This window comes from Myotis yumanensis, unplaced genomic scaffold, assembly GCF_028538775.1.
Source record: "Myotis yumanensis isolate MYYU_CA2020_CCGP unplaced genomic scaffold, mMyoYum1.0.hap1 SCAF_9, whole genome shotgun sequence".
NCBI classification, from domain to species: Eukaryota; Metazoa; Chordata; class Mammalia; order Chiroptera; family Vespertilionidae; genus Myotis; species Myotis yumanensis.
The window spans coordinates 31,739,153-31,982,327 of NW_027223760.1; the positions used below are offsets into that span (position 1 = coordinate 31,739,153).

At 45.8% G+C, this 243,175-nt stretch overlaps 2 protein-coding genes across 2 annotated transcripts; one reads left to right on the forward strand and one right to left on the reverse strand.

Annotated features, from left to right (window-relative positions):
* Positions 1-31,881: 31,881 nt before the first annotated feature.
* Positions 31,882-185,449, forward strand: TBXAS1 (thromboxane A synthase 1). The gene is made up of 14 exons (XM_070424019.1): positions 31,882-32,023; positions 41,467-41,637; positions 74,712-74,805; positions 77,762-77,814; positions 110,084-110,180; positions 121,049-121,165; positions 135,075-135,163; positions 136,821-136,969; positions 138,634-138,764; positions 142,567-142,878; positions 177,232-177,323; positions 181,233-181,370; positions 182,855-183,017; positions 185,226-185,449. Exons 2-14 carry the CDS (start codon positions 41,549-41,551, stop codon positions 185,298-185,300), a joined length of 1,599 nt encoding a protein of 532 aa, XP_070280120.1. The 5' UTR covers positions 31,882-32,023; positions 41,467-41,548; the 3' UTR covers positions 185,301-185,449.
* A 3,517-nt stretch (positions 185,450-188,966) lies between these two features.
* Positions 188,967-238,158, reverse strand: PARP12 (poly(ADP-ribose) polymerase family member 12). The gene is made up of 12 exons (XM_070424020.1): positions 237,813-238,158; positions 232,549-232,684; positions 229,596-229,872; positions 227,448-227,549; positions 219,439-219,562; positions 208,875-209,070; positions 202,718-202,859; positions 199,442-199,538; positions 194,318-194,393; positions 192,331-192,461; positions 191,308-191,459; positions 188,967-190,023 (listed from the first exon to the last, which is right to left on the reverse strand). Exons 1-12 carry the CDS (start codon positions 238,142-238,144, stop codon positions 189,701-189,703), a joined length of 2,088 nt encoding a protein of 695 aa, XP_070280121.1. The 5' UTR covers positions 238,145-238,158; the 3' UTR covers positions 188,967-189,700.
* Positions 238,159-243,175: the final 5,017 nt, after the last annotated feature.

The window sequence follows — 243,175 nt, forward strand, 5'->3', positions numbered from 1 at the left end:
CAGAATTCTGGGGGTTTTCATTGTACATGTGAGCTGAATTTGAATTTTTAAAGACTTTCTGCTGAAATATGGCAGCAGCTTCAGCTCACATCCCACTTGCCCTAGGTGATACACTTCATCAACATCCGGGAACTGCTGATCTGCTTATCTTTTCTTTGGGAGACACACACTGCCTGGCAGATTTGAGCTAGTTTGTCTGGTCGAGTTAGATATTTAAATAGAAGACAGAACAACAGAAAGGAAGATTTAATATATAGTCTTGAATTTCCTTGCGTTCTTTTGATATTGTTTTGTTGATCCTGAACTTCTGAATGTTAAGTAACAGACACCGAGAAGGAAGCGGGTGAGCGGCAGGGAGGGGCCAGAGTTCTCTCATTAGAGAAGCAGGCTGGTCAACAACACGAAGGCCTCGTTGGACACCTGAGTCTGTGCTTTGGGCAAAGCTAGGGCCCTAACAGGGGGTCGCTGAGGAGAGCATGTGCTAGGAACAGGTTCAACAGGGCATTCGTCATGAGACCAACGCTACCCACTTTATTTAGCACCAAAGGGGAAACGTTCTGAGATATACATCATTAGGCAATTGTGTTCCTGTGCAAACATCAAAGAGTGTTATGCACACCTAGATGCTGTAGCCTGCTACACACCTAGGCTGTACGGATCCGACTATTGCTACTAGGCTACGAGTCTGTACAGCATATTAGTGTACGAATCAACATGAGATTAAATCAAGCACAAGAGAAAATGATGCAATCGAGAGATTGGTAAACACGAGATGGATGAGGATGCTGCCAGTGTAACACAGCATACTGTTTTACAGCAAACCTTTTTTGTCATAAGTAGAAAGATTATACGCTAAAATAATGATAAAAACGATAGTATAGTAAATACATAAATCAGTAACATAGTCATTTACTATCACCGAATATTCTGTACTGTACATAATTGTATGTGTTGTACTTTTGTACAACTGGCAGTGCACCAGTTATGACGCCACTAAGTTACAGGAATTTTTCAGCTCCAGGACAGTCTTCTGGGCCCACTGTCCCAGGTTGAAACGTCCTCATGCAGCACATGACTGTACTGCAACTTGCTCTCCTACCTTCACTGTCCTGTTACTTAACATTCAGAAGTTCAGGATCAACAAAACAATATGAAAGAACGCAAGGCAGTCTTGTGGAACCTGGGAATCCCTTCCCAGAATAATGTTTCTAAATGCATTAAAAAATGTATAGTGCTACCAACTTAACAAAAGGAAGATAAACAACCCAATAAAAAAATGGGCTAAGGACCTAAATAGACACTTTTCAAAAGAGGACATACAGAAGGCCAAGAGACATATGAAAACATGCTCAAAGTCACTAATCATCTGAGAGATGCAAATCAAAACAACAATGAGGTACCATCTCACACCTGTCAGAACGGCCATCATCAACAAATCCACAAACGACAAGTGCTGGCCAGGATGTGGAGAAAAAGGAGCCCTCATGCACTGCTGGTGAGAATGCAGACTGGTGCAGCCACTGTGGAGAACAGTATGGCATTTCCTCAAAAAACTAAAAATGGAACTCCCATTTGACCCAGTAATTCCACTTCTAGGAATATATCCCAAGAAACCAGAAACACCAATCAGAAAGGACATATGCACCCCTATGTTCATAGCAGCACAATTCACCATAGCTAAGATTTGGAAACAGCCTAAGTGCCCATCAGCAGATGAGTGGATTAGAAAACTGTGGTACATCTACATGATGGAATACTACGCTGCGGTAAAAAATAAGGAACTTTTACCATTTGCAACAGCAGGGATGGAAATGGAGAGCATTGTGCGAAGCAAAATAAGCCAGTAGGAGAAAGATAAATATCACATGATCTCACTCATATGTGGGATATAATGAACAACATAAACTGATGAATAAAAACAAAATCAGAGACAGAGAAACACTGAACAGACCATCAAACCTCAGAGGGAAGGCAGTTGAGAGGTGGGGGTGAGGGATGGGGGGGGCGGGGATCTGTCAACCAAAGGACTTGTATGCAAGCATCCTATATAATAAAAGGCTAATATGAAAATCACCCAAATGGTGGAACGACTGGTTGCTATGACGTGCACTGACCACCAGGGGGCAGATGGTCAACACAGGAGCTACCCCCTGGTAGTCAGTGTGCTCCCACAGGGGAAGCACCACTCAGCCAGAAGCCAGGCTCCCCAAGCGGGCCTAAGCCGGCAGTCGGACATCCCCAAGGGCTTTCGGACTACAAAAGGGCACAGGCTGGGCTGAGGGACCCCCACCCCCCCCCCACACACGCCCCTGGGCGTGTCCGGGGAGGAGTCCATGGGGGGAAAAGGAGGCATATGTAATACTTTAAACAAACAAAAAAGTATAGTTTTATAAAAGAAACTATGTTTCTTTATTTTTTTAAATCCTCACAGAAAGATATTTTTCCATTGGTTTTAGAGAGAGTGGAAGAGAGAGGGAAAGACAGAGAGAAACATCGATGTGAGAGAAACACATCGACTGGTTGCCTCCTGCACGTGTCCTGACCAGGGCCCGGGGCGGGGAGGAGCCTGCAACTGAGGTACGTGCCCTTGGCCAGAATCAATCCCAGGACCCTTCTGTCCGCAGGCCGATGCTCTATCCATGAGCCAAACCAGCTAGGGCATATGTTTCTTAAAAAAAAAAAAAAAAAAAAAAGAGTCCCTTCTTTTATCCTATTCTGCTATTATTGATTTCAGAGAGAAAGGGAGAGGAAGAGAGAGTTAGAAACATCCATGTTCAGAGAATCATTGATCAGCTGCCTCTTGCATGCCCCCTACTGGGCATTGAGAAAGCAACCCAGGCATGTGCCCTGATGGCAAAGTGAAGCATGACCTCCTGGTTTATAGGTCAATGCTCAACCGCTGAGCTACACTAAGATCTAACTGCAGGTCTAATAGCTACAAAGTAGCGATGAATATAACCATACTTCAGTATACCAGCAACAACTCTCAAGATGATATAAAAATTCTTGTGACAAAGCCAGAGGCACTGCAATTATTCCTGTGGCTGTTGCCTACAGTCAGACTTGAAGATTTAAGTTGAAAATAAAGAAGTCATTTCCCCCCATTCAAGTTCATACATCCCCTGAATTCTAGCCTCGAACCCCTTGTGGATATGGGACTCCAGCATCAGAGTCCCTTCTTTTATCCTGTTCTGCTATTTTTGGGTAGTATTTCATTGTCTTCTAACATCATAGGTCCTTTATTCATCTTTTAAGTCGGGTTTTTATTGTCTGATTCACCTACCGAAATGTAGGTTCCACGAAGCCAGGATGCTTGCCTATCTTGTTCACTAGTGTCCAGAACAGGGCCTGGCACTTACCGGAGGCTCCTTAAATATTGGTCCATGAAAGTGCAGAAGGCACCAGCACTGAGCCCAGGCAGAGTGGCACGGAGTTTTCTTGACTTCTCTTATTTCCCTCTCTCTTGTCTTCCTTCTCTGTTTTCTATCCTTTTTCTTTCACCTTTACAATCTTTCTCCTTACCCCCCCCCCTTTTTTTAAAAAAAACCACACACATATTTTTCATTTCTCTCTCATTCAACAAGTATGTACTGACAATACACTTGTGATAAGACAGACCCAGACCTGGGGCTCCTAGAGCTGGGCAGTGGCTAAGAACAGGGCCTTCAGGCCAACCCAAGTTCAATGTCTGCCTCTCCATCATGCTTGCCATCTGCCTATGGGTAAACCTCTTACCCAGTGGTTCTCAACCTTCCTAATGCCATGACCCTTTAATACAGTTCCTCATGTTGTGGTGACCCTCAACCATAAAATTATTTTCATTGCTACTTCATAACTGTAATTTTGCTACTGTTATGAATCGTAACGTAAATATCTGATATGCAGGATGGTCTTAGGCGACCCCTGTGAAAGGGTTGTTCGACCCCCAAAGGGGTCTCGACCCACAGGTTGAGAACCGCTGCTCTTACCCCTCTGTGACTCAGTTTCTTGTCCATCGTTCCCTCAATCATTACAGGGCTGGCGGTGTGTCTGGCACTCTGCTAGGTACTTGTGCTACTCTGGGGAGAGAGATGAGTCAACACAAGCATATGGTGTGACAAATGTGCTGATGGACAAGGGGCACGTGCTATAGGAGGGTAACTCTTGAAATCCCGAGCCCCATGAAATTCGGTCTTAAAGCAAAGTCAAGGGCAGTCCATTAGCCCCAAATAATTTCAAATAAATTCCATTGAGTTTTTTGTATTTCTGGAACAACACTGAGGGGACTTCAAGTTCATAGCGCATGACAAGAATGATTAAATTTCTCTTTATTGCATCCAGACGATTTCCTTCTCCCATTGACTTAAACTCTCGCCTTCCTGTTCGGTGAAAGGAAGGGGGCGGGGCACAAATTTCAGGACTGGGGGTTTCAGGATTCTCCTGGCAGATAGTGAAGAAAGGGCTATGGATGCCCGCTTGGTGCTAATTTTGCTCAGACGCAGGAGCATATGAGATGGGGGGCATCCTGAAGAAAGTGCTGTGTAAGCCAAACCACATCAGGAAGAGAGATGCGTCATGGAGGTCTGGAGAACAAGAGATCCTGGCCCTTCCCTGGGGGGGAATCCAGTCTCCCACGAGCACAAGAGATGAAGAGGAGGCTAGCAAGACGGTGGAATGGAAAGAGGTCAGGGGCTAAGTGGGGCCAAGTCACGCAAGGCCTCTCAAAAGGTTGTGATTGTCCAGAGAAAACTGGGAATCAGGGAGTGACAAGATCAGGCAGAGGTTTTAGGAGCCCTCAGCGGCTACAGAGTGGGACTAGATCAGACGGCCACAAGACTAGGAGGCAAAGGATGAGAGAGACCTGGGCCATGGCGATGGCAACAGGAGGAACCACTGGTTTCAGGAGACATTCCAGAGTTGGAACCGATAGGACTTAATGACTAAGAGTGTGGAGGGCAGGGGAAGTGTTAGGGGTTAAATGTGTCTCCCTCCCCCCAAATATGTTGAAGTCCTGATCTCCAAGGCTCAGAATGTGACCCTCTTGGGAGTTGGACCATGGCAGATGTAATGTTAACTTAAGATGAAGTCTATGGAGTGGGGTGGGCCCTGCTTCAATACAGCTGGTGTTCTTCTAAGAAGATGGTCGTGTGGGGACAGACATGGAGAATGCCGCCTGAAGACAGAGAGGTGGAGTGGTGCACCTACAAGCCAGGAATTCCAGAAATTACCAGAAAACCGCCAGAAGCTAGGAAGAGGCAAGAAAAGATCCCCGAGTTTCAGAGGGATCGGGGTCCTGTGGACACCTTGATTTCAGACTTCTAGCCCCCAGGACGGTGAGGCAATACATGTGTGTTACTGAGTTACAGCAGCTCAAGGAAACTGATATAGGGAGAGTTTAGCCACATCATTGTGGTGAACATTTAGGCTACTCTGAACTTTTATTATAAACATTAAGAGCAAGAGGAGCTAGAAAATATGAACTAAAATTAAAAGGAAGCCCTGGCTGGTGTTGCTCGGTGGTTAGAGGGTCTGCCCCCAGACTGAAGAATCTCTGGTTCTATTCCTGGTCTAGGGCACGTACCTGTGTTACAGGTTCGATCCCCAGCCCTGGTTTGGGTGTGTGCAGGAGGCAACCAATTAATGTGTGTGTGTCTCTCTCTCTCTCTCTCTCTCTCTCTCTCTCTCTTTCTCTTTCTCTCCTTTTTTCCCTTCAATTCTCTCTAAAAATCAATGGAAAAAATATCCCCAGGTGAGGATTAACAACAACAACAACAAATTAAAAGGAAAACCAGAAAATGCTGTAAATTGATTCAGAGATGCCTCAAGACCCACAAGTGCTGCTGGAACTCAGCACCCTTGCTCCACAGGCTTGCTGCTCAGTTGAGGGGAGGTGATATGTGTAGCATTGCTTTGTACACATAAAGCACTCTAGTTATGTTAAAGCGTTGTCTCCATTTTAATTAAATAAAAACACAAGGCCATATGTCGGAGTTGCCCACACAAATAGTTCCCTCCCACAGGCCTGGCAACAGAACTTGTGGAGCTCAGTGCAAAATGAAACTGTGGGGCCCCTTGTTCAGAAATTATTAAAGCGTTTCAAGTCAGTGACACCAGAGCACCAGGCCAAGCACGCAGGCAGCCCTGTGACCCGCACCCTGAGGCCGTCCTGCCCTGGGGAGCCCGAGCCAGACCTCTGTGGAGACCTTCGGATCCAGAGAACCATAGGGTTGGACACGTGGAGGGAAGCAGAGAGGTGAGGAGGAAGGGCTTAGGGCTGAGAACGAAGGAATGGTCATGATGCAATGAGTAGAGACTGTCCCGCCCCAAGAGGGGACAGATGTTAGGTAATAGTGAATATACAATGTGTTTAGACTGTTAGATGGGCCTGGGTCGGGGAGGGCCTTTGGGGCCAAGCAGAGGTATTTGACTCTGTTTTGATTAGCGATAGAGGAGCACTGAAGGTTCTTGAGCAGGAGTTCGTTGGTAGAGAGTGGAAGGAAGGGTTGGAAAACAAAAGCTATAAGGTTATAAATTGTTCTCCAAAGCAAGATATAGCCCCTCTCAAAAGAAGAAGAAAAAAGATATAACCCCTTCTCTCCAGATCTGCATGTGTGACACCCAACTGTTTGCTGAAGGGGTGGCCTTGATGTGATGATGTCTTTCCAACCTGGTTGCACCCAACCAGACGTACAAACAGGGTGGGGCAAAATGGGAGTACAGTTGTTCCTATGGAAAACAATACAATAATCTATACTAATAGAGGAATATGCAAATTGTCCAGGATGCCATCACGTAATGACCAATCAGGATGGAGGCGGGGCCACGGTGGAGAGCTCTCAGCACACCTGTGCTGGGGGTCCAAATGGTGTGGAGAGGAAAGGAGAGTATATAGGCAGTTAGGGGGATCAGGCCAGGAGGGGAGAGCAGTTAGGGAGATCAGGCTGTCAGGGGAGCACAGTTAGGCAGTTAGGGGAATCAAGCTAGGAGGGGAGAGCAGTTAGGCAGTTAGGGGGATCAGGCCAGGAGGGGAGAGCAGTTAGGGGGATCAGGCTGTCAGGGGAGCACAGTTAGGCAGTTAGGGGAATCAAGCCAGGAGGGGAGAACAGTTAGGCAGTTAGGGGGATCAGGTTGGCAGGGGAGCAGTTAGGGGCATCAGACAGGCAGGCAGGCGAGCAGTTACAAGCCAGTGGTTCCAGACTGTGAGAGGGATCCTGGATTGGAGAAGGTGCAGGTAGGGCTGAGGGACCCCCCCCCCCCACCCCGTGCATGAATTTTGTGCACCAGGCCTCTAGTTAATAAATAATAATGCAAGAATAAACTTTGTTTTGCATGTTCACAACTATGGATACAACCATTCACCTTTTTGTTCATAATAATTTTAGAAATTGTAGGAACACCTATAATTTTAGTGTGCTTGATCTCTTTATTAGTGAAATATCTAACCCAGTGGCTAGGAATTGATGGCCGTTTTACTATGGTTTCAACTCACTGTGTTCCGTAAGCGTATTTTTTTCTAGAATATTTTTAGGCCTGAACATGTAATTCTAGGTCAACTCCTCCCTCAACCCACACTGAGCCCTAACTGCTGCTTTGTAATCTGAGCAACATGGTTAGTTAGGCTCACAGACGAAGTGCCAATCATCTGTTTATATGGTCCATCATTTCCTCTTCACCATAAAGGATACACATTGCTCTACCATCATTTCCTTTTATCCCACATAGCTGTGACCAAGTGGCAAGCGTCCTATCCCGAAGTGCTGCACCAGGGCCCTAGGCTTACAAAACAATTCGTCTTGGCTGTAAAGTCAATGTAGCTTTAGTTAAAGTGCAAGTCGGAACCATGAGGATCCTCTGGGTTTCATGTTTGAATGAAACACTCGAACGTCCCCACCACTCCTACTGCCACGAACAGTCTTGTGATGATGTTTGAAAACTAAAACAACCCAAGTCCTGTTCATTTCCTTCAATTTTCTTTTCTTTCCCCAACTGTTTTCTATTTATTCTTTATCCCAACCATAAAGCAAGAAAAACTGAAATAATTACTTAGAAAATTTCCACTGCTGTCAAGATGACAAAAGCTATACAGTGTGGGTGATTAGGCAAGAACAATGGATAAAAAGACAGTGCTCAAGAAGAAAAATGATTTCTTAAACTCCTGGAGAAAAGAAAGCAAGTTGGCACTGTGATCAAACTAAATTAAGTTACATGGTAGTGAGGAAAAATTTGAATGTCAGACCATTCTTTTCTTGATCCTGTGTACTCATTCTCATGGAGAAGGTAGGTAGTTTGTGTGTGTGTGTGTGTGTGTGTGTGTTTAAAGATTTTGGAGGGAGAGGGGAAAGTGAGATAGAAACATCAATGCTGAGGGAGAATCATTGATTGGCTGCTTCCTGCACATCCCCTACTGGGGATCAAGCCCACAACCCAGTCATGTGCCCTTGACCGGAATCAAACTCGGGACCCTTCAGTCTGGTCCCGAGTAAATTTGTATGAATTAGTGGATATTAAGAGAATGTTGGGTAACAATGGCTGCATTATTAATTGGTATAGGTTCTGGATTTTATATCTGATTGTTCATAAAAATACAGGAACACTAATATAGTGGGAGCCCTTGCCTCCATGAAGTAACACAAGCTGTTGTAACAAATAAAAGCTGACAGTGGCCGAACACAACGGAAGTTGACTTCTCATTCTTATAACAGCCCAGGGTGGAGTTCAGCAGGAGGCCTTCCACACAGTGATTCAGGGACCCTGGCCCCCCCCCCCCCCCCCCCGTGTGTGCGCGCGCGCGGGAGCTCCAAGTCCTTCGCTTCCCACTGGCAGGCAGGAGGAGAGAATGGATCCCCTGTGGGAGGTTGATGGGCCCTGCCTTCCATCCACACTCCAGTGGCAACAATTCAGTCACATGGCTACATCTAAGCCCAAGGGGGCCGGGCAAAGGGTCTGAGCATCCACGAGGAAGAGGACAAGTCCGAGAGACTACCACACAGTCCCTGCCACTATTGAGTAAAGCTGGACTGCCAACGGTCCAGTTCCCACATGGGGCCACATTCAAAGACACCTAGGTTCAGCTGCAAGAAAGAATTAAGATAAATCTAAATGGAAACCCCAGCTGCAGTCGTTCCAGAAAGCTTCAAAGAAGAATTACCTTTTTAATGGACAGGCAAACTTTGCGAATCTTCTCCCACCTCCCTCCTTCTATGCGTGTGTCCACTGCACAAGGCAGCTACCTACTCCCCAGGTCCTCTCCTCCCTCTCCTCTCCAGGCAGCGTTCACATCTCTGCAGCGTAGGCCGTTTCCTCCCATTACCCTGATTGTGCCTGTTTAACCCTCTGGGCTTCAGTGTCCCCGTCTGTGAGTTGGGAAACTTGAACCAAGTGACCCTCACGTATTGCATACTCTAGAATATTTATTGAGTGCCCACTGGGCTAGGCCAGCTCAAACGTTCTCAAATGCTATGAAAAGGGCAACACGCTTAAATCAGGGACTTTATTCCACTGCGGCTGAAGTTTTATATGGTAAGAATCCACATCCCTTGCCTTGGCTGGTGCGCTCAATGGTTAGAGCTTTGGCCTGAGCACTGAAGAGTCCTGGGTTTGAGTTGGTTTCCGGTTTGATTCCCTGTCAAGGGCACGTATCTGGGGTGTAGGTTCGATCCCCAGCCCTGGTTGGGGCACATGCAGGAGGCAACCAAATCGATTTGTTTCTCTCACATCGATGTTTCTCTCCCTCTCTTTCCTTTCCTTTCTTCCTTCCACTCTGTCTAAAAGCAATGGAGAAATATCCTCAGGTGAAGATTAACAAACCAAACAAACAAACAAACAAAGAATCCACACCCCATGAGTGTAACAGTCCCTTCACATGAGTAGAAGATACATCTTTTCTGACAAAAATAAGGTCCTTATTTTTGTCAATGAAATTGACTGTAATTCATGAAAAACAGCTTATAGAACTGGAACTACCATTTCTGTTAAAAGGAATTGATTCACTTTGGGGAAATATTCATATCTAATAATATAGGCACAGGAACATTTAATACTTTATTGTTTTTTAGTGGCCAAAAACTAGAATGAACCTGAGTAGGATGTTGGGAACATGCCATGGGATATGATGCAGCTGTTAAAAATAATGAGCTTGCATTCTATCCGTTGACCTAGGGCAGTGGTCGGCAAACTCATTAGTCAACAGAGCCAAATATCAACAGTACAACGATTGAAATTTCTTTTGAGAGCCAAATTTTTTCAACTTAAACTATATAGGTAGGTACATTGTTATTAACTTAATTAGAGTACTCCTAAGCTGGCCTTTGCTAAAAACGTCCTCAATCTGATTGAGGTACGTTTGCTGAGGTTGACCCCTTCCAACTCTCCCATCCACACTCGTCTTGTATACTTGTTTCAGACAGACGAGTGTGGATGGGGGTGTTGGTAGGGGTCAACCTCAGCGAACGTACCTCAAAACAATGTACCTCCCCGGCGCTGCATATCCAGCGGCCCGCCTGCACCGCGTCTCCCGTTGCCTGCCCTACTGACACCCCCCACTTCTTCTAACGCCACTTCTTCAAAATAGACTCGCCCAGGCCGAAAACTGACTTCTGCGCATGGGCCACAGTTTCAATCACACTGTACGTGGGTGCCCGCACGTGGTATTTTGTGGAAGAGCTACACTCAAGGGGCCAAAGAGCCGCATGTGGCTCGCGAGCCACGGTTTGCCGACCACTGACCTAGGGGAAGTGTCTGTGATGCATTAAGTGAGAAGAGTAAGTTTCAGAGTGAGGTGCATTGTATGACCCCATATTTGTAAAAGAAACTTGAGAACCTCTAACTGTGCCACAGCGGAGAAGGCTGCATGGCCCTGTCTTTCCACATCTATTGCTGCCAGGGCTGGGAATGGAGACCGTGGCAGAGACATGAGATAATTAGCTTTTTTTATACATCTTTAGAGTGCTTTTAGTTTCTTGCAATGATCACAGACTTTGGAATTAAAAGAATTTTAAGTATGATTTTAAAATATTGAAACAAAGAAGTATTGTATAATGATGCATGTTAATGGGTGGTAGTCCTTATGAAATTTAGAAAAAAAGAAGCAAAGAGGAAGAATGCATCTATGTGTCTCCAACATCATGTTCTTTTCCCTGGGAAGATATTTCCCAAAGCAGGCAGGGCTTGCGGGTACATCAGGCTATGCTGTTGTCTATAGAAAGTGCACTCTGAGATTCTGATTTCAAGCTTAGCAAACTGTCTCTTCATTAGAATGTGATTGATTAGTTTCATGTATATCAGAAGGTAAGTGCCCTGGACCTAAATATTTGGGTCTTAGAGGAATATTCAACTCTCACTCTAAATTAATACATTGTTTTTCTGATCTGGGGGGAAAAACAAAAGCTAGTCTGTGGTTTGGTTAGAATAGATCGGCTGTGGTTTGGTTAGAATAGATCACCTCACCAGATCCTGAAAACCTTTGGGTAAACTGACAAAACAGAGTTATCAAAACCATAAGGCTGAGACCTGGGCCCCCTCTTCCCCGCCCACCCAGACTCCACAAGATTCTTCAGAGATGCAATCCCTAGGAGGCTGAAAGTCAACCAGCCTGACCCATGATCTGCTTGGTGTTTATTTCAGGCCTGTGTGGGCACCCACTCTCTTGTCCATATTCTCTCTTCAGGTCACAGAGGTTGAAGACCTTGACCTTTAAGTCAAATTTACTATAGAACGTGCCTTAGCATCTGCGTATAGTTTATTGGCAATAAAAACAAATCAACAAGCAGAACAGAGACAGACATAGCGGCATTCTTTAGGAATCCCATGAAGCAGAGTTGGGTGAGTGGTTGGCCAGTCCCCTTCAGCACCAGGGATGTGGGGCAAAGGGAGGAATCCGATGCCTTGTCTACTTAGACAGGCACAGGAGCCTGCGTTTGCTCTGAGCAAGGGCCTTGGTTACTAAGTTAGCTCTGCTGCCAGGGAAGAATGAGGGAGGAGAGAAGGGATTGCTTTCGCTCCTGTCTTCCACAAGATGCACTCCTTACGTTGTAAGCATCATTTAGTATCATTTGAGGCCCAGTTAAGAGGACATCAATAGGAAAAAAGGCAAAATGATAAATGGAAAGGACGATACGAAAATTTGGTGCAACATTATCTGACCTACACAAAGAAGGGTCTTTAGGTTGTTTGTCTGCAGCCCGCCTAATGCATGGCTACATGGGCAAGATGTTCAGATCAGATGAGTGGTTTCTAGAGATGTAATTGAATGATTATCTTTTATGTGGATGGCGTACTCTAAAACATCATGAAGAAGAGAAATAGCATAAAACATCCCTGCAGGAATCCTATTAGTGATGAGTACATTTTTTTTTTTAATCCTCACCTAAGGATATTTTTCCATTGATTTTTAGAGAGAGTGGAAGAGAGAGGGAAAGACAGAGAGAAATACTGATGTGAGAGAAACACATAGATTGATTGCCTCCTGCACGAGTCCCAACCAGGGCCCGTGATGGGGAGGAGCCTTGTAATCTGCCCTTGACCGGAATAAAAACTGGGACCCTTTGGTCTGCAGGCCGACACTTCATCCACTGAGTCAAACCAGCTAGCAGTGGTCGGCAAACTGCGGCTTGCGAGCCACATGCGGCTCTTTGGCCCCTTGAGTGTGGCTCTTCCTAAGCCTTAGGAGTACCCTAATTAAGTTAATAACAATGTACCTACCTATATAGTTTAAGTTGAAAAAATTTGGCTCTCAAAAGAAATTTCAATCGTTGTACTGTTGATATTTGGCTCTGTTGATTAATGAGTTTGCCGACCACTGGGCTAGGGCCATGAGTACATTTTAAAAGTATTTATTGAACACCTACTATGTGCCAGACACCTCTTTAATGCATGGCATACATCAGGGAACACATTTGTCTCACAATCTTGTCATAAAAGACAAAACAGAGATTGGGGGAAAATGAGCAAACAAATAGTAGAAGGGTGATATGTGATACTGGCCAAATGAAAGACACTTATTATAAATTCTATTGACTTTTAGGGAATGGAAAGATCACAATGTGCAGAAATAGTCGGGAAAGCTTAAATTTTGAGCCAGACACTTAGGGAGAGATTTGATTTGCAGAAGCAGAGAAGAAAAGGCAACATATTTTATAGGAGATGGGACAGCATAATAACAGGGACATTGACCAAGTGCTTTCCAGTTTGCAGGGCTTTTTCTCATCCAGGCTGCAGAGGTGAGATGAGCAATGCTTTTCGTGGCCAAGTGCTGAGATCAACCTGACTTAGCAGAGGGAAGTCATCCTTCCTTCCTTCCCTTCTGACCTTGCTTCCCTCTCCCGATCAGGGCTCATGGTTTCATAATCACTTGCTAATCTAATGCCCCTTTACAGAAGTGGCAAAGAGAACCAGGAGGCTGTATTTCTTAAATTAAGAGACAGCATTATTTCTGCATATTGTGTGGGTGTGTGTGTGTGTGTACACATATGTGCAGCATGAGACTCTACTTGGGGGAAGCAAGACCTTCTGTAGGTTATAATCCTAAATTAAAGATCTCCTTGAGTTTAAGGACTTTCTTTCTTAGTCAATCTCAATTCCCATCTCTGAGTAAACTCATTCTTCCTCCCTGTTTCACAGCTCTCCCCCTCCAGCTTTCACATCTCTACTCTGGCTGTGTGCTCCTTGCTGCACCCAGCCACGTCAAGCCACCTTCATCAGCTCTTTTCCAGCGACAAATGCAACTGGTGGTTCTTCGCACCCCTCCTCATCTCTGGGGTTGGTCACATGGAGAGGAGGTATACTATCTCCCTGTGAGAATTTAATGAATGCCCTGGGCCCTAGACACATATATACAACAAATATGTGTCTAATTTCAAGAGATTCATGTACCCCTGAAAATATCACTTTTCTAGATCACATTTATTTTGTGCAAACTATATACTTCAATGCTTTAAATGTACTGGTATATTATTTTGTCTGACATATGTCTTATTTTCAGAATTAGACTAGCCTTGGAAATAAAGCTACTTTAGAACTTTTTGGCTAGCCCTCGTAGAACTGGGTAGAAGGTAGAGCACATGGGGGAGGAGGGTTAGTTCATTTAAAAAAATAATGTGTAAACAAACTGTGGTACATCCATACAGTGCAATATCATTCAGCGATAAAAACAAATGAGCTGTTAAGTCATAAAAGGTCGTGGAGGAACCTTAAATGTGTACTACTAAATGGAAGAAGCCCATCTGAAAAGGCTACATGCTGTATGATTCCAATGACACAACATTCTGGAACAGGCAAGACTATGAAGATATTTAAAAGATCAGTGATTTCCAGGGATCTGAGGGGGGGGGGGGGGGTTCTGAATAGGTAGAGCACGGGAGATTTTTAAGGCAGTGAAACTATCCTGTTTAATACTGTACATTATACATTTGTCAAAACCCATAGCATGTACAACACAAAGAGTGAACCCTAGTGTCAACTGTGGACTTTAGTTAAGAATAATGTATCAATAATGTATCAATAATGTCTCATCACTTGTAAAAAATACTAGTATACCACATCATTATAAGATGTTAATAATAGAGGAAACTGGAGGGGTAGGGTGGGATGGGGTATATAGGATCTCTCTGTATTTTCTGCTCATTTTTCTATAAACCTAAAACTACTCTAAAAAAATAAAGTCTATTGCCCAGCCACTGTGGCTCAGTGGTTGAGAGTTGACCCATAAATCAGGAGGTCATGGCTCAATTCCTAGTCAGGGCACATGCCTGTGTTGTGGGCTTAATCCCCAGTAGGGGGTGTGCAGGAGGCAGCCGATCAATGATTTTCTCTCATCCTTGATGTTTCTATCCCTCTTTCCCTCTTCTTTCCTCTCTGAAATCAATAAAAACATATTAAAAAATAAAGTCCATTAATTAAAAAAAGAAGAGTTTCAGATTTTGACTGTAGCCACTAATGACTTTTGGCATAAAGGATGTGAACTCAATACAATGCTTGCATTTTAGCCTTTTAAAGGTTGTATCTAGTGTGTTGGACTCAGTTAAATTTGCTGCTTGATAAAACGTCGACACAATATCCAGAATTTTTTTGTTTTTGTTAATCTTCACCTGAGGATATTTTTCCATTGTTTTTTTTTTAGAGAGAATGGAAGGGAGGGAGAGAGAGAAACAGCAACATGAGAGAAACATCAATTGGTTGTCTCCTGCTGGTGCCCCGACCAGGCGTGTGCCCTTGACCAGAACGAACCTGGGACCCTTTAGTCTGAGGGCAGACACTCTATCCACTGAGCCAAACCACCTAGGGCCAATATCCAGAATTATTAAGTGAAGTAACTGAATTAGTGAGATATGTTCCCTCGACATAAACACAGTCCAATTCTAATGTCCACGAAGACTCAACATTCAACACACACATTTCAAATTTCAGCATGAAAACAATCCATTAGAGCAGCGGTTCTCAACCTGTGGGTCGCGACCCCTTTGGGGGTCGAACGACCCTTTTACAGGGGTCGCCTAAGACCACCGGGAAACACATATATCATTACATATTGTTTTTGTGACTAATCACTATGCTTTAATTAAGTTTAATTTGTAACAATGAAATTGGGGGTCGCCACAACATGAGGAGCTGTATTAAAGGGTCGCGGCATTAGGAAGGCTGAGAACCACTGCATTAGAGTATATTCAGTGAGTCTTACACATCAATGGAAAGGAGGGCCACAAAGACATGGCTGTCACTTAAAACAGTTCTTTCTTCTTGATCTGTCTTTATGTTCTGAACAGAAGCTTTGAGGAAAAACCGCATCTACCTGGACGAAATTAATATTTGGGGCCCCAGAAAATCAGTTCAGTGAGTGATGGGGCCCAATTCAGTGCCTTGTTCTCAGCTTTGAAAGAACATAGTGAAGGGTCACGGACCCAGATGACTTCTCCCCCAGGTTATGCCGGAGTTGATCATTCTGGGCTCAGGCGAGGATCTTGGCCATAGTTTTAGCACTTGGCCCCACGTGGCTCCTGACATCATACCATCTTGTTTGGTGATTAAAAAGGCTGAATTGATGGAGCGAGTCCTTCCTATTATTCTGTCCATTTGGACACATACATTCAGCCTATGGTGATTCGGCTGGTGGGGTAGAAAGTGCTTCATTCTGAGATGGGAGAAAAGGAATTTTCCTCCCCTACTCTGCTGCCCTTTCCTGTCACAAACAGATCGCCCAGCTCTCACCGAGCCTTACCTTCCTGTTTGGCTCTGATTGGGGAAAGAGGGAAAGAGAGAAGAGTTAAGCAATGGCTCAGCAGGCCAAGCCTCCCAGGTAGCACGTGGGTTGCTCTGAGGCCCCCCGTGTCCCTTAAGTATTCAAGCCTCAGACAAGGGGCCATGCTGCCTTTGCAGCAACTTCTTTGACCTCAGCCACTAGACATGTGATGCATTCATTTGAGTGTATTTATTTCCTTCTCCAATGATTATAAAAATGATGCCTTCCAGATAAAACAGAGACTGCACGCTTCAAGCCTTCTCCTTGGAACACGCATGCCATGCATTCAAAGTGCAGAGCCTGGGGGTCGCCATTGTGTTCACACAATAAATCTTAGTTTATCTGGGATCCGGCAGTCACGAAGCTGCGATGACAAGAATTTTTTTCTTTAACAGACAGAAGTCAGGGAGGGCCCTCATTGCTCAGACAATGAGATTCCAGCAAGTGCTGTTCTGAATCCATGAGCCCTGCAGGGGAGAAGATGGATGAAGCAGGCAAACTGACACAGCCAGAAGGGAAAGGGAGAAGGGAGACATCGGTGAAGCCGGAAGGGAAGAAGGCGTTAAAGGGGAGGAAGAGAAAAAATGGAAGCCAGCGGATGGGGGAGAAGGAGTTGCCAGCAGGGGAGGGAGCCGAGGGAGAGACCTGGGAGACCAGTGGGCGGGGCCAAGTTTTCCCTGTGCTATGAACAGGGGAAGCCAGGTATATTGTTCTGCAAACCACATGATTAGCTGCCGGCCCTATGATTTCCAAGTTATGTGAGGATAGCAAAGGCAGAAAAGAAAATGTTAGTGAGTTGTGCTAACACTGAAAAAAGAAATCGGTGTTAATTCCCCTCCCCCCCAAAAAAGTGAGAATAGAAACCTTTCTAGACAGGAGATCAGTGTCTCTGTACGTTTCATACATCGAGGCTCCCGACCAAGGTAGTTCTGATTCAAATTAGGTTGTTTCCTGTCCATGGTAATGTATGTTCCCAATGGTGAGCATGAAGCATGACAAGGACCTAAGGAAACTTCTGAATTTCCAAAGAAAGATTAATCGGGCTGAGTGCGGTTGGACTCCCGAATGCAGTTTGAATGTTAAGCGTCCGTTGCTGTGTTCTGATTTTTGGAAGGTTGTGAATCCAAGCGTGAAAGATAGAGTGACTCGCAAGTACCTGCGACTTGGCCCCCGTGGTAACCAGTCTGGACCTCAGACCTTCGTTCCAATTCTGTATCTATAGTTACTGTCTAGGAGCCCTGTCATAGTTTTAAAACGTTTTCAGAAACAGCCTCATCCTTCCACCTGCCCTTTTCTCAGACATCGGCACAATTCATCTCTCATCTCACCTTCTTTATCTCCACGGGCTGCCACATTTTTCTGCAAAATCTCTTGGTCTCCTCGCCATTCTCACTGCCCTGGATGAAGCCCAGGCCTCACTGACCAGCCTCCGTCTCCACTCCTTCTATTCAGCCAGCCCACATGTTCTAGAACAACTTCCTTAACATCACTTCCATTTGGAGGAGTCTCAGAGCCCAGGAGGTTTCCCTGGCAGCCAGCCCCGACTGCCCCGCTGGATGCATTATTAGTGAGTTGTGCTAACACTGAAAAAAGAAATCTGTGTTAATTTCCTCCCCCCCCCCCCCCCTAAAAAAAAGTGAGAATAGAAACCTTTCTAGACAGGAGATGAGTGTTCCTGTAAGTCACCCTCTAACCACATCTCTTTCTCCAGGCGGGGGTTCCCACAACTAGGTGCCAAGCCAGAAACCTGTGGGTCACCTGGCCGTCCTCCCTGTCCTTTTAACCATCCATCAGCAAGTCCTGCAGATTTCACCCAACGCCGTGGCCGGGCTCCCGCCTTCTATCTCCACGTTCCCCACCCTCGTTCAGGTCAATGTCACTTCTTACCGAGACCCCTGCCACCTCCTCACTCTTCCCTCTAGTCTCCTTTGACTCCCAATCCATCCTCCACACAGTGGCCTGGAAGTAATCTTTAAAAATGCAAATGAGATCATGCCATGTCTCAGTGGCTTCTCACTGCACTTAGGATCATGATCCAAAATCCTCGCTGTGGCCTCCGAGGTCCGGCAGGACCTATCCCTGCCTCCATCCCCCAGGCCTCTGCCCACAGCATGCATGGGCCTCCATACTCCTTCAACAGCCTCCTTCTCACCTCTGAGGCCTTGGCTTCAAATTACATCTTCAGAGAAGACCTCTGGACCTCCCTAAGCACCACCATCCCCACCTCCCACCATGATTCTCATTACCATGTTTATTTCCTCCAAACCTTTTAAATCACAATTTGCAATTTTTTTGTTTGCTTGCTTGAGTTTTGCCTGTCTGCTCACTGGGCTCTGAATCCCACAAGGGCCTGGGACTCACCTTCTCTGCAGCTTCAGCACAGATGCCCAATACATGAAAGCCATTATAATTACTATTTTGTTACTTATGTTAGTATTAATTATCAACTTATATTTTATTATCAATTATGATGATGTTTCTTGATGATTCCAGACTTTGTGGGTGGAATATTCTTCCTTCTACGGGTATCGTTGCCCTTTTCCTACCCGCTCTTACCTCTTCTGGCGCTCCCTCCAGAAAGCATCCTGACCGTCCTAAATTTTCAGGTTTTTCATGACTGTTTAATTTTTTTTCTCTTGCTTACAAAAACTCTCCTATGACTCATTCCCATCTTTCTTCTCCTTCTTAGACAAACCTGCCTTGGAATAGTTTATACCTCACTGTCTTTCCTTGCTCCCATTTATTCCTTTCCTTATATTCAACTTCTTCTAAGCAAACGTTTCTGTTATTCCAAATTAATTTTAGAAACAGTTTTCAGAAAGTTGCCAAAATAATCCCACTGGTGTTTTACTTGGGATTACACTAACTTCGGTTAGTGTAGTTAGTTTGAGGGAAGTCATTATCTTTGCAGTGGAATTCCTCCTAATAAGGCCATTCGTGTATTTTTAAATAAAATGTTTTGTTGGTATTGGTCCTTTTTACATTATTGTTAAATCTCCCCTCAGCAGTCAACAGGATCAGTAGAATATGTCTAAATTTTGTTCCCTTTTTATTAATTTTGCCTGACACATCATGAGCTTTGATTTATGAATGCAGGTCTTGCTTCAACTTAAGATTTTCTTTTCTAATATATATTTTTATAATATTATTACTAGCAGAAGAATATTTCCCTGGTCCTTTTTCCCCCTTCTCATTGAAAACTGGATTTTCATTGTCCATCCTCTAGACCTTGTATCTGATAATGTTGATCTGTTTGTCCTTTTCTTCTGTATTATGGAATAAAGTCCACAGGCTTGTCTTTCTTTTCACTGATCGCATTTTCTTCTGTATAATTTCTAACCATCGATTATGCTAAATTCATTTAAAATTCTGCTATGTTACGAAATTATTTCTTTCATTATGTTCTTAACTCTGACAACCCTCATCTCATATTGCTGTCTCACCTCACTTTCACCTTTCATTTCATTGAGTCTATGATTTTTATTTCCCCCTCCATCAAATGTAGTTTAAACGTTGCTTAAATTTACTTTTGTTGTTGATAGTAATTTTTTTAAAAAAATATATTTTATTGATTTTTTACAGAGAGGAAGGGAGAGAGATAGATAGTTAGAAACATCGATGGGAGAGAAACATCGACCAGCTGCCTCCTGCACATCTCCCACGGGGGATGTGCCCGCAACCCAGGTACATGCCCTTGACCGGAATCGAAGCCGGGACCTTTCAGTCCACAGGCCGACGCTCTATCCACTGAGCCAAACCGGTTTTGGCATGTTGTTGATAGTAATTTTTAAAAATATGCAATTTTAATATTTCTCGAGTGCTATGTTTATCTTCGCTCATGTTACAGAATTATTACATAGGTCACATGTTGTTTTTTAATTTTTCTCTTAAATTGTTTTGGAAAGCAGAAAAGATCTATCTTAACTATACATTCACCAAAAATTAACATGAATAGATTTTTCACTGTTTACTGGAACTCTATTAACATATTTTTAAAAATCCTAAATTGGTACTTAGACTAAGAACTGGCCAATGACCCAATAGCCTGCTGGGTGTGGAAGCAAGCAGTCCGAGGCTGTCCTACCAGAGAATCATAATCAATCATGATCATAGTCAATCATAATCATAATCGCTCCACCTAGATACCAGGCCTGGTTCTAAACATTTTACATGTATTTCTTCAATCCTCACAATAATTCCTTGAGGTTTAGTTGATCATTATCCCCGTTTTATAGATGAGGAAATTGAGGCTCAGTTAAATCATCCAAACAAATAATTAGTGGAACTAGGTTTCAAACCCAAACAGTCTGGCTCAGGATCCCACAATCTTAACTTCTATTTTATATTGCCTCACTTCTGCAGACAGGCCTGCTTCTTCTCTGGGTCTGTGGGTCTGCAACCTGCCCTCATACATGGAGGGCAGGGAGAGGCTGAGGCCGATTGGTAGGAAGCCAGGAACTCAACACACGAGGCTTGTCTTGGGCTCCGCAAGCTGAGTCGATCCCCACCCCTTCCACCAGAGCCTCAGTTTATATAGAGGCCTTAACGCAGTGGTTCTCAACCTTCCTAATGCCGCAGCCCTTTAATACAGTTCTTCATGTTGTGGTGACCCCCAACCATAAAATTATTTTCGTTGCTACTTCATAACTGTAATTTTGCTACTGTTATAAATCATAATGTAAATATCTGATATGCAGGATGTATTTTCATTGTTACAAACTGAACATAATTAAAGCATAGTGATTAATCACAAAAACAATATGTAATTATATATTCAATATGTGTTTTCCGATGGTCTTAGGCGACCCCTGTGAAAAGGTTGTTCAACCCCCAAAGGGGTCGCGACCCACAGGTTGAGAACCGCTGCCTTAATGGGTTCGGTCACATATTCAGTCCTATTGCTCTGAACACCACCTTATAATCTGAAGGCTGGGACCTTGAAAACATTCCCACTGGGTGCACGGTGGGCACACGGGCATTCAAAGGGCAGGGAGGGGTGAGGAGCCCCTGATTGCTCTGGTCTGCTCTTGGGTCAACCAGTGGTCACGACCTCTTGATGACCTCCTTCAACAGTGTCTGTTGAAATTGTCAAGTCAGCTATCTCAGCTGGTTTTAGGGAGGATCCCTACCACGCCTGGGAGGTGCCCAGTTGCCTGAGGGCTTTCCTTCTGGGGTGGCCAGGCCTCCTCCCTGGGTCTGAGATGCAAGCACTGCTGAGCACGGGGGTGGAAGGGTGCTTGCTTCTCCGGAGGCCTCGTGCCACTGTCACCAGCTCCAGACCTGAGAGTCTTGTCTGTCTGTCCACTTCCATCCCCTGACACACGCATTTTCTGATGAGTCTAACTGTAGGTCTTCCTTCTCATTTTGGTTTCCTCTTACCTTAATATCTAGAATATAGCCCTAGATTTTTTGACAGTTATGTGGCAGATGTTTGCACTTCTCTGCCACGAGCAGGATTTCCACTTATTTCTATTTAAAATAACCTTTGCTGGGCTTGGTGGTGTGGCCTGTAGTCCCAGCTACCCAGGAGGCTGAGGCTGGGGGATCGCTTGAGCCCAGGAGTTCTGGGCTGTCGTGTGCTATGCCGATAGGGTGTCCACACGAAGCTGGGCATCAATGTGGTGACCTCCCGGGAATGGGGACCACCAGGTTGTCTAAGGAGGGGTGAACCGGCCCAGCTCAGAAACGGAGCAGGTCAGAGCTCCTGTGCTGACGAGCATTGGGATTGTGCCTGTGAGGAGCCACTGCGCTCCAGCCTGGGCAACACAGCGAGCCCCCGTCTTTAAAACAAACAAACAAAAAAACAAACAACAAAAAACACCTTTGGTGCTCTCAGTGGTTCCTGGGGAGTGGGATTGAACATCTGTGTGTTGCTCCTCTTTCTAGATCTCTCTTCCTTCTCTCTTGCTCCTGCTTCCCGGCACCCTCTTCTCCTTTGTCCTGCATTATGCTCATTCTCACCTGAGGTTCTCTGGATGAGCCTCTTTCGTCTCCTCTTCCATCTGCACCTGCTCTCCCCTTTCTTCACCTTTAGTCTTTAGCCTGCTGCCCTTTACCCTCTGGGTGCTCTCCTTGGTGACCTCACGCCCTCCAAAGGCCTCACTACCACCACATGCTAACGGTCTCCAGTCCAGACCCCAGCCCAGTGCCTCAGAAGCTTCCTTTAAATATCAGCTGTCTGCTGGATCTCACAGACCGGACGCCACAAACTCAACATGTCACCTCTTCTCAAAGAACGTGCCTCCTGCCTGGTGGGGGAGTCCCTCTAACCTGCCAGTCACCCTTAACTCCTCTCCAGTTCAGCCACCCTCCAGCTAAAGGATGCTCCCCTGTCCTGCAAGAATGATTACTCTCCCTCCTAAAGTTCTTCAAAGCCTCCAGCTCCAGCTCCTCAGTGTGGTCTGGAAGGTCAAGTGAGATTGGTCTATCGCCTGTCCTTGTTCCCCGCTGCACCGTTCCCCTTTCTGCACAGCTAGGAGTTTCCTGCCTTTCCCTTGTGTGGACTCGTCCCTGCCTTCTGGGAAGGAAGGAATCCCTGATCTGTAGCATTTGTGACTTTTCTGGTAAATACTCCCACCATGGCCAATTTCAAACTAGCGTGATGTCATTGAATGAGGAGTTGGGAAAAGATGGGTAGTATCCACTGTTAGATAATATTTCCATCATACAGATTCAATAGACCTAAAAAATCCTCAAGGGCATAGCTAATACTAAAATAAATTAGGGACTGATACATTTTTATATTTGTTTTAAATATGATTTATTTAATAGAACTTAATTTAATTTTTAATAATGACCAAGTTTAACAACCAGCTTGCAAGATTCCTGAACATTTGTTTTAATCCTCACCTGAGGATATTTTTTCCATTGATTTTTTTAGGGAGGGAGGAAGGAGAGAGAGAGAGAGAGAGAGAGAGAGAGAGAGAGAGAGAGAGAAACATCTATGTGAGAGAGACCCATTGATTGGTTCCCTTCCACACGTGCCCCAACCGGGCCATGGATTGAACCTGCAACCAAGGTATGTTCTCTTGACCAGGAATAGAACCCATGGGATAACATTCTAACTACTGAGCTAAACTGGTCAGGGCAAGACTCCTAAGCATTTAACAGCTGGCCCTTGTGAACTGGTTCCAGCCAGCTCCAGGACACCACTGACCTCTTTCCCAAAGATCCCTCCTTCCCACCAACATCTGGCCAAAGCTTATTCTTCCCTTCAGAGCCAGCTCCGCTCATGCTGGAAATGTGCTCTCTCTTCTCCCTCATTGCTCTTACCACATTACAAAGACCTATTTATGCACCTGTCTTTTTCCTATTCCAGGAGCTTCTTGAGGGCAGAGGCTGTGCCTCATTCATCTCTGTAATCCCAGTACAGTGCCCGGCACATAGTACACACTCCGTGAATTATTGTTTAAAGAATCGGCTATGTCTTGCCTGTTGGCCTCATCCTTTTCTCATCCACCTCCTTTCCCATTCACTCTGGGAAATAATGCTTGTTGATTGGATCAACTGACCAAGTGGATGAGACCATTTGTCGGTATGAATAGTTCATTCACATATATTTGAGGTAGGAGGGGGTGTGCTCTCCAGTGGTTTGTCACCATCTAGCCCAGCGGTTCTCAACCTGTGGGTCGCAATCCCTCTGGAGGTCGAACGACCCTTTCACAGAGTCGCCTAAGACCATCCTACATATCAGATATTTACATTATGATTCATAACATTACAGTTATGAAGTAGCAATGAAAATAATTTTATGGTTGGGTCACAACATGAGGAACTGTATTTAAAGGGCCAGAAGGTTGAGAACCACTGGTCTAGAGGATGCAAATTCATTACTGTGGGAAAGTGATCATTTAAGCAGTTGTACATTTGATATACTTCAGGCCTCTATGCTCAGACCTGGTCTTTTTCATTGAGTGAAAAATAACATTCTAAACCATCATGTTGACTGACAGAGAACCAGACAGTCCACCAGGAAGTGTTACCTGAACTGAACAGAACAGGGATTGAGCATCTGTTATGCAACAGGTGCTGTGTCAGCCAAGGGCTGGATCAACAGAAAAGGAATCTGTAAATATACTGATGGTACTGATAATATCTTTTCAGTTTTTCAACTGAATGCTTGTCATTTTAATGACATAGACTCTAATTTCTCAGGATCTTTAGAGTCACTCGCGTCTTTGTAGCTGATTAACCACAGAGGTTGCTGTCTCTAGTCACCTAACTTACAGCACATGCAGCCTTAGCTCCAGCCTCACAGAGAAGGGGCAGCAGTGAATTTTCCAGAATTGCCATTTCATACATCACTAGGATGACTCTATCTTCACTAGGTTAATATATTTATATAAGTGACTCTTTTTGTTTTCCAAGAAGATTCAGCAGTTCCATGAAGAAACAGCAAAAGCAGTAGTCACCTCTCCAGAACAGACCTCAATCTTGGCAAGATTTATGCTTCACAAATATTTAAAAGCAAACCATATGTCAAAACCGGTTTGGCTCAGTGGATAGAGCATCGGCTTGCGGACCGAAAGGTTCCAGGTTCGATTCCGGTCAAGGGCATGTACCTGGGTTGTGGGCACATCCCCAGTAGGAGATGTGCAGGAGGCAGCTGATCGATGTTTCTCTCTCATCGATGTTTCTAGCTCTCTATCTCTCTCCCTTCCTCTCTGTAAAAAATCAATAAAAATATATTTAAAAAAAAAATAAATAAATAAATAAAAAAGCAAACCATAACAGCACAAAAACAAAACCATGGCACACACCCAAACCACCCCCGTTAGCTGGGTCCGTTTCTCCTGGGAATTATGTGATTCTGAAACCTATGTCGATTTTACTGTCTCCCTAGAGAAAAGTTTGGTGTCTTTAAGATTCAATCTCCACACACATACTGTTCTGAAAAGCAAAATCACAGAAGACGGAGGCAAATAGAATTTGAAAGAACTTATTTTGTTTACTAGGTTCAACCAGAGAAACATTGAGATTTCTTAAAATCTCCTTTTACAGGGGAACAGTATTTCTTGCCTATGTAGGGACAAATTTATATATGCTCTGCACATAGAGTCACTCTCTGTCACATTGGATGATGGGTCACATCTATGGCGAACAGATGATGCTCAAGAGTCTAAGATTCATGAGCAAAGGTGTGCTGTGGGTGAGTGGTGAGCTGTTCTCAGTAGATGTTCCCAAAGAGAGCTGTGCCCCATAATTAGCCTGAAAGCCAAGTTATCCCTACTGAGAGGACAGCATGACGTGGGCACTCTCTGCCTGTCTTTGAAGATGAACATCCTAGGACGATTGATTCTGTTCTTGACGATTCTGGACTAGAAATGATTTGATGGCTTGATTGGGGCTCCTGGAAAGGGACATTGTTGAGCTTATTTCTGGAAGAAAAATCTAGACATAGTCTTTATTAAAAATCTAGACACAGACTGTATAACTAATTGTTGAAAGAAAAGAAGGGGGAAAGAAAAAAAGGAGAAGGACTTTTTTCACTCAGACAAGAGCCACAGGAGTAATTAACCCCAAAGACGGAAATAGCAAGTGACCTTTGGTGAGGATATTTTCTGAGCATTTCAAACAGGATCAGACTGCTTTATAATTCTTCCGATGGCATGAAAAGTACTCTATTGTGGGTGAGAAATACCCTGTTTAAAATGAGCAAAGCCTTAAATTAATCCACACACGACAGCGTCTCTGGCCAGGTAGAATATTTCAACCCTGCCCTTCCTGGCCTGTACCCTTTAGAGCAATTGCATTTCATAAATTTCAGGAACGTGCCTGGTGCAGGTGGTTGAGACATGGGAATAGTCATAAATCCAGGGCTCAATGGCCTCCAGCCTCCACAGTTAAGGCTCTCACGTGCTGGCCTTGCCACAGCTGGAATTCATGCCGTAGAACAGCCTTCCACAGGTGGCGATTCAACAGCTTAGGTTTATTTCTTATCGCCATCCTTGAGAAGCAGCAGTGTAGAGGAATGTTAAAAGAGCGCTCTTTTCCCGGCGGGCTCTAGGAGGCTGCATGGAAGCTGTTTCTGAAGCAAAGATAATTAGGTTGAAATGTTCTACACTTTGTGGCCAAGGATGAATTCTAACTGAGCAAATGTGCACGGGCGTGGGGAGATGATACCGAGCCCACATCCCTGGGCTGAGCTTCCCAGAGAGACGGAGAAGGAGGGAACAAGCACCAAGCACGTTTATTCTCGTATCAGATGACTGCAGCTCAAACCAAAAGTTTTCCCTGAACTTTTCCCCCTGTTACAAAACTAACCCATGTTCATCCTAGATTCTAGGAAGTTCAAACACAAGGAAGTAAGTTTCCTTTGCTCTCTCCATGGGTACGTGGAAAAACATGTCTTTTGCCTCCTATTTCATTTTGTGGAAGAGGCCTAAATGAAGACGGTACTCTTCTTAGAGACTGGTTTCAAAATGAGTAGGAGGGACATGAACTGAGTGGAGGTGAAATATATCATTTATCCACATGCGCATCCCCATTTGGGGGTTGGGGGGCGGACAGGATGGAGAGCCCCAGTACTCCTGTGTGATTAATGGTGGCGCCAGATCGGCTTCCCATGAAAAATGGACAGCCACTCGACCTCACCTACAGTGCTTTGAATGTCCGCAAAGCATCACACAGGCCACTCCATTAATCTTCCGAGGAGGTGCCTTTTGTTTGAAGACAATGAATGAAGAACATCTTGGGCAAGGCCTGGTCCTTCCCATGTGCCGTGTTCCAGAGGCCTCCCAGCATTGGGCCAACGATGTCCTTCTGGGATATGTTTAACTGCCCACGTTGGAGGGTAGTCACGTTGCCTTCATGCGTAAGTCCTTCCACACCACCACAGAAGCACTGGCTGCGCTCTGGCCAAGAAAACATGCTTCTGGTGAAGGGGCTGAGGAAAATTTCTTGCCCACTGAACTGCTTATGGCTTTCTGAAAAGTCTGCTCTCAACATGACGGCAAAGCTGTGCGATGAAAACACCATCGGGCCAGGACTCGAGCAGCCTGAGTTCTAGTCTCATCATTGCCAAGGTTCACTGAACCTGGCCGAGCCTGCGTGGAACTGCTGGTCCAGTGGGGGCTCTGTCACGACCAGATGAAGGGACAGAAGCGGGATCCCTGGTGCAGGCGGGAAAATCTGACGCAGGTTCTGGGGCTGTGCAACAGGAGACGGACTGCTTCACGAGGAAGTGAGCTTCCCAGAACTGGAGGAATTAAAGCAGAGACCAGGCAACGAGGTGCCAGGGACACAATGAAGGTAGAAGGCCAGACTAGGTGCCTGGGGTCTCGACTTAGTGTTCCAAAGACTGTGGTTTTCCGGACCGTTTCAAAGATAGTGATTCTTGGCACTGACCTGGAGTCCTCACCAGACTCTGCATCCGGTCAGCTTGACCTGAGCCTGGTGTCACTGAGCACAGAGCACGTCTCTCGTCCACCCTCCTCTCCAACCCCTGCACCTAAGCTTCTCACCTGGCTGGGCTCCGAGCACTTCCTAAACGGGTGATGGTGTGCGGGTTCCTCTGACCCCAGCTCTGAGCCTAAGTCCTGTCTCAAATCCAAACTGGCTCCACCAATTTACAAAACTTGTTGGGAGAAGGGGAGGTGCCCACATGATGCTGACAATGAATATGATTTGAATCTCAGTTTTGCCATGCAGGGGTTTTGATGTCAGAGCATGCAACGTTAAGGCAGACATCGAGACTATGAGTTTAAGACCCCCGGCCTTATTGTTCCAATGCTGTGAGAATAGCATAGGGAGCAGGACAGATGGAAAGACAAGACAGACGTGAAAGAGAGAGACAGACAGAAGACAGTGGGCAGAGGAGCCCCCATGTAGCTCCCAGGCCTGACCTTGGCAATTTCCCTAGTTTCTAGACAGTCTGACCAAACGGAATAATTTGGTCACTTCCATGAAGAGTTTGCCACATTTGAGACGTAGTCCCCTTATTCATGAGGGATATATTCCAACACCCCCAGTGGACACTTGAAACCGCGGATAGTGCCAAACCCTGTATATACTATGCTTTCCCCCCTCTACATACATACCTTCTCACATATAGGAAGCACTTTATGGCTTTTCTTTGGCATATCCAAATTGCCAGCACCCCTGCTCTTGAACTTTGGGGCCGTTATTCAGTACAATAAGGGTGACTTGTAAGTATCAAACATTGCGAGACTTCAATAGTCGAGCTGATAACCGAGGCGGCCACTGAGCCGCTCACAGGCAGAGAGTGTATACAGCGTGGAGACACTGGACGAAGGGGTGATTCACGCCTGGGCAGGACAGAGCAGGAAGGCATGGGATTTCATCACACTGCTCAGAACAACATGCAATTTAAAACTTACGAGTTGTTTATTTCTGGAATTTTCCATTTATTTATTTTTTTTGGACTGCGCTTGACCACAGGTAACTGAAAATGCAGGAAGCAAAATCGCGGATAGCGGGGACCACTGTCTTCCAACTCATGGCTCATTTGAGAAAGAAAAAGCAGGGAGGAACAAGCCCCATACTGATTTTGTTGGTAAACATCAGCCAACTGTTTCCTTATTAATTTACCTTGGCAACACCTCTCTATTATGTAATTATGTGAAATTTCAGACCCATATTTACTTTTAGCCTACACATACCTTATGTTACCTCATGTTTTCACGACCATCTTTTGAGAAAGGGCTCACTTCTCTTAGTTCCTGAAGACGCTCAAATAATCCCATTGGGAGATAAGACACGTTGGCGCCGAACAGCTGGGTGGCCATGAGGTGCAGGGGTGGGGCCAGGGCTGTGGTGGGAGGAGGTCACGGCAGAGAAGGGGGCGGAGGGTGGCAGGTCTGCAGAAAGCTGCACGACCCACCCACGGGAAAGGCAGAAGAGGAATTGCTGAAGTAAGAGCTGGAAAAAGCAAAGTGTCAAGTGCTTATTGGGAAAGAAGCAAATGTGAAATAAATGATCCTGGGAGGGAGACGGGACAGCTCTGGCCAGTTTGGTACACATCTCAGAGCAAAAGGGGAAACTGAAGCCTCTTCAGGGGAATCAGGAGGGTGTTGGAGACAAAAACGGTGAAAATTCCTGAGCAGGAACCAGAGCATTTGCTAATACTCTTCAGTATTAGCACACACAGTATGCTCACACAGCAGCATCTTCACCTCCGAGGTGGCCCCAGAGGTGCTGTCTTTGAATCTCACATGGAGGTGGAGGGAAGCCCTCCAGATGTTCTATGGATTCTGATCCAGGTGGGTTGGGACGGGCTCTGACTTGAGCATTTAGAAAAAACTTCCACTGTGCTTCTAATGCACAGCTGGGGGCGCGAAGCACCCTTCTCCACGCCTGGTCCCAAACTAGCAGGAGCATCACCTGGGAATTTGGTAGAAATGCAGATTCCCAGGTGCCAGCCCAGACCCACCAAATCAGAAACTCTGACGGTGGGGCCTGGCAATCTGTGTGTTAATATCACTCCTCCCTTCCCCCCCCAATGTGTATCTGACTCCCCTACAGTCTGAGAACCACGGCGCCAGAGACACCCAAAACTCAGCGTGCCGCTTCTCTTAAAAACAGGTGTCTGCCATCTTCCCCATGCCTCTCAGGAGTCCCTCCCATACCACCCTGTCTCCCTCACCCGGCCTGGAGCCTGGAGATGGCTCTGAGGGCTGCTGGGCAGCAGGGTGGGTGTGGAACGTCTAGGGACACTGTTCACCTAAGAGCGTTGTGAACAGCACGCTTTTCTGCAGGTAGAAGTCAAGTCCCTGGGAAAGACACATCTTTCTCTAATTTGCACAAAGTCAAGATTTAGCCCGAAGGTGGGCCTCCTTTCTGGGCTCTGCTCTCCCTCTTCTTCCCATCAGTTGATTTACCTACAGAGAGAGCATCCCCCGAAGCCTCCCGGATGTCCACCCTCCATGTCCTCCACGCGGCCCATGCCTCAGCCCTACTTCCTAGATGGCGGCAGAGATCTCCCAACATCTGTCCTTCTCAGCACCATTTAGCACATGTCCCTCCCCCCATCGCTGGACCCTTTCGCTCTCGCACACACGTGCGTGCCCACCTGCCTGCCCGCACATGCATGGACACGTGTGTGTGCCACCAGCATCCTTTCCAGCTACTCTGCCTCGTGGGGGTGAAGTCCACACTCCTCAGCCTGGTGTCCAGACGCTTCCTCCTGCGGGTCCCTCCCTGCTGCTCCAATCTTATCTCTCACCAGCCTTAGTTATGAACCCTCTGTTCCAGCCAAACTGGTCTACCGGTAAAACCCCGATAAGATAAACAAGTAAAATGAGAGCCAGTGAACCCGGAACAGGTACAGGCAGCCACCGGGGTGTCAGGCTGGGACAGCTTCAGACACATCAAGTGCTCAGGAATCTGAACAGATATTCTCGGGTCTTTGAGTTAAATAGTTCCGCACTGAGGTCACGTGGAGAATGGGACCAAGGACCGGAGCGCTCAATGGAGCGTCCCCTCTCCCTCTTCCTTTCTTTATGGCATTTCATTTGCTGTATTCTCCTTAGAGAGGCTAGTTTGAGAAATGATGTTGTGGTTATTTCAACGAACTGATACATTTCACAGAAGATTCCCCACGTGCTTGGATTATGGGAGCAAACCTCATTTTACTTCAGGTGTTCTCCCAGAAAGAGCACCCACGCCTACCTTCATAACCCAAAGAGCACTGTTGCCATCTGGTGGCTGCTACCTGAAGCACAGGCAGAACTGCATGTATTCATTCAACAAACGTTTCATGAACCCCTACCAGTGCCAGGCAGGCTTTTTCCTGGCCACTGGGGGTACACTGCTGAGTCAGATACAGTTTCTGTCGACATACAATTGATTAGGCAACGTCAACAGAGAACGCTTGGGGTGCTATGGCAGGACACGGAGGTATGAGTCACATCATGGGTGGTCCTGGAGCCTTCCTGGAGGTGACATCTAGTCTGAGTGCTGAAAAGGCGCAAGAAGGAATCTGGCCCCTTAGGAGGGGGTCAGGTTGACACAGGACCTGTCGTAACTCAGGTGGGCACAGGTATAAGCAGGCTGGGGCCTCAGTATACGGACCAGTGCAGATGGACAGGGAGCTAGGACCACTAAAGACAGAATGTTCAAGGTATAAGATAGACTTCCTCAGGCACAGCACATATCTTTGATTCACATTGTTTAGTGGGGTGTGGAGGATTGAGGCTTGATTCAAGTAGCACTGGATCCTAGGAGGGTCTAGTTGGGAGAACCAGCCTTGTCTAGTTAGGTCTAGGTGAGCATCATCCATGGATGGCTCCAATGGCTTCATGGAGCTGTGGGCAGGCTCTGCGCAGTGAACTTGGGGCAGACCCCAAGCTAGCAGCTAGGGCTACAGGAAGTAGGCTCAGCCTCCTGGGGAGAGAGTTGGGGAAACTGGGTCAGATGTCAGCTCCATCCTCATAAAGGTTAGTTCCTCTTTATCCTTGATCCCTTAACTGACTACAGGGCTTTTGGGGACCTCCACGGCCCCCCCCTCCACCCTGTTCTAGTGGCTTGTTTCCTATTGTTGTATTGAGAATAAATTCCAGGCTGGGACCTACCTATGGCAGGAATGCTGTGTGTTTACCAAACTTGTTTCTTTTTCCTCCTGTGCCTGTCCGTTCCCCAGCCTCCTTTCATGTGGGTGTGACCAAGGAAATGAAATTGGGAGTGTTTACACCACTTCTAGGTCTGATCTGTAAAAACCTGGCCAGCTGGTTGCAGACGATCCAGCAAAGACATCTGAGGGGTGGAAGAAGGTGGGGTCACAAGACTGAAGGAGCCTGCGTTCCCAAATCACTGCATGGAAAGCTGCCCACGGAACACCCACATGTGGACAGTTAGGTGAGTGAGAAAGAGACTTCTATATGGTCAAGCCCTTGAGATTGGGCTTTTATCCTATCCACTCTCCCCTCAGGACTCAATTTTTATTTCTACTCTGCCATTCTGGGGGCTGGGATCCTCCTACCCGCTCCTCTATACGTCGCCTTGAAAGCAGCTGCTGTTGAAAGTTCTGATTATCTTCTGCTTTGGGGGCCCCACGGTTGGGCCCATGCATATGTCACAGAGCCCTCCTTCCTGTGTTGGGACTGCGGGGTGCCGACTTGCCTGGAATTCCACTGCAGTCTGCTGCCAGCCTCTGTGGATTCTGGATTCTGCTTCCTGCGCATGCAGCCGGTCTCCACAATCCCTTCCTCCCTCCCTCACCCGCACCCTGTGACTAGGAGGTGAAAAATGGCTGTTTCAAGCACTAGCTTGACTGAAAGCTCCAAGACTTGCCTGAAGGCAGTCAAGCCATCTGCTGACTCCCCATGTTCACCAGCAGAACTACGCCTCATCGTCAACATGTAGCCACATTCAGCCAGGAGGAGTGCCAGGAAAGATGCGATGACAATTTAGAAAGTGCTAATATCTGACAGGCTGAGATCATGGGTGACATAAATTGATAGAGGGGCTGAAATGTGCAGGAAATAGGACGGGCCATGTCTGATCGCAATACCAAGAGCAGCCTGCCGTTGACAGGTTGTCCCGCCTTCTGATGAAACATACAGCCAGGGTCTGCATGGTAGCACTGCAGCAGAGCTCTCATTGTATGACCGGGGCTCCTGGATGATGCTGACGTACTGGTGTTAGACTATCATCTAAAGAGCTCCACACTCATTTTAATAAAACCAGGTGGGACAGAGTTGGCCTAGATACATCGTGTCACTCCCCTGCTGAAAGGCCTTCCTTCAACGGCTTCCCTTTCCTTTCGGAAGGAGTGGTACACTTTTTAATGGCCCACCAGGTCTTAGGTGTTCTGATCCCTACCTACCCCCAAGTTTGGTTTCACCCAGTTTTACATTTCCCCTTGCTCAATGCTTCCAGGCCCCGCTAGTCTTCCCGACATTCTTCAGGCGCATCTAGCACAGTGCTAGGCACTTAGCACAAATTCAACAAATCAATGTCGATGAATGAACGAGGAACAGGGAGGCGGTTAGGAAACTGCTGCAATCTAGTGAGACAGAGCTGTGCTTTGGGTGGACCCCTCTCTCGATACAAGCTCCGTGGCTCAGAAATCTAGCTTGTTTGTTGTCCCAGCGTATTCCCATGGCCTAGAACAGTATCTAACGCAGACTAGATGCCAATAGATTTATGGAGTCAGTGGAATGAATGAGAATGAATGGCTAAAGGGAGAAGTGGCCAGAAGGAGAGAAATCAGTAGGCAGAACCAATAGGGCCTGGCGATTAACTGGATGTGGAGGTGGGGGCTGGGAGAGAAGGAGGAGTCAAGGATGAGCCCAAGTTTCTGACTTGGGAGCGGAGTGGGAGGAGGTATCATTTACTGAGATGGGGAACATGGGCTGAGGACAGGAGGTTAGTGGAGAAAGGAGGCTGCAACGATGAGTCTAGTTTTAGATATTTCAAGTCTGCAGCATCTGTGGAGTATCTGTGAGAAGAGGTCCAGTGGGCAACTCGTTATATTAGTCAGAAACTCAGGGATGAGAACTGGGCTGGAGAGGATGGATTTGGGAATCACCAGCCTGTGGATGTTAATTAAAGCCACGTGAGTATGTAAGGTTGCAGCGTAACAGGTGGTATGGTTGCACAATGATATATAAAATATGGTCCCTGCCCTTACAACCAATACAAAAGTCAAGATTTGACATAGACCTGAAAACTGTTTACAAACCCATCCATGTCTCCATGGCAACGTTGAAGAGCAGAGACAATTCTGCATTATCACAGGGGCCGGGGGAGCACACAGATGCTGCTGCCTCCCACAGGTCTCCTCACAGGAGATGTTCCTGCTTCACGTGGGTCCCACAGATAGTGGCACCCAGAGATCCTACTCTAGCTGGTCCAAACCTGTGCTTTTTCCCAGGTCTCCACTGCGGGGACAAAGAGATAGAAGCAGAAGGTCATCAGTCCTTTCCAACCTCTTTTTCTCAACATCTGCCACTTCACCAGAGCGTGGCAGCAATGACCTACCTGCTAAATCCTAAGACGCTCTGGTGACCACCTCATTTGGCCTTTCTGCAACATTCCCCACCTTTAGGCATTTCATGCTTCTTTCAACTGTCCTCCTGTGGCTTTGGCGAACAGAACCACAGACCACACGTACAAGTGTCCACTCCGTGTTATAGCCCTGCTAAGCATGCCACACGGGCACCTCATTGTCCTCACAACCACCCTGTGCCGTATGTTCAGCTATCACCACTTTACAGATGGGAAACTGAGGCGTGGAGAAGTTAAATAGCTTCTCAAGACCATCCACGCTGGAGAGCAGAAGTGGCTGGATTCAAACCCTGTTCTTTGGAAAACAGAAAGTGACCCCATTTAAGCATGGAAGTAGGGTCTTGTTCCCTCTCAGATCAGCCCTTCTCCATCTCTCCAGGGTCCCCTTTGCTTCTCCCCTGCAAGGCCGCTCTTGCTAATGTTGTTCCATGACCCACTTCTCAGCACTCCACCTATTCTCTGTGGTTAGTTTTATCCTCATGGCTTCGTCCCATCCATATGCAGATGGCTCTTCAAATGCAAACTCCTTCTCTACTCCAGATTTCTCTCCTGACCTCTCCAGGACTGGCTGCCTTCTGAGCATCTTTGCCTCCATGGCCACCAGGGGCCTCATGCTTTGCTGTCTCACCACTGAAGCCACAGTAATTTCCCACCACTTGCTCCTTCTCCCAGGTCTTAACTGCTGTGTATGGCACCACATGACTCAATCAATAGTGTTAGAAATTGAGGAATTATCCTCAACCACTCCCTCTCCTTTACCCTCACACTCAATCAGTGACCAAACACTGGTGATTCTGCCTTCCCAGGGCTCTCTTCCCCATGTCTAGGCCTACTGCTTTATTCAGACCATCATCTCTTACCTGGATGACCAGTGGCCTCTTTGCTGGTGTCCCCATCTCAGGAATAACCCATCCAGTCTGCCTCCCGAGGGATACTTCTAAAAGCAAAGCTAAGCACACTGCTGCTCAATTTTAGGTCCTACTCTGGCTCCCCACTGATCCTAGAATAAAGTGTAAACTCCTTGGCATGACCCACAGTGCCTTATGGGACCGGTCTCTGAGCATCTCTCCGTCCTCCCTCTTACTCCCAACTTCCAATGCCTTTCGCAAATGTTAGCTCTGCTCCCGCTGCCCAGCACATCTGTCCACCCTCATCTGCTGGGTGAAGTCATCTGTCTAGTCTAAGCTCCGGCATCACTTGTTCAAACCTTTAATTTTGTTTTATTTTATTTTTCTTTTAAAAATATTTTTTTTATTGATTTCAGAGAGAAAGGGAGAGATAGAAACATCAATGATGAGAGAGAATCATTGATTGGCTGCCTCCTACACGAGGGGATCGAGCCCCACAACCCAGGCATGTACCCTGACAGGGAATGGAACCATGAGCTCCTGATTCATAGATAGACACTCAACCACTGAGCCACGCCACCGGGCTGTGCAAACCTTTTACAAGCGCCTTCCTCCTACTGTTGCCCCCTCTGTGCCCTGCCTGTGTGTGTGTGTGTGTGTGTGTGTATCGCCACACCTCTAGCGCCGATGGCACTTGGGTGTTCACATGTCTGCTTTCCTCTCCTACAAGCTGAGCTCCTTGGGGGCAAGGCCCAGACTTATATATGGGGATTCTATGCCCGGTGCCTAGTGCCTAGCAATTGTTCAATAAATGTTTGTTGGCTGAAGGAATGAAGGAATGGATGAGCTCATCTCACCTGACCCCATATTTTCAGAAATTGGACAGAGAGTCCCTAAGATATTGCACGGTGTTTAGGAGATGTGGCTGAATGGGGGCCAGCTGAGGTTTGTGCCTTCCAAAAGGGGTCCCGGTATCTTCTGCATGGAGATAAAGCCTCCCGTAGGCGCACACCATCCCCCCTCTTCCTTATCGGCAACTCTGCACACCAGGAGGTGAACATAGGAAAAAGATATCACAGCTGTGGGCTGGCTTGGGGAACTACGGACATTTCAACCAAGAAGTGAGTTTAGATCTAGTGGGAAAAACACTGGGTTTAAAGCCAGAGGCTGGGGCTTGAGCCTGGCCTCTAGAATGTGTTAAATGTATGATTTCAGGCAGCCTTGGAACATCTCTGAGCTCCAGTTTTTTCTGCTTGGACCAGGAATGGAAAGTCCTGCTCACCTACTCCCCAGGCTGGCGCTGAGGCTGCAATGGGGTTATAGTTACACGTAGACGTTCTCTGGATTTGCATGGTGCCCCGGTGTCCTTTATGTGGGGTTCTGCTTGGCAGAGAGAATGTGCCCCACTGCCTCGAACCTCACCAGACACCAGGCTCAGCTCGGCAGCTGGGGCCCGTCAGCAGAGGAGCCAGGCACCGCTCAGACATCTGCACGGGCAGCCTTTAAACACAGGGAACACGGAGGAAATACCACAGGATTTATGGAGTGAAAGCTTTAAAAAGAAACACCAGACTTAAGTCAAAACAGTTGACCCAACTCTGGGGGAGGTGTCTGCCTGGATGTAGGAGAAAAAAAGATAGACTTGGAGTAGGTTGAGGCAGAGGGGAAAAGTGCCGGGGGGTGTCTAACCAAGTGGGGTAACGGCGCACAGCTCGGGGGAGGAAATACTGAGACTCCTTCACGGAGGGCGGCACCCCCCAGCATTTTGAAATGCATGTCTTTGGGCCCAGCGGTGCCACTTCTGAGAATGTCACTTGGGATATCCTCACACAAGGCCACAGTGATATGTACAAGGATGTTCACTGCAGCTTCATTTGCAGTTGGGAAAACTTGGAAACAACTTGAATACCATTCAGCAGAGGGCAGGGTAATTACGACACACCCACACGGTGGAATCCTAAGTACCAGAGATGCATATCTCTAGGACTGAGTGCAGAAAGACGGTCTCGACCCAGTGAGGGGAAAAGCCATTTGCAGAATGGCATGGATATGATGATTTCGCTTTCATAAAAATAAAAAACATAGCCATGTTTATATATGCATAGAAAAAGAAATGGGACGATATACACTCATTCTTAACAGAGTTGGTCTCTGGGAGTTGGTATGTTTCATACAGTTCTGTAGAGTTGTTTGTTTTGTTTTGTTTTTTGTTAATCCTCACCTGAGCATATTTTTTTTGCATTACTTTTCAGAGAGTGAGAGGAAGGGAGGGAGGAAGAAAGGGAGGGGGAAAGAAAGATAGATAGATGATAGATAGATAGATGATAGATAGATAGATAAACATCAAAGTGAGAGAGACACATCAATTGGTTGCCTCTTGCACATACTCCAACCCAGGTGGGGAGCAAACCACAACCTAGGTACGTGCCCTTGACTGGGAATTGAACCCGAGAACCTTTGGTGCAAGGGCTGATGCTCTAACCACTGAGCCACTGGCCAGGATGAGTTGATTGTTTTTATTTATTTTTTTTATTTATTTATTTTTTTAAATTAAATCTTTATTGTTCAGATTACATTTGTTCCTCTTCCCCTCCCCCCCCATAACTCCCCTCCTTCCAGTTCCCGCCCCACCCTCCGCCCTCACTCCCCACCCACTGTCCTCATCCATAGGTGCACGATTTTTGTCCAGTCTCTTCCTGCATTTCCCATTCCCCTTTCCCCCCCAAGAATAGTCTGTCCATTCCCTTTCTATGTCCCTGATTCATTATAATCACCAGTTCATTCTGTACATCAGATTATTTATTCACTTGATTTTTAGAATCACTTGTTCATAGATGCATGTTTGTTGTTCACAATTTGTATCTTTACCTTTTTCTTCTTCCTCTTCTTAAAGGATACCGTTCAGCATTTTGTATAATACTGGTTTAGTGGTGATGAACTCCTTTAGCTTTTCCTTATCTGTGAAGCTCTTTATCTGACCTTCAATTCTGAATGATAGCTATGCTGGATAAAGTAATCTTGGTTGTAGGTTCTTGGCATTCATCACTTTGAATATTTCTTGCCATTCCCTTCTGGCCTGCAAAGTTTCTGTTGAGAAATCAGCTGACAGTCGTATGGGTATTCCCTCGTAGGTAATTGAGTCTCTTTCTCTTGCTGCTTTTAAGATTCTCTCTTTGTCTTTTGCTCTTGGCATTTTAATGATGGTGTCTTGGTGTGGTCCTCTTTGGATTCCTTTTGTTTGGGGTTCTCTGCGCTTCTTGGACCTGTAAGTCCATTTCTTTCACCAGGTGGGGGAAGTTTTCTGCCATTATTTCTTCAAATAGGTTTTCAATATCTTGCTGTCTCTCATCTTCTGGCACTCCTATTATTCTGATATTAGTCCGCTTGAAGCTGTCCCAGAGGCTCCTTACACTATCTTCACACTTTCGTATTCTTTTTTCATTTTGCTTTTCCAGTTGGGTGTTTTTTGCTTTCAAATCTTTGGTTTGATTCTTGTGCTCCTCTGGTCTGCTATTGGGTATAATATTCTTTATTTCAGTCCGTGTATGCTTACTTTCTAATTTCTTTATCGTAGCATCGAGGGTCTCATTAGTTTTCATGAGGCTCTGCTCAAGTTTATTGCAAGCCCTCAAAATTGCGATTTTTAGCTCCATATCCTCCATTTCTGTCATGTTTTTTTGTCTCCGCATCTTTTATGCTTTCTTGGTGCACCCCCTTGTGGTCTTTGTGCACAGTCTTGTTCTAGTTAAGCCTTAATTGTTGTAGTTAATCTGATTGTTTTTAATAGACATAGTATTTAACAGAAAATACCCAGAGAATAAAGGTATAATGTTTAATTATGGTAAATATCATTGCAACAGTCTGCCCTTCATCCTGAAAATATCTTGACCAGAGAGTCCCTGCATTGTCTCATAGATATAAAAATTATAATACATCCTTAATTATGTTACTTTCCTGAGGAAAATCCTTAATATCTCTCATATCCCACCTTTCTACTCCATCTTGGTTAGTTTACTTCCCACAATTCCCTGAGTAGTAGCTCTGCTCTGAGGCAAGCATAGAAAGGGTGTGATGATCCCTCCACAAATCACAGGTCACATAGGAAGGGCTCCAAAAATACCAGCTGGAGGAATGAATGAGTGGCCTTGGTGCCACTAGGGAAGCTGGACACCAACATTCAAAGGTGTCTCCAAGAACAGGGCAGGACCTGTGCCAGGTGTATGGGTGACATGCCCACGGGGTGACGTGAGGAACATATTCTAGATGCAGAGCCTAAAAATCGAGATGAGAGACCTGGATTCTATCAGCTATGGGACTTGGTACCAGTCACACCCTTTCTGGGTTTCATTTCCTCCTCTGTAAATAAGACTTGGGCTTGGTCAACATTTTTCAAAGCATGTTCCTGAGGGATGTGTTGATAAATGTCTCTTAAGAGGGACTCTGTGGTCAAATGCACTTGGGAAATGCTGCTCTCGGCATCATACTCTTGCTACGACAAGCCTTTCGGTAAGTAAGCTTGCTTCTGGGTGCTTTACCAGCATTGCTCACATTTATTCACCTCCAAACCTTAGAAGAGAAAACTTTTTCTGAGCCTCTTTCTAGCACACACACTGCTCCCAGTCATACCTGAGGCCCTTCTGACGGAATCTGTGGCCGTGATGAGCTGGCTTCCTCCACACCCACAGCCTCATGTTCTAGGTGTCCCCTGTGGAGTGCAGCTCTGTTTTGTGAGGGGAGCACACAGATCCATTAACATCTCAGTACATACTGATGGGATGGGACGGGACAAAGGAGACTTTGTCTGAAAGGTCTGGGCTGGAGCATGGGGCACTGGGGTCCAGATGGGGTACAGCTGTTGGGGGACACCTACGTAGGGATGCAAAACAGGGAAGCAGGGCAACTGGTCAGAGAAAAGGGAAGTACTTGGTACCCGAGGGGTTCACTCTCATTTGTGGCTGTAGCTCCATCTATGCCTCTGGATTTAAATATTATTTGTATGTTGATGGTGCCCGTGTTTGAATATAAACTTTTGTTCAGAGAATGGGCTTTGGAGGCCTACATCCCATGACTTTTCGATAAGATGGGATTAAATTTTACCTCCTTGGGTTATCTGCGAGGATTAAGTGAGCAGACACATACGAACACTCTTAGGAGAGTAACTAACACACAGCAAGTACCCCATAAATGCACTATCATGACTCATCCTTGTTACATATATTTTCACCCCAGATTGCTCTCTGACTTGACAGGGCCACTCAGATGTCTCCCAAGCATCTCAAACTTAACAAAACCCAAACTGAACCTCTTGATTTTCCCAACAAGACTCCACCTTCCCCATCTCAGTAAAGGACACCCTGTACCCTTGTAGATCAAGCCAGGAACCTGGTGGTCAGACATGTTCCCTCCTTCCCCTCCACGTCCCACCCCCCAGGAAACGCTGAAGTCTACCCCCAAATGCATCCCAAATTCACGTGCTTCTGTGCACCTCCCATCCCTGCTGTCGTCTAAGGAGCGTCATCTCAGGAGGGAGGCCGAAGTCCTCTGCGTGGCCTCCCTGCTCTTCCTCCTGCCCCCTGCCCGTGAATTCCTTACATGTCGCCAGAACGACTTTAATAATCATAAGAACAACCACATCCAAACCTCGACGGCTGATAAGTGAAGCCCAGGTTTCTTCCCTTGGCCTGTGCTGCCTGGCCTCTGTGGATGCCCCACCTCTACCCGGCTGCTCCCTCAGCTGGCCCACGGATTTGGATACACCCGCCCCCTTACTAAAGGTGTTGTGCGATGACTAACAAGCAAGAAAGGATCCAGGCTCCACTAGTCAGATAAGCTCAGCACTAGGACAAAGGATCCATACACGCGGGTATCTATGGATACACTTTCAGACATTTAAGAAATCCTCGCACTCAGGACGAGAGCACTAATCTGAGGCAGGGGTTTTGGTCCATTGCAACAGCCAGTCACCAACAGCCAGCCCCCAGTCACCTCTGACCCCAGAGAGGTCGTCAGGCCTGGGAACCAATGAACTTTGCCGGATGGATGCCCTCAGGGCAGCCAGCATTTTTTCATCAGGCTGATGTCCACCCCGGGTTTTTCTGGGATATACAGAATCTCTTCACTTAATTCTAAATTAATTTTTTTTTTTTTTTTTTGAGAGGAGTCTTTCTTTAAGGACCCCTTGTCCTGGTTGAACCAATTTGTTTCTCAGCCAACATGGGGCCAGCTCTGCTGCCGGTTCCCCGGGGAATTTAACGTAAATGTTTATTGACGGTACAGTCATCAAGAAAATGCAGTTGCTGATTCATTGCCTTACACAGAAAGCCTTTGTTTTTCCCTCCTCTTCCTTCCTCTTTATACGGAGACACCCTGAGAACGAGCACATTCTGGGGACCCACTCGAGGTGATGTTTTCTTGGTTGCCTCTTCCTTCTTCTGTCTGCAGAGCGTGATTCCTGTACCGGCAGGGCCATCCGCCGCCTCTCCCCCTGCAGGACACCCCCGAGGGTCTCGGAGAAGCAGGAGCGATGGAAGGCTGGGGGCTCCTCAGTCTGGAAGCCAGCGGCCCCGTGCTGACGGTGACCCTGTCAGTGGTCCTCTTGGCCCTCCTGACGTGGTAAGTGCGGCTCAGAGACGGCAGCCTGGGGAGCCCGGGAGCCCTGCTGGAGCCAGGAGGGGGACGCAGGAGTGTGTTTTCCTTCTTTTCTAATCTGGAGGGAGTTGAGTATTAACACAGCTTCAGAATGAAAGGCAAACAGCCGGGTTAATCTTTTGCTAAAATGCATGAGATTGAAGTGTCAGAAAAGGCTGGGGGGTCAGTCACTGAGAACGCTGCACATAATTGAGTCTGAGAGCGACGGAAAAAGAAACCAAGTGGAAAGGTTTGGGGAGAAGTATGTCCTCGCACCCCGTCCTATCTTCTCACCTTGGCTTTCTAAGATCTTCTCCCCGCCTCGGCTGTACAGCACAACCGGCCCCTGGTTCATGTTGCACTAAACACAGAAAGGATGTGGGAGCTCTCTGGCATCGGGGGCTACCCTGCGGGCAGTCACTGACGGGGATTTTTGGAAGTTTAAGGACAAAGTGGTGGAACTAATGTCCTTGTTTTCTAATATTTGATAAAAGGGAATGGGTCCCTGTGAGCATAGCACACTCAGTGGCCACAAAGTCTGGGACCCTGCAAGGATCTCAAATGGGAACTGGGAGCAGCTCCCTGTGGTAGTGTTAGTTCAACAGGTTTTCCGACGTCTGGCTCAGTCCAAGGTCACACAACGGGCGGCACTTATGCATATCCACCTGTCAGTCATAAGCACCTGGATTTAGGCAGCTCTGGGGTTTGAGGGGAAGGTGGAACTTGGGTTTGAACAGAATTTCAATTTATGTTTCCGGTGGTAATAAAGCCTCCTCTAGATTAATAACTGGGAAATCACTTTCAGAAGCATCAAACATTATGCAAATGTGAGGTATTATTCTTCTGGAATTTGCATAGCTGAAAATGGGATTCACGTTTGATGTTCTGTGATGATGAAATTACTTCTTGGAAACTGGCTCTGAAAGGCAGCTTCAGTCCAGTGCTGTTTTGCCTTTTAACTGGCTTAATTATCTTTTGAACTTTTCTGTGGCAGTGTAGCTTATCTTGCCTCGGGACCAGCCACATGCAAATGGTAGCCCCCCACCCCTACCCCATTAATCCATCTTAACATCGTTCCACGCTCAGTGACGCACACAGCACAGCACAGCACCTGACACGTAGGAGGGTGCTTACTTAGTAGATGTCAGCCACTCTAATGACCTGACACTCATGTAACCTAAATGCAGAGGAAAGTAAGTGTTTGGTGCTTTAGGCATATTTTTAATTATTTATTAATATTAATTTCTCATCAACAGCTAGGCTCTCAAAGCATGTCCCACCTGAGTCCTCCAGGTGGTCTCATGGCATCAATGTTTATATTATACTAGAGGCCCGGTTCATGAATTCGTGCACGGGTGGGGTCTGGCTGGCCTGGCCTGATCGGGGTGGGGGGTAGGTGGTGGGGGACGATCAGGGGCGGGGCCGGCTGAGGGGAGGGGCTGTGGGCAGTTGACTGGCCGGCCCAGCCCCCTGGTTGAACTCCCGGTCAAAGGGACAATTTGCATATTAGCCTTTTATTATATAAGATACTTTCCTACATGTCTGTGTCTGTCGTTAGTGTGTTGTTTTCATTTCTGTATTCTTATGCCCAGCTCAGTGCCTCACCTATGGCCTCGATAAATTAATGAATCGCATACATTAACGTTGCTCTGGTCATGGAAAGGGGCATGTGTCCTGACCATAAGCTGCTGTAACTGTAATCAGCGTACATCAGAGTCACGGTCAATAACACCGCATTGTTCAGCAAGGCAGCTGTGCATGTGTAATCTATTCCCGGGGACAGATTAATAACCTGGGTCAGAGACAAGATTAGATAAAAGCATGAAGCAGAGGTGGTAAATAGGAAGGGAGAGCTGACTTCCACCTGTTATCACAAAAGCATTCATTGATCTGTTCATGTGTGCCAGGCGTGGAGTGAGGCCCCAGGACAAGGTCAGGAAACAGGAAGTCTGGATCGGATCCCATGGGAGGGGGCATATGGAGGTCCTGGGGTAAACTCAACGTCTGGAGAGAATATTCCAGAAGGAGAGGAGCAGCAGGAGGGAGGAGCCGTGGCTGTGGCTCTGGTGCCCTCGAGTCTATCCCTTGATTAGGCTCCAGGAAAACACCTTGGCCTGTTGACCTTTCTCTTCCAGGCAAGGTTCTAGGTAGCCACTGAGCCACAGACATCAGCTTGAATAAAGTGGGGTCTCCCCAGCTTCATTTTCTTAGAAGGTTACATGTGAGAGAGATGCTCACAGCCATCTTGCCTGAGGAGAATTTGGGGAAGGTGGCACGTCCTGAATATTTCAACTCCTTAGTCTCTCCTTTCAGAGTGACACCTGCCATTGGCCAGGTAAGAGCGCAATGGAGAACCTAAACTCAACTCTGAGAAGGTAAAATTATGAGGGACACCAGGATAGTTTCTTGCCTCTTCAACCAGCCGGCGAGTTCCTCCCCGGTAGGGGTGGGGTCTCATATCTCATTACAGTTCTGGCAACTTCTGTCCATGGCACAGGTGTTCTGCTAGCATTTGGTTTAATGGGGGAAAAGTTAAGGACACATGTATCAGCCCAGCGTCCAGGACTTAGGGCTTGGCTCTCGCATCCTTCAGGGGCCTCATCTGGTCTCTCCTCTGACATCCTGTGCTGTTCATGGTTCTCTGAAGGGACATGCTGCAGCAGGGCCTTTGCCCTGGCCGGTCCCCGTGCTTGGATGCCCGTCCTCTCTTCCCTTCAATGCTAAGCTCAGGGGCGTCTCCTCAGGGAAGCCTTTCCTGGGGTTGCCCAAGGCACATACAAGCCCCCACTCAGTGCTGCTTTTATCATCCCTCTCATCTCCTCTCTTTCACATGCCTGGCTCGAGCTTGGCACCTAATAAACGTTGGCTGAAGGCTAATTCCAGCCTCTAATCTCTGCTGGCATTTTCCTTGCTGGTTCAACTCTTACCCCTCACAACTCAGTATAAATCTTTTGGCCACATGAACCACCCCTTTCCTGAAAGCCTACTGTACGTTCACTTTGTACCTACTTGGTGACCACTTTTCTAATTGTTGCAGATCGACTGTCCTTGTAGCTCCCCCCTCCCCCGCCCCCACACACACCTTGTAGAGGAGAGACCATGGCATGTACTTATAAATGAACAAGTCTTAGTTATTAAGTGTATGTGCAAATTTGAAAAGAGGAAGACAAAATAGTTCATTTCATTTAAAAAGAGTGCATTGCAAAATAGGCATAGTATATGTTGATAGTTTTCCCAAAACTGCACTTGACATGATTTTTTAATGAGGATCATTCACAGTGGCAGGTAGGTGCCTGAGCAGTGTGAGTTGGGGTATAAGGAGACCAGGGCCACTCCACTGGGGTGGGAGACGGAGCTGGGGGTGTAGAATCTATGAGCTAGAAGTACATGGAGCACAGCAAAGGTGATTAACACATGTGAGAAGCATTTTACGATTTCTGTATAAAACTGTTTTAAATTCTTACTCCTGGAAGAGATTTGATGTATAAGAAATAAGTTGCACGAGTTGAATATTGCTAGAGGCAGCCTTGACTCCTAGTGCTTTTAAACTCTCAAGCACACCTAAGAACTGGCAGCTGGATTCTGGCTATAAAGATTTCTTTATTCTTTGGAGTAATGGGGGAGTCTTGGCTGATGAGAAAGGTAAATGGAGGCTGTTCCACTAAGTAACTGAGCAGTTAAAACAAGTGAATATGTGCCGATGGTGGAGGCTGAGAAGAGCCCTTGGGAAGATGGAAGAGCTTTTAGTGCTGAGCTGCATTTAAGGTTCAGGGTCCCAAGACAACAGAGGTACAGATCAAACAGACATTAAACTAGGAATCAGGGTGAGTTAGTGTTCTGGTCAAGTCTCAGTCTAAGACCAGGTTAAAGTAAAATGTGCTGGGTGATTATTAAGACTTAAGACTGTGACGGAAATGCCTATCACTATACTTGAGAATTTCTTTCTCAGACAGCTTGCTCTACATGTCGGGGAACGGGATTCTGATTCTAGACCCACATCTGGTCCCAGAGCCTATTGAAAAAACACCGCTGTTCCCTGGGGTGCAAAGATGGTTCAACATCCACAGATCAATAAATGTGATACACCACATTAACAGAACAAGTATAAAAATCACATGATCACCTCAATAGATGCAGTAAAGACATTTGACAAAAATTCAACTTCCTTTCATGATAAAAACGCTCAACCAACCAGGTATAGAAGGAATGTTCCTCAGCGTAATAAAGGCCATATATGACAAGCCGACAGCGGACATCATACTCACAGTGAAAAGTTGAAAGCTTTTCTGCTAAGGTCAGGAACAAGACGAGGATGCCTATTCTCACTACTTTTATTTAACATAGCATTGGAAGTCCTAGTCAGAGCAATTAGGCAAGAAAAAGAAATAATAGCCCTCCAAATTGGAAAGAAAGAAGTAAAACTGTCTCTGTTTGCAGATCCCACGATTATATATATATCCTATATAATAAAGAGCTAATATGCTAATTAGACCAGATGGCAGAATGACCTTCTGGAACAACCAGTGGGGGGGGGGGGGGGGCTGTGGGGCTGCAAGGAAGTCAGGGCTGCTGCGAGGGCAGAGGCAGCCGGGGCTGCGAGGGCCGAGCCCCTTGCACAAATTTCGTGCATCGGGCCTCTACACTAAAGACTCCATCAAAAGACTGTTAGAACAAATTAACATATTCTATACAATGGCGGGATACAAAATCAACATATAAAAATCAGTTACATTTCTATATACGTACAACAAACTATCTGAAAAAGAAATAAAGAAAACAATCCCATTTATAATAGCATCAAACAGAATAAAATAGGAATAGATTTAGCCAAGGAGGTAAAAGATTATAAAACACTGATGAACCAGACACAAAGAAATAGAAAGATATCCTGTGTTCATGAGTCAGAATTAATATTGTTAAAATGTCCACACTACGTAAAGTCATCTACAGATTCCATGCAATTCCTATCAAAATTTCAATGGCATATTCCACAGAAATAGAAAAAAGATCCTGAAATTTGTATGGAAGCATAAAAGACTCCAAATGCACTGCACTTCCTGATTGCAAACTACAGTATAAAGCTATAGTAGTCAAAACAGTCTGATATTGGCATTAGAAAAAAAACACATAGATCAATGGAACAGAATAAAGCATTTAGAAATAATCTGATGGATATACAGTCAATTATTTTTTTTTTTTAAAAAGCCAAGAATACACAATGGGGAAGGGAAACCCTCTTCAATAAATGATGCTGGGAAAAGTGGATAAACACATGCAAAGGAATGAAATTGAACCCTTATCTTTGACCATACAGAAAAATTAACTTGCAGTCGATTACAGACTTAAATTTAAGACCTGAAACTGAAACTCCTAAAAGAAAACATAGAGGAAAAGTCCCTTGGCAGTGGTCTTGGCAATCATTTTTTTGAATGTGACACAAGAAGCACAGGTAGCAAAAGAAAAAAATAAGTGGGACGACAGCAAATCAAAGAGCTTCTGCACAGCAAAGGAAACAATCAACAAAATACAAAGGCAAACTACAGCCTGGAAGAAACTATTTGCAAACCATATATCTCATAAGGGGTTAAAACCCAAATTACAGAAGGAACTCATGCAACTCAATAGCAAACAGGCAAACAAAAAATTTAAAAAATGGGCAAAGGATCTCAATAGATGTTTTCCCAAAGAAGATATACTAATGGCCAACAGTTATATTAAAAGGTGTTCAACATTACTAATCATCAGGGAAATGCAAACCAAAACCACAACAAGATATCACCTCCAACCTGTTAGGATGGCTGTCATCAAATGATAGGAGATAATAATTGTTGCCTGGGATGTAGAACAAAGGGAACCCTCATGCCCTGTTGGTGGGAATATAAATTGGTGCAGCCATTATGGAAAACAGTATGGGAGGTCCTCAAAAAATTAAAACTAGAACTACCATATGATCCAGCAATTCCACTTCTTAGTATATATCCAAAGAAAATGAAATCAGGATCTTTAAGAGGTCTCTGCACCCCTGTTCACTGCAGCATTATTCACAACTAGAGGTCCGGTGCACGAAATTCATGCACAGGTAGGGTCCCTAGGCCTGGCCAGCAATCAGGGCTGATTGGGGCTTCCGGCTGCCAGTTGGGGCCTTCCTTCGTTCCACACCACCCCCTGGTGGTTAGTGCACTTCATAGCAAGTGATCGCACTCCTGGTCTCCATGTTGAACTCCCAAGGGGACACCTTGCATATTAGCCTTTATTATATATAGATATATATTGAAACAACCTAAAGTGTCCATCAGTGGATGAATGGATAAAGAGGTTGTGATATATATATTTATATATATATATATATATATATATATATATATAAATATTAGATGGATATACATATATATATCGTGTGATATATATGTACATATATAATATATATGTGTAATATATAATATATATAATAATATATATTATCAGCATTATTTAGCTTTCAAAAAGAAGGTTCTCCTGCCATTTGTGACAATGTGGATGAACTTGGAGGACATTATGCTAAGTGAAACAAGCCAGACACAAATAGTGCATGACATCACTTATATGTGGACTCTAAAACAGTCAAATTCATTGAAGTAGATAACAGAATGGTGGTTGTCAGGGGCTGGAAGGTGGGGGAAATGGGGAGATGTTGGTCAAAGGGTACAATTTTTCAGTAATAAGATAAATAAGTTCTAGAGATCTATTGTACAACATGATAATTATAATAAATAATAATATATTATACTTGAAAGTTGCAAAGATTTGTAAATCGTAAGTGTTCTTACCAACACACAAATGGTAGCTGGGTGAGGTGATGGATATCTAAATTAGCTTGGTTGTGATAATCATTACATAAGGTATGTATATATGAAAACACCAAGTTGTGCACCTTAAATACATACAATTTCTATCTGTCAATCATACATCAATGAAGCTGGGGAAACCCGCTGGGGTAGAACAGGGGAGCCCAGCCGAGAAACCTTGAGCTGGGCAGAGCAAGGAAGCCGCCGAGGTGTCCCCGGTGTAATCAGAGGCAGAGGGAGGGACATCCAGCCGCTGAGTGGGTATTTGCAGAGTGAAGATCAGTGTGATCACCATTTCCCAAGTTCTGTTCCTAAAAATGTTTGGGGGGTTGAGTATAATGACGTGCAAGGCCTTTCTTGGTGATTCACAGCATGTCAAAGGCCCTGAAAGGTTCCATCGCAAAGAAATCTGTTTAACTTTATTTAACTCAGGCTTTCCTGAGCTTGTTTAATTAAGTAATGCCACGCACGGCCATAGTGAGAAGGGCAGTGAAGACGGCCGCAGTGGTCAGCAAACTGCAGCTCTCGAGCCACAGGTGGCTCTTTGGCCCCTTGAGTGGGGCTCTTCCTAAGCCTTAGGAGTACCCTAATTAAGTTAATAACAATGTACCTACCTATATAGCTTAAGTTGAAAAAATTTGGCTCTCAAAAGAAATTTCAATCGTTGTACTGTTGATATTGGGCTCTGTTGACTAATGAGTTTGCCGACCACTGGCTAGGGCGTTCCCTTGGAAAGGGTGGTCAGACGTGTCAGCAGTTAGGCAGCTGCCCAGCTGCTGTAAATGAGGGGCGGCTGGACAGAGGAATAAAACATGGAAATGATCCCTCTGCAAGCTCCCAGGCTCTGGGTTGATGATGTGGATGATGTTCTTCAGGGCATAGAGAGTACAGAGTCTAGAGGGCAAAGTAGGGCCAACGTGTGGGGCTGGCACCAGTTCAACATCAAAGGAAATGAATAACCACAGCTATCCGGCAGCGGCCTGGGGACTTGCGAGTGCCCCTCGGCGTCCATCAGGAACGCTGCCAAAGCGCTCCTCACGTGGCGTGGGCAGCTGGCCTGGATGACGGCCGAGGCCGCGAGGTCTAGGCTGCAGGACTGTTTCACCTGTTGATGCTCTCACACGGGCAGGTCTGTGCTGAACCTACGTGCTGCTGGTGAAGCAAGTCAGAAAACACCCGTGATCCGCTGGTGTCTGCCCCCTCTCCTGCCTGGCTGCCCTACTCATCTCCAGTGGCATTTCCTGTGGCCCTGACAGTGTCCCAGGAGCCTGGAAACATGCCCACAAAGCAACTCCCATGGGCCTCGTTGCGGCTTCGTGCATGACCTCTTGCTTCTTGCTTCCCTGTGCCAGTCCCTTGGCTGTTCTGTGTCGCCAGCCATGGGGGTGGCTTTGGAAAGCAGAAGGGCCTGGAATGCAGGGAGGAATTGCCTTGGAGGAGAGTAGAGGGAGGCAGTTTCAGGTGGAGAAGTATCACAGGCAAAGGCAACACCAGAGCCTGTAGCATTTGGTGGAACAAAGCATTCACAGTGTGAGTAGTGGACGCATTTTAGAAATAATGTTAAAGGCATGGATAATTTCCAGTGCCCCGGCGCCTCCAGTGAAGGGTGCACGCTACTTCCTGTTTTTGTGTTTTTGTACTTTTGTCTAGGCTGTGATGGGCACTTTGGTTTAATAACTCGGCAATGAGCTTGCAGATAAAATCGAGCCTGCTTATGAAAACGAGGTCTGTGCTTCCTCGAGGACCATTTTCGCAGAATATTACTTTTTTTTTTGTTTTCTCTCTTTTCAATAGTTATGCACAATATCCCTAGCCTTCCCCCTCGCTTTATTGATTTTCCACGACGAGAGTACGAGGTGTGACTATAAAGTAACGTGACTGATTATTTCAGTACACACACCAGAACGTACGCAGCCCAGCGGATTTTATGACCTGCAGAGGCATGTTCCTGGTGGGTGAACCTTCCTGCACAGGGGCCACTCTCGCAAAATGCGCGCTTAGGCCTTTTCCTTGGGAAGGGTCCATGGTGTCTGCATGCAGTCTTTTGACAGCTCTCTGGGCAACAAATCATCATCTCAGTTGAGAACAGATTGATTTTTAAAACAGCCCCGATTTGGGGAAATGGATGATCAGACTGGGGAACTATTTTAAATCCCAAACAAGCCCTGACCGGTTTGGCTCAGTGGGTAGAGCGTCAGCCTGCGGACCGAAAGGTCCCAGGTTCGATTCCGGCGAAGGGCATGTACCTTGTTGCGGGCACATCCCCAGTAAAAGGAGTGCAGGAGGCAGCTGATCGATGTTTCTCTCTCATCGATGTTTCTGACTCTCTATCCCTCTCCCTTCCTCTCTGTGAAAAATCAATAAAATATATATTTTTAAAAATCCCAAACAAAATGTGATTGTAAAACAATAAGGCATCGTTGTTTCCTCAGAAGGTCTGGAAGCCTGGGGGTTCTGTGGAAGGGCCACACTTACCGGGCATAGGAGTTGTTCTTAGTCTTTGTTTGTTTGTTTGTTTTAAAGGAAAAATAGTAATAGTCTAAATACTTAAGGTCATGCTTTCTCTAATCTGGTTAAGAAATTTAGGCTGCTGGTAGCAGTTACTCGCTGGGCAGAGTTGAAAAGAGGAACCTCATTCCTCCTATAAACAAAGCCCACCATCAACTTGATGGTGGAGCCTTACTGAGCCCCCTGAGTAAACGCTTGCGGCCGCTCTCCCTGGAGGACAGTGGCTCTTCCAGAAGCAGAGCTGTTGGATAACCCCCCCCCCGGCCCCGCCCAACACCATCACCACCACCAAAGGGCCCTCATTGGCCGTGGAGGCCGAGTGCCCCGTTCTCGGGAACCTCAGCAGAGCAGCAGGAACTTGTTTCTGACTATAAACACCAAGTGCCTCTGAACATGGGATGAGACTCTGGGGACAGAGGGACAGGGGACAGGAGCTCACACTATTGTGGACGGGAATTTCAATTATTAAGAGCCACCTTGTTCCTGGTTTGCCAGAAATCTGTGATGTTGCACAACTTCCTGGGGGGTGGGCAGGGAGGTGTGCCAGTTGAGTGGGAGATCCCCAGAGCCTGGGACTTGGTGTCCTCGGCCTCCTCGCAGACCCAGTTCCTGGGCCACACTGCGGGGCCACCCTCAGCCTGCGGCGTGTGCCCTCACAAAGGTGTGCTTCTTAGGTTTTGCGGAGGCACAAGGCAATTCCTGAGCGTGGCCCCAGAAAGAAGACGGCCTTTTGAAATTGTTATTTGTTCAAAGGTATCTGGAAAAATGGTGTCAGAGATGGTCTAAAAGCAAGGCCAACCTCTATAAATAGTGACTTCACCCAAATCCTGTTTTCTAAGCACTACACCCAGGCACCCGGGGAGGGCCAGCGCTATGGACCCAAACCAGCCACTGCCTCCACATTGGGAGCTGAAAGGTGCCGAAAATCCTCCTGCCTTTCCCTCCTACCTGCACACCACAGGCCCCTTTTCTCGGCACACTTTGCATACCACTGTCCCTGCTGCCTGGATGCCCACCCCTCTGCTGAATCCAATCCTATCCATCCTTCCAAACTCTGTCCAAATGTTGCTCTTCTTTTTTTTTTTTTTTTAATATATTTTATTGATATTTTACAGAGAGGAAAGGAGAGAGATAGAGAGTTAGAAACATGGATGAGAGAGAAACATCGATCAGCTGCCTCCTGCACATCTCCTACGGGGGATGTGCCCGCAACCCAGGTACATGCCCTTGACCGGAATCGAACCTGGGACCTTTCAGTCCGCAGGCCGACGCTCTATCCACTGAGCCAAACCGGCCTCGGCAATGTTGCTCTTCTTGAAGGTCTTCTTAACCAGGCCAGCCCTCGGTGATCTGCTCACTTTGAACTCCAGTAGCTCTTTCTGTCTCTATTGCTATCTTGGCACTTACTGTATTTTTTAAATTTTTTCTGCATGTGTCCTCTCTTCCTAGCCTGACTATAAGCCCCTGAGGGCAGGGGCTGAATTTTAAGCCAATGAGTGCCTTGTGCACAGTAGCTGCTCAATAGATGTTAATGATGATAATCCTGCCTCAGGTAACTGGGATAGCAGTCCTGCTTCCAAAATGCTCGCTGTTACGTGGGTGCACGCATGCACACAGCACAGGGAAAGGTAGGATCGATCTCCCTCCGACGTGCACAGTAGTGGCTCCGTGCCCTCATCACCTGGCAGAATGCCTCGCACATGGCTCATTGAAGGAGCGGATAAATGACTTCTCCATTCACACACTCACTGAATGCTGAAGGTTTTCTGGGTTGTGTGCTGGTTCCGCCTCCTTGATGTGCAGTGGATAACATCCCCATGAATTCAAACAGATTCGGGGATTATCACACGAGGAATCGAGGAGCAAGACTATGATGCAAAAGGAGGGGCTGGGCCAGAATGCAGGACACAGCCGTTTAGAAGATGCACTCCCCAGAGCACTCAGGCTAAGCAGGGTGTCCTGACCACCGTGTGAGGGGAGAGGATGCGTCCAAGCCCAGCAGAGAGGCTGCAAAGGACAACCACTTGCTCCTTCATTGTCCTACTGAACCCCAAGGCCCACAGTTTAAGGCAATGCTACCTACACGCTCACCACCTTCCACTGCTTCTAGCATTTCCCCATAGACCCCATGTTCCATTGTTCAAACAACAGTGTATATGTAAGCAATGATTGATTTATCTTCCCCTTTTAATTATTCAAAGACGAGCTGATGGAAGCTCCGCCAATGAGAACAGCTGATCAGTGAGATAACCAGCATTAGCGTACCGAGTTATAATTCCACTCCAAAGCAAAGAAGCTTGACATTTTAGTTAACCTGCACAATCTGATTGTCAATAAGTGCACAATTTACATTAGGCTCTTTGAAATGTTGAAAGTATCTCAGGTGCCCCCTACGCGGATCAATAGGCATCTAGGGACCTCAGGCTGCAAGCATCATAAAGCAGTTGGTTATACATTTATGGGTTTGAACTCTGTCTGTATAAAGAGAGTGACCAAAATTTGTAGCAGCATCTTATGACATAAGGGATGGTTGAGAGAGATCGTTGGGGAGGTGTTAGGAGAAACACGGCACTGTGGACATCAGCTAGGCCTTTACAGTTTAGGGTGGATACACTATAATGGGTGGCCTTGGGCAAGTCAGTCTATTCCTACCAGTTTCCTCATTGATAAGAGAGGACTGACAATCCCTGTCTCTCTGCATATGGCAGCCAGGCCAGCTCTTCCTCACCCTGACAGTCAACCGATCCCCAGTGTTGGGAGGCTGTTTCCTAAGTGATCCTTGAATCGCTCGCCCCTTCCTCTCTATCGGCTCTCCTCTACTATACATAGTTCAAGATTTCAAGAGCATCCTTGGCTAGAAATAGCCTCCCAAATGATTTTCCTGCCTTCTGTCTCGTGCTCCCCAAATTTGTCCTGCAACTTTACAGCTAGAATACCACCTCAGGAGCTTGCCACTCTGCTTCGTAACACCCTTCCCCAGCCCTCCCGCCTAGAGAATGTCTCCCAGACCTGGCACACCAGGCCCTCTCTGACCTGGCCCTGCCCACCTTGGCATGCTCATCTCCCATCAGGTCTCAGCTGGAACTCTGCTCTCGGTGCTCAGTTCCTGCCACATACCATCTGTTTACCACCCGCTCCCTTCCCTCTACTGGGGTGCCCTCCCCTTTCAGTCAAGAGAGGGCTTCTGCGTCCCTGTGTTCCTGGCCTCACCGCACCTGGGACCCTCTCTCTCTCCTACCACGTCCCTGGCTCGGCTCCTCCATTAGAAGGTGAGCATCTCAAGGACAGGATTGGGTCTTACTCAGCTTTAGCCTTAAGCACCCAGGATTGTGCCTGGGGCACTCAGTACTATATTTCTATCAGGTAACAAACACATAGGATTTCATGTGGCATGTGCTTGGCATCCCATGCGCGTTAGTTGTTCTTTGCTGCTATGACTATTATCATAGAGAATTTCCTTTCATTCCTGGAGGCATACCCACTGCAACCAGTTACCACCCTCACTTGTTATATAACAAAGTTTCATGGACTTGAACTCTGAATCTAATAAAAGAGTTTGCCTTTAAAATTCAGGTTAGACTGGGCTGTGGGTTGAAGTTCACCTCTACACGATTTCTTAGGGAGGATTGCCAAACAAAGTCATAGTGCAGAGGTGGCGGTTGACCCCATTCAAGAAAATAAACTGCTCTCAAGCACTTGAGCCACATGCTACTTCATCAACATTGCCTTTAAAAATGTTTTACTCTTGGCTGCCTTTCTCCACTTTCTGTAATGGTCCAGAGCTTTGACCATTTCTAACCAGATTCAAATCCTGCCTAGCTTGGTGACCTTAAGCAAGTTTGTAAGGTTTCTGTGTCTCAGTTTGCCCATCTGTAAAATAGGAATAATAATAGTATATACCTTGTAGCATGCTGGGAGGATTAAATGAATTAAAACATAGAGTAGACTTGGAGCAATGCTGGGCACTTTAGTGTTCAATAACTGCAGGCTTATTATTAGCCAATAACTGCAGGCTCATACTCAGCAATGATTGCATAGATGCTAGGTGGGTAGATTGTGGTTTTAATTTAATTTTAAAAACATCATTCAGAATTTTCGCATGATCTCCAGGAAAGCATAGAAGTGAATGTGAAGAGAGCTGCATTTCAAACAAGTGGTCCCATTTGAATGATCTTGGGCTTATACACCTAGGTAGTTTTTGACCTTGAACCAGTAAGACAAGGTTTAAAAAATACCTATTTGAGTTAACTAAGATGTCTTAGGTGATGCTGGAGATGGTCACTGATGGTGTGTGTGTGTTGGGGGGGGGGGGGGGGAGGAGGGGGAAACAGATGCCAGGTCTCAGCAGGTTTAGAAGTGAGTGGGAAGGAGGGCAGTTGAGAAGAGTGGACTTTTCTTTCAAGAAGGTTGTCTAAGATGTTTCCAAAGGTAAAGTGGAGGAAGTTACCCCTTCCCATCTCCTTGAAAGGGAGTACACGCACTTTGTGAACAGTACATTTTACATCAACTTATATTATTATTAGTCTATTGGCACAATTGTCTATCTCTTAGTTGTAGGGGTTTAAAAATAAAAGGAAACCTATTTTTTGAAAAGTGCTCTATAAATTCAGCTTTAAACTCAATTTGCTTTCCAGAAATTTTTCAAATTTTTCTATGACAAACTTTACATTTATCCATTGAGCAGGAGAAGCCCGATTTTATGTTTCATCTGTTGCCAGTTGCCTAGCCCTAGGGTTTGAGAATTTGTAGTATAAACGATGCATATCAAATCAGTAAGTAAATCCTGGCAAGCCTTATTCTACTCTCTCTCATAGACCAGACGTTCTGTTTCCTGTACACTCATGTCCGAGCCCTTACTTTCATTATCCCTTAACTATGACACTGTTAAGGTTTCCTTGCAGGTTCAATTCTCTCCCATCTAAAAACATATAAGTAAGTCAGTCAATCAGCTTGCCAACTAACCACCTCTTCTCGGTCTATATGTTCCACCCCAGCTACCACCCCACCTCCCTTCCCTCCCAGCCAAAGGGCTTGAAAGAGGATCCCACATATGCTCACTTTCTCGCCTTCCATGTACCCTTCAGCCACACAATGGGGTTTTCGCTCCATTCTCCACTGAGAGGGCTCTCTCTAAGGCCACCAATAGACCCGCATTCCTAAACGGAATTCACTTCCCAATCCTTCTCTTTCTTTATTGCTTTGCGATATTTGAATCTGGTGTCACTGTTGGGTACATTCCAGAGCCCTCAGGTGTATAGAGGTAGAAAAAAGGTTGAGCACCTTGGTTATTATCCAATGGCTTCATTTTAAAGATAAGAAAATGAAGGTCCAGAGAAGTGAGTTGACCTGTATTAGTCAGTTATTGGTGCCATAATGCTGTATAACAAACCACCCCCAATTCACTGGCAAACATTTATTCTTCTCACAGTCTGTGAGTAGCTCTGTTCCAGGCTGTGAGTGGGGTTCAGATCTGCTCCAGAGGTGTTTGCAATGGGGCCCAGGGTGAAGAGGCTACTTCATAGATGTAGTTCCTAGGAATGCAAGAAATGCAAGAGGAATGAGCAAGAGGCCTCAGCCTGAAAATGGCTTGATGTCACTTCTGCCCATATTACTTTGATTAAGGCAAGTCACATGCCCATGCCTAACATTAACAGGGATGGGTGGGGTGGGGAAGGAGTCTCCCCCTACTGTAGTGGGTGGCACTTCAAACTCACAGAACAAAGGGTGGTGATGTGGAATGTAGACACAGGGAGGACATTAGCTGGGAGCAGTGATTCAATCTACCACAGGCTCCAAGATGACACATCTGGGTTCTGATCTCTGGCAAAGCAGAAAGAGGCCGTGGATGAGAAGACAAGACAAAACAAGAAGCAATAATAAAAACAAAGAACAAGCAAACTAAAACTTGAGGCTAACGGACGTTTGGATTTTTATTGTAAATGAAAACAATGATCTCTGATAAAAGTACAGACACCGATGGAGCATTTGCCAGCTGAGATGCTGATGTGGTGGGTCACGGTGGGTCTTGACCGTAGAGTGAGAACTAGCTTCTAGAATGCTAAAAGCAAGGGCTTGAGCTCAGTGTAGGGACTCAGCCTGGAGATGTACCCAGAATTTCTAGCTGAATAACTAATGGAGGTCAGGGGCTGACTGATGATGGGCTAGTGTGTACTCTGAGAAGAGCAAATATTGATTCAGGAGATGGGGTGTGGAGGGGAGAAGCTGCTACCTGAAGGACCTAACTCCAGTCTGGAGAAGCAAAATTGAGGGGAAGCATTTCTGGGGCCCAGAAGACAAGAAATAGACCTTTGGATTCTGGAAAAAAAGCCTGAATGCAGAAAGTAGTGTGTGCACCATATCCTGAATGACAACAACCAGGGGGCATCCTTGCAGATGGTGAGCTGCATCATTTAAGACAAATTCATTGTTCTACACTGGGCAGTAAACGTATGGCTGCTGCTATGCCAAGAAATGGCTGTAGATGTAAAGAGAAATAGCTACAGAATTCTTTAAATATTCTCATGGGTGCTAGAGCCCTCCTGGGTTCTTGAAGAGAAAAGAGGTTTTAGGATTATGTCTTGCCCTTCTAGAAACTACCCCTTGGTGCTGGCTAAAAGAAGAAAGGGTGACACCCAGCACCACAATGCCTGCTACACAGGGCGAAATCAACCTGGGCTTTCAAACAGAGAAAGTGATTTTACCTCCCTTCCCTGCTCCCCCATCATATGCGTTTGTACCCTCTCCTCTATTGAGTGCGAACAGGGAAGTGCTCTTGCAATCCAAAATCAGCCACAGCATTTCATTTCCTTTTCTCTATAAAAAGGCTGTGCTGACTAAACTAGAATCTAGCTTAGTTAGTATAATAAAAATAAATAGCCAAAAAAGCCCCCCAAAAGCCCAACAGACAAAAGAAAAAACAGAGCACAACATTGAGAGTGAGTCAGGAAATGAAATGCTTTTGAAATCGTGTCTTCTTTCATTAGGGTTATTTTCTTCCCATCCCACCTCCTCTGACTCCAGGGGGTCAGGGAGAACCCTCCCCACCAACACAGCCGTGCAGATTATTCTCTGTGGGGCTGCTGACAGCTCTGATGGTATTTTTCCTGGGTTGAGTAGTGGCCCCTCCAAAAATTCATGTCCACTCAGCACCTCAGCACATGCCTTACTTGGGAATAGGGACTTTGCAGATATAACCAAGTTAAGGTGAGTCCATACTGGTTTAGAGTGAGCTGTGATCCATGACTATGTCCTTATAAGAAGAGGGAAGCCTGGACATAGAGACGCATGGAGTAAAGATGATTTGAAGATATAGACACACAGGGAGAGCACCATGTGATGAGGCAGAGACTGGAGGGATGTGGCTGCAAGCCAGGAGCACCAGGACCGCCAGCAACCACCAGAATCTAGGAAGAGTGAGGAAGACTCTTCCCCTAGAACCCCTGAGAGAGAGCATGGCCCTACCGACACCCTGATTTTAGACATCCGGCCTCTAGAACTGTGAGAGAATCAACTTCTATTGTAAGCCCCCAGTTTGTTACGACAGCCCTAGGAGATGACTGTGGTCTCCTTCCTTTCACGAGCCTTGCTGAGCCAGGACAGGCCCATCCGAGGCCTAGCTAGAGGCTCAGGTCTTCAGTCAGACAGCCCCAGCCTGGGCTGCAGCCTGGCCACTGAGCAGGGGGCCAGACCCTGGGACTGGTTTCTAAGTCCCATTTCCCCATCTATATAATAGACATAACAAGGATGTTGATGGAGATTAGAAGCCACAGTGTTTATAATGTGCTGGTACACTGCCTGACCCAAAGCAAGTGCTTAGTAGATGTTAGCTATTATTAGCCAGATGGTTTCCTGAAGGCTTTAAATTCATTTTTCACCCAAGTTTGAAGTTTCCCAGATTTTACTTTTCCAGTAAAGCCAAGTAGATCCTATCCGTTCTCCCGGTGATATATGATGGCATCTGGCACCGTGCCTGGCACTGAGCAGGCACTGAATACGTCTTTATGAAGTGAAAAATGGCACAACTACACCTTGTTTCAATACCTCCTCACAGGAGGAAGCAGCTTACAGACCTAACACGGCTTAGTAACCAGCTTGAAAAACCCAAGTTGAAACTCTGGAGGAACAATGCCCTTTAATGAAATTTGTTCACACTGGGGCAAAGTGGTGTGGTAGGCAGCCTCCAAAACATCCCCTGAATGACCCCTGTGACCCTCTCCCATTGTACCGGGGCCACTCATGTGACCAGTAGAATAACGCATTGTGACAGTGTTTCACTTCCAAGGTTAGGTTATAAATGACTGATCCTTCTATAACCTAATCTTGGACTCTCCCTTGGACTGCTTGCTTAGGGGAAGTCACCCTGCCTGCGGAGTAGCCCTGCAGAGAGGCCCACATAGTGACGCCTGCAAACACTTAACCTAAGTGGGCATGGAAGCGGACTCTCAGGCTCTGGCATGCCTTAGATCAGTGGTTCTCAACCTTCCTAATGCCGAGACCCTTTAATACAGTTCCTCATGTTGTGGTGACCCCCAACCATAAAATTATTTTTGTTGCTACTTCATAACTGTAATTTTGCTACTGTTATGAATCGTAATGTAAATATCTGGTATGCAGAATGTATTTAGGCGACCCCTGTGAAAGGGTCGTTCGACCCCCAAAGGGGTCGCGACCCACAGGTTGAGAACTGCTGCCTTAGATCATTGCAGCCCCAACGGAAAGCTTGACTGCAACCTCAGGGGAGACCCTGAGCTTCAACCACCCAGCTAATCTGCTTCCAGATTCCTGACCCTTGGAAGCTGTGTGCGATAACAAATGTCTGTTGTTTTAAGCCACTTCAGTTTAAGAGTAATTTGTTACACAGCGATGAATAACTAGTGCAGGCGATGAGGGAGGAGTGGTCAGGACAAGCCAGGACTAGGACAAGGGACAGTAATCATACAAGGGATTATAAGGTTCAGGAGGCAGGCAGGAGGCCGAATGCAGATGGGCCGGCCACGGGGAAGGCTGGGCAGGTTCCGTGTGTCTGTGCATCCGGTCCAGAGCCCAGGGGGGTGAGAGCCAGAACCAACCACATCGGTGAGCAAAGGGCACGGAGACTCTTAATGATCTTAGACTGGAGCTATTGCCTTTGGACCTTGTTTTGTGCAATTTCCAGTTGGACCAATAGTTGATGACTGTGGCTAAGAGGCGATCAAAGGCCATGAGTGGACTTGGCAAGAATCAGGTCAACACAAAGATTTCAGGATTACAGCAACAAAAAAGATGCAATGGGATTAAAAATATTTTTGAAATGCTCACAATAATCTTTTGTTATTTTGATTGCCTAAGCTCTTTAAGTCATCTGCCAGGCTGGGAGACAGAACTGGGTTTCCCAGGCCTGTTCCAGCTTCTGAGCAGGTCACAGTGCAATAGAAAGACAGAGATACTGACTGGGTTTATGAAGACATAATCAAATCCAATTGGCAAATATTTTTGAATGCCCACTAGGCTAGATACAAAAGAACTCGGAATCACTCTGTGCACCCACTACAAAGACCCAATGCCCTGAGTACCAACTTTGGCTACTAAGAGACCTAGTAACTCAAAGAAACAGCCCTCTGTTCTCTACGCAGGCCAGATCTTCACTGTAAGTTTACTGTCCTTGTTTCTAGTCTCAGGGTCCTGCTGACTCATTAGCTAATCTGATCAATTGATTTGATCCCAGGGGTTAACAGAGCCCAGTGAATGGCATCTGTGAGCAAAGGAGGGCTTTCTGCCCTCCTGCCTTGCAGATAGGTTTGGTTCTAGGCAACTTGCTGCTCTGCAAATGTAAAATGAGACACAGTACAGGCAGCTAGCCAAGAGCACAGACTCTAGAACCAGACAGTCTGGGGTCAAACGTCAGCTCTGCTACCTACTCGCTGTGTGACTTTGGGCAAGTTACTTGGTCTCTCTGAGCCTCTGTTTTCTCATCTGCAAAATGAAGATGAGCATAGCAGCATATTCTGTATGGGGAGGAATAAATGAACTAACATGTGGGGAGCACTGAGAGCAGCCCCCAGCCCCTGCAAAACATTCAGTAACTGTTTGATATTCTTAAGGAGCACACAGAGGCATGCTAATAGCAAACGGGTCGTTGCCCACTCTGTGCCAGGCACTGTGCACTCTCAGGGCTCAAACTGTCATTGGGGTGCACCGAGGCAGATATCTCTTTCACAACAATATCTTAAGGGTTCTTTAAGGACTTCATGAAAACAAAAGGATTAACTACAGATGACTAAGCCCGCACGATGGAAACAGAACCGGGTCCAGTAAATAAAGAACTTAGGCAGGATTATATCCCACAAATAACACACCAATTCTTCTCTTCTTCGTTGGCAATCCCTCTGCATTAGGGAATCGGTGGCCAAGGAAACATCTCCATGTGCCTAGGACAGTCTGGGTGGGCCCCTGGAGAAATCGGAAGGATAATTAAGACTTGCCAGGTGGAGAAAGAGGGTGGACACATCAGGCAGGGAACAGAGTGTACTGGTAGAGGGTGAGGTAAGCAGGCATCTGGGGTGTAAGATTTAAGGAGGCACTTATGCCCAGGGTCATACAAGAGCAGGGGTGGCACTTGCATATTGTGGAGGGTAAGCGCTTCCTTAAATTTTGCACCCTTGTTGTCTCCCATGCTTTTCTTAGACTTGGCCATGGAGAAGAGCCTGGGTTTAAAAGCCTGGGAGGGTGAAACTGACATAACTGTCAAAGTCCAGGTGCTGCAAGATTGCTGGAGTCTAAAGGCGGGGACAGCGACCACTTGGAGTTAGGCCAGGCCAGATCATTAAAGGCCCTACAGGCCAAATAAAGGAGTTTACTGCTTGGTCTAAAAGTGACTGGGAGCCAATGAACTACTGAAGCAGAGACAACGGTGCCCTGAGATAGGGCGATGCCAGTGAGAAGGAAGGAAAGAACCCACTCGAGACGTTCTGAAAGCAGAATTGACAGTCCTTGGGGACTGATTGCAGATGAGGATTGACGGGAAGAATAAAAGATAGCACTGCAGTTTCTGATTGGAGACCAGTTTAGAAGCCATGGGAGTTACTAGGTAAAATAAGTGCATGGAAGGCTGTTGTCGGGGTTTCCCCAAGTCCAAGGGAAATCGCCCTTTTCCCCATTTGTTTTCCATAGGATACACTCTCTGGGGGTTCGGATGGTGTCTATACTCTGTAGGTATCGCTGAACTAAACTGAGTGACTTCCAGATCCCATCCCTTCATCCTGCTCATTGGCTTCCAGGCGGCCTTGTGGTGTCAATGTCCTTTCAAAGGTGGCTGGGATCAGACCAACCTCCGGTTCTGGATCCATGAGATCCCATGGCTCTGACTTGGCCCCCATGACCTTGGTAGGGACCTGGAGAGCCACTGGGTGCCAGGCAAGGCCAGACTGGCCCGGGCTCTGGGGGGAGGGGGAGTAGGAGGGAGCAGGTAAAGGGGAATGAGGGTCTGTTGGGAAACTGAGAAGCTTGCGTTGCCTGGTGAAGAGAGCCTTCTGAGACACAATTTGAGATCAGAGTCAGCCAGAGAGCAGGCTGGAGGGTGGTGGATCTGAAATGCAGCCCGGAAAGGCTGAGGTGGCTATGCTGGGGGCAGGGGGAGGTGGCGGTGACTTCCCAATGGCTAAGCCTGGGGCAGGGGAAGTGCTGAGACTGCAGGGCAGCCTTTGAGGCGTACTTGGGACTAACTTCCTCTGACCCAGGCACAACCACACACACTGACCTTGTGGTCAACGAAAGCCCCCAGATCCTTTTCTATGAACTTCAGTGCAGCAGGGCCTCACCTTCCTGCACTTGAGAAGTTTGGAAAATACCTGCTGTGCACTCATTTCCGCACGTTCTCGTAAAAATAAAGCAGGTGAAAAAGCAAATCTGAGCTCTTTGAAACATTAATTAAAGGCACCAGAGTTTCCTTATTTAACTAAGGGTTGCTACCTCATTTGGGATTATTAGCAAAGCAAGACAGCCTTTGTTGTGCTTGACAAAGTGATTAATTCAGACTCTGGGTGAATTTTGGCTTTCTCAACATCTTTTGATGTGCTAAGATTCCCCAGGGAGGACAACACCATCAATTACTTAAACAAGCCATTACCTGGAGAGCACAATTACCAGGGAGGCCCAGTCTACTAATTGGCAGATGGAGAGATGGAAATGAACTCTCGCTCTGGCCTGGACCCCTACCTGTCTAGGAGGAGCAAGCGTCCCTTCACTTGTCTCATGACGATGCTCCCGCTGATGGGGGCGACCTAGTTATTGTCCCACCTCTGCAAAAATGCATCTCTGGCGACTGTGTCTCCGCAACCCAGAAGCTGCCTGTGGCTCTCCGATGACAACTTCATTCTCCAGGGCAGGGCTGTAGAACTCAGCACCGGGGGAACTCAAAAGAGATGAGGCCACTGAAGCAAAATTCTTTTTTGAAAGGAATTTGTAAGAGATTCTTTGACTTGCTTTTTCCCTCTCAGGAGCCAAATTCTCCAGCTCCTGGGACAAGCAGGCTGAGGTGGGGCTTTGGAGATGCCATGTCTGGGTTTAAATCCCCTGACATGGAAGGAATTCAAGAGGCCGCTTTTCATTTTTAAACATAAACATATGAAATGACATTTAAATATATTTGTATTTAAATGCATAAATTAAAATATATTATAATGCATTTAAACATATTTTATTTTAAAATGTTTATTATGTATATATTTTTTAAATGCACTAAGCCATACTCCCCCCCGCCCCCACCACCACCACCCAGAAGAGAGGTTTTGGGGGCAGGTGTGGGATTGCATTTATATATGTCACTGTTTTTTTCTGGTGGGGATTAGGGAAGCTTATTCTAGTTAAATTCAGTCAAATACTTTTAAAAAAATCTAGGAGTGTTTCAAAAATATCAGCCACTTAACCCATTTTATGACTTAATTCAATTGCTTTGATCTATTTTTAAAATAGAAAGATGAGTTGCATGCACATTAATATTGTGAAACTACTCTTTGCTCTACCTTCATCCTTCTCCTCTAATTCTCACTGGCACGAAAGCGAAAGACATTCTCCCAGCCTCCCTCTGTGACCAGCCCTGTGACAGAGCGGCAGAGACGGGAACAAGGCTGAGGCTAGCCTGGCTCCGGGCCTCACTCAGAGGCCCCTTCCTGCTTAACTACCCACTCCAACAGCATGCCATTTGCTGCCCTTAGTCCCAGAACGTATCAGTTGGTTTTCTTGAGGCAGGACGGGCATTGGAAAGCACTGGGCTTAAGGCAGAGACAGCGTTTCCTCCCACACAATTGCCCCAGCCCAGCCCAGTACCTCCTGGACCACCAGCCCTTGCAAGGCCGCCCCCAGCGCCATCAGATGGCTACGGCTACGGATGATGCAGCCCTGTTTATCCCTCCAGCTTCAACACCTCTGTCCTCAGTTTAGTGGTTTTCTGGAGATTGATTCTCTTTGAAGGGTCCTATTTTTAAAAAACTGGCCTTGGGGAGAAATCATAAGCATAAGGACCACCTTCCATTTTTTTGGATTCTATAAATCCCACCCAGTGGTTGGACAGAAGAAGTGCTCTTAAGTCATCAAAATACAAAGTGTGCATTTCAACTGGTATGTTCCCATGATGCTTCTTTGCTGCAAGGATCGTAATGTAAACGCTGAATTAATTGCTTCTCATTAGCCGTTGAATGTCTGTCTGATCCACTAGGTTCATGCCATGTCCCTGCAGCATTCCTGGCACCCAGTGCCATGTCTGGCACATAGGAGATGGGCAGTGAATATGTGTTGTTCCCATGATTCTCTTCATTGGTCACATGCCCATTAACTTCAGCCCTAACAGTGATAAAGAAGTTCACTATTAGGACCTCTACCTCTTATGAGGGTAAACACCTATCATAGTTTGGAATAAACCCAGTGTCAAGTGCAGACCAGCTCTCTTTAGTTCTGAGGAAATATAAGTCAATAGATTGATTTGATCTAATTCTCCACATGAATGTTGAACAAGGACTGAATTGTTCTCATTCTCTGGCCTTGGTATTAAACTATCAGCTGAGCCAGGGAGACCTCGATGGAGCACATTTTAAAATGTGGCCTGCTGGGCCCAGCCTTGGCCTGTGGACTACCTTCGGCAGGTGAGATCTTCGCGGGCTTTTGGAATTTTCCATTGTGAAGTATTTATTTTTCACATGAGTTTTTATTTATGGAAACGGTTTTTATTTGTGGTCACGACATAAAGTTTCCTTGGAAAACAAATGCATTTAAATTTACTCAAAGGAAATAGGAAGTAAAATAGCACAAGTGATTTACAGATACGGCAAAGACTCTAAAGATGCTATCCAAACAACTGAATTTAGAAGATTAACGTCTTAATATCAATTGAGATTTATTGACTCAACTGACTGTCCTTCCCTGAAAAGCTGAGATAAAAATGGAATAGTTAACTCTGCACTGCAATGACCATCAACTGGTCAATTGTAGTATTTTCTTGAAAATACTTCTCTGTTGCCCGTTTAGATGCCAGGGCCGCCAAAGCCTGGTTCAGCGGTGCCGGAGGCAGAGGCTGAATGTCGTTGGAGCTCTGGGTTTGCCTCCTTCCCATCCTCCAGCAGCTGTGACATCCAGTTCTCCCTAAACAGGAAGCTCTGACAGTCCGGACCCCAGACACTTCTCCTTTACAGTATAGGCACAGTCCAAAACTCCACCATAAATCAGGATCTACACACAATATAAGTTGGTGTGGTAGCTAAATAGTGGCCCCAAAGATGTCCATGTCCTAATCCCTGGAACCTGTAGAATACCACTTTCAATGGCAAAAGGGACTTGAAAGATGGGATTGAGGATCTAGAGATAGGGATAGTGTCCTGGATTACCTGGGTGGGCCCTAACTGTAACCTGAGGATCTATATAAGAGGGACCCAGGAGGAGTTGGTCGCAGAAGGCGATGTGATGACTGGAAGCAGAGATTGGAGAGATGTAGCCATAAGTGGCAGAAATAAAGAATCGATAATTCCCTGAATCCTCCAGAAGGAATCATCCCTACCTGACACCTCAACTTTAGGCTAGTGAGACTGATTTTAAGCTTCTGGCCTCCAGAACCATTAGGTAATAAGTTGTGTTGCTTTAAGCCACTAAGTTTGTGGTTATTTGTTATAACAGCAATAGGAAACGAATACAGTCAGGAAAGATTAGTTTACGTAAAAGAATTCATTCACTTTTTGGTAGGATTCCCCATATTGATCTTTTAGGTAAGGTACCACTATACATTTAAAATAATTTTAATTACAAAGGAGTCAATAAACAAGTTTCAAAATCTATTTACGTTTTTGAACAGGCATTCACATGGTTGAAGAATCAAATATGGTGTCATGAAGTATCATTAGGAAATACAGTGAAAAGTCTTCCTCCTTCATGGTCCCTAGATGCCATTTTACATTAAAAGGAACCAGGGCTTCTTGGGGAAATGGCTGGTCCAGGTTTGGTGCAAGAAATGTGCAAGATAAATCTGAAACATCTTGTTATTTAAGAAAGTAAGGAAGCTGTTCTGTCAAAAGTACTCAGGAACACATTTACATGCATTCAACCAGCTGAAGATGGGATAATTTGATAAATGAAATAATCATTGCAATGGATCCAAACACATAAAAAAATTTAAATCCATGAATTCATCATGACACAAAAATATCATGTCACCACTGTAAGATGTTATGAAATGAACTCTTTAGTTTAGTATATTTTATATTCAGAAGTTCCCTAGTAGACTACAATAGATACTGAATGTACTACATTTAAAAATGTGTGAGATGCAACTAAAGACATACTGAGAGGGAGATTTCAGTCTTAAATGCATTCATTAAAAATAAAATGACATTGAAAATAAGTGAGCTAGGGACTAGCGCCTCCCCAGAAGACAGACGCTTTCCAAACAGCTGATTCCTACAGCCAGTCGGCCTGGTGGTCAAATCCCTCTAGTGTTAACTACAACAATTAAGGCTTGGCTAGAACAAGACTGCGCACAGAGACCACAAGGGGGTGCACCAAGAAAGCATAAAAGATGCGGAGACAAAAAAACATGACAGAAATGGAGGATATGGAGCTAAGAATCGCAATTTTGAGGGCTTGCCATAAATTTGTGCAGAGCCTCACGAAAACTAATGAGACCCTCGATGCTACGATAAAGAAATTAGAAAGTAAGCATACACAGACTGAAATAAAGAATATTATACCCAATAGCAGACCAGAGGAGCACAAGAATCAAACCAAAGATTCGACAAAAACACCCAATTGGAAAAGCAAAATGAAAAAAGAATACGAAAGTGTGAAGATAGTGTAAGGAGCCTCTGGGACAGCTTTAAGCGGACTAATATCAGAATTATTGGAGTGCCAGAAGATGAGAGACAGCAAGATATTGAAAACCTATTTCAAGAAATAATGGCAGAAAACTTCCCCCATCTGGAGAAAGAAATGGACTTACAGGTCCAAGAAGCGCAGAGAACCCCAAACAAAAGGACCACACCAAGACACATCATCATTAAAATGCCAAGAGCAAAAGACAAAGAGAAAATCTTAAAAGCAGCAAGAGAAAGAGGCTCAATTACCTACAAGGGAATACCCATACGACTGTCAGCTGATTTCTCAACAGAAACTTTGCAGGCCAGAAGGGAATGGCAAGAAATATTCAAAGTGCTGAATACCAAGAACCTACAACCAAGATTACTTTATCCAGCAAAGCTATCATTCAGAATTGAAGGTCAGATAAAGAGCTTCACAGATAAGGAAAAGCTAAAGGAGTTCATCACCGCCAAACCAGTATTATATGAAATGCTGAAAGGTATCCTTTAAGAAGAGGAAGAAGAAGAAAAAGGTAAAGATACAAATTATGAACAACAAACATGCATCTATCAACAAATGAATCTAAGAATCAAGTGAATAAATAACCTGATGTACAGAATGAACTGGTGATTATAATAGAATCAGGGACATAGAAAGGGAATAGACTGACTATTCTTGGGGGGGAAAGGGGTGTGGGAGATGCGGGAAGTGACTGGACTAAAATCATGCACCTATGGATGAACACAGTGGGTGGGGAGTGAGGGTGGAGGGTGGGGTGGGAGCTGGAAGGAGGGGAGTTATGGGGGGAAAAAAAGAGGAACAAATGTAATAATCCGAACAATAAAGATTTAAAAAAAATAAAATAAAAAAAAAAGAAAAAAGAAAATAAGTGAGCTAAATTGTTAAGAAGTTAAAAAAAGAAACAAAAAACAAAAAGTAAAACCAAAGAAAACAGAAGGAAAATGATAATAAAAATATGAGCATAAATTAATGAAATAGAAGGCAAAAAAAATAGAAATGATGAATAAAAGCAAATGTTGGTTCTTTGAAAAGATTGATAAAGTAGACAAAACCATGGCAAGACTAACAAGAAACACTTTTCTAAGTAAAGTAGGAATAGAAGGAAATGTCCTTAACCCAATAAAGAATATCTATCAAAAATCTACAATAAAATCTCACACTTAATTTTGAAACATTAGATGCATTCCCATAGAGTCAGGAATATGAAAAGGGCACCCTCTTTTATGGCTTTTTAAAAATATTGTACTAGAGGTCCCAGCCACTGGAATAAGAAAAGAAAATGAAAAGTGAGATAAAGTACTAAAAAGAGATCAAGCTGATACTATTTGCATAACATGTAATTGTCAGCATAAGAAATCAAAGAGATCCCATATGTAAACCAATAAGAAAGTTTAGAAGGCTCATTGATTACAAGATTAGCATAAAAAAAACAATTGATGTTTCTACACATGAGCCATACCAATCCATCAGCTATACACCAGATGATTTCCAGCCCTGATGGCAAGTGAGAGCAAGGGCTTGAGGGGATGAGTCATAAGAGAGGCCTTGAACACAAGCCAGAGGACGCTAAAACAGAAATGAGGTGTTAAAGGGGAACTGAAATGACCTCCCATAGAAGCTCTATGTTTCCAAGGAACTCTTGCTTAATGCACGACTGAAGCAAGCTCTGTACTTACAGTTTCTCTAGTTATAGTGGTGGGGGAAGAACGGGGAAAGAAAGAAGAAGGATATAGAATTTAAATTTAGCTAATAAGGCTGTAGTTATTAAATGAAAACTGTTCAGACTACAACTGCTCATTTCTTCCCTTTGCCTAAATATGTGCTTGGAGTCAGCTTGCAGTCTCCCGTCAATAACTGTTCATTTTCCAACTAATGCTTTAATTTGCTGTGGCATAATTCTGCCTGACACCTACATAAACTGTAGTGGAAATGAGGTGGGGAGAAGAAAAAATAACTTCAAAGTTGGGAAATATTTTTGAAATTGGAGAAAAAAGGATGGCAAAGAGTTCTCTCTCTTTAGTGATGAGAGAAATGCAGGCATCCAGATACATTGATGTGTCAATAAAAATAGGAAAACATTTTATGAGAGTATTTGGTGAAATGGACACTGACAGTGAGGCTGACTGGGACACACTTTCTGGAAAGCACTTTGGCAAGTGTACCAACATTTAACACCAGGGACTCCATGGACTTCAGGTTTGGAAAAGCTTCATGTATAAAGTACTAGAGAAGTTTCATGCCCAGAGATGTTCGTTATAGTAGCATAAAAATTAGCAAAAATACTGAAGACACCCTAGATATTAAACAATAAGAATAGTTTAGTAAGTTATATGTGCACAAGAAGAATATTATATTGCCATAAAAGTAATATCCATAATGGATTAATAACATGGACATATGGTATTCCTTATGTTAAATGAGAAAAATAGAAATAAAGGGAAATCGAAATAGAAAAAAAATTATCCTATATAATAGAAAGGTAATATACAAATTGACCATCATGCCCTCACACAAGATGGTCACCCCCATATGGTCACAAGATGGCCACCACAAGATGGCCAGCAGGGGAGGGCAGTTGTGGGCGATCAGGCCAGCAGCGGAGGGCAGTTGGGGGCGACCGGGCCTGCAGGGAAGGGAGGACAGTTGGGGGGGCCAGGCCAGGAGGGGAGGGCAGTTAGGGGTGATCAGGCTGGCAGGGGAGCAGTTTGGTGTCAATCAGGCAGGCAGGCAGGTGAGCGGTTGGGAGCCAGCAGTCATGGATTGTGAGAGGGATGTCCAACCAGCAGTCGGACAACCCCCAAGGGGTCCCAGATTGGAGAGGGTGCAGGCTGGGCTGAGGGACACCCTCCCCCACCCGCCGCCCAGTGCACGAATTTCGTGCACTGGGCCTCTAGTAGAGAATATGATCTCAAACATATAAAAAATACTCAGAAGATAAAAACTATAAAGAATTACAATAAAATGACAGTAGACTTTCTCCATGATTGTTCTAACTTTTTTGCTCAAATTTCTATAAAGTAATTCTTCTGGAGAGCTAGCAAACCTCACATCCTGCTCCCTTGTCATAAAATCTTTTGAAAAGGCAATGATTTAAGGCCTTTTTTTCTAATGAAGATTTTGATGTGGCCCCAATTTTTTTATGAAATTTCTGGCAAAGCCTTTGATGGCTGTGCACGTGGCGGGAGTAGGGTAACCACGAGAAAGCAAATTTCTTCCCCGCAGAGTAGCACAGGTGGGCTACCTGGCACCCCTGGGCTTCACCTGTTTCTGGAGCATCATGACTTTTCATCCCAGGAGAAGTGTTATTTGCCAAAGAAATCTTTCACCATTTCAAAAACATCAATAGCCTCTGAAATTCCCCAAAGCAGCTCACCAAGCAGGAATTCTTTCTTTTTAAAAATATATTCTTATTGATTTCAGAGAGGAAGGGAGAGGAAGAGATAGAAACAGCAATGATGAGGAAGAATCATTGATTGGCTGCCTCCTGCACGCCCCCTACTGAGGATCTAGCCTGCAACCCGGGCATGTGCCCTTGACCGGAATCGAACCTGGGACCCTTCAGTCCACAGGTTGATGCTCTATCCACCGAGCAAAACTGGCTAGGCCAAGCAGGAATTCTTTGATAGTGATGGTGAGGATAATGAATGAGCTGAGGAGCTGGCTGTTTCCAGAAGCACACAAGAGAAAAACCAACTCCTCTCTGACTGCTTACGATATGCAGAGGAAAATCGTAGAGGGTAGCTTCTCATTTGACTGGTTTTTTCTTTTGCTCCAAGCTCCAATCAGCTTGACCATCTCTTTAATATTCCACTCATCAAAATATTCCCCAATTTATCGTGGGTGTCTTCATTGGCTGAACAATGGGCTGACCACTCTTGTTGAATGCATCAAGAAAAGGCTTTGTCTTGGGGAAAACAGAATGTTGGGAAATTTCTAGGCTTTAAAAATGGAATCTTATTTTGAAAATGAGCCATTTGTCACAATTCATTTTGAAAATTGACAGTATAAGGTGCACCCTGGCATTGCAAGATTGGGGTCATGTAACAATAAATCACTGCATTATTTGTCACAGTAAAATCAAAGGATGTATCTGAAGCTACTACATACACTTTTTGTTGTCATTTTCCAACTAAGTATCCTTAATGTAAGCAATGATACATGTGCAGAGGCATACTAGTAATTGTGAGATCCATTTGCATGCATGCCCATACAAAGGGAAGCTATTCTAAATATCACAGCACAGTTGTGTACCACCTGCTTTTCACAGCAGCATCCTCGGCCACCTGCACTTTTTTGATGACACAGGAATTAATGGCACATTTTAACACAAAAGAGCAAATTTCTCTCACAATGACAACTTTTAAAGTATCAGCAGGATATTTTTAAAAATCCTTTTTCATTCATGGGTATTCTGGTTTATCCATTTGCTAGGACTGCCATAACAAAGTACCACAAACTGGGCTTAAAACGCCGGCATTTGCAACCCCACAGTTCTGAAAGCTGGGAGTCTGAAATCAAGGCAGGTACAGGCCATGCGCCCTCTGAAACGGGGAGGGGAGAATCCTCCCCTGCCTCTTCCTAGCTTCCAGAGGTTTGCTGATGATCTTTGGCATTCCCTGGCTTGCTGTTGCATAACGCCAATCTCTGCCTTTGACATCACCTGGCATTCTCCCCGTGCCTCCATTCGCGTGGCCGTCCTCTTATAAGGACATCAGTCAAAAAGGATTAGAGGTCCACTCTACTTTGGTAGGACCTAATTTTAACTAATTGAATTTGCAACACCCTATCTCCAAATAAGGCCGTATTCTGAGGTACTGGGAGTGGGGAGTTCCACTTATCTTTTTTGGGGTGACACAATTCAACCTCTAACTCCTGGGGTTCATAGATTCTGGGTTAAGAGCCTTTTGAGAGAGACAGAGGGGACCCAGGGACCAGGGAATATGAAACAAGGGTGCAGAGAAGGAAGGGGGAGGGAGACAAATGCAATTTTGCTCAGCGGTCTGGTGGCAGGGACCTCTCCCTGCTGATTTTGGCGCAAGGACTCTAGTTACTGATGGCAACATTTGGCAATTCCTAGCTCAAGACCCTTAAGGTCTACACTTGAGTCTAGGCTGCAAGTGAAGTTGATGGCTGTGACTAGAACATTCTCTGCTGATGCCATCTCTTTGAAAATGTCTGAATTTTGTGCAGGGGCACACAAGCAGTATTTTCATAAGTGGAGTTACATAATTAGGACATGGACTTGCATAATAATTAGCATGTGTAATTAGGCACAGACTTCTTGTCCTTTAATTAGACAATCAAGACATCTAATTACAAAATTAAGATGTAATTATGTGGCCCAAGATGACATATTTCCTTCTACCCATTAGAGATTATATTTCAAAAATAATTCACAAAAACTGATGAAGACATGGACCTAGGAGCCAGAATTGAGATCCCGAGGGAAGTATTAAGTGGACTGGTATGTCGCCTTTGCTCTCTCCTCTTAGGTGTGTGGGGAGTTATTTAAACTATCATCTCCGACTTGAAAGAATAACTCTTGCACCCGGTGCTGTCAACCTTTGGTACACACGCTAATGAAGAGGAATGTGGGCGTGACTAATCCATGTAATTCGCACATGGCCCTTGATTGTGGTTTGTAATTACACTTGCACAGGGACTGAAATGTGAGGTCCTGGGGATTCATTCAAACCCGATAATGCAGCCATATGGTGGAAACCTGGGTCAGAGGAGCTGGGAGCACAACCCTCTTCCTTTTCTGCCCTGGCTTGGTTCTCCCCTGTGGCCACTTTAAAAGCAGACTCAGCCTGGCTGGCGTGGCTCAGTGGTTGAGCGTCAACCTATGAACCAGGAGGTCATGGTTCGATTCCCGGTCAGGGCACATGCCCAGGTTGTGGGCTCGATCCCCAGTGTGGGGCATGCAGGAGGCAGCAAGTTGGTAATTCTCTCTCATCATTGATATTTCTTTCTCTTTCTCCTTCTCCCTTCATCTCCAAAATCAATAAAAATATGTTTTGTTTTAAAAAAGCAGACCCATTGCTCAGAATAACACAAATCAACCCTTAAGCTGGACTGGCCTTTGCTTGAATATCTGAATGTTCGATGAAAAGCTCTTATTTGAAGTGCTCCTCACTGGACTGTAAGTCGGAAGGTCAAAGACTCTAGCAAACATTCCATTTTTCTAATAATAAGTGAGTGATTCTTCCAGCAGTGGGTTTGTTTTTCTTAAGTTCCAGGTCTGCTATGAAGCCCAGCTGTAGTGATACCCCATAGTTCTCCTTGCTCCTAAATTAAGATTTGGCTGATCTCTGCATGATGCTAAACACCCAGTTTGACTCATTAATTTTTCTGAACTAACTGAACTTTTGACCTAATTAGCTGGCTGATCAGGGATCACAGCCATATGTCCAGGGTTTTCAAAACTAGCGCTGACTTTCCCAGCGCTCTCCCTCTGTTCCCATAAACTGTGGAAACGTACCAGTAACTCCAATGTTTTGACAGCCACATGCACTTCTCAGACTGCCGCTCTCTCCTGGAAAGTGGCATAGAAATCTGTCAGGCGGCATTTCCTGATTTTTGGTTAAGAAAATATGTTTCCCATATGGTTTCAGGCCATGCAAACAAAGACATGAAGAGGTTGTTAGTGGTTGGTGATGAGGTCTTGTCTCCATGGGGTGTTCCTTCCATCCCTATTTTTTATTTTTAGGGACGGAGAGAACACTCTGTCCCTAAACATGTGCTGTGAGACAAATGATGTGCAGGGGTCAATTTTGACCATGAAAATAGACAAATTTGCGCAGGGAACTTATTTCTGCCATTGTGGCTTTTTACCCCTTGCCTTCTGAAACAATTGTTCATGGTAGATTTAGAGCAGTGGTTCTCAACCTTCCTAATGCCGCGACCCTTTAATACAGTTCCTCATGTTGTGGTGACCCCCAATTTCATTGTTACAAATGGAACATAATTAAAGCATAGTGATTAATCACAAAAACAATATGTAATTATATATGTGTTTTCCGATCGTCTTAGGTGACCCCTGTGAAAGGGTCGTTCGACCCCCAAAAGGGTCACGACCCACAGGTTGAGAACCGCTGATTTAGAGGCAAAGGGAGACATGTGTTTTAAAGAACAATTTATTGATGGGCATTTTAGGTGGGGAAGGGCATTTGGACATCATCTCTCAGGGGCCACTCAATCCGGAGTAATTTACGGGGTTCTATGCCACTCACTCCCCTATAGGCCTCTACCTCTTCAATCCTTAGGTATTGTCAACTGGAAACGGCTTTTCCTACCATTACTTTCGGAGGACTCAATAATTCTGACACTTTATAAAGCCAAAAGCATGAATGCCAACTTCAGTTTCTCTGGTTTTTAATTTGCTTTTCCCCTCAGGTACTCCACTTCGGCATTTTCCAGACTGGAGAAGCTGGGCATCAGACATCCCAAGCCTTCTCCTTTTATTGGAAACCTGACGTTTTTCCGCCAGGTAAGGGCTGTTGTCCATGCCTTCCAGCATAAGACATGCTGAGCCCAGTGCAGCTTTGCCTTGAAGCACTGCTCCTGTCTAGGTCACCCACACCTGGAGTGGTTGGTATGGGAAGGTGCTATGTGATGACAATGACCTATTGCTTATCACTCATCAATATGCACTGAGTCCTATCATCCATTCACCCAAAAAACCCAGTTATTTAGTGTCTAAATGTGCCAGCCCTGGAGTGTGGAAGAAGTAGAAGTTACTTATGCCCTCAAGGGCACATACCAAATAGTGGTGGACATCACCAGATCAGATCTATCCTAGCGCTAGATGGGGTAGCTGTCCTTCAGAGGAGAGGGAGAGCCATCCTGGAGGACTTCCTGGAGAAAGGGGTCCTGCAGGGGCAAAAGACACAAAGACAAGAACACACAAGCCAGATGCAGAGCGACAATGTGTGTGATGCACCTGCCTGAGAACCAGGGCACAGCTTGATGAGCAGTCTGGAAGCCAAAGACTGGAAACCCCTGCGGAATGCAGCTGTGAGAGAGAGGGAGGGAAGGGGAGGTGGAACAATTTCCTGACAGTCTAGAAAGGCAAGTGAAGGACCATTCATGTGCTATCATTTGTGAGTAAGAGAGGGACAGCAAAGCGGGCGATTACTCTATAAGGGAGAGAATTTAGGTCAGGACTGCAGAATCCGACTGTTGACTGTTGTTGAAGTCTAGGTGTGAAGTGAAGACTTGGCCCAGGGTGCTAATAACAGTGAAAAGAGAGGGGTGTTGGGGACAAAATTAGAACCTCATGTGACTAATTAGGTGTAGAGAATTCCGAGCAAGATGAGTCAAATGTGCCTGTAACTTTGGAGCTAGGGAAACAGGGAAATGGCCATGAGTTGTTGGAAGGGAAGCTGGTTCAGTGAGATGCCTTTGACTTGTCAGAGTGACTGATTAGCAAGTGGAAATGTCTGCATTTGTAGATATAGGCCCGGGGCTCTATGTTCTAAACTCAATGTTCCCTCACATTGGGTTTTCTCAGAAGCCAATGGTCTATTCTGCTAACTCATGGGGGTGCTGCCACTAGACCCAACATCAGGAGCCAACAGATTCAGCGTGTGAGAGCCACTAAGCCGAAGGCAGGAAGGACCAAATTTGGGCCAGTCCTGATAATAACCCTTTGAGGTCTTTTCAGAATCCCCCCACCCCCGGCCCCCGGAAAGGCAGGCCCTTGGTGCCAGATAGAAAATCACGCTAGCTATTTCTGTCCTGCTTCCTTCTCAGTTGCTCTCTCACATCAGTGTCTCTCTCCCTAAAAATTCAATAAAAACATATTTTAAAAAAATACAATGACCAGTGGTCAGGCCCTGGGAGCCTTCACCATCCCTCACAACAACGGGTGCGTGAAGGTGGGCTGCAATGGGACCAGTGGCCCTCCGTGCATTGGTCTAATTTGCCTTCCTAACCCATAGCAGGTCTTTCCCCATGAACTTATCTGAAGCCTACATGGACCTGTGTACTGTAAAATATACTGTCAGCTGTATGACCATATCAGCTACCGTCCATTCCTCTGTCCCTTTCTCTGTCCGACAGCCACTCTCACTCTTTACTGTTGTTGTTTCTCTCTTCTTAGTGTTTTTTTAAAAAAACACTTCTTCTCATCTCTATCTCAGGGTGGCCAGTTCACAACATTAAGCCCACAGCTATCTCATCTGGGCTCCGTGTGAGATTCCTGAAGCAAGTGTGAAGAAATTTCTCAGTGTCAAAATAGAACAACAGCCCAGATAGGAAATTTAATACATTTCACATATTTTGGGGTGTGCGCGTGTGTGTGTGTGTGTGTGTGTGTGGTGATCAGTTGCATTCAGTTGAGTAATTACTTTGGTATTAACATTTGGAGGGAAACAGTCTGACTGTCGATGTGAAGAGAACATTGTGCCCCTCCCCCTGGATAATTTCCAGGATGCTCGTCTCCAGCTCGTCATCCTCGTATGTGCAAACTCTGCCAAGTTCTTTGAGAACACAGCCATTTCAGTGACCGTTTTTATATTCATATATGATTTCCTTGATATATGGCAAACTTAGACCATGAAAGTCGGTTTAATGAAAATGGAATGTATTTCCATCAAGGACACCCACCTCTTTGATCTCCCCAACTTTAAACTCTCACCCACCCGTCCTATGTCTGCCCATATTCTTGTATTCTCCATTCCCACAATACAGGGCTAGCATTTTCCACCTCCATCCCAACCCATGCATGCTTTAATGTAAACTTCATTTCCACAATACAATGGATCTAGCAATTTCTAACCCTTCACCCATGCTATCCCTCTATGGGTATCTGCACACATACTCCATCCCTATACACAACTCCATCTCTACAACACAATGAGTTTAGCATTTTCTGAGCCTCCACCCCCATCCCCACACATACCTCCATATATAATCATTCCCCACTACGAAATGTGTCATGTTTTGTCCTATATAAAGTTGCTCTAAGGTTCTGAATATGTTGATTTTAGTTAAAATTGAACTTGGATGACGATAATTCAGAATTTGTGATAATTTGGATAGACCCAGCAGATGTTTACACATAGACTGGCTGTGAAAAGAAGCTTTGCCAAAAATAATAATAATATAAACCAAATTGCAGAGGGGAATGTTAACATAGTTGGGAAAGCAAACAGTTTTCAAATATTTTAGCAGCAATTATACACAAATAGTTTAAGTACAGATGATCTTTTCTGTCCATGAAAGCAGAGCTGATGGAGACTTTTCCTTGGCAACATATATATTTTTAAAGCTATTAGTTTATTCTAATACTCCAAAGTACTTGAAAGCAATATCACTTCAATTCTTTTTTATTGTTTATGTAATTGCGTTCTCGCTGTTCCAGACTTCTTTTCTGAATACTAAGTTTGAACACTTGACATTTTGTTGAATAGTATTCTTACTCTAGTGTGTGTTTTCTGCAGGGTTCCTGGGAAAGCCAAATGGAGCTCAGAAGGCTGTACGGACGTCTGTGTGGGTAAGAGGGAAACTCCGTTCTTCTACCATTTTGATTTTTGTGTGGTGAATTGTTTGGAAGTAATAACAGGATGGGAAGGTATATGTGTTTCTATCTTTTGAGGATCCACAAAAGGGAGTGCCCAGCAGGTGAGGCCCCTAGAAGAGGCCGCAGAGTTGGCCAAGGGGACATCAGTTAGCCTGAAACACCACTACTTCCCAGGCTTTAAGACCCTGACCATCCCTGGCTGGTGTGGCTCAGTTGGTTGAGCATCATCCCATGCACCAAAAGGTCACTGGTTCCATTCCTGATCAAGGCACATGTCTGGGTTATGGGATTGATGATCCCCAGTAGGAACATGCAGAAGGCAGCTGATCAATGTTGTTCTTTCACATCAGTCTCTCTCTCTCTCTCTCTCTCTCTCTTTCTCTCTTTCTCTCCCTAAAAATTCAATAAAAACATATTTTGAAAAAAATACAATGACCAGTTGGTCAGGCCCTGGGTGCCTTCACCATCTCTCACAACAATGGGTGCGTGAAGGTGGGCTGCAATGGGACCAGTGGCCCTCTATACATTGGTCTATTTTGCCTTCATAACCCATAGCAGGACTTTCCCCATGAACTTATCTGAATCCTACGTGGACCTGTGTACTGTAAAATATACTGTCAGCTGTATGACCATATCAGCTACCGTCCATTCCAGTATACTTTGAAAGTGAAAGGGGGTGTTATTAATAACTAGAGGCTTGGTGCATGAAAATTCATGCACTGGAGGAGGGGTCCCTCAGCCTGGCCTGCCCCCGCTCACAGTCCAGGAGCCCTCAGGGGCCAGAGGCGACCTGGCAATCAGGGAAGGTGATGCCCCATCACACCTCTGCTGCTGCCACTGATGGCAGCGCAAGCCTTGGCCAGCCCTGGTTACCTGCGCCTTGGGCCGGCCCTGGGTGGCTGGGCATCCACCATCCGAGGCTTGCCTGCGCCTCAGGCCGGCCCTTGGTGGCTGGGGGGCTGAGGGGACTGGAGGCCTTGCCGCGTGCCTACTGCCCCGGCAGGGCTGAAGGGACTGGGTGCTGTCATAGTGTGGCTGTGGGCACTGGCATCTTTGAGGGTGGGGTAGTCAATTAGCATATTCCCTCCTTATTAGATAGGATTACCCCAGGACAGCAGTGGAAATTAAGGCTGGCCTGTATGTACATAGGGTCACGCTAGTTCTCAACCAGGTAAAGTAATATAGACTTCCCTTTATTATTCCCTGAATTTTCCCTTTTACACTTCAGAGTGTGCTCCCCACCAACTTTCTAAAAGAAAGAAAAAGAAAGAAAGAAGTTCTGGAATCTAATGAACAAACCCATGCTCAGAGCATTTGCCCTATTCAAGACTTCACAGACTCAAATCAATTGACTCTCAACATGTGTCTTTCCACAGTGGTGTCCTAATCATTTCAGACTGTTGTCACATAGTTTATCCTTAGCCACTGGGTAATTTTAGTAGCTCTTTTCTAGACTTCCAGGTCAATGATAACTTTTCTGGGACAGTAAATTCCTGTTGTGTTCCTAATACACATCCTGATGGGGTCCAGTGTCTTGTGAGTCCTTCAGTCCCAGGATATGTGATGCTGGTTCTCCCACCGATGATTTCCGAAAGGGATTGACTTGTATCGTGCATGGACACAGCCCTACCTAGGAAACTCACAGTTTGGCCAAGGTCTGCCTAACCACTCTCTAGTTGGCTATGTGACACCATGAAAGTAATAAATTAAGATGTTATACTAGATGCTCTCTGTATGAGTTTGTTATTGTTGTATAACAAATTACTCTAAAATGAAGTGACTTAAACAACAAATTATTTTTTTATCAAGTGCCTAAGGGTTGTCTGGAATTGACTAATCTGAGCTATGCTTGGCTGGGAAGCTGAGATGAGCTTCCTGGTGCACCTGCAGGTCAGCTGGGGAGGTGGCTCCTGTAGGTCAGGCTCAGCTGGGGCAGCTCTGCTCCACATGTCTCTCATCCTCCTGGGAACAGCAGGCAGGCAGGGCAGGCTCTCCTCACAGTAAAGGCAAAGATTCAAGAGAGCAAACTCAATAGCACAAGAGTATTTTGAGTGTCTGCTGTACCATATCTGCTAACATCCTATTGGCCAAACCAAGTTATATGGCCAAACCCAGGGTCAGGGCAGGAAGTTATGTGGCCAACCATGACACTGATGGAGCGGGAAGGTGTATTCTTCTGATGGAAAGACCAGAAGATGGTGCATATCTTTCAGTAATAAGCAACTCTACCTCACTCTCTAAGATCTCTTTCATCTTAGCCTTTCTTTTCTTGTGTGTGTGTGTGTGTGTGTGTGTGTGTGTGTGTGTCGCTTCTTGCTTTTGGCATGATAGCTACTCAATAGAGGTTCAAGGAATTGAACTGCTTACCTTTCTCTCTCTCCTGTGTGGTTCTATTGCTCTGTAAAGGTTCTCCTTCCACCTTTTCCTTTCCAATAGTCTCACTTTGCAGTTGATTTGACACTGACCTTGCAGACGGTCTCAAACATTTTTGAGGCATCGAACTGACTCAGAATGACAGTAGCTTCCCCAGAATTAGAAAAGGCCTCACTGAGCTTGAATTCTAGGAACTACTTCCCTGAGTACTTCTTGTACAGATTTTCAGAGTAGAGCCATTGGCATTTTAAAGTAATCTTAAAATTTCAGATGAAGAATTTAAAGGGCACTGTAATAACTGCTGGGTGGTGTGGTGCTGTGTGTGTGTGTGTGTGTGTGTGTGTGTGTGTGAGAGAGAGAGAGAGAGAGAGAGAGAGAGAGAGAGAGAGAATAAGAGAAAGAAAGAAAATTGGTTTCCTTGACAACAGGATGCCCAATCAACTTTTCCCCAACTTTAACTACTAGTAAGTTAGCATAATTTATCCTTTTCATTTCAGAAAACTTAAATCAAAGAGAATGATTTCAAATGAGGTTGTAGAGATAGAAATTACAGTAGTATCTCCACTCTTTGTTCCCAGCTCTGGTGAAAAGGAGAGAGAGAGAGGGAAAAAAAAGAAAGGTGATGGTATAATTTCTTCACACAAAGATATCACCTTTCTCTGTTTTAGAAAAAAACATGAGCCACAAAATACTGACTTCTTTTGAAACGTGTCCACTCCTGCAGTTAGAGGCAGCATGGTGGTGGGGTAAAGTCCTGTTTGAGCTCTATAATCTGGATGACACTCAATATGCTCACCTTTTAAAACAGAAGTGTTGCCTACTTTCAGTCAAGATGGCATCATAGGCAAATGCAGTACTTGAATCCTTCCACAATCAAATCAAAATCACAACTAAATTACAGAACAACCATCATTCATACTGCCTGAAATCTAGCTGAATGGAAGTCCTATGATTAGGGATTTAAAGAGGAAGAAACATCGAGACTGGTAGAAGGGCAGAGATGCAGAATGGGCTGGTCCCACACCCATGTGTGGCAAATAAAAATTGGGAAAGATATCTTGGCTGTGGAGGTCCTCCTGAGGACTAAGAGGTCCCAGCCTCACATCATACCCTCAAGCCCAAAGCCAGGAAGAGAAGTCCTCATAACTTTGGGCTGTAAAACCAGTGGGGATTGTGACTGAGAGACACAGAGGCTGCTGGAATCCCAGGCAGTTCCTCTTAAAGGGCCAGTGCATGGACTTACTCAAAACTCACTCCCTCTGAGCTTTAGTGCTACAGCAGCGGCTTGAAAGGAGCCATACGGGGAGCTGGGGATGACAGCTTCCTATCAAAGAGAAGTGCTGGCAAAGGCCATTGTTCTTTTGCTGATCTCTCCTCCACAGAGCTGGCAGGTGGGCACCATATCTGAGTCTCCATGAACCTGGTTCACACTGTTTGCCCTACCCTGATGATTCCCTGAGACCCAGCCCCACCCAAATTGCAGGCCTATGCAAGCCATTTCCAGTGGCTTTTTCATACAAATGACCTCTCTTGCTTCATGCTTCAGATGTTCCTAAAGTCTCTCAAACAAGCAGTATCTGGTCTCTGCGTGCTCTATACCACTTGCTAAGTGACCCCAGGCACGATATTACTGGAATCCAGCCTTCGTTCACAGTTTGGCCTCTCCTGGGCACCTCTAAGCCAACCACAAGTAGCAGCCATCTGAAGATCACTCTGTAGCCTGTGCCAGGTGGCCCAGGCAGGGCACAGGCAGTGGCTGACCTTGCACCTCCTGGGAGGCTCCAAAGCCAGTGCACCCAGGGTAGACCATGCTGGATTACAACCCTACCACTTCCATGAGCAACACATTCAAGGGGCGGACTCGGTGGGCACCAAAGTCCACTGAAAGTCCTGCTCCATTGGTTCAATTCCTGTACAGCAGCTTCTCCACCATAGTCTCAGCCAGTCCTCACAGCTGATCAGCCTGGAGGTCAATCCCTCCCAGTGACACCAAGAGTAATCAAGGCTCAACTACAATTGGACAGTGCAGACAGCCCACACAGGGGCACACCTGGAGCACCCAGCTTGGGTGACTATGGAGGCTGTGCTACTGGGCCCAACAGGACATCTATTACACAAGGCCACTCTACCAAGTTATGGAGAAATAGCAGCTCTACCTAATACACAGAAATGAGCATAGGGAAGCAGTGAAAATGCAGAGACAAAGAAACAGGTCCCAAATGAAAAAACAGGAGAAATCTCCAGAAAAAGAACTAAACAAAATGGAGACAAGTAATCTACCAGATGCAGAGTTCAAAACGATGGTTATAACGATGCTCAAAGAACTTAGTGGGAACTTCCTAAGCTGCTGCCCCAGCACTAGAGTTTCATATCTTGAAACATGAAAAAGGACATAGAAACCATAAAAAAAAAAAAAAGAACTAGTCATGTGGCTTAGTGGTTGAGCGTCAACCCATGAACCAGGAGATCAGGGCACAAGCCCAGGCTGTGGGCTCGATTCCCACTAGGGGGCAGGCGGGAGGCAGCCAATCAATGATTTTCTCTCATAAATGATGTTTCTGTTTTTCCCTCTTTGAAATCAATAGAAATATATTAAAAGAAAAGAACTAGTTAGAAATGAAGGCTACACTAAATGAAATGAAGAATAATTTATAGGGAATAAATATTAAAGTAGGTGAAACTGAGGATCAAATCAGCAATTTAGAGTACAAGGAAGCAAAACAACAACCACAACAACAAAAATATAAATCAGATAGCAAAAAAAAAAAAAAGAATTAAAAAAAATGAAGGTAGTTAAGGAGCCTCTGGGACAACTTCGAGTGTACCAACATTCACATCATGGGGGGTGCCAGAAGAAGAAGAAGGAGAGCAAGAAATTGAAAACCTATTTGAAAAAATTAAAATAATGACAGAAAACTTCCCTAACCTGGTGAATAAAGTAGACATACAAGTCCAAGAAGCACAGAGAGCCCCAAACAAGATGAACTCCAAGAGCCCCATATCTAGACACATCATAATTAAAATGCCAAAGATTAAAGACAAAGAGAGAATAGTAAAAGCAGCAAGAGAAAAGCAATCAGTTACCTACAAGGGAGGTCCCATAAGACTGTCAGTTTATTTCTCAACAGAAACTTTGCAGGCCAGAAGGGAGTGGCAAAAAATATTCAAAATGACCTACAACCAAGATTAACTCTACCCAGCAAAGCTATCAGTTAGAATTAAAGAACAGATAAAGCGCTTCCCAAACAAGAAAAATATAAAGGAGTTCATCACCACTAAACCAGTATTACATGAAATGTTAAAGAGTCTTCTTCAAGAAGGAAAAGAAAAAAAGATAAAAAATATGAACAATAAAATACCCAAAATACATATCTATCAACAGTTGAATCTAAAAAACAAAAAGAACAGAAACAGACTCATAGATACAGAGAACGTCTTGATTGTTGCCAGATGTGAGGGGGGTTGAGGAGAATGGGTAAAAAAGTTGAAGGGAGTAAGAAGTACAAATTTGTTGTTATAAAATAGTCATGGGAATATAGTGCAGCACAGGGAATCTATACTAATAATAGAGGAATATGCAAATTGTATGGGACACTGTCACAGTAATAGTAACGACCGAACAGCATGGGGTAACAAGGCCGGCAGGGGGAGGTTAGCAATGGACAACCAAACTGACTGAACAGCAGGCTGCATGGGGCACGGGGGTTAGTGAGGGACGACTGAATGACTGAATAGCAGGCTGCGTGGGGCAACCAGGTTGGCAGCGGGGGCAGTTGGGGGCAACCAGGCTGGCAGGGGGAGCAGTAACGGGTGACCAGGCCAGCAAGGAGGGGCAGTTAGGGGCGACCAGGCCAGCAGAGGGGGGCAGTTGGGGGTGACCAGGCCAGCAGGCAGAGGCGGTTAAGGGTGATCAGGCTGGCGGGGGGGGGGGGGGGGAGGGGAGAGGGAGGAGGAGGGCAGTTAGGGGTGATCAGGCAGGCAGGCAGGTGAGCAGTTAGGAGCCAACAGTCCCGGATTGTGAGAGGGATGTCCAAATTGGAGAGGGTGCAGGCTGAGCTGAGGGGACGCCCCCCTGCTGTGCACGAATTTCATGCACTGGGCCTCTAGTATATTCAATAATATTCTAATAACTATGTATGCTGCCAGATGGGTGTGTGATTTATCAAGATGATCACTTAGTAAGTTATGTAATGTCTAATCACTGGGTGTACACCTGAAACTAATATAATATTGTATGTCAACTTTAATTGAAAAATAAAAATGATTTAAAAAATAAAATAAAACAAAGGGTTGAACTAGTCTATATTTAAGGTCCTTTCTAGCCCTAAAAATTATTTTGTTACTGCTTCAATTTTAGCAAAATGGGTTCACTGATTGGGAATATCAAGGATGGATTTTGTGGAATGAAAGACCTGTCCTTTAAGAAATGATTTGGTTTAAATTATGTTAACTTTTCGACTGCTTCTATCATTAGAAAGTATTATCAATCCCAGATTGGTCTCTCTCACATTGATGTTTCTCTCTTTCTCTTTCTCTCTCCCTCCCTCCCTTCCACTCTCTAAAATCAATGGAAAAAATATACTCGGATGAGGATTAAAAACAAAACAAAACTGAAATAATTAACCGATACACCATTTGACAAGTGAAACCCCACACTGTTGCTTCCATACAGAGGTTCCCTGTGTTTTTAGATGACAGGACATAACAGGATATTGGGGGAAATGCAAACCTAAAAGCCAAATATGGTGATTATTTATGCTTATGATCTGGTTGTCATCATAGCAACTCAGTCAGAGTTTAGGTCCCAAAACTTGAAATCGGCTCCTTGCCCATTTTTCCTCTTACTCACTGCTATGGGGAAGATATTTCCAGAGAAAATTTCTGCCAAGAGGTGTTGAGAACATTAGTACTAGTATTTATTATCACCACCACTACCATCACATCTACCATTACTACCACCACCACTACCACCACCATCATCATAACCACCACAGCTATCACCACCATCATCACCACCACCCACCACTACCACAAACAAAATGTCGTTACCAAATGTCTAATTATGTAGCCTGCTTTGCCAGGCCATGTGCAATGAAACTATTTTTATTTGCACACGTTGTCTCTGACTGTTGTGAACTTGAATGTAAAGTGGGCGGACTGGCACAAACACCTATACTATTTTTACTTATAATACTTGATTAGAACCCTTGAATTACACAGTAGTACCCTTGGCAATATAATATGAAGAAAACAAGTCTTTATCGCCTTAGATAACCTTCAGTCAATTAATGATTACTGGTTATTTCCTTTAGTCGGAGAATGAGCCCTAAATTGGATTTATATTCCTTCTAAGCCCTAAAGAACCAATATCAATATAATCATCATACATTTGTGATTAAATATAAAGAGGAGAGAAATTATGTCCCCTTCAATTTGCAATTGACTTTGTAATGCAGTGGATGACAGCCTTTATTATGCTATTACTATTAATTACTTATAAATACTTACACAGCACCCTAAGTTCAGCTCATTAGTAACTTCTAAAGGCTCCAGTCAAAACCCCCTTTCTCCTTATCTCATCTATCTTTTAAGTAACAGCTCTAAAGCTATTCTTTTTTCTAGCTTCATCCCCATTTCTTCTCACCCCCACATCACTTTAGTCTTAATATCTAGTATAAACTTATCTCCCTTTCGTTAAATTTGACTTTCATGCTTCCTGGTGCCCATCACCTATGCCCCTCCATTAGATTAATAGCACCTGGTTCCTATATACCTTCATCAAGCCACACTTGTTAAATAACCTCATATACTCTCATGAGAACATTAAGTTGTAAGTAGGTAAACATGCACAATGCACATAAAGTACAAATAACTATACAGGCAAAAGTAAAGCTGACTCCCACCTTGGACCCTTACACTCCTCAGAAACAACCTCTGTTCTCAATCTCTTAATACTCAAATGGATAATATATGATAGATGGCTTCCTTTACCTGGCTTACTTCATTCATGATATTTGGGAAATTGTCCTGTTTTAATATGTTCATTCTTGTTAAATGCTATTCTGTTTTTTAAGAATTCCACTGTATGGATGTATCCTAATTTGAAAAAGAAGTTCTCAATTGGTGAACACCTTTTGCTTTTATAAACAGTACTACAGTGAATATTCTTCTATAGACATCATTGTGTCAGTATGTCTGTAGAATAAGTTCCTAGAAATAAAATTATTAGGTTAAAGATTATCTACACTTTTATCTTGATAAATTTTACTAAATGGCTCTCTTTATGGGTTATATCAATTTACACTCCCATTAATAGGTGTATGATAGCACCTGGTTCTCGCTGGTCACAATTACATTTACCTTTTGATGGTAGTTTTAAATTTTTTACAATAAATTTTATTTTTATTGAATTTATTGGAGCGATATTGATTAACAAAATTAGAAAGGTTTCAGGTGTACAATTCTATAATACATCATCTGTATATTGTATTGTGTGTTCACCATGCCCCCCAAGTCAAGTCTCTTTCCATCCGCATTTATCCCTCCTGTACCCTCTCTTACCTTCCCCTACTCCACTACTTTCCCTCTGGTAATCACCATACTGTTGTCTGTCTATGAGGTTTTCATTTTATTTTTGCTTAATCCCTTCATCTTTTTCACCCACCCTGCCTACCCACTCTGACAGCTGTCAGTCTTTTCTCTGTATCTATGAGTCTGTTTCTATTTTGTTAGTTAATTTTGTTCATTAGATTCCACATATAAGTGAAATCATATGGTACTTGTCTTTCTCTGACTGGTTTATTTCACTTAGCATAACACACTACAGGTCCATCCATGCCGTTGGAAAAGGTAAGATTTCCTTCTTTCTTATGGCTGAGTAGTATTCCACTGTGTAAATGTACCACAGCTTTTTTATCCATTCATCTACTGATGGGCACTTAGGCTTCCAAATCTTGGGTATTGTAAATAACATAGGAATACATATATTGTTTTGAATTAGTGTTTCAGGTTTCTTTGGAAATATTCTCAAAGTGGAATCACTGGGTCATAGGCAGTTCCATTTTTAATTTTTTAAGGAAACTCCATACTGTTTTCCACAGTAGCTGCACCAATATGTGTCCCCACCAGCAGTGCACTTTCCTCATATCCTTGACAACACTCATTTGTTGATTTATTGATGGTAGCCATTCTGACAGGTGTGAGGTGATATCTTATTGTGATTTTAATTTGCATCTCTCTGATGATTAGTGATGTTGAACATTTTTTCATATATCTATTAGCCATCTATATATCTTCTTTGGAGAAGAGTCTATTTGGGTTCTTTGCCATTTTTTAATTGGATTATTTGGTGTGTTTTGGGGAGAGTTTTTTTTGGGGGGGGTGTTGAGTTGTATAAGTTCTTTATAAATTTTGGATATTAACCCCTTATTAGATGTATCATTGGGGAATATGTTCTTCCATCCAGTGGGTTGTATTTCATTTTGTTGATTGTTTCCTTTGCTGTGCAAAACCTTTTGAGTTTGATGTAGTCCTATTTGTTTATTTTTTCTTTTGCTTCCCTTGCCCGAGAAGATATGTCAGGAAAAAAATAGTGCTATGAGAAATGTCCGAGATTTTACTGCCTGTTTTCTTCTAGGATTTTTATGGTTTTGAGTCTTACATTTAAGTCTTTAATCTTGATGGCAGTTTTTAATTTGCATTTCTCTAATTATAAGCAAGTTTGAGCATCTTTTTATTTGTTTAAAATCCATTATATTTTGTTTTCTGAAGAATCCTTTGCTACTTTTCCATTGCGTTATTGATCTTTCCCTAATTTATTTGTAGCTCTTTATATATTAAAGAAAATCACCCTTTATATTTAATATATGTTGCAAATATTTTCTCCTTTTTATCTTCTGTCATTTACTTTGCTTATTTGTATTTTTTTGAATCAGAAAACATTTGTTTTTGTGTTGTTGAATTTAATCAGTTTTAATGGAGTCTACATTTTATATCTTTCTTAGAAAGGCTTCCTCCACCAAAGATTTTTCTCATATATTTTATTTCATTTTAAAAATGTAGGTATTTGATACATTGGGGATTTATTTGAGGGTAAAGGTGGGAATAGGGATCCAACCTTATTTTTTCCAGATGGTGGTGCTCCACCTGAAAATTCATCCTTTTCCAAGTGACTTGAAATATCACTTTTATCATTTATTGATTCCCATATGTATTTCTGACTTTTCTGCTCCATTCCTCTGTCTAATCACATGCCTCACTGGATGCCCTTCTTTGGATATCATGCAGGGAGCACCTTCTTGTACCCAGCAGCCGTAGAGTGTTCTAAGAACGTCTTTGCAAGTATCAGAATCTGAAGCAATTTATCTCCCAGGGAACCTGTGGTCTCTGCACTGAACAAATCAATTTAGCAAATAAATCATCTTTCAGCATAAAGGACCTGCCACTTAGATGCAAGGTCCATGCCCAAAGGAGGTAGAGGTGTTCCGTGTGCCTCCAACCTGGAGTTTTTAGCACTGTTTTTATTTAATTTGCTAACACGCATGAACAAATAGCACCTTGTCACCAGGCAGTGAGGAAGCTGAGAAGTTTGGGATACATATGGAAGAGTATATGGCATCAGCAATGAAAATGATAAGGTCGTTTCAATGGTTTTTTAAAGCTCAGATTCCACTGTGCCATCCATTAACAGTGTGTGCTCCAGAAGTGACTAAGGTGTAAAAATTTTTCATCAAGCGCCCTTCACCATCATCCTTATGTACTACGTAGATAAGGTTGAAGAAGTAGAGACGGTCTACTTTAATGCAGTCAGATGGCTTGGTTGCAACCTGTGGGAGATTTGCTGACCTATTTCCATAGATCAAGAACTCTGGGAATTAATGGGCTCTGAGGGACTCAGCCTGTTGCCTCCCAGTGTCACATGATTATTCTTTGACTTACAAGACACAAGACACCTGAACACACTGGACTTGAAAAATGTGGCCGAGGATGGGATGCTTTGTGTAAGAAAATAAAGTGTTCAGACCCACTTTGGACAGCTGACATGGGGAGGCTGCTCTTGCTTTTGAATTGGCCTGAATTCAATAGAGTTCTAGATGTGTAAAAACTGCAGGACTCTTAGGTGGAAATATAGCCCAGTGGCAGCAGAGCCTCACAGACACTGACGCACAGGAGTTGAACTTGAAGTTTCTGCTGGTGATCTGGAGTTTGTGCCTCAGAATGAGACTCATTTACTAAGTATCTGACCTAAAAATGCAACTCGGTTGAAGAGGAATTGATGAAAATAAAAACACACTATGGTCATTGAGAGAACACAGTATCCTTGAAACTATGGAATTCTGCATGGAAATCCTAAATTATCCTAACATTTCTATGAGGCCCGACTTGGAGCAATATTTGCATCCCCTACCTGAGTAAAAGTTGAGTCTTTCATAAAAGTGTTGAAAGCAAAACTTAGAATCACAGGTTCAACTAATATAAATATGAAACCAAAATTAATATGAGACCTGATGTTATAATTACTGAGAAGTAGTCAGTGAATTCAATATCTATATTCTCATGGGTCAAAAACAACAAAAAAAACAAACCACAATCACTAATACTTGGCCTGTAAAGGCACATGTTAAAATGAGTGTTTGTTAAACTATTATTGGATTTTGAAGGGCACATTATTTTATAAAAGCCAATACCCTGACATAATGAGCTGATTTTTTTAGTCCTTTAGGAATAGGAAAAAGGTTGTCAGCAGGAACACACGACAATTATCACCAATCCAGATGTGTAGCCCAATAGGTAGAATTATCAAAGGACCAATTGTGCTCAAATGAATAGGCAACTTAGACCAGAAGGGGACAGAGGGGTTCTATTAGAGTCCCGCTTTTCTTGAATGAACCTTTAATATATGCTTCACCTTGCCTGGCCCTATCAAGATCTCTGGTTATATCAAGTGGTAGATTTCTGCAAAGCTTCCATTCTTACTTACAGTTAAGACCACCTTTCTTCCTAGTCATCATGCAAAGACCCTTCTGAAGTGTACCCATTTCCCTCTGCACGTCTGACCTCTTCTTTCTCCTTTATTTCACACCACTTCCTTTCCCCCACCTTCATTCTATGACAACCTGCTGGTGATGGTTGCTGCCTATTTTAATGCCTACTCATGGCCAAGTCTTTGTGACTCACACTCCTAAAGATCAAGAGTCTACATTAATTCCTTTTGTTTGGGCAGAAAAACACCAAACAGAGCATGCCAACTTTCAATAGAAACCTGGGGCTCAAGTTCCAGTTCCAATTCTCTATCTGCCACTTGTTAGCTTAATGGATCTAAGCCCACCACTCCTCCCCTAGAAGCCCAAGTTCTCTCAGATGGAAAATGAGGGGATTTGGACTAGATCCTCGACTTGACACTTTGTTTAATTATAAGCCTCAGTAAATAATCTATCACACACACACACACACATCTGAAATACAAGTTTAATAAATAATACCTTATTTACTATATAAGATGCACTTTGACCTATTCTATTCTATTCTTTCATAAAAAACAAAACCAATACAAGCTGGCCACACCCCCATTAAATTGGTTTCCTTACCACTAGTGAGTCAAAAGGAGCAACCTGAAAAGCAAAGGCCAGATGATATCTGAAGTCCTTTCCAGTTCCAAACAAGATGACCACAGATTGATGACTCAACCCCAGCAGTCCACACGAGAACATTTTTATGAGCCCCATTTTTGCCCCATTGTGGTTTAAGACTCTGAGAACCTTCTGACAAATTCAGAAAAAGCCCACTGTTGGCAGCTAAAGTCAAACCTAAGCCGAAGCACTGTCCCTCCGGAGGCGGCTCGGGCACCTGACTGCGGACCCAGGCCCAGCACCAGCTGCCCCAAAGCAACTCCCTTCTTCTCCTTTAATATCACAGGTTTAAGCACGATTAAAATAATTTCCCACCCTTAACCCAGAAAGCTTATAAAAATATATTTGTCGACAATTTTAAAATATCTAAGTAATTCACGTGCATATCCTATTTCAGCTAGGTATGGCCAGTGGGTTGCTTATTCCCAGGGGATGAAGCAGCAGAAGGAAATGACCTAGAACCTGGAATTGGCCCCATTCACTGGGGTGGGCGAGGTATAGGAAACTGACAGGGTTGTGGGTGCTGACAGAGCAGGTTCCAGCTGCTGAGCAAAGCACAGCATTGACAGGGTAGGAAATAGACCCTCCCCAGTCTAGTAAACACTGGCCATCTTGGACCGTCCAGGAGAAAGCTGCCCACAGAGGTGCCAGCTGGGCAATAGTCAGGCATTCAGTAAAGCAGGGATCAAGAAGGCCTGCCAGTGGACATTAGGTCCCACTACAAGGTGTTCTGGGCCCTGAGAAGCAAGTCTGGCAGCAGCATAAGCAGAGCCTCAGGAAGATGGGCCCAGGAGATAATCCACTGCCACTCAGTCCTAAGCCTGAGAGCATGATGTGAAGCACAAGGCTCAGAGAACAGACCCAACTCCTGCACTCAGCTGGGGACTAAAAGTCCATCCTGGCTGGAACAGATTGCAGCTGAGGATGCTGCGGGAACAGGCTGGGACTGCAGGTGGAGGTTGAGCACCCAGCTGGGAAGAGTGGACAGCCATGGAGGCTGGGAAGTCAGTCACAGATTTTCAGTCCTGCATTCCTTGATGGGTGTATTTTCCAAAACCCACCAGCATATCAGGCTCAAGGTGAAAGGGAGCTCATTCTCCATCAGTGATGATCAAATGTGGCAACAATAACTTTGTTCCCCTCCAATGACAGCCCGTGCAGATGTTCCCAAACAACAGACCATCTCAAATTAAAATCGCATAAAAGCTCTATTTCTAGCTAATATTTTCAAATAATAAATTCCATATTTAATTGAATTGTACCTGCAACAAACCCAAGTTGTTCGACCAAATGCAAAATAGTTATGCAACATAGTCCTGAATCACTGTGGCTCTTGCCAAGGCATGCTCCCATCTGGACGCAGGTCCAGCTAACACGTGGCATTATGTACATCTCTTCTGTCAAGAACCCTTTTGCACAATCTCAAAAACTGTACACATTTAGCCAATTCTTATGGCTCTTAACCCTAATTCATTGAGGATGCAAAGGAAATCCCCCCTTTTTTTTAATCCAAAAAGCAAAATGACAAGCCATCTTTGATTTCACAATTAAAAAAAAAATCACTACCAAATCCAAAGAAACAGCTAACTCACAAGTCACACGGAGCTTAAAGTTCTTCTTTGATCACTATTTTGTGAGCAGAGAAACTTCTTCCAAACAAGTTTTTGGAACTCTTGGACAATTAAAAGAACAGTTTTAAATCTTGTTACTTACATTGGGCAAAAGGCAAAGCTACCTAAATGCCTAAGCCAAGTTAACTCTAGATATATAGTGTAAATTTTCAAAAAAGTAGTCATCAACCATCACGCATACATTTGAAATTCTCCTAAATTTGGAATATCAAAGTTTAACTTTAAATGACCATATTCTCCATTATTCCTCAGGACACTCAAATGTTTTAGAGTTTGGGTTGTTTCCTATACATTCCAATTATTCTTGGTCAGTCTTATGTGGAGCTCTTCTGTGGCTGTCCATATCAAGTCATTCCCAGCAAGGAGTTGGCAGGTTTTTGCTGCCTACATGCCTGAGGCAGATCATAAAAACTTAACTACTAAGAAAAGTTCCTTGATTGTTCATCCCATCTCAAGACCATGCTCCTATCAACTTCTCTACCATCTCATCCCCAAACTGCAAGAATTTTGCAACTTACTCTATGAAGTTTTCCACTCTGGGTAAAGCTCTCAGTTTATTGACCTCTTTTTAAAGGCCTGACTCCCGGACGTGTTCTCCTGGCACCTCCACATTAACCACTAAGGAGACACTGTTAGCACATCAGGCTATTTTGCCTCTGCTAAAAGAGGAACTTCCTAACCTTTGCCCTGAGCCTATGGCTGGTGGGTGGCCTGTCACAGCATATTAGGTAGGCGTGGTGAGTGAGGTCTTTTGTGTTGCAACACCCACTAGCCCTGCTTGATATTACTCAGGCCACAGGCGAGATGGGCATCCAGGTATTGATCGAGGCCACTGCCTTCTTCATCAGGACCCACCCTGGGGAAGGAAACTCCGGTCCTCCCCAGGTTACGCCCCTCGCCATCTCCACTGCTAATGCTGTGCCTGGTGCATACTGACCACCAGAGAGGAAACTGTTGAATGGACCTTCCACTTTCCTTTGGAGGTTGTCTGTTACTCTGCAAGTTCCTTCTCTGGTTCACTGCCATACCCAGCTTGTGCCTTATAATGGATACTGCCGTCGGGTCTTTCCAAGAGACTCCAGCCTAAAGACCCCTAACTGCTTCCCCAAAGTCTCAGGTTTCTCTGCTAGAGCTTGGTCCCCCAGACACCCCAGAGGCAAGTAGCCTCAGCCCTGTCCTCCTTGCCTGGAGGACCCGAATGGACACAGCACCCCAAGTTCCACCTTCCTTCATCCATACTTGTTCATGAGTAACAATTTCAGAACCTGAGAACCCAGGCTGATACCTACAAAGATTTTACCTGAGTAGGTAGAATGGGTCTTCGTGCTTCTACAATATGGCAAGTAGGAGGGACTGTACAACCCATGACTGGGGGATTGATGGGTCCCCTGCTTCCCATGGATCCAGGTGCTAAGGATGGCATGAAGGATGTTTGGCTGGAGGACGTGTTTTTAAATTATGGTAAAATATACACAACACACCCACAACAAGTACAAAATAACACAACAAATTTACCATCCTAAGCATTTTTAAGTGTACAGTCAGTGGCATTAAGTACATTCACATTGTTGTCAACCATCCCCACCAACCATCTCCAGAACTCTTTTTATCTTGAAAAACAGAAACTCCGTAGCCATTAAACACTAACTCCCCATTCCCCCTGTCCCCTACTCCCTGGCAACCACCATTCTATTTTTTTCTCTCTGTGAATCTGACTGCATTACAATATTTGTCCTTGTGTGACTGACTTAGCTCATTTGGAGTAATGACCTCAGGATTCATCCATGTTGTAGCTTGTGTTGGAATTTCCTTCCTTTTAAGGCTGAATAATATTCTATTGTACATTTATGCCACATTTTATTTATCCATTCATCTCACCTTTTGGCTATTACAAAAAATACTGCTATGAACACGGGTGTATAAATATTTCTTAGAGAGCTCACTTTCAATTCTTTCAGGTATATATCCAGAAGTAGAATTTCTGAATCATGTGGTAGTTGTATTTTTTTTTTTTTTTTGAGGAACTAACATACTATTTTCTGTAGAAACTGTACCATTTTACATTTGGAGAACATTTTATAGCAATGTTTTACTGCTCCCTTTGGCCATGGCTGAGTGGCCATTACTTCTTGCCTTGAAGCCTTAACAGTGAACTCCAGAAGAAATTTAAACTTCTTGTGCTCTGGAACCCAACTGATCAATGTGAACCACACATTTCTGATTGGAAGGCACAGCCCCAGTCCTCTTGCCCCAACTTCCTGTTGACTATCAGCCAATTAGCACATTCTTTACCAGACTAGCCCTGTTATCAACAAACACATGCACTGCGCCATAAATTCAGTTTGTTTTAATAATTCCCAACAGCCCCTACCCAGGGCCTCTTCTTCCCTTATCTCACTGTTTGCCAAACCCTTCACAATTTATGTGTTTGTTTTTCTATTCTGCTTTCAGCCCTCTCTGAGTTCCCTTTTCCCACCAGGTCGCTGTAGCCTTTTTGTCTCATATAAATTTAGTCTTCTCTGTCTAGGACTCGTTGACTTCTACTTTCTAATTCCCTGGGCCTACACTTCTTCTCTTCCCCCGGCACCAGCTTTTTAATCTCTGGGTTTCCTACCTCAAGTAATTTGTCAAGATCATGTCCTTGCAATTTGCAACTTATTCATTTTCTTTCTCTGTGTTTCTTTAGCACAGTCTTTCAGCTCTGTCATGGCATATGTCCCAGCTTTGTGGTCACTTGCTGGAGGAGAACTATTAAATTCCCTTTGTCCCCATAGTCTGTGCACTGAGTGTGCGTTCACTGAGAGAGGCTAACTAGCTCTATAGTTGCCCAAATGAAAGCGAGATGGCAGGTGGCATGTGTGCCCAGGCACATAAGTTAGGGAGAACGTTTAGAGGTTTGGGCTGAAATAGAAAAAGGGAGAGTAGAGGCTGAGGGTGTGTTAGGAAGGTGTGATGTTTGGGACACCAATAGAGAGGAACCTTGGCCGTGGCAGGAGAGGAGACAGGCCTAAGGAATGGTGCCAAGGAAGTGGGGTTTTGAAGGCAGTTGTGCAGGTGCACAGAGTAGAGAAGGGCAAGGTGAGGGGTGAAGGGGGAAGTGAAACAAACAAGCAAATGACCATTCTAATAGCCCAGGGGAATGATAACAGTCATTCGAACAATCAGCAATGTAAGGAAACAGACTTATAGACACAGAAAATAGATCGACAGTATTAGAGGGGAGGGGGTTGGGGGGCTGGGTAAAAAAGGTAAAGGGATTAAATAAACAAATAAAAACCTCATAGACACAGGCAATAGTATGGTGATTACCAGAGGGAAAGGGGGCGTGGGGAGGAGGTAGAAAAGAGTAAAGGAGCGATAAATGGTGATGGGAGGAGACTTGACTTGGGGTGGTGAACATGCAATACAATACACAGATGATGTATATAGAATTGTATACCCGAAACCTATATAACTTTATTAACCAATGTCACCCCAATAAATTTAATTTAAAATAAAATAGAAATAGAAACATAAGGGGAAGTAAAGGAAAATTTTATCTAGGAAATGTCCTGCAGCAGCAGTATTGGACAACTCATCAATTGATATAAGGAATCGGAGACGAGTCAGCATTAGTCAACGACGCTGGCTCTGAATTCTGGAGACAGAATGCTCATTCCTGCCGTAATGAGGAGGTTGAACATGGCAGAGGGAAAGACAGTTCCATCTTTGCCACAGTCAAATGCATGAGACATGGGGTCCAAGGTGGCTCAGGAACCAAGCACTCTAAGGATGGCCCAGCATGTTAGGCGGAGAGGAGAGGATATGAGGCCCAGGCTGTGCTGGGGACCTGGAACCCCCGGCCTCTCAGCCTTCAGCCGTCTAACGCGGTATTTCCCACGTTGCGTCCCTTGGACTATTTCCAATGACAATAATCATTACATGGAAAATAAAAGGGGGGTTTCCCTTGGTCAAATGCTGGAAACAGTGGGTTGATCAAAGGAACACAGGTCTCTTTATTGTAGGACTTCTTGAAACCTTTCATGTAATAACGTGCTTGGGAAACCTCCAAGTGAGAACTTTAGTGATTGACTACAGAACTTTTCTTGTTGTTTTCCAGAAGGTCTCTTGGGACTAGAATATATGGAGAACAGGCTTTGAGAGAAAACATGGATCTAACACATAGCAACATTTATTCCCAAAGAATCACGTTAAAAACAAAAAAGGCCATTGACAAGAATAGTTTACTTCACCATTGTGAATTATTAATGTTGCAACCAATAATTACTAATTTTCTCCACTTCCAGGTGTGTGTGTGTGTGTGTGTGTGTGTCACTGTGGAGCCCTGGGAACACACTGCAATGCTTTGCTTGTCTCTTTATTGCTTGTATTCCCATACCTTTCTCACATTCTGCTTCTTATCCCCAACAAACAACCACCCCAACTGTGCTTACTGTGTATATTTTGGGTACATGTTCTTTGCAAACTGTGTATCCTTATTTTGTGTGCATTATCTGTAGCTTATGCCAACAGTTAGCAATCTCATTTTATTGCTTAGTGTGTTCACTGAGCACTGTGTTTTCAAGATCCATCATGTCCCCCCCGCAAGTCTATTGCACCCCACTACTGCCTGTCCCTGCACAGTGTACCCCCACCAGTCTTACCCGTCCACTCTCCCAGAAGGTGACACACAGTGGCTTCCGGCAAACAATGTTGCAGTGGACAAACTTTTAAAGGCCCTTTATGGACCTGTGCACAAATTCTATGGGCTAGAGATCTTGCTTTTATGACCATAAGAGACATATATCTTTGTTCCCTGGGGCCACTTTCATAGTAACTGTCATTGATCCATAGCAGTTTTCTAGTTTTCTATATGGGTCTTGTCCCTTTAATACAGTATCTTGTGTGACCCTCCCAACAACCCTGCGAGTTTAGCTGCGCTGATCACATTACCCTCAATTTATAATTAAACATAAGGGACTTCAATTGGGAAATGATAGTTTAGTCAGAGGTGAGCGTAGGGCCGTGTGGGTTCTCCTTATTAACCCAAAGCCTTCCCTTCCGCTGTCCCTTATTATTGTTCCTTGGACACTCTCAGCACTCTGCCTTAGGACATCGGCCCTGACACTAGGTCACGTCATTATGTGTTGATTGTCCTGCTCTCCTGCTGGAATGCAAGCTCTGTGAGGACAGGGACTCTGTCTCTTCTTTGCTCTGCTTTCCCCAGCGGCCGGAAGTGACCTATAAAAGGTGCTCAGTAAATATTTGTTGAATGATGAAAAGAATCATTCAGGATAGATATGTCCCCAAGAAAACCTCCAACAGGAAGTCTTGTTGTTTTGCTGATTTCGGTAATTAATATTATTTCCCTGGGACATACGGAAAGGAATTGGGGAGGTCTGTCACCTAAAATCAAGGTTTTGGGTGGTGGGGTCTGTAATCTCTCCCCCTCAGTGCTCCATCAATTCAGCACTCAGCCCACAAAAGTACAGTTGATTTACTACCATGTCAGGCCATCTGGGGATCCACAGAATAAGGGAAGGATCTGCTCTGAAGAGCTGCCAGTTCGGCTCCACTCATTCGGGTCATGCCTCGGACTCTTACTGGGCTACTATTTCACGTCTGTTTCCTAGCCTGACTCAGGGGTTGGCCTAGGGTGCCAGAAAGAGCCCCAGGTTGGGAACCAGATCTGGCTTCTGGTCTCAACTCAGCTGTTCCCAGCCAAGGGACTAGAATCATCATCCTTACCGTTAAAACACACTTGAGCTCCTGCCTACCTCATAGGTCTGATGTGAGAAAGAAACTCTCGCTCAGTCAGCACAGCCTGTCCAAGGAGCAGGGGTTCTAATCCTGATTCCTCCCATCCCAGCTGGCACCTTGGAGCCTGTCCCTGACCAGCCGTGGGTGAGCTTCACTAGTCCCGCACATGGGGCCTCAGAAAGGCCGGGGAGGAGTTTCTTTGGCCCCTCCCGCCTCCTCCTGGCTAAGGGGCAGCTCTAGGGCAATGGCACGTGTTCTGGGGCCCACACGCCGTCACCTCACCTTGTTGGACCTGCTTTCCTATGAAATGAGGCGTTTGAGCTAGAGCTGTCATCTTGCAGCTTCCTTCTGTCTCTCAAATACCATGATCTGTGCTTTAATGTCTCTTTCCTCTGCCTCCTGTGTCTCCCCAACAGGGTCTAAAATTCTTTTGCCATTAAATTCTCCTTTCTTCACAGTTCCCCATCTGGGCTTGCTAACACCTGGGCCAGGACAGCGCCCTCCTCCCATGGCCTGGGGCTCCTCCCCTGGCTGCACTGTCGCTTCAGAACCGGTTCTAGCTTTCATCAAGCCCTTCAATTCATATTTTGAGTTCACATATTATTTGGGAAGAAGAGATTTTGCCATACACTGTCACACAAATATATGTCTTGCACGTATTCTATGCAATAGGCCCCCTTCTCCCCAAGGTCACACACACACACACACACACACACACACACACACACTTCCTTCCAGTGCCTGAGAATCTACATGCCTGGGCATAACTGTGTGGGCACAAATACGCAGGGACAGCCAATGACTATTTTAATGTTTCTTTGTCCCTGTGGTGCCATCTAACTATTTATTTAGTGGTGTGATGCTGTTTGCATCAACAACTTTGCCTTATAGGCCGTTCTTCATGTTTATGCTTCTTACTGTGAAAAAAATTGCTTGCCTAACATCTGTTCTGAATCCGCTTTTTCTTTATTTTGTTATTTATCTATTCCCTATTGAATTAAATTTGCACCAAGGACAGTAACTGGAATTGGAATCTTCGGTGTCCTCCAGGATTCCTGTATACTTCAATGCATCTCTTAATTACTCTTTTTTTGCTGTTATGAGATATACATATTTACCCACGTTCACGCAGGCAGATTGGCTTGTAGCTTACCTCTGCCTGCCCCCTCCGGGGAATACGTTTTATTAACTGAATAAATTAAGTGGGCACGTATATCCAATAGAGTAGAGAGGTTTTTCGCTATAGGTTTATTTCAGATCATTTCCCCCTCGCTGCCCAGTTCCCTCTTTGAGCCAAAGCTCTGTTCTGGAAAAGGCTTTAATGTAGCTTGATATCATCATAACTCACCAGGACTAGGAGGGCCACTGTGTTTTACAGATGACGACGCTCTTCCAGGCTGGTTTGTGTGTAATTGGACCCGAATCCTCATTAACCCCCTACTCCCACCAAGCATATGCCCAGCTGTAGCCCAGAAGGTCCCTAAAGAAGGGCGGCGAGACTCGCTTTTCTTCCTGACGCCTGGGAAATCTACCAGGTGTCAGCCTGTGACCCTGAGACTCAGGGGCTGGTGCAAAGTCACTAAGTTCTAACTCCAAAGGCAGTGCTCACTCTGGGAGAGGGAGGAAGCCCCTTTCCCCTCTTTATGACCTTTCCCACACTCATCTCAGGGTCGGTGTCCATGTCTTCTAAAGCCACAAAGACAGAGAGGACGATTTCCCCCAAGTCTGGAAGAACTCACTGCTGGCCCCACTCCAGACATTGTCCACTCAACAGATATCTCAGCTTCACTCTGTGTAGAGCACTGAGCTGATGGCAGTGGGTGAGACCACCCCTCCCTTCCAAAAAAGTATAATTCGTGTCTCTTTTCCTGAAGAAATTTGGTATCTACTTTAGAAGAAACACGTGAACATAGGCCAAGTTGCCCAAGAATGCCAGGTAGTAAGTGTCTGAAAACCACATCATTGAACCACCACCCTGAAGCCACAAATCCGATTGGTTTATGGGCCAGTGAAGGCAGAGAAGGCTTCTAGGAGGAGACAGTACTTGAGCAAGGTCTTGAAGGATGAATAACAGGGAGATGAGAGGGAAGAGGGAAGAACATACAGACCTGAGACTCACCTGCACCGGCCACAAAGGGAGGCCCCGAGTAGAGCAGACCTGCAGGCAGATGCCCCTTCCACGGTGTGGAAGAGAAACAGAGAGAGTGGACCAGGTGTTTCAGAATGGGCAGGGATTGGGTGACTTTTGGAATGGCCAGATAAAGGTGAGTACAGAGAAACAAGGTTCTGAGGTTTCAAGTCTGGCTTCAAATCCAAAGGAATTGGGAAGCAGAAGGATAAGAAGTGATTTCCCAGGACCAGAAAGGCAGACTCAAAACCACCCTCCTAATCACTCTTATGTACAGATTGCTCTCTAGCTTCTTGGGGGAACTGAAGAGGAAATAAGACAGAGCTTTGTCCTCAAAGAATTCACAGAGCAGTAAGGAGCCTGTCAATAAAGAAAACAGAGTGAGATGCAAATTAATAGAGGAATGGAAAAAGAGCTATGGAACCTGAGAGGTCCACAGAAGAGGGGACAGGTGACTTGTCAGCCTTTTCCAAACTAACGAGATGAAGACCAGAGGAAAAATCATGTGCAAAGTTGGAGAAATACTGCCAATTTTGAGAGCCACAAATAACTATTTTTATAGCAACGATGAGGTTATGATTCCCAAACTATGGTACGAAGGCACCCCAGGGTGCCACAGTGAATTCATAGGGCTTCTTGGGATATTTTAAATATTCATGGGGAATACAGCGACATCTGTTGGTCACTGTGAGAACCACTTCCAATTATGTGTATTTTTTCAAATGTCCATTAAGCTTTTAGAATATGAATACTTATTAAGCTGTTTGGACTTAACTGCTTAAAAAATAGGAGTGTTAGGGACTTCTTTTGGCCTTGGGAGGCTATGAAAAATTACTAAGTCATTAAGGGCGCTGTGAATTGAGAAATTTTGGGAATCATTTTGGAAGAGGAATGAGGCAGGAAGAGAGGGTGCAAGCTTTGGGACCCTCGTTATGGACCAAGAAGTTTGCACTAGTTGCTTCAATGGAGAGTTTTATCTGGAGTGGGACAACATGGTCACCTTCTGTTTTACAAAGTTAGATTTGTCCTTGAGGTGGGAGTTGGTTTGGAGGCAGGGAGCCCCATTGGGAGCTACTGCAGTGGTCCTAGTGAGAGAGATGGGGGTGAACCCACAGCTCTAGGATTAGCATGTCCATTAAAGTGATGGAACTCCTACTGCATGCCCAACACAGCAGTAAATGCCAGACATCAAAGATAAACAGGACAAGGGCCCTGTGTTTAACGCACTCATAATCAAGTGGAAAGGCAGCTAAGGAAACAGACCATTACAATGAGTGGAGAAACACCAGCAGTTAACGAGGTAAGAGAAGAAGAAAGGGTGCTGTTCCAGGAAGCTAGAGGGAACAGCATGTGCAAAGACATGGAGGTGAGAGGTGGTTAGGGTTTCAGTAAATCAGGTTGATCATCAGCACTGGCTCTTGGGTGATGGGGAATAGGGAGGGAAGAGGTTGAGAGCAAGGTAGGGGCCAGGTTGTGAAGGATGCTAAAGACTTCCAAAGGGCTAGATGGTGACAAACCACTGAAGGGTTTTCAATAAAGATACAATGAGATTTGCATTTGACAAAGTCCTAGGTGGATAAACTGAGTGGGGGCCCACATGGAGACAAGCAGCAGATCAGATACACAAGCTAGAATGATGGACCCATAAATCTCTGAGTGGGAGGTCCGAAGTCCGGCAGGAAGTGAGGGACCGGAGACCCACCAGTATGACGAGGGCAGGAGAACAATGCCAAACGGGCCCCAGGCGCCCCTGAGAGGAAAAGGGCTGATTAAGGGCTGATTCTGTCCATCAAGCTCTGGAGGGTCTGTGAGTTCAGGGTGGGCCCGCAGGCAGGCATGTCCTGAGGCATCCCTGGGCAAGTAATACACACCCCACTTGGAGTGACAGGTGGGTGTCAGGAGAAAGCAGCTCTCAGACTCTACCAGCCTGTGACTCTGACACTGGCTCCTCCAGAAAAGTGTCCCCAGCAGCTTAAGTCTGTTCTGCCACTCAGCTAACTCAAGCCACCCCTGCTCTGATGACAGACTGGACAGCATGATGCCCGAACGAGCCAAGCAGGGCAGATCCCAGGATTCCTGGGGCCACACTTGTCCACAGCACGGTGCGGGCTGCCCACCAGGGGCGGCCCCTTCGAAAGCCAAATGCCCACGTGCTCCCAGCACTGGACTTCTACTGAGCTTTTCGCTAAGCTCCTGGGAAGTTGAGAGTCTCAGACACTCACAGTTGAGCTTCAGGAGGCAATGGCCACTGAGCTGCCTGCCACTTCCACGAGAGTCCAGGCTGGAGGTTAGACTTAAGGCCAGGACAACAGTCAACCTGCTGGGAGATCAGACTGTCACCCAGGCAAGGATTTATCAGATGCTTGGTGCTTAGCATTGTTGCTGGAGGTCCTCACTGAGCCTTCAGTCTCTACTGGAAACCAGGTCTCCAGGCACGCCCAGAGTCCTTCTGCCGACATGGGGAGGGTGTTGACATGTCACCTGGTCTCCAGGGGCACTCCAAGCCCAGCTCCCTCATCCCCTATAAAGTAGCACTTGCTGGTGTGGCCCACCCACTGGAGTGTGCAGGGCCCCTCGATTTGATGGGGAGGTTATCGTGCTAAAACTTTACTGTGGATCAAGCATTCTCCCGTTTCTCATCTGACCCACATAACAGCCTCTTTTATCAAAGAAACTGGCTCCGGAAGGCTGTGGTTTGCTCAAGGTGACACACCTGCTAACTCATAGGACAGGGTCGTGAACCCAAGTCCCTGTAGCTGCACCACTGCCAACTTCCACCCTGAGGCTTGACAGATGCTGTGGGAACAACCCAGTGACAAGTCTCTCTTTTACCTTTTTTCTTTTCCTTTTTCTTTTTTTAAAAAAATATATTTTATTGATTTTTTTTTTACAGAGAGGAAGGGAGAGGGATAGAGAGTTAGAAACATCGATGAGAGAGAAACATCGATCAGCTGCCTCCTTCACACTCCCCACTGGGTATGTGCCTGCAACCAAGGTACATGCCCTTGACCAGAATCGAACCTGGGACCCTTGAGTCTGCAGGCCGACACTCTATCCACTGAGCCAAACCAGTCAGGGCTCTTTTTCTTTTTCTTATTGCAAAAGTCACATGCACTCATTATAAACCACTAGAACTTGAAAGAGATACACAATGTGAAAAGAAACAGTCCCCATAACTTCTTGCTCCAGGTACCTGCCCCGTTAGCCAGCTAGTATATCTTCCTCCAAATCTTTTCCAGGAATATTGTTCACAGCTCAATAAATGCTTGTTGAATGAACTAATAGAGAGACTACCACTTACTTACAGAACTGTAGGGACCATTTCACAACGTGCTTTTCTATTCAGCTGTGACGTTCGGACATCCTTTCGTGTGCGTGAGCATAGGTGCCACCGATGATCAGCCACTAGCTGGTCACCCCGATGGGGGGCAGGCCTTCTGGAACAGGGCCAGGCAGCCCCCAAGCTAACACCAGCCGCCTACCCCCCTCAGCTCCTGGAAGGCAGCTGTGAACTATTTTGGTTGACCTGACTGGTCAGTGTTTTTTTTTGAAAAAAGAAAACTACAAATTAAGTCAAACAAGTGTTATTTTTATTTGCATAATACTTCGCTGATTTGCCTCAATTTTCTCTTCAGTCCAGTGCTTTGGGGTTGCAGAAGCAAATTCTTATGTGCATAAATAAATAGAAATGAGTAATTGGCCGAGAAGTTTTTGCTCGGAAAGGTGACTGTTTACGCATGTAGATTAGAGGAAGCAAGAACTTACCTTGGTCACTGGGCTGGTGTGGTGGTTCTGGCGGCTTTGAATTCCTACCTTAAGAGACACGGTGCACACAGTGGCTCCCTCCTCCCGCACAATTACTCAGCCCTGAGGCTGCTCCGTGGAGGCTGCCTGGGCGAGGAGAGCTGAGGGAGCAGAGGGCACAGGGTCAGTGGCAGGGGCTCAGGCTTTGGCAGCTGTCAGGCTGGGATCAGGTCCCGTGGGCAACTTATTCAAACTCTTTAAGTCTCAGTTTCCTAGTCTGAAAAGTGGGTACAATAACCACCCCATCCATTTTTTAATGAGGAGTAAATGAGATAATACAAGCAATGCACTTAGAACAAGGCCCGCAGGCAGTGAGCATTCCATACATGCTCACATGGGGGTTACCGCGAAGGCTCTGAGAAGCGTCCTCAACCTTCTCCACTGACCGATTTCACGGGTATAGGACGTCCCTTCACACCCTACAGAGAGTTGACTTACTATTCAAAGACCACAATGTCACTTCCTTTTTCATTCATAGGAACTGTAGGATTTAAAGCTACTGCAGCCAACTGCAGAGTCCCAGTTTCACGCCCATATTTCAGGGACGAAGAGGCTGAAGTGAGGGGTGTTTATGGAGGAGTTTGCCTGGGATGGTTTCCCGAGTGAGTGGCAGAGCTGGGTGACCCTGACCCAGCCTCTTGGGCTCCAGTGCCCATTGTTTTGCAATGCGCCCCCACCCGCACCTCAGGAAGCAGGAAGACTCCGCCAGCCATTCATACGCCTGCACACAGCTGAGGGCCCCTCTGGGGAAGTCCATTTTGAGGGGCAGAATGACATCGGCATTCACAGGGTTGAGAAGAAAGGGGGCACCATATTCGTCAGGACTTCAGGATTACAAGGACGGAAACCCAACTCAAATGAACTTAAGTACAAATGAAAGTGAGCTTGGAGGATCCAAGGAAGACTGCAGGAGGCCAAAGGCCTTCACCCAAACGTTGTATGTGCTAACTCAACACTCTGTTCACCTCAAATCTCTGCTCGTCTCTGTTAGCAGCCTCTGCAGAAGAGTTCTTGCCCCGGGGCAGAAAGATGACCACCAAGAGCCCTAAATTAATATATTCCATTTAGCAGCACCAGGAGAAAGACAGAGTGTTCGCCCCAGCCCCCATGTACTCATCCCATTGAAGGATTCTGACTGGCCCTGACTGGGTCATGTGTCCACCCTGTGGACCAGTAACTGCTGCCAAGGAGATGAGGTACGATGATAGGCCATGCCTAGATGGTGAGTCCATTCTTGTGCCCAGAGGGACAGAGTGCTATCACTGGCAGCAGCTCCAGAGCTGCCTGGAAGAGGGAGGTGCTACCTCGAGGAGAACTGGGCAGACAAAACAGTGGAGCCATCCCAGGAACTGCAAAGGAAGCCCTGAGAAATGAGCTTCATTTGCATGTTTTTCTTTTCAAGATCTTTCCAGGAGCTCCTCAAACTATAGATGAGCATTTGTATAAATATAAATTCACAAGATTACACAATTTACATGTAAAATGGGGCCAGTTTTCTCAGGAGGTTCATAAACCAGCTCTGAAGCAATTCTAAAGGAATTGTGACAAAATGGTTTTTAGCATTAGCAATATTACGAGAAAAACACATAAAGACTCCCAAGATGCCCACCAGGGAGGACAACTTTCCTTTGAATGTAGGAGTGTTATTTTGGGTTTTTGAAAATCCAGACTATGTGTAAAATTATTTGGCAATAACTAAATCAATACAAATATAGTATAACCAAAATATGCTTGCACCCTAGTGTAAATGTTTTCCTTGTAAAACTAAGAACACAGGGAAACAGGAATGGTGTGAACTTTGGTTAGATATAGAGCAGGGTTTTTTTTATCTGGGGTTTGGGTCCCAAACTGGCTATTGTTATCAGATCAGGATCCCCTGGGGAACTTGTTAACATGAGAAGAGACTGGGTCCCACCCCAGAGACGTGGTCAGGTGGGTCTGGGGGTGGGGCCAGGTGGCCTTATTTTTTGAATGCTGGACAGATGGTTTTGACTAGCCACTGCCCTCAGACAGTGTTCCTCAGGGTGGGCTAGTCTCCCGGCACCAGAACCTCAAGAGCCTGTTAAAATGCATATTCTTGGGCCCCACCTAGGCCTGCCAGATCCGACTTGGTGAAGAGCAGAGCTGTAACTCTACGGTCTATTAAGCTCTCAAGTGACTTTCCTAAAAATAATTTTTATTTTGAGACAATTATAGATTCCCAGAAAGTTGCAAAACAAAATGTACAGAGAGGTCCCAGGGACCCTTTGTCCAGTTTCCCCCAATGGGGAATTAGAGCACACTATCAAAACCAGGAATTTGACGTTGGTATAATCCACAATGCTTATTCGGGTTGTATTAGGTTTATATGCACGTGTGTGTGTGTGTGTGTGTGTGTGTGTGTGTGTGTGAGAGAGAGAGAGAGAGAGAGAGAGAATAGTATTTTATGCAAGTACATCACATGTGTAGGTTTGTGTAACCACCACCGCAGCCAATATACAGAACTGTCCCATCACCACAAGGCTCCTAGTGCTACCCTTTATAGCCACACCAACCCATCATCAACCCTTCTCTAACCTCTGGCAACTACTAATCTCTGCTCCAATCTCTATAATTTTGTTATTTCAAAAATGAAAAAGCTGTGGTACATTTACACCATAAAGTAGTGTGCAGCTGTACAAAAGAAGGATCTCACCCGGCCAGCGTGGCTCAGTGGTTGAGCGTCAACCTGTGAACCAGGAGGTCACTGTTCAATTCCCGGTCAGGACACATGCCTAGGTTGTGGGCATGATCCCCAATGTGGGGGTGCAGGAGGCAGCCAATCAATGATTCTCTCTCATCATTAATGTTTCTCTCTCCATCTCCCTCTCCATTCCTCTCTGAAATTAATAAAAAAAATATATATATTTTTAAAGAAGGATCTCTTACCCTTGGCAACAGCATGGAGGGACCTGGAGAGTATTATGCTAAGCAAAATAAGCCAGTCAGAGAAAGACAAGTATCACATGATTTCACTTATATTATATGTGAAATCTAATGGACAAAATAAACAGATGAACAAAATAGATCCAGAAACATAGAGGCATGGAGCAGATTGCAGAATCTCAGAGGGAAGGGGGAGGTGGAGACGGGAAGAGATTAACCGAAGAATTTATATGCATATATGTATGGCCCATGGACAGACAATAGTGTGATGAAGGTGTGGGGTGGGGCAGGAGCCAGGTGGAGGGGAGCAAAGAGGGAATAATAGGGGACAACTGTAATACAACAATACAAATAAAATTTTTAAAACTCAGGAAATGTTATACAAGTGGAATCATATAATATGAAATTTTTCCCTCAAAAGCGGGGGCAGAGATTATAAAAGATTTTTTAAAATAAGTTTGAGAATTTAAAATATATATGAACTCTTTCTAGAATGGCTTTTTTTCACTCACACAACTCCCTTGAGATCCACCCAAATCAGTGTAAGTGTTAATAGTTTGGGGCCTTTTTCTTACAGCATAGTATTCCATTGCATGGAGGTAGCACTGCTTGTTCAGCCATCCATCTGCTGAAGAACATTTAATTTGCTTTCAGTTTTTGTCTGTTACAATGAAGCTGCTATGAACATCCATGTGCATGTTTTCTGTGTGAACATAAGTCTTTATTTCTCTGGGATAAATACCCGGGTGCGATGGCCGGGTCATATAGTGAGTGCATGTTTAGTTGTATAAGAAACCGCCAAGCTGTTTTCCAAAGTGGCTGTGCCACTTTCCATTCCCACCACCAAGGTAGGCGGGATCCAGTCTCTCCACATGCTCGTCAGCATTTGATAGTGTTACTTTATCTTAGCCATTCCGATAGATGTGTAGTAATAGCTCACTGTGGTTTTAATTAGCATTTCCCAAATGGCTAATGATAGTGAGCGTCTTTTCATGTGCTTACTTGGCATCTGTATATCCTCTTTGGTGAAACATTTGTCCATTTTTTATAGAATATGTACTCTAGATGCAAAGCCTTTGTCATATATATGGTTGGGAAAAATTTTCCCAGCCTGAAGATTACCTTTTCATCAAAACAAGGTCTTTTAGGGAGCAAAAACAAATTTTGTTAATGAAGTCCATTTCATTAATTTTTGCCTGTGATAGGTTGTACTTTGGGTGTTGAATCTAAGAACTATTTGCCTCCTAAATCCCCAAAATTGTCTCCTATTGTTTTCTAAAAGTTTTATGTTTTACATGTAAATCTGTAATCCACTTTGAGGTAATTTTTTGTATACGGTGTGAGGTCATTGCTTGGCCAGTGTATGTCCAATTGCCCCAGCACTACTTGCTGAAAAGGCTTTGCTTTTGTATCTTTGTCTAAAATCAATTGAGGATATTTGTATGGGTGTATTTCTGGGTTCTCTACTCTGTTCCATTCACCTATGTGTCTACTTTTCTGCCAATACCACCCAGTCTTAACTACTGCAGTCAAATCTTGGAATCTGGTAGACGGATTCCTCCCACTTCATTCTTCTTTTTCAAAATTGATTTAGTTACTTTAACAACTTTGCCTTTCCATGTAAGTTTTAAAATAAGCTTGCCTGTGCCTAAAAAAGTTCTCACTGTGATTTTGATAGGAATTGCATTAAACTTATGAACCAGTTTTGAGAGAATTGACATCTTTACAGTGTGGAGTCTTCCAATCCATGAACATCATTTATCTCTCCATTTATTTAGGTCTTCTTTGATTTTTTAATATGCATTGTAAATGGTATTGTATTTCAATTTTGGTTTCCACATGTTCATTGCTAGTATACAGAAATGCTCTACTGATTTTGCATTTGTATGTGTGTTGATGTTGAATTCTGCAACCTTGTTGAACTCATTTATTAGTTCAGGTTTTTTTTATGTCATCTGAAAATAGGGACAATTGCATTAATTTCTTTGCAATCTATATGCTTTTAATTTACTTGCCTTGGTGCACTTGCTAGGAGTTCCAGCACTCTGTTAAATATCCTTGCCTTGTTCCCAATCTCAAGAGAAAGTATTCATTCTTTTTTTTTTTTTAAATATATTTTTATTGATCTTTTACAGAGAGGAAGGGAGAGAGATAGAGAGTCAGAAACATCGATGAGAGAGAAACATCGACCAGCTGCCTCCTGCACACCTCCCACCGGGGATATGCCCGCAACCAAGGTACACTCCCTCGACCGGAATCGAACCTGGGACCCTTCAGTCCTCAGGCCGACGCTCTATCCACTGAGCCAAACCGGTCTTGGCGAAGTATTCATTCTTTTACCATTAAATGTGAAGGCTGTGACTGAGTCTTGGTTGCTTTTGTCTCCTCGGCACTTTAATAAATAAACACAACAAGGCATATTCGTAAGCACTGCCTCCAGTTAGAATGCATTAGCACCAGCTGACTGACCAGTCCTTGCCCTCATTTCTTCGTTAACATCCAAGTATCTGTGGAGTTCCTTCATATGCAGATGTGGCAACCAGATGTTCAGCCCTTCCCCAGCAGGTTTAATCTTTCCTGAATTCTCACAAATGCTTATTAATTCACTTCAGACTTTTTCCAAGAATCTTATTTTTTTTTTCTAGAATGACTCTCTCTCCACTTTTGAACAATGTGGACAATACTGACCTCCACCATTTTCTTCTTGGTCTTACTGCTGGATCTTTTGAATTCCTTATTAAGGTGTTTAAATTTACAGATCTATCTTTTCTATCAGGCTATGAGCTCCCTGGATGCAGGGAATCTCCAGGGACTGGTACAGGTAGGATTCTATAAATGTCTGTGGAATGTTAATGTTAGATCATCTCGTCTACACTGTTCCTCAGGATTAGCTCGTGCACGTCCTCCTCTACTCTGCATCTTTATTTCCTGTTTATCTTTTATCCTTCATGCCAAGCCACTATGAATTCTTTTTTGAAAGGATAAATGGATAGACAGATACAACATATTTTAAATAATTCTTTTATTCCTCCCAGGTACTACCTTGGCCGTCGGATGTTTATCGTTATCTCGGAGCCAGACATGATCAAGCAGGTGTTGGTTGAGAACTTCAGTAATTTTACCAACAGAATGGTATGTAGTGTTCTTTCTGTATATGGGTGCATGGGGAATTATTCTCAGATGCAAGGACTGCACATCACATCTAATAGGGTCATGATTGGGTCTCTTATCAGGTTTAGATCAGCTCAACTCAAAATTGAGCTCCCCAGTGAATTCAGGTTTTCAAAAGAGATGTACAGGACTGGTGAAAAAGAATGGAATTTACCTTTAAGAAATGCTTCAAGACAGCTAAAGAGCAAGAGAGTTGTGGTTATAAAGATGCTAAAACCAGGAGGGTTGTTCAAAGCTAGAGGAATCTAGAGGGCACAGGTCAAGTGACTGAGGAAGACCCAGCAAGGTTAATAAATGACAGAGAAAAAGCAAAATTTTGAGCCTCTTGTGCTGATATCTTTCCCAGAGAGTATAAAATTCTTGAGGCTGGAAAGGAAAGACAAGCAACATTAAGAGGGAAATTTGTCCCCAGATAGCAGGAGGAGCCTGTACGTGACCCCTTTATGTCAGTTCAAGTCTCCGACCCACTAAAGGATGTACATACTCCATCTTTTTAAAAAGCATATTTCCTACTTTTTATCTTTGATGAGAAATCCCAAGGGATGGAAGAGGTGACAGAGAATGGCAGAGGTCAGAGTAGTCCATATTTTCCAAAAGTGGGGAAATAAGAATTCTAGCAGAGAAGACCAATAGCATTTATGTTGGTTCTTAAAATGAGTCTAAAGTGAATAAATACTTGTTTGTGAGACTTCAGAGAATCACTATGTGCCAACTTTTTTTTTTTGGTCAAATTAAACTCATCTCCCATTCTTATGTGGATAGTTGGTAACGTAGTCACTCTTGTTGGTTATTTGGCAAACTTTTGCCATACGCCAGGCACTGTCTGGGTGCTGGTCATAAAGAGATAGAAGACTCAGCCTTGTCCTCAAGGAGCTCAAGGTCTAGGGACAGAGGCCGACAGGCAGAGGGACCAGTATACTATGGTAGGGTGAGTGTACTGCTGTCGAAACACTGTGACACCCAGGATGGGGACAGAAGAAGGCTTATTAGATGGGAGATTTCGGGGGTTGAATCTTAAAGAAAGTTGCATAGCCCCCCTGTGTTCTGTGCTGGTTGAGCCACCCAGAGTGTTTTGTTCTCATTACATTTCATAAGAACTTATGAGATTGGTACAATTATCATCTCTATTGAACAGACAAGGGGACTAAGACCTGATGAAGTGACTACCCTGGTCACATGACTAGTAGGAAGAGCAGGGATTCACATGCCATCTCCCAACTCAAGTCCAGGGCGCTTTTTCCTGCCACGACTATGACAGTTGCCTCAGGGGACATTTCTGGATTGTCAACGTTTCACTGAGTAGTTGGCTGCTCACCCAAACATGCTCATTGTCCAGCCCTGAGCTTCGTGCCCAGTTCCAGACACCGCATGGCCACTAGAAGGTGGCCTGGAGGGATGGCTGAAGGAACTGCAGAAGTTCACTATGCTGCCTCTAGGTTCTCTTCCCCAAACATTATATTGCTGTTCTCCTGTTCAAGTTCAAGGTCTTATGCGACGTTGGACTCTGAGAGACTGGGTCTGATAGTAAATGCAGTTGTTGGTTTTTGCTCAAAGAGTGTTGATTATAGAAGTGGCGGAAGCCAGTGAGTCACAGGGCCCAGACCGCCAAGCTGTGTCTCAGCAGGCAGTGAAGGCACTCTGAGAGCCTGCCACGGTTCTTGAGTACCCTTAACCCCTAAGCAGTGAGATGGGACGTGGCAGCCACGTGCCTCCCTATTGTTTCATGTGACACCCAGATGTTACCAAGATCCTGACGGCTGACTTGGAAGAGGGCTGCCCTCTAATTGACATATTAGGAGCAGACATTCACTCAACATACACATGCAAGCAGTGTGCACCAACAAAGTTGCCCCACCTTCAGTCCACTTCTCCTCTAAATCATTTGTCTGTCCTCCCTAATTTTTTTCAACCCCAGACTAAGGTCTCCAGGCCCCAAATTCAGAATATGGTTCTAATTTCCTTCTTGCACTCAACACAGTGTCCTCAGGATGAAGTCCCTGATGAGATTTAGGGGCCTCTGTACTTTAGATACATTTCATATCCTCCAATCTCACCTCTCACTGCTCCCCAATACAAGCTGTCACTCCAGCGGGACCAGCCTCTCCATTCTCTTGGTAACCTCCTTTGGAAAGCCCTGCCCCAGGGCCTTTGCTCGTGCTGACACTCGCACTAGAATTGGAGGCAGCATAACAGTGGGTTTTGCATTTACCAGTGATGTGAACTTAAGAAAATTACTGAACTCCTTTACGCCTCTCCTTCTTCCTTTGGAAGGTGAGGAGATGATCTACCTTGGGCTGGTGAAGGCTAAATGAGCTCACACATATAAATCCCGCCCTACATGCAGGCAAGACAAACACTTAACGAGCACTAGCTGCTATTAATAGGAAGACCTCCATCTCTTGGCATCTGTCCAATCCCTAGCTAATCTTCCAGGCTGTCCTCTAGTTCTGCCTCCTCCACGAAGCCTTCCCTACTTTTCTCCTTCTCTCAACTCTTATAACACTTATCATCAGCGTCACTCAATTTCACAACTGAGCCTCTGTGCCCCCTACTACTTACAGTACATGAACGTATGGCTTTCACCCTAATTTGATCATTAGCTCTTTAAGGGTTGTACTACGGTTTGTACCCCATGGCCCAAGCATATAACGACTATTCGGTATCCAGTATGTCCTTGTTCAAACTGAGCTGAATCCCCATCAACTTGACACTCTCCCTAGAAGTACTAGGCATTACCTGAACCTGCAAGTCAATATAGACTTTCACTTCTCTTCTTCATAAACATGGAAGAAGACCCATCGAAGATTAGAGCTCTAGGAAAGGCCAGTGTTTATACTTTTCCATCTGGGGATACAGCCACTTCTCTAGCTTTGTTTACAGAATTTCAGCCAATTCCATATTGATGACAAAACAATCCTTAGCGACTCCATTTTTAAAAAACCATCTTACAGTGGGATTTTTCTCCCAGGTTTTTGAAAGTCAAATTAAATTGGGTTCTGTGGTTCCCTCTTATCCATCTGCTTATTTATCTGCTCGAAGAACTCAAGATTAGTGAGGCGTGATTTCTCCTTGCGACACCATGCTGCCTCCCCTCCAATAAGCCATGTTTATGTAGGTGTTCAGCTACTCAGCTTTATTATACATTCACTCAGTAAACATTAACCGCTTACTCCATGCAAGCTTCTACCAAATGGTCCCTTGTGATACAGAAAACACTTCAGCATATTAGTTTGCTACGTTAGGTGAAAAGGAACTTAAATAATGCATGGCTTCACTTTCTGTTGTGAGAACCCATGTTTGCTCACAAATTCACACTTGACACATGTGGGTCCCACCGACCTGGTGATGTGGGAGGGTGATGTGAGCTCTATGCACCCATAAGGAATTGATAGAGTATACTGGCTGGAGGTGGGGACACCACAAGGAACTCCTGGACATATGTTGCTATTGAGCAAATACTTGAATTCAGAAGTTGCTGAATGAAATGATTATTTTTTCAAACTCCAGAACACTGAGCTGGACAGACTGTGGGTCAGACCCAGGGTGGCAATTCTTACAACATGTCCCCATCACATCTATATATATAAAAGGCTAATATGGTAAGTGTCCCTCCGACTGTCTGCCTGGTTGCTATGACACGCACTGACCACCGGGGCGCAGAAGCTCAACACAGGAGCTGCTGTGACGTGCACTGGCCATTTACAAAGAAATTTTAGCACTGAAGACCTGGTGCTAACAAAGCAACACTCGGCTTCCCCCAAGTGGGACATAGGCTCTGCCACCACCCCAGAGTGACAGCCCACCAAATCGCAGCCAACGCTGCCAAGACCCCATGGCACTAAATGCAGCCCACAGCCCAGCCCAGCCGGGAAATGTTTGCTGTGGGCACCAGGTAGCAATGCCTGACTTCCTCTCCCTAGTGACTAGCCTCCTTGGAGTTTCTTCAGCCCAGGAACATGACTTGCTTTATAGCCAGGTGCAAACATTTCACACTTTAACTGAATGTCTGCGAAGCGTTTTCCCGTGCCTCATCTCATTTGATCCTCACAGAAGTCCTGGAGTAGGTATATAGAAGACTTGGTAGAATCCTATTTTCTTTTCATTAGCCAGAAAATGGATATTTAGAAAGTTTAGAAACTTGACCCGACTGGAAAGAAGTAAGAAATGGTGGACCTTGAAAATGACTTCAGGTTTTCTCACTGCACAGACTATAGTCAAACACTGCTGCAGTTAAATATTTTACCCTTTGTTCTTCCTGTGTGATATACAATAATAATCTGCTTCGTGTTGATATTTACTGCTGACAATTACCTGAAAGAGAAGTTGGGGTGCTTCACTGGGCTGGGAAAAGTTTAGCTAAATCAGAAAGCAGGTCTAATTAAGCAAGTTTATTCTATATCTATAAAAGGCTACGTTGATTCATGCATGTGTAATACATATAAAGCTCTCACTGGCGCCAATCGCACCCGTGTGTTTCGATCTGTCATTGTCAATTGTTAATTTGGTTGACACTTCTATCATAGAGAAAGGCAAATAGCGATATTAAAATATTTCTTCTAATTAATTTCCTTTCAATATGCATGAATCCGTGCACTGGGCCACTAGTTTTTTTATAAATATATTTTTATTGGTTTCAAAAAGGAAGGGAGAGGGAAAGAGACACAGAAACATCCATGATGAGAGAGAATCATTGATCAGCTGCCTCCTGCAAGCCCCCCACTGGAAATTGAGCTAGCAACCTGGGCAGGAGCCTTGACTGACAATCAAACCTGGGGCCTCCTGGTTCATAGGTCGATGCTCTACCACTGAGCCACATGTGCTGGCTCCCCATCACATTTCTTAAAAAAATATGTTTTTATTGATTTCAGAGAGGAAGGGAGAGGGAGAGAGAGATAGAAACATCAGTGATGAGAGAGAATCAGTGACTGGCTGCCTCCTGCACACCCCCTAACTGTGGATTGAGCCCGAAACCCGGGCATGTGCCCTTGACCAGAATCGAACCCTGGACCTCCTTTCAGTCTGCAGGCCGATGCTCTATCCACAGAGCCAAACTGGCTAGGGCCCCATCATATTTTTTTAAGGCTCTAACTTTCCCAGTTTCCAAATGGACTCTTGGCCTCTATCAGTGCCCTCAGCACTTCCTGATGTTGCTTCCTGGTCATGAACCACAGTTTACCATTAAACCCAAACCAACCTTCTAACGTTTATAGGACCTATTGCCCCATCACCTCGAGACTTGGTTATTTTTATTTAAATATTTTTCATCAGCTCCTCTTTGCTATCAGGCACTCCATGGATCCATGGCAGCTCTTACTTTAATACCTGCAGAAACTGAAGCTGGGCCCGCATGACTCAGCAGGGATGGTCACAGCCAGCGGCAGAACTTCCCATCCCTGGTCTCTCCCCAAGCCCGGAGTTGGGGGAGCTGTGGGAAGGGTGAGCGAGGTAGGGGGTCTGTGGTCCAGGGCAGGGTCTAGTTGGAAGGGAGCATGGAGAGGTGCGCTCAGTCACTAAACCTGCTGCTGGAAGCTCTGAGTTCTGGTCCAAATATCAACACGGAGAGTGGGTCCCACTGCGGCGTGTGCATCTCCAGGCTCTGCCTGGATGTAGAGTGGAGATGGAAGGTGCTGGGAGTTCAGTGTGTGGTCGGTACCAGCCCTGAGGTTCTCATGGGTGACACAGGGTCGCCGCTCCAGGTGCACGTCCGGTCACACCCTTGGCTCACAAGAGACACGTCAGAAGCCACGGGATGATTTGTGGGTGGTTTTATCCAGAACCACAGGAACCCAGGGCCCTGGCTGCCCAGTTGCAGCCTCTCCCGAGGCCACATTCATCCTCTCAGGAGACTTGCCCTTCCCGGCCAAGTGTGAGAGGGGACATGTCAGAGACACCCCGCCCTCCTTAACACCGCTCCTACGAGAAGCTGCTGAGGGCCGGTGAAGATCTTCCTCAGGAGGCACGATTTCCCAAACACTCTCAACCCGTTCCCCAGTCAGGAAAGCCCACGCCGCCATCTGGCATGGGGCCAATGCAAACACAGATGCAAGCGTGTGGTTCCCCTCCTTGGAGGAAATGCTGGAAACCCTATCAGCAGGGCCACCCGAGTCCATAGCATGCCTTTGTCCAATTAGATGATGAGTTGGCAGATGGAGCCCAAGCTGGATCTAGCCCCCGTTGCCCCCCTAAGCTGTGGGCACACCACATACCACACCCCTTCCTCCGAGGCCACGCTCTCCGGCCAGTCAGTGTCGGAAGCAGAGACAGCGAAGATCAGATCATGTGACCTCTGAGACCCTCTTCCTGTGGTGGAGAGTGAGTGGGTGACGATCGTCCAGTGGGGATGGAACACTTCACTATTTCAAAGCACCAAGATGGAAGCCCTGGTGGCAATCTCTGTGCAGGTGCAGCCATGTGTTGAAAAGAGCATATGTTCTCAGGGATAGAACTTGGGGTTCTCTGAGTGACAGAATTCTAGAGTAGTTGTTGGTTATGATATAATGAGGGGCTGGGCAACATGCTGCACCTGCCAGGTGAGGAGAGAGGCAGGTGGTGCCAGGGAGCCTCTCATCTGTGCACGGTTGTGTGAAAATTAGAAGGTTTGGCACAGTGATCATGGCACACTTTCTGGTATTAATATTTTTGCAGCCTACTTGACACCCCACTGAACAAGTTGGCAATGCTCGCACCAGGACCCCGAAGTCTGACAGTATCTCTTGGCGTCTTTAAAAGCACCTCACTCTGTGTACGTGACCTGCAGCTCGGCGTGGCCGCCTGAGAACCGTTGGCTTCTATGCCACGGCTTCACAGGCATCACACGGATAGTCTATGTTCTTGCAGGTCCCAGGACACAAGGAAACGTGTAGGCTACGGCTTCATGTTCTGTTATGGCGCTTGTGCCTTTTCCATAACAACCTGCACACTCGGCACAGCAGAGGGCCCTGCACAGGCTTCGCAGCGCTCTGCGTGGCTCTCCAAGTCAGCTGAGAATCCGGTTTGGCCCAGGACAAACACCCAATTAATGGTTTCTCTCTTCATGAAACCTCAGGATGCCACGGTGTTCGTTTTCTTTAATAACTTGCTCCCCAGGATTGTGGCATTCTTCAAAGCTTAAGGTTTATGCTTAGCTGGTCTAGTAAGAAGTCAGGCTCTGTTTTATGAGATTGAAAAGATAGACCCGGTCAGCTGTCCAAGGAACACGTAGCAGGGGGGCTACGTGTCCAGCAATCACTGCTTACCAGGACAGGTCTCCCTATTGCTGGAGAATTACCCCCAAATTATTGAAATGACATAGAAAGGACTTTCGTAGCTGTAAGATCAATAGATGTTGGTTATAAACCACTCCATGAGCCCCTTGAGGACAAGAGTCCCATTCTTTGCTAACATAGCACCTGGCACATAGTAGGTGCTCAATAAATGTTGACAATCTAATAACACTTTGGCTGAGAGGATATTAGTTGAGGGAGAGGCCAACTCCAAGATTTGGTGTTTTGGTTAGAGTAGGTTTTTCAAACGCTTTTTGACTGTGGCCTACAATAAGAAACACATTTCACATCATGACACAGAATAGTCACTATCTTTCTCTCTCTATATATATATATACCACACACACACACTTTTGAATAAAAGTTTTACAACAACAAAATAGCCGTACTTTATAAAACACTCCTCTATCTTTCTACTCTGCTCTATTTATTGTCTCTCTCTCTCTCTCTCTCTCTCTCTCTCTCTCTCTCTCTCTCTCTCTTTCTCTCTCTCTCGCTGTTTGCCACCCACTATACTGATTCCACCAATTCCACTGGCCACGGCTTGCTGCCTGGAAACTCCTGGCCAGAAAGTGAGTGAAGATGCCTTCGCTGAGACTCTGCACACAGGGCTGGGCGGGCAGACAAGAGGCTAGAAAGCCCTGTTTCCCTGGGTCCCGCCTCCTTTTCTGCTCTGACGCTCACAGTCCTGCCCCCAGCAGATTTCCCAGTCCCCCCCATTGCCCATTTCTTTGGAGAAGAGCCCTCTGTGTCTCTCCAGGCCTTCCTCAGCAAATCTAATCAATTGTTACGCGCAGAGGGCCTGAGGGACGGGTCAGTAGTTACTGTTCCATAGGCGGAGTTTCAGTTTCACGAGATGAAAGAGTTCTGCGGATGGATGTGTGGGGATGGCTACACAACAATGTGAATGTACTTAATACCACCAAACTGCATGCTTAAAATGGCTAAGATGGTACATTTTACATTATGTGTAATTGGCCACAATTAATGTGTGTGTGTGTGTGTGTGTGTGTGTGTGTGCAAACTAATACAAAAATACCTGGAGGAGAGTGTTCAGGAGAGGAAGTCTCAGGCTTGGAAGAGTTTTTAAAAGTCATTTAGACCAACCCCCTGACCCCTCAGACACTCAAGCCTTCTGTGCAGGATTTCCAGGAAGGGGTAAGTCTCCAGCAACGGGGGCTCATCACTGAGGACAGAATATTTTTTCTTTAAACAATTCTGCCTTTTATTTGTTTGTTTGTTGTTGTTGTTTTATTGATTTCAAAGAGGAAGGGAGAGGGAGAGAGAGAGAGAAACATCAATGATGAGAGAGAATCATTGATCGACTGCCTCCTCCACATCCCATACTAGGGGTTGAGCCCAAAACCCAGGTATGTGCCCTGACTGGGAATCAAACCGTGACCTTCTGGTTCATAGTTCGATGCTCAACCACTGAGCCATGCCAGCCGGGCTAATTCTGCCTTTTGATTATTGGGAAGTTAGCTTCCCCTATTGAACCCAATTCTACCCCCTCAGGTCAAAAAACAACCTAAATTTCCTCTCCCATGTAACATGCCTTTGGTAAATATATTTTGAGCTCACATTAAGTACTGTTCTCTGATCATCCAAGTCTTCTATTTGCCACCGAACATTCCAAAACTTGACAACAATTTTATATGACATCCATTCACATCTCCTCTTCTGAAATGACCGATTTTTGCCACTCTCCCTCTTACAGTATGACATCTAGAAATGAAAACATTTTTCTAACCAATGCCCCCGAAATTTTCCATTAAAACTGGGGAATCCTAATGGAAGCTGTGGGCTGGGAAGAGTATCATCCCGGCCGATTGGGAGGGGGAGGTTTGAGGGCTATGCTGACATCGCGAGGAGGGCTAGATTTGTCCTCCAGGTGCCAGATAAAAAACGTCTTGGATCCAGTCCTAGGTCTGATGGATGGATACAGTATCCAATCAATCTTGACTCTTATCTCTAATTTATTCGGTTTCATCAGGACCCCATAAACCACCACCCAGCCTTCCTTGGAGTGAAATGCTTTATCACCTGCAGCTTTGCACAGGACTGGGTGTTTGCCAATATATAAATATACCTAATGCATGCTTTCTCCTTTGACTCTGGAACCTAAACAAATGGGTTATGTTCCCATAACTCCATAAAGCCACCATTCTGCATGGTGACCAAGGCACTCCTAAAGAATTTTATCCTAAACACGGAGAGGATTCCTCTGCAGAAAAATAGCCCAGACCCTTGGTTCTTATATATAATTAATTCCCCCCCACCCAGATACTTTGCAGTTATGTTTTATAGCTTATTCTGAGTGTTCATATTTTATCAGAAAATTATAATTTTCCTCTAAATAGGAGTTTTTACAAGGCTTTTGAATTATGATGGCTGGCTTCATGTTTCAACTATAATTAAAATGGGGAAAAGAACTAGTGAAACCGTACATCATATGTGGTTCTGAAGAGTGCTTGAGCCTCCAATCCCCCCTCCTCCTCACACCCTGAGGCCTTGGGGCGGGGGAGGGGGACACACTGATCAGCTGTGGGGGTCGAGGGGGTCCCAGCTTTGACCACTGGGTGGGAGTAGCTGGTTTTAGGAAGAAACAGAACAGCCTGGAAAGAAGGGGTGAGGAGGGTCATCCTTCGCATGCTTCCAGACTCAGCTGACTACCTCCTCCTCCGAGGAGCCTTCCTGACCGTTTGGTCCCCTATGATGTTCTCACCTTGCCCTGCTTCCTCACTTCATAACTCTCACCTTCTCATGAGCAGTAATGACATCTGTTCGTTGGTCTACGAGCTCCCTGTCGGCTTCCCCACTGGGCTACCAACTCCTTGAGGGCCAAACCTACGCCTTCATTATTCAACCCTGGAGGGCTGTCGCCTTGCATGTATTACATAGTCAACAAATGTTGGCTGAATGAGAAAAACGAATGAATGAATGAGTGTGTGAATGAGTGGAAATACACAGAAACACGATTCTCTCGGAAGCAGCTCTGTTGGGATAAGCTTCTGAAGGACTCTCCTTTCCCCCTCCCGTCTCCCTCCACACTCCCCACCTTATCTTCCCCCGTTCCCCGCTCCCTCCCCACCCCCACGACACACACACCAAAGACCCAGACACATGAGCCTGTCAACTCCTGGCCCAACCTGACAATCCAGCCACACAAAACTTCTTGCCATCAAGTTCAGGCCTGAAACTCCGTCCCAGGGGAGACTAGCCCACCCCAAGAAGCCTGCTGCGTGGTCCTCAGGGACCCCTCACTCTGCAGGGAGACTGCAGAGCATACAGAACCACTGTGTTACTTACACAGCGATGACCTCATTGTCGCAGGGCGAAGTGGGCCAGCAGAGCGCATCCATCTGCTGCCCCGGCCCTCGGCCATGAATCTTTAGGTCATTAGCCCTAAGTCTTCATATTCTTCTCCTGTATCCTTGCAGAGGAAACCTCCCCATTTATTGGTCATTGGTGAACCTTTGACTGGAATGTTTATCATGGGCCTGTACTGCCACCCAGGTGGCTCGGGCTCCCTTGTGGTCTAACCCTCTGCTTGCTGTTTTCCATCAGGCAACGGGTTTGGAATGCAAACCGGTAGCTCACAGCATCCTGTTTTTACGTGACAAAAGATGGGAAGAGGTCAGAAGTGTCCTAACTTCTGCTTTCAGTCCTGAAAAGCTGAATGAGGTAAGACCTGGGAAATGCAGACTCTCTTCCTTAAGGGACAGGTTTCTTTTCTTCAAATGGCGATGGAGAGCTGGTTCACTCTGCATCACTCGTCCACGTGGCCCAACAAAATGCCCTGCCTCCTGGGGCCTTTAGACCTCCCTATTCTGCAAAAGCACAGGACACTGCACCGGCGCCTTCCATTTCCCCAGCCTCCTACGTTCTCAGAGGCCATGACCCATCGAATCAACAGCACTGGGGGCTTCCCCTCTCTGTCCCCAGACCCTGCCCCAGGCACTTTGGGGGCACACGGGAGAAAACTGGGGCAGTGTCCCTCACACTTTCACGTATAATGGACCACCTGGCGGTCTTGTCAATGGGGCCCGAGACTCTGCTTTCTAACAACCTGGCAGGTGGTGCGGATGCTTCTGAACAGTGAAGCTCGCCTTACACAGCGAGGGGCCAGAGAACAGCCTGAAACACAGGTGGGCTCCGAGTCAGACCCGAAGCGGGAGGAGATGGCTATGGTTCCTGGGGAGGAGTGGGGGTGCACGTGGAAGAGCTCTGGGCGCGCAAGCAGGCCCTGGTGAATGAGCGCCCTGGTCATCCTTCCCGGCTGAGGCGGAGGGAAGGGTGGCATCCCCAACAGGCTGCCAGCTCTGTAAGCCCTAGGCTCCCCCCTGACCTCTTCTCCCCAAGTTCTCCCACTCCTGATCCTCACTGATGGCCCCTCCATTGCCGATCTGGCTTTAGTTTCTGTTCCGAATTCTGCAACCACTGAGGAGGAGGTCTGGAGCCCTTATGTTCGGTGGCGAAGGGGCTGCCTCAGTTTGAGTCCCGGTTCCAGAGCCGCCCACCGCGTCTAGCTGTTCCAAAATGGCTGGGCTTGGAGTGGCCTGTCGTCAGCTCAATAAATGAAAGCTACTCTTAGCTTCAACTCAAGACGCTCACCCCTATGGTCCTGTTCAAAGCCTATGAATTTTCCAAAGCCCTCAGGAGAGGAAAGGGTCCCCTACATCAAAATTAACTCCACCCAAGTGAGCTCTCTCAGAAACCTGTGATCCTGCCCATCTTCAATGAGGTTTAATTTGTTTCCACCGCGGCCTTTGGTATCTGAGGTCAGAGGGCAGCTCAGCTCATGGCCCCAGCTCACCAGCTCACACTCACAGCTCTTACTGTGCCAGGCACCACTCAAAGGGCCTCCTATTTGTTAACACACAACCTTCACCGCATTCCTGTGAGGTAAATACTATTATTATCACCTCATTTTACAGATGAGGAAACTGAGGCACAGAGAGATTAAGTAACACGCCGCATGTCACACCTGTAAGCCAGTGAGCGGCAGAGCCAAGATTAGAATCCAGCTCCAGAACTGATTAACCTTCCGACTGACTGCTTCTCTTCTTAGCTACGCGGGACCGTCCCAGGGGTTGCCTGGGGGTGGGGGAAAGGAAGAAGAGCAAATGGGGCCCCTGTGGAAACCTAGGCGGGTTAGAAGCAGCTCTCCTCTCTCTATTGTAGACCCAAGTTTGGAACCAACTGAGGTATGGAAACAGGTTTCAGACAGAGGTCATGACAATGTCTCCTTTCTTACCAGTAAAGTGGTTTGAGAACTGTGGCTCCGCCATCCAGTCCCCGAATGGGCAGGTTGCAGCCTCCCCCGCAGGAGGGCGGCCCAGAGCACACACCGGGTCAGGGAGGGAGCCCTGCTCCGCACTCAGCCTCCTTACATATTGAGGTTTCAAGGGAGAATTTGTTTGAAGGAAGGGCCTGCTTCTTTAAAAAGTTGTAAGCACTGGACAAGTTCAAGGGAGGACTCCTTTACGACATTAGTCACCAAAATGTTGAGTTAACCAAAGAAGTGGGTGACATCCACTGGACATGGTGCATCCTATTTCTTCACTCATGAGTCAGCAATGGTGGGGCGGCACTACAGATGCAGCGAGAATCTCATTTGTTAAAAAGACACTGATGAAGTGTATTGATTGGGGGAAAAAAACAGTAAGAAAGGAAAAGAGTTTTCTTGTCAGTCTTGAGCTGTTTCTTTGAGGGGGAAAAAGACCCGTATCAGGGTCTAGATTTCTTTAGCACCTTACAGAGTATATTCCAGAAACTGGTACGATATTGTTTCCCAAATAAATCTAGTGCTGGGGGACCCAAAGCATCTCCTTCCTCTGGTTCAGAAATCGAAATCCTAGTGTCTGAATTAGTTGTGGAAAATAGAGTCCCTCGCAGTGGTTCACAGCACTAGGGGGAGGGGTTGTCATAAATGAAAGAGAAGTGTGTGTGGGGGGGGGAATGTCATGGACAGATCCCCTGGGTTTTGTCAGTTCTAGATCACTGTTTAACATATACCCCCAGTGAACTTAAAGCTCCACAGAAGATCATCTTCCTACTAAATACAGGTCAGTTTACTTTCTTGGGTTTCCATTTGAAAGGAGGCCATTCCGGGGGCGGGGGATCCCTCTTTCTCCCCCTCTCTGGAGAGCTTAGACCTGGTGAGTTTAAGGTTCCTGGGAAACAAATAACTGAGCAGATGCATCAGGGAGATGTTGGCTGCAGATCTGGAGCTCAGGAGATAAGGGCAGGAAAGACAGTCATCAGACACACAGACATGGGTGAGGTCGCCTGTAGCACCAGAAGAGAAAGGGGGGCTGCGGAGAGCCACATGAAGTGAGGGGCAGAGCAGAAACCTACAAAGAAGACTCAGGAAGAAGAGTAGCAATAGAATTCCAGGAGAACGGGGAGGGGGAGTATTTCAGGGAGGAAAGAGGTGTTAAATGCAGCTTAAGTGAAGGAAACATGAGGACTGAAAGGGACATGACAAGGATAATATTTTTCCAACGTGAAACCAATGTAAGTGTCTCACGCTCCATAAATTGTGTCCCCATGATTTCCTCTCCCCGCCGGACCCGTGGCTCTCGTTGCTTCAGAAGGAGACAGTGGTGCCGTCCAGAGCAAGGAAGTCGTTGCTCAGCTTGGAACTGCACACCAGGCTTATGTGATCCACACAGAGACAGGGTCTTGGAAGCCAAGATTTGTTAGGAGGATAGAGTTTTCCTAATCCCCAAAGCAACTTCCCTTTGCATATGAAGAACAAGCAAGGTTTGGGGCTCTGAGCATGGACTCTATGACAAGATGCAAACAGGATGGAGGATATGGGAAGAGCCTGGCTTCTATTCTATGGAAGATGGAGGGAGGGAAGGAAGAGGGAAGAGTAGGCTTCCAGACATTAGTGTCCCTGACTGCCTCCTTCCCCAGTATATGTACTCCCCCCCCCCCTCGCCCCCCACACACACACCCCTGGTTTCTGGATGCTTCCTTGGACTTAAACCTCCCATCAGCCTCTGGTCTCTAGATCACTGGTTCTCAAACCACGGGCTTGTGACCAACAGCTGTACCAGAATCACCTGAAACCCTTGTTAAAAATACATAATTCTAGCCACCCTAGGATCTGCAGAAGGAGGACTTCTAAGCGTGTCTGGGAATCTGTATATGTCACAAGTCCCCTGGCATCGTTACGATAAGAGCCAGAGTAGAAAGAACTGGTGATCTGTCTGACTCTTGGTCCCTTGTCTGACCATCTGGCCTGTGGTTACCCACATTCTCAGAATCTGGGCCCCAGGACCCCAAACCCTTCCCTGCTTTATTCTCCTCTGTAGCTCTATCACCAGTGAACATTCCATTTACTTGACTTGGTTTATTTCTTTATTGTTAACTGCAGGGCACTAGGCACATAATGGGCCCTAAGTAATGATTTGCTGAGTGAATGGATGAATGAAGAATCAAAGAACCAGGAAGCTTCCTATGGAAGGATATATGTTAAAACTGAGAGAAAAGGGAAATAATTTTATCAAGGAAAAATTAAATACAAGCATGCAACCAATTGTTGGCTTCCTCTTTAGAGAGTCACCAATATAGATATTAGATATATACGCAAGTAGAAAAAGTAGGTCACGCCCAGCCGTCATGGATCAGTGGTTGAGCATCAATCTATAAACCAGAAGGTCATGGTTCAATTCCCGGTCAGGGCACATGCCCGGGTGGTAGGCTCCATCCCCAGTGTGGGGCGTGCAGGAGGCAGCCGATCAATGATTCTCTCTCATCATTGATGTTCCTATCTCTATTTTCCCCTCTGAAATCAATAAAATATATATATATGTATTTATATTTAAAAAAGAAAGAAAGAAAGAAAGAAAAAGCAGGTCACAAGGACACAAAGAGGAAAATGAGGCACACAGGGTCTGGGTGGAGGAGGCAGAGCTGAGAGAAGCTCAGAGAACCAGCAGGAGCCTGCACTTCACTTGGTTGCTGGTTCCTAAGTTAGTTTCCCCAGAAATAACTTTGAAATATCAATTATCTTCAGTCCTTTCTGAATTTTTGACTAGCTTTTGGGCTTTGTTTTCAAACTTCAGAGCTCATTCTTGAAATCAAGGTTTGTTTTCCCTTGGAAGTCTCAGGCTTTTTCCCATGGCACCTTGGCAGCCTAAGTCCTTTACTGTATCTGTGTCATTAATATTCAAATAACATTGGCTTTATTTATGTGGATATTAGGCTGCCTCAGTCAACAATGCTTGAAAGTTACTTTAAAATCAGCATTATATCACAAATCCATATTTTTTTTATTTAAAATAAAATTGGTTTCCGGCTTAAGTTGTACCAGGGATAATATAGAGAGATAGAGAAACAGTGAAAATGGATTGATTCATGCCTGATTCCGGAATCAGAAGAGACCATCAAGTCATAGCCCAGTGACAGGCGAGTTATTGAGATTTATATTAAAGGACGGCTAAGGAGTGCGGGGGAACAACTGATGGCTTTATTGGGAGGAGATTTTGCCAGGTTAACCTACCAGAGTTTTCACCCTCTCCCCTAAAGGATTAATTTTTTAAGGGGCAACTGGTAGATTTACTTAGATTTTTAGAGCCTTTTTTAGATTCTTTACCAACGGCTATTAATGAGTAACCCTGGGATTGTGTAAAACTTTATTATGGGTCAGGAAGTAAATAGATTTATCTTCAGGAAACAAAACTGGGGGCTAATTTAATTCTTCTCTGAGGGAAATATGTAAGTAAGGGGATTCCCTGGAGACCCAGGTGAGCACTAATTTTATTTCTAAATGTTATAACTCATCTGAAAGAGGGAGAACACCGGGAAATCTATACATTTGTATATTCCTCTAAGCTCTCTGAGTTGAAAAGTATTAAATCAATTGAAATAAGTTGCTAAGACTGTTCTAAGGTTGTGTGTGTCAGCACAAAAGTGGCAGCTAAACCTTCAGTGTAAGCAAGAATAAAATAATATATCCAGGAGAAAAGCATTTCGACTATACTTATGTGACGATGAACTTCAAACTAGGAATTACTACCAAGGAAAAGGATTTGAAATCACCGAGGGCCAAAAAGGCCTAATGGTCATACAGTTCAGTAAAATATTGCAAACCATCTTCTTAGAGATTCATGAAGTACCTTAGCATATTAAAGGCTTGGGAGAAACCTGCAGTAGGGAGATCTTTGTACCTTTGTTTATTCTGGGTGCAAATAAGTTTGCAGTAGGTGAGAGCATGGGTAGTTAATGTCATAGCCAGCTATTGAGAGAAATGAGGCAAGTGGGCACTTCGTCTTTGGGGGTAGAGTTCATGGGCAACTCCATTGTCAAGTGCCTCCTGAGCAGAGACCAAGCTCCAAATTGGATGGACCATGGACCATGGACCATGGACCCAACCCAATATGGTGGCTGGTATATTCTCAGTCCTCAAAGCTGGACAGAAGTGATGGACATTCTCTCATTCACCCAGATAATTAAGCTGGTGGAGGCCCACTGAGCAGATATAAGAGAACTGGCAACTTCATACATGATTTCCTAAGGCTATGTGTGTGTCACTCAAGAGGAAATGAGCCAATTGTATATCTGTGCTTGGGGACTCAAAGAAAAGCCAAAACAACTGGGAAGGTTGGTATCTCTTCCAGGCACCGAGAATCCAGCTTGATGCCTAATTTTTCACTTTCATCCAGATGTTTCCTGTCAGGAAGGCACAGTCAGTAATGTATGAATCTTAAAGGCAGAGGCAGAAGTGGTTATTATTCCCTCTAGGCCTTTCTTGCCTTGGAGAAGACATATTACTCCAGGATGACTACAATTTTTAAAAATTTAAGTTGATAAAGCCAGCTTATGAGTAAATGCATAGTTACAGCCATTTCAGTGCAAAAGTCTTTGCAGAATTACAGTCATCACCACAGTTTAGTTTGGCCTTTAAATTTTCACTGTAAACTCTCAGACAGTCACGCACAAGGGCTTCTAAAACAGACCCTCGTCTTCCAATGATGTTAGAACAAGCAGCGTCCTCTTGGCTGTATCAGCCTCCCGCCGTCTATTTTTAATATTTGCTTTTATTTCTGAGTCCTTCCAAACAATAAAAATGAAAGTCATTATAACCAAGTGCGGCTGTGGTGATAAGTACTTCGGAATCCAAAAATACATTGTCCCTGCCTGACCAGGTGCCCGTTTACCAGAATGTCTGGGTATTTATCTAGCGGCAAGAGGTCCTTATCCTGCAACACAGTTGTATCCTACAACACACTTAATCTCCTAGTTAAAATCAATATAATGATGAACTGTTTAAATTCTGGTTAAAATGTTCCTTTTCCATCTGCATTCAAAAGAAAACACACTCCTCATCATGGGCACCCCATCCTGGGTTATAATTTGACTCTCCTTTGCCAGAATTATAATGTCACTCCGACTTGCCGCTGGTTAAATCTAAGAGCATCTCAATGTGCCTCCTAGCTTGTCTGTTGCCTGGCAACACCGGCAGCCACCTCCTCGTCGGGGTGAGTTCTAATTGGTCAAACTCTTGACAGGAGCCAAGAGTGATTAGAAATGACACTTTATTATTCACCTAGATGGCTAGAACTGATATATATCAGCAGGAAATTTTGCATGAAAATAAGTCATGGATGTTTTCAATATTTGGGTAGCAGAGGGAGGTTGTAAGTTTTGTTAACTAGAATGAATTTTACATTTATTAGTCACCTGTTTAGAGGTATTATTTTTCTATTTTTTTAAATCAACAATATAGTTCAATACCATTTCCCATCTGTATTAGCTGACCTTTATTTATTCAGAAAATCACCCTCTAACGTCCATTCCAAAACAGCAACAGTGCCCACGGGTCTAAGCGTGCCAAATAGAATGAAACATTAAATTCATAACATTCAACCGATATTTATTAGTTCCCGTCTTTAAGGGGTTTATAATGTAGAAGGGCAACAAGGTGGATGTATTTCTGCGTCATTTCCAACTCGTGGGAGACGGTGGCACCTTGGGGGTTGGGGGGTGGGGAGCATTGGAACGGAGCCCTGGAGATTTTGCTGAGTTTTGACAGAGGGAAAGGTGCTTTGCAGGTGGAATGAGCTGCAGGAACAAAGTCATCTGGACGAAAAAGTACAGGGTGTGTTTGGGGAATAGGGAGTATAAACTGGCTGGAACACAGAGTACGAGAAAGCACTTAGTGAAAGCAAATGGGAAAAGTAGGTTGAGGCACATAGAGTTCCCAGTTCTCTGCTGGGGGTGCGGGGAGTGCTTGGTGCACACTTCACTGAATAGTGAGGAGCTATTAAATATTTGAAAGTGGGGGATTGAGGAAAAAAGCGTTCAAATTCAGCCATTTAGCTTCCAAGATCACACACATACACACACACACACATACACACACACACACACACACACACATACACACACACCCCGACTCATGGGCAAACACTTCTGGAGCAGGTGAGGACAGGTCTCCACTTTGCGTGGCCCCAAAGGGGTGGCTCCTGGGAGCCACGTATTGATCTCAGGGTGGTGGCCTGCACAAGGGCTCTTTTCTGAATCTTTCTTCATGGATGACACATGAGTCACCCAGCCTCCACACCATCAATGTGATGTTAATTAACTGAGGAGCAAAAGGATCATGCATCCTGAATTTGGAGAAAAAGGCAGTATGTCAGAAGTCAAAGGATCTGGTGTCCTAATTCTCACTTTTATTTAATGATTTGAGCATAAAAATCACCAGAGTCTGCCTTTTAGGTCTTCATGTAATTCTGAAATAAAACAGATACAAAAAGGCTTTTTTAGGGATGTCACGTGGTGGAGCAAGTAGACAGGCCTACCGAGCTGGCTGTCTACTGCCCTGAACTAGGTAGGACGTTGCCTGCTCTTTCCATGACTCCCAAGCAATGGTCTCAACCTGGTGTCTACTGACCTCCTTGGAATCCCAGAATGCCCATGGAAGGGACTTTATAGCTCATTGCAATGAGCCCCACATTGGGGGTGAGGACCCACATTCAGAGAGATTCCAATGACTTGCCCAGAGTAAGAGGTAGAACCACCACGGGCCTCAGGTCTTCACTCAGGGCCAGCTCCCAGGAAACTGCACTGCATTCATGCTATGAGCACTCAATGTGTTAATGTTTCTTGGATACTTTCTATGTGAAGGCCCTTAGGGAACATTCAGCCAATCAGTCATCACATCGCTATTTGTAGAAAATCAACTGGATGTGTTGCACTGTGCTCATTCCTGATAGAACAAATGCCAAGAACCTCAATAATACGTGACAACATGTAAGAGTTGCCACAAGATAGTAACATTGCGAGTGGATTAGTTATCTATTGCTGTGTAATAAATTACCCCTAAATTTAGCAGTTTGAAACAACAAATTTTTATTAGCTCATAGTTTCTGAGGCTCAGGGATCTGGCATAGAGGGGTGCCTCTTTCTCAGGGTCTCTGTAGTCAAGCTGCCAGCTGGGCTGTGGTCTCACAGGAAGGTTGGACTGGGGGAAGGTGGGCCTCGAAGTTTACCCACATGGTTATTGGCAGGGTTCAGTTCTTAATGGGCTTTAGAAAACAGGATCAGAAACTTGTTCTACATCCTTCAGTCAATGGGGCTCTCCAAAGGATTTCAGCAAAACATTGCTCAGGTAACAAGTATTCTTGGAAGGCCAATCTGGTGACTGCAGACAGGATAGATTAGAAAGTGAAAAGACAGGAGGTAAGGAGGCCAGAAGGTTCTTTTGAAAAAAAACGAAAAACTTTTAGTACACCAATGTGCCAGGCACTATACTAGGTACTAAGGCTACAAATATGCTCAAGATATAGTCATTGTTCTCAAGAAGCAAGATAACAACCACATTCCAGGCAACCCGTGGCAAAGCCTGAAGTAGAGTGGTCACTGGGGAAATAAAGATGGAGAGACAGATTTGAGAAAGGAGTGATGATAACTTGGTGAGGCGAGAGCACGTAGACCCAATGGGTGTTGTGAGGAATAAGAGATGAGAGACTGACGCCTGGCACTCAAACCAGACTGGGAGCATGGGCATCCCAGTGCTTGCAACTCTCACTGCCTTCTAGCGCTAAGTCTTTTACCTATTTTGTTTCTAATCTTTGTCATGACTCTTCAAGGGAGCTATTACTATTCCCATTCTGCAGATGAAGAAATTGATTCAGTGAGGTTAGGTCAAACACAACTATGAAGTGCCAAGGAGAGGAAACCTAACAATTGGCACTGGCCTTGAATGTTTTCTCTCCCTGGGGCCAAGTGTATTTAACAAGGTCAAAGTCTTAGCCTCTAGGAGGAAACTCCAAGGATGAAATTCTAGGGATTGCCTAGAAGGGGAGAGGAACACCTCTGAGCAGGAGAATGTCTGAGCCTTCTGGGTCTTTATCCCATACGTTGTCTCTTTTGCCCACTCACAGAGCCGTCTCCGGCTCCTTGAATGAGCTCTCTGGCCCTCGGCCTGCACCTGGATGCAGAATTCCTCAGTCAGTAAAGATTCCATCCGCTTTGTGTTTAACTGGGCCACTTTGATTATATGGTAAACTGCAGGTTACCAAGAGCTTCCTTTCTTGGGGAATTTCCTTTACCCTTGATGGTTACTGCCAGTTACTAAATAGCTGACCAGCCGTACACTCAGGATCATCTATAATGAAGATAACCAATGTGAGAGCAGACAGAAGCAAATTGGGAAACTTTCTCCCCAGGCTTGGCTGCTGGACCGATCCCCCCCAAGAAGAAATCGTTCTTTAAAAGCCCAATAGCAATAATATTTTATCTGACTCCAAGTGTAACATATGTGCATTATGAAAAACAAAACAAAACAAAAATCACTCATTATGCTACGAAGATGAAAAGGAACAGCCAAATGAGAGTCTTCTATTAAGATGTGTATGATGATAGCATTGTGTGCTCATCTGTGCGTGTGTTTGCACAAGCCACCTCTACCTGCTTGTCTGCAAATCTAGGGGAATAACTGCGAGGTTTGTGGATTGTATAAAGATGATCGCAAGCCCATCAAAGAGAGCTTCTGTTTGTATGCCACTCGTGTAAGAGTAAATACTCCGTGACTGCTTGTGTAGGATGCGAGGAAGAAAACCTGAGACGATGGCTACTGGCCAGCACGCAGCTCCTGCTCTCCTGTCTGATAATATTTTCCCTGCATTGCTTTTAAAAACATTTTTCATAATTCATGCCCCATCTCCTATCACATTAACCCAACTAAAAATGTCATTATCCATTCGGTTCGACAGATAGCAGGCAGAGTGTGGTAGAAAATTATAATCACGCCAGCCAGCAACAAAGAATTCCAGTCACAAGCACGTGGAGGCGCCGATGGTGGGCATCTGGCCCACCCCCTCTGCACTGTCCAGGCATATGATTAGGTTCCGTATGGGTGGAGCCCTCTTTGTACACACAGCATGCTTCAGAAGAGTTGTATGTAAATCAATTTTATATTGCATCCCATTTTGGTACATTAAGGAGGCTTTAAGCTTGACATCTAAAGAGACTTCCTCTTTCTTTTTCCTTTATTATTATTATTTTTTTAGAGCTAGAGGAAGGGCTAAGGAGAGAGAGAGAAACATCAATCAGCTGCCTCCTGCACACAACCCAATGGGAGATCAAACCGGCAGCCCAGGCATGTGCCCTGACCAGGGATTGAACTGGCGATCTCTCAGTGCATGGGATGATGTCCAACCAACTGAGCCACACTGGCCAGGGCCTACAGGGACTTCCTTTTAAACAGTAGTTTTCTTTTTGCCATGTTACTGTTCTTCTAAACTACATCTAAAAGATATTTCTGCACATGTGATTTGACTGAAGCAGAGCTCAGTTGTACCACTAAGTTTATTAAAATAACGGAAGGAGCATAGTTGGTGAAGCCAGTCATAGAAATGCAGCTTAAATAGTACTGAGTCCTCAAAAAACTAAGGTGACCTGAGATTTCTTGAGAGTAACGAGCCTCACACACACTTTTGTGCTGACGGGTTATTAAACGGATGGTTTGTGAGGATTTAGGGAATAATTCAGTGGTCATGAGAGTGCATCCAGAATTATCAAGAGTAAACCAGGGTAGTCATTCTCATGTCTTTTTTTAAGTGGACTCCAGGATATGGAGATACGATACAGTACATTTCTGCTTCAGCAAATCATTTGACAAAGTCTTCCCCCCACCCCCCACCCCCCCGCTCCCCCCCTCCCTCCCCACTTACTGATAAGATGCTGCCTGGCTGAAAATTTACTTAGGCTCCTGCACAGCTGCCCAGAAACAGTGATAATGACCATTTCTGTGGCTACCTAGAGTAGCCGTCTAGTGGAGGGCCTCCGGCTCTGTGTTTGGTCCTGTATACATGTTAAGAAACTGAATGAAGGCTTGGAAGACACATTTACCAAATTTCAGTTGGAACAAAGGAGTAGCCACATTGCAGGAGATAAGGTTTGAATGAGTGAGTACACACCTTGTCCCACCCACACTGAGTACAGACACGCAGTGCTCTGAGCTCTTAAGGCTTCATGAGCAGAAAATCCTCTTTTCCAGGATCTCCCTGTCCAGATACTCCCTCCAATTCTTGGCAACAGGGGAGGGCCTCAGATGCTCTACCATCTCTCTACTGGGGGTGTGGCGGGGGCAGGGGAGGTGTCTGCTGAGCTGCCCACAGGTGCTGCCCCTGCCACTGTCCCAGCCCTGGGAACCCACGCAGCCCTGAGCTCAGACCATAGCTCACTCACTTTCACACAACAGGAATTCCCTCTCTGCCTCTTACACAGCGAGGAGCTGGGCCCTGGTGACACAGTTCCTTCCTTACACCCAAAGCACACGGGGCTGGCTTGGAGGGAGCAGTAGAAGGAAAGAGTCCAACAAAGCCATGTGTTCCTCCAACCTCAGCCAACAGCCACCCAGTCTGTCCCGCTCTGCCAGGCTTCTCCAATCACCTCAATGTTTTGGGGAAGTTAAGAGATTGTTCCACTCAGAACACATGGTAGGACTTTTTATAGCAATACAAGCAATGTAAAAGCGAAGCCTTTCAAATGAATGGACCCTAAAGGGTCAAAAAATCAATTGTACATGGTGATGATTCATGGAGAAAGATCTTGTGGTTTTCATTGACCTGAACCTCAATATTTGCCTGTTATATGTCTCCTGAAAAAGTCAACATAACCTGGCTTTGTGCTTGATGTGCAAGGAAATGGCCTATTTATAATTTATAGGATTGCTGTGTTTCGTTCATGGAGCTGCCTTTCAGGTGTGATGCAGGGAGGAGAGGAGAGGAGAGGAGAAGAGGAGAAGAGAAGAGGGGAGGGGAGGGGAGGAGAAGGAAGGGGAGGGGAGGGGAGGGGAGGGGAGGGGAGGGAAAAGTTAGATTTTGCCTCAATACAATATACCTCCTAACATTTTAGGACTTTTTCCAAATGGATCAAGACTTTATCAGCAAAGAGTGGATCTTATGTAAACATTAATATCCATCCATTCATTCATCATTCATTCATTCATTCATTCAACAAATAATTACTATGTGCCAGGCACTGTTCTGGGTACCAAAGACACAAAAATGGACAAAAATCTCCTGTACCCAGAGGAATTTATATTCTTGTGTCAAAAAGGTAAACTCTAAACATAGATAACATTTCAAAATATGTTGTCCAAAGAAATGCTCAGAACAATGTAGTCCAGCATGTCGCTTTCCCTGTGATGTTGCTCTAGAATGTGCCCTGGATAAAACGGCTCCCCTCAATGCTTCCAACTTGGCTTTCAGACACCCAGGAGAGAATGCTTTCAACTTGGCTTTCACCTGGGTGCCCATCAGGTTCCAATAAGAATCCCACCCACTCAAGCCCGCCTGTGGTGGGGTCAAAGTGGTGGGCAGCCAAAGTGAGATCGAAATTTGTGGAAGCTGGATAATTAGTTACATGAATGTGCATATGCTCATGACACCGTTCTCTCTCTTAGAAAATTTCCATAATAAAAATATTTTACTATTAAAAGAGAAATTCAGCAACCATCCTGCGTGGGCATAAAAGGCCTCTTGAAGTCACGGGTTCCCCTGATTTGAAGGTTATGAGCAATTTAAGCAGAAATGAACAACCAGTCATCAGAAATGCTCTAAGAATGACTTTTGTTTTGAATGAGAAGTATGGGAAGGGGCAACCTTAGTTCCTTGGGCTACTCGGATTTTCTATTTTAGTGGAAGATCTAAAGTATAATTGAAACCAAGTTAACATGGATTTGGGCTAATTCCAGAGATAGTACATATGGATTGCGGTCTATTTACTCTCTAATGCTAACCAAATGTCATGAAACCAAATACAGATTGTCATTTCCATCGCAGCACTTAACGATCATTTTCACAATTATTTCACAGCATTTACTCTACATCCCTTCTTTTTGCTTCCAAAAAAAACAGATTGCTTAAGCTAAAATAGAAATTTTACAGCTATTGTATGTCATGATTTCTGTGAATTTTAGCCCTTCCTCTTGAATCTTAGCTGCATGAACATTATCTTCAAAACAATATCCATTTTCCAGGAAGCACCACACATAATCTCTTTATCTGCAGCTACTGTAGGCATGCTCCCCGCATGGTGTCCTAATTACACCTTTGTTATCCGCTATCAGATGATGCCCCTAATCAGCCAAGCCTGCGACCTGCTCCTGGCTCATCTAAAACGCTACGCGGAATCTGGGGACGCTTTCGACATCCAGAGGTAAGGGCTGCCTTACAGGTGAGAAGTCCCACTTTCTAATCGCTGCTCCTTGTAACGGTACATAATTACTGGACAATGACCTCGGGACCAGCAGAGGATGGAAATGCTAAAAGCTCATAAAAGCACGGGCGGACTAACCAATGAGTAGACATGAAACCCGTATGCAACGTGAAGCAGATGTGAACACAGCCCAGGGGGAGGTGCGGCATGTGGAGGGAAGCCTCGAGCGGGCAGTGGTTTGTGAGTGGACTTGTCCGATAACCTCTGCAAACCTAGGAGTGGGCAGTATACACCCGGACAGAAAGGACAGAATCCTGGGAAAAGTCCCCGCATTTCTACTTCCGGAGAAACTGTGGTGCACCTCAGCCTCGAAGCCATGACTTAGCGGGGAACACCAAATTTAAATGACTGACGATCTGACTCTTCTCCCAGTTGTCCTATGCTCACTGATGGTAGACGAGGGGTAAGGTGGGGGCGGCAGAGAAGCCAGGAGCTGACTCATTTTTATTATCATTGCTAATAAAATGATAACATAATCACCACTGGCATTTACATTGTACCCTGTTGTTTACACAATTCTCTTGTACACATTCTCTCTGGTCATGAGATGCGTGAGTTGGCCAAAGATAAGGTGGGCACAGCAGCTATAAAAGCAGAGTAAACAACTCTTAAAACCCTTAAATCTTCCATCATTGGGATCAGATGAAATCACATTCAGTTGTCAAATTGTTTCTGCAACAGGAGCAGGGAGATGTGTAATCAACTGTAGGAACATTTTCAATAACAGCAGTCAAAATAAAGTAAGTCGTCTGGAGATGTCATTTACTCCTCATGGTTGGTCATAGAATTTATGAGGAAGAGGAAGTAGGTATGGGCCTACATCCAACCCTGAAAATAGTCCTTTTAATTACAAAGGGATATGAATACCCAGTTGCTGGCCCTTTTAGAATAACGGAAAAAAAGATCACTCTAGTTTAAATGGCCATTTGGGGGCAGGCATCCCAGAGCCCGAGAAGTTCATTTTTCTGGAGCTACTGCCAGACACTTTCCCATCTGTTTGTTTCTAAAATACAACGTGTGTTTTCTGTAATAATATAATATGTTCATGAAGCTGGTTCCAAAGTTTGTCTTGTATTTCTTTGAGAGTGACGGGCCTCTGTTTTTTTTGTTTGTTTGTTGCCCTTATGAAAACTGTAAACCCATGAGGAGGGAGCGGGGATAAAGCTAATACAACTAGACAAGCAGGCTGTTAATTCATTCATCACAATTTGCTCTGTCTCGATTGATCATCAGATGCTGGCTCTGAACAGCTTTGGGGTGACTTGCATAGGCTTTGGGTCCACTGTTTTCCCTCCGTCGAGGGAGGAAATTTACATACAGCGCAGTTTGGTGTCGGACTGTGTCTGGCTGATACAGCCTGGAAGTTGCGTGACACTGTCCCTGCTTCCCGTCTGTGTTCACATCAGCTCCTGGTGGTGTCTTGTGTCTCCTCTGATATTCCGCTGTCTCTGCTCAGAGGGTCTAAGCCCAGCCACTTCCTCCCACCCCTCCCTCAGGCCTGTAGGAAGCTCCTCTTTGGAGTAAGTGGACAATGGAGTCCGACGGGTGGACCGATGGCAGAGTCCTCTTGAAATTCAAATGGGTCCCTCTCCTGTAGGTGCTACAACTGCTACAGCACGGATGTGGTGGCCAGCGTCGCCTTCGGCACCCGGGTGGACTCCCAAAAGGCTCCCGAGGACCCCTTTGTGCAGCACTGCAGGCGTTTCTTTGCCTCCTCCATCCCCAAACCTCTCCTGGTTTTAATCTGTACGTACAGCCCCTGCCGAGGGCGGGGACACTGGGCTACTGCCAGGTGGGCAGAGCCTGGGCACGTGGGTGGTGCTGGCGGCTCTCAGGACCCGGCCTCTGCCACTAGGAACGGTGCTCAGGGTCTCTGGGAGTCATCCTGCAGGGTCTGCCATACAGAGGCCTGATCTCCCCAGAGCCACGTCTTACCCGCCCAGGTGGCCTCTCTCCCCCGCCAGCCACCGGGAGAACAGCAGCCGAGCCCTCTGCTGAGTGTGTTGCATGTATTGCCTCAGGAAGGGCTTGAATTCATCCTGTAAGAGAGGTTCTCATCCCCATTTTATAGATGGGAAAACCAAGGCTTAGAAAGGCAAAGCCGATGCTGGAACCCAAAGCCTTTCCCGGGCATATCTCTCCCCACCAGCAAAATCCTCTGCAGAAGACTTCTCTGCCTGAGGCCCAACGCACAGCAACCTAGATCAGATGTGACAGGTGGCGTGCAGGTGACCTAATGCCACAGAGACCAGTCAGTTTACTTTCCTTTTAGAAGTGAGTTTTTACCCTCTGGCCAATTCCAGTATCTTCTTGCTTTTACAAGTGTATCGAAGTGTTGAGTTTATTGTTATTATCGCCATCATTTCTAACCATTTGCAGGGCTGGTAAATTTTATTCATTCCTCGGTCAGTTTCATGTCCATTTCTGAGTCAATGTCTATGGATATTGCTCTGCACTGACATTGTAGGAGGAGTTGCAAAGGGGGTCAAGCATCGTCCTCCTTTGCCCCCCACCCCTGCACCTCAGGGAGCTGCTCCAGCTGAGTGGCCCCTCTTTGCCATCAACCACAGGGAGGTGGTTCCATGGTCCCACGCTGCTGCCGCTCAGCTCTCTGCCACTCGGAGCCCGTCTCCCTGCTGTGTCTCTGGTTCAGGCTCTGGTTCTTGAAAATGGGCGGAGCATTCGGGTCCAGAACTGCCCTCCCCAGCCCGGCTTCCGCACAATACCTGTGCACAGTAGGCCCACTGTGAACGCCGAGGAGCTAAACCGAGACCAGTTCCCTGTCACCACCCAGGAGGTGATAAGCATCCCTGACCCAGGTAGCTCTGTCCCAAGGGCATGGCAGCAATGGCCCAGGCTGCACATGACACACAGGGGAGGCGCCCACAGGGGGTGGGGCCAGCATCCTTGCCAGCAGCTGTGGCGGAAACACTTAGAGACGATTCAAGTGGTAGCTCTGGGGACAATTATCCAGTGGGGGCGGGGGATGCAAATGGCCAGAAAGCTGAGAAAGTAGATCAGCTTCTCCCACTTGCTAAGACTTGAAACATGGCCTGCACTCTGTTCTTTCTTGATGAAATACAAAGAGCGTGGGCCCTCATATCTAGGGCCTGGAAAATTAATTTCGAGGCATGAGATTGACTTCTGGAGGGGAAGATGGAAGTGGGGATTCAGTCGTATGAGTGTTTATCAATGTGCAAGGAGCGGCGAGGAGTCCAGGGGTGGAATGAGATGCGGCCCCTCCCCGAGGAGCCAGTAGCGAGGAGCGAGGAGCGGCAGTTCAGAGGGGAAGACGGACCTTCAAGCGACTCTAATTCAAGGCCGGGGCTTGCTTCCTGGCAACAGGCCTCTAACAGCCTTGGTTTATTATGGCCCCCCTTTCAGTGCCATTTTTGTTTTTCTCTTTCAAGTATCATTTCCATCCATAATGGTCCCACTGGCCCGGATTCTGCCCAATAAGAAGCGAGATGAACTGAACAGCTTTTTTAACAAACTCATTAGAACTGTGATTGCCTTGCGGGACCAGCAAGCAGCAGAAGAGGTAACGTGCTTTAATAGGACACAGCTTCGAAATGGAATGGAACCTAATTTGGCATCGCTCGCAGTCTCTTTTTTCTCTCTCCCCTCCCTGCCCCACCCACGGCACCCTGCTGTCCTGCATGGGGCTCCCACCCAGAGCTTTCCAGGGGCAGTAGAAAGAAAGGAGAAAGGTGGAGGAGGAGCAAACAAGGAGAGAGAGGGCAGGCGGGAGGCACTGTGGGGAGAGGCCCGGACAATCTGTCCACACTCCGAGGTCAGTAGAATTAAAGCTGCCCCCCAACCTCACCACCTATTTCAAGCATCACCCCTCGCACAGGTCAGAGCTGCTCCCAAAAGAATTCTCCAGATAAATGTGTTTTTCATCAGCATGTTCTTTACATTGAAAAATGGCAAGAATGAGGTTTTACAGCACGAGCAGCATCAATATTAGAGAGGAGGCAGGGAGCCCTCACCAGTCCCACACTCCCTTCGGCTCCCAGAATGCTCCTACATAACCTGTGGCTGGGGGCCCTCTCCTGCTTCATCGGGGACCCAAGATTTCTTTCCTCCTCATAGACTTGCACCATGCTCGGCACCAAGTAGGGACTGAGTAAAATATGTGTCCATTGAACTTGGCTGAGAATGGAAGTAGGAATTTTTAATGTTAGGGAAAATAATTTCCATGTTGGATATGCTGGTTGCACATGTAACGCTATGCTTTAAGGGGCCTGTTACATTCCAGAAAGTTGCTTAAAAAAGAAAAAAAAAGGCAAAATGTCTTCTACAAAATTGACTTGGGCACAATGTCGCTTTCAAGGGGTTTCCTCAAAGGTTGGGTGGCTCAGAGGTTTGACAAGAAAAGGGCGTGAGGCCCAATGGTGGCAGCCTTGGCGGAGGATGAAATCGGGGGGCAGGCTGGATGTGCGGAGCTGGCTCGGGGAGCAGCAACCTCGCCCTGCCCAGCTGTGTCCTCTAGAGTCTGGGCAGCAAAGGTATCCAGGTCCAGAAGGTGGGGAAGGTGTAGACAAGCTCATTGCCCCTGGGCCCACACCACCACGAACTCAACTGGATGCCCTGGCAGGTGTGGGAGGATGACCTAACGGGCACCCCGGCCAGGCTCTGCGGCCTAAAGAGACAGGGCACTCAGCCAGGGTCCGCTTTCTCGGGAGTGAGGCTGGGGCCTGGGGCAGGAGAGAGGGGAAAGCCCCATTTTCAAACCTCAGTGCTGCTCGAAAGGTGTGGGTGTGAGTGAGCATTTGGTCACTCACACCCACACCCCCTGCCCCAACTCCGCCTGGAACCCACCAGCTGAGGAGTCAGGCCGAGATTCTCAAACTGTCGCACCCGAGTGGCTTACGAAGAGGTGAGGGTTATTAAAGATCCAATTACTGGGATTGCCTCGAGCTTTTCCTTTTATAAACTCGAGAGCTATTTGTTTCAAACAATGAGTTGATCTGAGGAAAAACCTCCCAGCCACAAATCCAGGACTGCCCGTGTCAAGACAGGGCTATACGGTTACTAAGAAAACTCACTTTAAACCCATCTGAACTCTGCAGACATTCCATCAAGCAGATGTGTGTTTGCGCAGTGGAAAATGCGGCACAGATGTTAAAAGGTAAATATTTTTCTAAGCTCTAGCCGATGGGTGGATTAGACACCTACATCTATCAGGGTGCGTATTTTTCTTGGATATAATCATAAACCAGCAGTGTTCGGGTCCTAAATGGGCAGTGCTCGAATAGCCTGGTGATGCAGTGCAAATAAAAGCAAGCCATCTGCACTAATGCCCCTCTCCAGGCTGGGGCCCCAGAGAGCAGCCCTTTCTGGCCTCTGTAGCTGGAGGTTAAGACTGATTTGTAGAAGGCCCGATGGCCCTCTAGCAGCCTGCCTCGGCCCGGAGGCGAGGAAAAGATGCCAGCTGCGTCTGCCCCTGGGAAACTCCAATAGTGTGGATGTGCTTGTGCACCCCCTCCTCTCATCGCCTCGCCCCACCCCAGCAAAGCCACGAGCAAGCCTCAGGGACCACAACTGTATCACAGGCCGAGGAGTTTCAGACACACCCGCTGAGAGGCCTGCGGATATTCTGGGGTCCCAGGCCAGCATCCAGGAGCTGAGGTAGCAGAGGGGATCACCTGCCATGCATGCCATTATGCCCCCACCTTGGCCCCACGGGACCAGAGCTAGCAGTGGGGCCACCACAGCCATCCAGGTGTTAACCAAACAGCAGGAAGGAAGCTGGGGTAAGCCATCCCTTGAGGATGCCATTGGGAAAACAGAATGAGCAGGGCCAGGGTAGAAAGAGGCAGCCAACTGGGCTGGCCCTTTGCTATTCTCTCCACTGTTCCAACCCGAGCGGGCTGGCCGGACACCAAGGCCCTGCCTCTTTGGTCTCCAGGTTCTTGACACCCAGGCCTCGCTGTGAGCCCTGCTGGTATCTCAGCAGACACCTTCCAAGGTCACAAACCTGGGAAGCAGAAGAGCTGCAAAGGTCTCATGATCCAAGGTGGCTGCTCCAAATAGCATGTCGTTGTCAGCAAATCCAGCACAGCCTTCCTCAGAATGCATTCAACGCACTGCATTTTTATTTACGGAGCTGTGTGTGTTGCGTGCCCAGCATGCACTCCGCACAAGACCAAAACTGAGGCGGGGGAGGGGGTGCAGGGTCCTGCCCTGGAGACACTCCTATTTTTATAGAAGGAAGAAAGCAGCCACACGGGAAATAACAGCCATCTTTAAGGATGGAGTTAAGTGCTCATGTGTGTGACACAGATTATTTAGGCAATAGAAACCCAGAAGCCAATAAACTGAGGAAACTCTACAACAAGCAACGTACTTTAAAATTAGAATGTGTTGGTGGTGGTTCTGATACTCTCCTTTTGATGTTTAATTCTATAAACATCTGAAAAGAGTAACCTATTGTTTGTCACTCATCACACTAAAGAGCTTTTCAGAGAAGGGATGTGCCAGGGACATACTCCTTCAAGGCTAAGGCCATATGTAAGCGCTTCTATGGTTACAATTAGTGATAGTAAAACTATAAAGAAGATAAGGGAAAATGGCAAGACAGCTCTAACCACTTAAATGGGCTACTGATTACTGAGGGAAAAACGGAGCCCGAGATGAGGAGGCTAGGCTAGGAGATGCAGAACGCAGGCTGGAGACTTTGAAGACAAGCTTCACCAAAGCTAGTCTCCCGCCCCCCACACCCCAACCTCCACCCTGCCTCCAGATTCTGTTAACTTCCTGCTGGTGAGAAAAACATTGCCATCATAGAAGCCCTGAACTGGGTATGAGTGAACAATGGAGCACATACTTTGACTTAAATCTACATAATGTTGTATTTATTTTATTGTTAGAAAACCAACCAGCCAATGAATAGTACAAACATGAGTAAAGTACTAAAAGCCCCCTGGTTTTCCCATCTCCTCCAGCTCCCTGGGAACTGTTGAGTATGGACGTTGCTAAAGATTTGCTCTGCAAGGACAAATAGATGCAATTAGGTGCTTTGTACATTGACTGTTTTTACAAATCCTTCCGCAACTTGCTTTGTTCACTCACCAGAGTGGCTTCACATCTTTCTGATCAGCACAGATAGGCAGATGGCCTCATCTTTTTGACTGCATCACAGCCTGCTCTTGGCTGCACCAGTATGTGGACCAGTGCAGACTGAGGGACATTCAGGGGCTCTCGCCATCTCAGATCATCCTGCAGCGAGAATCCTTGTCCTATCCTAAAGCTGCATGTCCACGTCCTGTTTTGTGCTGCAAGAAACCCCACTTATGGGATCCTGGGCCATAATGTGCATTTCTTCTTTTGTCCCTTAGAGGCGGAGAGACTTCCTCCAAATGGTCCTGGATGCCCGCCATTCTGCCGCCTCCGTGGGCGTGGAGAGCTTTGACATCGTCACACAAGTCTTCTCCCATGAATGCTCGGCGAATCCTTCAGAGAAACACCAGCCCAGACACCCGTCCAAGCCTCTGACCATGGATGAGGTCGTGGGCCAGGCCTTCCTCTTTCTCATCGCTGGCTACGAGATCGTCACCAACACTCTCTCCTTCGCCACCTACCTACTGGCCACCAACCCCGACTGCCAGGAGAGGCTTCTGAGAGAGGTGGACCGGTTTAACGAGAAAAATGTGAGTACGAGTTGGGTCCAGTGGGTCCAGTGGCCCATGTGAAATCCACACAATTGTGTGTTCGTGGAGCTGAAACTTATTTTTGTTAACTGCCTTGCTAACATCACATCCTAAGTTTATAAGATGAAATAGGGCCACTGCCCACATTCTCCATCTCTCTGAGTTAGCAAGTAAGATGTGGTGTTCAGAACAACAGAAGAAAAAAACAACAAGAAAAAGAAAAATTGCGCTCATGCCTTCCCTGTTCGGGGCCATCCATGAAACCAGGCCTGGTTGCAAAGTCCTCCGTTGGTCAGGGTCGAAGTTCAGGGGTGGGGCACAAGGTGTTGTTTCCCAGTGTTCTGGCTGTAGAGGAGCCATGCTCAGGGAGGCAGGTGTGAAGGCAGGAGTGGGCGAACACAGAAGAGCAGGTCTGTAAACGGAGCCAGGTGAAATGGGGCCTGGAAGTGCCGAGTCCAGATTCTGGTTCTTCCTTCTAGAGGAGGCCCCTCCTTGCTGGACTTGAAGCACATGTTCAAGGGTGCTGAGTGAGGCTACTTTATGACGCCATTTTTTTTTTTCTGGGTGCTTATGTGTGTATTGCTCTGACTTACGAGTTGTTAAAGAAAATCATTGTTAAAATATGTGCTTTAAAAGGAGGACCACCATCATAGAAGCCTTTCTACTACATTCTGATGTAATTACTGCATTCACAGTTTTGGGAGGTGGCCCATTCTGTTATTGGAACTATTAGAATTTCTTTTCATATATTGAGCTGAAAACTGTTTCCCAGAAAATTCTGCTTCTTTATCCCACTGGGGAACTAAATGCAAGGTTAGCCTTTCTTCTCCAATGCATTACCTGTGTTACTAATTGCTTCAAGTTTTGGCTCATCATGAGCTATGGTCAGCCTAAAGTTCCACGATGTTATGACAAGTGCCAAGCCGGACCTTCCCAATCCACTGCTTATATAATTGATTTTTTTAAAGCCTAGATGCAAGCGTTTATATTTATTCTTATTATTGCTCAAGTCAGTCAAAATAATTTTGAATCTTGATTCTGCCATCTGTCATATTAGCAATTCCTCCAGCTCTGTGTCATCTGAGACTTGCTAAGCATGTCTCCTATTTCATCCGAGTCATTGATTAAAATGTTGAACAGGACAGGGCTTCCCTCCAGGTTGACATTGATCCATTAATCGATATTCTTTGGGCATGGTGTCTCAACAAGTCATGAATCCAAATCACCCTGCTACCCACTCCCGCCACCTCTCGGCTCCTACTTTATTGATAATTGTGTGACTTTTTTAATTGAGGAGGGGGAGGAGGAGGAACCAAAGATGACTGGGGTACATGCTGCAAGAGAAATAACAGACACTGAAGGGCACATCTCTTGGGCCGTATTTGCTGGCAGGTAACAAAACCCCAAATAAAACTGATTTAAAGGGGGGGGGGGGCTTATTGGACAGAAAATTGAACAACTCAGGAATAGATGTGGCTTCAGGCACATCTTTATAAAGGCCTCAGTGACATGCTCAGGCCCCAGGTCTGCAGTTGTTGGTTGTGCTTCCGGAGTACGGCCTCCTTCTCAGTTGTGCTCCAAGCAGCCTGCCAACAACGTTTGCACTACTGGCTTCCTTGCTCATAATCAATGGAGCAAAGAGTGTATGTGGCCCCAGCTTTTCGGCAAGAGACGTGAGGTTCACTCTGACGGGAATGTGTAGGTCACTGCCCATTCTTGAAGCAACTACTGTGGGGGACTGGGGTACAGACAGACTTGAAGCAATCAATCGCACCCCCAGACTCAATCATCAAGTTCTATGACTGAGAACTTGGGAGAGCACCTCCCAGGAGAAGTTCCGGTTGTTATCCCAAGAAGGCAGTGAAGACTGGCCTTCAATAAACCAAAGGAAGGTCGAACTAAAGACGTTTAAGCATCTGGAGAGTGGCCAGCCGTTGGCAGATATGGCAGTGGGTTACACAGGTAGAAGTCACGCTCCTTACCTTCGGGGACTTTAATCACTAATTGAAAAATAAAAACAAAAACAACAAAACATAGGGGAAAAAAGAAAAATAAGAAGTTATGTCTATTAAAATAATATCTCCCTTCCAAATAAAACCCTCCAGGGCAATTGAAGGCAGCAAATAATCAAGTCTAGACGGTGTGGTGTGAAGCAGAGAGCATGGGCTCCAGGAGCCTGTCCCACCAGCGCCATCATAACAACATCTGGTTGTGTTCCTCTCCCAGGAGGCCACAGGGAGTGTTCCACAGGCTTCCCGTCCACGGCCCTCACAAACACAACCCCCCACCTCTGACGTGGCCTTCACTGACCATGACCTCAAGGAGGATGGCATTGTCGCGTTAAACCCTGGCTCTTTCAAATCCCCCCAGCCTAGCATGGACCACCAGGGGACCACCTCCCACCAGGCTGTGCAGAAGGTTGCCAGGCACAGAGGGCCCATGGGCAAAGAAACACTTTAGGAGGTAAAGTTCTGAAACTTGCGCAAACATGAAACCATCTGGGAAGAGTGTCTGAAATGCAGGTTCCAGGCCCCCTCCCTCAGGGATTCTGATTCCATGAAGTCTGGTCAATGCCTAGGAGTCTGCATTTTAAAATGAACAGCCCGGGAGATTTTGATATAAGCAGTTCCTAGTTACACCTTGAATAGACAGCTAAGACTCTCAGGGTCCAAGTCCCAATTCTAAGAAGAAACAGCGCCCAAAGCCCGACCCCAGTCGTGCAACCCCCCCAGGCCATTTTCTTTCTCTAGGTAACAGTTGGGACTGTCTCTGAGAAATAGGAATACAGTGTGTCTTTTTAAAAAATTAAATCTGGTCGTCACAATGGTGCTACTAGTAGTATAGCCTCCCACATGGTATGCACTCAATAAACATTTGTAAGATCTCTTTTTTTTCCCCCTTGTTCTTCCTTCTTTCTTCTTCTTCTCCTTCCGATAATCAGTTTTGTTAATACGGACCATCTGTCAGGATATGGAAGTGCAGATTATATATGTTCACACATTAGATATTTTCCTGAAAATTAGCATGTCAAGAATGACTTGTTATAATTTCCTGCTGGTTTGCATTCAACAAATATTTCTGGAGTGCCAGTTAATGCCAGACTCGGCTCCAGCGGCTACCCAAGGATGGCCTGGCCTGGCTTTTCCATGATGTCCCTGTAGAGCCCCACACGCCTCAGTAGATGGCCTTCCCTTGTATTTGTCAATGAGATCACTGGATTTGAACTCTACAGTTTCTTTTCCCTGAGTTATATCCTTTTACAGCAACACCCTAGGTGAATCTCATGAAACTTCTGTCCCTCTTTCCAAAAAAAAAGAGTATATATGTGCCCTGTATCAGTTAGGATTTTTTTCTGTTGACAGTTAGAAAACTCAAAGCAGATTGGCTCAGGGGGCTTATTGACCCACATATCAAAGAAATCTGGCCTGGCCGGTGTGGCTCAATGGATTGAGCGCCATCCCATACACCAAGAGGTCACTGGTTCAATTCGTGGTCTGGCACATGCCTGGGTTGTGGACTTGATACCCAGTAGGGGGCGTGCAGGAGGCAGCCCATCAATGATTCTCTCTCATCATTGATGTTTCTCTCTCTTCCTCTCTGAAGTCAATAAAAAGATATTTTTTAAAAGTCTGGGAAGATGCAGTGATTCACACACTGTCGCTGGGACCCTGGGTGTTCTCTCTCCCCATCTCTCAGTCTACTCTGGGCACACTCCATTCTCAGACAGGACTCCCCTAGGGTCTCACGACACCTGTGTAACCAGTATGTGCAACAGTCTGAACTAAGAGGTACAAACATGGAACCATATTGTGTTTTCTCCAATTATTTCTTTTCAAAGTGCTTTCATGAATCTTCTTTCTCTTTCCTTGATGACACCCCAGACAGATCTCAAACGCTTCTGGTCACTTTTAGGCATTAAAAGGTCTTAAACCGCTCCGGTACAGTTTACAACTTCAGTCTCAGATCCAAGTCAACCCGCTTCCACCCTTTAGCTCAGGCTGACCTGTGGCCTGGGGAAGCTGCCCTGAGGAGGGAGTGTGTCTCTTCTTCCACCCTTCCTCCCCCCCACCACTTGCCCCTTGTGGGCCCCTTCCCCTCCCAGGGTTGGGGCCATCGAACAGATCCCCAAATCCTGCTTAACTGGGGCTTCTCTCCGTGCCTAACTGCAGGGGCCTCTGGCATGGAGAGGATGCCGGGTATGCACAGGGCTCCTCCTGAGACCGCCTCGTTATACCATCCCTGATGGGGGAGGGCGCTCCAGCTCCCACTGCAGCTCCTGCCCCACAGCTTCTTGGTGGGGGGTCTCCTGGTGGCAGTCAGCCCTCTTGAACAGCGTTGATGCCTTCCTCAGTGCCCACGTGGCCCACAGGAGGCACACCCACAGTGGCTGCTCCCTCCATGTCCCCTCTCTCTGCCCTGACATCTCTCCCCAGTTACTTTTCTTGTGCTTACATGGGCAGAGAGGGCAAATGGGCAATTCTGCTACATCAGCGGACGACCACCTGGAGAATGGCACACCGGCTCAGGCAGCTGCCCCGCTCTGCAGAGTGGTTCCATCCGAGACCCCTTCCTTGGCTCGGGACGGGGAATGCATCCTCTCTAGGCCAGTGATGGAGAACCTTATGAGCTCGACGTGTCAGCATTTTGAAAAACCCTAACTTAACTCTGGTGCCGTGTCACATATAGAAATTTTTTGATATTTGCAACCATAGTAAAACAAAGACTTCTATTTTTGATATTTATTTTATATATTTAAATGCCATTTAACAAAGAAAAATCAACCAAAAAAATGAGTTCGAGTGTCACCTCTGACACACGTGTCATAGGTTCGCCATCACTGCTCTAGGCTGATGGCGCCCTCTCCTCCCCTCAGAGGCCGAGGCTCAGGGGTAGAAGAGAGCAGATTCGGGTCCGGCATGAAACAGCAAGAGTCTCTTTCCTGGAAATCTCAGGGCGAGTATCAGGGCATCTCCCTGACAGACTGGGTCCCGAGCCCAGCCCCCAACCAATCACCGCGGCCGAGAATATGACCCTTTGGTTGGCTTACACCCGAGTCCCTGCTCCATCGCTGAAGGTGGTGTCCTTCCGATTTCCAGTGGATCCCCAAACCTCTGCTACTGGAAGTGGGGGGAATGAATGCCAAGTCGCCAGAAAACAGTGTGTCCTCCGTGCACATGGAATCCGTGGCTCTCTGATAGAAGCTCCCGCTTTCCAATTTCTTGTTGGCAGTCACACCCACCTTCCTCTGAACTTCTAAAAACTAACTTTCCAAAGGCAGCGGTACAAGCCCAACCACACTTAGTGCTGCCCGCTGTTTGTGCTGGTAAATGATCTGCTCTCGTGAACTTCCTGCAAAGGATGCGGCGTTTCATACCGGAGCCAGTCGCCGCTTCCCTGCTGGTAGGATGAAGCCCGGCAGACAGCTGGCCTCGTTGCATCCTGTCCCAGTCAAGGTGTGAAATTGTCAGAGGTGAAAGGCAGTGATTCAGGTGCTCTCCCTTGAGCAGAATGGAACTTCTGGCACATGTAACGATACTCAAAGGTCTTCCTTCACTACCGAGGATTCTCTTATACTACATGCCTTACAGCTCGAACATTCTGCCCGGTGTCACCCTATCTCTCACCACCTGTTTTGACCCGAGTGACCTTGACTGCCTTTCTCCTTTGAGGGCACAGGTGTCTGTTTCAGTCTATAGTACAGTTATAACCCACTTTACCGTCACGCCTCTAGGCTGCTTCATTAAGCCGTCTGTGTTTTCTTCCGAATCGTCTGGCTTTGGACTTTTGTCTGGCTTTCCTTCCTCTCATGCCCCATCAAATTGCGGCTTAAAACCTTCTTTCTCAAGTCACCCAATCTCTTGGAGAGCTCTCTCTTTTCTCCGTGGCTTCTTCGTCATATTGAAGAGGAGGTACGTTCATTAGATTCGAGTTGAGAAGGGAAAGATTTGTAGCACTTGTGCCATGCGTAACATTAAGAAAGCGCACCAATGATTTAATAAGACCTTTGTGATGTGGATGCTTCATTGTGTTCTCCAATATCTAATTTTGAGAAGGATGAGGAGAGAAAACAACTTTCCATATAAATTGTTTTTGCTATAGCGTTAGCACTTTATGTGGAAATTATCGACTTTTGATCTAAACCATTCTCTTTTTTCTCGTTGGTGCTGGACTGTGCCAGCCAAAAATTTATGACCCATTTTCCTTCCGCTTAATTGTTGTTATAAATCTGTGCAGAACCCAGTTGTAAATTTATCACAAATTGGGCTAGATTGATAGATAGCCTCTCTTTAGGCTAATTTGAACATAGTTATGCCTTAGAAGGAAGGCCAAATTCTGAAAATTTCTCTTGAAGAGCTGCTTTGTAACCATTATAAATATCTAATTAAAATGAACTCACTCTTTTTCTCGTAAGGATAAAAGGGCGTTCCGTACTGGGTATTTCAGCTGATTAGCTCATGCTGCTCATGTGAGCAAGGTTGAGGATTTGTTCCTTGAAGCAGCCAGGGGATCTCAAAGGAAAATAGCATATTCTGTGGCTACATTAAAAGAAAAAATAAAGAGCCATTTGCCTCCAACTAGCTGTTTCATAAATACACATCCTTTGTAACAGGGGGAGGGTTCATGGAAAAAATGCAAGTAGCTTAACAGAAACTTATCCTCACTCTGGGGGGAAAAATGTCTCCCACCTTGGATCCCACCCAGGGCAAATTTTCAGGATCATGTCCACACGGGGAGTAGGGCATAGTTGACTTTACGTGAAGAACTGGAAATGGGTTTCCCTCCTGGGAAGGGTTCCTGCCTAGGTCTGCCCGGGTCTTGCTGTCACACATTTAGGAGGACACATTCAGGTGCTCCCCAGCCACACGGGGCAGTAGAGGTTCATCTGACACATCCCTTCCCTACAGATCCTAACTGCACATCAGAACACAGATCAATGAGGCACAAGGAAAGATGTAGGAGCAAAGGACAACTTGCAGCCCGAGAGCCAAACTATAAAACAAGACAAGAACTGGGACCCGGGCAGGGCCCCAGACGGCAGCACCAGACAGAGGACAGAGGTGGAGCTTCTCCAAGTTTAATGGGGGGAGTTTGTTACCTGCAGGTGCTGACTCACAGGTGTGGGGCGGGGCCTGAGATTCTGCATTCCCAGCAAGCTCCCAGGTGGTGTGGCAGCTGCTGGCCCATGGCCCGCGCTGTGATCAGCCAGGTCCTAACACCCACCCCATCTCTCTCGGTTGTGATGTATGTAGCAAGTAACTGTTTCTCCTGATAGTTAACGTACTGATGTTCTGCAGTGATCTACCTTTTGTTAATAACTGAAAACAGCCTCAAAATGATTCCAAAAATAAGGATGTCACTCTCACATTATTGAGTGAGAGATAAAGGGATGAGGGAATTACCCAAATCCTGGGTGTTTTTAGAAGTGTGTTGCCCATAACCCTAAAACTGTCTGGCCTCCTTAAACAACTTTCTCCAGGGTGGGAAGCTAGGGAGAGCTCTGGAGTGGATGGAAGGTCACTTACAAGGCAGATGGAGATGGCCACCGGAGCCTTCTCTCAGGTTGCAAGAGCACTCGGGGGCCCTATCACATTCAGCAGGCACCCGTCAGGCCAGATCTTCTAGTCAGGGGGCTGTGTCTGGACCACAGCTCCCCCGATGAGCCCTTAGTGTAGATGCCAATCAAGAGGCCACGTCCAAGTATTGTGATCAAAGCAACTCCCCTGATGCGGCTTCCCTGGGAGCCTAGAGCAAACCTGTACTATCCTCGCTGCAGGAACAGGAGCCTCCGTGGGGGCCCTTGGAATGTGTCCAACGTGCCCACTTCCTGTCCTTCATTCTGGAAGTGTCTGCCCCCAGAGAAGTAGGCTCTCTCACCCTTCCCTGGCATCCCAACACCGAATAGCAGCGCAGAGAAGTCTTGACGGCCTACAAGAGGGGCCTCCCAGTGTATGTACCTGGAACTCCATCTTGGAAGCTACCATAGGTGGCCCTGCCACCACAGCACCCACTCCGGGAAGGAAGAAGGAAGAAGGAAGACAGGGTGCAGGGCACTTCTGTGTCCCATCAGTAGACAACTCAAGCGTCCCCAAAGCGGGGTGACCAGTCAATCTGGATCAGGTGGCAGAGCCCAGTTGTCCACTGCCCATATGGTTATTAGACACACACAATAGCCTTTGCGATCCAGGTCATCTGCCCATTCTCTCCTTGGGGACACCTGCAGGAAGGTAGCCTGTGCCTCTCTGTGGCCATCTGTGCTGTGAATGTGTGCTGCTCAGGGCCAAGGGCTCCCTCTGCCACCACCCAGGGGTCCACTCTTCCACATTGTCAGGGACAGTCAAAACCCATGCCCACCTGACCACTGGGGAAACGGACCCACTTTGACTTTGAACTGCTCCCAGGGGCCTTGGCAGTGGCAGCCACACCCCCAGGCCTTGTGGATCCTGCCTCTTCTTCTCTTTCTTCTCCCTTTTCCTCTGGCCCCACTTCCTGGGTTTCTCTTCTCTCTCCTCTCTAAGATTCGCAGCACTATTTCGTCTTCTTGATTCTTGTTCCTGCTTCACCTCCTGACCCACTGTCCCCTTGGGGCCCCTGGCTGTCCCAGAGCCTGTAAATTTGCAGAGTGATGTCTTGTGTGCATCCAGCGGGGATGGTCAAGTGGGAGGCGGGTTGAAGAGCAGGAAGAACGTGCGGGTGTGTTTCTGGGCCACCGGGCTTAATCAGGTGTAGCACTTGAGCACTTGCAATTTTTAGCAATTAATGCTCCGAGTCCCCCTCCGCCTTGAGTCCCTGCGGAGCAATTCTGTCTCGGCAGAGGGAGAGGTGACCTGCAAAGAGATGGTCCTCCTGGGAATGGACCGACCACGCCAGCCAGCATATATGTGGCGACTCAGAGTGTTTTATTCTCACTACCTGGGCCTCTGGGCTGAGCTTTGCTAAGCCAATAAGCTGCCGGGGTCGGTTCACATCAATCCAGAAAAGCAAGAATTGAAAATAAACTTGGGGAAGTGAGCTCTGCAGGTGAAGTGTTGAGTTCTGTGGGCCCACTTGACATGGAGCTGGATTCTCAGCTGAATGGCTCATTTATCTGACTACTGCTCGCATTATAGGCTCTCCAAACATCAAAAATATGGGTTTTATGCCCAACAATTAGCTCTTGGAATAAGGAATAAACACACACATTTAAATAAAAAACAAAAGTCACTGGACTCTGCTGACCAAACCATTTGTCTACCTGTGGAGCCGAGTGGTATCGGCTGGGGCAAACTTACTAGTAAAGACTCCTACCCCCTGAGGGCCCAACCCGTCACCAGGATTAGGATTTCATAATGGTGTCCCCCAGGACTCCTGGGGGCTACTTCACACACCCACCACTTCATGCCCAGAACTGTCTCATCAAAGGAAGGAAGGAAGGAACCGGATGGCTCTGAGGGGATCTCAGGGGCCATCTAGGTCAGCCTTCCATCGAGGACAGAGGTCTGAGAGATCATGTCGCTCCGCTTGAATGCTCCCAGGAACAGGGAATTTATTACCTATGGCCCCCCTGTTGTCCTTGACAAAGTTCTTCCTACCTCAAGTTGAAATCTGTCCTCACTAATTGCCCACCTACTCACCCTTGTCTCTCCTCTCTCAGTTCATGGTATTTATCTACTAGCAGTCAGCAAATTAATAGCTTCTCCCTGGGGCGTGGGGAGCTACTTCCACCCCCACTAAGAGCCAGTCACTGGGCATCTCAGAGACAGAGGGGAGAAGAAAAATTGGAAAATCAGTAAAGAATAAGGGGCCTTTCTAAAGTGTTTGCTTGTGGTGTGGTCCGTACATTTAATTTAGTCTCAGTTTTCTGGTAAATCTGTTTTGCCCCAGGGCTGTGGATAGCATTATGTTTGTGGTGTGTGTGTGTGTGTGTGTGCGCGCGCGTGCGTGCACGTGTTCATGTGTGTGTGTGTGTGTGTGTGTGTGTGTGTAGCATTCTGTGTTACAGCTGAATATGGTGTGTGTGAAAACATCAACTGCATGAGCCTGTGCAGCCAGGCATATGAATCTTCCAGATCAGAAAGGATATTTGACTCCCCTATGAGTTGCAATGTGTAAGGTTTATAGAGTTAAGCACTTAGAATTCTGTCTTTAAAATTTAAATATTTAAATTGGGTCCCTAGGACACAAAACGCAATGCCTGTTTCTCAATCGCTTAATTTGATTTTTTTTTCCTTTTTGGTAGCATAAGTTGTTTTTCAAAGCCTCATTCCTTGAATGTTCCCTATAGGAGGAATGTAATTAAACTCCCCTGGCCTCCCCCTGCTGGGACCAAACTGGGGCCGGAGCTGTAGGAAGCATAAAACAGATACCCCGCGAAAGGAATCCTTGTTCTAAAGATGAGAAGAGGATCGAATGCCCTCTGGTCATGAACAAGAAGCTTTAGAAAGCCACCCAGGCTCTTTTGGCAAGGGGCTTAGTCTCGAAGACATTTTAATTAGTAATTTAAGGCTGGAAGGAAGAGGATAAACTCCTCACCTCCTCAGCTGTATGCAAGAAGTTTAACTCAATGGGAAACTCAATGTTTTGAGTTCAAATGGCAGAGAAGGAGGGAGGCCCGGGGGAGGGTGATTCTGGAAAAAGAACAAACTTTTTCATGAAAATGGCACCATGAGGTACACTGGCCTCGTCACCCAGTGTTTGAGTCCCCTCTTTGGGGGCAGGCACTCTCTACCCAGCTGAGACAGAGTCACGAAGCTCTCACTGAGGGAGCGGCTCCCCTCACACTCAGACCAATCTAGGCTTCTCTCTGACCAAGGAGCATTGCCACCCAAAAAGGGGCCCACGCAGTGGGTGCTGTGCCCGTCCTTCCACTAGCGCACTCAGAGGCACTGAGCTGCCACTCCCTGGCAGTGTGAAAAGGATGACTGGCACAGTTCCTTTGCTCCTCCTTTTCCTGTCTGTAAAATGGGAATATGAGTCCTGGCCAGTATGCACAGTGGTTAGAGTGTCGGCCCACACACCAAGGGGTCACAGGTTCGATTCCTGGTCAAGGGCACATACCTGGGTTACAGGTTTAATCCCCTGCCCTGTTGGGGCATGTGCAGGAGTCAGGCAACTGATATGTCTCTCTCACATTAACGTTTCTCTCTCTCTCTCTCCCCCTCCTTCCCTTCCACTCTCTCTAAAAAACAATGGAAAGAATATCCTAGGGTGAGGATTTTTTTTAAAAAATGGGGATATGAGTATATAGCTCATAAGATTGCCATGAGGATTAGATGAGTGAGCCTATTCACGATTCTGGGCACAGTGGCAGGGGTACATACAATGCTGGGGTCACCCCCTTGCTGTGCCTCAGTTTCCTGGTCTGTGAAAGGAAGGCATGGACTGGACTTCTCCTCTGGCAAAGATAATGACCCGTGGATGTGTACATGCCAGACCCTAAGCCAAGTGCTTCACACGCAAGTGTTAACTCTTTCCTCACCATAACGTCCTGAAGCAGGAACTGTCACACCCATTTAACCCGTGGGGGAAGGGAGGGCGTGGTCACAGGGTCGGGAGGAGCAGGACCACAGGAGAGAGAGAGGCCATAAGGAATTGACTCATTTGATGGTGGGGGCTGGCAAGGGCAGGCCAGCAGGCTGGACACTCAGCCGGATGCAATGCTGCGTCTTGAGGCAGAACATCGTTGTCTCCAGGAAACCTCAGGTTTTGCCCTCAAGGCCTTCAACTGACTGGATGAGGATCATCCACATTATCAAAGGCAGCCTCCTTCACTTACACTTCAAGTCAACCACATGGACAGGGCACCTTCACGGCAACACTGAGACTCCCATGATTAAATGACTGGGGACAAGTGGGTGCAAATGACCGGCCATCCCAGAGCCCTTGAGAAGGTCATTTCTCAAAGGTTCTACCCTAGGAAGGGGCCTGGCCTGGCTTGGTGCTCACATCTCCAGACCACTTCATATATATATCCTTCAAATATATATATATATTTACTGACATTTTAGAGAGAGGAAGGGAGAGGGATAAAGAGATAGAAACATTGACAAGAGAGAAACATCACTGATTGGCTGCCTCCCACACGCCCCCTACTGGGGATCAGCCTGCAACCTGGGCATGTGCCCCAACTGGGAATTGAACCCGTGACCTCCTGGTACAAGGACGATGCTCAATCCACTAAACAACACTGCCCGGCTCCTTGCTGTTCTTTTCAACATTATCGCAGCATTCAGTGATGCACTGATTCAGAAACTGTCCCTCGATGCCGCACAGCCCGGCCTGCTCAGGTCAATGTTGGCTTCAGCACTTCTCTAAGGGGGGCTTCCAGGCTGCCTGCTGGGGAGGGGACTGAGGCCATGTCGGCACGGCACTTCTATGGCGTTGAGAAAATGCCACCGCCCAGGTGGATGCGGGCACACATCCTCATCTGACACCTTTGCTGGCACCACCTTTAACTGCCATCCTGGATCTCAGCCTGAGGATGAGAAGTGTTCCTGGGTTTGTTGTGGCTTTTCCGCTCCCGTGTGGAGTCCGGTCTCCGAGTTCGTGCATTCTCTTTGTTCGCGGCCCATCATGGGCCGAGGTTTTAGACTAGACGCCAGCCCACCGCTAGGCAGAATCTGACTTTAGGCAACTGGAGACTTCTAACAGTTCCTTCTTCTACCCACCTGGCCACCCAGACCAGGACCCACATGCACATCAAGGCCCAACAGCAGCCATACATCCATGTCCGAGAACGTCTACAAATGGCGGGTACTTGGGATCCACCCCAGGAGATTCTACAGCGAGGCCAGCACCCCACTTCTTTAAAAGCCCCCCGGGTGACTGTAAGGTGCAGGTGGGGGGAGAACCATGGCCACACTCCATGAAGTGGATGTGCCAACTTCACTTTAGTCCTTGGGTTGCATTATGCACCACGTGACTAACTGTATAGATACTCGGCGAATTACTGGGGATGCTTTTTGCTCTTTGGGAAGCACTCACTGAGTGACCAGGAAGTAGTGGGTTTCCTGTGACTGTGCTGTGGTTCAGGTCCATCCACAGAGCCACGAGACCAAGGCCTGGCAAGACCATCCCGGGCACTGCGCTTAGAATGATGGCCCTTAGACATGGAAGATACCAGAACACAGGAGGCCATCTACTCTGTGCCCCACATCCAGGAGCAGCAGGGCTATTTCTCCATCTCACAGATAAGACAACAGATGTGTAGGGAGTTTCCCTCACAAGCCACATGCTACCTCAGAATTCAGGGAGTGTTTCTAGCTGCCTGGAGCCTCTCTCTCTCCTCTCTCTCTCTCTCTCTCTCTTTCTCTCACTCTTTTTCTCTCTCTCCCCCTCAACCTCTCTCCTTTCTCTGAAAAGCTCATTTAATGATTCTCCAGCCTGGCTGCAAATGAGTGATTTGTAGACCTGAAAGATGCTAATGATGGTGGTCACCAGCACCATCATCATAACAGTAAACATTTATGGAGCACCATAATTACTCATAATAATTTTTATGTGTAAAATAAATCTGACCTAACTCTATAAAGAAATAGGTCCTACTAACCAGGAATGTTATGTAAATTAGAAAGCTCCTAGAAGCATCTCATGGAAAAGTCTCCGGTTCCAGTGGTGTTGTTTCTGAGGTCAGTTCCCTGTGGGCCGTTACTCAATTTTAAGGGTATTGTCCATCTTCTCTGTGCTCAGTCTGTGGCCAGTGGCTGACGGTAACTCTCTGCTGTCCGTGTGGGCTGCGTGAGGTTCTCCTGCAGAAACACCCTGTTTCCCAAGTGTTTTTACCAAGGAGTGATTCTTTGGAGTCAAGCACTCAATATCAATGAATATTGGTAATGATTATGATGGAAATAATAAGAAGATGAATTACTATTTATTGAACACATGCTCTGTGCCTTGGGCTGGGCCAGACAATTCTAACAACCAATTTGATATTTCTCCCATGTTAAAGATTAGGAAATTGAAACAGAGAGCAAATGACTAGCTCAGAGTAGAAGCAGAGCTTACATTTGGCCCCAGGTCCACAAACCCCAACATTCCTTGGTGCTCTCTTGGGAATGACCCCGAGGTCAGTGTAGACAGGTCTCCGAGAGCCGGCAGCTGTCCAAAGTGGTTTAGCTCCCAGTTAGACCCTTTTACGACCACTTGCTGGCCCTGTGACCACCAGGTCCTTGTCCGGGTGTTGGGAAGATCCCAGTCATTTTCCCCTCCTGTCTCGGTGTCCTCTCCCTGTCCTCTGCCATCAAGTACCAAGGACACGATCAGGATAAATGGCATTTTTACTTGTACCTTCAGCTTTGATAGACTAAGAGATCCTGATAAGCCGAGATGTGTCTTTACCATGAACAGAAAAACTAAATTAACTCGCTTCAACAACCAATAAACAGATCAAACAACATAAAAGTCCATAGCAAAAGAAAGAAACCTAAGCCAAAAAAGTATATTGTTACTTTTTACTTAACATTTGACAAATTGACATGCCCTTGTCTGCCCTTAAAATAAAATCCTATCAATACGTCCATGTACAATTTTTTTTCTACACGAAGCCCAACAGATCAGGAATTTCTCTATTCACTCCGTCCCTTGGGTTTCAGGCAGACAGTTTCTTCCCTCAGGAATAATTCATGTTACACCTGCCGTCTATCACTGCATCCAGTAGCTTTTTCTCCCTGTCCCTCAAAATTCTGCTCACTTAATAAGGCCTGTGGTTGTCCTGGCAAACGCCCCTCTCAGGCTGGGTGAGATTTCTGGTGACACAGGCCACAATCTAGCGAAACAAATCCTGCCCGTGGCTGTGTCTAAGGGGCATCCTGCTGAATGCCCATGCTTGCTTTTCTCTTCTGCAGCTGAAAGGAGGGGTGAACCCCCCCGGCCCCCAAGCCTCCAAATCTCATTTCCCATATCAAACTTCAAAGCCTTGGGAGATGCAAGGCAGGTTTTTGCTGATTCGTTCATTCATTTCCATGTGGATCAGCTGGAACGAGAAGTGGGCCCTGGGTTTAATCCATTCCAGCGGCTGCTCCGTCTTGGACAGAAACTTCCAGAAATCAGATCCTCCTAGTTGCCCGTGTCATCAGAGGCCTCTCCCTCCTCAGCTGGGAGAACCAGTGACCAAAAAAAAGCAACAGATTTCGCCTCCTGGAATTTGCCTTTCTTAGTCATTTTCAGAAAGTCGGAGTCAGCAACCTGAGAAGGAGTTTCCTATTCCCTCCCCTGCTCCTCCTCCTCCTCCTTCCCCTTTTCTTAGACACTTCTGCTTGTTGGCCCCTAGACAAGTTCCCCTCTTGACACCGTGAGTGCAAGGTTCTCTCTGTCACCACATCCAGACACATAGTAGGTGCTCAATGTTAGTGGAATGAATGAATGAATGAATGAAAACTAAAGTTGAAAGAAAATTAGAAAACCTTCAATCTAATGCCTTTATTTTGTAGATGAAAAAACTGAGGCAAAGGACATTAGGAGGCTAGCTAAGGTTACTCTGGGTGTGGATACCTGACTCCCCGGCCCATGCTCATCCACTAGCCCCGTGGTCGGCAAACCACGGCTCTTTAGCCCCTTGAGTGTGGCTCTTCCACAAAATACCACGTGTGGGCGCGCACGTACAGTGCGATTGAAACTTCGTGGCCCATGCGCAGAAGTCGATATTTTGTGGAAGAGCCGGTATTTTGTGGAAGAGCCACACTCATGGGGCCAAAGAGCCGCATGTGGCTCGCGAGCCGCGGTTTGCCGAGCCGCAGTTTGCCGACCACTGCCCTAGCCAGTCACAGGGTCTGGGAAGACCGAGTGTAGACAGTGTGCCTCTGCCCCTGCCCCCACCCCGGGGCAGGAAGATTCTGCCTTTGTAGTGGGGAAGTGGGCACAGTTACCCGCCCAGCACGCCACTTCGACTTTTCCCTCGGAGTCTGTATTTTCTCTGCTGGGTGAACAAAGAGTCCTTTTTTAATTGCATCAGCCTCACCTGCCCTCCTCCCTGCAATTTCTGCTGCAAACAGCCTGTCTTCCGAGCCTGGCCTGGCATTCTTCAAAGATTCCTTACAGCCATCTGGCTGCCGGCCCTCCTCGCAGCCTCCGCTCTCAGGACCACTTTGAGGATGTAATGTGCCCTGAGCAAGCTCTTACCCTCCCTCCCAGTACAGACACCAGCATTTCTGCCCCAAACAGGATTCCACAATTAGAAAAACAAAATTATAATTGCTAAGAACAAACACAAAACACGGTGGCATGCCAGGAGCCGCAAGAGAATAGGCCATCGTCATTTGAAAAACTAAGCAGATCAGCCTGAAGATAAGCCATCTATCTCTATTATGCTCTGAATATTCAATTAGCCAACTGGTAGGCATTTCTACCGCTATGCTATAGCAAAGCAGCAGCAGCAGAAAGTGGGTTTTTCCCCTTTGTGTATAATCATCAAGGAACAGGAAGGCACAGAGATTAAAGACCAAATGATCTCCCGTCTGCTTGTCCAGTGAAGCTAACCCTCGAGAAGCACAGTTCTTATTGGTGGGAAATCGCCAACTTCCAGATGAAAGGCAGGGGTATTCTTGCCCGTTATTTCACTGCCAAGCTGTGTTTCTTCTGAAAGGCATTAACATGGAGGAAAGCAACCACAGGCCACTCACTGGGATTGTTCTCGAGAATTCTAGAGAGACCATAAGTAATTCAGTGAGACACTCACAAAGACCCTGGCTCTGTGGATCGGTGGCTGCGGCATTCGGCGAGCCCGAGGTAATCAGCGCCACCAAAATGCAGAACCAAACTCTTATCAGAAGATGTCATTTTTTTCTAAATGTCATATATACAATTTTTATTGGAGCATGATGACAGATAGCGAATAACTTAACATAAATTTGCATAATATGATACAGCTGTTAATTTATGATCATATGAAAGCACAAAGTTTTGTAGTTTGGGGCACTTAGAAGTCTTAATCTTTGGAAACTTTCCCTCCAGTTTCCTGTTTATTTATTGCTTACCTAGGGCTGCCACATAAAATACAGTTGTCTGGTTAATTTTAAATTTCTGATGAACAGTGAATCTTTTTTTTTTTTAGTATAAGTATGTTTCATGCAATATTTTGGACATACTTATACTAAAAAAATGATTCCTTGCATATCTGAAATTCCCATTTAATTGAATGATTGTATTTTCATATGATAAATCTGGCAACTCTATTATTACTTAATAAACACCATAAGCCCTACGGGCTCTGCTGGCAGGGAGGGGGGCTGTTGTTCAGGGACGGGCACCAGCTGCTGGGACTTCAGTACCATTAACAGAATCAAAGGAATCGTTTATAACGGTGCCAGTGAATGGGGGAAACTGAGGCAAGCAGCACCTGAGGATATTAGAGCTGTGTTTCTCAAACTTTTTTTTAACCACAACTTATCACTACAGCTCAGAAAAGTGAATGAGGTTTTTAAATTTTTTTTTAATTGCTTTTTAGAGCAAGAGGAAAGGAAAGAGATAGAGAGGTAGAAACATCATCAATTGGCTGCCTCCCTCACGCCCTCTACTGGGAATCGAGCCTGCAAATCGGGCATGTGCCCTGACCAGGAATCGAACCAGTGACCCCTTGGTTCTGGGTCAACACGCAACCCCTGAGCCACACCGGCCAGGCAGATTTTTTTTTTAAATCCACTTTACAAATAAGGAAGCATGTCAGATCAGTTAAGAGACTTCCTAAGCCAATTTCACTAATTTGTGGCCAAACTAGGAATAAAACTTGGACCTCCCAATTCCCAAGCTTGAGCCTTTGGTTTCACTCTACCACACTTTCTAGTATCTATCTTCCTGGTCTCCAAGTTAAAGTACACATTCTGGGCTCCACATTTTTCAGTTTTATTTGATGGAATTGTCTTACTTCTATACCATTTTATCACTTCAATTTTTTCTAAAATTTCCAAGATTTACATCATTTCTGATCTAAACTGAGAATATCATTGCTATGGCATCCACTTGACTTATACCAAATTTAAGTTATTCTATCTTGGTACATCTTTGATCTCTAGTATCTTCCTGCTCTCCTACCTGAGCCCTATCTTGGCATTGTGGTACCTCAGGGGATCTAGACCAAGCAACTGGCCCCATTTTCTCCACTGGGATGTGCACTGTCAGGATGTAAGAAAAACATAGTAACAGAAACTATTATTCGTTACCATTTATTCTCCCTAATCTATGAAGTTAGTAGATTACCTATTACAAATATTCCCGTTAGAGTTCAAAGGTAGGCTCAGAGAGGTTAGGTGTCTTGCTCAGGGGCACACAGCAAATACAGAATTCAAACGTTCTTGCTCTAACTCTTATGTTTGGTTATCAGGACAGGGGGCTGCTGAGCTGAGGTGCCTACAAACAAGTACACTGGTGGGGAAATTACATGAATACAAGGGCTATCTATTTTGTATATTTTTCTCGTATACTAAGTCTAGATATTCAAACCACATACAGAACCTTCTGGCATCTTTCAGTTTACCATCCTCTAGATCAGTGGTTCTCAACCTTCTGGCCCTTTAACTACAGTTCCTCATGTTGTGACCCAACCATAAAATTATTTTCGTTGCTACTTAATAACTGTAATGTTGCTACTGTTATGAATCGTAATGTAAATATCTGATATGCAGGATGGTCTTAGGCGACCCCTGTGAAAGGGTCGTTCGACAGCCAAAGGGGTCGCGACCCACAGGTTGAGAACCGCTGCTCTAGATCCTCTCCATGCGCACACACACACTCCACGGCTTTTTCTTTCCAGTTGTGATAGGCCATTTCCAAAGAAACACATGGTCTCCAGAGCCCCTTATCAGAACCCACGCTTCCTCCTCTGCTCTGTCTCCCACAGTTCACCTGGGCTTGCAGAATCCAAATTTAGGGGCTCCTTCCAATATTTCTATTAGCTCAGTAGTCAATCAGTTTACAAAGAGAAGTCCATTGGGCTCCCTCCCTCCTACCATCCCATGGAACAAACTTGAAAGTTGGCTCCTGCCTGAGCCCCTGGGGTTGAAAGTGGTTCCCTGCCAGGCCCCCCTCACCCCCCAGGGTTCAGCACAGAGGAGCCACGACCCACCTCTTCAGGGTGGTGCGAAGCGAGGACGCTCACAGCAGGACTGACTCACAGACGGTGTGTTACAGGCCCCGTGGCCCTCTACCAATTTTACCTTCGCCCAGCCTGGATGCAGCCAGGCTGAGGGCTGAGAGCACAGGCTCTGGGTCAGTCTTGCGCCTCAAAGCCAGGCTGAACCCCCTGCCAGCCACGGGACACTAACCCTCAGCTTCCTAACCTGTCAGAAGGGGATGTAATCATACCTGCTCTGTTAGGTTGGGGATGATGAGCTGGGATAACATGTAAGCGTGGAGCCCGCAGCTAGTGGCTCTCCGGAAACATTCGTTTTTATTTTGCTGCTGTTGTTGCAAATCTTCCTGTTGTTCCTATTCTACAGATCATCTCAGAAACCTTAGGTAGACAGACATACGCCACTTCCACAGGTCTCTCCTCGCCCGTCCCTGAGCCTCGATGCCACCCAGGGTGCATGTTGCTCCCCTCACAAACAGGGTCCCTCTGGGCCACTCCTGAGCCACCACTGCACAGCTCCTGGTGCCCCTCCCTTTCAGCTCAGAACTTTTCTACCCTCCTTCCCTTCCAGCAAAACTCTCTTTGGCCCTCCGATGTGTCCAGGACAGCAGTTTGCTAGGGACCAACAAAATGATCCAATAGCCAAGATCTGAGGACTTCAGAGAGTGTTGCCGATCCCAGCAACCAAGGGTCCCAGGCAGGACCGGGGACACCCTCCCGCTGGGTTTATGTTTCTAACGAGGCACCTGCCTCTGGCTGGCCCTCAGTCCTCGGAGTGGAGAGTGCACCCTGGCACGACCCGCTTGAATGAGGGAGAGTAAGGCCTCCTGTGCGGTCATCTCTGCCTGCTGCTGTCCTCGCCATTGGAATCACGTACACGTGGCTTTTCACTCACCCCCCACTCCATCCTTCTGCCGGTCTCCCCCTCTCTGCCCAGTGATCTGCCACACAAACCCCTCTGAGCCTCCGTGTTCTCGTCCGTACAGTAAAAATTCAATGAAATGATACAAGTGGAACTCGCCCTGTGCCCACCGCAGTGTAGCCGCAGAACTTTCCCTTCTTCCAGAGATGTCATTGGTTCCGCTCTCGGCCCCCCATGGCCGGGCTTCCTCTCCCTGGTCCCCACGGTGCACCTGCATGTCCTGTGCCCTGCCTCCTGGTCCTCACTCCAGCTGTGGCTCGGGGAGACGCAGAGGCCGTCTGCAGGGCCGCAGCTGACCTCCTCTCTCATGGACGCACACACGGGTGCAGCCTTTACGGGCAGGACACACAGCTCCGGACAAACAGCCTGTGCCCCGTGGGAGTGGCTGCCGGAAAGCGCGGAGCTGGAGGGCCGCTGGCCTCTGGCCTGTTTCCTCTGTGGCCACAGATGACCCCCTTGTCTTCCAAGGAGCCCAACCTTTTTCGTTAGGTCTGTGGGGGGTCATCCCCACCCCTCTAAGCCTGACCCCTGTGACCTCTTATCCTGGACCCGCCAAGGCTGTGAGGCTGTCACCCCAGGAGCTGCTGGGGGCCCATCTGCTGTCACCCTGTGAGGGTAGGCAACAGGGCCCTGCAATAGGCCTGGCCCTGCTCAGCCAAGCCCACCCTCTCAGGGCTGCTTCTGTCCCCCCGGTGCCCACACTTCCCTCCCTGCCCCCACTCCTGCCACCACCTGGTCCATGGATATGGACTTGACCCCTGGTTGCCTGGACCATGATCCTACAAAAATCTCTCCAGCCGCTAGTCCCGCCCCTCAGGGCCTCCTTGCGTGACCATGACCCTGTCACTCTGGCCCCTGGAGGGACCCCGCCTGCCCCACCCTAAGGTTCGGTCCCTGGGAGAAGCCTCAGTATGTGGGAGGGGGGAGAGGGGAAGGGGGCATGGGGGACGGGAGTGGACTGGGGCCGTGGGCACACGGAGTGCTACAGGGAGCAGCAGACACGGAAGACAAAGGAAACAAACGATTCCTTAAGATCCGCGGCCAAAACAAATTGCCGTAATTAACGCGCGCCGCTGCCAATATATACGGGCCGCCACGTGGCCGGCGTGAGGCAGGGAGGCGTGAACCGCAGAGAGCACGCGTTCCAATAAAACAGCCGTAAATGTGCGGCTGCGATAGAACTCGTTTCAGTTTTGTTCCAAAACCTTGTTTAAGTGCTTTTATTGTTTCTGTGTGAAAGAACACAGAATGCTTTTTGAAAATTGCTTCGGCGTAAGCCTCGCCTTCTCTGTGAAGTATTTCCGATCCCACAACCCCCACCCCGGGCAGTTCCGTGGCCCCAGGATGCCACCGTGTGTTCCCAGGGCGCCCACACTTCCTCCGCAGGGGGCCTGCTGGGCTTGTCCGCATCTCCCCTCCCCTTCCCCCTAGAACAACGCGGGTATACAGCAGGCACTCGGAGGCCATGCCCAGCAGAACGCCGGTCAGGGGATGGAAGAGGCAGTTTGTAAATATCAGGGAGGCCCAGAGGTTGGGAAGGGGACCTGCAGGACTGGTGAATTCTTGTTAGAAAGGATCTGTCAGCAAGATCCCTAAGATAAATAAAATCATCAATCAACGCAAGAAGAAAGGAAACCACAAACAGAGAACCTTCTCTCAGCGGCGTGGGGAGAGCTGGCTTGCCCCCCTTGGCCAGTCATCCTCTCGGGGTTTAGTCCCACATTAGAACAGCCCCTATATGAAAGGTTAACAAAAGTGGGGCCCAGGGTGGGGCCTGGGGTGAAGCCCCCAGGGCTCAGGCAGCTCTGTCCAGATGAGAGGACACCCCTAACTGAAGCTTTTGCCTGATGTTTTGGGGTCTGCAGGCCCAGCTTGCCCAGCAGATGGGGGAAGGGAGGAGAGGGGCTTGACTGGGAGCACTCAGCACCCCCATTCCCATAGACATGGAGTGTGTGGGTCTCACTTGCAGGGGAGCCTCCGGCACCCTCCCTCCCCTGCCTGCGGGCTTTGGGGACACGTGCAGGAAGGATGGAATGGGGTAGCCCTTCTCCCCTCCATGCCCACCTCAGGGAGGACAGCCTCCCCATCTGGGATGAGGGGGAGGGTCTGGCAGGCCACTGCTGAGCGGGGACCACCTGCCGGCCGTCCGGGGCAGCTCCCCCTCGCCTGTGGCCGGCCTGCACCCAGCAGACAGAGGCAGAAAGCAGCCACCAAGGCTCTGAGACACATGCTGGAGGCCCCTCCCACCCTGATTATTTTATAAGCATTTCCCTCCCCAGGAGCCTCATTCTCACTTATCTGCACACCAGCTCTGAGAGGCGGGGAGAGGGCTTTGTGTGGACACGGCCCACAGCCGCGGGAAGCTCGAGTCAGCCACGGCCCTGGGCCTGTGCACACTCAGCCTGCCGCTGCGGAGGCCATTCTTGCCCAGGAGCCCTTTCCACTAAGAGCCACCTGCCATGGAGAGAGGAACAGGGCCACTGCCTCAGGTGGGGCAGGTGGGAAGCCAGGGCCGTGCGGCTGAGAGGTGGCCCTGCTGTCCGGGGCCTGGCTGTGTGGCCGGGGGCCAGCGGCCCGGGCTCCCGACACCTCCGTCTCCTCCTGTGCAAAGTGCAGTCTTGTGAGGATCAGACAAGATGGCAGAGAGGCGTGCTCTCCGTTCTTGGCAGACGGAGGTTATCAGCTCTGTGCACACCCAGGGCTTTCCACACAGGCACCCAGGGACAAGCACCCTGAGGGCCGGAAGGAAACAGACGGATGGGCTGTGAGAGGCTCCTGCTGGGAATGTGCCCCCCCACCCCCCACCCCCCATCAGGACTCGTCCACAGCCTACACAGAAGGATGGGGGGAGGGTCTTCATTCCTTCTTGAGGGCTCAAGGTAACAGGCAAGGGAGTCAGAAGGATGAGCCTGTCCTGAGGACACGGAGTTCGAGAAACCTGGTGTCCTGTCCGCCAGCAGCTCCCCACTCCACCAGCCCCAAGTCTGGCCGGGCAGAGAGGTGCTTGCATGCAGGTGCCTCAGGGCCTCGACCCCCTGCATTGCTGCCTTCTGGTGGGCTCCCGAGCCCCTGGCCTCCCTGCAGCTGCAGCCCGAGCCCCATCGATGCTCAAAGAACATGACTGCTCCCTTTCCTCACCCGCACAACCTGGCTCGGGCCTGTGAGCAGGCCCCCAGTTAGTGGGGTGCACTGAGTCCTGCAGGCTGTTCCCAGTGAGCCCACCCCCGGCCACCCCCGAGTCCAGGAAAGGGGGTGGTGGCATAGGTGTCACGGTTTCCAGCTGCGCTTGGGTCTACCTATAGCCACCACCCCCTTACTCTTGTCCCTGGAGCGAGCCAGCGCTGAAGCAGATCTCCCAGGCCCAGCCAAAGCTCAGCTGCAGGGTTTATCTCCTAGAATCTTCCACCCTCCTCTGATGACAGGAGTGGGGACTTCCCATTAGCACCTCCCCCAAAGCGGCCCCAATGGAATTCCTAATTCTCAGCAGCACGCCTGTCTCTCCTGGGTGCCCCCATGTTGACAGGGACCCACACGGTCTCTAAACAGCAGGTTTAGGAACAATTGCTACTTATGCTCCTCTCTCATGCCCCAAAGCAGAAGAATTACAAACAGAGCCTCTGAAGAAACCCTATCAATGTGGCACCTTACGAGGATTCCTCACTGCAAGCTTCGAGGTGTGACTGCTGCCCATTTTACAGATGAGCTGACTTAACCCTGGGAGGCTTACTGACTGGCCGTCTTCCGTCCAGAGCTGACGGATGCCGCATCTCCGCCCTTCCATTTTGATAGTGAAATTCAAAATCTCAGGAGTTTGTTATAAATGAGAAAAATGATAAATTGCTCTGTAGACTTCTGATTTTTAACTCCAAAACTTACTCTTAGCTCGGGTTGGGTATATTTTATCTGGTTTAATGGACTTATTTGTTCTCTTAAAAGGAGTAATAAGTGAGGGTTTCGATGTGGGCAAAGTGAGGGCCAGTCACCCGACCCCTCTGGGCTGTGGTTCCTCATCTGAACGTGAGAGGGTTGAGCTGGTGTAAGTCCTGGGCCTCCGCTCTTCTCTATTTTACCATCATCCTGTGGCTGTTCTCCGCGCCTGACAGCTGAGAGCACTGGTTGACCCTGCCCTCAACTGGCCAACAGATGTGCCTCACTTCTGGGCATTTGTTAAAATGTAGTTCCAGGCGCCACTTTAGGTCATTAGACATGGTTTTTTGGGCAAAGGAGATTTTGTCATTTTTTTTTTTAGCTTGCCCTCCCCGCTTATATCCTAAGATGTGAAAATGGACTGAGCAGGCAATAGGGAATTTAAAATGAGCTCGGCAAAAACCCCAAAGCCCTGCTACAATAAATCGTATCACAGTGGAGATCTCTATCTAACCAGAAAATTCTCAGCCCAGACAATGGCTCATTTATTTCTAACAATATTCAATACCGCAGCATTCCCGGCCAACAAAAGGATTTCTACAGGTTCTTGGAGTTGGTTGCAAAGGGATTTAACCTACATAGGAGAGAGAGCTGTTCAGTTATAGATGCCCAGGCGTGAGGGAGACCTTTGTAAATAAATTGGAAGGTGGGCTGCTGAAACGCGGTACTTCCCTGGGGAGCACCTCACCTCCCGGCAGTGGGAGACGAAGCACCTCCCTGCTCGGGGAGGACGGTTGGGTGAATATTTGGGTAGCGATGGCTGCTGCTGGAATGGAAGCCGAGCCAGCTCTCCGAGGAAACAGTCCGTTCCTTCCAGGCCCTCAGATGATACGTTTTTATAAACATTCAGGCAGGCGGCCTCTACAGGCTCCCGGGCTCTCCAAACACATTTCAGGTTCATGGTCAGCTAGCCTCTGTTCTGAGCATGGGCACTGAGGAGGAGGCAGGAAACCGGAGGGCGGGAGGGGTCTGGAATCAGCCTTCTAAATTTAACATGCAGTGGCTTTTAGGCCGAGTGGATAAAAAATAAATTCCAGTGCTTAAAGCTCTTATCTTTGTTTACCATTCCCCAAACAGTGAGTGACCTGGGCCCTGACTCAGACTGAATTATCAACGCCATGCACACAGGACCAAGGATGGGAAGGCTGGGGGCTGGGGCTGGGGGCTGGGTGGGAGTGGGGGTGGGGGATAAATAGAGCAAGTCGATCACTCTCCACATTCCTGTGACATTTGTGACATTTATTCGGCCTGGCAGAGTGACCGGGATCTACTAATGCAGCAGGCTGTCCCTGGGGGAGAGGGGGAGGTTGTGATGCATCAGACCATCCCAGATGTGAAAGGCACCATGGACTTGCCCAATGCCACCTCCTACTGGTGAGCGATCCATGAATATCCTACAGAGACCTTGTCAGATGCTCAATAACAGCTTTTGGAAATCTCCAGTGGGCATGGGGCTTGTCTAGTTCCCTGTTACGCTCCTTTCATTTGGCCTGGCCAGCGCAGCTTAGTGGTTGAGCATGGACCTATGAACCAGGAGGTCACAGTTCGATTCCTGGCCAGGGCACATGCCTGGGTTGTGGGCCTGATCCCAAGTAGGGGCGTGCAGGAGGCAGCCGATCAGTGATTCCCTCTCATCATTGATGTTTCTATCTCTCTCTCCCTCTCCCTTCCTCTCCTTTCATTTAAATACCATTCCCTACATTGAGTCAAAGTCTTTCTCTCTGGGACTTAACCACTGGGCCTGATTCCGCCCTCAGTAACTACAGGGGAAGTCCTTTCCCTTGCGGCCCAGCCACATGACAGCACCCTTCTCCCCTTGGCTTGCTCTGTAGCACACCTCCTAGGAGGGTGTGTCGGTCCCTCCTGCTTCATCCCCTCTCCCCCTGCCCATCCTTCAACCCCGCTGATGCTGGCTTTGGCAACCCCTCCCTCCCCCAGTTGGCTGATGCAGTGGCTTCTCCTAGTTCTTAATCTCCTTGGATGTGTCCAGGAGATCGGTGACACTGTCTGGGGTCCCTTCCTTCCCAGTCTCTCTGTCACCTGTCCCTGGACAGTCCTTATGGTTCAGCCCTCAGCATCCAGCTTTCTTTCCCACCCCCATCCCAGAGCACTCATTCATCTCCCCAGGACCCTCCACACACCTGCCAGGCTGAGCTCCTCCTGGCGGAGGCAGACCCACCTGGTTTGTCCACCCAGGAATGAACCTGGGGATCACTCTCATCTCGTCACTCCCTGACCCCTTATCTTCAAAGACCCACCTCCTTTAAGTAAGACAGATATTACTTAAGTAAAATATTTTTTTTATTTTTTTTTTAAAAAACACCTCCCCTGGCAAGTCTTCCCTTATTATAATGTATATCCTAGGGAGCTTTTAAGACAATACCAATTCCTGCCCCCCAATCCACACCAATTACTACTGAGTATTCTGGGGGGGAGGCCCTGGCATCAGTAGGGAGAGCCAAGATGGAGATGACTGCTCAGATTGCTTCTCTCTTTCAACCCCTTTTCCCATTCCGAGGCGGACGCTGGAATCGGAGCTCATCGCTTTTGCCTGGACTATCGCGTAGTCTCTCCTGTCTCATTTCCAAGCTCTTCCAAACATCCAGCCTACGCATCATTGCAAGGTCACAAAATACCCCTTTCAGTGTTACCTCCACTCATCAGAAAGCTTCGATGGCTCCCTGTTACCCAATAATAAATCTTTGGATGAACAAGTATATGGTTTCCCAAATATGTAATAAGTTGTATGGTAGGTGACTGTATCTTATCTCTTTTTCCCCCTCCCAACCCTCCAGCTCTGCAAAATGTATGTCAGGTATCCAACATTTACCTGGGAGACAGGGAACAAGAAGAATTTGTCTGCAAAGTAAATGCAGATAAAGTGAGCTGGGTGATTTAACTGTCACTTACATAAGGGCTTATTTCTTTAAACATTATATACAATCAATGTGAATGATCCATGGCAATGGAGAGAACAGAATCCTAAATATTAAAAAGCAGCAGATAACCCAAAGACTCAGATCTAGTTGATTTTAGTGTATGTTTTATGCTTATGACTGCTTGTGTCTGATAATTGGGACAACTTTTAGAAATTAGGTAATTAGATGTTCCTAATTTGCCAACCCCGGCCACCCTACACATATACACACACACATACTATAGGAATAAATAACTCAGCTCCCCAAATAATGCACTATTTTTTCTCTTGACCCTTTCCCGGAATAGAGATAGTGGTTAGATTGCAGCCCATTGGAGGGGGGCGGGCAGAGGGAGGAGGGGAGGAACCCACAGTGAGAGAAAATAGAAGGTACCGGAGGGGGTGGTGACAAGCTGCTTTTCGGCCGATTCGTGGTTAAAGTTTTAGGCAGTATGTACAACCAATGTGTAAAACCGTTCAAAATATCTACAAAAGCTGAACATGCACATCCCTGTGACCCAGCAACTTGGTCCTAGGTATGTGTATCTCCAACAGAAACGTGCACATCTGCTCGCCAAAAGTCACGTACAAGAATGTGCGCTTTACTCATAATGACCCCCACACTGGGAACAGCCAAACGTACAGAAAGGAACAGATGGTGACGTAGCACGCCGAGAGTGGGCACAGTACCCCTCCATGCCAGACCACGGATGACTTTCAAGACACAATATTGAGCACAAGAAGGCAGATGCAAACACCTACATATGTAAAGTTATTATAAAGACAAAAGTAATCTTTCGTGCGAGAGGACAGGAATGGTTACCCTGGCGGGTGCTTCAGAGCTCTGGAGATCTTCCGTGTCTCAAGCTGACACTGGTTACACAGGTGTGCTTGCTTTGGGAAAATTCACTGAGCTACACTCTTGTTTGTGTTGTATTTTGTTGTATGTATGTTATGCTTCCAGAAATGGAAGGAAGGAAAGAAGGAAGGAAGGAAGGAAGGAAGGAAGGAAGGAAGGAAGGAAGGAAGGAAGGAAGGAAGGAAGGAAAGATGGGAGGGAGGGAGGGAGGGAGGGAGGGAGGGAGGGAGGGAGGAAGGAGGGAAGGAAGGAAGGAAGGAAGGAAGGAAGGAAGGAAGGAAGGAGGGAGGGAGAGAGGGAGGGAGGGAGGGAGGAAGGAAGGAAAGATGGGAGGGAGGGAGGGAGGGAGGGAGGGAGGAAGGAAGGAAGGAAGGAAGGAAGGAAGGGAGGGAGGAAGGAAGGAAAGATGGGAGGGAGGGAGGGAGGGAGGAAGGAAGGAAGGAAGGAAGGAAGGAAGGAAGGAAGGAAGGGAGGAAGGGAGGGAGGGAGGGAGGGACGGGGGAAGGGAGGGAGGAGGGGAGGAAAGGAAAGGAGAGGAAAGGAAAGGAAAGGAAAGGAAAGGAAAGGAAAGGAAAGGAAAGGAGGAGAGGAGAGGAGGTCTAGGCAGTACGGCATGATGGGAAATGCTTGGCATCTGAAGATTTGGATTTAGTTCTGACTCTGCCATTTACTAGCTGTGTGACCTTGGACAAGCCATGGACCGCTCTGAATCTCTGCTTTCTTCATCAGTAAAATAGGCAAGAAAAACTGCCCTAACACCTCACAGTGCAGTTGTGAGGACCAACGATACAATGGATGTAAAAGTCCTTTGGGCAGTAAAGTATGGCAGGAGGCAAGTGCTATTATTATAGATCTCTAAAGACAGGCATTCCTGCGGGGCGAGCGCTATCAATAAAGCTCAAGCCAGGGCCATGGGCTGTGAGTGCTGACTGTGTGTGTGCGCGCACACACAGGCTGGTTTATGTTCTTGCATTACATCCCCACCCCCACCCCCGCCCCACCAATCTCTATGGCCTGGACCTCAGAGCACAGAGCACCTGGAATAAGCCATGTGTTTATGTGAGATGAGTCTGTCTCTTTCCTTTCAAAGTGGATATAAATAGATGCTATATATACTTTCCTAATTACTTTTTCTGATATATGCATGTCTGCATCTAAACCTGCCAAATTCTTTAAACTAGCACGTAGGACTTTCTGGGCATTGGCTAGGCAAGCCAGCGCTGTTGAGAGAAAGACCCTTCTCCGGCCCCACTGTAACCATGACCTCCGCCCCCCCATTGCCTCTTGCTCCAAGCCTGAAACCGCTCACTAGCCATGTCTACGGAATCTCAGAGCTGAAAGGACCTCAGTGCCTCTGCTGCGAGACTTGGGCAGTGAGGAGCCCAGGCCCTGCTCAGGCCTCGCCCGAGGACTCCCTCCTTGGAGACTGATGGCAAGGGGAGGGGCTTTTCTTCTGGGTTTGTGGGCAAAAGGGCAAAGCCAATGTCACCACACTCCCCTGGACTGGTTTCATGTTATAGTCTTATGTCCCCTGGAGAATCAGAGCAAATGGAAATCTGTTCATCTGGCTGCATGGCCCGTGGCTGTCCCGATGCTAGAATGCTGCATCCTAAGGGATTTCAAGTTCCCTGCTTCCTGGAGGGGAGGGAGGGCTGGGATGGCTCAGCCCGCTTTACATAGAGCTATGGCGGCGGGGGGGCGGGGGGGCAGAAGCACCCATCAACACTGCTTCAGGCTGCTGTTGCTGCGACTTGGGAGGCACAAAACTGAAGCCACCCTGTTTCTATTTCCTTTAGCAAAATAGGACAATGATAACATTCCTATTAGCTCCCTGATCTCCAGGAAAAATCTTCTTTTCTTCTTCTTCTTCTTCTTCTTCTTCTTCTTCTTCTTCTTCTTCTTCTTCTTCTTCTTCTTTTTTTTTTGTTAATCCTCATCTGAGGATATTTTTTCTATTGCTTTTCAGAGAGAGTGGAAGGAAGGGTGGGAGGGGGGAAGAGAGAGAAAGAGACAGAGAGAGAGAGAGCGAGCGAAACATCTATTGAAAGCATGTCAAACTCAAAGGCTAACATGGGCCAAATAAATGAGGCATGTGGCCCGTGAGCCATGAGTTTGACCTGCTTGATCTATTGGTTGCCTCCCACATGCACCCCAACTGGGGGTGGGAAGCAAACCTGTAACTCAAGTACGACCCTTCGGTGCGTGGCCAACACTCTAATCACTGAGCCACACAGGCCAGGGCTCTGGGGAAAATCATTTTTTCTTTATATATATTTGTATCAATTTCAGAGAGGAAGGGAGAGGGGGAGAGATAGAAACAACAATGATGAGATCGGCTGCCTCCCACACGCCTCCTACTGGGGATTGAGCCCGCAACCTGGGCACGTGCCCCTCATGGGAATCAAACCTGGGATCAAACCTGGGACCCTACAGTCTGCAGGCGATGCTCCATCCACTGAGCCAAACCAGCTAGGGCTGGGAAAAATCTTTTTGAAAGCAATGACATTTTTTATTTTCTTTTTCTCATGTACACTCCACATCATATTTAGGGTGTGTGTGTAGATGTGGGTGACTCGGTGTGTGTGTGTGTGTGCGTGTGTGTGTGTGTGTGTGTGTGTCTGGCTTACAGAGAAAATGTACACAATAATCTAAATGTAGCAAAGCGATATTAATAGGAAAGAGCAGTATGATATTCTCTTCAAGGGCTTTATCTAAAGATTTTCCATGAAGCTCCTTTAACCATCAGTTTACTTATTGTATTTAGATATCGGTTTACAGATCCTAACCTATATGATCTAAACACTAAGAAACCAAGAACCTTCAAAATAAAATTCGAATTACTGCCCATTCAAAATCAAACGCAGAAGAAAAAAACCTCCCTAGAAATGAAGGAATGCTGGATTGGGAGTGTAAACCACAACACAAAGATCCAGTTTACTGTTTAAATTTCTATTTTTCCCAATATTTATCCATTAAGTATTTAGTCGATATTTCCCAATGTTAAGTATTAGTAAATATTTAATACTGATTTTCAACCTTCTCAGGGCAGTTACTTATGCTATGAAGTAAGCCCCAGCCGAAGTAAACTCTATCAGATTTTAGAATCATTCTCCTCTTTGACGAATCCTTACAGTTTCGTACACAACGGAGGGCCTCCCGATGAAATGAGCTCCCTGCTACTGAATATGTCCGAACAGAAGTATCATCAGCTTGTTTGGTACATTCAGTTTCCAGAGACCTTTCACCGGCTCGTCCACCCTGCCCTAGAGATGGGTGGGGAACTGTCATGACCCCAACTTACAGACCAGGTGACCTGCTGATGTTGCCTTGGCAACTGGCCCAAGGCCACAGCTGATGGGCCATGGATCCAGGATGGAGCCCCAGCTGAACCTGGTGACGACTCCAGGCAGGGCCACGATCAAGGACCGAGGCTGCAGGACACCCTGTGGGGGAAGCAGGCAGGCTGACTTTAAGAGTCCTCCTGGTTCTGATTCTGAGTTCTTTGGTCTGTGCAGCAAGAGTCAGGGAAAACCTCTAGGGACCACTTTTTTTTTTTTTTTGGCATCCCTGGGTGGGCACGAACCATAGGGACTACTTTTTAAGTCATCTTTTGGAAGATGCTTCACATGCGTCCTGTCTGGACATAGAGAATATTCTGCTCAGACCCCCCCAAGGCCCCCCGACACTCCAGGCAGGCAGATCCCGCCTGACCAGATGGACAGGGGGCTGAGCAGGCCCAGGCCGGCAGCACAGGAACGCTCAGCCCACGGTCCAGCCTCCTTCCTGTGAGACGCTGCTTCCATCTTCAACACTCGGGGTGAGCGGCCAGCCCGCTCTTCAAGGAAAAGCACTTCCTTGACTAAGCATCCCTTCCTTCTCCTCTTCACTTCTCGTGAATTCTCCTCTACCCGCCAATTTTTTCACTCTTAGTTTTTTCTAGATGGCAAAGAAAAATGTGTAGCCTATCAACCCACATAGCAAATGGCCTTTGCCTTGCTTTTCTGACAGCCCTCCACCACTGTGTACAATCCCCGCCACATTTCATTGACTTCTGATGCTGCCTGAAGGCTTGCCCCGGTGGGAGCCTTTCTGCCTCCTGTGCCTGGAGACCTGCTCCCTGTTGTCCAAGATTCAGCCCCCAGTGTCCCCTCTCCCACTCGGCCACCCAATGCAATCATTTTTAATTCTTTAACACAGCTCAGAGTCTTTGCAGAGGCTGTTCCACCCACTCCCGCTGTTTAAATGTCTATTTAGTAGTTTAACTTTATCGGAAACAAAGCTTTAACCTACACAAATTGGAAGAGTAATTGCATAAACCCTGGGTATACCCATCACCTGACTTCAACCAGAGTCAACTTATGGCCACTCTAGTTTCATGTGACTCCCACCCTACCCCACTTCCATCAAAGAGGAATCCCAGGCATCTCATCACATTGTCTGTAAATATTTTGGTATATATCTCTAAAGAAAAGGGCTCTTTTCTAAAACACGCCCACCATACCATCATCCCACTAAAAATAAACCATAAGTTCCTAAGCACACAGAATATCCCCACAGGGTCCAAGGCCCTGTGATTGACTTTTTTTTTTTATTGGTTTGAACCAGCATCTCAACAATCCCACCCACTTTTCACCTGCTTCTTCTTATTCACTGTAAGGATCTCTGTTTACACATCACTTCCTTCTAGCAGCTGTCCCATCCAAATGCCAGGATGTGTGCCCCTTGTCAGTTCTCCCACAGCTCCCATCCTGTAACTCAGTGGGTCTCAAAGTAATGCCCCTGTGCCTAGCACAGTGCCTGTTCAATAGTATGCACCAACTCTCTCTGGGTTGGATGAACAAGTAAATAAATGAGCTCCCCAAAAAGAGCTATAGTTCCCATTCCTAAGCCCACAGTCAGTATAAGGACTTACTTAGGAGTCTGTTTCCCCATGGAGCAGAGACTTGATCCTGTTGGATCCCAGCACCTAGCCCCCCACACCTGGCACACACTAGGTGTTTGAGGGATTGCTGAATGAGTAACACTTGGGTTTCCATTCCAAGTTCCATCTGTGTGACTTGGAGGTTCATGGCTTCCCTCTCTGGGGCTTGTTTTACCACCTCTATGATGAAGAATCTGGATTCATGATTTCTAAGGTCCTTTTGGGTCTAACTTATGATTCTGAGTTGGGGCCCAGCCTCCAGGGGAGTCCCCATTTGCCATACATTTGCTGCCCTCTGCTGGCAGGATTGGCTCACAACCCCTTTGTCCCAGATTTTCCTGAAAGAACTACAGGCCGGCAAAACTCGGTCCCAGAGAGTAGGCTGGTCTGTAAATGGGACGGGGACATAAAACATAGTCCCATGAAAACACAGAGGCCTGCGCCTCCCTCCACCCCATCCCGAAAGGAGGATCCTGGGGTAGCAGACAGACAGGAAGACTAGCAGTGGTCTGACCCCTCAGGCTACACACGAGAACCTGGGGAGGGAAGGACTTCAAAAGAAAAGATGGGGCCCAGGCTCCCCTTCAGACCAATAATCAAATCAATAGTGTGGACCAACGCTCCCTGGGTTGAATGAATAAGTAAATGAGGTTGGCGGGGCCCAAGCATCCATCTGTATTAAAAGCCGTCCGCTGCAGCTCATGTTCCACCACATCAGAACTGCTGGGCCACACTAATGCTCACATGTGCAAGTTGAGCCAAAAGCTTAGAAGCACAGTTAAAAGCTCCTCCAGGAAAAGAATAAATGAAGACTTTGACTTTATCATACAAATATCCCTTAGTCCGTCTTAGCACATTTTCTTTCAAACAGGCTCACCCAAACCCACAGCAGGCTGCGACCCCTCAAAGACCTTCAGACCTCTGTGCCGAACACACTCAGTTCGGCGGGTCCTCGAATAATGTCATTTCGGTCAATGTCGTTTCGCAGGGTGAGGGCCAGAGCAGGACAGTGCCACTGCAGTGGAAGTCGTCAGGGGGTGTCAGGGTTCCCCAACATGGGGTACTATTAGCTCCATACCTCCCCCTCCCCCAGCATCTAATCAGTATTTCCCAACTTTTCCTAATCTGATAGGTGACAAATGGACTCTCATGGTTTTCATTTGTATTCTTATCATGACAACTTGTATTTCTTCTTCTGTGCTTTGCCTCTTCATAGCCTTTGACCCTTTTTCTAATGAATTTCTCTTCTTAGCTCTTTGGGTTCTGTTACTATTTATTAATCCTTTATAAGTGTTGCAAACTTTTCTTTCTTCTTTTTCTATTTCACTATTTGTCTTATAACTTTATTGGTACCTATAACCACAGTTGCCTCATTTACTAGCTGTCTGGCCAGTTTGCTGGGAGGATTAAATAAGGTAGTGTCTATACAATGCATAGCCTGCTGCACCACTAGGACTCCATAAGTGCCAACGATGTTTCATAACTGAACTTCTCTATATGACACTCAGAGACCCCAGCCCCTGGCTGGGCCTGCCTAGCCTCAATAATATACTAGTAGCACCACGAAACAAGCACAGAGGACATTCTGCTCAACAGGACATGTGGGGCGCTCATCACATGCCATCGAGGTGATGTCAGCTTTGGATCTGGTGGGGGTTCCATTTAAGTGTTTGCTCAAGTTGGAGCAGGACTCTAACGTGAAGGGAAAAGACAGAAGGCTGTGTGACTTGGTCTAACTCGACACTCTTCCTTTGTCACATCCCTCGGTCAGATGGCCCCTGAGTACTGCAGCCTCCAGGAAGGCCTGCCCTACCTGGACATGGTGATCGCAGAGACCTTGAGGATGTACCCACCGGCTTTCAGGTAGGCTCGCACCCCCACCCTGCGCCCCAGGTCCCTTCAGCATCACTGCTTGGGGTCCTCACCTGTCCAGTCTGCCACTACCTGCGTTATCACCAACGCTGGACTCAAGCTCCTTGGAGGCAGGATCTGAGTCTTACGTTTCTTTGTATCCCCTGGGAGCACCAGGTGTAATGCCTTCCATGCAGTAACCACAGCAATAAGCGTCTCAACATGACCTTCCTCCCCACCCCAAGCTGGTCTCCTTGGCCTCCCAGCGTTAGATGGCTTTCGCCACTCCCCTGGCCCATTCCTTCCTTCCTTCATTCAGCAGCTTTTATTGAGCATCTGCCTTGTGCCATGCACTAGGAAATGAGCCACGTACAAAACAGAGACACACCTGTGCCCTTGGAGTTGACATTCCAGGGGGGGCTGCCAAGGCCTGGTCCCCAACAGCCCACACCTGTTCTGTCTTCGGAGTTCCAAGCCAAGGTCTGACTGCGCCACACCGCACTGTTCCTCACTGCCTCCCTCCCTGGCACTTTCGGCCCTAACTATGCTTCGTGTTATATTTGGACACATTTCAGCTGCTCTGTAAAATGTCTCCACTGTACATCCAGCCACGCTAGCCTGTGGCGCCTTGAGAGCAGGAACCAGGCCACCTGCTTCTTTCAAAGTCCCCCTAAACCAGGCATCTCGTGGAGCCGGGTCTCCCTTCAGGTCTAGATTTCAGGCTCCAGAATCAGAAGCCACACAATAAAGTCCATCCACATTTCTATGAATGAATAAACCACAAGGAGATATAAGAAAATGTGGATGATTTGCAGGTATCTTGAAATTATATTCCAAAAACATCACTAGAGAGTATGTTTGTAGATATTGTCCAATATGTTCAGGCCCAGAGCAAATGTAGAGAATACCAGGGTGTGAGTCATGATACGTGGTCCCTGAGCACACAAGGCTTCTATCACCTGTCTGGGAGGAGTGGTGACGCCAGGCCTGCCTGCTCCCCTGGGGCCAGGGTGAGGAGTGACTCCACGGGCCTTCCCTGATTTGGAGGGAGCCGCAAAGCAAACTGTATCCAATCTTTGTTTTTTAATGATTTATATCCAACGTCCTCCTAATAGAACTTGGGCGGCTGCTAAACACATTAAAAGAAAATTCAAAATAAGACATTCAGGGACACAACAAAGACCGTCAAAAGGAAAGAAGCCTTTAGGGGGCCCCAGAGACACTGGTGTCCCAGGTCAGGCCCGGGGGTGCCGGGGCTCCTGGCACAGGGGGAACTCAGCTGAGTTGAACAGTCGTATTCTCTAGGGGGAGGAAAGTGTATAAACTCATCAAAGACACATCATTTCCTGGATCTAAACCCAATCAAAAATTCATCACCAGACCTTGAATAGATGACGTGTTGAGTGACAAAATGAACAGGCTCTTAAACACAAAATGCCGCGGCCAGTTCTCTAGTCCTCCTGCTGGCCTGTACCCGCAGCACCATGTGAGCAAGTCGGCAACAGCATCGCTCCTGGGAAATAGCACACTGGTGCTCCCACTCCGGGGCAGGACAGAAACCAGAGTACCTGGATGCATTTGTTAAAATTCTCCCATAAAGTCATATAGTGCAGTGACCTATACTGACAGAATGGGTCTAGGCCAGTGATTTTCTACCTTTTTCATGGCACACATTAACTAATTACTAAAATTCTGTGGCATGCCAAAAAGTATAATTTTTGCAGGTCTGACAAAAAAATAGGTATAATTTTTATTCATTCACACTGGACAGCTATTATTGTTGGCTGTTGACAATTTTTAATTTGACAATCTAAGGGAAAAGAGGTCAGGGCCCCTGACTAGTCAGGTATTGCACGTTTTAAAAAGTCGTATGGCACGCCAGTTGAAAATCGCTGGTCTAGATATAAAGTCAGGACAGTCTTGGCCCAGCCCTGAGTTTACTGTGTGACCTTGGGTAAGTCCTGTACTGCTCTGTGCCTCTGTGTCCTGAGTGTTCAATGGGCACACGTGCCTGCTCCGCCTGCCCCACGGAGTACAGTGAGAGTCAGTGGGATAGTGATGGGAAAACGCGCTCCCCTCTGAGCAGCCTGCCATGGAAGGTATGAGGTAAAGAGCAAGAGGCACTGAGCTTCGAGTCTAGTGGCCAGCTTCCAGTCCTGCTCCAACCCTGGGCATGCCATGATCTCCTGGGCCTGACCTTCCTCTACCCCTACTCCATTGGCATTTTAAACTGAGCTCTGCTGATTTCTGTTATCAAACAACAAAAATGAGACAGGCAAACCTTCATTATTCTCACCCAAACAAGAGGCCAATTCGCTTTGGCCCAGGCATAGGATTTGAGGTGAATGTAAAGAGAGTGAGAATTTTATTATTCTATTCTATTCTAGTCTAGTCTAGGCTAATTCTATTCTTCTATTCCATTTTATTATCCCTTTAATCTCAGAAAAAGCCTGCTAGCTTTTCCCAAGCACTGATATAACTTGACTGACACCCTCATCTATAAAAATAACTCAGAATGGCCCTTGTGAAAAACATAATTCTTATTGAAAGGTTATTAATGTGAGTCCAATTTCTATGCAGTAGAATTCAGAAATTTTTTTCTGGCCTTTTATGCAGCCTAACCGAGCCAGAGAGGCCACCATGTTCAGAAGGGAGGCCCTGTTTTCTGTTTTGTAGGGGGCTTTGCATCCAGGTCCAAGCTATTTCCGGTAAAGATGACAAAGAAGGGAGGCCAGGGAGTAGGCTTGTTTGATCCTTTTTGAGCTGAGGTTGTACACCCCTCCCCCCATCTTCCTGCTCAAAACTGGGGTTTTGCTCCCAGATACATACACATATTAACTGCATTAGTAACTGAGGATCTGAATGGGGCCCCACAACCCTGCCTCTCAGGTTCCTGACTCTTATATTAAACGCTCATAACAGAGTGATGAATGCTGCAAGGAGCTGCAGTTGCTGTTAATATCTTTTATAGCTATAATTAATATAATAATTTTATCTCCTCTAAGATATTGAGGGAAGCCCAGTCCTACCACTTGAAGCAAAAGCCAACATAGATTATTTTTAATTTTTTAAAAATTATTTATATTACCAAAACAATATGCTTATAACCTAAAAAATACCCCAAAAAACTAAACAACACAGAAGGATCCAAAGAAAAAGTTGTCAGCCTGGTGCCCTGCCATCCTCCACCCCAGACCCATCCCCTAGAGGAGATAATGGGAGCAGTTTAGGAATTCTTCCAGAAATTGTCTGTCCATATGCAAACATAGAGAGTCTAGCCCTTAAAAATAGAACATAAAAGGGATTATGCCATGGCCATTCGATAAAATAAACCATCTGACCAGAAGCATTCCTCTCTGGTGGAACTTATCCATAGTGACACAGACAATGAATGGGGAACAGATTTTCAAACTCAAATTTCCTTTAGGTAAAGTGAGGGGTGAGGGAGGGTGTGGCCATGTAAACCCTCACCAGAAATAAGCCCTTCAAAGGCACCCATGTGCCCCCAACCCAGGCATAAGATGGGCTTCAGGCTGGATGAAGGAAGGAGCAGTGACTGCGCTTTCACCAAGGGCCAGGCCAGTCTAAAAAGCCTAGAGCAAGCATGTCAAACTCGTGGCCCACAGGCCACATGCCTTGTTTATTTGGCCCCTCTGTTAGCCTTTGAGTTTGACATGCTTGGCCGCGGCTGCAGGGTCCTGGGCAGTAGAGACTTAATGGGGTGGGGTGGGTAGGCCTTGGTCACCCCCCGAAGGGGACAGGGCCTCCTCTTCCCTTGTCCCTCATTCCACACTTCAGACCCAGAACCCCTTTGCCCCAGCATCGCCCCACCCTAGCTCTCCTCATCTCTACTCTGCATCAAGGCCAGGGTGACCCGTTGTTCCCCCCTCCCTCCTGGCGCCCCCCCCCCCCCCCATCCAGGTTCACACGGGAGGCGGCACAGGACTGCGAGTTGCTGGGGCAGCGCATTCCCGCGGGCACAGTGGTCGAAATGGCTGTGGGCGCCTTACACCATGACCCCGAGCACTGGCCACGTCCAGAGGCCTTTGACCCCGAGAGGTGAGCACCGCCCCTTCAAATGGGCCCCTGAGGGAGGTGAGCCATGGGAGACTGTAGGTGGCTGCCTGGAGACCCAGATTTGGTAAAGATCTAGTACCATTGTCCCCTGTCAAAAGCCAAGGCAATCATATTGTACCACTTTTAAAAGCCCCAAACAGAATCCAGAGAGTTAGCATTTTAGCAGCACTGCATGCAAGGAACAAGGCAATTTCAAGTGGGTGTCTTCTGTTTGTTCAAACCAGGACACAGGACACCAGATCATATTTCAGGTGTGCACGGGAAAGTAACACAACATCTTTTCCTTTTTAAAAAATGGAGTCTGATCCAAAACAAGATCAACACAATTTCTCCATGAGAACCAGCTAGAGTGACTAACATGGCACACCTGGACCCCCTCCTGCCCCTACGTGGGATGTGGTCCCTTGTTTACACTTCATTTCTAGGCTCCCAGGCTTAAAATGTCTGCACCGATATCCACAGCCCCTCCTCAAAAGAACGCATTTCTATCCCTTCCTGTGCGATCTGGCCAGGGAGGGCTGGTCAGGCAGCAGGTGGGCTCCACCTTCAGCGCTTCCAACTTCCCGGGGACCCAACCCCAGCTCTACAACCAGCCACAGGGAAGCTGTGGGCAGTGGGGCCTAGACAAATACTATACTCTGCTGCACAGCCGCTCCTGGAAATAAAGATCGGGAACCATAAACAGTGGCCGCTGGGCTTATAGCATCATCTTTGAAACAAACATTGCATTAATATTCAGTTGAAAAAGGGGATGGGGGGTCCAGGGTACCTTGGGCCCAGAAAAGTGTGGAGGTGGTAAGATGTGAGCTGACTACCACACAACAGTGGCTGTCGCCTAGCTTTACTGCCACAGAACACGTGTGGCACACGCTGCCATGTGTAGCAGATAGGCAATTCCTCTAAGGAAGGCCCTCCGTGGCTCAAGTACCACAGCCTCCAGTAGTTCAATTTCACTGCTTGAACCAGAGGGGCAAGGACAGCTGGCAGGACCTGGCCTTGGGGCAGGAGAGGAGGACCAGGGCCCGGGGACCCTTCTTAGAAAGTATGGCTGGTGTCACCTCTGGCTGATGGACAAGGTGGAGCCCAGGGTCCAGGTAAGGGCTGTGGTTTCTTTAAGGCTCTTACCTTTCTGGGTCATAGTGAGCCCGCAGGCTCGTTAACAGCATGATGGGCTGTAGGAGGGCAGGAGGGCAACATTGACTGTCCAGGTGATTCTTTTCATTCAAAATGCCTTTGCAGGAAGGGAGGAGGGGGGTGGAACGAAAGCTCAGGGATTAGCAGCCACCAGCTCCATAGTTTGGGGACAGGCCCAAGAGAAAACGGGATTCTGTTGCCTTTGGTGGTTAGGCCCGCTTGGTAGGATCGTCACCTCTGATGTAGGGGACCCTCAGCCAGACCGAGTGGCTGAAGAGGCCCCGAAGTGGAGGCGGGTGTCCTGGGCCAACCCTGACTGCGCTGCCTCACAGGTTCACGGCCGAGGCCCAGAGGTGCCGGCGACCCTTCACCTACCTGCCATTCGGAGCGGGTCCCCGGAGCTGTCTCGGGGTGCGGCTGGGGCTGCTGGAGGTCAAGCTGACGCTGCTCCACCTCCTAAGCAAGTTCCGGTTTGAAGTCTGCCCTGAGACTCAGGTGAGCCCCCTGCAGGTGAGCCCTGCTGCTCCAGGCTCAGGCGTGTTCACCGCGTTGTCTGCACTGCAGCTGGCCTAATATTATTATTATTATTCTTTGTACAGTAGGGTTAGCCCTCATGATGCTATAGCCCTTCCCTCCTTGGCAAAGAGAATCCAAAGTAGGTTTTATTATTCCCATTTTCAGACGAGGAGCTAAAAAGAGGTTAAGTAACTTGCCTGAGGTCAAACAGTTGGACTACAGGCTCCGTGAGGACAGGGAACAAAAGTTTGTCATATTTATTGTTCGGTGCCTCAGCACCCAGCTTAATGCCAGGCACATGGCAGATGCTCATTCACTCATTCAACAAACATCAACAAGCAAATGAATGACTAGCGAGAGTGAAGAAACTGGGGTTCAAATCAGATCTTGCTCATTCCCAAGCCCTCCCTCTCCTCCACATCCAGCAGCCTGTCTGCAAGGGGCTAGCTGTTCCCCACACAACCGGAACTTTGCTCTCCTCCATGCCTTTTTGGAACTCCCCTGCACAGCAGTAGACCTGGACCAGAGCGCATAGGGGACAGATAAGGACACAGTGACAGATGGTGACAACTTCTAGATCCAGAGTGGCACTGCCCCTCTCTTCTAGCAAACAGGGAGACTGGGGTGGGTGCTGGTCCAGGAGGAATAAGGAGTTCAGTTGGGTTAAAAAAGATATTGGATGTGAAAATGTCCACCAAGTTCTGATGGTCACTGCTGGAGAGAGGAGGGACAAATTGGGAGCACAGAGTTGAGCCAAAGCAGATGAGGGAACAGAGAAAGAAGGCAGGTCTGACTGCCCTACGTCTTCCACCTGTGCAAGACTTCCTTCTGGGGTTTGCCTCATTACCCTTCATCTTGACATACAGTACAGTGGCTGGACCAATGTCCCCAACCACTGCTTATGCCTGGAACTTCCCAGCTCAAGAACCAGCCATGAGTCTGGAGCCTGCTGATCTGGGGAGAACTTATCTGAGCCCATTTTACATTCCCCACCCCAACTTCCCACTCTAAGAGCGTTCTACCTGCTCAGGCTACTGCCCCGACCTGGAATGTCATCTCTTCAACTTTCCACCCCAAGTCTAGTCCCATCCTCCACATTCCTGGGTGTTGCCTCAAATCCCGAAGTGACTCCTGAGAAGTTCTGCTCACATGGCTTCTCCCATTCCTAGACCCACCTCAGGAGTCACCTCCTCCAGGAAGCCCTCCCTGACTTCGCTAGCCCCAAATGACCTCCTTTGTTTGAAGTCCAATGGTGTTTCTAGTTTGTCTAGGCCTGCACTAGTACAGGAGCTACTAGCCACGTGTGGCTATTTAAATGTTAATGATGAAATCAAATAAAAAATTCAGCCCCTCTTTCCACTAACCACATTTCAAGCATTCAACAGCTACATAATGCTAGTGGCTACCGTACAGGATAGCACAGGTCTAGACCATCTTGCTTCTGGGGCATAAAACTGGTCTCCCATCTGAACTATAATCCTCAAAGACATCTGACAATTCTGCCGAGGCCCCAGTAGTAAGGCCTGGTGACTCCTTTCCTCGAAAGGGTTCACGTGAGCCACTGAACCATCATTTTACATATGGCTCCAGGGGCTATCCTGCTTCTTAAGTATTGCTTTGGTGTTTCTTCCAAGACCCCAGCCCACCAGGGATCTTCCTTGTGAGACATAAGGAAAGCTTTCTGCATGGCACTGAGGTCAGACCACAGCACACTTGAGCAGGGAACAGCATGAGGCCCAACTCCCCAAAGTCCTTCCCAGAGCGGCTGCTCAGTGTCTGGCTGGGCACAGGGAGGGAGATGGAGATGAGAAGAGTTTGAGGCTTGGCTCTCTATTTTCTAGTCATGTGACCTTGAACAAGTCACTTGGCCTCTCTGAACCTTCATTTCTTCATTTGCAAAGTGAGCCACTACCACCTCTTTTGCAGGGTTCTTGGGAGAATAAATGGGAATTATTAACACAGGAAAGGGGGGATGAGCACCAGTGCTGCAGGGCCCAGTGCCTAGTCCTGGAGAGGCAGCTCTGCTGGGTCCGAGGGGTCCTGATGGGAGGCTGCATTGCTCGCTCCTGGCTCAACTCTCTGAGTCCTCAGCTGAATTTCCATAACCCTGCTTCAGGCCCGGTTCCAAGAATGTTTTCCTGTGGTTGTGTTTAACTGTGACAAATATTTTAATCTCCTCTATCTTAGGTACCACTGCAGCTAGAATCCAAATCTGCCCTAAGTCCAAAAAATGGTGTCTACATCAAGGTTGTCTCCCGCTGACACAGTTACAACAGCACCTTCTAATTCAAAGAAAAGCCTTGTGGAAATTCGGATTTGGGGGAAACGTCACCTAAGTAATTTAAAGGGTGCCTGGCATACAAGTATAAAAGAGGTCATTTCCGTAACATTTCCTAAATGTTTAATAAACGTTTGTTTGTTACACTTAGTTTTGTCTTTGCCAATGGTGTTTGAACCACAGATCCCCCTCTCTCAATAAGGAATTGCTGATAAATAAGTGAAACTGTAGCTTTGACAAAATGACTGAGAACTTGGGGTTTTGTCCTGGCCTCAGGATGGAAGGAATCGACACAGGGGCACTGTGCTGAGCTGTCCTGATGGTACCAGCTCATAGTCCTTTTCAGCTTCTGGTGCTTTGCAGTATTTGACTGAGGCAATGACATTCAGAAGTTCAACTTCAAAGGTGGTTCAAAAGCTTTATTATTCTTTGACATTTCTAGGTAGGGTAATGCCAACTTCTTAAGTTTCAATGTACAGAAAAGTGATAGAGGCTAAAGTGTACTTTTTCTTTTTAAGAGCATCATCATCTTTTCTTAATTTTGATCAAGAAGTTAAAATACAGAGGTGAATGTTAGTAAAAAGCAGTTATTGTATTGCTGAGAACTTTAAATTCAACAAAGAACTTGCAAATTGAATCCCAGATCTCCCACCAGCAGCCATGATCTTGCCACCTCAGAGAGTTGAACCTCGGTTTCCCCATCTGTAAAGCAAGGAGGCTGACCAAGATCAAAGACCTTTTCCTCTATCTGACCTCTGAGCAGCATTAAGGGGCTAAATGCCGTATAGATAATAGGAATCTGTGAGCATGGATGGGATACCCAGATGCTGACCCACCTTTAGAAAGTTCAGGCTGTTTCAGGTGAGCTGGCAGAATAGGTTGCCACATATCTGTGGCTGGAAATGCTGCCTCTGCTGTGAAGTCTTCTCCCTCCAGCCCAGAGCTCCCCATGCTTCACCCAAAGGGCTCCCCTGAAAGTTCCTGAGAGGAAGGCAGCCTTGTTTCCCAGCACTGCCCCAGCCCTGGTTGTTGCCCGTCCTCTAGGACAGTGGTCTGCAAACTGCGGCTCGAGAGCCACATGTGGCTCTTTGGCCCCTTGAGTGTGGCTCTTCCACAAAATACCACGTGTGGGCGCACATGTACAGTGCGATTGAAACTTCGTGGCGCATGCGCAGAAGTTGGTATTTTGTGGAAGAGCCACACTCAAGGGGCCAAAGAGCCGCAGTTTGCCGACCACTGCTCTAGGAGGTCCCACCAGCCCATCACAGCCCTCTCATACTTGCTGCCCACCACCTGCTCATCTCTGGAATCCAGCCCCTTCGAGATGCCCAGCCCAGGGCTCAGACTCCTGGGAAAAACCATCCATTCCCATTCCCGGTGACCTATTTGCTCCCCTGATGGCCCCACTTGTCTCCCCCAGTCCCTGACCCCCCATGGCCATCACAGAACCTCATCCTGCAGAAGGGCCCAGCTGAGCACCTGGCTCCCTAGCTGCGGTGCAGGTCCACACCTGACACCCCAGCCCAGCCGTGGGCAAACTACGGCCCTCGTACCGGATTCGGCCCGTTTGAAATGAATAAAACTAAAAAAAGAAAAGACTGTACCCTTTTATGTAATGATGTTTACTTTGAATTTATATTAGTTCACACAAACACTCCATCCATGCTTTTGTTCCGGCCCTCCGGTCCAGTTTAAGAACCCATTGTGGCCCTCGAGTCAAAAAGTTTGCCCACCCCTGCCCCAGCCCATCAACTGTTGGCTTCCCCTCCCCTTCTCCATCCAGATGGTCACAACCTCCAGACACAGCAGTCAGGCTTCCTAATGGGCTAGAATCGCTGGACTCACACATCCCTGGGCTGTTTAAAGCCCACTGTTCACGCCCAGCACCAGCTAACACGGGGCAGGAAATGGCACTGACATGTCCTGAACAAAGCCCTCCAGCTGCATACCAGCTGGCCTCCTGACAACTTCTTGGCTATCACACACACACTTGCCCTGGATCCTGTTAATACATTCTGAGTCGTGGTCATTTTGACTTCTCATCACAGTGCCCACTTCCTCCTGTGCCCACACAGGAGGAACAGCTTTCCCCATGCCCACCCTACAACCTGGTCTCATGGACCCCCATTCCTCTTGAATTTCCAGTCCATGTAGTTGCTTTCCCTGACTTGCTTTCTCAAAGGTCAGCCAATCCATGTTGTCTGCAGTCTTCATAGCTCACATGACTTTTCTGGAGCATTTGATACTCTCCCATCCCAGGTTCCTCTTGCCATCCTTCCCACTAAAATTCCCCAAAAGACCATTCCTGCTTCCCACTCCTCGGCTCCCAGGAGCCAGATGGTTAAAAAGCATAGGATCAGTATATCTACATTTAAGACTTAATAGGCTGCCCTGGCCAGGTAGCTCAGCTGGTTAGAGCAACATCCCGATACACCAAGGTTGCAGGCTCAATCCCCAATCAGGGCACATACAAGAAGCAACCAATGCCTGGCCAGCACAGCACAGTGGTTGAGCATTGACCTATGAACCAGGAGGTCACAGTTTGATTTCGGGGCCCATGCATGGGTTGTGGGCTCGATCCCCACTGGGGGGTGTGCAGGAAGCAGCCGATCAATGATTTTTTTTCATCATTGATGTTTGTATCTCCCTCCCCCTTCCTCTCTGAAATCAATAAAAATGTTTACAATTTTAAAAAGCAACCAATGATTGCATAAATAAGTGGGACAGATTTTTTTTCTCTCTTCCTTCCCCCGCCTCTCTAAAATCAATACATAAATTTTTTTTAAAAGACTTAGCAGGCAAGCACCTGTTTAATGATTCTCTGACACCCCTCAGGCCCCCACCTACACGGTAGGAGGACTAGTGACCTAATCAAAAAGCAATGAATGAAATTTCAAGATTAGTCAGGATGTGGGGGAAATATTTGGGAGGTTCTGAAAATCATAACATATACACCTAGGTCCTGCTGGTGAAAAAGGTAGTATTGTCATTGCTTCTTCATTTTTCAGGTCATTTAACTCAGTTCTCTTCTGGCCTGATTAGCTGACCTGTGTCAAGTTCCAGATCACTCTCTGGGACAAACCAACTGAACTGGAGGCATCGTGTGGAGAGTGAACATATTGTATTAGGAAGGTGAGGGGAAGAAGGGTGCAGGTCAGGAGAGGACTGTGGCTGTAGAATGAACCTGGGGGGCCAATGGGTACAGCACCCAGGAAGGGGCAGACAGCCTCACATCATGGAGCTTCCCTGCCAGCCCTCTACCTCTGGATAAGAGCCAGCCAGTGTCTAGCAGACTCCACAACCTGCTGTGTGTGGAAGACACACAAAGGACACACCCACCTCCTCCATGTCCACAACATACAGTGATTCTAGGTTTGTGGGGCTTGGAACTTGTATGAAATGGGAAAAAGAAAAGAAAAATACTAAGATGTAACTTGCAAATTTAACCAAAATGTATGACCATGTGACCATATAGCTGGGGCCCCTCCTAGGGCTGTGGAAGGGGCTTCTTCAGCTTCATGATAAACTAGACATAGCACCCCCAAAGTCAATAACAGGGGCTCTGTGATATTCCAACACCCAGAAAAGCTCCTGTACCCAGCAGGAACTCAATACACGATGCTGAAGAATGGACTTCAGTCGTCACCCACTTGAGATAAATATTATTTTATTTCCATATTGTGACATCTGCAGCACAGGTATTCAAATCTCATAAAGATATAAAACCCATATTCGGAGGATGTCCAGTGCGCTTAGAAGATACTGGGACAAGCATTCACGCGCTAGGCCCATGACAAAGGGAAACCGCAGGGACTGAATGACACCCCACAGTAGCCATGTGCCTGACGATGTGATATATGGACCAATTCCAAGGCCAGAGCCCAGGAGAAGCAGCAGAAGAGCTGCCTGGATTAGAACCAGAGCAACAGACACCATGACTGCACCTCCCTAGGCCACAAGACAGGTTTTTCTGTACATAGACTATAAAAAGTCGAATAATGCCACTAAGACCCTGAAAAACCAAATCACTAGAGATAGACAGAAATTATTAAAAATTAAAACCAATCCATAAAATAGTTAACTAGAAACTCTGTGCCTGGTGCCAATCAGTTGCAAAGTCAACAAAAATAGTAAAACGTAAAACTTACCCTAGTAAAAATCTCACCTACAATCACTACTGGTTAGCCCATATCAAGCTCAAAAATTACTTAAAACCAAAAACTATCATCAGCAAGAGATTAAGAAGGTAACTTCATTGAAAAGTCAATGTTAAACAGTTCATTAAAAGCTTTTTTGTTATAAAAAAAAAACAAAAACAAAAAACTTTCCCAAATAGCTATTTCAAGGAAGACAAGCCTGAAAGGTATGAAATGCATCCTCGAGCTCACTGCCGGATACCAAAAAAGGATGCTAGGGTTAACAGGCTGGAGGCCCCATCCACAGGCTTGCTGGAGGTGTACTGGATGACGTACTCTGGATAGACCTGGTGCTTCTCAAAGATCACGAAGATAGAAGGGTCTGACATGCTGTTCACACAGCTGTCGTAGAGAACGTTGCCCTGGTTCTCCTTGGCCGGGGGGCGGACTAAGGAGGCATTGCCTCGGGTGAACTCGCCCACCAGCACCCGAGCCAGGAACATCGTGTAGCACTTCGAGTCGGGTTTGGTGTAGTGGTGGGAATATGCAGCATCTCGGGCAAAGTAGCTCCCTGCAAAAACACGCACAGGCTTAGTTGGGCACTGGGAGGACAGCTGCAGCCAGGCAGGAGGGGCTCTAGCATCCTGCCAACCAGGCAATGCCAATGGCCTCTGCTCCTCTGTCACCACATCTTGCTCCTGTCCTCCATCCTCCCTCTTTCTCCAGCCTTCCCCATGAAGGGCATCAGAGGGGACACAAAACAGACAGAAAACTCCTTTCACATTCTGAATATGTCAGTCAAATCATAAGGCTCTCTGGGCATAACACTACTTAACCCCCAAACCTGTTTCCTCAGCTATAAAATGGGGCTGTCATGCCCAACTTCATAAGGTTGGTGTGAAAAGTGACCAAGATCCCATACATGGAACCACACTGGCAGCCCAATGCATACAATTATGAACCCTGTTTAAGGGGAACTTGAGTTGGAAGCTGCCACCTATACATTTGGATTTACAACCTTCCACTGGCTCTCATCCATGCTGACACCATAGTCATCATGCTGGACTAAGGCTAAGTTGTGGACAACTGACGGAACTGGGACAGGGATTGTTGATTATACTATCACATCACTATGAGATTTTTTCAATTTAGTAACCATGTGATGACAGAAGATAATGTCCTTTTTCTTAGGAAGTGTTAAAGGGTGAAGGAGTATGACATATGCCACACATTTACAAATGGATCAGAAAAAAAATGGAGGGTATAAAGCCAACATGGCAAAATATTAAAACAGGTGAATCTAGGTAAATGTATGCAGGACTTTTCCCAGGACTTTTAAAAATATTCTTGCAACTTACCTTGAAATTATGTCCAAATAAAGTTTAAAAATAACCAAGGGACAGAAAAACACTCAGATAACTCACCAAATAGCTAGAATGGCATATTTACATGCATATATCTGAGGTGTTCAGAGTTCTACTCTTACAAAATAGTGCAGGCACAGGGTTGGTTGGGTAGGCACCCTTCCTCTCCTGACTCGTGCTCACCATCTCCCGAGGCCTCCACTCCACAGGGACATAGGCCCATCTCTTAAGGAAGCAAAACCCCAGCCTAAGCAGGACTGCCCATGCTAACCCTTGGGTCAGGCTCCTGGTTGCACACAAAGGAGAAGAAGGGTGCCAACAGCTGGGCATCCCCACAGATGGCAGGGCCATTCCTCACTGAGTATGAACTGGCTTATCAGCTTACACTGCGCCCCCGCCCCACCCCCATCAATTGCTTTAAAACGGTTTCCTGAGCCCTGGATAGTGCAGCGAGGCCTGATTATGCTGGTGCAAGCTTCCCTCACCCTTACCTTTGCCATAGGAAGTGCCATGAAGACCACAGACCCTCCAATCAAAATTCTGCTGGCAGATGGCGTCAACCAAACCAGTGCTGGTGCCATGAAACAGCTGCCTCTCATCCACCGCCTTCCCTCCATTTCTCTTCTGCATCTGCCCTTTTTGCCTAGAATCACAGGAGAGAAATGTGTGCTGGAGACAGACAGCACTTACCACCAAATACATGCCACCTGACCCAAGAAAACACATTTTATCATAAGTGTCACGATCCAAGTCCATGATACTCCAGCCATGGGCCAGAGAGGGAAAGGTAGAACACAGGACCTGGATGAAAAGCAGAGGAAAGCCTTTCCCTCCACAGCCTTAGGCCTCCAGCAGCAAATTGAACCCCCAAAGCAGACCAGCCTTGGGAAGACAGACGTGCTTTGTGCCTACCCCCTTGCTTCCTCATGGAGCTTAGAAGGGGAAACCTGAGACAGCTGCTCACTGGGGGGTCATCTGTGTCCCCTCTCTCATAAGTTCCCAGCACCATGAGGCTTGATTTTATCACTGGCCCAGAGCACAGATGAGACTGCTCCAACCTTTTGTGGGGACAGGTCAGCAGAACCCCAGGCCTGCCATGGTGACCTGCTATGATTCTCCTCCCCAGCTCACATAGACAACTGCCCAAGAACATGCTGGTCTTCAGGCAAAAAAGAAGGCCCCTACTCTCTGGCTGTCAGGACAATAGCTTTATGTTCTCCAGAGTGTGGGTGGCTTATACTGGACCATCCTGTCGATCTTTAGGGAGGCAGAATAGAAGTGCTGGTTTTCTCCCCTCGTCTCTCTGAGGGGCCATGCAGCACTAAGCTATAAAGATGATGAGATAGATTAAAAACAGGAACACAGTTCCCAATTCCAGTAGCACTGGGCAAGCAGTGGCTGTCATCTGGAACTGTCCCTGAAATCCAGGGCCCATTTGGTAAGCAGCTAGCCTACTATGTACGAGTGTGAGGGGACAAAGTCATCAGCCTGCTGAGAGCAAGCCCTTGACGTACCACTGGTAGACTTCCCAGAGAGCCAGGTTCTGGACTCGCTCGATCTTCTGAACATAGTAGTACGGCAGCGTATTGTTAAAAAGACTGCAAACCTTCTGATATTCTTCTGATAAAGAACTGAGGGTGATCAGCTGCAAGGGGCAAAGATTTTTATTATGTTATCATCAAAGTATAAAGTACAGATCAATCTCTTCCCAAGGCTACTCCTAAAATGCTAGAACTGTAAAAGCAAGCCCTGAAGGTGATTACCACTCCCCTTTATTCCGAAAGGCAGTCTCTCCAGGTACAGAATGTGTACTATTTGTGTTCATTGTGAAACCTGCCTGAAGGACAGGTATGATGCTTACATCAGCACCATCCTAGGTATGCCCAGGATGTCCCTGCTCTTCTGACCCCACACAAGGCAGACTACATAGTCTACAAGCCCAAAGTGTTGTTGTCAATAAATGTGGAAGGCATGCATTTGGTGGAGAGGGGCAAACGCAGTCATGAGCAGCAGCATTGTGTGAACGCCTCACACCACAAGCACTGACAGAAAGGCCAGGCTGGTAGACGGGCACATGGCACCTCAGGAGCATGGCCGCTGCATCCCTCCCAGCTGAGCCCAACTCTCCCTTAGCCTCTTGTTCAAGGAAACAGCACTTCTGATGGGCCAGGAGAGGCCTCTGACCAAGAGCAGGCGACTGTCACACAGTGACAATGCTCAAATTCCGGCACTTGCAGCCTGGACCATATAATCAGCCTCCCTGTTCCCAGAGCCATGAGGTTTGATCCAGTGATAGACCAGGTGAGGATCTCTGGGGAGTCCCTTTATAATACCATCCTCTTCCTCTACCCCATGTACAGCCTTATAATAGCCACATCACCATCACCCCCAAAGACCCTACATGTCAGGACTTGGCATGCATGTCCATGGGTCTCCTGCAACCCAAATTCTGACTCTGGTTTCCCTGTTCCAATCTCATGGGAGCTGCTAAACTCCTCTTCCTCAAGTATGGAAACCAGCCCTGCTCCTTCCAGACCAGAGTTCCTCATGGGTTCCCATACTTGTCATGGCCTCTGCTCGAACCCATGATCAAGGCACTGCACAGCCCAGGCCTGACCTCTCTCCTGCTTCCCATGTCTATTCACACCCTCCATCCAAGATACACCTGACACCCCATGTCCTGACCTGGGCTGCTTCATGTGCAGTTCCCATCACCCTGTATGTTCTCCTACCTCTACCTGTGCAAGCACCAGCCATCGTTCAGATGTGGACCCAGTGGAGCCTTCCCTAATCCCCTCAATATGGTTGCCTTGTCCTCTGACATCTGAGTGCTGCTGTCAACTCACCCTGCCTGTCACTGGTCTTGCCTGTGCCACTGGTGTCTTTGTGAGCTTTGTCAGCTCAACAAGATGAGTCCTCCCAAAGCAGTGACAATCAGTTGTAAAAGCTGGCTGCAACATGCTTGGCACCAAGTTAGCCATCAGAGGCCAGTCTGAGTGCCCCACATAGATGGGGCAGATCTTGGCCTGAGTAATCTACTGAATTCAGCGCAATTCCCAAAATCTGACAGGCCTTAAAGGAGCTGCTGAATTGAGTGTTCCTTCTCTTGTCTTCTATTATCTAGCACCTTCCAACAGAAATTTCCCTTCTAGATGTCGCCTGTCATAGTCAGTGGTTTCTTTTCCTTTTCTTGCTTAGTGTAACTAATATATATTGGCTGAGTCCAGCTCCTATTTCTACCCTTTCTAGATATTTACCAGCTCACTGTCCTCCATCCACAATATATCCTCTCCCCTCAGGACCACAGCCATCTCCTGGGTAGTCTCTAGCCTTAAAATCCCCAAAACCTGAAAAAACAACCCCACGCATACCTCTTCTGTCCTCCCTCCTGAGCCCTGGCCTCACAGCTTCCTCAGTGGTGGAGGAAACAGCACGTCACTCACACTCACTGATCTCAAAGAACACTCTCCTCCCCAGTCCAAGGCAACACGAGACCCATACCTTAAAGCCGGGGTCTGGCAGGGCTGAGGGGTCCCAATGGTCTGGGATGCTCTTTGGGCCTTGAAACTTGACATTGCTACAAAATGGAAACAAAAACACTAAGACATTTAGTTTGCAAAACCAACAGACTATCACACACAGGTGGCCTCCACTAGCCAATACCACCTGTCTCGAGTATCAGCATCTCATTTTTTAAAAGTAGGGAGGAAAGGAAGCACATAAGCACACTATCCATCTTGTGAGAGCACTTTCCTCTTTGCCTAAGTGGCTCAAACTGAAACAATGAGGATACTCGCCTGTATCTCAACTCCTGTACATAGGGAGAGAGAATATAATTAAAGCAGCACAGACAGACCATTATCCATGATTTTTAAATTCAAAGAGCTCTGAAACTTGTATTAAAGAGCTCTGAATTATTATTACAAACTAGAGGCCCAATGCATGAAATTTGTGCACTGGTAGGGTCCCTAGCATCTGGCGGCAGCTGGCAGGGTACTCCCTCCCTTCCCCCGGCCACCTGCCGCTGGCCAGGGCCTCCCTCCCTTCCCCCAGCCAGCCTTGCCCCCTGGTCAAACTCCCGGAAGAACTCCAGTCAAGGGGACAATTTGCAAACTATACTTTTATTACATAGGATAGCCTCAAAGAGGTGTATTTGGCATATAAAAACATAAAACGGATGTCAAAACTCATTTGGTAGTAGCAATTTGACTTGAACTGCCAGAGGCTGCTTGTGGTCTCTATATATATATCTTTCTTAAAGTGACTATGCATATTTTTTACTCAGAAATATTAACTACAGGGTGTCACATAATACAAGCAGCACATGATATTTCTAAAAATAAAAATTTAAAAAAGCTGAGTTATAAAAGACATGTGTCCCAAAGGGTTTAGGAACAAGAACTGGGAAACCAATTCAAAATCATTGTTACTCAGTTTCAGAATGCTCTGTTCTTCCTACACTAGATCTACCTTCCATTTCTGCTGGCATGAGACCTTCATCCTAAGCCTCAAAGAACTCCCACAAATAACATGCCTAGGAAAATAGCACAGTTTAAAATAACTAAGCAATAAGCAAGAATCAGCCAGAAATAAGCCCACAACGAATTAAGTTGCTGAAATTATTGAACATAATACAAAATAACTAGTCTTTCTATGTAAAAAAATAAAACACAAACTAAAAACATATGCAAGGCACAGGAAACTATAATATGACCTGGAGGATCTGAAAAAGAATCAAATACAACTTTTAGAAATATAAAATACAATCCTTGATAGTAAAACTTCAATGGACATGCTTACTAGCAGATCAGACCACCTGAAGAGAGAATGAGTGAGCTGAATGATATGGGAAATAGCATTCTCCAGACTATGGCCCAGAGCAATAAGAAGATAGAAAATATTGGGAAGAAGCTGAGATGTGGAGAAGAGAGTAAGAGGGCCTGAATTTGGTAGGAACCCAACTAAAATTCAAAGAGAGGACAGAGAACAGGGTAAAGGCAATCTTCAAAGAGAACTAATGAGATTCACCAACTCACAGGTTTAAGAAACCCAAAGTATTTCCAACAGGAAAATTAAAACACATTCTGAGACATGCTGTAGTGAGAATCCATATACCAAGATAAACAGAAAATCTTAAAAGTAACCAAAGGGAAAAAAAGAGTGATTCAGACAAAGAAGTACCAGTTAAACTGGTTGATTTCCCAAAAGCAGCAATGAAAACCAGAGGACAGTGGAATGACATCAATGTTCTGAGAGAAAACAACTACAACGAAAAATTTATACCCAGAGAAAATACCTTTCAATGTTGAGGGCAAAATAAAGACATATTCAAAACACAGTTTTCCTACAGCAAAATAAAACCATCAACAAAATGAAAAGACAACCCACTGAATGGGAGAACATAATTGCCAATGATACATTTGATAAGGGGTTAATATTCAAAATTTATAAAGAATTTATAATAAAAAAACCCAACACCAAAAAACACCAAACAATCCAATCAAAAAATGGGCAAAAGACCTGAACAGATGCTTCTCCAAAGAGGACACATAGATGGTCAATAGACATATGAAAAGATGCTCAACATCAGTAATCATCACAGAAATGCAAATTAAAGCCACAATGAGATATCACTTCAGACCTGTCAGAAAGGCTATCATCAATAAATCAACAAACAACAAGTGTTGGTGAGGATGTGGAGAAAAGGGAACTCGTGTGCGTGAGAATGCAGATTGGTGCAGCCACTGTGGAAGCAGTATGGAGTTAACCTCAAAAAATTAAAAAACAAACCTGTCTTATGACCCAGCGATTCCACTTCTGGAAATTTATCCAAAGAAACCCGAAACACTAATTCAAAATAATATATGTAGCCCTATGTTCACTACAGCATTACTTATAATAGCCAAGATTTGGAGCAGCCCAAGTGACCACGAGTAGATGAGTGAATAAAAAAGCTGTGGTACATTTACACAATGGAAATTTTGCCCATGGGTTTGGCTCAATGGTTAAAGCGATGGTGCGAGTACTGAAGGGTCTCAAGTTTGATTCCTGGGCAAGGGCACATACCTCGGCTGCAGGTTCCCAGCCCCAGTGGGGGTGCATGAAGGAGGCGACCAATCAATGTGTCTCTCTCACATCTATGCCCCTCTCTTTCTCTCTCCTGCTCCTCCCTCCCTTCCACTCTCTCTAAAAATCAATGGAAAAAAATATCCTCAGATGAGGATTAAAAAAAGAAAATAGAGACAGACTCATAGAGAACAGGTAGACAGCTCTGGTGTGTGGAGGGATTAAGCAAAAAAAGAAAAAAAAGAGAGAGAGAACTCAAGAACATGGGAAGCAGAGAGGTGATTTCGGTGGGGTGGGGTGGGGTGGGTGGAGGTGTAAGAGGACACAGATGATAAATGGTAAAGTAAAATACATTTTAAAAAACAAATCAATAAACACCCCCCCAATAAAACAAAACAATCCCCCCCCCCCCAGTTTTCCAACAGACCTTCATCTAAAGAAATTCGAAAGGACAAAGAAAATGGTAAGAATGTGAGTAAATTTAATGAAACGTTCATAGTATAAAATAACAGTGCCTCATTAAATTAAAAAATAATATAAGTCACCTAGCTGGCATGGCTCAGTGGTGAAGCATTGACCTATGAACCAGGAGGTCACAGTTCGATTCCCAGTCAGGGCACATGCACGGGTCGTGGGCTCAATCCCCAATGTGGAGCAGCCAATTAATGATTCTCTCTCATCATTGATGTTTATCTCCCTCTCTCCCTTCCTCTCTGAAATCAATAAAAATATATTTTAAAAAATAAAAATTTTAAAATAACATAAGTCAAGAGAAAAGTAAATGGAATCATGTATAATAAAAGGCTAATATACAAATTGACCCAACGGCGAAATGACCAGTCGCTATGATGTGCACTGACCACCACACTCAACGCAGGAGCTGCCCCCTGGTGGTCAGTGCACTCCCACAGGGGGAGCACTGCTCAGCCAGAAGCTGGGCTCACAGTTGGTGAGCGCAGCAGTGCTGGAGGGAGACCTGGGCAGCGTTAACGATGTCCAACTGACAGCTTAAGCCCCAAGGGCTCCTGGACTGTGAGAGGGCGCAGGCCAAGCTGAGGGACCCCCCCCCCCCCCGCAAGTGCTCAAATTTTGTGCACCGGGACTCTAGTAAATTATATAAAGCTCCTTATATCATTTAACAAGAGAGCAAACAAATTAACTGACTTGTACCTAAGTGAAGAACACGTGTTGTAATTTCTAGTGTGGCCTTTAAAAAAATAGTAACACAATGTATAACTTCCAAACTAATGGAAGGGAAAAAATTAAATAACAAAACAAAAAAAATCTAAAAAAAGCTTAAAAAAAAAAAAAGGAAAAAATAAGACCCAGTTACATGAATAAACCACTTCCATGGAGGATGGAAAGATAGTAAGGAACTAAACCAGATACCTTATGCGTAAATGCCATTTTGAACTTTCCATTAAATAACTGTGACTCTATTAACTGTTTTAAATAGAGAACTTGTTTCTGAAAGTGATCAACCCTAAGAGTCCCAGGTGGCCAAGGAGGCTCAAGCAGATTTGCCTGCTGGAGTTATGACAACAGGTTAGAGGGAAGAACCACACGTCACTGCATCATGTACAACTATCAGATTACAGAGAGGGAAGATTCTGAATCACTCATATCGTAGTCTGAATTTGAGCAAAATAACCACTTTTATTTCTGATGTGTAGCGTTTGCTTATGGCCCCCTTAAGACTAAGAGTGATGATAAAAGAGATCTAGCCTTAGGAAAAAGACAAACTATGCCTATGTTAGGCTCTGGAGAGTCAAAAATGACTTCCAGAAGTGGGAGGAGTCATAGTTGACCAAAATTCTAAATCCAGAAGCAATTAGAAGAGACTGATACATTTAACTAAAAAATAAATACATAAAAAATAAATATTTCTGTGTGGTAAAATATTTCATAAACAAATCCAAAAGACAAATAAACCAAGAGAAAATATTTACAATTTATATAACAAAGCAAGGGTTCATCTCCCTAATAGATAAAAAGATTCTCCTATTTAAGGAAAATACCAAAAGGTTGACAGAAAAATAGACAAAACACAAATAGTCTATAGAAAGAGATAGGAAAATGGCTCTTACATGTTAGGAAAAAATAGTAAGCCTTACTTATAAGAGAAAGCAAATTAAAATGCATGGCTATACCCTTTCCCACCCATGAAAATGGCAAAGATCTAAAAGCTTCACCACTCTGTTGGCAAAGTCAAGGGAAACTGGCACCTCATGCATTCTGGGACAAATGCATAATGGTTCAACCTCATGAAGAGGAACCTGCACTGACCTTTTAGGACTCTAATCTGATGACCCAGCTCTACAAATATGAAACGGCACATACACCAGATCATCCCTGTGGGGTTATACTTGTAATAGCAAAAACTCAAAAAGATCAAGGGCCAGGCCCAGAATACTCAGACACCGAGAGTGCTTGGGCACTCAGTTACACAGCCAACAAACCTTTTTAATGCTTTAACCAGCCTGAAGGTTTTTGCTCTTAGCAGAGCACGCCCCCCAACTGATACACACTGTAAGTGACAAGTTCCCCAACCCCACTCACCTGGTTTGCTTCGCCTTTACATCCTGAGGAGACACATATTTGGGTCTCCGACAAACCTTTCTAAATGTACCATAGACCAGGTTTCTCTGAATAAATACTGCAAAATAAAAAATAAACACACACACACCCAAATGTCAGTGTTCAATATACAAATTAAATGGGTTTGAAAGCTAATCCAAACATATAGACCCCAGAATCGTCTGTTAAAAATAAGGCAGTTTTACCTATTTCAAATATTCATAAATAGCAATCCTTAGGAGACTGGGTTTAATGAATAGATGAATGATTAGTAATTGACACATCAATTATATATGAGTGCTTTTAAATTGTTCCTTCCGATCTTGTTTAAACTATTATTTTGCTCAGCAATTTTTCCCAGTCTGGATATAAAAAAACTTCAGCCCAGCCTGAGACCAAATTATCACATCTTGAACCAGTGGGATTTAGAGTTAATATAATAATTTTACTCTTATAACTTTTCTTAAATTGACTCTATAGCAGTACAGTATTTCTCAACCTTGTAAAACCCGTACCATTATTATTATTATTTTTTACAGAGAGGAAGGGAGAGGGATTGAGAGTTAGAAACATCGATAAGAGAAACATCGATCAGCTGCCTCCTGCACACACCCGACTGGGGATGTGCCCGCAACCAAGGTACATGCCCTTGACCAGAATCGAACCTGGGACCCTTCAGTCCGCAGGCCAAGGTTCTATCTACTGAGCCAAACCGGTTAGGGCCCGTGCCATTTTTAATCAGCAAATTTCTTGTCCCATGCCCATCCCTAAGATCCTGAGATTCATCCTGAAGGTGAAAGGGACAACATCCTTTGAGTTGAAAAACCATGAATATCTCCTACAAATTAGATTATATGTCCCCATCTACTACCAAGAAAACCTTGTCAAGTCTTACTTTCTGCACCTAGGGTACAAAAATAACTTTTTTTCCTTTAAAAAGCATTTTAATATTAATTTGTATATATCTGTTACTTATCTTACTGCACTTGAGGTGTGTGTTCCCTATGCTACCGCCCAGGAAGTCATCAAGATCAAGCACTAATGAGCCGATCAATGATTGTCTTTCATCACTGATGTTTCTATCTCTTTCTCCCTCTCCCTTCCTCTCTGAAATCAATAAAAATATATTTAAGAAAAAGGTCAGGCACTCCTAGGGGTTCCCCCATGTTCTAATGGGAGCCCATAATCCAGATCCTGCTACTACAACCCCCTTTGCTATCCACTGTTCAATTTCTCACTGCTCTGTTAATTAGCATACAAATTTTATTGACCTGTTCACTAACATTGTGATGAATCTTAAATGGACTTTTCACTAGTGAAATTAAAAGTTATTCAAGATGTGTATGTGAGACTCAATCCCTATCCTCCCATGGGCAGGGTAAAGTGAGGCCTTTTCCCGAATTTACCTTAAAGAGGATACACGAGGTTAAGTCCCTAAGCAAGCCCTGCCTGTGGGGACTCTGTCTAAGTGATACCAGCTAACAAATGTCAGAATTCGGCCTCTCCTCTAGAATCTTGGCATTACCTTGAGTGACTCTTTTATAACAAGAGTCCCTAAAAGGACAGCTGAGTCTTTCCCAATCCTACAGAACAAGTCATTTGGTTTGTTGTGTGTTTAAATGTACTTGCTTCCTAATATTTAGTTCATAACTGTGAGTGGCAGATTTGGGTCTGAAACTTGCTTTCATTATACCTAGTAGTGAGGTTGTGAGGAGAAAAGTTAACTCATCTCAAGCTTCTTGTGGCTACTGCTATCTACCACCAACACAAAACTGTGTCTACCAAGGTAAGCTTGAAGCAGTCTGCAGTGAACATGTTTTTCCTGCAGTTTGTAGTCAACTGCATGTGTGTGCTCTTATCCAGCCTCACCTGACTTTCTGTTCTGTCCCCTGGAAGTGTGGCCTAGGTTGAGAGTGATCAAGGTTGCATCTGACATTTTTGGTTTAGTTGTTTTGATATTCCCAATAGTTTAACAAATATTTCAAACAACAGCAACCAGATAGGTGATAGTTATATAGACTTGATCTTCAAGGCAGTTCTGACTTTCAATATTTTGCGTATCTCTCGCTGTCCCTTTTGGGAACCTGCATTTACCAGACTGGATTGGTTGGTGTTTGCCAACAGATGCAAAGGCTGGTAAGCAGTTCTCACTGAAGAGTATTAGACACTTTAAGATCCCTGTAAAGGCCCATCGAGGCAGCAGCCATTCTACCTTAAGCAAAACCACCAGTGCTACAAAACCCAAGCAAAAACAACTGACTAAAAACAGGCAATTAAAGTGGCTTTAGGGTAATTCACTAAAGACACTTTGTTGCCCTCCACACAGAATGAAGGTCCACAAAAATGGAGAAAACAGTCAACTGTGTTTAAAAGAAAGCCCACTTTAAATCCATCTGGAAATGGCTTAAGAGAAGTTATAGAAAAACTAAAACTTAAAAATAAAAATCCTCACTCTTTGGCCAGGTCACTGGAAGACCTAGCCAAAGAGTGTTTGGCCTGCTTCTGTCTGTCAAGGCAAAAGGGACAAGTCAGGCAGTTTCTCTTTGATTCTGCTGAACTGGCATCATCTGTTTATAGGTCTGTCTCCCCTTCTATATGAGAAGCATTTCAGAGCAGAAATCACCCTTCCTTTTTTTCCCTGGCCCTCAATGTGTGAACAGTTCATCTAGGGTTTATGTGGAAAAGGCACAGCCAGCAGATGACCAGTTTCAGGTCACCATGAGCACACAAAAATATGCTTCCCAGCAACTTTTAGTTAAGGTATGCTTCTACCACGTGTTTAACCTGGCAACCCATCTATGCCGAAGGTGCCTATAGAAAAGATGATATTAATGTTACCACGCTGGGGAGTATAAGGCAAAGCTGCATAGCAGAACCACTACGACACTTGTTGGGGACTAAGGTTTATCCTCCGACACAGAGGGACTTGGCCATGGCCAATAGGACAACCACCAATGCACAGTGCTGACCCTGCTTGTCCCTCCCTCCATTGTTTGGGCTCCTAGCCCCTCCTCAGGGTCCTCTTCCACTCCCCCTCACCCACTCTTCAGGCAGTTTCTCTTTGATTCTGCTGAACTGGCATCATCTGTTTATAGGTCTGTCTCCCCTTCTATATGAGAAGCATTTCAGAGCAGAAATCACCCTTCCTTTTTTTCCCTGGCCCTCAATGTGTGAACAGTTCGTCTAGGGTTTATGTGGAAAAGGCACAGCAGCAGATGACCAGGCCCTGTTGGGTGAGGGCAGTGATTCAGTAAGTACCTCTAAAGTCTAACTCGTATTTGTGCTTTCCAGCCTGGAACTTGAGAATGGCTGCCTGGGTGTCAGATCCTGGTGTGCAGTATGCCAGGTAGGCCTTCTCCAAATCGCTGCTGCTGACGGTGGTTGTGGGATGCTCCATGCCCTGCAAAGCAAAAAACCAGATACTCCATGAAGGCAAGAATCTACAATGATGAAGACAGACATTGGTGCTGTCCTTGTCATGTTGCAGACTTGGTGACAGTGGAATGAGTATTATGGGGGAGGCATGAAAGGAGCAGGGATATGGCAGGACAGGGAGGCACGAAACAGAAGCCAACACAATTGCTTCCTAAAAGTTGCCTGGGGAAATAAATTATAAATATGGGTGCTGCTAACCATGATGGATAACCATGGTGGGAGCAATGGAGGAGAGAGCATTCAGTGACTCAGTGGATTACACAGCATTCAAATGAAGGGGAAACATCAACAGAGAATCCTCAAACACTGCCTGACTGGATGGCCTGAGCAATGCTGCCCCCTTTCCATCTAGTCTTGTTCCTGCCATCCTTTAGTCCAGCGGTTCTCAACCTTCCTAATGCTGCGACCCTTTAATATAGTTCCTCATGTTGTGGTGACCCCCAGTTTCATTGTTACAAATTGAACATAATTAAAGCATAGTGATTAATCACAAAAACAATATGTAATTATATATGTGTTTTCCAATGGTCTTAGGTGACCCCTGTGAAAGGGTCGTTCGACGCTCAAAGGGGTCACGACCCACAGGTTGAGAACCGCTGCTTTAGTCATAGGACAGCCCTCCTTGCTTTCTTTTTTTGATCCCTTGGAGAGCTCTTCTATTTTTTCAATTATCCATTGTGATCTCTCACTCTCATTCCAATTACAGTGGGGCCCTGACTTACGAGTGTCCCGACTAACGAGTTTTTCGAGATACGAGCCGTCTCTCGGCCGATTTTTTGCTTTGAGTTGCGAGCTAAAATTAGGGTTACGAGCCAGCTTCAGATACCCCACCACTAGTTGGCACAGCGAACGTCACAGTGAACGCCACATCAGCCCAGCATCACGTGTCTCACTCGTTCGCTGTTGATTTGACATACGAGTAATTTGAGTTACGAGCTCTGTCATGGAACGAATTAAACTCGTAAGTCAAGGCCCCACTGTACCTATATGATATCTAAGATTTTGGGATAGACTGAGCTTGAATTCTAGCCCCAAACCTATTTCCTCTATAACCTTAGAAAGTTATTTTAACTTCTCTGAACCTCGATTATCTCAACTCTGTAACAGGAGTAATAATAGTACTCCTATCATTACAATAGTATCATACCATCCACAAAGGGTTGGAAAATAATTACAATAAGACATTCAGGGCACTTAGCACAGTGCCTGAAAAAAAAAGCAAAGGTAGGCAGAACTATCAGGTGGGTGCCTGGATACACAAGTCTGATAATTGAAGAATCTGGTCTGGAGACAGAGACATAGAGTTCACTTGAGGTGGGCACCCCTGTCAGAAAAATCTATGTGATCACCCCTGAAAACACACAACTGGAAAGAATGGTGTTTTCCCAGGAGTGTGCCCTAGACCCTGAGACACCCCTACATTCAACAAGGGGACTGGAAAAGAAGCCCATGAAGGACATGGAGGAGAAGCAAGAACGCCAGGTGTGTGAGGAAGGAATGGACAGCACTCTGGGCAAAGGCTGGAAGTGCCATCGGATTTAGCCCAAGCCCTCTCCCCTTGACAGCATCTGTGCCTGGCTGGGTTCCACCTCCTAAAAGTACTCCTGAATAGTGACCAGATAAATAGTAATGGGAATAGAAGTCAGGTTCTGGCAAGTCAGATGGTTGGGTTGTTCAGGTACAAAAGGATGAAGGTAACAGTAGGGCTTTTAGATCAAAGCAGAGGGGATCACAGGAAAGGGGGGAATGAAAAAGGTAAGTTGAAAAGAGAAGCCTGTTGAGAATAATCCAATGAGAATATAGGTCAGGGTAATGCATGCTGGAGCCCAATACCTCGGGGACATCGAGTTTAATGCAGGAAACTTCAATGGGCCAAGAACAATACTTCTTGCCAAGCCAGTGTGGCTCAGTGGTTGACCATCTACCTATGAACCAGAAGGTCACAGTTCAATTCCCGGTCAGGACATATGCCGGGGTTGTGAGTTCTGTCCTCAGTGTGTGTGTGTGTGTTTGGGGGGGGGGGGGGGGGGGGGGGCCGGGGGGTCACGTGCAATGATTCTCTCTCATCACTGATGTTTGTATCTATCTCTCCCTATCCCTTCCATTCTGAAATTAATTTTAAAAAATATTTTTTTACAAAGAAAGAATAGTAATTCTTTTATATACAAGATTAGGTTATGGGTTTAATTGTGTTCCCTAATCCCCTGTACCTGAAAAATGTGGCCTTACTTAGAAACAGGATTGTTGCAGATGTAATTAGTTAAGATAGGCCCCTAATCCAACATGACTGATATTCTTACAAGAGGATGGCCATCTGAAGACACACAGGGAGAACACCATATGATTACAAAGGCAGACTGGAGTGATGCATCTACAAGCCAAGGAACACCAAAGACTGCCAGCAAACCACAAGAAGCTAGGAAGAGGCAAGAAAGGATTACCTACTGGTTATACAGGAAGCATGACCCTATAGCAGTGATGGTGAACCTATGACACGCAAACTCATTTTTTTTGGTTGATTTTTCTTTGTTAAATGGCATTTAAATATATAAAATAAATATCAAAAATATAAGTCTTTGTTTTACTATGGTTGCAAATATCAAGAAATTTCTATATGTCGCACGGCAGCAGAGTTAAGTTAGGGTTTTTCAAAATGCTGACACGCCGAGCTCAAAAGGTTTGCCATCACTGCCCTATAGACACCTTGATTTCAATTTCCAGCCTTCAGATATGTGAGATAATACATCACTGGTATTCTAAAGTTTGTGGTACTTTGTCATGGCAGCTCTAGGAAATTAATAGGATAGAAGCAATTTGGACCTAAAATTTGGGGGTACATGCTGAGCTCAGGCATAAAAGAACCTAGCTTTTCTGAGAATCAAGAAAACTATTTTGAATGGCAATTAGCAGAAAACCAAGAAAGAAATACAAATATGGGTGACACCAGAAGTGTGTGGGAAAGGAAGGGCTAGAACGGACAGGTCACTTCATGAGGTAGTCCCGCTGATGGTACAAACTAAGACCATGCAGCAGACCATCTCCAAACACACACACATGCATCTGTACCCACCCGCACATAGTGTGTCTATCATACCTACATAGTCATCCCCAGAGATTCTTTCTCACTGTTCTAAAGAGGTTATGCACTCTGAATACACTGCATTATAGAGTAGTGGCACAGCACTAGCTGGTTTGGCTCGGTGAACAGAGCATTGGCCTGCGGACTGAAGGATCCCAGGTTCGATTCCAGTCAAGGGCACATGCCTGGGTTGCAGGCTCGATTCCCAGTAGGGGGCGTGCAGGAGGCAGCCAATCAATGATTCTCTCTTATCATTGATGTTTCTATCTCTCCCTTCCTCTCTGAAATCTATCTACCTATCTATCTATCTAGCTATCTAGCTAGCTACCTATCTACCTACCTAATTTATATATACACTGAGTGGCCAGATTATTATGACCACCTGACGTTTGTAGGCAAATTAGCTATAATTTCCCGCTGAAGTTGCTAGAGGGCCAGACCATTATAAATAGGGAAGCAGGTTGTTTACGAGAGTAGAAGTGATTTTTTTCTGAAGATATGGGTAAACAACGCGATTTAACAGCCTTTGAACATGGGATGATTGTTGGCGCTCAGAGCCATGGAGCTAGTATCAGCAAAACAGCCGAAGGCCTGTTCGAACACCTCTGCTGTCTGCAGTTACCAAGATAAAATGTCTCCAATTCGCACAGGAACACAAGGATTGGACAGTCAAGCATTGGAAAAAAGTCATGTGGTCCGATGAATCACATTTCCAGTTGCATCATGCAGATGGCAGTGAGAATTTGGCGGAAACAGCATGAAAGCATGCACCCCACATGCATGAGTACAACCCTTCAAGCTGGTGGGATCAGTGTTATGGTTTGAGGCATGTTTTCCTGGCATGATTTGGGCCCTTTAATTCATGTGGAACAACGTCTGAATAGTACAACATACCTAAGTATCGTTGCTGATCAAGTTCATCCTATCATGTTGATGGCGTATCCCAATGGAGATGGCTTCTTCCAACAAGACAATGCGCCATGCCATGGTGCTCGTATTGTGCAGGAGTGGTTTCAAGAACATGAGGGAGACTTTACCTTGCTTAGGTGGCCCCACAATCACCAGATCTTAATCCAATTGAGCATTTGAGGGACGAAGTTAAAAGAGTCATCAGGCAGCTGGTTCCACAACCATCAAATCTCACAGAACTGGACAGTCTATTCATCAGGCATGGTGTCAGATTCCTCGAGTCACCTTTCAACATCTTGTGGAGTCAATGCCAAGAAGAATCGCCACAGTATTGAAGGCAAAAGGTGGCCCAACGAAGTACTGATGGGGTGGTCATAATAATCTGGCCACTCAGTGTATGTTATGTATGTATGTATGTATATGTGTATACACACACACACACACACACACATATATATAGAGAGAGAGAGAGAGAGAGAGAGAAGAGTGTGTGTGTGTGTGTGTGTGTATGAGTGTAGTGGCACAGAAAAGAAAAGGGGAGCACCCTAAGAGTGGGCTGTCTGAAGGAGAAAGGCCTCTAGTCCCCAAAGTGAAACCCAGTTTGGGAAGCCACCCAGAGAAATGTACTTCCTCCAGGGTTACCCGTGGGGTCCCATGTTATCCCACTAGGCTCCTAGAGAGTTTGTCCCCCAGAGGGAGACAAATTGACAAACGAAAAGTGAAAGGTTATCACATTTGCTAAGTGTCTCTTGTTTGCCATGCATCCCTCCATGTTGTCACCAAATAAACTCAATTCCTGGAGTGTGACCAACCTGTCACCCTTTTCCCCTCCTCAATACAGACAAGACCTCTCTCATCCTGCTCCTGACCAAATTGAGAGCAATGTTAGAGAGCTTGCCTGAACAAATCCACATGACAGGAAAGGTGAGAGGAATCCCAGGATGCTTGAGATGGGGAGATAAGTGGGGAAGAGGATGGATAGAACAGCCAATGAGAACAGGCTGTCACTGGAAGAAATGGGAGGTGAAGAATGAGACTCAAGTCATGAGGTCACCAGTGAGAATGAACATCTCCAACTGACCAATGGGCCTAATGCAACAATATCTCTTTCCTCAACTGGCCAAAACCTTCTCCCAAGGACCTGCAGGCATCATCTTTGGCACAAGGGCACATCAGTGGCAAAAGAGAGACAAAGCTTCCTAACCTCATGATGCTCACATTATAATATTTCCAGAGAAGATCTTCTAAGTACATCTGAGAATAAGAAACCAGAGCTTGAGCATAGCCTCTTACAACCCAAAAAAGTGCAAATGTCCATTGGGCCACACACCTCAATTTCTATTTCGGAGAAGCTTTCCCTACAGAAATGGTGACCTTTCTATACTTTGGACCTCTAAGGTAACCAGGGGACTGCCTTTAATCTAATCCATCCATGAACATCTTCAAATAATTGACAACACCAGTTATTTGATCCATATTCCAAATCAGTATCTGAAATAAATCCATTTTCTTATTCTTGCCCACCTTCTATAAAGTTGCTGCTACAAGTAAGGTGAAAAGCCAGCTTTGAAAAGCCTTAAACTTTATCCTGCATATGTAATCTTTATCATACATACACTCCAATACACACGTGCACTCGCTCCAGAGTTACCTGTTTAACAGTAAGAGAAGCATCTTTCTACCCCCGTTTAACAAAACCAATGAAGAAACGTGATCTCACTACAACTTTTACTCATTCTGATCTTGTGAACCAACAGATATTGAATCATTCAAAGATGAAACCTCAGACAAATGAACTTTAAATTAGCTAGTTTTGCCGCAATCCCCTTCCCACCCTTTCTATCCCCCACCCCAGAAACAGGGTGAGTCAGGAGATCTGGAGATCTCTGGCTTTTTCACTAACCCCAAGAACAATCCTTATGCCTGTGCTTGGAAGGGCTTGTCTATATAGCCCTCAGGAAGAAACATGTGCCCACTTTCTATCACACTTACTTGTTTTCCATATTCCTGCCAAGAACCAAAGTCATCAGTCCAGTACCAAATCCACTCAGTGGTGAGAATGAAGTGTGGAGGTTTGGTGACAGAAGATGGTGTGGAGAGGCGGCGAGCCCGGGAAGTGCCGAACTTCATAGACTCAAAGTTCAGATAATCAGAGCGAAAGATACTGACCAAGTCAGCACATAAGATCCTGCAAAAGAATACAAGAGATATACTTAAAATTCCACCAATCAGATGAACATAAGCCCCTCAACTTCCACCCATGGTCTTCCAGACACTCGGCTGATAGATGTGAACATACTAGTAAATTTAACATGCACATTTTAAAAAAGTATTTCCAAGTGGGGAGGGGAGGACTGCTTTTTAAGATCAGTTTTGCCATGCAAAAATAAAATCAAACTCATTATCATGACATTCTTTTCACAACACAGAAAATGCTGCTTTAAAAAAATTTTAATGCACTGCTTAGTTGGTAAGAAAGGGAAATCCTTAGAAGCCAAAATAACAATAGTTAACATATAATGAGTGTTTATTGTGTGAGTGTGGCCCTGTTGACACCTTAATTTCTAACGTCTAGCCTCCAAAGCTGTGATAGAATAAATTTCTGTTGTTTTACGTCACCACATGGTAAACTGCTAAGGCAGTCCTAGGAAACTATTATACCTGTATTTAGACTTATAGCTAACTTCTAAATTGAACCAATGGAAGCCAGAAAACAATGGAATAATCTTTGAGGAATTCAAAGAAAATACCCAATGAAATGATCTTTCAAAAATGAGGATGAAATAAAGATACTTTCAGACAAACAAACAACACATTTGCCATTATACTCTTACTAAGGCAACTTCTATGAGATGAACTTAAAAAGGAAAATAATCCAAGAGGAAATATATGGCAAAGGAATGTTGAGCACAAAACAAAATGATAAATGTATAAGTTGAAGCAAATATTAACAGTAGAAAATGATGCTAATTTCCAATTTCTGGAAAATAAAAAAAAGAATAGAGGCAACATGTATACAGCACATGTTACATGCCTAGCACTTTCCTGAGTGTTTTATATATATTAACTCTTTTAATTCTCAAAATAACCCTTTGATGTAGAAACTATTTTATCTACTTGACATATGGGGAAACTGAGACACAGGAAGGTTAAGTAATTTGCCCAAATTCATATACGTAGTAAATAAGTTTGAATGGAACTACCTCAGAATTCAAGTGTTCAAGTTTTTTTTATAATTCAAGAGAATGATTAAAAGTATAAATTAGCTTGAATTGTTAAACTAAAGTTTGCTATAAGTTAATGAACCTGTTTAGATTTCTAGAGTAACCAGTAAAAGAACAGATATTCAGTATATACTAGTAGATAAGAAAAAAAATTAAATGAGGAGAAAAAAAATCTTAAAGAAGACCTAAAAGAGAGAAAAGAAATATAGAAGAAGCAGATCAAATAGCAAAAAATCAAGATGGACAGTAAAAATTAATTCAAATGTACAGGTAATCACAATAAATGTAAGTAAACTAACTTTTAATTAAAAAACATTGTCAAGCCGTAACCAGTTTGGCTCAGTGGATAGAGCGTCGACCTGTGGACTGAAAGGTCCCAGGTTCGATTCCGGTCAAGGGCATGTACCTTGGTTGTGGGCACATCCCCAGTAGGGGGTGTGCAGGAGGCAGCTGATCGATGTTTCTCTCTCATCGATGTTTCTAATTCTCTATCCCTCTCCCTTCCTATCTGTAAAAAATCAATAAAATATATATATTTTTAAAAACAAACATTGTCAAACTGAAAAAAAAAAGTTCTAAGATGTTTACAGGAAATATATCTAAAATATAAGGACAAAAAAGCTTGAAAGTAAAGAATAGTAAACAGTAACTAAAAGCAGTTGGCATCATTATATTAATATACTCTTACTAAGACAATATCAAACAAGACAAATCTAAAGCAAAAATCATTACTAGAGGAGGTGGGGGGTGGGGGGGAGGGAATTAACCAGGGAACTTAAATGCATATATGTATAGCTCACGGACACAGACAATAGTGTAGTGAAGGCCTAGAAGGGGCAGGTACAGGATGGAGGAGATCATGGGGGGAAAAGGAGGGACATCTATAATACTTTCAACAATAAAGATAAATTTTTTAAAAAATCATTACTAGAAATAAAAATCATTCACTTTATATGAACAGGCTGAAATTACTAAGATATAAATGCTAAACTTATATATGCTTTAAAGCACTTTTTTAATACATGAAACAAAAATTGATGGAATTACAAGGAGAAACTGACAAATTTATAATGTTAACATATCTCTGAGGGTAACTGATTAAAGCAGCAAAAAAATCAATAAGGATATAGAAGATTTGAACCACATAATTAATATACTTCATCTAAACTGCATCAAAAAAAACTTCTTGCATACATAGGACTTTTACTAAAACTGACCCTGTGCTACACTCATAAAGCTAGTCACAATAAAATTCAAGGAGCTTGTTATTATATGCTCTTTACTTTCTGACCACAATGCAAATCATTTAAAATTAAATAAAAACATTTTGAAAATATACTTAAGAAATAAACCATGGGTCACCTAATATATGAGATCAAGAAAGGACAAAAGTTGGTTCTTTTAAAACAGAAAAATATTAGGAAAATTAATAAATCTCTGTTAGATAGATCAAGAAAAAAAGAAGGGGGGACATATTAGAAATGTAAAAGGGCCCTGGCCAGTGTGGCTCAGTTGGTTACGGGTTCGATTCTTGGTCAGGGCACATACCCAGATTGTGGGTCCTTAGGGTGCATGCATGAGGCAACCAGTCCATGTGTCTCACATCGATGTCTCTCTCTCTCTCTTTCTCTCTCTCTTTCTGTCTCTCTCTGTCCCTTCCCACTGTCTCTGAAAAGCAATGGAAAAAATATCCTCAGATGAGGTTTAACAAAACAAAATTAAAAAGAGAAATGTAAAAGGGATAAAATTAAAGATGCCATAGACACAAGCAACTTTATGACAATTACTTTGAAAATAAATAAATGAACAAACTCCTGGAAATAAACTTACCAAAATTGACTCACAGAAAAATAGAAAACCTGACTGGTCCTATAACAATTATCAGAAATTGGGTCAGTAGTTTAAAGTCTTCCCACAAATTAAACATTAGGCTTAGACATTCTTATGATCAATTATTAAGAATTCTAATTTTATATCAATTTTTTTCAAAGAATAGAAAAGGAGCCGAAACCGGTTTGGCTCAGTGGATGGAGCGTCGGCCTGCGGACTGAAGGGTCCCAGGTTCGATTCCGGTCAAGGGCATGTACCTGGGTTGCGGGCACATCCCCAGTGGGAGATGTGCAGGAGGCAGCTGATCTATGTTTCTAACTCTCTATCTCTCTCCCTTCCTCTCTCTAAAAAATCAATAAAATATGTTTAAAAAAAAAAAAAAAAAGAATAGAAAAGGAGCCATCCCAATCCCATTTTTAGAAGGCTATGAACTTAAGTAAAAAACTAGGCAAAGATGCCCTAGCTGGTGTGGCTTGTGGACTGAAGAGTCCCAGGTTCAATTCCAGTCAAGGGTACGTGCCCAGGTTGTGGGCTCGGTCCCGAGTGGCGAGTGTCCAAGAGAAAGCCAATTCTCTTTCTATCTCTCTCTCCCTCTCTGAAATCAATAAAAATAAAATAAAATAGGCAAAGATAATATGAAACAATTACAAACCAATCTTACCAAACATAAATGCAAAAATCTTTAACTAAGTACCTGCAACCCAAATTCAGCACTATGTGAAAGTGTCTGGGTGTGTGAGCATGTATATCCTGGCTAAGTATGACTTAAGCCCAGGAATGTGGTAGCTTAACATTGAAAAATTAATATAATTCACTTCATTAAGGAGACATGGGCTTCTAATTAATGCAGAAGCAGCACTCAATAAAATTCAATTTCCATATACAATTAAAAAAGCAACTGCTAGCATACTAAGAATAACATTAGAATTCCTTAACAAGGCCAAAAGTTCCAAACATATATTCACTAGAGGCCCGGTGCACAAAATTCGTGCACTGGGGACAAAGGGGTCCCTCAGCCCGGCCTGCGCCTTCTCACAGTCTGGGACCACTCGGGGGATGTCCGCCTGCCGGCTTAGACCCGATCCTCCCAGGTCTAAACTGGCAGTACAGGGGGATTGGGCCTAAGCCGGCAGTTGGACAACCCTCTCACAATCCGGGATCCCTCGCTCCTTACCACTTGGCTCGCTGCTCCTTAGCTGCCATGGAGGCGGGAGAGGCTCCCACCACCTCAGCTGCGCTCACCAGCTGTGAACCTGGCTTCTGGCTGAGCAGCACTCCCCCCTGTGGGAGTGCACTGACCACCAGGGGGCAGCTCCTGCATTGCGCATCACAGCGACCAATCGTTCTGCATTCCGCCGTAATGGTCACTTAGGCTTTTATTATATAGACTAGTGGCCTGGTGCACGAAATTCATGCACGGGGGAGGGCGTGTTCCTCAGCCTGGCCTGCACCCTCTCCAATTTGGGACCCCTTGAAGGATGTCCTACTGCCAGTTTACAGGGATCGGGCCTAAACCAGCAGTTGGACATCCCTCTCGCAATCCAGGACTGCTGGCTCCTAACCGCTCACCTGCCTGCCTGCCTGCCTGATTGCCTCTAACCACTCTGCCTGCCGGCCTGCTTGCCCCCAACTGCCCCACCCCCCGCCGGCCTGTTTGCCCCCAAATGCCCCCCTGATCACCCCAAACTGCCCCCCCTGCTGACCTGCTCGCCCCTACCTTCCCTCCCCCCTGGCCTGCTCATCCCCAACTGTCCCCCTCCTGGCCTGCTCACTCCAAACTGCTCCCCCCCTGTCCTAATCACCTCCAACTGACCCCCGCTGATGGCCTGCTTGCCCCCAACTGGCACCCCTGCTGGTCTGCTTACCCCCAATGGCCCCGCCCCCCACCAGCCTGATCACCCACAACTGCCCTCCCCTCTTGGCCTCTAACCGCCTCTACCTCAGCCCCGCCACCATGGCTTTGTCCAGAAGAACATCTGGAAGGTCTTCTGGAAGGTCTCCCAGTCTAATTAGCATATTACTCTTTTATTAGTATAGATATATTTGTCTGTAAATATGATTATGATTGCAGATATGAGTAGGACCAGGTAAAATTTTATAGAATGGGCCTTTTATTACAGATGGTTTGCCATGTATGCATTTTTTCTAAAGAAGTAAAAATTACTTTAAAAAATGTTTCAGGAAAACTTTGAGAAATTTACAGTATCTGCTTTTCTTCCAAGAAAGTTGTCACTTTTATGCCAGAGTGAGAATTATTTGTATGCTTTGTATGTCAGCATTGGGCCACTGTGACTGGGGGGCACTTAGCTTGACTTGAGAGTAATTATCTTGCTCACTGGCTGGGAGGGAGGGTGTGTGGCAGAGGAGATAAATACTCAGTTCTGGGTTATTCATAGATTGCTGACTTTCTGGATTGATTGTGCAAGCCCCTCCTTCTATTGATGTCCACCTTCTATTGACAGACATCTACCCTGGGAGAGAAATGAGATGAAACTCTCTTTCTTTTCATTGTAAAAAGCATTTGAATTCCTAAGGTGTGATAAGGCCACCCAGCCATCCACAGTCAAGGTACACATTTTCATGGAGGATGTTCCCACTCTTGAATAAATTAAAACAAATTTTTTCTTTTAATTTAAACTTTCTTCTATAACTGTTTTCTTGTTACTTAAAAGCTAGTTTTTTTGAAACTACTTCTAAAGCTTTTCAAGCTGTATATGTCCTTGGAATGAATTTATAAATAAGAATTGAGTCCGGCCGGTGTGACTCAGTGGTTTAGCATCGACCTATGAACCAGGAAGTCACAGTTTGATTCCAGGTCAGGCCACATGCCCAGGTTGTGGGCTTGATCCCCAGTACGGGGCGTGTAGGAGGCAGCCGATCAATGATTCTCTCTCATCATTGATGTTTCTATCTCTCTCCCTCTCCCTTCCTCTCTGAATCAGTAAGAATATATTTTAAAGAGAGAGAGAGAGAGAGAGAAGAGTATATATGTTTGTAAATAAGAAAACATGTATTTGATGCTCTTAGAAAGTCTTATTTTCTTTCATTAAAACTTGTGCAGTATAGGGAACTCCATAGATTCTCTTAATTTGAAGAAAGTTAGAGGGAAAGGTACTAATTCAGAGTTCCTTGGGAAAATGTGTCACTTATATATTTTTATGTTAATTTTTTTAAATCAAAAACTGAAATATTTTCTATTCAGAAAATATATTTGGATCTAAATATCTTCTATAATTTTAACCCTAAAATATCAATTTAAATATTTTAAAAATGGTTGGGATGTTTGTTTTTTTAAATAAGTTAGGTTACTGGAGTTCTACATGTTACTGGATCACCTGGGGTAATTTTCTGATTGGAAAATTAAGAATTATAGTCAGAGGGGAGGACATGAGAATTTTTAAAGAACATATTCAATTTACTTTAGAAGCCGAACCTCTCTTATCATGTGACTTGTTTTGTATGTTTGTTAAACTATATTATCACATAAGCATTGCTGCTATTGGGACAAACAGTGACAGTTGATTCGGGTCATTTGAATGTCCACTGTCTGTTTTAATTTGTTCGTTTTGACTCTGTCATATGCTCAAACTTCAGTGGAAGTCATGAGAACCTATTATTTTTGCCTGCTCCCTCCTTTACGTTGGAAATATTCTTTTTTACTCAGAGGGACCTTAACTTTGATTGTTTCCATTGCCAACTGTTTTCTTCCTTGCCAAGTAAGAGAGTTGTTGTGAACTCTTCAGTGATGCCTTCCCCAGGATATTTGCAGATGTGATTGGGAAAAGTCACTTCATCCCTGACCTTTGCATGTCAGGTGCTGGGGTGCTGGGGTGCCACCCGGCCTGCGCCCCGGCTCTCTCTCCCTCCAATCGCCATGGCGACCACCGGGACGCAGGCTGGGCGGCACCCCCAGGCCCCCCGGGCGGGCTCTCTCTCCCTCCAATCATCATGCGATCACAGGGCCGCAGACGAGGCGGCACCCCCACAGCTGTTGCCTGCTGCCTGGGTTTCCGATCACTGTTCTTCCGTCCTTCCCCTTTCGCCTCCCATCATTGTGCCTACGTATGCAAATTAACCGCCATCTTTGTTGGCGGTTAACCGCCATTTTTGTTGGCAGTTAATTTGCATATCGCCCTAATTAGCCAATGGGAAGAGTAGCGGAGGTACGGTTAATTATCCTTCTTGTCTTTTATTAGATAGGATGGTTAAGTGAGTACCATTTTAATATTTAAAGTTATTAATTTTAAAATCAGGGGAAAAGAATAATATTTCAGCCATTACCACCCCTGTTTGGCATGATATAGGAGGTCCTAGCCACTACAATAAGGCAATAAAAAGAAATAAAATGTATATGAATTTAAAAGAAATAAAAATATTATTCACCAATTATGTTGATTTCTGCATATAGTTACTAGGATATATAACTATATAGATAATTCACATAAATTAACAGTAGATCTTTTGAGTTAAGATATTTTAGGAAAGTTGCAGGATATAAGATTATACAAATGTCAGTTGCATTTCTATGCATCAGCAGAGAGAAAACATAACTTAAAATTTTTTTAACTGGGATGTAAAGTATAACATGATGACTACAGTTAACAATGCTGTATGGCATATTTGATAACTGCTAAGAGAATAGATCCTAAAAGTTCTCATCACAAAGAAAATTTTTTATAACCATATGAGGTGATGGATACTAACTAAATTTATTGTTGTAATCATTTTGCAACATATACATGTCAAGTCATTGTGCTGTACACCTTAAACTTATATAGTGTTGTATATCATTTATATCTCAAATAAACTGGGGAAAATACATATTTTTAAAATTTTTTTAAGTGAAGGAACTAACAGATCCCAAAAGAAAAAAGTATAACAAAAGATACACAAGACCTTAATGGAGAAAATTATAGAACTATATTAAAGATTTAAATAAATGGGATGCTATTATACATATGAAAGTCTCAGCATCATAAAGATGTCAATTCTCCCCAAACTGACAGCAGTCAATGCAATTTCAACTTTAAAAAGTCACAACAGAGGTATTTTTTGTGTGAAAACTGAGTAGATTTTCAAATTTCTAAGCAAAAGACCAAGAAGAACCAAGACAATATAAAGAAAATCAAGGTAGGGATTTGCCTCACCAGATGCAACTAAAAAGCATTATGAGGAAAAACAGTGTGGTATTGATACAAACAGACCAATAAACGGAAAAGACCAGAAACAGACTTGGGTGTGTATTTACTAACTTGGCATCTAACAGAGGCGGCATTGAAAACGGGTGGAAAAGAAATGGCCTACTTTTAAAAAGTAATATTTGGCAGCTGAATGTGAAAATAAGCTATAAAATGTGTTAATGTTCTGCCAAATTTGGCTCAGTTTTTATTGATTTAAAAATAAATTAACTTCTGACCCTTTGTAATACTTTAAGCGAAAAATAAATAAATAAATAAATAAATAAATAAATTAACTTCTGGAAATGGCTAATGGTGATGGTTGCACACAATGTGAATGTACTTAATGCCACTGAAGTGTACACTTAAAAATGGTTAAGATGGTACATTTTATGTTATGTATATTTTCCACAATTTTTAAATTTTTATATTAAATACATTTATAACAAGTGGCCTTTGGCAAAACTGGTAATTCATTTGCATAAGAAACTAAACTCATATTTCACACATACAGGAAGAAATTAAATGCAGACCTTAATACTTTTTAAAGAAAATTTCTTTATGGTCTTAGGTTAAGGAAGGATTTCTTATGACATAAAAAGTATAAAACAATAAAAAAAAAAGATGGAAAAATACTTCTCTTCATTAAAAGATACCATAACCTGACAGGAAGAATGCATTTTCAACACACATCTAGTAACTAAAATTTTTTAAATTCCTAAAACTAAAATAATAAAAACACAACACAACCTCCCCCTAAATTCTGCCAACATAGGCAAACTACTAGGACAGAGATTTTAATAGCACAGGAAGCACAAAAGGCCAACAAATATATAGGGATACACTTTGACTCATAGGATATGCAAACGAAGATACCAGTTACACCCCCCAGACTAGGAAAAGTTCAGATGCAGACAGTAACAAACATTAGGGAGACATGTCACTAGAGACTGCTAATAGGAGTGGAAAGTGGCATAATCCCTTTGAAAAACAATTTGGCATCACCTGGCAGAGTTGAGGATGGACCCAGGCTACCCCCCTACAGCAGTTTCATCCCTGAACAACTGCCCTAAGGAAGCCTGTGTGCATGTGTACAAGACATCTTGGAAGAGTCTCAAGAAGAGAGTGCTGACAGAAAGACTCCAGCCACAACAGTCCAGTGTATAGTTGTACTTTGCTGTAGGTCAAGAACAGGCAATCTATGGTGATAGTCATCAGAACAGCAGTGGCCTACGGAGGTGGGCACTAACTGAAAGGGGACAAGAGGAAACTTGCTGGAGTGATGAAAACGATCTATACCTGAATCAGTGTTGGCTACACAAGTGAATGCATTTGTCAAACTCACTGAACTATACACTCAGTATCAGTGCACTTCACTGTGTGTAAATTTTGCCTCAGAATAAAAGAGAGGGAGAGAGAGAGAGACAGGTGGTTTGTGAGCCATTTAATCCTCCTGAGGGGAATAATTTGTTTCACATACTTTGCAGTAGCAATTTGCATATAATTGCACTCTAAGCACAAATTTATTTTATTCACTCAAAAAATCAACGCAAATTCTCTTCTTGACAACATATTTTAGCAAGTTCAATACAAGACATGATAAGTATTTGAAAATAAAGCTACCCAGGGTTTCCGTTTACTCTGAATTGACTAAGTGAAAATACTGAGACACATTTAGGAAAATAAGAAAGTTAAAGGCTGGATAAACAGCAAGTCAGCCATATGACTTCATAGGCAAAAGCTGAAATTTCACAAATGATTGCTCTTGCTTTTCTGCACTAATCAGTGAAGATATATGTAAGTGATCAGTCCCAACAGCAAATAATTCAGAACTCACTTGTTACCACCATTTCCTTCCCCCACAGCTTTTCCCTGAAAAAAGAGGAAGGTGGAAGAACAAAGGCACCAAACCTCCAGTATGAACATTAACTTCCAATTCTGCTTACTAAGTGTGTATGTGTGAGACAGTGCATGAGTGTGTGAAAGCCATCAAAACTAAATCCTGCTGGCCCAGCTGGTATGGCTCAGTGGTTGAGGGTCGACCTATGAACCAGGAGGTCATGGTTCCATTTCCGGTCAGGGCCCAAGTCCGGGTTGCAGGCTCAATTCCCAGTGTAGAGCATGCAGGAGGCAGCTGATTGGTGATTCTCTCTCATCATTGATGTTTCTACCTCTCTCTCCCTCTCCCTTCCTCTCTGAAATCAATAAAAATATATTTGGAGAAAAAAAACAAAACTAAAAACTAAACGCTTGTGTGTGTCTAAACTTCCCACAACACACACAAAAGCCCAGGCACAAAGCAGATACAAATGAATTATTTCCTACCTGTTTTTATTGGGATTGCTATATGCCTCTTCAATAAGCTCCATTTTGTCCAAATCCTTCCACTTGCCTCCATCCAAGAATTGCCACCGATACGGCAAATGGAAATGAACTCTATTGCACTTATCTAAAATGAAAATATAAAGAAGACATTTGGCATTAGACAGCATGACCTAGTCCCATGGTTATCAATGAGTGTGGTGCTGCATGCTGACCTAGGAATACTTTGGAAATCTGTGGAGGAGTCTTTTTTTAGTACAGTCATATCTAAGCATTTAGTTATTTAAATACTATGTATTTTATCATATACATTTTCCTTTTTATGTCTCTCTTTTTAACAGGACATTACACTGATTTTTCAAATGACATAAGTTGGCAGATTACATTATATATGCATTTCATCTCATGATAGTAAAGAAGCTGATCATGAAGTCAAAGGCACCATCCCAGCAGGTAAAAGTCTGACTATTCATATGGCAGGTGGACAAGTAGTGTACATGCCAAAAACGGAGCCAGCTTTATCTCTACCATCCTAACCCCAGACATGTTTGATTGCAAGTGGGTCAGAAGCATGGTTCTAACACACACTGATCTTTCTGGCTGCAAACATACTCACCTCTTCTACCTACACTTACACACACACACACACATACACCCTAAAGGTCTTTATACACTGCTCTGCCCCTGCAGATATACACATAAGTGGCCTAGGTCAGTGGTCGGCAAACTCATTAGTCAACAGAGCCAAATATCAACAGTACAACGATTGAAATTTCTTTTGAGAGCCAAATTTTTTAAACTTAAACTATATAGGTAGGTACATTGTTATTAACTTAATTAGGGTACTCCTAAGCTGGTCTTTGCTAAAAACGTCCTCAATCTGATTGAGGTACATTCGCTGAGGTCGACCCCTTCCAACTCTCCCATCCATACTCGTCCTGTATACTTGTTTCATCTATCAGTGGTCGGCAAACTGTGGCTCGCGAGCCACATGCGGCTCTTTGGCCCCTTGAGAGCGTCGGCCTGCAGATTGAAGGTTCCTGGGTTCGATTCCAGTCAAGGGCACATGCGCAGGTTGCGGGCTTAATCCCAGTAGGGGGCATGCAGGAGGCAGCCAATCAATGATTCTCTCTCATCATTAATGTTTCCATCTCTCTCTCCCTCTAAAATCAATAAAAAAAATTTTTTCAAAAAAATAGACCCAGAAGTCACAGAAGCATGAACAGACTGTTGAACCTCAGAGGGAAGGCAGGGGAGGTTGGGTGGGAAGAGATCAACCAATGAACTTATATGTATATATGCATAACCCATGGACACAGACAATGGGGTAGTGAGGACCTCGGGGGATGCAGGGAATGGGAGTGGGCTGGACGAGGTTAATGGGGGGAAAAGGAGGACCTATGTAATACTTTCAACAATAAAGATCTTTTTTTAAAAAAAAAAAAAAGAATGCCTCTTTTGGGGTAAAAAAAAAAAATTAGAGATATTTTGTCTGGATACACATCTGTGCACATTATTCCTTGCAGGGGGAACTGGATGGCCAGGACAGAGTTATAAGGGGAGATTTCTGTTGTTTTTTGTACCTTTTAAATTTTGGACCAAATCACATATTATATATTCAAAAAAATTAAATGTCTAATGAAGTGAAAAAAGATATCACAGTGTGCGTAGCATGCCTGTGTAAGAAAACAGATTAGACATATACACTTGTTCATGTATAAAATCTTTGTGAAAGGATATTAAAGGAATTGGTAATAATGACTGTTTCTGGGGGTGATCTGTATACTGGGTAAAAAGTGTGAGGGAGCCCTGACTGGTTTGGCTCAGTGGATGGAGTGTCGGCCTGGGATCTGAAGGGTCCCAGGCTCGATTCCGGTCAAGGGCATGTACCTTGGCTGCGGGCACATCCCCAGTGGGGAGTGTGCAGAAAGGGAGCTGATCGATGTTTCTCTCTCATCGATGTTTCTGACTCTCTATCCCTCTCCCTTCCTCTCTGTGGGAAATCAATAAAATATATTTTTTTAAAAAAAGTGTGAGGGAGACATTTCTTAATGACTGTCCTTTGCACATTTTTAATTCATCTTTCAAAACAACAACAATGAAGCTTGGCTAATTTGACACTTGAAAATAATAAAATTGTAAGCATTGTTTCAGGTAAGTCTCAATACCACTTCTTTCTCAAAGATTCTACAAAAGATGTGGTGGTGTGGGGAGGACAATGAAGGAAGGTGGGAGGCTGCCTGGGCTTGTCAAAGGCCAGGCGTAGGGCCAGGCCAACTGGGTGGAAGAGAGCACCTGGCTGAAAGGACAGAGAACAAGAGGAAGACCCCAGTCAAGGGAATCTCCTCTGAGATTAGCAAGGGTGGATACAGCCACACTGGGGGATCTCAGGACATCCTGACTTGTCCAAAGTTAGAGCCTCTAAGACTCCTGACAAGGGATATGTACAAGAGTGATAATGAAGGACTCAACCTGAATAGATGAGGTCATAACTTTGGTCCAGAGTTATGACAAAACTAGAGGTCCAGTGCACAAAATTCATGCATGAAGGCGGGTTCCCTCAGCCCAGCTGCACCCACTCCAATCGGGGACCCCTTGGGGGATGTCTGACCACTGGGCATCGGGCCTACACCGGCAGTCAGACACCCCTCTCACAATCTGGGACCGCTGGCTCCTAATCACTCACCTGCCTACCTGCCTGATTGCCCCTAACCCCTCTGCCTGCCTGCCTGATCACCCCAAACCTCTCTGTCTGCCTGCCTGATTGCCCCTAACTGCCTCTGCCTGCCTGCCTGATCGCCCCTAACTGCCCTCCCCTGCCAGCCTGATCAAGCCCCCAACTAACTCTGCCTAGCTGATCACCCCTAACTACCCTCCCTTGCCGGCCTGATCTCGCCCCCAACTGCCCTCCCCTGCTGCCTGATCTCACCCCTAACTGCTCTTCCCTGCTGGCCTGATCGCCCCTAACTGCCTCTGCCTGCCTGATCACCCTAACTGCCCTCCCCTGCTGTCCTGATCTCGCTCCCAACTGCCCTCCCCTGCAGGCCTGATCTCGCCCCCAATTGCCCTTCTCTGCTGGCCAATTTGAGTCTAACTGGTCAGTTTCTATGCCAGTCAGTGTCAAAAGCTCTACCTCCTAGGCAGTCATTGGCTCCTTACATTCACGCAGATTTGGTTCTGATTGGTCAGTTTCTATGCCAGTCAGCATCTCTGGGCCTATCAATAGGGCCTGATCAGAAAGGCAGGGCTGATCAGCAGCCCCGGTGTAGGCCTGGAGAGAAATGGAGGCAAGGCTGTTGGCCAGGCCAATAGAGAAAGAGAGGCAAGTTCTGATCAACAGCTGCCACAGAGGCTAGGGATCAGACGCTGCCTCTCTCCAGGCCTGATCTGCAGCCCCCTAGGCCAGTGATGGCGAACCTATGACATGCGTTTCAGAAGTGACACGCAAACTCATTTTTTTGGTTGATTTTTCTTTGTTAAATGGCATTTAAATATATAAAATAAATATCAAAAATATAAATCTTTGTTTTACTATGGTTGCAAATATCAAAAAATTTCTATATGTGACACGGCACCAGAGTTAAGTTAGGTTTTTTCAAAATGCTGACACGCCGAGCTCAAAAGGTTCGCCATCACTGGCCTAAGACCATTCTGCGTATCAGATATTTACACCATGGCAACCCAGCACTGACTTCCAGTCTGGTCAAACCTTCCGTCATAATTGGTCGCTATGACCCTGGCTCTTTATTATATAGATAAGATTTCCTGTTTCCTCCTGAGAGGCATTAAGGGAAATGATCCTCGGTAAGTGTTCAGTTACTGCATCTATAAACCCAAGCACAGGTGAATCCTGGATAGCCTGAAGAAAGGTCCTCCCCTTAAGAAGGCACCTCCAGGTGCACCACCCACTGCCTTCCAGGCTGATCCTTCATTGAGAAGGACATGAGAGCCAAGGGAAGGCATTGTGGTCAAACAGCAGGTTCAAGCCTTTGGATCTTAATCTGAGCTGAGCATGGAGCCCCCACTGCTCACAAGTCAGAAGGCACAAAAAGAGGGTGCTGGCCAGAAGAGGGCAATAGGAAAAAAGGTGATATCTGTAATACTTTCAACAATAAAGACTTTTTTAAAAAAGCACAAGGAAAGGAGGGTGCCACATAGGCCACCACAGCTACAGTGGCTGGCAAGAGTTGAGTCCCAATTCAGTGATGAAGGCATGAGACCCCTTCTCTGCCACATCTGCCCTGGTCTTCCATCTCCCTTCTCAGTTTCCTTCCATACTTCAAACATTCCCCACCTCATTGTGTCATTCTAGAGCAGGGGTGGGCAAACTTTTTGACTCGAGGGCCACAATGGGTTCTTAAACTGGACCGGAGGGCCGGAACAAAAGCATGGATGGAGTGTTTGTGTGAACTAATATAAATTCAAAGTAAACATCATTACATATAAGGGTACGGTCTTTTTTTTTTTTAGTTTTTATTCATTTCAAACGGGCCGGATCCAGCCCGCGGGTCGTAGTTTGCCCACGGCTGTTCTAGAGTCTAGGCCTTCTAGAAGGTGAGACACAGAAACCAAATCAATTTGGCAAAGTACCCACATCTACATCTCCTTTCTCTCTATAGCCCTTGAAATGATAGGCCATAGACAGGATAAATCCCAAAGCACTAGAAAACAATAAACCATTCCATCAAAAGACCAGATTTATTGAAGAATTCCTAAAAATATGAAACAGACAGAATCAAACCGAGAGAAAAAGGAAAGAGAAAAACAAATGCAAAGTAAGTAGAGGAGAGCTACTGCAGAAGTGGGAAGGGTCTGGGGGCTTCACAAACTCAAAGTTCAATGTAACAAGAAGCAAGGAAGACACTCAGGCAATGGCAATGAGAGTTATTGGGATCCACCCCAGCAGGCATTCCCTCAGTGCCTTGCTTGTGCACAGCAACCTTGCTATTTGTCCCATGGAACACGTGAGTGTAGATATAAGGGCTGCAGAGAGAGAAGCCTGTGAGAAACCCTTGCAACTCAATAACAAAATCAAACAACACCCCACATATTGTATGATTCCATTTCTTTGAAATATCCAGATGCCCTAGCCCAGTGGTCGGCAAACTGCGGCTTGGCAAACCGCGGCTCGCGAGCCACATGCGGGCGGCTCTTTGGCTCCTTGAGCGTGGCTCTTCCACAAAATACCGACTTCTGCGCATGGGCCACGAAGTTTCAATCGCAATGTACGTGTGAGCCCCCATGTGGTATTTTGTGGAAGAGCCACACTCAGGGGGCCAAAGAGCTGCGGTTTGCCGACCACAGCCCTAGCCAGTTTGGCTGAATGGATAGAGTGTTGGCCTGTGGACTGAAGGGTCCCGGGTTTGATTCCAGTCAAGCGCACATGCCCAGGTTGCGGATTTGATCCAGGTGTGGGGCATGCAAGAGGCAGCTGATCGATGATTCTCTCTCATCACTGATGTTTCTATCTCTCTCTCCCTCTCTCTTCCTATCTGAAATCAATAATAGATATATATATATATATTATATATATACACACACACACACACATATATGTATATATACACACATATATATGTACATATATTTAAAAATATATATATCCAGGCAAATCCATAGAGATATAATGTAAATCTGTAGTTGCCAGGAGCTGGAGGGGAAGGGAGAATATGAGTGACTTCTAATGAGTACAGGGTTTCTTCGATGAAATGTTTTAATACTGACTAATAATGGCTGCTCAATTCTTTGAGTATATTAAAAACTATTAAATAGAGGAATTGTATGGTATGTAAATTATACTCACATAATAGCTATTATCTAAAACACAGGCAAAAGATTTAAATACTTCACATAAGACATACAAATGGCCAATAAACACATGAAAATAAATGTTAAATACCATTAATCATCAGAAAATGCAAGTTAAAACTACAATGAGCTATCACTACTCTTATCAGAACAGCTAACATTTAAATGGCTGACAATACCAAGTGTTAACAAGGATGCAGAACAACTGAAATGCTCACACATTGCTGGTGGAAAGTTAAAATAATATACATACACTTTGGAAGACAGTTTGGCAATTTTTTATAAAGTTAAACACACATTTATCACATGATCCAGTAATTGCACTTCTAGGTCTATACCAAAGAAAAGTGGAAACATATATCCACATGAAAACTTGTACATGAAGATTTACAGAAGCTTTATTTGTAAAAAGCCAAAAACTGGAAACCCAAATGTTCATCTGAATGGTTAAACAAATTGTAGTCAATCCATGCAATGAAATACTACTTAGCAATAAAAAGGAACAAACTATGGATATTCCAACATGACCAAGCCTCAAAAATATGCTCAGTGAAAGAAGATGGTACCGGAGAATACATGCTGTATAATTCTATTTACATGCAATCCTAGATAAGGCAAATCAACCTACAGTAACAAAGTAGATCAGGGATTTCCTGAGAAAATTGGAGGGGGTTAGGGGATAAGGATTAACTATAAAGGGACATAAGGGAAACTTTTGGAATGAGGGAATTGTTCCATATCTAGATTATAGTCATGGCTATATTTATTTAGCAGCCACATTTACCAAAACTCAGAGTGTTCATGGCAGATATACTTACCAAAACTCAGAGTGTACACTTAAAATGGATTCATTTTATTGTGTGTAAATTAGATCTGTGTTGATTTTTAAAATATACACATATATGTATATACTAGAGGCCCGGTGCATGAAATTCGTGCACAAGGGGCGGGTCCCCTCAGCTCAGCCTGCACCCTGTCCAATCGGGGACCCCTCAGGGGATGTCCGACCACCGGGCATCAGGCCTAAACAGGCAGTCAGACATCCCTCTCGCAATCTGGGACTGCTGGCTCCTGTCCGCTCACCTGCTTGCCTGCCTGATCACCCCTAACCACTCTGCCTGCCAGCCTGATTGCCACTAACCACCTTTGCCTCGGCCCCTGCCACTAGAGCTTGTCCAAAAGGAAGGCAGGACGACCAGAAGATGTCCGGTCGATCCAGTCTAATTAGTATATTACCCTTTTATTAGTATGGATGGCACCTATTCTTTGACTTACCATTACATTTCCAGGAATCTGTCCATGGAAATACACATGTATACTCAGATGTTCAATGGAACATCACTCTAATTGAATACTACACAATTGTTTTTAAAACAAGGTGAATTTACATGTACCAACTAACCTGGGGAAAAAACCTCCAAGACACAATACTAAGTAAAGGAAGCAGGTTAAATAGTATGTCATAAATATCATAACCACATGGCATGTGTATACCTTTGGGGAAGGCTGGAGGAGGACTTCAGACTTTACCCTGTATTAATAGACTCTTTTACAAAGTGAAAGTATTCGTGAATTGCTTGGATAGTTTTTAAAGACTGAAAACGAAACAAGAAGTTGTAGTGTTTGCTTTTTAAGAGAAGTCACCAAATTTGAAAAAGAAACATTCTTCAAAGCCCAGGACAGCAATAAGAAGAAAACAAAGGTTTAGTAAAACTACAAACACACACATAGATACAAGAATTTCTACATCTGATAAAAGAGGGACTGTGGAGAGAAAACCACAACTTAAACAATTACTCATCTCCCAAGAATAAACATGGGTCTAAGGCATCTCTAAGTCTACAACCACACTGTACAAAAAACACTTACCTTTGTTCCACTAGACTAGGCATCTGTGACTTGTGCACATCTGTGACTTCATACTATGCTGACCAAGGCTTCACCCACTGCATGAACCAACAGTTATGGTCCCCAAAATCATCTAGTCTGATTTTTAGAAACTTAAATAATTCCTATCATCCCCAACTCCCCAATAAAACTGCTGCAGAATGGGTGTGATCAAATGCCACACCAGCTTATGATTAAGAAGGCCCTACCCTCTCTGGACAGGGAAGAGGACTTTGTGGGTGGCCTCAGAGCAGAGCTCCAGGAATGAGAAGCAGTTATCCCACCCACACATAGATGAGGGGTTTTCCTGGACTTACCTTGAAAGCTACAACTTTTCCGAATATGGTACAAGCAGATCTGATCACTCTCCTCTTGGTTAGTAGTTGTTGAGGACACAGAACCTGAACTGTCTCTTCTTTCTACAAACACACACCACAAAGATGTATCAGCTACTGGATTTAATTCCAATAGCAGATACGTGTTAATGAACTATTAGGATTAGGTAACAATACCAAGAAAAAAGCAATAAATGGAAAGTCTATCTCTCAAAATAAAACCTCAATTAATTTTAGGTTAATTATAATAAATTTAATATAAAAAGAACATGTAAGTGATTTCAAAGTTTACCTTTAGTAGTGCTACAATGAGCCTTTACCTAATAGTTACATTTAATACTCCCCACCTACCACCATATAAGCAAGCATATAGCAAACCCTCTCTACTTAATATCACCTGTAATCTTATTATTCCTCTTCATTTTTCTTTTTATGTGCTCCTCAGACATATATAGGCTCAACCTCAAAACCTACACTTGTGGGACCCTGGAGGTTACCTCCCTCTGTCCCCAAGGGCAGGTATCCTTCCCTCCCTTACTAACAAGGCCATAATCCAATTGAACTCTTCAAGATCTACTTAAAGCAAAACCTTGTCTACTTCTAGGCTTTCTACTATTAAAAGAAATTAACCAAAATTCATCAAAGATAATGTGAAGGGAAAATACATATAGCAAGGATAATTGTTAAATATAAAAAATCACATAAGATTAGTGTGATAAGTTTGTCTGCTGGTAGTCCTGACACCTGATATTTTAAGAAGGGGTCTATTAAAAATCCTAGATATCGCCCTAACTGGTTTGGCTCAGTGGATAGAACGTTGGCCTGCGGACTGAAGGGTCCCGGGTTCGATTCTGGTCAAGGGCATGTATCTTGGTTGCGGGCACATTCCCAGTAGGTGGTGTGCAGGAGGCAACTCATTGATATTTCTCTCTCATCCATGTTTCTGACTCTCTATGCCTCTCCCTTCCTCTCTGTAAAAAATCAATAAAGTATATTTTTAAAAAAAAATTTTTTTTTTAAATCCTAGATATCATTGTAGCTAACAAGTGGGTTTGATTGTGCATCCCTGGTGGAGCCGTGTCTCATAGTCACCAAGACATAACCAGGCCCAGGAGAGTAACTATCACTAAATGGCAAGCACTAAAATTTGTTGAATAAAACAATGGATAACCAGAATGGCCAGCCAACAGCCAGTAATGCAAGGGACACCAATGTATCATGACCTTTGTGAGGGACCACATTCTTCATTTCCCACACAACAGGTACTCAAGAAATGCTTATTACATAAATAATCTCTGCTCAGAATTTCCCCATGTTCCTCTCACTAAGTTTGACATTTTTATTACTATTTGTTTTAATCCACACCTGAGAATATTTTCTCCATTCATTTTTAGAGAGAGTGAAAGGGAGGGAGGAGGGGGGAAGAGAGAAAGAGAAACATCGATGTGAGACAGACACATGGCCTGGTTGCCTCCTGCACACACCCCAACCAGGGATAGGGATCAAATCTACACTGAGGTACATGCCCTTGATTGGGACTTGAACCCGAGACCCTTGGGTCCACGGGCCGATGCTCTAACCACTGAGCAACCAGCCAGGGCCTGACATTCCTTTTTTAAAAAAATACTTATCTTAGCATGTTCATTCATTCAACAAATGTCTGAGTGCCTACTGTGGGCCTGGGCACTGTCCAGGCACTGGAGATGAGCAGTGAACAAAGTAAATTTACAATGTCTAAAAAATTCCATTTATTCATCTCAAGAAGAGACCAACATTACTCTATGCTTTGTTCACTTGTTTTTAAAACAATCAAAACAGAATGCAATGCAAAGGATGCCCCTAGAGCTGTGCAGGTCTCCAGGGGACAGAGGAATGATTGCACAGAGAAGCAGTCTCCCATCTCAGTGCAAGTAAGGCCCAGCAGGAATTCATTCATTGTCAACACCAACTGGCATTTTTGTAGAATGTCTTGCTTGTTCATGCCCATGATTTCAACTCATCTTTACAGCCCCCACCAGCTAGAAAGGGATCACTAACAGCATTTTACTAAAAGAAGCACCAACTTATCCAAAGTCACACATTCCATTTAATGGCCAGCTGGAATTCAGGAGCCCCAGCTGAGGGCCTTACCAGAAGTCGCCTGTGGGACAGGGGCAGAGCTCTTATTCTTGATGTCATGAGCATTTCTATAAATGGAAGGCAGCCTCCTCACCAGGTCTGAGCTCATGCCCAACTTCTGCAGTTTTTCCAGATTTTCAGAATTAGAGAAATCATGGGATCTCTTACAGCCTGTGCCAAACTTGCATTCACCCTGTACAAAGTACTGGCAGACATGGAGTTTGACACATTGCTTTCTAAAGGAACACGAGCCATGGTGTCCATCTCCTTTGTTGTAGTGAAGGCAGATCTGTTGACAGAGAAGGGAAAAGACAACAGTTTAGGAAGGCCTCACACATTACACCATCTTCCTACTGACCAGTCCACTGGTTAGAAGAGGTTCCTCTAGAGACCTAGCAACTGCTGTGATTCCATCATCCACACAGCCCACACAAAATGAGAATATCCCTCACTCTGGGTGTCTGTTAATAAACACCCTTGGCTAAAACAGGAACTTGGTGGATAGCAGACTTCTCAAAACAAGCCCCTCCACTGGGAAAAGCCAAAAAACTTCAAACTGATCAGCGCTATTCCTTCACAGGAGACATTTTAATGTAAGTTGCATAACAGTTCCTAACAACCCTTACATTCTACCTACACCCTTCCCCCTGATTCACCAACTCTCCCCAACTCATGCCCCAGCTTCTCCCAACTCTTTTTTCTACAACTCAGGGTCAAAGAAGTTCTTAGGGTTTAAAGCATCTTAGAGAAGGCCAAATGCAGTCCTTTTTTTCTCAAGAGAGCATGCAGACTCAGAGAAGTTAATCCACTTGCCCTAGGTCACACAGCAATCCGGCACACACAGTGGCTGTTGAACTGGGTTGTTGGCAAAGCTGGGACTTGAATCAATTAATCCTTCCCCTCTATACTCAAATTCCTGGGGATGAAAACAAGGCCAGAGACCACTAAGGGTTCAACCACTTAATTCATAGGTATTACACTGAGCATGATTTAGCAGGAACCCCACTCAAGGAATGGAAGCCCCAAAGGGAAAGGCCAGAGAGGGCTGAATCCTAACATTGATTCTGCCACTTACAAGCTGCCTGGCCTTAGGCAAGCCACTCACCAGCTCTGAGATTCGGTTTTTTCAGTTCCTTAAAATGGGAATAATCCCATGTACATTGCTGGGCTATTGTGCGGATTAAAAGGGAAATAGGAGTGGCTTATGTATACAATGTCTGGAACACAGTGGGTGCTTGATTCATGGTGATGGCCCCCAACTAGTCATTGGATGAGGAGTCTAGCCTGAGAGTAGACATCCCGACAGAAATGCCACCCTGGGTCTCAGCTCCCATTTGCTGGCACTGTGTTCTGAACCAACCTGTACACCCAAGCACACAGATGCTACACACTCCAGACTGTTCATCTTCTGATTCATTTTTCACACTAATAACAAGAGGATCTCTCAAAACGTGAAAACGCACTCTGCAAACACAAATCTCCCCCGCCACACTCCTTCCCTCTGCCTACCCATTTCTTTTTCTCCCCTCTCTAATCCTAAATCCACTGACCTACATGCTATCTCCTGACCATGCCAAGTTCCCTCCTTTCTGTGTCTCCCTCTTCCCAAACCTTCATCCTTCAATCATCCTTCAGCTCCCAGAGCAGGCACCAGCTATCCCAGGACGTCTTCCCCAGCACCCAAAACTGTGCCCCTGTTACAGAGCACTGACTAGAGCATCTAAAACAGCACCTTACAATTATTCACTGACTTGTCTGTCTGACCCAGTAAACGTGCCTCCTGGAAGGGTGGAAGAGGGTCTTTCATCTCCTTATCGCCCATGTCTGACTCATAGAGAATATTCAATAAAGATTAGCTGAATTAAATCAATATTAATTTTCAAAAGGAAAAAGAAAAAAGTTAACACCTTTTATGTGGCAGTCACTGTGCTATGTAGCACCTTTCTCAAATGAGTGATTTTAATTGAATCATATGGAAGCCTTTTCATTAAAATATGCCAATCTAATCTCTGTTGCCTCCTTGTAGGCTGTGTCAGACATCCCATATAACCTGGCTGGCCACAGGAAGGCACTGCTCAGATGTGCTGCAGACCACAGCTAACTCTTGGCCCAGCTGCTACCCTCTGGAGCCACTACCTTATTCACACAGAGGCCACACTCCTGCGGGATGCTCCCAGCCAACAACAGAGCATGCCATTCTGGGGAGACACCAGCCACCTCCAACAGTGAAGATTTTAGATCAGAACTGCCTGTTGGTCAGGTAGAAGCTTTCTTAGAAATGGGTTATAGTCAGGATATCTATCTGCCCAGTCCCCTTCCTTCCCTTTCTGCTGCCACAGATGTCAGACCTACATCATTGCCTAAAGGCTCACCCCAACTTCTTCTGCTCATCCCCCAATAAATCTCTCACACTTATAATCCCATCTTGGTGTCTGCTTCTAGGCAGACCCAAAGACTAAATAACTATTGCAATAAGTTTTGAAACAAGTGGATACCAGAAATGCAACATCAACTAAAGTTAAAAATCCTGGGTACAAATGAATTAGTAATTAGCACATCTGCCTGTCAGCAGCCCTAGAAAGCTTTTCTATAGACCTAACTGGGTCCAGTGATATCTGCATGGTTCCAAGTCCTGCTAGACAGGGAGGAACTGACTGGAGTCTCTCATCTCCTCAGCTGTATAAATAATGTCTTGCAGCAGCCACTGGCCAAACAGGCTCCCCCAACCTCACAGATGCCCTGGAAAGGCAGTACAGTCCAACTGATGCAGAAGGAAAGGCTTCAAGGGGCAAGTTCAGTCCCCAAGGTCACAGAACTGGGAATGCAAACTAGATCTCCCCCAAGCAGATCCCAATGATCATGATGGGGGCCTGGGCTTCTCTTCTGCCATAATATTTCCTATCTTCCAACCTTCTGACCTCTTCCCAATTCCTAGCTCACATACCCAACTCCTCCCAGCACTCACCTCTGGCAAAAGCCAGGGGTCGTTCTGAAACAAGAGCTGGCAGAGTTCACTGTAGCTGAGATGATCAACGCCATGAGTTTTCAGCACACTCAGGTTATGCTCACTTGTCAAGGTGTGACTGTTTCTACAGTTCTTCCTGCAAAGGAGCAGAGTTAGTGTCACAATTGAATTGTGTCTCCACAAAATTCTTATGTTGAAGCCCTAATCCCCAGTACCTTAAAAGTGATTGTATTTGGAGACAGTCTTTAAAAAGGGGTGATTAAGTTAAAATGGGGTCACTGGAGGGGGACCAATCCAATCTGACTGGTATCCTTACAAGAAGGGATTAGGACACAGATTCACACAAAGGGAAGACGATGTGAGGATATAGGGAGAAAATGGCCATCTACAAGCCAAGGAGAAAAGCCTCAGAAGAAACCAACCATTGATGTCTAACTTCTAGCCTCCATAATTGTAAGAAAATAAACTTCTGGTTTAAACTCCCCAATCTGTGTTAACTTGTGGCTCAAGCAAACTAATACAATTATCAGTCTTTAAGATAATTACCAATTATCAATTTTTAAGATAATTTTACAAGACTAGTTCCTTACATTGTTTAGAAGCTTATTTACAAAGGAAGAGATGGTAACTTGTGAATTGTAGAATCCGGAACAGTGCCTCTCAGCATGTATCTAATGAGAATGACAGGGTCATTCCCCAAAGAAGAGTCATAGCATACCAGTCACTGGACATTTAAACAGCAGCTGAATAAGTAAGTATAGATGCCTTATGGTCATAAGGGCTTACACACCCTTGAGGCTCAGCCCTTTCTCCTCTCCACTCCCCCCACCCGCTCCATTTTTGGATCAACAAGCCCTTGTTAAACACTCACTGTGAACCAGGCACTGGCACCATGCCCCAATGATACAAAGACTTCAACTGACTGCCCTGATCAACATGACTGAGAAGAATCAGGCAAATACCATTTGCTTGACTCAGACACTGCCGTACCTCATACATCATGCTTATTATAAGCATCTCAAAAGAAAACCAAACCCTTGATCGACTCCTCCAAACCTGCACCTCCCACAGGCTTTGCCATCTCAGTAAAAGACCATTTCCCTCTCCTTTGGAGTCATCCTGATTCCACTCCTTCTCTCATCTAGTGGAGGTGAAAGACATAGAGATGACTCTAAAATGGAGTGGGAAGTGCAAGGTCAGCTGTGTTTAGAATGTATCAGTGTGGAGAAGAGGGGCACCTGACCCTGATGGAAATTTGGAAGCAAACTAGAGGGAGCCTGAGCCAAATTCTTAGGGTTGAGGATCCAGGCAAGGAGAGAAGGAAAGAACATTCTAGGCAGAGGGGCTAATAATCGGTGCTTCCAGAGCCAAATCTATCTAATCATTATAATGATGATGGCTGCTAAAACTTTTTGAGCATTTACAATAAACCAGGGATTGCCCAAACATTTTCTTTGTTAATTCATTTAGTCCTCAAAAATTCTATGAAGTAGATGGTATTATTTTTTAAATTTATCTTTACTGTTGAAAGTATTACAGATGTCCCCTATTTTCCCCATTGACCCCCCTCCACCACACATCCCCAGGCAAGGTAGGTGGTATTATTATCCCCATTTTGCAGATGATGGAACTGAGGCTCAGATATAAAGTAACTTGCCCAAGACCACTCAGCTAGCAAAAAACGGAGAAAGAGTTGAACAAGGTAGGCTTGTCTTCAGGGCTGTGCACTTGACCACAATGCTCACTATCCCTCTAAGCACAGGAAGGAAGTCAGGGACCAGGGATCCTTCCCAGGTGTCACCAATGAAAAGCAGCAGTGAGAATCTATTTCTGAAACAGCTGACCTGAGGTTCAGGAAGACCAGTAGAGATGCAGGAAAATACAACCGGCCATATACACTCTCCCTATGTGACCCAGAAACAGAGAAGGGGCAAGAAACTTTTGTGTGAACCTCAAGGAAAAGGGAAAGGTGAAGAATAATGAAGAAGTGGAATCTAAAGAACAAAATAATCTAACAAACAAAACAGAAACACAGACACATAAAACAAATTGGCAGCCGTAAGAGGGGTTTTGGCGGGCTGGGTGAAAAAGGTGAAGGAATTACAGAAAAATAACAATAATAATAATAACCATGGCCAGTGTGGCTCAGTTGGTTGAGCACTGTCCCATGAACCAAAAGGTCCCCGGTTTGATTCCAGTTTGATTCCATTTCAGGGCACATGCCCAGGTTTTCAGTTCGATCACCGGTCAGGGTGTGTACAGGAGGCAACTAATCGATGGTTCTTTCACGTCGATGCTTCTTCTCTCTCCAAAATCAATGAAAACATATTTAATAATAATAACAACAATAACACATAGACACAGACAACAGTATGGTGATTGCCAGAGGGAAAGGGGGTGGGGGAAGGTGGAAGAGGTCAAAGGGGGAATAAATGAGGACAGAAAGAATTTACTTTGGGCAGTGAGCACATGATGCAGTATGCAGTTGTACACTTGAAACCTGCATGGTTTTATTAACCGATGTCACACAGTAAATTCAACTTAAAAAAAAAAAAAAAGGAAACTCAGAATCATCTAGGCCAGTAAACACCAGATGTCCAAATTTCCAAGACGAGTAAAATTTGACCCCAGATTTTGGGAAGTAGCCTAAGAATAGAGCTGCCATCTTCAGCTTACCAAATACAGACATTAGCATTAATAAGATTCACTAATTACCCCCATAATCCAATCCATCATCCACCATTTATTGTGTCTGCCTTCCTCTTCAGCTGCTGCTCCTCATTGTTCCAAGATGCCTCTTCTCCACACATCCCTGAGGGACCAATTTCCTCATGGTTCCACCCTCAGACTCCGACCTCGGATCTGACCCACTCCTGGAGCCGTGGCCTATACCACCCAACAACTCCCCAACTAGCCAATCAGGGCCCTGGTCATCCTCTCAAGCTTCAGAACCCTGGGCAGGTTTCAAAACAAAATCCTCTCCTGCTCTCAGCCAACAATAAGAAATGAAAATAAGAGTCATCTCTCACTCAACAAATGGACAGAAAACTGTCATCACCTCTCTCATACTGTCACTACACTCTCACCAACTCCCCAAATTTTTCACACATACACCCCTGGAGGGTTTTCTCTTTTCCGCATCCAACGAGGATAGAGAGTGGTCTGGTTCTTTGAGTAGGGGCGGCTAGGGATTGAGAAAATGAAAGAAAGAGACAGACATAGAGATGGAAGGAAAAGCTGGAACTGGGTGGGACTGCTGCCCTCTTCTGATGGAGAGAGAGATACCCCAAATACCAGAAAGTTTCACCAAAAGTCAAGACAAAGGAGATTATGTGCATTCTTGTAGTGTCAGTTCTGGGTGGGCCCGGAGGAGTCAAATTCATGCCTGGTGCTTGGCTGGATTTACATAATAAAACCCACTCCCCGGCACCTGGGCAGAAATGAAGGTTAAACTGAGAACACTTCTGCCTTTTGGCAAATTGTGTTTCCAGGACGTGGCCTTGCCTGGAAATTTATTAAAGAAATTTATTGCTGACAATTTATTAAAGAAATGCCCAAGTGCCTTCCCAGGGGCTCTCTACACACCCCTTCTTCTTAAGGCCTTACCTAGGCCTTGCAATATTCTAATCCAGATATTTCTGGGCAGCTGCTTCCCAGAAACTACATTCCCAGCCCCATCTAGTGGGACCATAGACATCTTGTGGTCCAGAGGATGTAGGTGGAAAGCTGTCTCCACTTCCAGAGCTGGTCCATAAAAACCTCTCTCCACCCCTCTACCGTGCATCTTCATCTGCTTCCTGGAACCTGATACCCAGAAGCAGTGGTTCTCAACCTTCTGACCCTTTAAACACAGTTCCTCATGTTGTCACCCAACCATAAAATTATCTTTGTTGCTACTTCATAACTGTAATGTTGCTGTTATGAATCGTAATGTAAATATTTGACAGGCAGGATGGTCTTAGGCGACACCTGTGAAAGGGTTGTTCGACCGCCAAAGGGGTCGCGACCCACAGGTTGAGAACCCCTGTGAGGAGGGCACAGTCGAGGTCAGCCTGCCTGGGTTCCCCAATGGCTGCATAGATCAAGGGCCCTACCCCACATTAGCTATTGAGCCTGATATGAGCCAGAAGTAATGTCTACTGTGTTAAACCAGAAAAAGGAAAAGGAAAAAAGAGGGAAGGGAGGAAGGAACGAATTATTTCAGATAAATGAACTAATTTCCAATCAGGTCCCCATCGCATTCTCCTGTAAATCAGCATCCACACAAAGATACACCTTCCTAAAATGCAGACCTGGTGGCTGCTCTCTCCTGCCATTTCACAGGCTCCTATCCCCTTCAGGGTGAGGTCCAAACTCTTAGCCCAAACCTAGTCCGTCCGCCTCACAGAGCACCTGCGGCAGGCAGCGCGGGAAGCCGCCAGCCAGGACAGGGCCCGCACCCGCCCGCCCGCCTCGGCCTTCGGTTTCCGTCCTCCTGGGGCGGGGCGGAGGACAGGTGCTATGAGAAAAGAAACAGGACAGCGTGATAGAGCGGAAGAAGGGGGCTCAAAATGTAAAGGGATCCGTGAGCTACGGCCGGGATTCAGGGGGCAGACCGGGAAAGGCGCTCACGTTCCACGCGGGCAAAGGCCACCAGGTGGGCAGAGGCCGGGAGTGTTCCAGGGAGCAAAGGGCGCCTGCAGGGGCGGGGCGGCGGGCCAGCTCCCCGGGGACCCTCTGGCCGGGGGCGAGGAGCTTGCATTTTATCCCAAACGCCGCAGAAAGCTCTCCCGCTGGCGAGCCGGCGGCAACAGGCCGAGAGGACCTCCGGCCGGGGCCGAGGAAGCCGCCCGTTGGCGGCCCTCAGGGCTCGGAGGCAGGGCGTCGCGCGCAGCCGGCCGCGGCCTGTTTTCTTCAGAAGAGCCCGCCCCTCCCCCCGCGCCCCTCCCCCCGCGCCCACGCCCCCGCGCCGGTGGGCCACACCCAGGTTGTCTCAGCCTCTAAATCACTCTCTGCGGGTCAGGAGCCTGGAGGGCACGGCTCCACCCGAGTCCCTCCCACACACAGTGCCAAGCATTCAGTAGGTGCTCAATAAATGCTCACTGAGGAGAATTAGGGACAACGGCCACCAAATCACCTCCCCGGACTTTAGAAAGGGCTCAAAGCGGGCGAACGGAGGGGACCCGGCCCTCGCCCCGCCCCCCACCCCCCCCCATCCCGGCCCTCACCCGGCCCGCCACCCCTACCCCCCACCCGACCCCCTCCACTCGGCCGCGGCGCCTTACCCGGTTTTGAGGAACTTGCAGGCGCCCAGGACCATAAACTTGCAGAAGTGCAGCTGCCCGCAGAGCCCCGTGCAGGTGGGCTTGAGGCCCTGGTGGCCGCGACACAGGCGCAGCGCGGACACGGCCAGCACCACCCGCTCGGGGACCGCGGCCGCACCGCCCGCGTCCGCCCGCGTCGCCACCAAGAGGCCGGGGGACTCCCGCAGCAGCCGCTCCAGCGCGTCCGCGCCGACGCCGCCCCGCAAGCGGCGCCGCAGCTCCGACAGCTCCAAGGCGCCCCCGGCCGCGCACAGCACCTGGGTCACCTCGGCGAGCGCGGCAGCCTGGGCCATGGCCGCGGCGGCGGGGGCGCACTGCCCGTCGAGCCGCCAGCTGGCGGGGCGGGTCCCGCGGGGAGGAGACGCCGGCGGGAAACGAAAGCGAAAGCTGCCCCGGCTCGGGGTAAAGCTGAACCGCGGCGGCCTCGCCACGCCCCCGGGCCCGCAGCTGAGCGGGGCTCGGCGCCTTCCCTCGGCGCCCCCGGAGGAGGCGGCCGGCCAGCCCGACCAGGAGATCATCCTCGCCGTCGGGGCCGGGTGCTCTGGTGGCGCCCGGACAGCTCGTGGCCCCTCAGGGCAGCTCTCAGGGCGCGAGGAGTGAGAGCGCCTTTCGGGGCCCTTCACCTCGAGGACGGACGACGACGCCCGCACGCGCGCTCTCCTCCCGGGCCGGCGTGTGAGAGGCTCCGCTGAGCAGAGGTTTAGCGCATCCGTCAGGTGGGATGTGGCGCCCCCTGCGAGGCTGCGACGTCGCGACGCCCTCTGGGGGGCTGCGTGAGGCTGTGACGCCCCCTGCGAGGCTGCGACGTCGCGACGCCCCCTGGGGGGCTGCGTGAGCCTGCGACGCCCCCTGCCAGGCTGCGACGTCGCGACGCCCCCTGGGGAGCTGCGTGAGGCTCCCACGCCCCCTGGGGGGCTGCGTGAGGGTGCCATGGGCCCTGCGAAGCTGCGTCGACCCCTGGGAAGCCGGTGGAACCGTGGGAGCCGCCCCGACGGCTTCGTCGCCGGCCAGAACCAGCTCGCAGCCCCAGGCACAACTATCACCCGAAGGGCGAGAGGGGCCAGAGCAGCTGTAGTGTTGCTTTCTCCTCAGTTTTGGCAGTGAAATCGTCATTTTAAACATCAGGGGATACATTACTTTAAAAAGCCGTTACGTGGCTCCGTACCCTTTTTGAGTAGAGCGTGAACAAGTCGTGAGAGACCTTTCCGAGCACAGGGACACAGCACAGGGACACGTTGCGGATGGAAATAGCTACATTTTCCGTGTGTATGACTTTTGACCCGGGGACCCTTCCTCAGAATCTTCTAGAACTAAAAGGAACAGCACCCAAGTTACGTACCCAAATGTTTGGGGGGAGGAGGAGTGGGTACAAGATGGGTCGTTACCCACACGGTAGACGGAGTGCACAACCTCGTGTCACATCTCCGTCTGCCGACCGAGGTGGCCGCGAGCGCTCCGTGAGGAGGAAGCGGCTGGAATCAGTGGCCACGACAGACCCGCTGAGCGGAGGCGGCCCGGGGTTTGCCCTGAGCCCGCGGCGGCGGCGGCGGCCCGGGCGGCGAGCGCCGCTGTTCCCTCTACACGGGGAGCAGGGAGCGGGCGGGAGGGAACGGGAAAGTGGGAAAAGGAAGATCAGGGGGGAAAGATGGTGGGGAAATCACGGTATTATGGTAACTTGAACATAAAATTCTATTTGTAAAAGTACCAACAAAAATGTCAGAATCTATGTCTGGAAGAAGAGTAGACAGTAACATGGACAAATGAAAATGAATTAATTAGGGGATGGAATGAGGAGCAATTTTTCTTTGGATTTTTTCTTTTCAATTTGTGTGGGAAAGTTCTTTTTAAAATTTTAATTCATTTTTAAATTGTGGTTTAATGTACAATAAAATAACATTTTTCTTAAAGGAAGGGTGATGTCAGTGAAAATGCTGGAGTGAAGACTCATAAAATTTGCCCTTCCATACAAGCAATGAAAAGCTGGCAAAAAAAAAAAAAAAATGGTCAGAATGAATGCTTTCAGAGTTCTGTAAATTAACCCGTCTTGCAGCAATGGGTCATTTACCATTTAGTCAAGAAAAACAGCTAAATCTGAGTAGGAACATCAAGCTTTGTAGCATTCTCCTTTACTCTAGTCCTGCCGCCGCCTCTTCCCCAGCCGCCTTGAAGACTAACAGCCCAAATTAACAAAATAAACTGACAAACAGAATAGACCCAGAGACATGGAAGCATGAAAGAGGCTGAGAAATCTCAGAGGGAAGTGGGGTGTGGGGGGAGGTTAACCACACAGTTTATATGCATCTACTGTATGCATAACCTTGGGCACAGACCTTAGTGCGGTGAAGGTCTGGGGGGGTGGGGGAGTGGGGTTCGGGAGGGTCACTGGAGGTGGGGGGACATCTGTAATACATTCAACAATAAAGATAATTTTTAAAAAAAGAAAAAACTAACAACCCGCCCTCCTGGTACCTGTAGCAGACAGCATAACAGAGCGGGAGCTCTTTCAAAGCCTCAGTCCCAAATCAGTCATGATTTGACCTGCCTGGAGGTCCTCTGGGAGACTTCCTAAAAAGGCTGGTCTTTACCCCACCTCACTCGGACTAACCCAATCCTAATGGCTTCTCTCCATCGGTTGTTTACCATTTGAATGCTTTTATGTCAGGCTGCTGGAGGCAATGGATAACAGTAGGGGGCAAACAATAAACTAACCAAAAAAAACCCTTAAAAGTAAAAGCTGAACAATGAGATGTCCATTGGGGCTTTTGCAAAGCTCCAACTTCTTTCTTAGAATCTAGAAGGCCACCCGCACCCCCACAATGGATTCTCATTATTCCTGGTAGTTATATTCTATAAAGTCACCATTAATACTGAATTAGAGAATATGAAATCATTGCTTCTAGGGGGAGTACAGGGCTAAGTTCCTGTGAGCCTCTGCTCACATTTTTGGGATTTGGGTTATTGCACAACTGATAGATCCTCCCTTTCCCCAACTGGTGGACGGAGTATGATGTAACCTGCAGCCGGGAAATACCTGAGTGACTAACCAGGTACCTTATATGGACTATACATTGGACCACCAATCCACACCTGCCAAATACCCTAAGCCCTGTCCTATATGGACCATACAGTAAGCCACCAATCAGAGTGCGCCGAGTACACTAAGCCCCCACCCCTTCCCATTCTGCCCCTCAAAAGGCGTGCTCACCCCTGCACATGCTGCTGTTCTCCCCTTGCGAGACAGCCCGGCAGGTCCTTCTCCAATAAAGCCTGTAGTCCTGATTTTTCATTTTTGGTGCCCAAACCCGGGATGTTTGTTGTTCTTTAAAGATGCCAGTGTATTTTCTTGATTCATTAACATTGAACTCACAGCCCACATCACTATAGCCCATGCCTGAACAAAGCTTACCTAACCTAGGGATTTTCCCCACAGGCACAGCAGAGCCTGCTTGCTCCTAGAAACACAAGCCAGCCCTTCAGCACAATGCTTGGGGATCATTTTAAACAGTGAAATAACCAACAAAAAGCACCAAAATGTAAAAAACATGGCTCTAACCAGTTTGGCTCAGTGGATAAAGTGTCAGCCTGAGGACTGAAAGGTCCCAGGTTCGATTCCAGTCAAGGGCATGTACCTTGATTGCGGGCACATCCCCAGTAGGGGGTGTGCAGGAGGCAGCTCATCGATGTTTCTCTCTCATTGATCTTTCTAACTCTCTATCCTTCTCCCTTCCTCTCTGTAAAAAATCAATAAAATATATTTTTTTAAAAACATGCGCTAAATAGACAACAAAAAGAATACTTGTTTACCAGGTGTACCGGTTAATAATTCGGATTTTTTTCAATAGATGGAGTTACACATATGTTGATATATATGCTATTTGATATGTATGCTATTTTGTTGTATTGACAGCAAGCTTCAAAACTTCATATGTCAAATTTGATGAAGGTGTTAACATCATAGATATTTTTACGCTTAAAAATGTCGAATCTCGTGCCAAAAAAAAGAGCATTTGCAGGAAGTTTTAATTCATTACTTTATTTTAAAGAAAAAGTTATCATATACTTCCAGGAAGCTTATGGTGAACGTGCTCCATCTCAAGATACTTGTGACGCTGGTTTAAACACTTTAAAAGTGATGATTTCGATGTAAACGACAAAGAACATCCAGGTCAAACGAAAAAGTTTCAGGACCAACAATTCCAAGCATTATTGGATGAAGATGCGTGTCAAATGCAAAAACAACTTGCAGAACAATTAAACATTGCTCAGAACAATTAAATATTGCTCAGCTCTGATCGTTTACAAGCAATGGGAAAGATTTAAAGGAAGGAAAATGGGTGCCACATCAACTGAACGAAAGACAAATGGAAAACCAAAAAGTCATCAGTAAAATGTTGCTTCAATGGCACAAAAGCAAGTCTTTTGTGCATTGAATTGTGACTGGCGATGAAAAGTGGATGTATTTTGAGAATCCCAAACGCACAAAATCATGGGTTGATCCAGGTCAACCATCAACATTGACTGCAAGGCCAAATCGCTTTGGAAAGAAGACAATGCTTTGCGTTTGGTGGGCTCTGGAAGGTGTGGTGTATTATGAGCTTCTAAAACCAAGTGAAACCGTTAATACTGATCGGTTCAAACAATCAATTTGAACCACACTTTGATCGTAAAACGACCAGAATGGGCCAGAAGACTCGGCAAAGTAATTTTGCTTCATGATAACGCATCATCACATACTTCAAAACCAGTTAAAGACATGTTAAAAGATCTTGCCTGGGAAGTATTAACCCACCCACCGTATTCACCAGACCTTGCTCCTTCAGATTACCACTTGTTCTGATCGATGGCACACGCACTTTCTGAGCAGCACTTCAAAACATACAAAGAAGTGGAAAATTGGGTCTCTGAATGGTTTGCCTCAAAACAAGAAAAATTCTATTGGGACAGTATCCACAAATTACCTGAAAGATGGGGGAAGTGTGTAGCTAGCGATGGACATTACTTTGAATAAAGTACTTTTGATGTTTCTGTTGAAATCATCGTATTTTGATTACAAAATCTACATTATTAACCGGTACACATGGTACCTGAAGAGCTGAAATAAGAGTACAGTGTCACCTCACTATGTGTGTGTCCTGGAATGACCATGAAAGTACCACACAGTGATTTGGGGTTACAAGTAAATTTTAGTGCAAATTTGCAAATATGGAATCTGAGCATAGGCAGGGTGGATTATAAATACTGCCCTGAGTGTGTCCCTCTGGGCTATCATTTCCCTGTACCACCATCCATCAGGCATTGGCTAAGGCCTGAGGGGGAGCAGGGGC

Excerpts from the sequence above, each read along its gene's own strand:
- TBXAS1 (XM_070424019.1), top strand. The coding sequence starts at position 41,549 with ATGGAAGGCTGGGGGCTCCTCAGTCTGGAAGCCAGCGGCCCCGTGCTG. Across the intron at positions 110,181-121,048 it reads GTAATTTTACCAACAGAATG|GCAACGGGTTTGGAATGCAA; the intron begins GTATGTAGTGTT and ends GTTTTCCATCAG. Across the intron at positions 121,166-135,074 it reads GTCCTGAAAAGCTGAATGAG|ATGATGCCCCTAATCAGCCA; the intron begins GTAAGACCTGGG and ends ATCCGCTATCAG.
- PARP12 (XM_070424020.1), bottom strand. The coding sequence starts at position 238,144 with ATGGCCCAGGCTGCCGCGCTCGCCGAGGTGACCCAGGTGCTGTGCGCG. Across the intron at positions 232,685-237,812 it reads TGCAAGTTCCTCAAAACCGG|GAAGAACTGTAGAAACAGTC; the intron begins GTAAGGCGCCGC and ends GCTCCTTTGCAG. Across the intron at positions 199,539-202,717 it reads ATACGAGTTAGACTTTAGAG|TATTTATTCAGAGAAACCTG; the intron begins GTACTTACTGAA and ends TTTATTTTGCAG.